Source organism: Lepisma saccharinum, chromosome 5 (assembly GCF_977018435.1).
Source record: "Lepisma saccharinum chromosome 5, izLepSacc3.1, whole genome shotgun sequence".
Classification (NCBI taxonomy): Eukaryota; Metazoa; Arthropoda; class Insecta; order Zygentoma; family Lepismatidae; genus Lepisma; species Lepisma saccharinum.
In genome coordinates, this window is record NC_139233.1 from 86,070,054 (window position 1) to 86,358,411 (window position 288,358).

General features: G+C 38.2%; 2 protein-coding genes across 2 annotated transcripts; one reads left to right on the forward strand and one right to left on the reverse strand.

Moving 5' to 3' along the window:
* The first annotated feature begins 1,215 nt into the window (after window positions 1–1,215).
* LOC145987924 (uncharacterized) lies at window positions 1,216–171,427 on the forward strand. Its single transcript, XM_083122743.1, has 6 exons — window positions 1,216–1,373; window positions 120,276–120,427; window positions 127,650–127,768; window positions 144,752–144,906; window positions 158,236–158,386; window positions 169,809–171,427. The coding sequence occupies exons 1-6, from the start codon at window positions 1,334–1,336 to the stop codon at window positions 170,014–170,016; spliced, it is 825 nt and encodes a 274-aa protein (XP_082978869.1). The 5' UTR covers window positions 1,216–1,333; the 3' UTR covers window positions 170,017–171,427.
* Window positions 171,428–220,633: 49,206 nt separating this feature from the next.
* LOC145988422 (uncharacterized) lies at window positions 220,634–250,416 on the reverse strand. The gene is made up of 4 exons (XM_083123311.1): window positions 250,287–250,416; window positions 246,529–246,588; window positions 237,025–237,208; window positions 220,634–222,100 (listed from the first exon to the last, which is right to left on the reverse strand). The coding sequence occupies exons 1-4, from the start codon at window positions 250,320–250,322 to the stop codon at window positions 221,031–221,033; spliced, it is 1,350 nt and encodes a 449-aa protein (XP_082979437.1). The 5' UTR covers window positions 250,323–250,416; the 3' UTR covers window positions 220,634–221,030.
* Between the last annotated feature and the right edge of the window lie 37,942 nt (window positions 250,417–288,358).

Genomic DNA, 288,358 nt, shown 5'->3' on the forward strand with positions numbered 1-288,358 from the left:
AGAGCACCTGCAGGGGGGCTCACAGGGAAATTGCTCCGATATAAAATTTAAACAATTAAAAATACATTTCGTAAAATATTCTTGATCGCTTCGTTCGCAATGCCTGCTTTTCTTACAGTATTGTCAAATTCAGAGCCGTAGCTATGGAGTGGTCGGAATTGGCCCTGGGCGCCAAACGATCTAAATGAAAAAAAATGTAAAAGAGAATTACATAGCGACCCATGATTTTTTTAGTGCCATATTACATTAATATCGTTTTCAGTCTGCAAAAATTTGGATCTAAAAATTTTCTTGCGCGCGTTTCCTGTAATACATTGTAAATTACCAGAGACAAAAGTTATAACTACTATGTACTTCAGACTCTTGATGCAAAACAGTTTTGTCTTAAATGCATGAACACAATTTGGGGAGGAAATGGATCGCGGCACATTTCAGAGACAATTTATGTATTCGTTATGGTGCCTCTATGTTGCTGAATTTATATGGGTATTGATGGGTTGTATACACCGCCATCAATGCAATGAAAGTGAAAACAGTGAGATAAAATGAGGTTTTTCTTTCCCGACTGATCTTTCATCAAGGCTTTTGCCCCCCCCCCCTAATCAGAGGATCTGCGCACGCCTATGCTTCGATAGCTCTTTCTTGTGTATGAGGGGTTTTTCTTAGGATGTGAATATAGTAAGTGTTTCTAAATTAGATACGTGTAAATGTTGTCAGATTTAATGACCTAGGCTAGAACCAATGTTCTACCCAAGAACCGCAAGGAATAGTTTAGTTTTCTGACACATAACATACATAAAACCTTTCATACCCCTCTAATCCCCCAAATAATACCTCCCAGAAATGAAATCACAAATACGCCAGAGAGTGGGCATTCCCACCAAAGCAAAAATCTTAATTAGCACAATGATAATAGGACACCTGTACTTCAGACTAAGGAACAAAAATATCTGTTTTTTAGTCCTCTGAAAAGCTTAGGTTACAGACCCAGCGTATATTGTATGCCCTAGGCCCCGCACCCTCCTAGGGCAGAGTCTGTGCGTTCCGCTACCATTAAAAGCTTAAAGTATTGTTATTCTAGAAATGGCTCTACACAAATGCTTAAAAAATTCTAGACATTGCAACTGTTTTTTTTCTGGAATGGGATTTCCGGTCTGTTTAAAGGGAATTTTTTTGTCATGACTTTGCAACACTGTCCGCGTCTGGCGAACTTGACGCCGGATAACTTGAGTCGCTGTGGGCTGCAGATAATCTGTCAGTTTCCTGTTCGCACTAACGTTAAGGTGCTTGTGCAGGAAGATTCGCGGTTTGTTGCTTCAGGAACTAGGCAAACATGGTGCTACCCGCTCACCTTCTCCTCGTTGCTGTCTTAGGTGAGTACGTTTCTATTTTCTCCTTGTAGCTGCTGAAAAATGTCGTGGGTGGAAGCTTGTCTCAAACGAACGGGTGACCGAAAATAAACTTGGCATGAACATGCATCTCGCATATGCATTTCTCGCTCCTGATTCAGATCCGACTGCAAGCCAAGTGTGTATTTGTCGCAGAAACAGAATTTGTCGATTAGAAGGGGGAGGGTTACCAGACGTCCGGTTTTACCCGGACATGTCCTACATTTTAGCCTTATTTCCGGCGTCCGGGAGGAATTTGAAAAATATCATAAATGTCCTACATTTTAAGCGTCACATAATATTAGAGGTAACAGAAAAAAATCATGCAAGTACTCTTCCAAACTCAATAGTGAAATTTATTTTCATTCAGTCATTGCCCAAAAAGAATAGAAGTTTGTCCTGCTATTAAACAAACGGAAAAACGGAATTTATTTGGGACCACTTTCTGATAACGTCACTGTTCAATGCCCGAGCAGAATTTCTTGCCTTAGGGTTTATACAGATGGAACAAGGTGTTGCCGATTCTTATTTAATATTCAATATAATTTGATTGCAAAGCAGGGGTATACAAAACAAAGTTATTCAGGGTGTCTGCCAGTCAAGAAAAAGTAAAGAAATTAACAAGTAGGTCAAGAAGCAGGGGCGGCGCCAGGGCGACGCGAAGGTGTGCGGCACCCCGTAATTTTCTTCCGCGCACCCTTCAGCACCCCCTATCCAAAACCTATATTCTACGGAAAATATTATCTCTTACAGTGTCATATTATGTCATGTCGTTGTCATATTGAGGGCCGAATGTTAGGTACTGAAGTGAGGCTGCTGTTATTATTTACAACAGGCAAGCATTGATCCTACTCTCAAACAGATTCCGCATTTATTTTGCTGTGCTGTCGGCAGTCTATAAAGATCAGCGGCTTTTGTCTTTATTTCTTCAGAATTGTTTTTAAGGATTATTTCTTCGTGTGTTTCAAGTAGTCTATTTGTGATTTTCGATTAGTTCATTGTCAGGTGTATGTTTTCCTTTGCACTGTTTGCACACGGTTTCGTTGTCCGCCTACTTGTTCTTCCTCTTTTCTGCAAGTCACAGTGCAACAAACATTTCAGTTGCTTTCAAGTATCATCAGATCAATCTCGGGAAATTATTTACTGCGAGTTGTATCGTGACGGTAGTTTCCTTGTTAATTCGTTCCATTTGTTCTAGTAAACATACCATTTCAGACTTTTTCAAAGACTGTTTGTTGTAAGGAGGAAAAAATTCGCGAATAAATGTTATAGTTCGTTCTTGGGACAGTGCGGCCCAAGGGAGTTTAACTAAGAAGTGTGCACTTTGAGTTTTGTCTCGACACACAGCATCTGGGCAGCCGGAAGCTAGGGTACGTATACGTAAAACGAACGCATATGAAAACACGGGTAGTAACAAAGCAACGGAAAAAAATGATAATTACATGAATGTGACTTCACGATTTCGTATTTTTTGTGTCATTTTCTTTTTCAAATTGCAGAACTTTAGGTTGCATAGTAGCGATTTCTTTCTTCTACCCAACGCACACAAACTGAACACTCAGCAGTTGTTGTCACCTATACATCGTATTTGACGTTTGCTTACTAACTGAATTTTGTACCACAATTGGTTGTGACTGGTAAACAAGGGATCCCGGGTTTGATACCCAGTGGAGGCAAAATGTGGTTCATATCCCACTTTAAACTACTGTAGGTCCAGTCCCGATTAGCCTATATGTGCATAAAATGGACTTAAAATAATGGATGTCAATCTAAAATTGTAGCCTACATCTCAGTCACGGTCATTTATGTTAATTTTTATAAGACATTTGCAGGAACATGGTATAGTTTCAAACTGAAGGATTTTTTTGGAGAGAGTCAGCAACACTATTAGGGAGGAAAATATACCTCGAAAAATGGCTTGCTTGCCACGGAAAAATCTCCCAGCCGTCCATATCGGCTGTTATTGACCTTCCTTGAACAAACTGTTCTTTTTAAATTTCCAATCGTCGTTGTTGTGCTAAACTCAGTTTCATTAGCATTTTATCATAGATGCCTACTAAAAGTTGATTGATATCTGATTTAGGGACTAAAACATGCATGCATATTTAATGTCTTCTTTATTTCGCACCCCTTCAGCATCCCTAGATAATTAATCCTGGCGCCTCCGCTGTCAAGAAGTCAATAAAAAGGTAATAAATATCCTTGTGGTCAAGAATTTTTGCTATCATAATGACTGATTGGTTGATTTAGTTTATTTTACATCACTTTTTCTGTCACTTTGGGTAATCTCGAAGATGAGGATGAATGGCGGTAAGATAAGATGGATAAAGGGACAGTCACAAACATATAGGGAGAACCGACACAAGCCCCACATAAGTTTATACTGGCAGTGAGTAGACGCCAAAGCCTCGCTTATCTGCCAAACACAGTTCAGGATGCATTAATACGAGAAAGCAGATGTAATTCTCTTCTTAAATTCAGCTTCAGTTTTCATCTTAACTGGCCCTTTGGTAGGGGTTTTTATTAAATAAATATTTATTTTCTTAATTATTAATTTTCAACTTTACCTAAGTAGGGGTCGAGTAAATAAACGTTAAGAAAGACGAAAAATAGGTCTAGAAAAGTCCATATAAAGTCAAGAATTATGGATGTGTTATTTCGGTAGACACTCTGTTATTGAACTAAAAACTACCTTAGATGACATTTCTCAAACTATTTTAAATTACGGTAATTACTGAATATTTGTTTGCCATTACAGGTCATAATTCAAATGTTGAGAGAGTACTTTCATTACCATCAGCATAACAGACTCGAGAGAAATTACTTTTTCATAAGGTCTGTCAAATGTTTGTTTGGTACTGGTCCTTATAATTTCAAAGAATTTGACTGTCCACTCTAACCTATAGTTTGATCAGGCGCGTATATTCTAGGCTACTTAGGCTATCGCCGAAGCCCAGATTAAATACAGAAAATAATCGACTATCAAATGTGACTGCTGCTTCACTCTCAAACAACGACCGCGGGAAAAAATGATAGTATAAAACCCGCGACTCCTGTGCACCGTACTCCCGCGAGAAGAGGAGCGGGAGAGTGGACCATTATTCCTTATGGCCCGAGCTGAACGGAAGAATTGGCTGCGCGGGGATTTTTCGTCCAAGGTTTGTGCTCGCTCTATACATGGGGATGGACTCCTTTCCTTTAAAACTACCACCAGTGGAGGCGGTCGGTGACGTATTTGTAGTTCCTGTCCAAATTAAATATTCAAGGTAAGAAGTTTATTATACGCGTATATTTTATTCTCGCACGTAGGCCTACATAAATATTTCACAATATGGGCCTCTATATTTTATAATTAACCATGAAATATTTGAAATGTTTTCCTTATTGTTTCTGTATTAATGAAACAGTGATATTTTTATAATTATTAGTAAATATTAATGTATGTATTTTAATCGCAATGTCGCATCACCTTAAAATCCAAGAAATTGAACGAAAAAGAGCCTCCCATTTGAACATTATGATAAAAATAGATAGCCCAGGTTTTAAACCCAGCATACGCCACTGACTTTGACTAAACCTGGAATTTTGATAAAAATTGTCTCTGAGAAGTACCACTCAAATAATTTGGTAAGAGGTGTTGCAAGTTTTGAAATTTTGCATTTAAAAATTAAGAATTCATTTTTTAAGACTGAAAAGTGTCATTTTTCAACTACTTTCTACTGTGTTCTATAGAAATATGTATTATATATTGAGAATGTTTGTGTCCTACATTTTGACTTAATGTCCTACATTTCCCTTACAGCGATCTGTTAACCCTAGGGAGTGGGTAACGCCCTGGGCGCTAAGGTAGAAGTAGTTCGATAAGCATCCCGGGACGCGGGAAAGTAGGATGTCTGAATTGAAACGCCCTAATTTCAACAGTCTGTAACTCCACATGTATTTAATGCTACCAAATAAATTATGCATTAATGAATAGTTTCTGCGAGCAAAATAGTAATTAGTACATTTAGAACATTTTTACATGCGCCTGACATTTCCCCACCCGATTTTTTTCCTGTGGGGTCATGTTAAGGACATTGTGTATGCAACCAAATTGACAACTCTGGTACCGCTTCGTGATAGGATTACATGGGACAACCACACATGCTACAGTCAACCTGGTGGGAAATCGAATATCGACTGGACATCCTCCGTGCGACTCGTGGGGTGCATGTAAAAATGTACTAAATGTACTAAAAATGTACCAAATGTTCTAAATGTACTAATGGATGATATTCAGCGAACAACTCCCCCCCCCACTCTTTGCCCGCCGCCAGGATTCCAGCAAACGATTCGGAGCGTGTTAAGAACACGTTTGATAAGCATTGCGCCTACAGCTTTTGTGGCAGTGATTCAAGGTACAAATATAACGATTTATGCCAAATATAGTCTTTCACATTTTGCAAAGACTCGTAACAATGACCAGAGTATCTAAATATATGCTAGGTGCCACAGAACAACGTTGTATAAATCTACGTAACATACAAAAAAATACAGGACTATGTAACCTGTTTGTCATGGAATCAATCGGGCCTATCCGATAGTGCAGTGGCTAATGCTATCCCCTTGTAATTGAAGGATCCAAAATTCGATTCCCGGTGGAGGGGAATTGAAAAAAAGATATTTTTTTTAAAAAAAAAGTGAATTAAAGTTAAACTTTGTCTTGTGAAAATGATAATTTATAGAAAAGTTCCGAAGTACAAAATTGTGTACTACATTTTTTAAGGCCGTAACGTATCACTGTCACTTTTCGTATGTACGTATATTGAGACAGCCAAAGAAGATATGTTGAAAAGTATATACACATACTGCGAAAGCATTCGCTGATTGATAAGCAGCATTTTATTTTTTTGTAAACGTTATTAGAGATTGTACAGCAACCACGCGCGTTTCAAAGCATGCGGATGTAAAAAGTAGCATAAAAGTTATATAACGTTAGGCATAAACCACTTAGTACTTGCCTTTCAAATACGATTCATATTTCACCCCGGATTGGAAAAATCACGCCATCTTAACCACCGATGAAACTGTATAAAAGTATGATGTTCTCTCACAATTAATACATAAACAATGGCATACACACAACAGACACACACACACACCTGCACACAAAGTATTAATTCACCAAAAGGAAACTACATTTGAAAATCTACAATAATACAATTAAAAATGTTAAACATCGGGTCATTTTCATGAACACAGCATATGCTTCGCTTCACGCTTGCTGTGGTTTTCCGGACTGAGCCGGACCACGTGCGGATCTAGCCAGATTTCCCATCATGCTCTGCGCCGCTGACGTCACGTTTAATATCATCCATTACTACTTTGCTCACAGAAACTTTAGGACTATGTATAATTCATTAATGTATAATTCATTTGGATGCATCAAAAACATGTTTTGTTACAGATAGTAATTCGGACACCCTCTATTAGCACCCTCAGGGCCAAAGCGAGTAATTTAATTATTATTCGTAACTTTTCTTGGCCCAAGTTCCTTTTGTTTTATTGCGATTTCATCATGGTACAAATGCAATTTTAACATGGTTCGATTTCGATTTACTTCTGTTAACACATACTGTGGAGTTTTAGCGATTACTTAAGATTCTCTTCAATATACAGGGTGTCCCGGAAGTATTTCCCTGATTACCAACTTTATTCGTATCCGTTATATGTAAGAAGGTAGAGATGTGAAAGTGGTGCCAAAATGTTGGAAAACTAACTAAGTTTTTTTGTTGCAAGTTTCAGTAACGTGGCTGTAGTGTAACAGAGTCAGTGCCCAGGAAACCGGAAATGTTCACAAATCAGAAAAAATCTCAGTGTGTTTTTTGGTATCATGAGACATAGTCACCAGTAACAGTGCAGAGGAACTTTCAAACAACCTATGGAAAGGGCCTCCCGATGGTAGCGTCGTCGCCTTGTAATCAAGGTCCGGTGGAAGCACATAGTGGTTCAGATTCCACTTTAAACTGTAGGTCCAGTCCCGATTAGCCTTACTGTGCATAAAGTGGACTTAAAACACCAACTCAAACCAACCTATGGAAAGATGCCGCCCTATGTCAAGAGCATTAAGTCGTGGTATGACAAGGGCACGACCACAGGATCTGTTGCTGACTTACCGAGAAGTGGCCGACCATCAAACATCAGCCAAAGAGTTCTCTTCATGATATCTTACACAAACGTTTATTGTTTCGTGCACACAAAGTGCAAATTGTACATGCTTTGTTGCCTAATGATACCAAAGGACACACTGAGCTTTTTCCTGATTTGTGAACATTTCCGGTTTCCTAGGCAATGACACGTTACTGAAACCCGCAACAAAAAAACTTTTCCAACATTTTGGCACCACTTTCACATCTCTACCTTACATATAGCGGATATGAATAAAGTTTGTAATCAGGGAACGACTTTTGGGACACCAGGTATCATTTCGTAGTTAGGTTAGGCAGGCCAGGTTTGGTTCTCTTAGCACTAAAATAAGTCCGTAAATGCATTCTACTACGGTTCCGATTTACTTCTACATTAATTCCCACTGGTTTAAATTTCGTGAGACAATGATTGTCAAATTCTACGATAACTAGTCTTCCTGCTAGGAGAATTTGAAAAAAAATAATTTTAAAACAATTGGAACCGTTACCCTTTCTTTTCTTGTTTTACTTGTAGGCTTATATTCTGCTAACACACTGCTTCCCAAAGTAGTATTAATAGTACATTTCGAAAGATGTTCGTCAGACACAAAGAAATAACTGCCGCCTCCGTGGCGGAGTGGTTAGCACATCGCGCTACGACGCCATGGGTCCCGGGTTCGAATCCTGGTCTGGGTATGGATGTTTGTGAGTGTCCATTCATCAATTTCATCACATCATCAACCATACCCATCTTCGCAAATTAGCGAAAAGTGACACCAAAGGCGAAGTAATATAAAGCAAATAAATGAAAGACATAACTGAAATATTCTTAATATGCTAAACTTAAAAAAAAAGATCAGAGATGCAAAATATGGATGTTTAAATGAAATCTATATTATTTTTACTGATTTTCTTTTTCTCCTCATTTCAATGTGTAAGATGTAAATATCACAAACCATGGCATAAGAAGAAAATATCGAAGGACGCACAGATAATGTAGGTGCGTGGTAGTGTGAGTGTGCGTTGTAGGGAGGGGGGACGTCAAACCACAATCCTGCGTAGGGTGCCAAAATGTATAGTGGCTATGGGCTGAGCGAGGTATGTGAACCTAGCCCTCCCCCAACAGAGAGCACTAACGAATCTAATAGTGCCATTGGTTAGTGCTTCATTAGAACATGAGTAATTACAAGAATAAAAAAAAAACTATTGGGGGCAAGGGGCTAAGCGCCCTATTGAATAAATATCTTTGGGCCAGTATTCCTTAAAGAAAACACCGTTAAAGGCATTAAAAATGGCAAAATGAGGACTGACTACTCCAAAAATTACATGTAACCCCCCTCCTTTTCGAAATTCCTGTGCACGGCACTGAGTAGCAATAAAATTAACCCCCTCCCAAAAAAATGATCGCTTCACTCCGAGTGCAGCCTTTTCTGTAAGTAATGCTGTTGGCCGAGCCGACGGCCTAAACGAAAGCTTCATTGAGGAAGATGCGTGTAATGTTCACGCTCCTTTTTCTCACCTTGCTTCTGCTATGCGCTTGATGTCAATAAAACTTCCGTCATATCTATCGCATCATTCACTTTCGTCCCAGTGGGTGACCAGCATAACCTACAATACAGAAAGAGATAGGGAATAAGAATCGGTTTATCTGTTCCCTTCTGTGGCGGCGGTTAGGGGGAAGTTCCCCCCTACACACACACCTTTGGCCCCGCACTATACTTGCATCCCCAGTTTTGGCACCTTTCTCCCCCAACCCAATCGCCGCCACTGGTCCCCGTAATGAAACTGAATCGATGCGAAGAGAAAAAATCACTTCCCGAACACACCATCATTTACATGTCGCTTTGGATGAACCAACATGTGTGACAACGACTCGGGGTTTGTCGTGCTGACCACACGTCACACCGTAGCTGGTTGGATGATCTCTTTCACCTCTGGTGTTAGTGACGTAGGCTCTGGCCCACGCAGACTGTTGCATCACTGGTTATCACGTTAAAACTGCGAGCGCTGAGATGGGCGATAATAAGTGTTGTGGACCTGTTTAAAGGGAAGTACTTCTCGAAATTGTACTAGAAAATACAACACCATTAAGCCTTGTTTCCATGATAATCAAAAACTCAATATGCTGACCAAGGCAGAATTTATTTTATTATAAAATATTGTAAGTTGGCTCCAGTTTTCTTCCGAAGATGGTGCGATAATTTTAGTTACATCAGATATGGAAGTAGTAAAATAGCGTAGAATGAAAACGAGTTTCTGGAGTTTCAAAAAGGATTCAATGGCTTAGAAGCGTTTGTTTCTAAAGTGACCATATTACCTTTACTACACCGAATTGCTGTGCTCAATTTCCCCCGAATTGCAACCTTTTATGTAGGTTGGCACTACTGTGTTCGGATGAGGCACAGCACTATGATTCAAATTCGAAGTGTGTGAACCGTTATTCTAGCTTTGTTGTTTGTTACTACATATATAAATCATATGTCAAATGATATTCTGCTCAGATCTTAACTCCTACTAGTAGTCAAAAATAACATCAGCTGTATTTTCTAAAACTCAATATGCTGACCAAGGCAGAATTTATTTTATAATAAAATAAATTCTGCCTTGGTCAGCATATTGAGTTTTTGATTATCATGGAAACAAGGCTTAATGGTGTTGTATTTTCTAGTACAATTTCGAGAAGTACTTCCCTTTAAACAGGTCCACAACACTAATTATCGCCCATCTCAGATGAGTACGAAGTTGCAAATGACAATCAAGACTCCACCAATGTTGACAACCTACAATTGATTTTTTTCACCGCACATACGCTGTGACGCAATAACCTTAATTGTGTCCATGTTCCCCACGTGTCTATTTTCCCTCTAGTTCCCCTATATTGCACAATTATGGTGAAATGGAGAAATAAGTTACTGTTCCGCAATTTCGTAACTACACAAGCCTATGAAACTATTGCGAATATCTAGTCAACAGGGAAAGCAAACCACACGAAGATTCAGGTGAATGCTCTGGAAGGAATTTTGGGCAGATGTATTTTTTCCAGATGTTTGAGTCTCTTAGCGGTTTTTCGAATGGAGAGGAATTTTCAGAAACTGCTTGGTGCTGTGCTGTGACACAATGTATATTTTGCTTATACTTTGCAGTGTTTCCCCAAATAGAGTTTACACTCTTTGAATGTTAATAACAGAGAAACTACTAAGATAACTTAACTAGACTTTTTGTATTTGAAGCTGCAATATCTACATTGAGCGTGTGTGTGTGATCGTGTGTTGTTTTTAGTTCCATCACAGCCCACCAGGCGGTAGGCATTTGTGTACCCAAAGGGGCAGAGGTGAGCAATGTTTCTTTTCAGCAATGTAAGAAGTGTGAAATAACCACAGAGATCTCCCAATTTAACACAGTTAGATTTCTACCTCTGGGAAACTGAAGAACGATGTGTACCCACAAAGCATGGCCGTATTTAGATGGGGGGTTAACCCTCCCGAAACTTCTGGCATCTTGGATTAATGGAAGTTTAGAAACAAAAATTTGTAACACATTTTGAAAAATTTATTCTGAGTTTTACAAAAATACAACAGGGAGACAATGCTGAAATGATGGAGCTAGAGTTTTCAAACATTTTGAATTACGAAATTTAAGGGAAACTGGTTTAATTCGTTTAATTCTTGCATCTCACCTGCAACCCCTTCATTTTCACTTCTGCTGTCCTCTTTCCAGTGCTGTTCCTGGAGCTGACTAAAAATTTCCTTGTGATTGTTCCAAAATTCCCAATGGTAACACTGTTTTGTTTCCATGTTAATAAAACATGCTGGCCAAGACAAATTTATTGCATAAAAAAATATACACTTAAAACGTAACGTTTCCACCCTCTGACAGGGTGTTCTTCAGACAAAGATCTCTCAATTTATTGTGAATCTTTGTCTGAAGAACACCCTGTTAGAGGGTGGAAACGTTACGTTTTTAGTGTATACTTTTGTGCAATAAATTTGCCTTGGTTAGCATTTGAATGTTTTATTTTTTTTTACCAAAATTCCCGTTCCAACTTTTTAATTTCCTGTTCGATAAGCGTTTAATTCCCCCTTGATAAGAGAGTTCAAACCTGGTATATCCAGCTTCGTAGCACGTTACATTCACTATCCTTCACCCAGTGGTTGATATAGTACATACATTTTTAACCTATATGCGGTCCTATAAAATACATACTTGTATAGTGCATAGAACCCTCCCCCCTCGCCCCGAATTTACATCGTATATTGCAAGTTACAAAATAGCAGAACGTTTGTTAGTTTTATTGTTAATAACGGAAATAAAGTCCAGTTAGTTGGTATTCGAACAGAATAACAAAAAAAAAAAAAAAAAAAGACAGCGTTAGATCGAAACATTGAGGTTACAATACAGTCACCACGTTATGTTTTACCAGTTAATTCAAAATTCCAAAAATTTTGTTTTGTGCTTGGTCAAACAACATAAACTTTATGAATAAAATTTATCTAACTCTTAAAGCTTTTTCCTGAAGGTATCTTTTGAATTCGAATTTGAATTTAAAATTTTGGGTGCGTCAGCACTAAGGCTATTTTGCACCCGTCACATTATACGGGGTCCAGCCCCTTATCGTTACACATAATTAACAACTCTAACGTTGCATAACTATAATCATAAAATCTTCTGACTTTCGTTAAAAGCTGAGGCTGTAAAGGAGCACTCAGTACAAATAAGGACAAAACAAGACAACACAAACAAAATTATACTGACCATGGGGCCAGTCGCCAGAGCCTCGTTAGTCTGCAGCCCAGGGTGTACTACGTGGAAGTGAGGTTGACTATTGGGTGCACTACGTGGAAGGAGCACCCCTTACACCCCTCCTGAAGGTATCTAAAATTTAATAATAAAATGTAATAACCGTGCATTTCAGTACACACTGCATGAAACTTACAAAAAATAATAATAAAAACAATTGTGCTGCATATTCACACTTCTGATGGATAGAGTAGGAAAGTCTCCTCATGGATATAAGGACAGCAATAATAATAATACATTTGGAAAAAGTTTTTTATTATTAAATTTTAATTATTATTGTTTAATAATTATTATGGTTATTATTTCTATTATTCAAATATCTTGCAACGCACATGCGAACAATTATGAGTGAACTCCCCCCCCCGAATTTTTTTTCCTGCCTACGGTCATGCCACAAAACCATTGTCACTGGATGACATCAAGTATGCGATTGACACTACCTGTGCTTCCCTTCCTGTAGAAACTATACCTGCTGTTTGTTGATTTATCGATCTGTTCTACAGCATTGCAGACTAAGTATTGCTGCCAGTCTCATCTCAATACCATTCCTAGTTCAAATGGAGCAAGGAGACCATTCTTAAATATTCAAATGAATAGATGTACGTTTGCTCACAATTTTCATTACGAACTTCTGTTTTCCGTTTCATTAAATTTCAAATAAGCCTAGAACAAGTCTGTTCCGGAAATTTGTTTAAAGAATATATACCTTTCAAATAAGCATAAAGCTTAAGATAAGTTTATTTTTCGAGAGTTTGAAAAACGGTAATTTATTTTACTGATAGTTTCCGATTTTTTTTTTCAGCTCTGACTTACCCAGTTATTCTAGTCGCAATTAGTCATTCATAATGCACTGTTATTTAAAATAAACGCTTCTTCCACAAACGCTTCCTCCACAACTACTTCAGTTTGAAAAGAAAAGACAGCTATTAGGAACATAGGCATTAAAAGAAAAACGCACGGTCAGGAAATTAGGCGGGTGGCAGAAGCTCGCGTTGTTGCCACGTCGGAACACAACCCCGTGTGTTCGGAGATTTAAGATAAAGGAAAATATCGTTGTAGAGTTGGTCTTTGTAATTCCATGCGATACAAATTGACAGTCTTCGCTCGAAAGGTGAGGGATGACACAAAAGTTCCCCGGAGAGAGAGGTCTGTCTGACGCTCGAACTAGGCAACGCAGCCCGTTTGACGTTGCCACACAGTGTGCGAGAACCGGTGATTTTTGTTCCGCTCTCGCTTTGCTTTTCCCAGATGTGGCACCAGCGCAATTCTGCCCAGCCGCCTATTTTCATGGCCTTGCGTTTTAGTAGTAAATGAGCGTGATGTTCCTGAAATTGCTAACTGTTTTATCGCTGGTGTACGCTTGACAAAAGTACGAGCAACACTTTTTTTCCTCCTGGATTAAAAAATCGCCCAGCTTTTTAATCGTAGTGCGCGCTGGGCCTAAGAGGAATGAAATAGTAACAATGTCAGAGGTGAAGGGAGGGAGGGAGAGGGCAAACATCCCCCCCGCAGAGAAGGGAAAAGTTGGTAATTAAATGTGGTAATTATGAATATAGCATATGTGATTGTCACGTGCCATGTTCCCCTTTTCCGTTTCCGGTAATCACCTTTTACTAGTTAATTTCGCGGAAGAATATTTATCCGTAAAGGAAGCAGGATAAATCTGTGGTTTTAATGCATGGATAATAGTAGGCAATTTTCCTCACACATATTGAGAATTGATGATAGCATGGACGTCCGCAGGATTTTTTCCAGGGAGGAGCAAGGAAGGTATTTTTTCCAGGGGGGCAAACAAGGCACATTTTGTCCAAAAATAGTGTTTTTCCCTAAAAAAAACATTGCTTAAATTTGAATTTATGATGTTCATGCAATAATTAACACATATTATTGTGGCTAAAGTGAAATTATATGTGTGAAATACATAATTTTTGGTTGACTTTCATTTTCCAGGGGGGGGGCACAGCCCTCCCTTGCCCCCCTTCCGGACGCCCATGGATGATAGTAGACAAATTGTTCACAGACGTATTTTGCGTAGATGACAAGAGTCAAATTGTCCGCAGACCTATTGTGCATAGATAAATTAGTCAAATAATGTTAGCTGTGCTAACCACTTCGTCACGAAGGTCGACAGCCAACTGTACTACCCGGCTCTAGATTTAGACTTATTGCTAAAAAGTAAATTGACACTCTTTCAAAACGTGTAAAGAGAATTTTGCAATTTTGCAAACATTAACAGTTGGCACGAGTCGATTCTGCCATATTGTATGACGTCAATTACTGATAAAACTTATTATGATAGCACGTACTAATTACATACTTGTTTAATTAGATATTCTCCAGTCTTTAGTTGGTTTTCGTTGGATAGTGCTTATCGGAAGTTGCATGAAGATAACCTTTGATGTTATTTTCTTCTTATACATTACTAGAAGATTTCACCAAGATATAGGTATATCACTTGCGTTATGATTGGGGAAGGGGGGGGAGGTGATCAGGTGACCTCCACTGGAAATTAACATGGTTCATTTCAAATGAGAAGAAACGAAATGAGAACTTATTATTATTTTTGATTTGATTGTTTGATTTGGTGTTTTAAGTCAACTTTATGTACAGTAAGGCTAATCGGTACTGGACCTACAGTTTAAAGAGGGATCCGAACCGGTCTGTCTCCACCGGGTATCAAACCCGGGACCCCTTGATTACAAGGCGACGACGCTACCACTGCGCCATCGCGGAAGCCCCTTATAATTATTTTTAGTCGATAACATAAATATGATTCTGATAATATTAAAACATACACCAAAGTAAAAAAAATGACAGATTTTTTTAAAATTGTGTAAAATGCAATAAATACAGAAGTTCATTTTAACATTAATCCACTTAATCCAAAGAACAAATATTCCAAAAGTTTAGTTTATAAACTTCCCAAAATTATATACGTCATATAACGTGAATTTTGAGACTAAAATTTTACTGTAGCTCTCGAAGATTTTCTTGAACGAGCTGTGTAGAAGATTACAACATAATATGATAATAATGTACGTAGTGCAATATACAGGGTGGCCCAAGAACGGCGCAACTGGGAATTAAGAGTGGCGTTACTTTGTAACCGAAACCTGTACATACATAAGTCATACACCAAATGTTAGCCCTGTCCAAGTAGATATTTTTAAACATAGAAACAACAAACGGGGTGCAGTGTTGTTCATGCAGTGTTGCCAAATGTAAGTGAAAGTGTAAATTTATTTTTCCACAAAGCATGGAAAATTGCATGTCAAACATTCGTACGGAAATTTGGACGTCAATTTCCACCTTGGGTAGGTGGACTATTTCGCCATCTATAGTTCAGAGAAGAAAACCGATCGTTTTCGCGTATAGCCAATCCAGAAATGCCTCGTAAAGGCGTACCGGTCCAAATGGGTGTTTTAAAAAAATTATGAGGTACAGTGGCAACACTGTTGATGTTTGAAGGCAACAAAAGGTGTGTTTAGTGATGGTCTATGACATGGAAATACTGGAAACAGGAAAAAAATAAAATGAAAATTTAGTGATGGTCTATGACATGGAAATACTGGAAACAGGAAAAAAAAAGAAAATGAAAATTTTATTTCCGTACGAATGTTTGACATGCAATTTTCCATGCTTTGTGGAAAAATAAATTTACACTTTCACTTACATTTGGCAACACTGCATGAACAACACTGCACCCCGTTTGTTGTTTCTATGTTTAAAAATATCTACTTGGACAGGGCTAACATTTGGTGTATGACTTATGTATGTACAGGTTTCGGTTACAAAGTAACGCCACTCTTAATTCCCAGTTGCGCCGTTCGTGGGACACCCGTATTAATGACATGATATGCTGAAAAGAAGTTCTATCCACTCATCTAAGGATCTGGTAGAATTCTCTTACGAAGGAAGTTTGTTATATTATTATTATTATTATTATTATTATTATTAATAATAATAATAATAGTTGCAATGAATTACAGATTATTATTATTTACGTCACCATTCTAATTTCTGACAACACCTATAATATGTACACTCACCTACAATAGAATTAGGTCTCGGCGTTGTGTGTTGCCTAGCTCTACGGCGTTGAGTTAATTTGGGTGGCAAGTTGGCCCACCGCCGTTGAGTTAGGCAACACACAGGGAAGCGAGTATTTCAAGACTCACGTTTTACTGCTGTGACTGTACTAAACTCGAAAACTACGCGTTTGATTAGTATATACATGTATTTAGAATTGCATTAAGAGTCCGTAGTATGTGTTTGTTTACTTTGGATATTGATAAAGAGACAGTCAAAAATCTAGCAACACATGATCTTTTTACGAATTAATATTGAAACAACGGTTCCCCTTCCCTATTAACTTTTTATTAAAGAATATTTGTGGTTCGCATGGGTAAGTTGTAGGAAACATTTTGGGTAATATCACAAATGGAGGAACCTGGAGGATCTGCTAATAAAAATTCGTGTTCGAAACAAATCAAATATGAAAAAAGTGACGTTGCATGAAATTTGTGGTATTTTCTTTTTCTTGTTTACCTCGTTTCATTGCCTAAAATTTTTGTTTTTTTAACTTGTTTTACTGCCTCTCAAATCCGAGAAACAATTTGTGGTGCATGTGGTATTTCTTGTATTTTTCTTGTTTTACCTCGTTTTACTCTCTCAAATCATAAAAAATGATGTAACGGATTTGTGGTATTTGTTTGTATTTTATTTCTTTAACCTCATTTTACTGCCTCTCAAATCTGAGAAAAATTGTGATACGTGGAATTTGTTGTAATTTTTTGTATAATATTGATTTACCTCGTTTACTGCCTCAGAGAAAATGGTGATGAATGGAATTTGTGGTATTGTTTGTATTTTATTATTTTACTTCTTTTTAATGCCTCTCAAATCCGAGAAAGAAATAACGGTGTTGCATGGAATGTGTAATTTTTGTAGGTTTCTTATTTTTCTGCCTGTTTAGGCGAATCGTCACTATGAGTATTATGAATTGAACGTAAGGACTCGAACCCAGGGCGGCGACGAGATCGTGAGTGCAGAATTTCACTGAAACAATAAATGTTATTCGGAATCTTTCAAGTAATTATGCGAAATGGCGTTCCTTTCAATGGAGGTATCTTACTGAAGCATTGTGCTGTATGTGCTTCTTGGACGACGATGCCTACTGTTCATTTTGTAATAGACAGAAACAATTGAAGGCACCCTGTTCCTTTGGGAGAGGAAAAGAGAATAGCATGTAATGTGACTTGGACATTATTCATTGCCTTGTGCTTCTACTTCTTGTAGCCAGTGGCGCAGGAACGGGCCCAGGGGGGCGCGAAGGGGTGCTTGCGCACCCCTTAATTTTCAGCACCCCCTATTCAAAACCTATGTTGAAAGCATTAACTCTTAGAGTGTCATATTTCGTAGTCACATTGAGCGCCCGAATGTTAGGTATTGTAGTGAGACCGCTGTTATTGTATACAACAGCCAAGCATTGAAAGAGAAGCCGCATGTATTTTCCTGTACTTTCGGCAGTCTCTATAAAGATCACAGGGCGCTGTCTTTTCTTCCGTCATTATTATTGTTAAGAATTGTTTCTTCTTTTGCTTTAAGTGGCCTGTGTAACGAACCTGAGAGTTTAAGATTTTATATTTATAAGAAGTTAAGATTTTTAAAATGTTTGTTATTTCAAATAATGTGCAAGTTGTCACAGATAATTATAGTTAGACTGATACAGTTGTAGTTGGAACTTTTATATATGTTTATAAATACGTCAAAATCTGTTCGTGTTGACGTCACTTTCTAATCTCAGCCGAGGAAGTGAACTAACCTGAATGTTTCTCACCTGACGACAGACTGAGTTTGAAAAACAATTGAAGGTGAAGAATAATAAGAACTTGGAAACGGAGAGAATTGAAGTATAGATTTTGGTTTTTCGAGTTTTCTTCTTGCCGATAAGTTGAAAGTAAACAATTAATTATGTTCTTTGACTTTCGCTTTATGTGAGGGAATTGCCCAACGTTAGTATTGAATGTTCTAGTGTTGTACTGGTAAGTGATTATGAAATATACGCGTTTATAAAACTGCGTTTTAACTTTGAAAACAGTGTTGTGTTTTTTTTCTACCCAGCAAGCCCTGATGATTTGCAGATTCTCATGTTCCCGACTAAAGGAGTAGCGGACTAACTTTGTGATGACTGGTGTCCAACCGGGGGACGTTGCATAGTTATTTTGGCACACCAACGCGGGGCTCGAGTGCATAGTTATTTTGGTTCAATCGTGGGGCTTGAGTGCAAAGTTATTTCAGCAATTAAAACGTAATACCCGATTTAGTGAATACTGAAAGTGCTCGTGCATAGAATTCACGAAGGTGATAGTGAAAGTCCTTGGAATTCACGAAGGTAAAAGTGTGATAGTGAAGTGAAGGTATTAACTGGTAAGAGCCATAGACGGTGTAGTAGAATGGAGAAAGACGCGACAGGAATGAATCTGCGAAGCAGAGGAAGAACGACAATGGATGCAGAAACCAAGTTTGGATGCTGTGATGATCTTACCAATGACAGGGAATTCTTCCAGTGTTGCCAATGTTTGCAGAGGTTTCATAGTAGTTGTGATGGGCAGGAAGTAACGTTGGCATCAAATAAAGAGATGCGATGCACATCATGCTTGTCAGCACCAGAACCAGAACTGAGCGTTCCTACCAAACCCTCATCAGATCACTGGCTACTTGATTGGTTGATGAAAGATAAAGCAGAGCGAAAACAGAAAGAAAAGGAGGATGAAGAGCGTAGACAGAAGGATGAGGAGCGGAGACAGAAGGAAAGAATAGAGGAGGAGAAACAGCGTAAGAAAGAGATGGCTCAGATAGAGAAAGTTCGAAAGAAGGAGATGATGGATTTTAAACTCATGGTTGAGTCTATAGAAGAAAAGAGAAGGAAAGAGAAAGAAGAGGAAGAGGAAAGGAGAAAGAAGGAAAAAGAAGAGGAAGAGGAAAGGAGAAAGAAGGAAAAAGAAGAGGAAGAAGAAAAGAAAAGGAAAGAGAAAGAGGAGGAAGAGAGAAAGAGAAAAGAAGACTTAGATATTTTCCGTGCATTGATTGAAAACCAGGAAGAAAGGAGGATACAGGAAGATATAAAACTAAGGTCAGAGCTACAGGCTCTATTCTCTCAACATAAACTTGAACAGGTACAGAGCATCAGAGGAGAGATAGAAAAGCTTAGTAGTAAAGTCACTGAAAAGGTGGACGAAAGGGTAAAGGAAATTGTGGAAGAGCAGCTAGAGTTCTTAACAGTTCGACAAGGACGGATAGAGAAGGAACAGGATCAATTGAAGAAGAATATGGAAACCTGTCTTGAAATTGTCCAGTCTGGAAGAGAATCTGAATGTGACCCTCCAGAGAGAGTTCAAGAATTAAAGAGTTCTGTAGAGTCTATTAATGTAGCACTAAAAACCTTTGGTGAACGAACAGAACTCATAGAAAATATAGTGCAAGAACAGAAAGTTGAAATAAAAGAAGCTGGAGAAAAGGTTAATTTTCTCCATGAGAAGGCTAAAAAGATGGAAGTATCTCTTCGCCAAGAAATTCAGGAACAGACAGTTACAATTATAAGTAGGGTCAGTGAACTGCAGGAAAAGATCCATAATTTACAGATTCGACCAGTAACCTCTTCCGATATACTGCCTGATCCAATCCGAGGACTGAACCCAGAAGCTACTTCCTATGAACCTCCAGTTGTACTTCCAAACCCTTTCTTCCCCGGTAATACCACAACTTCTGATAGATGCAAGAGGCCTAGAGAAAAGGATAGTAATGACAGTTTTTCTCCTCGACGAAGAACAGAGTTTAAGATGCCCAGAATGGCTGATATCGCGAACATTCCTAAGTTTAAAGGCGATATCGAAGCTCAATCTGCCGAAAGATATCTGCGTGAATTAAATGTCAGTTTCGACTTAATGCAAGTGCCAGAGCATTATAGATTGGAATTATTACCTCGGGTTTTCACCGGCAAGGCTGAGCATTGGTTAGCTGGTAATATGGACAACTTTGTGAATTATGCTGATTTCTGCGCACGCTTTAAGGATGAATTTGCATCAGAAAAGGCAAAACAAAGACAACTAGCGGCTGTGAGGAACCGAAGGTATTCTCGCCTGGTCCACGACAACTTAGAGAGTTTTGCCTGGAGTGTCTACGCAGCGTATAGAAACCTAGCTGACAATTTTAATGAGAGTGAAGTACTTAATTTGATCATTGGACAGTTGCCGTATCGCATTCGGAATCTTTGTCTGGCGCACGCTCCACGAAGTGTGGATGAATTGACACACTTCTTAAAGGACTTCGATATTTATGATGACCCTGATGCTTGGAAGCATAAAGACGACTCCAAGAATAAAGATGCTGCAGGGAATAAAAGTTTTAAGATCCGGAATATCCAAACGGATTCAGAGAGGCGAGGAGGAAATTTCTCACGACCTCGAAGATTCAACAGAGGATTAGGCAGGAGAGGTTTCAACCGAGATCAAAACCAAAGACAGAGAAATTTCTACAGACCTCGTCCAGAACAAGAGCTTAATTCTCCAGACAGATGGCGTTACGAAGAACGACGTAGCCGTAGTCCGCTCAGACGGTACTCTCCACGACGTAGAGGTGACAATTGTGGTTCTTTCTCCCCAAGACATGACGTTGCCTCTGAGCAGGAAGAAGCAGTGGAGACTACTAGAGAGTTTCTGCACAACCAGCGATCCCAATCATGTCAAACAAACGTCGACCTTTTCTAAGTGTCTCCTCTTCGTTTAGGCAAGTGAACTCGACGGGACGTAAAATACAAGGATAATATGTAAATTATTTTTGCTGACCGAAAATGTATCTTCAGACAGTCAAGTGAAAAAAAAAATCCATATGTGAAACTGGTGTACCTATTTTCCAGAAGACTCAAGAAGAGAGTGTTAGATGGTAGACAAGTAGAACTGGAAATCGGTGGTCTGAATTTTAGCACCAAAGGATTCATTTAAGAAGGTTTTGGTTCTGACTTCCTCTGGCGAATGCTTTTTATAAAAACTGCACCAGACAGAAATAAGTATTAAGAAAAAGGCAGTTGATGTGTTGTTTGTTACCACTCCTGTTCAAATGAAGGAGGATTTTCCAGATATATATTTAGTGCGGTACATCCGAAAGGTCCAAGATGAGGATAGAATCGGGATGTATAAATCCGTAGACCTCTCAGAGAAGGTTCATATAGTAAATATTTGGATTGATTCCTATAAGCAGGAGTTATTATATTGCTGGTGTGGAATTTTAAGGCATTATTCTAGAAGCACAGAAACAAGAAGAGTGTTGAGTTTGAAGTGCTATAGGAAAGTACTGGTTTCAGTTCATTGCTTATCGAATCCTATACCGTTTTCTACAAAGTCTTTCTGGAGAAGAAACTAGATATATGGAAGCCTACTGTTCTATTCAACCATCATGGAACCAATCATTGCCTTATTTCACTGCGTTTTGGCTGATTAACTATCCTGGATTACATTCTGTTTTTGATACTGTAAACTACGTTCCTTCTGAGATGTTGTCAAATGAAGAGAAGCCAAGATTGAGTCATTCAATTGTGCAGATAAACTCTATATTTTAATGTTCTTTATATACTCAAAATTTTTTCAGAATTTGTCAATTACAATTTCTTCAAAAATTTTCCCCAGACGAGGGGCAATTGTAACGAACCTGAGAGTTTAAGATTTTATATTTATAAGAAGTTAAGATTTTTAAAATGTTTGTTATTTCAAATAATGTGCAAGTTGTCACAGATAATTATAGTTAGACTGATACAGTTGTAGTTGGAACTTTTATATATGTTTATAAATACGTCAAAATCTGTTCGTGTTGACGTCACTTTCTAATCTCAGCCGAGGAAGTGAACTAACCTGAATGTTTCTCACCTGACGACAGACTGAGTTTGAAAAACAATTGAAGGTGAAGAATAATAAGAACTTGGAAACGGAGAGAATTGAAGTATAGATTTTGGTTTTTCGAGTTTTCTTCTTGCCTATAAGTTGAAAGTAAACAATTAATTATGTTCTTTGACTTTCGCTTTATGTGAGGGAATTGCCCAACGTTAGTATTGAATGTTCTAGTGTTGTACTGGTAAGTGATTATGAAATATACGCGTTTATAAAACTGCGTTTTAACTTTGAAAACAGTGTTGTGTTTTTTTTCTACCCAGCAAGCCCTGATGATTTGCAGATTCTCATGTTCCCGACTAAAGGAGTAGCGGACTAACTTTGTGATGACTGGTGTCCAACCGGGGGACGTTGCACCTGTTTATGAATTTCGATATTTGCCTAGAGCTTAGTCAGTTTTTTTTGTTTTTTTTGGCATTGTTGTTAAACGGTTTCATTGTCCCCCTACTTGTTGTTCCTCTTTTCTCCAAGTCGCACTGGGAAAATAATTTCAAGTGCTTTCAAGATATCATCAGGTCGTGCTCGGGAAATTATTTAACTTAAGTTGCATCGTGACGGGTAGTTTACCTGTTAGTAAGTTCTATATGTTCCACGTAACATTTTTAGTAAGGTACCTTTCACACTTTGTCGAGGAGCCCAACGTTCGCAAAGAAATGTTAGTTCATTGATGGGGATATTGCGGCAGAAGAACAAAGATGAAGTTGCCGTGCACTTAGCGTTTTATCCTGACACCGCAGCATCTGGGGCAGACGGGTTGCCAGTGGTGCAACCACAGGGTCAGGGGGGCATTGCACATTCCTCCCAACCTTCGGCGGAAATCAATTCTATGGAGGGCAGGGAGCAAACTTTGAAGTTTTAAAAAAAAGCAAAGATGGAATCATTTTTCATGTGTTTCTTTCAGACGGCCAAGGCACCTGCAGGGCGGGCAGAGAGAGAATTGCCATCCTGAATTTCAAATTTTATGCAAATAAAAATACATTTCGTAGTTGGGGGCCGGCGAACAATCTAAATTAAAACGTTGTAAATGAGAGAATGCGGCGCCCTATTACATTAATATTGTTTTCAGTTTGCAATAATTTGGAAACATAGTTGAGATTTATATCATTTTTCATGTTGGTTTGTCTCTGGTACTTTACAATGCATTACAGAAAAGAATGATATTTGGTATGAGGTAATTTACAATGGATTACAGAAATGATTATGTAATGCATTTAAAAATATGTTATATATTGCTATGTATGTATTAAAGAAACTTTGAATACGTACACAATTTAGTGTTAACATTTTGCATATGTATTTTCTTATTTTTACGTCGCTCCATGTTGCACATGTGTAAAACATATGTGTTGTACATGAGAGTTATACGTACATGTGATATGTACACCAAACGGCGAAAGAAACAGTAGGCGAATTGTCCACCACCATTTTCATTCGGTCTGTATTACACAATGTGATGACAATGAATTGAAATAAAGACGTCAATAAGCTGAGAACAATGCCTGCTTCGAACCAACATAGTTTCATTCTTTAAAACAACACAGGATGTAGAATAAAAAAGTAATAAAGATAGCGGTGGACAATTTGCCTACCATTATCTTTGTTGTTGACTGAAAGTAGACCCAGTGTCCGGGTTCTAAGCCATCAATTGGGGCTCGAATCATCATTTGGGGCTCGGTGGGGCAGAGCACAGTTTGGTTGCACATATTCGCTTTCCCGGCACACAAGTACGACTGTGTCTTTGAAAATGTTGTAGTACAAGTGGCCCGGTACTGAATTTTCATTTGGGGCTCGTGGGGCTCGTGGGGCTCGGTGGGGCAGAGCACAGTTTGGTTGCACATATTCACTTTCCCGGCACACAAGTACGACAGTGTCTTTGAAAATGTTGTAGTACAAGTGGCCCGGTACTGAATTTTCATTTGGGGCTCGTGGGGCTCGTCGTAGCCTTTTATGATGTATATTTTGAGGGGCACAGAGTTGGCGACACTGTGGGTTTTTACTGTAGCCTTTTATGAGGGGGGTTTATTGCTTTTTGTTTACATCTGGTAACACTGCCGTAGTTTGACAGTGTTGTTAACCTACTGGTTTTTTTTCACTGAGGCTCGAATCATCATGTGGGGCTCATCGTAGCCTTTTATGATGTATATTTTGAGGGCCTAGTGTTGGCGACCTGTGGGTTTTTACTGTAGCTTTTTATGAGGGGGTTTATTGCCCTCTGTTTACATCTGGCAACTCTATTGGATGTTCCTTTTTTGAGGCTCGAAATTATTATTTGAGGCTTGAAATTATTATTTGAGGCTCGTCGGTGTTACCAACCCACTCTACAAAAATTCTACTATATGATTTTTCACTGGCTAAGCTAACCTACAAATAGGAGTTGGCAGCACTGACTTATAAACCCACTGGGTTCTCTTGGCATGTTTTTTCATGATGTGTTGCTAGACTATTGAGCATCTTGGCGTATACAATGTATATATTTTGAGAGTAGGTAAACCTACATCCAGGAACTGGCAACACTAGTTTCTGACAGTGAATTTGAAATAAAATATTAAACAAAATACATGAGTAAGCACTGTGATTACAAATAGTACCAGTGTTATGCCCCCAACTCCAACTGGACAACTGGGGAAAATAATTGTACAACAATTTGTACCTAATTGTACAATACTTGTACCTAATCGTACAACATATACACAGACATAAAAGAGAGAGCCTTCCCGTAACTTACTTCATGTAAAATTTATATGATTTTACAACTGTGAAAAGAAAGCATATGTGTTCTGTATGCACACATTTATTCTTATTTTTCGAAGTTGAATGAAAACACATGTTTTTACGCTCTCGTAATACTAATCTTGCTCCACTGATTTTAAATTGCTTCCATCCGCTTTTTTTTTTCTGTGTTATTTCCGCATGCACGCAACATTCGCTTTCAATAGACAGAAGGAGTGTTAGTATAGCAGGCTCCGAGTTTTACAATTTATTAAATTAAACAATAATTTATGTAAGAATATACTTGTACTAACCGAACACAAAATAATAAAAGCACATGTGAATATTTGCGTGTGTTCATGTTATATGACGACTGAGTAAAAAAATAATGTTGACTCCCCGAAAAATAAAAGTTCTTAGTTCGACATCAGATGCATGCAAATTTTATGTTTTGCTCTCCAAAATCTTGATTTTTATGTTTGTGCTATTTGTCATACAGCAGAGGAGGAGAAGAGGGGAGAGGGAGGGAAGGGGGTACTATCAGCGCCATCTATTAGCAAACAATAGAAATAAAAAGTAGGGTCAAACTTTTTCAACACCCAAAAATTTTAAACGTCCTCGCGTAGTAATACGATCTAGCTGAAGATGTTTAAAAGAGTACTCTTAGTCGACGAAGCTAATTGCTAGGGCCCATATATTGCTAAAATGTTCTTTGATTTGCATATTTCTCATACCGCCATATGTTGTTCTAGTTGACTTCTTCCAAAAAAAATGCTAATTAGCGAGAGTTAATTAAGCAAGGCAAGTAAAAGAAGCAAATAGAACAGCATATGTGCCGGCGTGAGAATATGTAAAAATTCGATTCAGAGGTGGATCGAATTAAAATTGGGGGATATTTTGCATTTTTTCCCTATAATGTACAAAACATTTACCGTACATAATCTTTTCTATTTACAACAGTATAAAATAAGAGGAATGTGTGACAATATACATATTAATTAGGAAAGTATGTTGTATGCTAGGTTAGCTAATTGTGTCTTCTACAGCTTCACTGTATAGAGGGAAGATGGAAAAAGAGAGCTCTACGGAAACTGACGCTCTTAACAATATTGTACGCCCGTGAAAATTATATATAAATAAGGCATAAGCGTATTATCTGCTTTCACGTCAGATTTTCCCAACCTGTGAGCTGTAGTGTTTAGGTGACAAACGACCTGCTCAAATATAATACTGTTGACAATATTGTACGCCCCGTGAAAATTATATATAAATAAGGCATAAGCGTATTATCTGCTTTCACGTCAGATTTTCCCAACCTGTGAGCTGTAGTGTTTAGGCGACAAGCGACCTGCTCAAATATAATACCGTTGACAATATTGTACGCCCGTGAAAATTATATATAAATAAGGCATAAGCGTATTATCTGCTTTCACGTCAGATTTTCCCAACCTGTGAGCTGTAGTGTTTAGGTGACAAACGACCTGCTCAAATATAATACTGTTGACAATATTGAACGCCCCGTGAAAATTATATATAAATAAGGCATAAGCGTATTATCTGCTTTCACGTCAGATTTTCCCAACCTGTGAGCTGTAGTGTTTAGGTGACAAACGACCTGCTCAAATATAATACTGTTGACAATATTGAACGCCCCGTGAAAATTATATATAAATAAGGCATAAGCGTATTATCTGCTTTCACGTCAGATTTTCCCAACCTGTGAGCTGTAGTGTTTAGGTGACAAGCGACCTGCTCAAATATAATACTGTTGACAATATTGAACGCCCCGTGAAAATTATATATAAATAAGGCATAAGCGTATTATCTGCTTTCATGTCAGATTTTCCCAACCTGCGAGCTGTAGTGTTTAGGTGACAAGCGACCCGCTCAAATATAATACTGTTGACAATATTGTACGCCCCGTGAAAATTATATATTAATAAGGCATAAGCGTATTATCTGCTTTCATGTCAGATTTTCCCAACCTGCGAGCTGTAGTGTTTAGGTGACAAGCGACCTGCTCAAATATAATACTGTTGACAATATTGAACGCCCCGTGAAAATTATATATAAGTAAGGCATAAGCGTATTATCTGCTTTCATGTCAGATTTTCCCAACCTGCGAGCTGTAGTGTTTAGGTGACAAGCGACCTGCTCAAATATAATACTGTTGACAATATTGTACGCCCCGTGAAAATTATATATATAAATAAAACTTAAGCGTATTATCTGCTTTCATGTCAGATTTTACCAACCTGTGAGCTGTAGTGTTTAGGTGACAAGCGACCTGCTCAAATATGATACTGTTGACAATATTGTTCGTATATTGTATTGTATAGAAGACTAGAAGCATATAATTTGGCGAAAAAAAATAGAAAATAGTTAAAAAAAAAAAAAAGTGAACAATTATATTTTGCATTGCACAGCATTAGGTATTAAATAACATACCCCCAAAAAATCTCTGCATTATGTGTTCTGTAAAAAAATTGCCCTACGTGCCAAATTGCTGTGTCAAGTAAATATTTTCAAAAGCACTGTCGTACTTGTGTGCTGGGAAAGCGAATATGTGCGACCAAACTGTGCTCTAAGTGTGGAAAAAAATATTTCTATTGCCAACTTCAAGTTGTTGTTTTTTTGACACGTATATATATTATTATTTTTTTAACAGAGGAAGAAAGTCTGTGCTTCGGAAAACGCGATGATGTGCGTAATGATATTTTTCTTCTTCTGCTCAGACTTGTACCAATCTACTGTGTACCGTCTTCTTCTCTGCATCGCCTCGTTCAGTTCGTCCGACCTCTTGTTTAATTTTTCCCCAGCAGCCGAAAGCAGAATGTTGAGATTATCGCACCTCAGGCCGCTGATCTCCCGAAGATGGTTCTTGAGAACTATTTCACAAGGGATGCGAAATTCCGGCGTTGTTCTTGCTATGATTACAAGTTTCCCTACATCCTCACAATCTCTGTTTACTGCGTGTTTAAATATTTTACATAGTAGCTCGGGCGGCAAATCAGTTATACGAGACATGTTGTTATTATTATTATTTTTCACTCTATGTTATTTATATACCCTACCCCAATTTTTTGTTTTGTGTTCATGGCGATGGTGGTAGAGTGCCACACACGTAAATTTGCTGTTGCGTAGAAACGAATTTTTGTTTCGTCCCCCTCTCTCTTAGCATTATGTGTTCTACCCTGCTCGATAATCTTCGCTATTGTTGCCACATTGTTATTCTATTTCTGGACACACTCGCGCAAACATCATTGAAAACAATTGAATAGCGCTCCAGCTTGCGGTTCGGTAGGGACGCTAATGTGGCAATATAGCACGGCGTAGTGCTTGCTTTTTTTATGCAGTGCATGTTCATTGGCTAGCTAGTAACTAGTGTTGCCAACTGTAATAATGAAGTACTATTTCTGTCATGGAAGGGGAAAAGGCAGGTAAAGTGGCGGTGAGTTTTGTTGGATTGGAAGCACCATATTTTTATTTTATACTAAGTATTTGACCGGTTTGACGTTGTGTGCGTGTATTGCGTGTGTGTATGTAAAAGTGTGTGTTTGCTAATGAACGTTAAATTCCATAATGCCTTCAGTTCTGTCGAAGTTGAAATCAAAAACCTTGCATAGCCAAGCTCGGGAAATTCTAAGCAACGTGCACGAGTTCATGAAGGAGGAAGCCAGTCATGGTGTTAGCATCCCAATAAAGCATTTTGGCAAGAGAGCAGCGAACAGCAGCAACAAATTGTTCATATTTCATAATTTTGGAATTATTCAAAATAAATAAATTATGTAGCTCCAACATCATTTCAACTCTGGCTCCGGCACGTGTTCTTGTAGAAATTGCATAGAGGAGGCTGTCATTTTTGCTGCTTAATGCGATACATATTGTTTTCTGTGTTAAAATTGCCATGCTTTGATGGGTGATAAGCCTATTGAAAACTGTGATTGAGCGAGATATTCTTTTGCGCTGAATAGTATTGAAATAGCATAAGAAGTCTCATTATTTATTTTATATTTTGATGTTTTAGTTAGGAATATATTGATTTTCAATTTTCTGTTGCTGCGTAATGACCGGGGGAGGTCGAAATAGAGCGGCATCTGCCGCCACCTCCCAGGGAGGCAAAATGACTAGCGCCGGCCCTGGTTTATAACAAAAGAAAAAGCCGCGCAGCTTATCGTCTAGTGGCAGTATATGTACTTGTTATTGTTGTGGAAGCCGGCATTCTTTGTAAATGTACAACAAAGGCAACTGACTGTCGCCGATCTCAGAGAGGAAATAATAATACTGCTTCAGGAGGAGTGTTATGGTGCAATTGTAGCGGTTTAACACGTTGGCATGTTATTATCTGCCGTTGCAGTTCCATACCAGTGTATACGGGTTTTGGAAGTGAAAAGTTAGAACGCCACCAGTGCATTAATGCAATGAAAAATAATATATATATTTTTTTATTTTGTTTGAAATCACTCAAATAAGGAATCGTATGAAGAAGTCTTCTTTGCAGCATTTTTGGTAATTTTACTTATGTGTTAGTTCATATTTTGCGAATTTTTAGTCCATATGTATGTAGCTACATACAAAGTCACTTGTTAGTACATATTAATCCTAGTCCTGGTATAATGCATGACGTTTAAAACTCAACGTTAGATAGACCTGAATTCTCTAATTTTATTGTTGTACGTAACAGCTGTGCATCGGCGCACTGCAGCGATTTTTCTATCTGCTCCATTAGCAACACTGCTTCTTTAGTTGTTTCGCACATTGCACGGCAGAATTATCTGCGCTGGACTCTACCCAGTGCGGCGACCTGTTCACCCAGTGATGCGTCTCTGCTCACGAACCTTTCGAAAGCTGCGTGCTCTAACTTTCTGTCTGTTTCGTGACGTGCATCCAGATCCGTCTGCGTGGTGTTGTAAGCAATGTCGTGATTTTTGCATGCGGCGTCCAACGGATTCACACCCTTGTCCCCTCTCTCCAATTTTTTCTCAAGTTTGGTACCCGGTCCGCAGTACTGGTAGCCAGGTAAATGTACGTGTTCTCGAAAAGTTTGGAGCAATCCAAATACTAGCAACTGATGAAACTGTACGATGGTCTGGACATTGCAACGTTCGCCTCGGAAATAAAACCACTCGACGATTGTCGTGAAAATTCAGTCGTTGTGTTCGACGACGCTATCCTGGAAAATCAAAATGAAATTCGCAACTTTTTCACGCAAGGTCGTCACAAAGGAATGGATTGTTTTTACCTAGCTCAAACGTTTTCCAAAATTCCAAAACAAACAGTTAGTACGCGACAACGCTAATTTCATATGTTTGTTTCGTCAAGATCACACCAACCTCAAGCACGCGTACGATGACTACGTAGGCGGAGACATGAACTACAATTAATTTTCGGAACGCTGCAGCTCTACTTGCTGGAACGGTGACGATTTCGGATTCGCGACGATCGACATGACGAGGAAACCCAACGACGGAAAATACAGAAACAAAATCAACGACTTTCTAAACGTTGCAACGTTGTGAGAAACGACGTTTATTTATATACGTATATAGAGTTAGAGTATACGTATAGAAAGTTAGAGCACGCAGCTTTCGAAAGGTTCGTGAGCAGAGACGCATCACTGGGTGAACAGGTCGCCGCACTGGGTAGAGTCCAGCGCAGATAATTCTGCCGTGCAATGTGCGAAACAACTAAAGAAGCAGTGTTGCTAATGGAGCAGATAGAAAAATCGCTGCAGTGCGCCGATGCACAGCTGTTACGTACAACAATAAAATTAGAGAATTCAGGTCTATCTAACGTTGAGTTTTAAACGTCATGCATTATACCAGGACTAGGATTAATATGTACTAACAAGTGACTTTGTATGTAGCTACATACATATGGACTAAAAATTCGCAAAATATGAACTAACACATAAGTAAAATTACCAAAAAATGCTGCAAAGAAGACTTCTTCATACGATTCCTTATTTGAATAATTTCAAACAAAGTAAAAAAATATATATATTATTTTTCATTGCATTAATGCACTGGTGGCGTTTTAACTTTTCACTTCCAAAACCCGTATACACTGGTATGGAACTGCAACGGCAGATAATAACATGCCAACGTGTTAAACCGCTACAATTGCACCATAACACTCCTCCTGAAGCAGTATTATTATTTCCTCTCTGAGATCGGCAACAGTCGGTTGCCTTTGTTGTACATTTACAAAGAATGCCGGCTTCCACAACAATAACAAGTACATATACTGCCACTAGACGATAAGCTGCGCGGCTTTTTCTTTTGTTATGAACCAGGGCCGGCGCTAGTCATTTTGCCTCCCTGGGGGGGGGGGTGGCAGATGCCGCTCTATTTCGACCCCCCGGTCATTACGCAGCAACAGAAAATTGAAAATCAATATATTCCTAACTAAAACATCAAAATATAAAATAAATAATGAGACTTCTTATGCTATTTCAATACTATTCAGGTCAAAAGAATATCTCGCTCGATCACAGTTTTTCAATAGGCTTATCACCCATCAAAGCATGGCAATTTTAACACAGAAAACAATATGTATCGCATTAAGCAGCAAAAATAACAGCCTCCTCTATGCAATTTCTACAAGAACACGTGCCGGAGCCAGAGTTGAAATGATGTTGGAGCTACATAATTTATTTATTTTGAATAATTCCAAAATTATGAAATATGAACAATTTGTTGCTGCTGTTCGCTGCTCTCTTGCCAAAATGCTTTATTGGGATGCTAACACCATGACTGGCTTCCTCCTTCATGAAATCGTGCACGTTGCTTAGAATTTCCCGAGCTTGGCTATGCAAGGTTTTTGATTTCAACTTCGACAGAACTGGAGGCATTATGGAATTTAACGTTCATTAGCAAACACACACTTTTACATACACACACGCAATACACGCACACAACATCAAACCGGTCAAATACTTAGTATAAAATAAAAATATGGTGCTTCCAATCCAACAAAACTCACCGCCACTTTACCTGCCCTTTTCCCCTTCCATGACAGAAATAGTGCTTCATTATTACAGTTGGCAACACTAGTTACTAGCTAGCCAATAAACATGCACTGCATAAAAAAAGCAAGCACTACGCCGTGCTATATTGCCACATTAGCGTCCCTACCGAACCGCAAGCTGGAGCGCTATTCAATTGTTTTCAATGATGTTTGCGCGAGTGTGTCCAGAAATAGAATAACAATGTGGCAACAATAGCGAAGATTATCGAGCAGGGTAGAACACATAATGCTAAGAGAGAGGGGGACGAAACAAAAATTCGTTTCTACGCAACAGCAAATTTACGTGTGTGGCACTCTACCACCATCGCCATGAACACAAAACAAAAAATTGGGGTAGGGTATATAAATAACATAGAGTGAAAAATAATAATAATAACAACATGTCTCGTATAACTGATTTGCCGCCCGAGCTACTATGTAAAATATTTAAACACGCAGTAAACAGAGATTGTGAGGATGTAGGGAAACTTGTAATCATAGCAAGAACAACGCCGGAATTTCGCATCCCTTGTGAAATAGTTCTCAAGAACCATCTTCGGGAGATCAGCGGCCTGAGGTGCGATAATCTCAACATTCTGCTTTCGGCTGCTGGGGAAAAATTAAACAAGAGGTCGGACGAACTGAACGAGGCGATGCAGAGAAGAAGACGGTACACAGTAGATTGGTACAAGTCTGAGCAGAAGAAGAAAAATATCATTACGCACATCATCGCGTTTTCCGAAGCACAGACTTTCTTCCTCTGTTAAAAAAATAATAATATATATACGTGTCAAAAAAACAACAACTTGAAGTTGGCAATAGAAATATTTTTTTCCACACTTAGAGCACAGTTTGGTCGCACATATTCGCTTTCCCAGCACACAAGTACGACAGTGCTTTTGAAAATATTTACTTGACACAGCAATTTGGCACGTAGGGCAATTTTTTTACAGAACACATAATGCAGAGATTTTTTGGGGGTATGTTATTTAATACCTAATGCTGTGCAATGCAAAATATAATTGTTCACTTTTTTTTTTTTTTAACTATTTTCTATTTTTTTTTCGCCAAATTATATGCTTCTAGTCTTCTATACAATACAATATACGAACAATATTGTCAACAGTATCATATTTGAGCAGGTCGCTTGTCACCTAAACACTACAGCTCACAGGTTGGTAAAATCTGACATGAAAGCAGATAATACGCTTAAGTTTTATTTATATATATAATTTTCACGGGGCGTACAATATTGTCAACAGTATTATATTTGAGCAGGTCGCTTGTCACCTAAACACTACAGCTCGCAGGTTGGGAAAATCTGACATGAAAGCAGATAATACGCTTATGCCTTACTTATATATAATTTTCACGGGGCGTTCAATATTGTCAACAGTATTATATTTGAGCAGGTCGCTTGTCACCTAAACACTACAGCTCGCAGGTTGGGAAAATCTGACATGAAAGCAGATAATACGCTTATGCCTTATTAATATATAATTTTCACGGGGCGTACAATATTGTCAACAGTATTATATTTGAGCGGGTCGCTTGTCACCTAAACACTACAGCTCGCAGGTTGGGAAAATCTGACATGAAAGCAGATAATACGCTTATGCCTTATTTATATATAATTTTCACGGGGCGTTCAATATTGTCAACAGTATTATATTTGAGCAGGTCGCTTGTCACCTAAACACTACAGCTCACAGGTTGGGAAAATCTGACGTGAAAGCAGATAATACGCTTATGCCTTATTTATATATAATTTTCACGGGGCGTTCAATATTGTCAACAGTATTATATTTGAGCAGGTCGTTTGTCACCTAAACACTACAGCTCACAGGTTGGGAAAATCTGACGTGAAAGCAGATAATACGCTTATGCCTTATTTATATATAATTTTCACGGGGCGTACAATATTGTCAACAGTATTATATTTGAGCAGGTCGTTTGTCACCTAAACACTACAGCTCACAGGTTGGGAAAATCTGACGTGAAAGCAGATAATACGCTTATGCCTTATTTATATATAATTTTCACGGGCGTACAATATTGTTAAGAGCGTCAGTTTCCGTAGAGCTCTCTTTTTCCATCTTCCCTCTATACAGTGAAGCTGTAGAAGACACAATTAGCTAACCTAGCATACAACATACTTTCCTAATTAATATGTATATTGTCACACATTCCTCTTATTTTATACTGTTGTAAATAGAAAAGATTATGTACGGTAAATGTTTTGTACATTATAGGGAAAAAATGCAAAATATCCCCCAATTTTAATTCGATCCACCTCTGAATCGAATTTTTACATATTCTCACGCCGGCACATATGCTGTTCTATTTGCTTCTTTTACTTGCCTTGCTTAATTAACTCTCGCTAATTAGCATTTTTTTTGGAAGAAGTCAACTAGAACAACATATGGCGGTATGAGAAATATGCAAATCAAAGAACATTTTAGCAATATATGGGCCCTAGCAATTAGCTTCGTCGACTAAGAGTACTCTTTTAAACATCTTCAGCTAGATCGTATTACTACGCGAGGACGTTTAAAATTTTTGGGTGTTGAAAAAGTTTGACCCTACTTTTTATTTCTATTGTTTGCTAATAGATGGCGCTGATAGTACCCCCTCCCCTCCCTCTCCCCTCTTCTCCTCCTCTGCTGTATGACAAATAGCACAAACATAAAAATCAAGATTTTGTAGAGCAAAACATAAAATTTGCATGCATCTGATGTCGAACTAAGAACTTTTATTTTTCGGGGAGTCAACATTATTTTTTTACTCAGTCGTCATATAACATGAACACACGCAAATATTCACATGTGCTTTTATTATTTTGTGTTCGGTAAGTACAAGTATATTCTTACATAAATTATTGTTTAATTTAATAAATTGTAAAACTCGGAGCCTGCTATACTAACACTCCTTCTGTCTATTGAAAGCGAATGTTGCGTGAATGCGGAAATAACACAGAAAAAAAAAAGCGGATGGAAGCAATTTAAAATCAGTGGAGCAAGATTAGTATTACGAGAGCGTAAAAACATGTGTTTTCATTCAACTTCGAAAAATAAGAATAAATGTGTGCATACAGAACACATATGCTTTCTTTTCACAGTTGTAAAATCATATAAATTTTACATGAAGTAAGTTACGGGAAGGCTCTCTCTTTTATGTCTGTGTATATGTTGTACAATTAGGTACAAGTATTGTACAATTAGGTACAAATTGTTGTACAATTATTTTCCCCAGTTGTCCAGTTGGAGTTGGGGGCATAACACTGGTACTATTTGTAATCACAGTGCTTACTCATGTATTTTGTTTAATATTTTATTTCAAATTCACTGTCAGAAACTAGTGTTGCCAGTTCCTGGATGTAGGTTTACCTACTCTCAAAATATATACATTGTATACGCCAAGATGCTCAATAGTCTAGCAACACATCATGAAAAAACATGCCAAGAGAACCCAGTGGGTTTATAAGTCAGTGCTGCCAACTCCTATTTGTAGGTTAGCTTAGCCAGTGAAAAATCATATAGTAGAATTTTTGTAGAGTGGGTTGGTAACACCGACGAGCCTCAAATAATAATTTCAAGCCTCAAATAATAATTTCGAGCCTCAAAAAAGGAACATCCAATAGAGTTGCCAGATGTAAACAGAGGGCAATAAACCCCCTCATAAAAAGCTACAGTAAAAACCCACAGGTCGCCAACACTAGGCCCTCAAAATATACATCATAAAAGGCTACGATGAGCCCCACATGATGATTCGAGCCTCAGTGAAAAAAAACCAGTAGGTTAACAACACTGTCAAACTACGGCAGTGTTACCAGATGTAAACAAAAAGCAATAAACCCCCCTCATAAAAGGCTACAGTAAAAACCCACAGTGTCGCCAACTCTGTGCCCCTCAAAATATACATCATAAAAGGCTACGACGAGCCCCACGAGCCCCAAATGAAAATTCAGTACCGGGCCACTTGTACTACAACATTTTCAAAGACACTGTCGTACTTGTGTGCCGGGAAAGTGAATATGTGCAACCAAACTGTGCTCTGCCCCACCGAGCCCCACGAGCCCCACGAGCCCCAAATGAAAATTCAGTACCGGGCCACTTGTACTACAACATTTTCAAAGACACAGTCGTACTTGTGTGCCGGGAAAGCGAATATGTGCAACCAAACTGTGCTCTGCCCCACCGAGCCCCAAATGATGATTCGAGCCCCAATTGATGGCTTAGAACCCGGACACTGGGTCTACTACTGAACAAAAATAATTATATTGGTCATGCGTTTTCTGTGTTTCAAAAATACAGTTTGTGTGCTTGTTTTCCATTATGAGCTAATGTGAAATTGAATGTGTTGAAAAAATATTTCAAGTCGTTTGTCCAAAACAAATGCTTTAGCACCGACTTCTTCCCTTTTTGCGTGATTTACGAAGATAATAACGTCTTTGATACTAGGGAGTTTATTTCAGTCGTTTACCACCAGAGTGTCGGCCGCTTGACATGCAACAGGTCCCGGCAAATTGCGTTACAGGAATTTCGTAACAGAAACCGCTTGTTTTGTAATGTTTCCACTTTTCACAATTACAGTTACAATTACAATTGAAATAAGCACGTACCTTGTCGCAAGGATGCTGGAAAAGGTGTCCTCCCAAATACAAATATTTCTGGCACCTTATTTCTGATTTTGTTGACGTTGATTTGGTGTTTTTAAGTCCACTTTATGCACAGTAAGGTTAATCGGGACTGGACCTACAGTTTAAAGTGGGATCCGAACCACTATGTACCTCCACCGGGTATCGAACCCGGGACCCCTTGATTACAAGGCGACGATGCTACCACTGCGCCATCGGGGAGGCTCTACCTTATTTCTGATCTAATCTTAGATTAGACATCGCTACTTTATCCTCAGTTGTCGCGAGAGCGTCGGCAGCTTATCGGGGAGTTGTCAGCGCTTCATTCTGCACGAATGCGACAACTGACGGCAGTGATACCAACCTTAGGGACATGTCCCTACTCATAGGGACTTTTCACTATATTTCGCCCGCGTAGGGACAGATTTTGCCAAAAGAGGGAAAACGTAGGGAAAATAACATTTTATTGTGCAAAGGTGCAAAGCTTACTCGCCAGTCAGTTGCACTTTCTTCGTGCTCGGTTTGGAATGAATAGATTAGTTTATCTGGATACTTTAGCAAGGCGAAAAAATAACTTCAAGGGAAGTTCTTTTTTGAAAACATTTCCACTGTCTCGAAAATAGTGCTAACATTGCCACATTCTAACGCGGAAACGGAAATAACGTTTTCAGTGTTAAGTGATACAAAAACAAAAAATAAAAATAAAATGGGACCAGAATTGTTCAAGGCTGCAGGAAATACAGCATCACCAACCAACATCTATCTCTTCACAGCAGCAGCATGTATGACTTCAAATAACATAATCAACAGTAAACGACTCAACGTTATTCATTAGGGGTGTGCGGGATCCCGAAAAGTCAGGACCGGGATCGGTAAATACAATAGGGACAGTGCCGGAAAGTATGAACCCCCTCAAGCAGATTTGCTTACACTTAAAACTTGCTCAACATGAGCATATGAGCTTTTTGCTCAAGTGTGGAACTCTTGCCTAATCCAAGATTTTTGTAAAAATGCCCTCGGGAATTTCTCGGAAAGTATGACCCCTCTTAGATTGAAGTGCATATACTTATAAAAGGCACTTCTGAGAGATTGTTGTCCTTAAACTTGTCAAAAATATGCCCCTCTTGGGGCCACACTTAAAACTAGGCTACACACCTACCCACACACATACATATTTACTTCTGGTTTAAGTTCAATTGGATGCCAGGTTCAAATTGTTTATCTAATATTAAAACAATGTAATTCTTCTAGAATTGCTCCGTGACTCTTTCATTTCTTACATCATAAACATATGATTTTTCACCTATTAGAATAACACTACAAATGGTGTCATCAGGTAATGCCTCCTGGAATTCACAGATAATTTTAATGTTTGTCCTGTCATTCACCACAACTTGTTTCCTTTTCGAAGTGTTGATGACAAACATGGGTCTCTGTGTTTTGAATTCATCTGGTGTGTAATACATATCCGTATGCCAATTGTAGAAAATTTGCCTGTTTTAGAGATTTGATAAGCAACAACAACAGGGCCATCTATGTGCAAATGTCTGAACTCGGTGAACACTTGGGAACAAGTCAATTTTTTTCATTATGTCAATATTTTTAACTCTTTTTGCCAGTAATAGGGAATGGTAGTAAGTGTTAGACAAAGTACTTTGGAGCTGAATATGCCTTTCTTAAGACGTCGTATATTGCTAAAATATCTTTAATTCACATATTTCTCATACCGCCGTATCTTGTTCTATTAGGCCTCTTCAAGAAAATTGCCAATTAGTGAAAATTAATTGAGCACAACAGCAAAAGAGGTACTAATAGGGCAAGCATACAATGATATGGGGATATGTGAATTGTTGGTTTCTTCGATTCAGATAAATGGATTGAATTGAAACTGGGATATTTTGCATTTGTTACATCCAGCTTGTTTGTTGTAATCTATTCATATATAAAATTAAGCACCGAGAGGGTATAAGATCAATACTTGAACAATATGTGCGCATGACGGCCCCAAAGCAATGGGATCAATATTTGGAGCGGCAGTTCTATTGACTGTAATTTCTCCCTATCAACTGATCGCCGCAGCGCGGTTCTCCCTATTGACATCGATCAGTTCCAGACAATTCCGCCGCCGCGCCGGGAGGCATGGCGCTGCGGTATGGATTGCATGTACGCTCAGCAGAAAAACGGGATGTACGCTCAGAAGAAAGTACTTCAGCAAAAAATATTAGAGAAGAGTTCATGTTTTTGAATGCACCCCCAACCTACCCACACCCACACCTACCCACCCCTACCCACCCACATCCATACATATTTACTTCCCGGCACACTTCTATTGCATCATGTTGTGCAATATTAATTGATTAAATGGTTATGACATAATGTGATGATGTGGTGTTTTCTGATTGGTTGCTTATGACATAATGTGATTATGTGTTACGTTTAAATAAGCAGTGTTTCTATTGGCTCTGTAAATCTATATAAGCCAGGGCACAGTGCAGATTCTTCACCATTGCTGGATCGGCCGTGGAACCCACAAGTGGGGGATAGAACCTGAACTGGCTCCACCAAAGTATAGGAGACTTGAAGCATATAATTTGGCGGAATAACCCAAGTAAGGTCATAGAGACAATATACACTGATACAATAAAAGCCAATTTTTGGCAGGGGGGCCAAAGTGGTTCCTAAATACAATATCTCAAGAACTAATTGACATAGAGCTATGCAGTTTTTTTTGTCTGCACTGGAATAACCCAAGTAAGGTCATGGAAACAATATACACTGATACAATAAAAGCCAAATTTTGGCAGGGGGGCCAAAGTGGTTCCTAAATACAATATCTCAAGAACTAATTGACATAGAGCTATGCAGTTTTTTTTGTCTGTACTGAACCCAACTGATTAAGCATAGAGTTTTGATTTGAACCCCAAGAAATTGTATATAAATACCAAAGCCAAAAATATTAAGTGTATACACACACACACACATACACACACACACAAATCACACAGCTGAACCCAACTGATATTTTTTATTCAGTATAAAGTTTTGAATTGAAACCCAGGAAATTGTATATAATAAACAACAACAAAAATGCCGAATCAAAAATATTGTAATCAATGCAATAAGAATATATCCAGCCCTAATTGGGCCAAGCACCAAAAAATTTGTAACCCGGACAAATACAGAACCCCCACAAAAATTTGCCCCAAATGCAATAGAAAATACAGCATGCAATACTTCACATATACACATAAAGATACTTGCTCTGTACAGTCATCAATATTGCCCCCTCAACCATCCACATCTGGTCTGAAAAGAAAGCATGAAGCACCTCTTAATGCCAGAGCAGCAAAGCAGCCACGCTATGAACCTATCCGTAGCAGTTTTAACGGCCAATTAAGAGATCACCGGTTTGAATCAGAGCCAAGATGTGGAATTAAGAATTTTTTGAACAGTATAAATTCTAATCTCCAGGCAATTCTTAATGCACAAAATGGCTCTTATAAGCTGACCCTTAAATTGTATACACAATATAAGAAGCCAAATGGCACAAAATTTACACAGCCCCACATAACAGAAACTGTACCGGTATATTCAAACGCAAATTCGGACAGAATAATAAGCAATTTGATGGAACAATTGAAAATCAAACACTCTGAATTTGCGGCAAAAGAGTCAGGATGGAGCCTATGCGGCTCTCCGCACAAGTTATATGTTAATATTTCTGAATTCAGCCCATTAAAAGGTTCTACATATCTGCCATTACCTGCTAATATCAAAAACAAAAGAGCCGTGGTCAATATAAAAAATAATGACCAGAAATGCTTTTTGTGGTGTATTTTAGCTGCTTTGTTTCCAGTTTCAAGGAATCCTGAGAGAATAACTTATTACAAACAACATGAACATCTTTTTGAGGATGCAATGGAGGGTTTGGAATATCCAATGTCTGTACAGAATATTGATAAATTTGAAAAAAGGGCCAGGCATATCAATGGCAAACAATTATCTATTAATGTATTTATTTGTTCCACTGGCAATTGCCCGATAGCACCTCTCAGAATCAGTACACTTGATGATGAATCTGCTGTTCCGATTGATCTGCTCTTAATTGAAGGGGATGGCACATATCATTACACTCTGATACATAATCTTCAAGCTTTAGTGAGAACACAACTAGACAAATCCAATACAATATTCAAGTTGTGTAGAAGATGTTTAACTGTATTTGATGGTCAAAAAATAATAAATGGGGTTCGGGAAGTGAATGCAGAAATTGCTAAAAACAAGTTAATTGAGCATCTGAAATACTGTGGCAATCATAAACCTGTTCATATGGTGATGCCCAATCCAAGTGAAAATTGCAAATTCAAAAAGTTTGAAGCCTTGTTGGAACACCCCGCATATATTGTCTGTGATTTTGAATCAAACCTCAAACCTCTTGCATTTTGTAGCCCAGATCCTGAAGAATCTGCAATTACACCATATCAGGTACATGAACCTTCTAGCTTTTGTTCTGTGGTTATACGGGATGGTGTAGCTAGTGAGCCATACTTATACGTGGGACCAAATGCCATCAAAATATTTGCACATAGAATGGAAAATGAGTGCCGTGACATAGCATCTAACAACTTATTAAAATCAGAGCCTATGTTGCCTTTAACAGAGGAACAGATTGAAGATTTCAACAATGCAAAAAAATGCCCGGTATGTGATTCTGAATTTTCAGATACAAAAATCAAGGTGAAGCACCATTCTCATACAGATGGTCGATATAAACAGGCCCTGTGTAAAAGCTGTAATATTCAGATCAAGAGACCAAGATTTATCCCCATATTTTGCCATGGAGCATCCAATTATGATTATCATCATTTAATCAGATACGAGGGGTTTGAGAAGCAGAATTTAAATATTTTAGCTGAAAATGATGAAAAATATATATCTATTAGCAAGATAATTAAAGTTAATGGTGTTCCTATTCACATAAGATTTCTTGATTCTTACAGATTTTTACCTGCTAGCCTGGCTACACTGACCACTCAATTATCTGATGATCAATTCAAAATCACACGTGCCATGTTTCCAAATCAGGACCTGAAATTAATTAGGCGGAAGGGTGTATATCCATATGACTATGTTACAGATTTTTCTAAATTTGATGAGTGTTCCCTGCCACCACAAGAAGCATTTTACAGCAGAATCAGAGGATCTGGAATCAGTGATGAAGATTATTACCATGCTCAGTTGATGTGGAACAATTTAAAATGCAAGACATTTGGTGATTATCACATGGCATATTTGAAACTTGATGTGACCCTCTCAGCTGATATATTGCAGGCATTCAGAAAATCTTCCATGCAAAATTATGGACTGGACCCAATATATTTTTACAGTGCCCCGGGCCTAGCATGGGCCGCAACATTTTTGAACACTAAAATGCAATTGGATCTGATCCACGATCAAGATAAGTATCTGTTTATGGAGAAATGTATAAGAGGGGGGATGGTGCAATGTTCTCAGAGATATGCCAGAGCAAATAACAAATATATGCCTGATTATGATCCAGCACGGCCATCAAATTTTATACTGTATGTAGATGCAAACAGCCTCTATGGTCATGCCATGATGCAAAAACTGCCATATGCAGGGCTTGAGTGGGTTGAAGATTTCAATATTGAAGATCTTCAGGACTTTGATGACAGTGACTATGGCCTATTCTTAGAGGCTGATCTGATAATTCCTGATGATTTGCACAATAAATTTTCTGATCTGCCCCCAATTTCCGAGGTTCAGTGCTCACCTGGCTCTAAACAGAAGAAGCTCATGATGACACTGGAGCCGAAACAAGGTTATGTCATATATTACAAAAACCTCCAGTTCCTGATGAAACATGGTGTTCAAGTGACCAAAATTGGCAAAGTTTTGAGGTTCGGGCACTCAAGATGGTTGAAACCATACATTGATACAAACACGGAGCTTCGAACATCTGCAAAGAGCCAATTTGATAAGGGCTTGTTTAAATTGATGGTTAATTCTGTGTATGGCAAAACTATTGAAAATGTCAGAAAACATACCGATGTTAAAATAATTACTGACCCCAGCCTGAGCAAAAAATTAGTTGCAAAGCCCAACTTCAATTATAGAAGAATTTATGATGAGCACAAGGCACTTTTCAACATGAAGAAAACAAAGATTAAGTTTGATAAACCTATTTATGTAGGGGCTGCGATATTGGAATTGGCCAAATTACATATGTTAACATTGTATTATGATGTGTTGAAACCTTTTTATGGTGATAATATAAAACTGATGTACATGGATACGGATAGTTTTATTCTTGATATTAAAACAGAAGATGTTTATCAAGATATGTCACAGCCTGAATTGTTTCAATATTTTGATACCAGTGAACATACAATAATTCAACACCACCACAACAAAAAGGTGCCTGGCAAGTTAAAAGATGAGACATGTGGTGATGTTATTGTGAAATTTGCTGGGTTAAGTGCCAAGGTGTATAGTTTTAAAACATGTAGTGCTGTTGTCAAAAAGGCCAAGGGCATTGGCAAAGTAACTGTTGAAAAAGACCTCCAATTTGAAGATTATGAAAATTGCCTCAAATCAAGTGGCACAATTAGAACATCAGAAAATAGAATTCAGAGTGTGGATCACTTATTGACTTCAAATATTGTAAGAAAAGTGGCTCTGGACCCACATGATGATAAGAGATACATTTTATCATGTGGCATACATACTTTACCATGGGGTCATTGTGATTTGAAAAGTGGCAAACAATGCCCAATTACAGAGCATGATTTGAAATAAATAAACATGCCTATGAACTTATTTGGGTTCAAAAAACAGGCTATTATGGAGCTGCCAACACCACAACCCTCTTCTGATATGCTGTCTAAACTGAGTGGCTTGTTAATTATTCATCTGAACAGCATACTTACAGATGTTGATGATGAAACAGGTAAAATATTGTACATATTTAACAATAATTTAAATCATTACCAATTACCTGTAGGTGGTCAATTGCAATTTATTACAACCCCTGAGGGTGATGTCAAGATTTCAATAGGGAGAAATATTTATAGAATTAAGCACTCAAACATGGTTTCTGGCACTGTTTATACTGTTTCTGCTGGTGACTGCTTATATATTGAGGTCCCTGGATCTTATGACAAGCTTATACCTTTTTTTATAGAATTAAGAATCAGATATTCAATAATAAATAACCACTAAAACAAAATGCCTAATGATATATTTGGCCATACAAGACATGAAGATCACAGTGATGAGATTCTGATGCTTGATGTCAGAGTCAAGAAATTAAGAAGTGATTTACAAGCTTTACAGACCACACTCAATGCCAGTCTTCAATTAGAAATTACAAATTTACAATCACAATGCATGGACCCTCTTCTTAAAATTGATTCTGAACTCAAATTGTTGCTTCAGAAATATACTGATTTGGCCACATTAGATAATTTTCAAAGTTTAGAAGAAGCTGTAGCAGCTCTTCAAGCCAAATTTAAGACCCAGGCCACCAACTCTGAGCAATTGAAACAGCAATTGGAAGAGCAAATAAATAATGTCCAGACACAGCTCCAAACAATTGTCAAAAGCATAAAATCACAAGAAGATTTTGATCTAGTGATTTCCACTCTAAAAGAACAGATTCAGTCACTCCAGATACCTAATCTGGACCCTCTGCACAATGCCATAGCCGAGGTTAAAGAAAAAATTGAGACACTTGAAAATTTTATGAACAATTTACCATCTTCTGATGCTTTGAATGCAATAACTCGGAGTGTAGCAAATATTAAGCTGCAACTTGAAACATATGAAGATTTTGGAAAAATTCAAAGTTCCATAACCCATCTTGAAGGTACAATAGCAGCAGTGCAAAGTGATTTGGCAAATGTACTAGAATCCCGATTGCCCGGTATTGTAGACACACTTGTCAGTGTCCAGCAACAGATCACAAAGCTTGAAAACCTCAACACCGAATCTGAGCTATCTCATTTTCATCACTTGATCGATGATATCCAAACAAAACTTGAAATTTTACAGCAATCAACACCCACTCAGGCAGATATAGCCCTGCTCCAAAATGCTATGCAAAATGTGGCTGATGCTTCTGAATTAAACAATATGAAATTGGCACTTGAATTTTTGCAGAATACAGTATCAAATCTTCCCACATCACAGGAACTTAAAAATATTAAGAGGGCAGTGAATAGGATATTGAAATCAGAAGATGTCAAGAATATCCAGGCAGAGATCAAACATCTCACACAGACAGTGGCCACTCTACCAACCAATCAACATATTAATGAACTGCATGCCCTGTTTGAGGATATCAGAAGACAGGTCCATAATCTTACTGCTCAAAATTCAAAATTGGCAGTTATTGAAAATTTGCAACAAATTGTAGCTAATATCAAGCAACAGCTAGGGACCATGGAATCCAATCAAGCAAATGCTCTGTCTGTTTTTGCCACCCAGCTTCAAGAGATTGTGCAACAATACAAGAGACTTGCTGTGGACATAAAAATCAAGCCGGGCCATGATGATGTTGTTAGGACCATCAATGAGCACCTTGAATCTGTAACAAGCAGATTGCTTACAGCAGAAAAAGAAATAACAGGCATAATCGAGAATCCAAAACATACAGTAATTCTTGAATTGTACAGCATCCCCAACAAAGAATATGATTCACCATTTACACCAGGTGGCAAAATATATATGCTGTCCCCTGCACAATTTTATTACCAATTTTTTGTTGGGGGCACATTGAGACCAATCAAGATCAAATATTGGCATCAGCCACAGGCACACCACTACCCCACCTTATCGATAACAAATGCTGAGAACAAAGTAAAAATCACCAGTGTAGAGTTAGAGGATTTTACAGATCCCAATACATTAGAAACATCTTATGTTGAAGATGATGGCACTCTGGAATTTAAAATACAAATAGGAGACAAATTATATTTAGAAAATCCTGCAGTCTCAGCTGCTGAACATCCTATAGTTGCAATATTCTTGTTCACATATTATGTCTAGACAAATTATTGTTGATGAATTACACAGACAAGCCAGACATAATTTTAAGAGACTGCCAGTAGTTACAAAGGGCATAGATGATTTATGGCAGAGCGACTTGATTGAGTTGGCAAGTGGGCAGTTGAAAAACTTAGACAAAATCAACAAGGGCTACAAGTATCTACTCACTGTGATAGACACATTTTCAAAATTTGCCTGGGCTGTGCCACTCAAATCCAAGACTGGAAAATGTGTTACAGAAGCCCTCAGGACAATCATCAATCAGAGTGGAAGATCACCGCGCTATTTGCAAACAGATAATGGCAAAGAATTTTATAATTCTGTGTTCCAACAATTTATTAAAAGCCAGGCAATTAAACATTATTCGAGTTACAGTGACCTCAAAGCCTCAATTGTAGAGAGATTCAACAGAACCTTAAAAAATCTTATGTATAAACAATTTACCCTCCAAGGTAATTATAAATGGCTTAATATTCTTCCAGAACTTCTACATAAATATAACAACTCGGTCCATTGTACAATCAACATGAAACCCTCTGAAGTAACTTCATCTGATGAGCAAAAATTGATCAGGACTGTTTATTATCCTAGATACCAGCCAACAACAAGAAAGGCCAAATACAAGGTGGGTGATCAAGTAAGAATCAGCAAATATAAGCACTTATTCAAGAGAGGCTTTACGAGAAACTGGAGCACCGAATTATTTACAGTAGTTCAAGTTAAACCCGGGACCCTTAACACATATATAATATAAGATCACCGAGGAGAAATTCTCAAAGGCCGATTCTATGAACAAGAGCTCAGCAAAACTAAACAGCCTGACACATATCTCATAGAAAAAATCATCCGCAGAAAAGGCAACAAGTTACTTGTCAAATGGCTGGGTCATCCGGAAAACAGCTGGATCGATGCAAACAAAATAATAATATGTACACCTGGGATGTTATAAAAAGGCTGCCAGAACCTGAACAGCAGAATAAGAGAAATGGCAAGTTGCTGCCTGATAATATTAGGTGTCTTATTGTTGGGCCATCGGCTTGTGGTAAAACTACACTAATGGTTGATAATTTTTTATTGGCACCCAACTGGTTAGACTGGAAAAACAGGCACTTGTATGTTTTCTCTAAGAGCTTGGAACAATTAAAATATCAGCAGCTGATGAAGCTATATGATGGACTGGATATAGCCACTTTTGAACCAGATGTTAAGCCACTTCATGAATGTCTCGATAACTCTGTTGTTGTGTTTGATGACATTATACTGGATAATCAAAACAATGTTAGAAATTTTTTTACACAGGGCCGACACAAAAACATTGATTGCTTCTACCTGGCACAGACTTTTTCTAAAATACCGAAGCAACTGATCCGGGACAACAGCAATTTTATATGTATGTTTCATCAAGATCATACCAACCTCGAACACATACATGATGAATATGTAGGTGGGGACTTGAGCTACAATGATTTTTCCAAGTTTTGCAGCAAGTGCTGGAGCCAGGACAGTTATGGGTTTGTCACAATTGATATGACAAGAACACCCAATAGTGGCAAATACAGAAATAAAATCAACGATTTTCTAGACGTTGAGACATAAATAAATAACCATGAAAAGGCCAATCATTGATGATCTTAAATTAAGAGATTATCTTGTAAAAAGATTTAAGGGATGGAAATCAGAGAACCGTGGAATTTATGAAAAACACAAACAAACAGAACAGCCTGTAATTGATGCTATTAATAATTTAGGTAAGAATATCAAAACTGTTACAGAGCAAAATCAAAATTTGATCACAGAGCTTGTACCTGTAGCTGCAAGGAACATATTAGATTATCCATTCACCCCACTTTCCAGTATTCATACACCTAGTCCTGTTGCTCCTAGAAGAATTGAAGCTACTCAGGATCCTATTGAATTGGGTCTTCTTGCTCAAAAATATTTAACCACACCTAAAGACAACAAAGATGAGGTGTTTGGCTTATATGCTGACACAGAGCTTGATGGCAGCATCATACATAGAATTGGCAATTTCAGAGTAACTTTTATGGGGGATGATCTGATTGTTTATTCAGAATCTCGTCTCGGAGAAAAAGGTGCTTTTGTTAAGTACCCCGGCACACCTGGATTGTGGGAACTGATGACTAGGAAAAGGCCTGGCAGCTATACAGATCAAGATTATGAATATTACAAAGAAATATTAATAAAATCAGATGCTCTATACCAGAACAATGATCCTACACAAAAAAGAGTCAAGTCTAGCAGTGGAGCAAAATACAATAATTTAATCAAGCCCATATGGTCACAGATCAAGACTGGCAGTGGAATCAAACAATACAACACCCTGCCCAAAGAATTTGTGTGGGTTGATGATGTCAGGAAACTTGTAGATAGGTTGCTGGTGATAGCTGGGGAGGAAAATGCTGGCAACCACAATTTTTACAATGAAAAGGTTGGAATTATGGACATGATAAGCACAAAATTGTCTAATTTTATAGTGAATGACCCTAAGGGGATTGGATATCTCATAAAAATTATTAATACTCTACCCCCCAAATTTTGGAATATTTCTGAGGGTCGGGCCCTTGTTAATGACATTATAAACAAGCTGCCATTTGAACTACATATTCCAGGCTATCAGTATTGTGGTCCAGGCACAAAATTGGACCATAGATTAAACAGAGGGGATCCTGGTGTAAATCCCCTAGATGCTGCTTGTAGAGACCATGACATAGCATACAACACAGATTCTGATCTTGACAAGAGACATGTTGCAGACAAGAAATTAGAAGAGGCTGCATTTGGTAGATTTTTAAGCAAAGATGCTTCTTTAAGTGAAAAAATAGCAGCATTGGGAACCACCATAGCTATGAGCACCAAACAAAAACTGGGGTGGGGGTTGTGAACATGTATATAATAAACCTACAATGAAGGCCAAGGGTGTTATGTATCAAATACCTTATGCAGGTCTCAAATCTCTTAAAACTATTGACAGTCTTTTAACCAAAAAGCAGCGCAAGAAAAAAAGCTCTTGTCTTGCAAAGGGGCATGGTATGAAATTGTTGCTTAGTACCCCCCAATTAAAAAAATTACAGCAATCAAGAAAAAAATCACATGTGGGGGGATTCATATTTACCATCCCGGCCATCTTAGCTGCTCTCGGGGCTGTTGGGAGCTTGGCTGGGGGATCAGCTGCCATAGCAAAAACAGTAATAGATGCCAAGAAAAATAGGGCAGAATTAGATGAGCAGAGGCGCCATAATCTGGCCATGGAGAAAAAAGGCAAAGGTGTTAAGAGAGCCATGAATAAGTTTAAAAAAAACAAGAGCCGCTTACAAACCAAGATATTGAAGCTTTAATCAAGCCACTGGGCATCAAACATTTTAGAGGTGTGTACATGTCTGATTCTTTACCGGAACAACCACTCAACAAAGAGTGTGGCATTGTTAATTTGGATGAGTACAAAAATCAGGGCACTCACTGGATCTGTTATCTTAAATATTTAAACAATGAGGCATTTGTGTTTGATTCATTTGGAGGTGTTCCACCTGAAAATTTAGTAAAATATCTAAAATCAGCTAATCTTTATTACAATAATGCCCGTGTTCAAAATTTCAAAGATGTTAATTGCGGACATTTGTGTTTATCTGTTCTCAGATATATGTCTCAAATAAATAAACCATCAATTGAAGATTTTCAAAAAGCCTTGTGGTATCTGAAACATCATGGGGGTATTCCATCTCACCAGCCAAAATTCTATATTGAAACTCAAATTGCATGATGACATAGTGTATCCCAAAACAATAGCTCTCAGAGCATTTTACGGCATGTACCTGATACCTAATATTACACACCACAACAACAAAATTGCAGTGGGGGATCAAAAAATTGTCATCACTCCAGGGCAGTATAATCTATCCACTCTAAATGCTCAATTACCCAGAGGTATAGTTTTAACTCAAAATTCTGTCACTCACAGAGTAGAGATTGTATCTGCTACGGAGACAGTGGATCTGGGTACTATAGGAGAGCTGTTAGGATTTGAGAACAACACAAAACTTGAACCGGCCATCAAACATACTGCTATAAATATACCTAAATTCTTAGCTATAGAGACTCTGAATATTCACTGTAATGTGGCCGAGGGTATGATCACCAAATCAAATGGCATAGGCACTCACAAACAAACTGGCATCATTGCAACATTCAAACCTAATTCCGAATTCATGGAGCCGATCATCTACAATCCATCCCCAACATTATATTTTCCTGTGTGCCATAATAGAATAGATTACATTGAGTTGATGGTCACTAATGAAAAAGAAGAATTAGTTGATTTTGCTGGAGCCACAACAACTGCTATCATAGAGATTAACATTTAAATAAAAATACATACAATGGAAAATATTGAGAGTTATGAGCTACAGTCATTCCCCCCAAACAGGAGGACATTTGCAAATTTAAATCAACCCAACACAGAAATCGAGGTTGATCTTGATGTAGGGGATGGATTTATACACCCCCACAGAGCAGATCTATACATCAAATTTGATGTTGTAAAGCTCGATGGAACAGATTATCCGGCAAATTCAAATATAAGATTGGTAGACAATTTTGTGCCGCATCTGTTCTCTGAAATTGAGATCAGAAAGCATGGTGTTGTTATAAACAGAATAGATTATCCCGGCATTACCTCCACAGCTTTGGCCACACTAAAATTATCCAAAACAGAGGCTTCATACTACAAAATAGGTGGATTTGAAGCTGGTGATAAAATTATATCTAAAAACCACACAGTGCTGTTCCCGATGCGCCTGTTGCCAGGATTCTTCTCAGATTATAAAGATATCATGTGGAAGGGTGGGTTAAGAATTACATTTAGAAGAGCTGCAAATGATAACAATGCTTTGATGAGGTACAGTGCAATAAACCCTACAGGGGAAGCTCTGCCTAATACCCTACCTGATGAAGGCAAATGCATTATTCAGACTATGGAGTTAAGAATCCCGGTTGTTGAATATGAGGCCAGCTATGCTCTTAAATACAAAGCTGATATCCTAAAAAATCCACACATTCCTCTGCAATTTTATACATATCAATGCGTACAGAAGCCTGCATCTGGTACCTATTATGAGTTTGATGCCACAAATTCATTCTCCAGTATACAATACGACATGCCTGATTTTGTGGTAGTATTGTTTCAGACTGGAAGACACAACAATCAGGAAAAAAATTCAAGCAAATTTGATAACTGCAACATCATGAACATATATCTTAAAAATGGCAGAAATGAGGTATTTCCTAGAGAAAATTACAATTTAGACATTTCCAAGGATGATTTCCTCAAATTATATGAGGCATTTTCGGCTTTCAAACGTGTCACTACTGGCAATACTGACATGTATTACACACCAGATGAATTCAAAACACAGAGACCCATGTTTGTCATCAACACTTCGAAAAGGAAACAAGTTGTGGTGAATGACAGGACAAACATTAAAATTATCTGTGAATTCCAGGAGGCATTACCTGATGACACCATTTGTAGTGTTATTCTAATAGGTGAAAAATCATATGTTTATGATGTAAGAAATGAAAGAGTCACGGAGCAATTCTAGAAGAATTACATTGTTTTAATATTAGATAAACAATTTGAACCTGGCATCCAATTGAACTTAAACCAGAAGTAAATATGTATGTGTGTGGGTAGGTGTGTAGCCTAGTTTTAAGTGTGGCCCCAAGAGGGGCATATTTTTGACAAGTTTATGGACAACAATCTCTCAGAAGTGCCTTTTATAAGTATATGCACTTCAATCTAAGAGGGGTCATACTTTCCGAGAAATTCCCGAGGGCATTTTTACAAAAATCTTGGATTAGGCAAGAGTTCCACACTTGAGCAAAAAGCTCATATGCTCATGTTGAGCAAGTTTTAAGTGTAAGCAAATCTGCTTGAGGGGGTTCATACTTTCCGGCACTGTCCCTATTGTATTTACCACTACTTCCCGTCCCGATCCCGACTTCGGGAAATGATTTCCCGACTTTTCTGGATCCCGAGCAGTCGGGAAATACCGAATGGTCACTTTAAAATGTCGTTAATTCTCGACGTTTTCTGCATTGTAAGTTTCTGGAACTTACCGGAAATTGTAAGTTTTTATTCTAGAAATGCAAAAACTATCACTTAAAGTGAAAATGACGTGTAGAATTCGAGATTTCCAGAGCTTCTTGAATTTTCGAACATTTCCCTTCCCGAAAATTTTCCGACTTGATCGGGAAATTCCAAATTTTTCCGTCCCGAATGTCGGAATTTAAAAAAATTCCCGTCCCGATCCCGTCCCGACCCAAAAAATTCTGTCCCGCACACCCCTATTATTCATTAGGCTAAGGCAAGAATTTACAATACCGGACCCTTCTGTAATTTCTATGCTACGTCTTATACTCACGACATAATTAGTCGTGATGATTTATCTCAAGTTAACATGTTGGGGTGAGGTGAAAAAATTGTTCATTAACGTGTAGAAGATGTAAAATAAGCTTTGCAATTCTCGCAATGATTCCCCATATACAAGTATGGTAGCCATATTTGTTGATATGAAAAATTGACGTTCGCAATTAGTTACGCTGTATACAGCGTTGCCTCACTTCTTCTTATAAGGCGCTACAGCTCTTTATGGGCTTTGGCCTGCTCAATTACATCCTTCCATTCTTCTCTACTCAACACACATTTCTTCCAGTTCTGTGTCTTCAGTTTTCTTATGTCATTTCTGACATCGTCTATCCATCTGGTTTTGGGCCTTCCTTGTGATCTTGTAGCAATAGGTCTCCAATTGTAAATTTGTTTCACAATTCTTTCTTCGGGCATTCTTTCAATATGACCCAACCAGCTCAATCTTTGTGTTTTGATAAATCTTCTTATATTCTTACTCTTTATTAATGTTTCAAGCTCTTCGTTTGTTTTTATTCGCCATATATTATTAGATCGTCTCGTTGGGCCATATATTTTCCTTAATATCTTTCTTTCAAATATCATTAGTTTTCGAATTATATCTTCTTTCAGCACCCAGGTTTCACAGCCATATGTAACCACAGGTCTTATTATGGATTTATACAGCTTTAATTTTATTTTTCTGGAAACTAGTTTGGATTGGAATATCCTCTTATTCGCATAAAATGCTCTATTTCCAGCTGCAATCCTTTCTTTAATTTCTTCTTCGATTTCATTGTTTCCATTTACTATTGACCCGAGATATTTAAATGACTGTACCTGCTCTATGTGCATTGTATCTATATCCTCTTTTTGTTATGGGATTTTTCTTCTTGTACATCTCATATACTTTGTCTTTTTTCGTTCACTATTAGTCCATATTTCATTGCCTGTTGCTTTAGTTTCACTAGTGAGTCCACCATTGATTGCTTAGTTCTTGTAGTAATTACTATATCGTCTGCATATGCACAGATCTGTCTTAATCTTGTTGAAATGTTTCCTCTGATTTCCAACTTCTGAATTATTTCATCCATGACTATGCTAAATAAAGTTGCTGATAATGGGTCTCCTTGTTTTACTCCTCTATTTATTGCAAATTTCTGACTAAAATCATTGTTTCCTTTTACTACTGCTGTAGTGTTTTGTAATGTCAACTTTATTAATCTTATTAGTTTGTTTGGGACATTAATTTTCTTTAGACATGTAGGAATTATATTTCTATTTACTGAGTCAAATGCTTGCATAAAATCGATAAATATGTTATGCAATTCAATATTATATTCATAACATTTTTCATATATTTGTCGCAGTATGAATATATTATCAACTGTAGATCTATTTGGTCTAAATCCCATTTGATATTCACCCAATTTGTTTTCTGTAATTTCAGAGATTCTATTTTTAGAAGAATTGCAAAGATTTTGTATGCGACATTCAGAAGCGTAATTGGTCTGTAGTTATTACACTGCAACCTGTCTCCTTTTTTAAAGATTGGGCAAATGATACCATGTAACCATTCTTGTGGCATTTCCTCTTTATTCGATATGTTGAGTATCAAATTATAAATTTTATTCCTTATCATATATCCTCCATGTCTTATCAGTTCTGCTGTGATATTATCTGAATCAGGTGACGTATTCATTTTTAAGGATTTTAAGATTTTATTTACCTCCTCATATGTTGGTATTGGAATTTCTGTATCATTTTCCAATTTTTCGGGTAATTCATCTTCATACGGTACGTGTTCCCAATTTAATAATTCCTGAAATTACTCTTTCCAACGGAGTAATACTTTTTCTTTCTCAGATATTACTTCTCCAGATGCATCTTTACATAATGAAGTTGCATGAGTGTAGTTCCTTACATGAGATGTCACAGCCTTAAAAAAATTTCTTGAATCCTTTCTTCTATGGTATTCCTCAATCTCTTTGATTCTATCATTTATCCATTCTTTTTTCTTCTTTCTGCATACATTGTTGGCAATTCTCCTTTTATTCTCATATTCTTCACAATTTGCCCTTGTGTGTCTCTGTAAACATCTTTGTCGTGCAGCATTTTTCTGATTTATTACCATTTTATATTCATTATCCCACCATTCATTCCTTGGTTTTTCATCTTGCTTTTGTATTACTTCAGTTGCTGTTTTCAGAATAGCTTCTTTGAGTTGTTTCCAATCTTCATTTATATCTTGGGTATCAATAATGTTTTCCAAATTTTGACTCATTTTTTTCCTATATTGTTTCAGAATTTCTTTACTATGCATATTGCTTTTATTCCATTTTATCTGTTGTCTTGGAATACTTTTTCGTACAGGTATTAATTTCTGTTTGATTACTGCCTTGACCAAAAAATGATCCGAATCACAATTCAGACCCCTCATTGTTTTTACATCCTGCACCATTTCCTTTTTATGTTCGTTTACTAAAACATGGTCAATTTGGTTGGTAGTTTTCCCATCTGCGGACACCCAGGTACCTTTATGTATCTTTTTATGTTCATACTGTGTACTCATTACAGTCATATTATTTGCAATAGCATAGTTACATACTAATTCTCCATTATTATTGGTTATCTCATGCAATGTATGTTTACCTGTTACTTCTTTAAATGCATCCTCATTTCCTATTTTTGCATTTAAATCTCCCAACCAGACTATCAGGTCATGTCTCGGGGTTTTATCTTGCACTACTTGCAGTTCTTCATAAAACTTATCTTTAATGTCATCATCTTTCTCTTCTGTTGGAGCATACACGTTTATAAATGTCACATTACAGAACCTTCCCTTCACTCTAAGTTTAGATATTCTTTCACTACACGGTTCAAATCCTAGTACATGTTTTACCATTTCTCTCTTTACTAGGAATCCAGTTCCGTGCTGACCCGTAGTTTCTTTACAACTGTAATACACAGAGTATTTGTCTTTCTTAATTTCTCCTTGCCTTTTCCATCTTACTTCCTGTAATGCGACTATCTGCAACTTTGTTGTTAAGATTTGGTCGGCTATATCTTGCATTTTTCCAGGTATTAGCATAGTCATGATATTCCATGTTCCTACACAGATTATATCTTTCTTAGTCCTTTTCATATGCCTAGATCGTTTTCCATTAATCCATCCGGCTTTCTGTAATTGAGCTTTTTTAGCGGAAGGTTATTTTTATGAGACCAGGGTGCTGGCCTAGTGCTCAACCCCCATTTCTTTTGAGGACCAGGATTTTCTGTTAGGGTTTACTCCCTTAGCTGATAACATCCAGTTTAGGCGCTGGATACTCGCCTTCACCCTCCTCCGTCTGCTACAGCATCGGCCCGCCGAAGCGGGCCGTATGATCTTTTTTGCTGCATTGCCCAGGGGTCACGCGGCTAACAGCCTTCGGGGACGTGGAGGTAGGATTTGTTGGTAGTATTGGTAGTTGTTATACCCAATGGCGTTCCTCAGTATTTACAGAGTGCTCATATCAGCATCTGAACACTCCCTGAGACCATACCAACCTTTGACCCCCAGCGTTGCCTCACTGTTGATTTCATACTTGGAGAGCATGGATCGTGTAAGAATGGCGGAAGAGAACAGTAAAAAAGTTGTTAATGTTGTACAGATTGTTAGGTGGAGTGTGCAGGAGTATGGCCGTGGGCTAATTAATATACTTATGGATTTAGGTATATTGCCCAAACAAGGTGCTTACATGTGACAGCGACAGTCACGATGTAGAAGAACATGTGGAGTGTGGACTGATTTGATTGCAGGTAAGTTTGGCAACAGTGCATCAATCGTAAAATTGCAGAATAAGAAAATGGCGTCTCCGATGATGAACGTTTGCCGTTAAAGTGCTACGAAAATAAGATTTTTTTTATTGGTTCGTAATCACAATCAGCGCAAAACCATTCACGGATAGCCCCACTAACCATTCTCGGTAAGGTTATGTTAAGTTAGGTTAGGCAAGGCAAACATAGTTAAAATTCGTGGTCGAAAAACCATGCACGGGTAGCCCCACAAACCATTGACGGATTACCCCACGAACCATTCAGGTAAGTTTAGGTTAGGTTAGGATAGGCAAACATTTGGGGTCGTAGTAATATCAGGAATGTATATTTATTTTTTTAGGTATTGGAAACACAAAATCTTCCGGTAAATAATGAGCAATCGTGCCGATCGCGGGCCACTCAATTTCACTTATTTTGTAATTGCTACACGTGAACCACAAATTTTAACTTCAAATTCGTGATTAGGAGGCCTCAATTAGTGAGTATGCCAAATATTACAAAAATCGGGAAGGGGTCCTGTATTGTAAATTCGCTCCTTCATTAATTGTGGAAGCACAGAGCAGAAAGATTGGTAAGTAAATGTGTATATTTTATCTTCTGTTATGCATGCTCATAAGGTGTTGTTTTTTTTAGTCACTTTACTTGGCATAGAAACATTTGGTCAGTTGTAGGGAACTTGCCGAAAAATGGTTAGCAGCACTGTCGGCTACCAGACGTAGTGAGTGTACCGTACCCTCATGTTCACTTCTGTTTGCGTTTATCAGTACGCGTTTTGTTTATACTGTGTTATTGAGTTCGTGTGCTATTCAGTGCTAGTGCTTTAATGTATGTTAATTGTTATTCATTCGTTAGTTATGCCGCTAAACAAATATAGTCTTGAACAAAGAGTTTTTATGTACGATTATTACGTGAAAACGAATTCTTGCAGAAAAGTGGTCAGGCAATTAGGAGAGACAGGATCTCTTGAACCTAAGAAACGTGTTGTATTGCTGTTGAAGGAGGTCATTTTCAACATCTCTTATAACACAGGAGGTTAGTGATCATCATTATTATTATTTTTATATATCATTTTACGCTTTCGGTTTGCTTTATGCGCCGGGATGCTGTCTTCCCTTTCTGTCAACTGAGGATAAAGTAGCGATGTCTAATCTAAGATTAGATGTCAGAAATAAGGTGCCAGAAATATTTGTATTTGGGAGGACACCTTTTCCAGCATCCTTGCGACAAGGTACGTGCTTATTTCAATTGTAATTGTAACTGTAATTGTGAAAAGTGGAAACATTACAAACAAGCGGTTTCTGTTACGGACTTCCTGTAACGCAATTTGCCGGGACCTGTTGCATGAAGGGGCCGCCGACCGGCCGATACGCTGGCGGTAAACGACTGAAATAACCTCCCTGTACTACTACTATACTAATAATAATGTCATTATTATTATTATTATTATTATTATTATTATTATTATTGACACGTTTATCACGTTTGTCAAAAAATCGTGGCTTCGTCTCTGCTAAAACATGCAATTCTACATCCCCTCAGCACCCCCAGATGATTAATCCTGGCGCCGCCACAGGAAAAGGGGGGGGGGTTATAGGAATTGTACACATGGTCTTCAAAATTAATGTGTTTAAAACCTTTCTGCCTGCACCCTACTAAAATTTCATAACGACAGGACAACCGGTTTTTGATTTACAGAATTACAAAGATAGCGATTGAAAGAGAAAGCAAGGGTGAATTGGAACAGAGGAGTGTTTGTATAATTGAACTGCTTCACACACGAAGACTCCCTCCCACGTCTTCTCATTCAGTCATATTTGGCGTCAACATAAGTTTAAAAAAAGAAACACATAAGTGGCATGAGAACCACCCGAGTATGTGACTGGAAACAGGACCCTATCATTTTTTTAGTCACGAAAAATACCACGTGATGAAGGGGTGCGGATAAGGATATCAGAAAGGAGACACCGTTCAGCTGCGCTGCCTAAGTGTTGCCAATGCACTGAAATGAAGGGTCGCTTGTGTAACAAGGAAAGGCAACAAGTTCGAAAGATAAATGTTCCCTCTGATCATCCTCGTTTATTTGTCCGTTCCATTACACCGCGGCAGGCATTGTCTCTTTGTTTCCTTCGTATTCTACAGCTGATTCCACTATCCAGTTCGACACCCCTGTTCTCCTCTTCACCGTTATTCATTGCTTTCATTCAATTCACTCTTTCTTTCGTTTCATTCGCACAGTTCTCTTCATTTCATGTATTTCTCTCTTGTTCCTCTGCCTAGCGTCATCGTCTTAATTATTTTTCGCAATACATCTACACGTTGAGGGGTGAAGATGGTACAGGTGGTTTCAATTGCCATTATAATAAGATCATTCAAATTCCAACTCTTGGCTTGTCAGAAGAGCTCATATAGCGAATGTCCGGAAGAATTATTTGGATTACTTGTATCCTCGGACGCTAATATCCGGGTAATTTTGATGAGAATGGATATTCGGATGAAAATTCATATTGATTTGGTTTATTTCACTTCGCATTTCTGCCACTTTTGGCTAATGACGAGATGGGGATGAGTGATGATGGGATGGAATTGATGAAGGGACAGTCGCAAAAACACACATGCCCGGGCTGCTATTCCGACCCAGGACCCCTGACATCATAGCGCGCTTAGCTAACCACTTCGCCACCGTGACCGGCTCGGATGAGAAGTATTCGAGAGTTTCTTCCAAGACTGGTTGTCTGGATGGTTGAAAAACTGTTAAAAATGGCGAGAAATGTGTTCGATTGGCGGAAAATCGGACAAATGTGAGGCAGGACCAAATTATTTGGAATTAAGAGACCGTTGAGTTGGCAGATTTTGCAGTTTCTGTTAAAGGTTAATTCAATGTCAGATTATCCGGATCACGTGCACGTGATTTTAGCAATTTAGGAAAAAGAAGTGTTAATTTAATGATAGACTTCTAATTGGATTTCAGTTTATTAAGAAGTATGGTGTACATACAAACTACTTTATCCACCCCTCCTTCCCAACAGGCGCCTGGTTCCAATTTTTCAGTAAAGAAATATAGCAACTCTAACCAATTGATTGATTGATTTTGTGTTTTAAGTCCACTTTATGCACAGTAAGGCTAATCGGGACTGGACCTACAGTTTTAAGTGGGATCCGAATCACTATGTCTCCACCGGGTATCGAACCCGGGACCTCTTGATTACAAAGTGACGACGTTACCACTGCACCAACTCTAACCGAAATAGACAATATATTCAGATGGAATAAAATGTAACTAAATGTAAACAAAGGCCCTCTCTACCTACCTACCTTTACACACGCGCGCGCGCATTATATATATACATATACACATACACATACATATATGCGCGCGCGCGTGTGTGTGTGTAATTTTTCATCTCATATTGAGAAATTCACATATATGGGTCTAGAGGGTTATTCAAAAGTCCCTTAACACCTCCTATAAGATGTATTGAGTTAGGCTGGGTGCAATTGGTCATGATAGAAACAGGTTATGCGTAGGAGGAACCAGATTGGTCTGTTCCCAACGGACGTCAGCCATATTGGTGGCCGCCATATTGATTTCAACTCTAAATTTTTAAATAGGAAGGGAGTGATATATATATATATATTGTTTTTTCACACCTGGAAAATGATAACATTTGTTACCATCATGCAGTCGTAACTTTTTCCTGATTAAAGATAGGTTGAAGAAACCTTCACCACTGCATTTCTCGTGAACTTCTAGCCTGATTTGATTCTAGTCTGACTGCCACGCGGGAAACCCAGAGTGGGCGATTTAATGTTGGAATTTTTCTTGGGTTTGTCCTCGAATAAAGCAGCTCTAGGGCCCACGCAGCCTCAAATGGTACCGGGGAGGGGGTAAAGGCGGCCGGAGTGTGGTGCTGATCACATCACCTCCAAGATGGCCTACGTCGAAAATATGTGGAGCCCACATACCCTAAATGTACCTTCATGGCACGGTGCTATATGCACAGGAAACTTTGACTTTTTCTTTACCATATTGTATTCGTTTCTGTACCATGAGTAACTAAGTTTATGTTTTACATATGCATATACGAACCCAGTGGCTAAAAGCATACTTGTCTCCGTGTCCCCCCGTACTGCGGGGTTTTGTGGCTTGTAGATCTGGCACTGACTATATGTGCCGAAGATCTGGAGAGGAAGTGGAGCAGACTATTCACAAAGTAAAGACTCAGTTTCAAAATGCAAAGAGTTTTTCCTCAAGTGGAAATTAACAAAGTAAGTACATTTGGACTGGAGCTGGGATGTGACTTGACGCAAGAAGATCCACGCTGCTGGCAACGAGATTACTGCAACATTTGATGAAGAGTTTAGTGAATTAGAAACCTCAGCTGAAGAGTTCATTCTGGAAAATCCGAAATCGAATAGACACGATTTGGACATTTTCACCAAAAAGCATCAGCTAGAAGCGAAAAAGACGTTCCTCACTTTGGAAAAATAGCATTGTAAAGAGCTTACATCAATTGTGGCTGCTTCCACTCGGAAGAAATCGAAATTTCATTCTGTGATTCGTAACTTCATATCTTGCGTTTGGTTGCGATGTTTTTTAACTGGCTACAAACAAACTGTAACTATATTAATAGGACAACGTTTATCTGCTGTAACGTTATTCATGATTGAGACTTCAACCGCGTAATGCGGTATCTACATGGATGTGAGGTATAAATACGTAGTTAGATTAGGGATTGTAAATTGTAAGGGATGTGATAGTTAGTTAAGACTGTAAATAGGTACATATTAGATTAAGTTAGGAATAATCGGCTGTGTGGGCAACCCATTCTTGACATGTGGCCAATTTTAAACCGTACTAAAGCTGATTTTGCTGTAATTTTTCGATAACAGATGGCAGCACCGTTGTCATGGCAACCTAGTGCCATGTTGCCAGATGTACGACCATAATCAAGATAAGTATATACAGGGTCGATTGGGGGTATTTACTGATGCAAGATGACGTCACATTGATTAGTGAATTTTGTGTGCAGCAATATTAATAATTTTTATGAGATCAGTTAGATAGCTACTTTCATCAGAATAAGAACGAGTGTATCAGTAATGGATAGCAGTAAAGGTCCAAAATATTAACAAAAAATAAAAACAAACTTTTGGATAATTCATACACCAAACGAAGCAAGGAAGAATAATACAATTACATTTGAAGCAACTGCTGCGTTGGAAATAATTGAATATACTTATAGATAACGATAACCCATTTTGTACAACACTACTTGACGACAGTTCTCGCTTTTATCAGAAGACTTTACTATATTTTCTTCATAAATTTGGGAGGAAGTTCCGTCTTCAATATGTTAATATTTCTGATAGTTTCTCTATAGCCATTCTCCAGTCCTTTGTTTTATAAGTGACTAAAGATTGAGTTCTGTCGCCTAACTCTCTCCGGAGTTTTGTTTCATTCTTAAAATATTTCACAGGAATACAACAAAGTTTGAAGCTCGAAGTGGAAATTCCTATCTGGGGATGAAACTACCCAGTTTGGGGATAGTTGAGCGGGAGCTTGTATGGACAACATGGATTGATTGATTTGCTTTATTTTACTTCGCTTTTTGTGCCACTTTTGGCTAATTTGCAAAGATGGGGATGAGATGACATGATGAAATTGATGAATGGACACTCACAAACATCCATGCTCATGCCGGGCTTCGAACCCGGGACCCATGGCGTTGTAGCGCGATATGCTAACCACTCCGCCAATGGGGCCGGCTAAATTCCACTAAATAATGTCTTTGGAAAAGATAAAACAACATATAATTAATGTATTTTATTTTACATAAGACCTATGCCTAAAAGTACTTTTGTATATGATGACACAAAACTATCTTATGTTATGATTTATCTTTGGGTCTGACTGTAATATATGTAATTGGTGAAAAAATAACGCAGTAAAGTATTAAGTAAATATAGTTTATCCCCCTAGTTACAAATCATGAAAGGAGTCAAATTCGAAATTAAATTGAACGGACGTTCAAAATGTTTAAAAATAACACTATTTCCATAACAGATCTCAAGTATTTTTTACCATTGACCCTCTGGAATATCTCAAACTTACAATGAACGTTCATTGAACGTATTTATGATCGACAGCTAAAAAGTCATTCATTTGCGTGACTGGTTGATAATCCACCACCAGATAGAATTTACACAATATTTACCTAAAAACTTTGGGTAAAGTCACCTTCCCCCTAAAAAAATTCCCTTGGTAATGGACTTTCGTGTTCTCACAAAAAAAGTTATAATTTGGCACAATTTTTGTTTCGCGTGCAAACCTTTTGTAAAGGTGTACTTCAGTCTGTGCAATCAGCCCTTCCCATTTGTGAACAATATACTGGGGAAATCCCCCGTTCTTCGCTGTTGTCATTGCACTACAACCCCATCGTGGTTTAGTATTAGGATATAGCGTAGTGAAGAACTGTTTACAAGCATCGCCCAAACCATTGATTCTCCGCTAAAACCTTTCCCTGCCTTCTTTTTTCTTTTCCTAGCTCTCAGCATGCGGTTTTCTTTCCACTTGAGGAAGGGAAGACTGGCCGATTGTGAAAGAAAAAAGGGACGGCGGAGGAGTGAGGGGGGGGGGGGTTCATGAGGGGCGCGAGCGGTAGAGAGAAGAAAACGGCTAGTGCGACCAGCTTAGAAAAGTAGAAGTTAAAGTTTACATACATTGCTCTGCACGTGGAAAAGTTACAGACATCCTAAAAAAAATTCTGTAAGATCAGTTTCATTTATTTGCTGTAGAAGAACAGTTGAAGCTTTTTTGTGCTTTAAAATGTTGATTTAAGTTATTACATATAATTGGCGAGCAAGTAAATTTTACGAAATTGAGATAAGGAAAACTACGTAATAAATAATGTATTTAAAAAAAGGCTTCGCGATATAACTAATTTCATATTTGATCTTTAACTCAGTAAAATTTAAATGCCACGCACTTGACTGTTCAAGCACAGAAGGTCGACGCAAGAACCTATTTTTTAGTTATCGTCACCAGCGGTGATATGGGCTCTTAAGTGTTAGTTTTAAAATTGCTTTTCTTTCCCTTTTGCATGCAAAAGAATTTTCTTCAGCCACAAATTCGCAATATTGTCAAGCAAATGCCGGACTGAAAGAGGGATGATTATTAAAATTGTAATAATAATAATATATTTTTAAATTTTTAAGTCCACTTTATGTACAGAAAGGCTAATTGGTAATTATATTCGCAGTTTAATGTTATATTTCTATCACCAAAAACCAACAACCTTATTTATATTAGTACACCTACACCATGAGGTATTACATACACATGTAATCTCCGTCATTATCTTGGGAATATACAGCTTCTTGTTGATCAGCATTCCTAAAAAATATATTTTTCCAAACAAAAATAAAATTCTGATCTTCATTTTTAAGTAACAAGGATATTTAGTTTAAATGTTATTACTAATATATTAACTAAAGTATAACTTTATGAGACTTTAGGCTAATTTTGTAGTGGTCATCGGTAAAAAGTTATGAAACATATTTTATAAGATACAGCTTATCTGAAAGAAAGTAACTGTAAAATAGCATAGTTGGATACCTTTTGAAGTAACAGTAGATATAACTGAATTACTTTATCAAGTAGTAACTGTAGTGATAGAGACAGTTTAAGATAAATTAATATCTCAACCTGCCACCGCAAATAACCATACATTTATTAAAATTACAAATCTGATAGTTGCGTTTCTTTTCTTCTTCTTACAGAAGGATAAAACAGCCACCGCTGTGGCTGATCTTGCCTCCGAATGTTCCTGGTTCGAGTACTGGTCTGGGGATGGATGTTTATAGCCTTATAAAGTGGACTTAAAACACCAAATCAATCAATCCGCTAGAATAGTAGACTGTCGAATTAATAAGCTTTTAGGTATTTTTGTGAACCGAACGAATCCAGTGTCCAGGAGTAGTAAACTGACTTGTTAGGCCCCGTTCAGTGATAATAACACTTAGTGTGCCCGCAACAACTCGCATGTAAAATGAAAATTTTCACTGTGTATGAAGCTATGTTATGGTCAATAATTAAATATCATAACTCCATGGAACGTATTACATTTAGGAACGAATACCAGATGACTGTATTCTGATTTCCGCCACTGGGAATGGCTCACAATCTCTAATACGTGTCAGGAGTCGCATTTTCTTCTCAGTCGCACGCAAAGGGCTCATAAATAAGGGTGGGTCACATCTCCGACCTAGCAATTAGCCTGATGTTATGACGTAATATGTTCTCCCTAGGGCCCATGCTTAGATTTTGTCTCGTGAACAGTCTCTTCCTCATTTCGTTCCCTCAACTAAGAAAGACAACTTTTTTGGACTTTTTTATATTTAAATAAACTTTTCTTGCAAGAAAGAAAAATTGTTGGACCTTTGCGTCTCTTGTGTTGTCACCGCCACGCCGTGTGAGGTTTTGATTTGAAAGCATTTGTGCATTTACCGCGGCTCTTGGTGAGCAGCAAGTTTCTGACAATAGGTAAGAATATGCAATTCGCCTCGGCTTATGATTTGAGTTTCATGACAGAATTCAGAAATAAACAGTATTTTTAACTGCCGTACTCTTAGTTGTTACATGGCATTAGTTGTTACATGGCAGTTGAGAAGTGAAGTTCTGTAGATCAGCGATCTGAACCATGCCAAAATGCAAATGTGTTTTAGTGACGACTTACAAAAACGGTTTCCTGACTTTAGCCTGGAAGAAAAAACTTCGAGGCAGATTGTCAATTTATGTTATTCTTTTAAAGTAAGAGACCAAGCTTCACAACCGTATAATATTAGGACCATAGTGAATATAACAAAACGTGTGTCTTCGTTTGAAGTTAACAACATTTTGCAATCTAAAAATGCCTTCTTTTTTAAATTTTGTCATCTGGTAACCCTAAAGTCGTTGCCGTATATTCTTTTAAAATGTTTTGAAATACAGTCTAAATAATGCACAGGATAAGCAATACAAAAGTATTCTGGCCACTGAAAGAAAAACAGCAAACTGTTGCTGCGGACACACGCTCTGCGTGATTGACACAAATCAACTCCCACGCACTTCGAAAAGCCGCAGCGGAAGGCTTTCTGCTACCCCTAAAATCTGCAAATGAACCGGTCCTTTCCTTCACACCCGCTCCCCGTCCCCCCTCGTTTGGGGATCTTCTTGTGAGCTGTCAGCTGTACATATAATTTAAGGAAGACCTTTAAAGGAAATAATAGTTGTTACAAAAATAAAGCACCAGGGCGGTCCCAGGGGTTAAATAAAAGTACCGGCACCACTACACCCCTGGTTATGCAGCATCGAATTCGAGAACTTCCTTCTTGAAGGAATGGTAGAACTGAAGACGAAGTCTATATTGAACTGTGCTACTGGAGTTGCTAAATTATTTACTTCCTTTATTACTTCTAGATGCGTGATTAATTGTCTGTAGGCTTCAACTTATTGAATGATAAAAAACACTTATATTTACTTGTTCATCTATTATCTATTTTTTATACATTGCTTTCATCTTTTCAGCATATTTCTATCATATTCTTACTTTTACTAAATTGAGTCTTATCCTCCAACAATTAACTTATTACTTTGCCTTGTCCTGCCATCTATTTTTCTTTTCCGAAACTCCTTTTTTTTTAACATCTCCTGTTATTGTTTCCAATGTGAAATGTCTGGTTTCTATAAACTCTTTCTAAAACAAATACAGATGCTTGGATAATCAGAATTAAGGTTTTGGCGTTGCTCAAGGACACTTTGGTTTGGCGCCTCACTTAAGCCACCTCTGATTACACAGTTGTTCAGATCCCACTTTAGTCTCGATCAGCCTATCTGACACGAGAGTTGACTTAAAACAAATATTAGCAATTATGAACAGATTCTCTCGGGATACTGACCAGGACAGATTTTCGAGCCTACATTTGCAGTCAGAATATTCAATCACGAAGTTAATGTAAGTCGATTTATTCTAGTGGAGACTGGGCCTAAGTTTAAAGTGCCATCCGAACCATTATGTGCTTCCACTGGGAATCGAACCCGGGACTTTCTGATGATAAGGGACAACGTTAACCAAGGTCTCACTTAGGCCCGGCAATTTAATCGTTCGAAGCTTTGTAAAAAAATATAGTCACGAACAGTACTGGGTAGTAACGATACCATTCACTTTCAATACAACCTGCAAGTGTGTACCGAGTAAGGTACGCCTAACGTTCAGTACTTTTCTCTGAGCGAGATACAAGTCGGGTGAAAAGTAAAATATGCTGTAATGAGTTTGCTACAATTTGCAAAGAGTAATATACTGGTTAGTCCTCCTTCGTGACCGTGTGGTCTAAGGTGATGTCTTTGGGCTCCGACTGCAGGACGGCATGGGTTCGGGTCTTTTAAATTTCTTTAAACGAAGTCGAAATATTAATAAGAAATATTAAAAAAAATTGCGCACGTTGAAAAATTTCAGGCAGCTGTACTTTTTTATCCAATATGTGTGTGACATAAATAGCATAGCTGAAATAAATTATTTGCCTATCTGAGCATAAAGTGGACATAAACTTTGACAAAACGGAGTTGTAGCTAAATGCCTTTCTCAGTAAAGTCCCGATTTACAAACAGTTGAAGAAGCTTCATTTCCGCGCCAGGAATCTCCGGGAAACGACACTTTAATCTTCCATGCTGCACAGGTGCATGGTCTCTAATACGATAAAAAAATAATAATAATAAAAAGTATTCGGGCAAACACCCACTGGTAGTGTTGCTCACGGGACGGGACATGTCCCGTCTCGTCTCGTTTTCGAGACTGAGACAAGAGACGGGACAAGCCTTTTGAAATTCGAGACGGGACGAGACGGAATGTTTTTCTCGTCTCGTTTTCGAGACGAGACACGAGACGGGACGGGACGGCTTTTGAAAAGTCTCGTCTCGTCTCGAATGTCTCGAAAAAATAAAAGCAAAATTTTTAATCAGTTGCAAATACTTGTTTGCTTGGAATAAAGGATTTCAATTAGAAACGTTGATAAGCGTGTATTAAGTCAAAAGAAGACTATTCTAGAGAGAGTAATGAATGAATACAAAAACTTATTTTCTATACTCTTTCGAAACACAACGCTACTCCCCATTTTTTCTTTCAATTTATTCGAGGTTAATAATTTTATGTTACGATAGTACTCCAGATACTAATACAATTCTGAATAACATCAAGTAAAAGGGCAGGTAGAGAAGGTGGGAAGAGGGGCCAAAACATCGTGGAGTGTCTGAGTCCGAGATTTATCTTGTAAAAATAGTCTCAGCTCTATAGGTTGGAAAGATAAACGGACCGACGGATAGGGTTTATTATTATTATTTAATTTTTACATCAAAGGGTGTACAGAAGTGAATGTTATTAGGAAGTAGGAAAAACATTGTAGGAAACATGGCAGTACAAATTGATAAGGAGTTGTTGGGAAAGTTATTAAGGAGTCCAAGATATTAGCAAGACTAAGAGAAGGGGATAATTAGGGACAAATAATCTTGCATTATCCCACTCCGAACAGCTGAGAGCTAAAGAGGAGCAGAAAATACGGGAAATATGGAAATAAGTAATTTGGTGATTTTAGTGTTTACAGGGAACCACGACAAGATTTTACCACATGATTATTTGCACGGGTTGCGAAATTATTAGAATGTTATAGAAATTTCGGATATGTCTTTGTTGAGAAAATTCTTGTTGTTTCCCTCAGGCATTCTACAGGTGGTTGGATTCGATTTTTTTACGTCCGTTTGAAGATTATTTCCAATGCTTTTTCTTTATTTCTTTAGTTCTTATTTAAGGAGAATACTATTCCTTGGATTGTAATAACGAAATACTGAGGCTGATATAGAATAGATTTCAAATGAAGGAAGTGCACTAAGTTTTGTATAATCGTCGTAGAAGGAAACTTTGTTCTATGAGGGGACTCCCCGATGGTACAGTGGTAGCGTCGTCGCCTTGTAATCAAGGGGGCCCGGGTTCGATACCCGGTGAAGGCACATAGTGATTTGAATCCCACTTTAAACGGCGGGTCCAGTCCCGATTAGCCTTTCTGTAAATCAGATGAAGGAATGTTGTAGCTGTTCTTTTTATTCTGTAAATTTAGCCTTCAAGTTTATGAGCAAAATACATGCAGTATCTACTGTCTACATGTCACTCGTTACTAAACACATTTCACAAAGTAGTTTTATCGAACATCAGAGGGAAGCTGACAGCAATGTCAGGCTGGCGGGAGCTTGTTTATGACCAGGGTGTATTCCGAGACTATTTTTCGCCGTTCCCCACTGACAGAGGTTTCGCTTTGAACAATGGACACCGTTGCTTCAGGGGGCAAACACCAAACATAGGGCGAGGTTGACCTGCAGTAGCGGGTACGTGCCATAAATCCAGGCCTAAAGTAGGAATGAAAGTTGATGCAAGGGAGGGGCAATAAAAATTCTGTAATTTGGTTTGCTTACTGACAGGAAGTTTTGCAGGAAAAGCTGAAAAGGAAAACGGCAGACTTTGAATGAAAGAGGGACAGTGAACACAAGTTCTTTTTATTATTTTTGAAGGTGAGGCTATCAGCAGCGAAGTTATTAGAGGGTTGGAAGCAGTGACGACGCCAGAGAGGGGCAGGGGGACGTCCCGTGACAGACACTTCGCCCCCCCGGGCCCCCTAACTGAAGTTAATTAAATATCGAATAATAAGAGAGTTCATTTATAAGAGTATGACGATTTTCAATTTGAATTTAAAATTTTGGGTGCGTCAGCACTAAGGCTATGTTGCACCCGTCACATTATACGAGGTCCAGCCCCTTATCATTACACATAACAACTCTAACGTTGCATAACTAAAATCATAAAATATTCTGACTTTCGTTAAAAGCTGAGGCTGTAAAGGAGCACTCAGCACAAATAAGGACAAAACACAGGACAACACAAACAAAATTATACTGGCCATTGGGCCAGTCGCCAGAGCCTCGTTAGTCTGCAGTCCAGGGTGTACTACGTGGAAGTGAGGTTGACTATTGAGTGCACTACGTGGAAGGAGCACCCCTTACACCCCACGACTTTTACCTTTTCAAAGTGGTGTATTCTGCATGATATCACTTTCCTGCTTATAATACCAACTTGATTAACAAATATTAATTTGTTTAGTATATATATAGCTATGTGTGTGTGATTTTCGTCCAAGATTCGAGCGCCGACCTGGGCATATGTGATTTCTCATTCATTTATGTCCTGTAATAGCCGAGATTAACCTAAGTTTTAACCAGTTTTAAGAACTGGGAAAAAGTGTTGAATGTGGATGGTTTTAAAATATCACGAATATTTTCAGGACCACAAGACATCATCTGTAGTACGGGCAAATTATTCTAATCGTGGTTGTTAGTGACAACGCTATTATTAAAAGACATTCAAAGTTGATTCAAGATTTGGTTGGTTGGTTGATTTGGTGTTTTAAGTCCACTTTATGCACAGTAAGGCTAATCGGGACTGATATTATAGTTTAAAGTGCCTCCACTGGGTATCGAACCCAGGACCAAAGGTGATCGAAGAAAACCTGACACTCAAGGTCAGTTGTTGTGGATTCATCGCGGTTTCTTACTATTCAGGGACTTGAATTTCGAGATGATGAGTCTGAGGAAACCTTAACAAAGGGAATTTCTTCGATACTCTTGAAGCTAATGAGGGGATATTATTTGAAAATGTATTGAACGTGAACCTTAAAATGCAAATTACACTTAAAATTCGATTCAAAACATATCGCGGGCAGGAAAAAGAACGCTTATTAGGATTTTCCACTCTTCAATCATTAGATGCAGGTTCGCTCTTTCTCGTACATATCAAAATCGAAGAACTTCTTCCCACTAACTCCATAGGTGCCTGTAATTGGGTAGCACAGACATACGTTGAAGTGGTAGAGTAAGAGTAAGTAATGCCAGGGTCAGAATATTTCTTGAATTATGAGATAACTGTAACCTTTGTGTGATTTTTTATCCTGTGATAACATTTCCCTGAAAGGTGAAACACAAATTTTGCCCAAAACTCTTCAGCGTTACGAAGATGGTTGTCCTTAAAATCTTTGAAAAGGCTTGCTCGAAACAGGATGCTGGATGCAAACTGCCTCATTTGGCTGTTCTTGCCATTGAGAAGAAATGTAAAGTCCTGGACGTACCAAAGGTGGGCAATGTGTTCTCCAAAGCACATCGAGCAGAATTCTCCTACAGGAGAATTGCACTTCACTGCCTCACATTGTTTCTAATACTTAAGAAGATTCATTTCTTCCAACGTCACGTTTATTTTGCAAGAAAATTAAACTCTTCGAAGCATTTTTTCGTCATTTATATTATTATCTTATAACTTAAATATTTATATCAGTAGTTTCATGTCAAGAAAGACGATGAATTATAAAATTATGAATGTCTTTCAATACTGAAATAGGCCACTAGAGACAACGCAACTTACCAATAAAAAAGAATTAATGTCTTTATTAAAACGAATCATATGGAGATAAATTCGTAATCAAGAAGTAAATTTAGGCAGTAAACGTCAACTCTAAATAAAAGACAAACACAAAACACCATACATGAATATAATAATAATAATAATAATAATAATAATAATTATTATTATTATTATTATTATTATAAGTATTATTATATAAGTATATATATGTGTAGTGTTTTCGGGCGTTTTAATGTGACTGCCCCCTTACAATATTTTGTTGCCAGCCTTCCCCGCCCCCCAGTCAAATTTCCCTGGCGCCGTCACTGGTTGGAAGTAAATTTATTAGGACGAGGAAAGTAACATTAGCTGTTGTCAGTGTTGCACCAAAGGACGTGATATGTGATACTGTTTGTATAAATGATAGGAAATTTAAGCAAAAATTTATAATTGTTGAGACTTGAGAGTTGTTTCCTTCATTTGATCGTAGGAAGAGGTTTTCTGAGACAGAGTGAGATTATTTTACACATACATGAGAAAGGGTGGTTGTTTAAAGATAGAGACGTATTTTGTACATTTTTTAAAAGTTCAGATAAAACGAGAATTTAGCCTTACTGTTATGAAAAGAAATAACTCAGTACAGGGAAAGAATAACTCTTCACATTTCTCGCACCTGGTGGGATGCAACACACATGCACAAGAGTATTGCAGGAAGTCTATGAACGAGGATGAAGAGGGATATGTAAAATTTGACTTGCCTGCGGGTGAATTAGTGCATTCTAATATTCTTAAGGTTGATGTTGTTTTTTAAGTCCACTTGATTCACAAATAGGCTAAATCGCGAACCGACCTACAGTTTAAAGTGCGATCCGATCCACTTTGTGCCTCCATTGAGTATCGACGCGAGGACCCTTCATTACAAGACCTCGACGTTATTACTACGCCATCGGGGAGGCATCCAATTTACACAAATATGTTGATTCCAATAACACGTTATATGCATAATCTGATAATGATGCACTTTTGGTGCATCTAAACATATTTTTTTCAACTATCTTCTTCTTATAAGGCGCTACAGCTCTTTATGGGCTTTGGCCTGCTCAATTACATCCTTCCATTCTTCTCTACTCAACACACATTTCTTCCAGTTCTGTGTCTTCAGTTTTCTTATGTCATTTCTGACATCGTCTATCCATCTGGTTTTGGGCCTTCCTTGTGATCTTGTAGCAATAGGTCTCCAATTGTAAATTTGTTTCACAATTCTTTCTTCGGGCATTCTTTCAATATGACCCAACCACCTCAATCTTTGTGTTTTGATAAATCTTCTTATATTCTTACTCTTTATTAATAATAACTCTTTTTCAACTATAGCATGTCTAAAAGAATCATTGAAGTTGGGATTTTTATAACTTCAGGAGGCACGGCTCTTTAAATGTGCGATATAAAATAAATGCAGGTTTGCCTTCCATACGTGGTGGTTTTGTCACGTTTCATCGCTTCGTAAAGCATACACTTTTGCAGGAACGGCTTCTTGCATCCTCCTGGGGCCTTGCTCTAGCTAAACAAAAAATATATTTGTTTAGCATAATCGAGGGTTACTTATTCCTGCCGAACTTACTAGAAAAACAAGGATTCTATTGGGATCATACTGCTTTGAATGACAGTATCAATGAAGTTTTATGTACGCTACTACTTATAATAATGAGCATAAAATATTAATCAGGAACTTTATTTTCGTCAACTGTATGTAACATCTTTCTTGTTATTCAGCAAATATTCAATTTATCACCCTTTTTGACATTAATTTTCTTGCCAGGACACCTGTTTTTATGCAGATTTTGACGATCTTAACTACACGTAAGCTAGATATTAGCTAATATTCGTGCTATTATATTACTATTCCTCTACCATCTTTGTAAGATTTCATGCAATAACAATAATAGAATTGATTAATTTACATATTCAAGTGAATAGACCTATGAATTATATTAATGTATTAATTTAAACATTTGCTTAATTGTTGTCGTTAATGTTATTATTATCATTTTTTCTGAAACACTTGGCTCGGACACCCTCCCCCGACGTATATTTCTAGATGCGTGCCTGCCGAAGGATAAATTAGATCAAGCGGTGGTGGTACCGGACTTAGAGGCTAAAGGGAAATCAAAGAAGTATGTGCGTCATAAGCTGAGCATAAGAAACAGCACAATATCACAAAGAAACACTTTTTGAAACTTATGTCATAGAAGATGTTTAACAATATTAAGAACAATAAATGCTTTCTATTTGTAATATAATAAATATTGAAATTTTAAATAGTCTTTTGTGTTCGTACTACACATTTAAAAACTTTTTTGTTGCTCCCCAGCGCCAAGCTTAGAATTTAAAGAAAAAATGTACATTTTCATAGTGCACGGAAGTTCGACATTCAGAAAGAAAGAAGGTCTATTGGAAAACATTTCAAGACTTCCGAATGGTATAGCAGTAATGAAAAAGAGCACTCACTTATACCGTGTTTTTACAAGTTGTCCGGCTTCCCTCGGTAGCTGATCGCTGGCTTTTCTAGCATAAATCAAGCGGTGTTGCTGCTGAACACCGCCTGAACTCCGTGCTGGGGAAAGCCAAAGCCAGGCAGCAAATTAAAATACGCAACGTGACAACAGCGTCTACGTAAGCTCATCTCTTCTGGCTTCCATTCGCTCCTCGCTGCCCAGCAGACGACTTTTTTCTCGTTTCTCATTGGCACCAAAACTGTCGAGCGATCGCTAGCGCGGGAAACGGGACAGGTTCTAACAAACGCGGTATAAATGTACGATGGATAGACAGTTGTATGGAAGCGAGAAAAACCACAAGGTAGATTTCATAAGATACCTAGTAATCAGTAACCAACAAACTGCATTTTTAATATTAATGTCCTCATGATTAACGAACCTTATTTATTCTCTCCACGCAATGAGTAAAATATTTGGAGCTTTATCCCACTTTCCGAAAAATATTTCGTGTTTCTGCTACTTTTGACTTTTGTTGGCATGATATCCCGGATCACTTTTACGAGACGAGACGAGAAAAAACGAGACGGGACGAGACGAGACGAGACAGAACCCTTCGAGACGGGACACGAGACGGGACAAACGAATATTTTCGAGACGAGACACGAGACGAGACAGCATTTTCACGAGACGGGACGGGACAGACCAAAGTCTCGTCTCGTCTTGTCTCGTGGGCAACACTACCCATTGGGTATGTCTACAAAACTCGTATAGTAAAATATTATCAGTTTTCAAATATGCATTAGATTTTATCAAAGTCTCTAAAGTTTTGTCAGTTTGCTTAAAGTCCAGAGAGAGAGAGAAGGGGGGATAAAGGGTGGGGAGAAGAAAGGAAAAAGAAAGAAGTAGGGAAGAAAGTAAGAGAGAGGGCAAAAGAAAGAGGTAGGGAGAGCGAGGTGAAGGATGGATAGAGAGAGGGGTTGAAGGCAGAAAGAGGGAGAGAGAGAGGATGCCCTTCTCTCTCTCGTGCATTTTCCTTTAGAGAGAAGAAAGAGAGAGAGAGAGAGAGAGAGAGAGAGAGAGAGGCAGAATGTGTGTCCACCGGGATGGAACCCGAGAACCCTTGATTACAAAGCCAATCAAGGCGACACACGAAAAATTTCGCATGTGCCTGTCCGATTGCGCAGTGGTAGTATCGTCACCTTGTAATCAAGGGGTCCTGGGTTCGATTCCCGGTAGAGGCACATAGTGGTTCTGACCCATTTTAAACTGTAGGTCCAGCTTTAGTGTGCATAAAGTGGACTTAAAAACAAAATCAACCAAATCAATAAGTCTCGAATCGGTTCGCCTATTCAAGATTCCTCATTTTGTTTCCTCATTTTGTTCGAGGCTGGTGAAATACGAGTAAAATCCCTAACAAGTGCACCTTCTTGGTTGGGACAAATACTGTAGAAAATGAATGGGAGTGTAGAATACCGTACATGGTCACACCACATCATCCATGGCAACTTGACCGTTGAGAATTTGCCATGAAATTGCTGAGTGTAGAAGCGGTGTCTTGTGCGATCCTTGACACGATTGCTGAGGAACGTGGTCGTCTCCAGGGATAAGGAGCGAGGTCAACCGAGTGGTTATCGGGGGCTGGTGTGCTGAAACCTATCTCAAAGGAAGCACCCGATAAGATACGGAACAGACCGAAGAGAGCCGTCAGAAAGGAAGGAAGTTGTGAAAAAGAGGAAGTTCGAAATCAAACGTCTACTTCTCTGTCCCATTTCGCGACTAATGTTTTAAAATTTTGGCGCTAAAGTTTGATTGAGTAGTATGAAGTATTTCTGTAGGATGACCAAGACGAAGATGGGAGGATAACGTTGAGATGGACCTAAAGGAAATCGATAGGGATGGAAAAGATTGGTATGATCTTACCCATGATAGGGACAGATGGAAGACTTGTGTTGCTGCAGAAATAAGCCTTCGAGTTTAAGAATGCTAGAGAGTTAGTCATTTAGTCTTATTCTTCTTCCTCTTCTTGTAGACCAGAAAAACTTATAATTGCATCGGCGATATGGTCTTCCTCCTTTTGGCCTTCAATCTAATAATTTTCAAGGCAAACGACTATCTTGAATCCCCAGAACATGTCGATTTCACATTAACTGATATTTTTTAATTTCTTCCACTCAATGGCGGCGATTGGGTTCCAAAATCAGGGGGGGGGGGGCAAGGTTGCAAAACCGGGGGCAAAGACAGTTTATTTTCCCTGGTATATATAAGGTTAAGCATAGTGCAGGGGAAAGTGTGGCAAGAAGTATGGGGCCAACTGCCCCGTTGCCCCCCCCCCTCTAATTGCCGCCACTACTTCCACCATTGATTTGACCTTTCATTACTTTCGGATTTCTTCACTTCTAATTTTGTCTAGGTTACTCCACTTAAATACAGGAAAAATCTCATTTGCGAACAATATTCCAGTTTCTTCATTCACCACCATGTAGGTGTGTTTCACCTACGTCACAAACTGCTGAATTAGGTCTTCGGGCAGCCATGATGGGTGCCAGTTGTTGTAAACATACGGAATTCAAACGGGCGGGCGAGAAATTTGAACCTTGTTTATGGTGGTACGTACTAGGGATCCGGATCCGGGTCCAAAAGTTTCGGATCTGGATCCGAATATCCGGATCCGGATCCGAGAGTTTCGTATCTGAATCCCATTATAATATTACCACACCTTAAAAGGTATTATGATCTTCGATTACAAAGAAATTTTTCATTAGTTAGTCCTACAAGAATTTTTTTCAAGTGTTGTTCCTAAAATACTTTGCTACGCATCGGCTAACACACTCGTGCACAAAAATAATCTTACTTGTTTAACATAAAATGTCAGCGGTGATTTTGTAAATGCCATTGAAACGAATATGTATTCATTCGAATGTATTGGAAATGAAAACATACAAATGTGAGACATTCCATTCCAGGATGAAACCTTTAACACATATAACATGATAGAAATGTTATACAAAAATTATACAATTGTTCTACAATTACAGTTTTACAAATTAAAATAAAACATTATAATATATGCAGTGTTATATAATTACAAAGTGTAAAACTAACAAGGGAGGTTATCTAAGTATCCCCCTCAGATTTCGATTAAACTTGGCAGGTGTATAGTGGGGCCCAAAGGAAGAAATACGTGTTTTTTTTCAACTAAAAGACGATTTTACGGGGCGAAACCCACTCAAATGTCAAGATGAGGACATATTGAATTGAGGATCATATGTCACATTTTCCGAGCGACGCCCATGTAGGCTACCATTTTTTTTTAAAAAAAATATACCCAAATTCAGTTTGATTTGGTAGGATGTTTTAAGAAAAACATCTCATCCTGTATTTTATGATTTAATTTTAACTTTTTCAGTAAGTACTAACATTTGAAAATGAGACAGATTGATACATGAAATATGTTCTGGAAGAACAAAGACAATGAACGTGATATGTGACTGTGTATATTAATTCAGCAACAAATGCATGAATGTCTTTCACTCTTCAAACATCAAATCTGGGGGTAATGTTCGAAACAGCTACGCGGAGCTCCTTCTCGACTTTCATTTTGCTTCTACGTCTAGATTTTATTACCGCCGGAGCTGAAAATCCTGCCTCGCAAAGGTAGGATGTGGCAAAGGGAGAATTACTCTGACGGCTTTCTTGCTCAGTTCCGGATACTCCTTTGCTACACTGTTCCAAAACTGTGGCAGAGTCCAGGAAGAGAATTTCATTTGCAGTGTCGAGCCTGAAGAAATGTCTAAAACTTTTAAGTGCTCAGCAGTAGTGAGGGTTGCTGGTGGATCTGCTGTAAACAGATCTGTAACCCACTTCTGTTCATCTGTTTGCGGAGGAAAGTATTTGTCAAACTAACGTGGAGTTTAGATAGATGCTCCAACATGACAGATTTCAATTTCACACTTAATGTTATCTTGTTTTCTTGTATACACTTGTCTAACGTAGGAAAACACTCAAAATCACCTGAATTCGTATTGTTCTTCCACAGAAGTAAGTTTCTTTTGAAAGCTTCAATCTCATCGGACTGTTGCATTATGTGTGATTGTCTGCCCTGGAGGCTGTCATTCAGAGAATTCATCATCTCAAGTTCTTAAAGAGCATTTGAGCCCGGAACTTATATGAAGAGAGCTCTTTCGAAATTATATGTTTTATTTTTAATTCATTCTTTAAAATATACACGTATTGAAAATTACATGTTGAGATTCACATTATAGATTATAAGTTTCAGTTTTTCATTATAGCCGCGACGCCCCTGACCTAGACTGGCGATGCACCAGGGCGTCGCGACGCACAGTTTGGGAACCCCTGAGTTAACCCATACATTCTAATGTGTTCTATTGGCTTCCGCAACATGACCGAAACCTTTTTTCTCGCATAATTGAATTTCAGTCCAAGTTGCGTATTGTTTCATTTCAAAACGGAATTTGGCCCTATTTAAACTGATCTGAAAAAATGGTTGCTGGACGTTATTTAAAATTTATCCGGAAAAAAGGTTCCTGGTCCGTATTTAAATTGAACCGGAAAAAAGGTTCCTACACCGAATTGAAATACTTTACAGATAAAAGGGTTCTTTACGGTCCGGAACCTATTTACGCTTGCTGAATTTCTCTCATGGACCGGAATTGAATTTATTTAAAATTCCTGGACATTGAACAGCCCTGACATAAAGTGTTTGCGCAGATACTGAGAATGAATCAGATGAAACATTTGGACCTTGTTCGGCCTGCCATTTAGCGTAAAGGGCTTTCCCCGGTTTTTAATTTATGATGGCAACCTGAAGCAGAGTGGGCAGGAGAAACCGCAAGGTTCCCAACGTCGGCAACAAGTCGCTGAAAGTGGCGAATTTAGTATGGCTTGCTGGACACACAGGTGAAAGGTTGAAACTAGCAATTATTTTTCGCTTGTATTTGGCGGTTTGGTGTACGATTCATTTGATTTGCTTCGTTTTACTTCGCTTTTTGTGCCACTTTTGGCTAAAGAATGGGATGAGTGATGATGATATGATGAATAGACACTCATAAATATCCATTTCCTAGGCCGGGATTCGAACCCATGAATTATATTTGTACATGTAACATCGATAACTTCATGTAAAACATATGTTTTACACATATGCAACATGGAGCGACGTAAAATAAGAAAATACATGTTCAACATGTTAACATTAAATTGTGCACGTGTTCAAAGTTTCTTTATTACATATAATAGTACAACACATATTATTTAAATACATTACATAATCAATTCATCCACCTCATAAATGAACCAACAGCAAAAAATATATAAATTGTATCTTAAATGTGCACACTCCTTATCCTAAAAAAAAAAAAAAAAAAGTTGTCCAAACATCTACAACATCTAAGACAAAATCAATTAAGGGAAGTCTCACCTCTCTCTCTCTCTTTCTCTTTCACTTTCTGTCTCTCTCTCTCTCTCTCTCTCTCTCTCTCTCTCTTTCTGGTAATTTACAATGCATTACAGAAAACAATGACATTGCGAGCGAAGCGACCAAGAAAATTGTAGATCCAATTTTTTGCAAACTGAAAACAATATTCATTGGGAAGGGCGCAAGTAATTTCACGGGCCGCCATGGCATTCTCTCTTTTACAAATATTATCATTTAGATCGTTCGGTGTCCAGGGCCAACTCCCGAAACCTCCTAGCTACGGCTCTGAACTTAATGAGACTAAGAAAATTTTGAGAAATGTATTTTTATTTGCATGAAAATTTGAAATCGAGCGGGGGAATTGTCCCTCTGTGCTTCCTGCAGGTGTCTTTGGCCGAGAATGTTTGCCCCCCCCGAATTGATTTCCGACCGGGGTTGGGGGCATCCCCGCTGTGGTTACGCCAATGTTAAACTGAACGTAAACAAGGGATGATGTATCCTACACATAACAGCCATATTGGAAGCGACACCAGCGCTCAGGCGGTAATTTTAATCGCGAATAGCCCCTATACCGAGCGCAACCTCTTCGCTTCTTGTTGTTACCCTCAGAAAGATTTTGGATTCATCACTTCGCCAGCTGGAGGTAAAGACCTTGAAGTATTTCCAAACCATGTCGGAGGCTGGTGACGTAACAAGGAAAACGAATAGGAGTTCTTCGATAAATGAAGGGTTAGGCGGGAGGGGAGAGGAGAGGAGAGATATTCCTGCTTCTTTCCTCCTTCTTCCAGGCCCAAGGACGGTCAGTGAATAAGACATCCAAAGCCGATGGGCACAACTAATCATTTAGTTTTCCAGCCGGTCTTCAGTTCAGTCATTCCAAACTTTATTATTCCAGTGTTGCCAGGTGTTGCAATTTTCAAGACATCTTCAACGGGTTTGTTGCTAAAAGTTTTAATCAAAAATTGCCTATTCGCTGGAAAAGTAAAGTTGTTTTTGTTTCAAGTTCCGCACCGTGGCCACTGAGACGCAGAGAAATGCACCAACAGAACGTATCTTGTCTGCTTCTATTGAAATGAAATGGTGCAACGCCCAGTACATGGAAACGCGCGGAACCGAAGCGGGAATATCCGTGTCAGAAGTCTGCAGGTTGTCTTGAAGGTTGTCGCCCACTGAGACACCGGAAACGTTTCGGTTGCGTTCGGTTGCCGCGTCCCAGTGGGCGTCAGCCTTTTGGCTACGGGACGACCGTTGGTTCTAGTCTCCTTGGAGGAAGCGTAACAACTTTTCTCCTGAGATTTCGGCCAGGGGCAATCGGATCATCTTCTTTGTTTAGTGTATGCAAATGTTGTTATTCTCTTGTTCATTATTAAGGCTAGGATTTTTGTGACCTAAAAATCACCAAAATATGCAAAATAAAATATGCTCTGATGACCTAAAATTTTACAAAATATGCACTATAATTTGAAAAATATGCCCTTATAACTGGATTGTTTCAAACATCAACGTCTAAATGCTGAGATATTTTCACAGACGTACTATTTTTAGTTCACTTTATGGGTCCTGAGTTGCAATGAATACTTTCTCTAAAATTTCAATTGAAATGAAAAAGATTTTGCTACAGTTCAAAAAAAAGAAGAAAACTCTCGAGTAAACATGGGAGTAATTCGAAAATAACTGTACCCGTATATTTCTTGAAAATGCAAAAATATGCTGAATATGACCGAAAATCCATCAAAATATGCTATATCACGCAAAAATGGCCAAATATGCCAAAATATGCCCTTAAAAAGCACCTTAACTTAATTAGTTTCTTCATAATATAAATTTATATATGTTTGGGGAACACATCGTCCTTACCAAAAGAAATATGCAAACTCATGAAAATCCTAGTCCTATTTATTATTATCGGTGGAGCGAGGGAGAAAAGTTTCACTAAATATTTTCCAAGTCGTTAATAATATTGATTCTGTAGATCGGTGTTTCTATGGTTTGAGTGATTTTGTCAGGTTGAGAAGTGGGTTAAGCCTTCGATCTGATCTCCATCTATGAAATGGTATGGACTGAGGAAAGCGATATTTGAAATCATAGGCGTGCGCAGACCCTCTGATTAAGGGAGGCAAAAGCCTTGATGAAAGTTCAATCGGAGAAAAAACCTCATTCTAACTCACTGTTTTATTGTACTGATGGGTACTAAACAGGAGCATATACAGTGTGTGTCCGAACCCACCAATAATCACTCTTTTAGAAGAATTCCAGCTTCTGTGACACACAAAGGTTTTCTGTTTCCCTCCTCCTTTTATTTTCCTTCTCTGTGGTTCAGACTAATTTACATATAAACTTGATTTCGTTCATCAGATTCAAAACAACTATACTCTGTCCTGTCTATCTCTGAAGCAGAGAAAGGAAGGGGAAATCGAGTGGCAGAGCGAAGCAGTACATGCTGCTTCGAAGGCTGGTAACTGCAGCCGCTTTCCTCCTCCATGCAATCCCGTTCCCTTTCACATGTTCATTGGACAGAGACTTGTTTTCCTTCACTTGCTCCAGAGATAGATGGGATAGAGTGTACACGTAATTTTTTCACTTCCAATGTGTGACCCATTTATTCTGCGTACACATAGGCCGAAGAATAAAATGCGTGAGTCTTCATTCATTCATTCATTGTTTTCTGCCTAATTGGCAGGTTTTTCACTGCAATCTCCAGCTTTCCCTGTTCTCTGCCTTACGCTTCGTAATAGCATACGACCCAGTTAATTTAATATCATCCATAAGCTGATATCTCTTTCTTCCACGAACTTTTCTTCCTTCAACCATTCCCTCCAAGGCATCTCTTAGCAGGCAGTTTCTTCTTAGACAGGTGAGTCTTAATAACAAGTAATTTGCTGGAGAACGAAGTGAGAGAGTCCAATTACATAGGAACTTTCGTTGCCTTGAAAATACTTTATCTTTAAGGAGAATAATATTGTTTAATAACGGTAATAAGATTTATCTGCACTAAATTTCCAAGTGAGAGTATTAGGAGGGGCAGCTGCCCCCTCTTGTCCCCCCGTGCGCACGCCAATGTTTGAAATGTGGTAAAATAATAAGAAATATCTTGAAAATTACTAACAATCTGACACAAGAACTTTGCTTAAGGGGAAGGGCTAATCGGGACTGGACCTACAATTTAAAGTGGGATCGGAACCACTATATGCCTCCATCGGGTATCGAACCCGGGACCCCCTGATTACAAGGCGACGACGCTACCACTGCGCCATCGGGGAGTCCTCTACTGTATAGTGTACTTAGGCCTATGCCTTTAAATACACCATAATAAACGTGTTTTGTTGCTATAAACGGAGTTTTAATGCACTTTCTACTGTTCTTTTAGGTTATTTCAGTTAATCCGGACTTTCGTTAAATCGGTCAACTTATTCCCCCATTAGTCCGGATTAATGAGGTTTTACTGTATTTCAGTATCGTCGGAATGGACGCTGAAACTAAAAAGAAACCCGACTGTTCAAGAGAGTATGAATTTCTCCCCACGTTGCAACTTGACGATTTTCAAGTTGACTATTAAGCTAGATACGATGTTTTAAAGAACATGATAAATAAGAATTTTTAGATTCCCATACGTTCCTTACGAAGAGAAGGAAACGTAACAACTTCAAGTTACGGCTAATCAAATGGGAGTTTTTCAACCGTATCGGCTCAAAGCGATATCGGCTCAGCCCGACTTACATTGTGTGTGTGTGTGTGTGTTTTTTTTTGGTAGCTTTGCCTAATTTCTAAGCGAATACAGCAACATTACCACAGTTGCTTACACAAGAATTACGACATACGTAGTTTCAAAAATTATAACAGAACTTTAATGTCCGGAAGCAATTCACACACGTTTAGTACATTGTTACCATGACAACCTACAAATTACAAGCTATGAATGAATACAAATTCTTTCTCTTCCTCATGTCATGCGTCCATCATTTTTGACAATCGGAAATAGTTACAACCGGGAAGTAGATGCTCGCCATTTTAACGAAATGATTATAACTCGTTGCTGGTGAGCGACGCGAAAGGGCAAGAAAATAAGCCATTGCAGGGCAAATTCTATTCCGCTCTCTATCTGAAATATCTGCTTCCTGTGTGTCTGTTGCGTGACCGGGTTTCTTGCAACAGTTCTCATTTATTGTATATATATTAATTATACAGGTTGAGTCAAGCTGGACCCTGTGGCCGAGTGGTTATCACAGCGCGCTGCGACGCCAAGGGTCCCGGGTTCGAATCCCGCTCGGGCTTGGTTGTTTGTGTATGTCCATTCATCAATTTCATCACTCATCCCCATCTTCGCAAATTAGCCAAGAGGCACAAAACGCGAAGTAAAATAAACTAAATCAATCAATCAATCAAAGAATGAGTCAAAAGTCAGATTAAATAGGGATTTATAGGGGTTTGTAGTATATCTTCCATGTGTGAACCTTGAGCATTGACGCATTTGTTCACGCGACGTTTCCAGTTCTCCAGAACCTTTAGCATAAGCATGCCTGCACATTTACACAATGAGTTCCTTCAGATGCTGGATGTTCTGAATCTTTGAGTAGACGAGCGCTTTTAAAAGATCCTAGAGGACAAAATCCATTGGTGTCTAAGTCTGGAGACGGCGGTGGCCACTAAAGAAAATCACCATCTTTTTTTTCAGGATTTTCCTTCACTCACAGTCAGAAACTTCCTTTGTAACCTTACTTTTGATTCACCCTGTACACCCCATCTAATAGATGTAATAGAAATAAAGCACCAATGCAGTCATGCGAGAAAAACAAAGACAGAAGTCCGACAACTTGAAATGTTTCCGCAATTTCTATTTTTCCTTATAAAGTTTCCTTTTTAACCTAATGCAGAAATGCGAAGTAAAAAAAATATCGCTTTGATGTAGCAACACTGCATCTGCCAAGCGCGGCACAGAAAGCTTCCCGCTTCCAAATTTGGAGGTTTACGGACGGGCACCACTATCAATTTAGTGTGCACAACAATTTTCATTAACAAATACAGGGTTTCTATAAATTAAGTTATACAAAAGTAACGGTTAATTGTGAAGAAAGTGTATGTGTCAGAGAAACGATTCCGTGGCCACCTCGTCGACGTTGCTGGGAAGAGGGGAAACAAACACACGTTCTTTTATGTACCCCCAGATAGAGAAATCCATGGGACAAATCAGGCAAACGAGGTGGCCACGGAATCGTTCCACCACGACTAATCCAAGTCGGTACTTGTGTAAGATAAACAAACGGTTACGCCTCCAGTGGCGGCGTCCGTAACTAACAACGTGCGACAATAAACTTGAAGATATGCTGTATTCATTGATGTATAATCCATTTCTGTAACACATATACTTTCTTCACAATTAACAGTTACTTTCGTATAACTAATTTATTGAAACCCTGTATATTGAAGTGGAGATATTCTGATAAATTGGAATCTTTGTGTGTCCCGAATGGAACATGCCAATAATAAAAATTAGCACTCACAAAATTAATTGAATGATATTGGCCAGTGGAAATTAAAAAGATCCATTAGGTGTCACTGTCAATTAATTTAAACCAAATTTTATATTTGTCAACAAGCCTTTCATAATATTAAATATTAAGGGTACATATTAAATAACGTAAAGCGTTATAAAGAAGAATTAGAAGGGTATATGTTGAGAGTACAATTGTTGGGATCTGGGCACAGACTTTTAGAAATCGAATTTACCGGCCCGTGGTGTCACGAAGGTTGAGTACATAAAGGAGGGTTGTCAAGGGTCCAGGAACCAATAAATTCTAATGGGTTCCGCTGCAGGACCGGAATATTGTTTTTCACGCACAATTTAAATTCGGTTCAATTTGCGTATAGTTTAATTGAAGAAAAGGTTCCTGGGCCGTATTTAAATTGATCTGGAAGAAAGGTTCCTGGACCGAATTGAAATACTTTACAGATAGAAAGGTTCTTGACGGTCCAGAAACAATTTACGCTTGCTGATTTTCTCTCCTGGACCGGAATTGAATTTATTTAAAATTCCTGGACATTGAACAGCCCTGACATAAAGTGTTTGCGGAGATACTGAGAATGAATCAGATGAAACATGTGGACCTTGTACGTAGCGGCCTGCCATTTAGCGTAAAGGACTTTCCCCGGTTTTTAATTTATGATAGCAACCTGAAGCAGCGTGGGCACGAGAAACCGCAAGGTTCCCAACGTCGGCAACAAGTCGCTGAAAGTGGCGAATTTAGTATGGCTTGCTGGACACACTGATGAAAGGTTGAAATAAGCAATTATTTTTTGCTTCTATTTAGCGGGTTGATGTGCGATTGATTTGATTTGTTTTACTTCCCTTTTGTGCCACTTTTGGATAATTTGCGACGATGGGGATGAGTGATGATGTGATGAATAGGCACTCAGAAACATTCCAACCCGGATCCCCTGGCTTCGTAGCACGATGTGCTAACCACTCCGCCACAGGGGCCGGCGATGTGCGATTCATGTACGTGTCCTTAAAGGATTTAACCTTTGAACTTTGAGAGTAATAGGGTTAACGTCACTATTTAGGTAAGGTGACACGTATTAGCTGGGATATTCCCTTTTTTTGAGTCTCTGTCCTGATTTATTTTGAACGTAAAACGGGACGCCAAAATGTCCCTTTTTGTGGCAATGGCCTATCGGCGTAGAATTACTGCAACAAGAACCTTCTCTAATATTTCTATGAACAAGATTATTGTTGAGTAGAACTTACTTCGCATTTCAATGTCAACAATATACCTGATTCCAATTTCTTAAAATACTGGAGTTTTTCCTCTGTTTACCTGGAACTAATGTCTCCACTTAACGAGTGTTTTCTACACTCTGTAAAAAAAAAATAGCATCACTTCATTATTTTTGGTCGTCAGCATTTCGCTCGTGAATTATCAGTTGTTTTATTGATTTAATTCGACTTGTCGATTTGTTTTCCTAACAATTATATAAAACACTATATCTGTACAATATATTTTTATTATTTAAGTCATAGTTACGTACATAATGCACTTGACAGAACTAATATCAAAATTATTGCAAACACAGCTTGTGGAACGTTTTCGCACAAAGACAATTTTTACAATTAAAAAGATTGAACAAAGGTTTTAATTCCATCATGATATGTTAATTTGAAATGATAGTAAGTAAATACATTGACTAGTACTTAGTGTGGCCACCCCTGGCCTTCCTAAGTGCTTCCAACCTTCGAGACATGCTATGAATGAGATTTTGACAATATTCGACCTCAATTTCATTCCAAACATGTACAATTACTGCCATAAGTTCCTCTTTTGACCTGTTCGTCTGATTACCAAGTTTTTTGCACATCATAGCCCACAGGTTTTCTATAGGATTCATGTCTGGAGAGTTGGGTGACCACCAAAGTCTTTCAATATTCATATCATGAAACCAGTTATTCATTACCTGAACACGGTGACAGGTTTCATTATCGTCTTGAAAAATAAAGTAGTCCAAATTCTGTCCAGAAAAAATGATCTCCTGCAGTTTGTAGAACTTTCCGATTCAGGATTTCCAGATATTGATCAGCCTTAACGGTCCCTGTGCAAATATGCATCCTGCCAATCCCTCTTGCAGAGAAACATGCCCAAATCATAACACTGCCACAAAACTTTTGAGTTTCTAAACTACAAGATTTTGCAAGTTCTTCTCCCTTCCGCATCCACAGTTTAACTGAGCTATCATTCCCCAGCAATTTAAATCGTTTTTCTTCAGAAAATATCACATGTTCCCAATCTGCATCATTCCATGCGCCATAACGTGTGACAAACTCACGTCTAGCTTTTGCATGTGCGTCAGTAAGTCTGGGTTTTTTACGTGGGACGTGTTTAGAAACACCCTGTTTCTTTAGTCGGGATACTACAGTAGCATGAGTAAGATTAACTCCCACCTTATTTTGAAGTTTATGTGCAATTTGGCGTGAACTCATTCATCTGTTCTTCAGTGCCATGTCCTTTATCATACGATCCAGTCGAGGTGATGTATTTTTCTTTCTGCCACACTGACTTCTCAGTGATGATTTTCCATGTTCTTGTTGCTTTTGCAGGCAGCGGCTAACTGTGGATTGATGCATTTGAAGTTGTCGACCAATTTCTCTCTGAGAATGACCATCCATATGCAAAGCAAGAACCATTCCTTGCTTACGTGGTGAAATGTCACACTTTCTGCCCATTTTTTCGAGAGAAAAAGCTCAAATACACTACACAGCACCAGAACACTTCACAAATATGATAACGTATACAAACTGTCAATAATGAACATGTAGTTGCAACATAAAACACGTCACAAGTTGCACTACTAACAATCGTTTTACAGATTCCTGACAATTGATTACAAAGCCTTGCAGCAGTAACTGATTGCAACACCCTCTAGCGGACACTCCAAACACTAAATCAACATAAGAATAACACCACAATACGCAATAAATCCAGACCAATACTTCAATCAATTGATTTCAAGTTGTGCAGGAAAGATGCATGCATGCGAAACTCAAAATTGTCAACATCCGTAATAAGAATACAGTGATGCTAATTTTTTTTTTACAGAGTGTACAAATGATTTGTGGAGAAGTGACAAGAACGCTCTTTAAGTACAAACTTTGAAAGCTATGTTCATTAATAAGGTGAACTTTAATCACACGTATGTAAACATTTACAAAATGTTATTTGAAAAGAAGTACGCACTGAAGATCATCATTGAACGGCAAGATCTCATTTGGGTATAGCATGTGATGAGGCGAGGTTAGTAGTAATTAAGTAAAAGATTATAAAAAATATTGGAATTCTTATCATTCTTCATCTACGAAGGAAATAATTTGCTATTAGGATTTCGAATTCAATCGCTTTTGTTAAAAGGTACATTTCCAGCGAGAAGAGGGTGTTCAAGCAGTCCGAATTATTTACCAAATAATTGATAATGTACATGAATGGGCTTAATTGCAATCTTGAAAGACGATTTTATTTTTACAATTAATCACAAGAGATGGAACTACAGTTATTTTTAAGGGCAAGGCTGCCAAGTGCTCCCGGGTTCGAATCCTGGCTTGGACGTGGCTGTTCTTTTTAAGTGTCCCTTCATCAATTCCATTATATCATCACTCGTCTTTACTTTCGGGATTAGTCAAAAGTGGCAGGAAAGTGACGCAAAATAAATGAAATCAAACTTTCATCAACCATTCCTCATCATTTCCATACATCGAGATTTCTCTGCATCAGTTATTCGTCGGCATTTCTCTTCATCAGTTATTCTTCGTCATTTCTTTACATTACATCGGGAATTCTTTAGCATTTCTCTGCATCAGTTATTCCTCAACATTTCTCTTCATCAGTCATTCTTCATAATTTCTTTACATCGGGAATTCTTCAGCATTTCTTTTCATCAGCATTTCTTTGCATCACTTATTCCTCCACATTTCATTTCATCAGTTTTTTCTCAGCATTCCTCTTTATCGGCCATTCCCTAGATATCTCTGCATCAGATAATGCTCGTCATTTGTCTGCATAAGTTATTCCTCAACATCTTGTATTCCTGGTCTGGAGACGCATTCCACGACGTACAAAAAAACAATAATGAAATTTGCAACGGCTCAGGGCATCTGGTAACACTACTCATCCTTCTGTGTGATTCAGATCCACTCACGCCCATTTGCATGCAAAAACATGCACGCACATCAATCACTACATACAGGCAACGGAATAACCAAGAAGACAACGTAAGTACTTGTTCAATCTAAGATTTTTTCTCAACATCTTCCTGAACGGTCGGCGATGTTCGTTTGTTTCTTAAAATACAGTATTCGTCTTCGGAAACTGTTTCCTATTTCGAAATTCAGATGCACTAATCTCGCAATTTACTAAATGAAACTCCCATCGGTTTCTCCATTGTTCCTTCAGGACAGTCGAAACCACGCCCAAACATCAAACACTGCTATCAGGCGCCAAGATTCGAAGGACAAATTAAAGGGAATATGACAGGAAGAAGATTCTCTCCACGCGTTGGCCATCAGCAATCGACGAATGCTCTCGGAAAGGAATGGTATTTCAACTATCAAAAAATTCTCGTTTCTCTGTTTAGAAAATGTGCTCTCTCCTCTTGCGATGCTCTTGTAAGTTGAAAAGATTTTTAAAACAACAAAACGGGACATTTTTAACATTTTGCTGAAGGGAAAACTGGAATGTAAAAACACTTTCATCAAATATATTCATGTTCTCTCCTTCTATCTATCTCTCTCTCTCTCTCTGTCTCTCTCTCTCTCTCTTGCTTATATTATTTTTCTTTCCATTTCTATATTGCTCGATCTCACTTCGTTATGTATCTTTCTCTCGTTTGTAAACTTCTCTTCCCTTTCCTATTTTCTCTCTCTCTCTCTCTCTGTTTTGCTTCATATTTCTCTCTATCTTGTTTCTCTCTATGTTTTGCTTCATATTTCTCTCTCTCGCTTCTATATTTATCTTCTTTCCCTTCTCTTCTTTCTTTCCCTCTCTGTATCGCTTCTTTACAAATCTCCCTTTCCCCCTCTGATTTCATTTTCTTCTTCTCTTTCCTTTCTCCCTTGTTTGTTTCTGTATCTCGCTTCTTTCAGTCATCTTCCATTCTGTCATCGTTTCTCTTGTCTTTTTCTTTCTCTCCCTTAAAAAAAGGTTTCATTATTATGATGACATAATCATGACGTCATTGTATTCCACCTAGGGACGCAACTTTTGAATTTTGACACCCCTAGGGAAATGTTCTGCGAAAGTGGGTGTTATTTGTCATCCTAAAAATTGCTCAGAAGCGTTGAAGAATTGTGTCATAGCGTCTACACGAGCAAGAGTTAAATTAATGATGAGAATGAAGAGCTTAGTAAGACTATGGGGGGAAAAAACGTTCCCCGTACTTTCGTAATTGACGTGTTAACAGTCGTCGCACACAGGCCGCAGAGTTTATGAGACCAGCCGGTGACATCTGGTGAAGCACGCTCGCTGCAGATGAGTTTTGTGTCTACTGCCCCATGTTGTGTCCCCTGGGCCATACCATGTTGTGGATATATTGGGTGTTTACTACACCCCTTTTTTTTGGCACAGCATGACTGTAGAAGAATTTCCTGGACAGGACACACGTAATACGGTGTGATGCAACTTTTCTGCGTTTGTTTTATCAGTATATTGCTCAAGAAGGGAATAAACATAAACTATATGATTTGTGGCCGCGGTGGCTCAGTCGGTAACGCGTCTGACTACCATGGTAATGGTCCCGGGTTCGATCCCCGGCCGGTTCAAATCCGGGAACTTTTCTAACGTTGGAAGCGAGCCCGGCGCCCACCCAGCGTCGAATGACATGGGTACCTAGGGGGAAACCCTGCGGGGGTAAAGGCTAAAGGCCGTCAGGGTCGTGATGCTGATCACATCATCCCCACTCACGACCGGATCAAGAAGTATGGGGCGTTTCTCCCACAACCCCTAAACGCCTTCATGGCGTGGTGCTAAACACAGGGGAGCACTTTACTTTTTTTTGTTTTATCAGTTCATGAGTGAGACAGGGAAAAGTGTGGTATATTAAGGATTATGGCAAACGAATCGGTGTTTTAAGCAGCGAAACCTCGTTTCAGAATTCAGCACAGGCAATTTGGGGTTCAATTTTGAGTACGATTTCATAATTTCAGGTTCGATTCGTGTTGGGGGACTACAGGAATATAATTTAAGATTCGTTTCGTGTTGGAGGACTAGAGGAATATCATTTCAGATTCATTTTGTGTTGGGGTACTACAGGATCATAATTTCCGATTCGATTCGAGTTGCGGGACTACAGGCTGTGGCGGAGATTAGGAGGCCGGCGAGAGCGCAGTTGCCCCCAACTTTTTGTTACTTTTGCCCCCGCACTATGCTAAACCTCATCTTCAAAGGGAATATATACTTTCTATGCCCCCTCCCAGTTTTGACACCTTGTCCCCCGGTTTTGGAACCCAATTGCCGCCACTGACTACGGGAATAAAATTTCAGATTCGTTTCGTGTTGGGGGGGGGGGGGGCTACAGGAACTTCATTTCAGATTCGTTTCGTGTTTGGGAACTACATGAACATAATTTCAGATTCGTTTCGTGTTGACTAGAGGAACATAATTTCAGATTCGTTTCGTGTTGGGGGGCTACAGGAACAGAACTTCAGATTCGTTTCGTATTGGCGGACGACAGGATCATAATTTCAGATTCGTTTCGTGCTGGGGAACTACATGAACATAATTTCAGATTCATTTCGTGTTGTGGGACTACAGGAACATAATTTCAGATTCGTTTCGTGTTGACTAGAGAAACATAATTTCAGATTAGTTTCGTGTTGGGGGTTACAGGAACATAATTTCAGCTACGTTTCGTGTTGGGGGACTACAGGAACATAATTTCAGATTCGTTTCTTGTTGGGGGACTACAGGAACATACTTTCAGATTCGTTTCTTGTTGGGGGACTACAGGAACATAATTTGAGATTCATTTCGTGTTGGGGGACTAAAGGAACATAATTTCAAATTCGTTTCGTGTTGACTAGAGGAACAAAATTTCAGATTTGTTCGTGTTATGGTACTACATGAACATAATTTCAGATTCATTTCGTGTGGATTACTACAAAAACATAATTTCAGATTCGTTTCGTGTTGGGGGCTACAGGAACAGAATTTCAGATTAGTTGGGCTACTATATGAACATAATTTCAGATACATTTCGTGTGGAGGACTACAAGAATATAACTTCAGATTCGTTTCATGTTAACTAGAGGAACATAATTTCAGATTCGATTCGTGTTGGGGGACTACATGAACATAATTTCAGATTCATTTCGTGTTTGGGGACTACATGAACATAATTTCAGATTCATTTCGTGTTGGGGGACTACAGGAACATAATTTCAGGTTCGTTTCGTGTTGACTAGAGGAACAAAATTTCAGATTTGTTCGTGTTATGGTACTACATGAACATAATTTCAGATTCGTGTGGAGGACTACAAGAACATAATTTCAGATTCGTTTCGTGTTAACTAGAGGAACATAATTTCAGTTTCGTTTCGTGTTCGGGTGTACAGGAACATAATTTCAGATTAGTTAAGCTACTGCATGAACATAATTTCAGATTTATTTCGTGTGGAGGACTACAAGAACATCATTTCAGTTTTGTTTCGTGTTGGGGGTTACAGGAACATAATTTCAGAATCGTTTCATGTTAAGGACTGCAGGAACATAATTTCAGATTCGTTTCTTGTTGCGGGACTACAGGAACATAAAGTCAGATTAGTTTCGTGTTGGGGCACTACATAATTTCAGGATCGTTTCGTGTTGACTAGAGAAACATAATTTCAGATTGGTTTCGTGTTAGGGGTTACAGGAACATAATTTCAGATACGTTTCGTGTTGGGGGATTACAGGAACATAATTTCAGAATCGTTTCTTGTTGGGGGACTACAGAAACATACTTTCAGATTCGTTTCCTGTTGTGGGACTACATGAACATAATTTCAGATTCATTTTGTGTTGGGGGACTACAGAACATAATTTGAGATTCATTTCGTGTTGGGGGACTACAGGAACATAATTATCTGAAATAATGTTCATATTGTAGCCCAACGTTACTGAAATTATGTTCCTGTAGCCCCCAACACGAAACGAATCTGAAAATATGTTCTTGTAGTCCTCCACACGAATCTGAAATTATGTTCATGTAGTACCATAACACGAACAAATCTGAAATTTTGTTCCTCTAGTCAACACGAAACGAACCTGAAATTATGTTCCTGTAGTCCCCCAACACGAAATGAATTTCAGATTAGTTGGGCTACTATATGAACATAATTTCAGATTCATTTCGTGTGGAGGACTGCACGAACATAACTTCAGATTCGTTTCGTGTTTAACTAGAGGAACATAATTTCAGATTCGATTCGTGTTGGGGGACTACATGAACATAATTTCAGATTCATTTCGTGTTGGGGGACTACAGGAACATAATTTCAGATTCATTTCGTGTTGGGGGACTACAGGAACATAATTTCAGATTCGTTTCGTGTTGACTACAGGAACAAAATTTCAGATTTGTTCTTGTTATGGTACTACATAAACATAATTTCAGATTCATTTCGTGTGGAGGACTACAAGAACATAATTTCAGATTCGTTTCGTGTTAACTAGAGGAACATAATTTCAGATTCATTTCGCGTGGGGGACTACAAGAACATAACTTCAGATTCGTTTCGTGTTGGGGGGGGCTACAGGAACTTCATTTCAGATTCGTTTCGTGTTTGGGAACTACATGAACATAATTTCAGATTCGTTTCGTGTTGACTAGAGGAACATAATTTCAGATTCGTTTCGTGTTGGGGGGCTACAGGAACAGAACTTCAGATTCGTTTCGTATTGGCGGACGACAGGATCATAATTTCAGATTCGTTTCGTGCTGGGGAACTACATGAACATAATTTCAGATTCATTTCGTGTTGTGGGACTACAGGAACATAATTTCAGATTCGTTTCGTGTTGACTAGAGAAACATAATTTCAGATTAGTTTCGTGTTGGGGGTTACAGGAACATAATTTCAGCTACGTTTCGTGTTGGGGGACTACAGGAACATAATTTCAGATTCGTTTTCTGTTGGGGGACTACAGGAACATACTTTCAGATTCGTTTCTTGTTGGGGGACTACAGGAACATAATTTGAGATTCATTTCGTGTTGGGGGACTAAAGGAACATAATTTCAAATTCGTTTCGTGTTGACTAGAGGAACAAAATTTCAGATTTGTTCGTGTTATGGTACTACATGAACATAATTTCAGATTCATTTCGTGTGGATTACTACAAAAACATAATTTCAGATTCGTTTCGTGTTAGGGGCTACAGGAACAGAATTTCAGATTAGTTGGGCTACTATATGAACATAATTTCAGATACATTTCGTGTGGAGGACTACAAGAATATAACTTCAGATTCGTTTCATGTTAACTAGAGGAACATAATTTCAGATTCGATTCGTGTTGGGGGACTACATGAACATAATTTCAGATTCATTTCGTGTTTGGGGACTACATGAACATAATTTCAGATTCATTTCGTGTTGGGGGACTACAGGAACATAATTTCAGATTCATTTCGTGTTGGGGGACTACAGGAACATAATTTCAGATTCGTTTCGTGTTGACTACAGGAACAAAATTTCAGATTTGTTCTTGTTATGGTACTACATAAACATAATTTCAGATTCATTTCGTGTGGAGGACTACAAGAACATAATTTCAGATTCGTTTCGTGTTAACTAGAGGAACATAATTTCAGATTCATTTCGCGTGGGGGACTACAAGAACATAACTTCAGATTCGTTTCATGTTAACTAGAGGAACATAATTTCAGATTCGATTCGTGTTGGGGGACTACATGAACATAATTTCAGATTCATTTCGTGTGGAGGACTACAAGAAGATAATTTCAGATTCGTTTCGTGTGGAGGGCTACAGGAACAGAATTTCAGATTAGTTAGGAAACTATATGAACATAATTTCAGATTCATTTCGTGTGGAAGACTACAAGAACATAATTTCAGTTTCGTTTCTTGTTGGGGGCTACAGGAACATAATTTCAGAATCATTTCATGTTAAGGACTGCAGGAACATAATTTCAGATTCGTTTCTTGTTGCGGGACTACAGGAACATAATTTCAGATTAGTTAAGCTACTACATGAACATAATTTCAAATTCATTTCGTGTGGAGGACTACAAGAACATAATTTCAGTTTCGTTTCTTGTTGGGGGCTACAGGAACATAATTTCAGAATCCTTCCATGTTAAGGACTGCAGGAACATAATTTCAGATTCGTTTCTTGTTGCGGGACTACAGGAACATAATTTCAGATTAATTTCGTGTTGGGGCACTACAGGAACATAATTTCAGGTTCGTTTCGTGTTGACTAGAGAAACATAATTTAAGATTGGTTTCGTGTTAGGGGTTACAGGAACATAATTTCAGATACGTTTCGAGTTGGGGGACTACAGGAACATAATTTCAGATTCGTTTTGTGTTCGGGGACTACAAGAACATAATTTCAGATTCATTTCGTGTGGGGGGCTACAGGAACAAACTTCAGATACGTTTCGTGTTAGGGGACTACAGGAACATAATTTCAGATTCGTTTCGTGTGGAGGACTACAAGAACATAATTTCAGATTCATTTCGTGTTGGGGGACTACAGGAACATAATTTCAGATTCGTTTCGTGTTGACTAGAGGAACAAAATTTCAGATTTGTTCGTGTTATGGTAATACATGAACATAATTTTAGATTCATTTCGTGTGGAGGACTAAAAGAACGTAACTTCAGATTCGTTTCGTGTTAACCAGAGGAACATTATTTCAGATTCGATTCGTGTTGGGGGACTAAATGAACATAATTTCAGATTGATTTCGTGTTGGGGGACTACAGGAACATAATTTCAGATTCATTTCGTGTTAGTGGACTACAGGAACATAATTTCAGAATCGTTTCGTGTTGACTAGAGGAACGAAAATTTCAGATTTGTTCGTGTTATGGTACTACATGAACATAGTTTCAGATTTATTTCGAGTGGAGGACTACAAGAACATAATTTCAGATTCGTTTCGTGTTAACTAGAGGAACATAATTTCAGATTCATTTCGTGTGGAGGACTACAAAACATAACTTCAGATTCGGTTCATGTTAACTAGAAGAACATAATTTCAGATTCGATTCGTGTTTGGGGACTACATGAAAATAATTTCAGATTCATTTCGTAGTGGGGGCTACAGGAACATAATTTCAGATTCGTTTCTTGTTTACTAGAGGAACATAATTTCAGATTCGTTTCGTGTTTACTACAGGAACATAATTTCAGAATCCTTTCATGTTAAGGACTGCAGGAACATAATTTCAGATTCGTTTCTTGTTGCGGGACTACAGGAACATAATTTCAGATTAGTTTCGTGTTGGGTCACTACAGGAACATAATTTCAGGTTCGTTTCGTGTTGACTAGAGATACATAATTTCAGATTGGTTTCGTGTTAGGGGTTACAGGAACATAATTACAGATACGTTTCGTATTGGGGGACTACAGGAACGTAATTTCAGATTCGTTTCTTGTTGGGGGACTACATAACATAGTTTCAGATTCGATTCCAGTTGGAGGACTTCATGAACATAATTTCAGATTGATTTCGTGTTTGGGGGCTACAGGAACATAATTTCAGATTGGTTTCGTGTTAGGGGTTACAGGAACATAATTTCAGATTCGTTTCGTGTTGACTAGAGGAACATAATTTCAGATTTGGTTCGTGTTGGGGTACTACATGAACATAATTTCAAATTCATTTCGTGTGGAGTACTACAAGAACATAATTTCAGATAAGTTTCGTGTTAGGGGACTACAGGAACATAATTTCATATTAGTTTGGCTATTATATGAACATAATTTTAGATTCATTTCTTGTTGAGGACTACAAGAACATAATTTCACAATCGTTTCGTGTTAATTAGAGGAACATAAGTTCAGTTTCGTTTCGTGTTGGGGGGCTACAGGAACATAATTTCAGATTAGTTGGTCTACTACATGAACATAATTTCAGATTCATTTTGTGTGGATGATAACAAGAACATAATTTTAGTTTCGCTTCGTGTTGGGGTCTACAGGAACATAATTTCAGAATCGTTTCATGTTAGGGACTGCAGGAACATAATTTCAGATTCGTTTCTTTTTGCGGGACTACAGGAACATAATTGCAGATTAGTTTTGTGTTTTGGCACTGCAGTAACATAATTTCAGATTCGTTTCGTGTTGGGAGACTACAGGAACTTAATTACAGATTCGTTTCGTATTGGGGACTACTTGAATATAATTTCAGATTCATTTCGTGTTGGGACTACAGGAACATAATTTCAGATTCGTTTCGTGTTTGGGCACTACATGAACATAATTTCAGATTCGTTTCGTGTTGGGGAACTACAGGAACATAATTTCAGGTTCGTTTCGTATTGGGGCAGTACATGAACATAATATCAGTTTCATTTCGTATTAGCGGACTACGGGAACATACTTTCAGATTCGTTTCTTGTTGCGGGACTAGAGGAGTTAATTTCAGATTCGCTTCGTGTTTGGGGACTACATGAACATAATTTCCGATTCATTTCGTGTGGAGTACTACAAGAACATAATTTCAGATTCGTTTCGTGTTTACTAGAGGCACATAATTTCAGATTCGTTTCGTGATTACTACAGGAACATAATTTCAGAATCCTTTCATGTCAAGGACTGCAGGAACATAATTTCAGATTCGTTTCTTGTTGCGGGACTACAGGATCATAATTTCAGATTAGTTTCGTGTTGGGGCACTACAGGAACATAATTTCCGGTTCGTTTCGTGTTGACTAGAGAAACATAATTTCAGATTCATTTCGTGTTTGGGACTAGAGGAACATAATTTCAGATTCGTTTCGTGTTGATTAGAGAAACATAATTTCATATTTGGTTCGTGTTGGGGTACTACATGAACATAATTTCAAATTCATTTCGTGTGGAGTACTACAAGAACATGCTTTGAGATTCGTTTCGTGTTAGGGGACTACAGGAACATAATTTCATATTAGTTGGGCTAATATATGAACATAATTTTAGATTCATTTCGTGTGGAGGACTACAAGAACATAATTTCACGATCGTTTCGTGTTAACTAGAGGAACATAATTTCTGTTTCGTTTCGTGTTGGGGTGCTACAGGAACATAATTTCATATTAGTTGGTCTACTACATGAACATAATTTCAGATTCATTTCGTGTGGATGATAACAAGAACATAATTTCAGTTTCGTTTCGTGTTGGGGTCTACAGGAACATAATTTCCGAATCGTTTCATGTTAGGGACTGTAGGAACATAATTTCAGTTTCGTTTCTTGTTGCGGGACTACAGGAACATAATTGCAGATTAGTTTTGTGTTTATACACTGCAGGAACATAATTTCAGATTCGTTTCTTGGTGACGGACTACAGGAACATAATTTCAGATTCGTTTCGTGTTTGGGGACTACATGAACATAACTAGAGATTCATTTCCTGTTGGAGCACTACAGAAACCTCATTTCAGGTTCGTTTCGTTTTGATTACAGGATCATAATTTCAGATTCGTTTCGTGTTGACTAGAGGAACAAAATTTTAGATTTGTTCGTGTTATGGTACTACATGAACATAATTTCAGATTCATTTCGTGTGGAGGACTACAAGAACATAACTTCAGATTCGTTTCGTGTTAACTAGAGGAACATAATTTCAGTTTCGATTCGTGTTGGGGGACTACATGGACATAATTTCAGATTCATTTCGTGTTGGGGGACTACAGGAACATAATTTCAGATTCATTTCGTGTTGGAGGACTACAGGAACATAATTTCAGATTCGTTTCGTGTTGACTAGAGGAACAAAATTTCAGATTTGTTCGTGTTTGGGGACTACATGAACATAACTAGAGATTCATTTCCTGTTGGGGCACTACAGAAACCTAATTTCAGGTTCGTTTCGTTTTGATTACAGGATCATAATTTCAGATTCGTTTCGTGTTGACTGGAGGAACAAAATTTTAGATTTGTTCGTGTTATGGTACTACATGAACATAATTTCAGATTCATTTCGTGCGGAGGACTACAAGAACATAACTTCAGATTCGTTTCGTGTTAACTAGAGGAACATAATTTCAGTTTCGATTCGTGTTGGAGGAATACATGAACATAATTTCAGATTCATTTCCTGTTGGGGGACTACAAGAACATAATTTCAGATTCGTTTCGTGTTAACTAGAGGAACATAATTTCAGATTCGATTCGTGTTTGGGGACTACATGAACATAATTTCAAATTCATTTCGTGGTGGGGTCTACAGGAACATAATTTCAGAATCGTTTCATGTTAAGGATTGCAGGAACATAATTTCAGATTCGTTTCTTGTTGCGGCATTACAGGAACATAATTTCAGATTAGTTTCGTGTTGGGGCACTACAGGAACATCATTTCAGTTTCGTTTCGTATTGGCGGACCACGTGAACATAATTTCAGATTCATTTCGTGTGGGGAACGACAGGAACATAATTTCAGATTCGTTTCGTGTTTACTAGAGGAACATAATTTCAGATTCGTTTCGTGTTTAGTACAGGAACATAATTTCAGAATCCTTTCATGTTAAGGACTGCAGGAACATAATTTCAGATTCGTTTCTTGTGGGACTACAGGAACATAATTTCAGATTAATTTCGTGTTTTGGCACTACAGGAACATAACTTCAGGTTCGTTTCGTTTTGACTAGAGAAACATAATTTCAGATTGGTTTCGAGTTAGGGGTTACAGGAACATAATATCAGATACGTTTCGTGTTGGGGGACTAGAGGAACGTAATTTCAGATTCGTTTCTTGTTGGGGGACTACATGAACATAATTTCAGATTCATTTCGTGTTGGGGGACTACAGGAACATAATTTCAGATTCATTTCGTGTTGGGGGACTACAGGAACATAATTTCAGTTTCGTTTCGTTTTGACTAGAGGAACATAATTTCAGATTTGGTTCGTGTTGGGGTACTACATGAACATGATTACAAATTCATTTCGTGTGGAGTACTACAACAGATTCGTTTCGTGTTGACTAGAGGAACAAAATTTCAGATTTGTTCTTGTTATGGTACTACATAAACATAATTTCAGATTCATTTCGTGTTGGGAAGCTACAGGAACATAATTTCAGGTTCGTTTCGTATTGGGGCAGTACATGAACATAATTTCAGTTTCATTTCGTATTAGCAGACTACGGGAACATACTTTCAGATTCGTTTCTTGTTGCGGGACTAGAGGAGTTAATTTCAGATTCGCTTCGTGTTTGGGGACTACATGAACATAATTTCCGATTCATTTCGTGTGGAGTACTACAAGAACATAATTTCAGATTCGTTTCGTGTTTACTAGAGGCACATAATTTCAGATTCGTTTCGTGATTACTACAGGAACATAATTTCAGAATCCTTTCATGTCAAGGACTGCAGGAACATAATTTCAGATTCGTTTCTTGTTGCGGGACTACAGGATCATAATTTCAGATTAGTTTCGTGTTGGGGCACTACAGGAACATAATTTCAGGTTCGCTTCGTGTTGACTAGAGAAACATAATTTCAGATTCATTTCGTGTTGGGGACTAGAGGAACATAATTTCAGATTCGTTTCGTGTTGACTAGAGAAACATAATTTCAGATTTGGTTCGTGTTGGGGTACTACATGAACATAATTTCAAATTCATTTCGTGTGGAGTACTACAAGAACATACTTTCAGATTCGTTTCGTGTTAGGGGACTACAGGAACATAATTTCATATTAGTTGGGCTAATATATGAACATAATTTTAGATTCATTTCTTGTGGAGGGCTACAAGAACATAATTTCACGATCGTTTCGTGTTAACTAGAGGAACATAATTTCAGTTTCGTTTCGTGTTGGGGTGCTACAGGAACATAATTTCATATTAGTTGGTCTACTACATGAACATAATTTCAGATTCATTTCGTGTGGATGATAACAAAAACATAATTTCAGTTTCGTTTCGTGTTGGGGTCTACAGGAACATAATTTCCGAATTGTTTCATGTTAGGGACTGTAGGAACATAATTTCAGTTTCGTTTCTTGTTGCGGGACTACAGGAACATAATTGCAGATTAGTTTTGTGTTTATACACTGCAGGAACATAATTTCAGATTCGTTTCTTGGTGGCGGACTACAGGAACATAATTTCAGATTCGTTTCGTGTTTGGGGACTACATGAACATAACTAGAGATTCATTTCCTGTTGGAGCACTACAGAAACCTAATTTCAGGTTCGTTTCGTTTTGATTACAGGATCATAATTTCAGATTCGTTTCGTGTTGACTAGAGGAACAAAATTTTAGATTTGTTCGTGTTATGGTACTACATGAACATAATTTCAGATTCATTTCGTGTGGAGGACTACAAGAACATAACTTCAGATTCGTTTCGTGTTAACTAGAGGAACATAATTTCAGTTTCGATTCGTGTTGGGGGACTACATGGACATAATTTCAGATTCATTTCGTGTTGGGGGACTACAGGAACATAATTTCAGATTCATTTCGTGTTGGAGGACTACAGGAACATAATTTCAGATTCGTTTCGTGTTGACTAGAGGAACAAAATTTCAGATTTGTTCGTGTTTGGGGACTACATGAACATAACTAGAGATTCATTTCCTGTTGGGGCACTACAGAAACCTAATTTCAGGTTCGTTTCGTTTTGATTACAGGATCATAATTTCAGATTCGTTTCGTGTTGACTGGAGGAACAAAATTTTAGATTTGTTCGTGTTATGGTACTACATGAACATAATTTCAGATTCATTTCGTGCGGAGGACTACAAGAACATAACTTCAGATTCGTTTCGTGTTAACTAGAGGAACATAATTTCAGTTTCGATTCGTGTTGGAGGAATACATGAACATAATTTCAGATTCATTTCCTGTTGGGGGACTACAAGAACATAATTTCAGATTCGTTTCGTGTTAACTAGAGGAACATAATTTCAGATTCGATTCGTGTTTGGGGACTACATGAACATAATTTCAAATTCATTTCGTGGTGGGGTCTACAGGAACATAATTTCAGAATCGTTTCATGTTAAGGATTGCAGGAACATAATTTCAGATTCGTTTCTTGTTGCGGCATTACAGGAACATAATTTCAGATTAGTTTCGTGTTGGGGCACTACAGGAACATCATTTCAGTTTCGTTTCGTATTGGCGGACCACGTGAACATAATTTCAGATTCATTTCGTGTGGGGAACGACAGGAACATAATTTCAGATTCGTTTCGTGTTTACTAGAGGAAGATAATTTCAGATTCGTTTCGTGTTTAGTACAGGAACATAATTTCAGAATCCTTTCATGTTAAGGACTGCAGGAACATAATTTCAGATTCGTTTCTTGTGGGACTACAGGAACATAATTTCAGATTAATTTCGTGTTGGGGCACTACAGGAACATAACTTCAGGTTCGTTTCGTTTTGACTAGAGAAACATAATTTCAGATTGGTTTCGTGTTAGGGGTTACAGGAACATAATATCAGATACGTTTCGTGTTGGGGGACTACAGGAACGTAATTTCAGATTCGTTTCTTGTTGGGGGACTACATAAACATAATTTCAGATTCATTTCGTGTTGGGGGACTACAGGAACATAATTTCAGATTCATTTCGTGTTGGGGGACTACAGGAACATAATTTCAGTTTCGTTTCGTTTTGACTAGAGGAACATAATTTCAGATTTGGTTCGTGTTGAGGTACTACATGAACATGATTACAAATTCATTTCGTGTGGAGTACTACAACAGATTCGTTTCGTGTTGACTAGAGGAACAAAATTTCAGATTTGTTCTTGTTATGGTACTACATAAACATAATTTCAGATTCATTTCGTGTTGGGAAGCTACAGGAACATAATTTCAGGTTCGTTTCGTATTGGTGCAGTACATGAACATAATTTCAGTTTCATTTCGTATTAGCGGACTACGGGAACATACTTTCAGATTCGTTTCTTGTTGCGGGACTAGAGGAGTTAATTTCAGATTCGTTTCGTGTTTGGGGACTACATGAACATAATTTCCGATTCATTTCGTGTGGAGTACTACAAGTACATAATTTCAGATTCGTTTCGTGTTTACTAGAGGCACATAATTTCAGATTCGTTTCGTGATTACTACAGGAACATAATTTCAGAATCCTTTCATGTCAAGGACTGCAGGAACATAATTTCAGATTCGTTTCTTGTTGCGGGACTACAGGATCATAATTTCAGATTAGTTTCGTGTTGGGGCACTACAGGAACATAATTTCAGGTTCGTTTCGTGTTGACTAGAGAAACATAATTTCAGATTCATTTCGTGTTGGGGACTAGAGGAACATAATTTCAGATTCGTTTCGTGTTGACTAGAGAAACATAATTTCAGATTTGGTTCGTGTTGGGGTACTACATGAACATAATTTCAAATTCATTTCGTGTGGAGTACTACAAGAACATACTTTCAGATTCGTTTCGTGTTAGGGGACTACAGGAACATAATTTCATATTAGTTGGTCTACTACATGAACATAATTTCAGATTCATTTCGTGTGGATGATAACAAGAACATAATTTCAGTTTCGTTTCGTGTTGGGGTCTACAGGAACATAATTTCCGAATCGTTTCATGTTAGGGACTGTAGTAACATAATTTCTGTTTTGTTTCTTGTTGCGGGACTACAGGAACATAATTGCAGATTAGTTTTGTGTTTATACACTGCAGGAACATAATTTCAGATTCGTTTCTTGGTGGCGGACTACAGGAACATAATTTCAGATTCGTTTCGTGTTTGGGGACTACATGAACATAACTAGAGATTCATTTCCTGTTGGGGCACTACAGAAACCTAATTTCAGGTTCGTTTCGTTTTGATTACAGGATCATAATTTCAGATTCGTTTCGTGTTGACTAGAGGAACAAAATTTTAGATTTGTTCGTGTTATGGTACTACATGAACATAATTTCAGATTCATTTCGTGTGGAGGACTACAAGAACATAACTTCTGATTCGTTTCGTGTTAACTAGAGGAACATAATTTCAGTTTCGATTCGTGTTGGGAGACTACATGGACATAATTTCAGATTCATTTCGTGTTGGGGGACTACAGGAACATAATTTCAGATTCATTTCGTGTTGGAGGACTACAGGAACATAATTTCAGATTCGTTTCGTGTTGACTAGAGGAACAAAATTTCAGATTTGTTCGTGTTTGGGGACTACATGAACATAACTAGAGATTCATTTCCTGTTGGGGCCCTACAGAAACCTAATTTCAGGTTCGTTTCGTTTTGATTACAGGATCATAATTTCAGATTCGTTTCGTGTTGACTAGAGGAACAAAATTTTAGATTTGTTCGTGTTATGGTACTACATGAACATAATTTCAGATTCATTTCGTGTGGAGGACTACAAGAACATAACTTCAGATTCGTTTCGTGTTAACTAGAGGAACATAATTTCAGTTTCGATTCGTGTTGGAGGAATACATGAACATAATTTCAGATTCATTTCGTGTTGGGGGACTACAAGAACATAATTTCAGATTCGTTTCGTGTTAAGTAGAGGAACATAATTTCAGATTCGATACGTGTTTGGGGACTACATGAACATAATTTCAAATTCATTTCGTGGTGGGGTCTACAGGAACATAATTTCAGAATCGTTTCATGTTAAGGATTGCAGGAACATAATTTCAGATTCGTTTCTTGTTGCGGCATTACAGGAACATAATTTCAGATTAGTTTCGTGTTGGGGTACTACAGGAACATCATTTCAGTTTCGTTTCGTATTGGCGGACCACGTGAACTTAATTTCAGATTCATTTCGTGTGGGGAACGACAGGAACATAATTTCAGATTCGTTTCGTGTTTACTAGAGGAACATAATTTCAGATTCGTTTCGTGTTTAGTACAGGAACATAATTTCAGAATCCTTTCATGTTAAGGACTGCAGGAACATAATTTCAGATTCGTTTCTTGTGGGACTACAGGAACATAATTTCAGATTAATTTCGTGTTGGGGCACTACAGGAACATAACTTCAGGTTCGTTTCGTTTTGACTAGAGAAACATAATTTCAGATTGGTTTCGTGTTAGGGGTTACAGGAACATAATATCAGATACGTTTCGTGTTGGGGGACTACAGGAACGTAATTTCAGATTCGTTTCTTGTTGGGGGACTACATAAACATAATTTCAGATTCATTTCGTGTTGGGGGACTACAGGAACATAATTTCAGATTCATTTCGTGTTGGGGGACTACAGGAACATAATTTCAGTTTCGTTTCGTTTTGACTAGAGGAACATAATTTCAGATTTGGTTCGTGTTGGGGTACTACATGAACATGATTACAAATTCATTTCGTGTGGAGTACTACAACAGATTCGTTTCGTGTTGACTAGAGGAACAAAATTTCAGATTTGTTCTTGTTATGGTACTACATAAACATCATTTCAGATTCATTTCGTGTTGGGAAGCTACAGGAACATAATTTCAGGTTCGTTTCGTATTGGGGCAGTACATGAACATAATTTCAGTTTCATTTCGTATTAGCGGACTACGGGAACATACTTTCAGATTCGTTTCTTGTTGCGGGACTAGAGGAGTTAATTTCAGATTCGCTTCGTGTTTGGGGACTACATGAACATAATTTCCGATTCATTTCGTGTGGAGTACTACAAGAACATAATTTCAGATTCGTTTCGTGTTTACTAGAGGCACATAATTTCAGATTCGTTTCGTGATTACTACAGGAACATAATTTCAGAATCCTTTCATGTCAAGGACTGCAGGAACATAATTTCAGATTCGTTTCTTGTTGCGGGACTACAGGATCATAATTTCAGATTAGTTTCGTGTTGGGGCACTACAGGAACATAATTTCAGGTTCGCTTCGTGTTGACTAGAGAAACATAATTTCAGATTCATTTCGTGTTGGGGACTAGAGGAACATAATTTCAGATTCGTTTCGTGTTGACTAGAGAAACATAATTTCAGATTTGGTTCGTGTTGGGGTACTACATGAACATAATTTCAAATTCATTTCGTGTGGAGTACTACAAGAACATACTTTCAGATTCGTTTCGTGTTAGGGGACTACAGGAACATAATTTCATATTAGTTGGGCTAATATATGAACATAATTTTAGATTCATTTCGTGTGGAGGGCTACAAGAACATAATTTCACGATCGTTTCGTGTTAACTAGAGGAACATAATTTCAGTTTCGTTTCGTGTTGGGGTGCTACAGGAACATAATTTCATATTAGTTGGTCTACTACATGAACATAATTTCAGATTCATTTCGTGTGGATTATAACAAAAACATAATTTCAGTTTCGTTTCGTGTTGGGTCTACAGGAACATAATTTCCGAATCGTTTCATGTTAGGGACTGTTGGAACATAATTTCTGTTTCGTTTCTTGTTGCGGGACTACAGGAACATAATTGCAGATTAGTTTTGTGTTTATACACTGCAGGAACATAATTTCAGATTCGTTTCTTGGTGGCGGACTACAGGAACATAATTTCAGATTCGTTTCGTGTTTGGGGACTACATGAACATAACTAGAGATTCATTTCCTGTTGGGGCACTACAGAAACCTAATTTCAGGTTCGTTTCGTTTTGATTACAGGATCATAATTTCAGATTCGTTTCGTGTTGACTAGAGGAACAAAATTTTAGATTTGTTCGTGTTATGGTACTACATGAACATAATTTCAGATTCATTTCGTGTGGAGGACTACAAGAACATAACTTCTGATTCGTTTCGTGTTAACTAGAGGAACATAATTTCAGTTTCGATTCGTGTTGGGAGACTACATGGACATAATTTCAGATTCATTTCGTGTTGGGGGACTACAGGAACATAATTTCAGATTCATTTCGTGTTGGAGGACTACAGGAACATAATTTCAGATTCGTTTCGTGTTGACTAGAGGAACAAAATTTCAGATTTGTTCGTGTTTGGGGACTACATGAACATAACTAGAGATTCATTTCCTGTTGGGGCACTACAGAAACCTAATTTCAGGTTCGTTTCGTTTTGATTACAGGATCATAATTTCAGATTCGTTTCGTGTTGACTAGAGGAACAAGATTTTAGATTTGTTCGTGTTATGGTACTACATGAACATAATTTCCGATTCATTTCGTGTGGAGGACTACAAGAACATAACTTCAGATTCGTTTCGTGTTAACTAGAGGAACATAATTTCAGTTTCGATTCGTGTTGGAGGAATACATGAACATAATTTCAGATTCATTTCGTGTTGGGGGACTACAAGAACATAATTTCAGATTCGTTTCGTGTTAAGTAGAGGAACTTAATTTCAGATTCGATTCGTGTTTGGGGACTACATGAACATAATTTCAAATTCATTTCGTGGTGGGGTCTACAGGAACATAATTTCAGAATCGTTTCATGTTAAGGATTGCAGGAACATAATTTCAGATTCGTTTCTTGTTGCGGCATTACAGGAACATAATTTCAGATTAGTTTCGTGTTGGGGCACTACAGGAACATCATTTCAGATTCGTTTCGTATTGGCGGACCACGTGAACATAATTTCAGATTCATTTCGGGTGGGGAACGACAGGAACATAATTTCAGATTCGTTTCGTGTTTACTAGAGGAACATAATTTCAGATTCGTTTCGTGTTTAGTACAGGAACATAATTTCAGAATCCTTTCATGTTAAGGACTGCAGGAACATAATTTCAGATTCGTTTCTTGTGGGACTACAGGAACATAATTTCAGATTAATTTCGTGTTGGGGCACTACAGGAACATAACTTCAGGTTCGTTTCGTTTTGACTAGAGAAACATAATTTCAGATTGGTTTCGTGTTAGGGGTTACAGGAACATAATATCAGATACGTTTCGTGTTGGGGGACTACAGGAACGTAATTTCAGATTCGTTTCTTGTTGGGGAACTACATAAACATTGTTTCAGATTCGATTCCTGTTGGGGGACTACATGAACATAATTTCAGATTCATTTCGTGTTGGGGGACTACAGGAACATAATTTCAGATTCATTTCGTGTTGGGGGACTACAGGAACATAATTTCAGTTTCGTTTCGTGTTGACTAGAGGAACATAATTTCAGATTTGGTTCGTGTTGGGTTACTACATGAACATGATTACAAATTCATTTCGTGTGGAGTACTACAACAGATTCGTTTCGTGTTGACTAGAGGAACAAAATTTCAGATTTGTTCTTGTTATGGTACTACATAAACATAATTTCAGATTCATTTCGTGTTGGGGCACTACAGGAACATAATTTCAGGTTCGTTTCGTATTGGGGCAGTACATGAACATAATTTCAGTTTCATTTCGTATTAGCGGACTACGGGAACATACTTTCAGATTCGTTTCTTGTTGCGGGACTAGAGGAGTTAATTTCAGCTTCGCTTCGTGTTTGGGGACTACATGAACATAATTTCCGATTCATTTCGTGTGGAGGACTACAAGAACATAATTTCAGATTCGTTTCGTGTTTACTAGAGGCACATAATTTCAGATTCGTTTCGTGATTACTACAGGAACATAATTTCAGAATCCTTTCATGTCAAGGACTGCAGGAACATAATTTCAGATTCGTTTCTTGTTGCGGGACTACAGGATCATAATTTCAGATTAGTTTCGTGTTGGGGCACTACAGGAACATAATTTCAGGTTCGTTTCGTGTTGACTAGAGAAACATAATTTCAGATTCATTTCGTGTTGGGGACTAGAGGAACATAATTTCAGATTCGTTTCGTGTTGACTAGAGAAACATAATTTCAGATTTGGTTCGTGTTGGGGTACTACATGAACATAATTTCAAATTCATTTCGTGTGGAGTACTACAAGAACATACTTTCAGATTCGTTTCGTGTTAGGGGACTACAGGAACATAATTTCATATTAGTTGGGCTAATATATGAACATAATTTTAGATTCATTTCGTGTGGAGGACTACAAGAACATAATTTCACGATCGTTTCGTGTTAACTAGAGGAACATAATTTCAGTTTCGTTTCGTGTTGGGGTGCTACAGGAACATAATTTCACATTAGTTGGTCTACTACATGAACATAATTTCAGATTCATTTCGTGTGGATGATAACAAGAACATAATTTCAGTTTCGTTTCGTGTTGGGGTCTACAGGAACATAATTTCCGAATCGTTTCATGTTAGGGACTGTAGGAACATAATTTCAGTTTCGTTTCTTGTTGCGGGACTACAGGAACATAATTGCAGATTAGTTTTGTGTTTATACACTGCAGGAACATAATTTCAGATTCGTTTCTTGGTGGCGGACTACAGGAACATAATTTCAGATTCGTTTCGTGTTTGGGGACTACATGAACATAACTAGAGATTCATTTCCTGTTGGGCACTACAGAAACCTAATTTCAGGTTCGTTTCGTTTTGATTACAGGATCATAATTTCAGATTCGTTTCGTGTTGACTAGAGGAACAAACTTTTAGATTTGTTCGTGTTATGGTACTACATGAACATAATTTCAGATTCATTTCGTGTTGGAGGACTACAAGAACATAACTTCAGATTCGTTTCGTGTTAACTAGAGGAACATAATTTCAGATTCGATTCGTGTTTGGGGACTACATGAACATAATTTTAAATTCATTTCGTGGTGATTTCTACAGGAACATAATTTCAGAATCGTTTCATGTTAAGGATTGCAGGAACATAATTTCAGATTCGTTTCTTGTTGCGGCATTACAGGAACATAATTTCAGATTAGTTTCGTGTTGGGGCACTACAGGAACATCATTTCAGATTCGTTTCTTGTGGGACTACAGGAACATAATTTCAGATTAGTTTCGTGTAAGGGCACTACAGGAACATAACTTCAGGTTCGTTTCGTTTTGACTAGAGAAACATAATTTCAGATTGGTTTCGTGTTAGGAGTTACAGGAACATAATATCAGATACGTTTCGTGTTGGGGGACTACAGGAACGTAATTTCAGATTCGTTTCTTGTTGGGGGACTACATAAACATAGTTTCAGATTCGATTCCTGTTGGGGGACTACATGAACATAATTTCAGATTCATTTCGTGTTGGGGACTTCAGGAACATAATTTCAGATTCATTTCGTGTTGGGGGACTACAGGAACATAATTTCAGTTTCGTTTCGTGTTGACTAGAGGAACATAATTTCAGATTTGGTTCGTGTTGGGGTACTACATGAACATGATTACAAATTCATTTCGTGTGGAGTACTACAACAGATTCGTTTCATGTTGACTAGAGGAACAAAATTTCAGATTTGTTCTTGTTATGGTACTACATAAACATAATTTCAGATTCATTTCGTGTGGAGGACTACAAGAACATAACTTCAGATTCGTTTCGTGTTAACTAGAGGAACATAATTTCAGATTCATTTCGTGTGGGGAACTACAAGAACATAACTTCAGATTCGTTTCGTGTTAACTAGAGGAACATAATTTCAGATTCGATTCGTGTTGGGGGACTACATGAATATAATTTCAGATTCATTTCGTGTTAGGGGACTACAGGAACATAATTTCAGATTCATTTCGTGTTGGGGGATTACAGGAACAAAATTTTAGATTCGTTTCGTGTTGACTAGAGGAACAAAATTTCAGATTTGTTCGTGTTATGGTACTACATGAACATAATTTCCGATTCATTTCGTGGGAAGGACTACAAGAACATAGCTTCAGATTCGTTTCGTGTTAACTAGAGAAACATAATTTCAGATTCATTTCGTGTGGAGGACTACAATAACATAAATCCAGATTCTGTTCATGTTAACCAAAGGAACATAATTTCAGATTCGATTCGTGTTTGGGGACTACATGAACATAATTTCAGATTCATTTCGTGGTGGGGTCTACAGGAACATAATTTCAGAATCGTTTCATGTTAAGGACTGCAGGAACATAATTTCATATTCGTTTCTTGTTGCGGGATTACAGGAACATAATTTCAGATTAGTTTCGTGTTGGGGCACTACAGGAACATCATTTCAGATTCGTTTCGTATTGGCGGTCTACGTGAACATAATTTCAGATTCATTTCGTGTGGGGAACTAAAGGATCTTAATTTCAGATTCGTTTCGTGTTTACTAGAGGAACATAATTTCAGATTCGTTTCGTTTTTAGTACAGGAACATAATTTCAGAATCCTTTCATGTTAAGGACTGCAAGAACATATTTTCAGATTCGTTTCTTGTTGCGGGACTACAGGAACATAATTTCAGATTAGTTTCGTGTTGGGGCACTATAGATACATAATTTCAGGTTCGTTTCGTGTTGACTAGAGAAACATAATTTCAGATTGGTTTCGTGTTAGGGGTTACAGGAACATAATTTCAGATACGTTTCGTGTTTGGGGACTACAGGAACGTAATTTCAGATTCCTTTCTTGTTTGGGGACTACATAAACATAGTTTCAGATTCGATTCCTGTTGGGGGACTACATGAACATAATTTCAGTTTCATTTCGTGTTGGGGGACTACAGGAACATAATTTCAGATTCATTTCGTGTTGGGGGACTACAAGTACATAATTTCAGATTCGTTTCGTGTTTACTCGAGGAACATAATTTCAGATTTGGTTCGTGTTGGCGTACTACATGTACATAATTTCAAATTCATTTCGTGTGGAGTACTACAAGAACATAATTTCAGATTCGTTTCGTGTTAGGGGACTACAGGAACATAATTTCATATTAGTTGGGCTACTATATGAACATAATTTCAGATTCATTTCGTGTGGAAGACTACAAGAACATAATTTCACAATCGTTTCGTGTTAACTAGAGGAACATAATTTCAGTTTCGTTTCGTGTTGGGGGCTACAGGAACATAATTTCAGATTAGTTGGTCTACTACATGAACATAATTTCAGATTCATTTCGTGTGGATGATAACAAGAACATAATTTTAGTTTCGTTTCGTGTTGGGGTCTACAGGAACATAATTTCAGAATCGTTTCATGTTAGGGACTGCAGGAACATAATTTCAGATTCATTTCTTGTTGCGGGACTACAGGAACATAATTGCAGATTAGTTTTGTGTTTAGGCACTGCAGTAACATAATTTCAGATTCGTTTCGTGTTGGGACTGCAGGAACATAATTTCAGATTCGTTTCTTGGTGGCGGACTACAGGATCTTAATTTCAGATTCGTTTCGTGTTTACTAGAGGAACATAATTTCAGATTCGTTTCGTGTTTAGTACAGGAACATAATTTCAGAATCCTTTCATGTTAAGGACTGCAGGAACATAATTTCAGATTCGTTTCTTGTTGCGGGACTACAGGAACATAATTTCAGATTAGTTTCTTTTTGGGGCACTACAGGTACATAATTTCAGGTTCGTTTCGTGTTGACTAGAGAAACATAATTTCAGATTGGTTTCGTGTTAGGGGTTACAGGAACATAATTTCAGGTACGTTTCTTGTTGGGGGACTACAGGAACGTAATTTCAGATTCGTTTCTTGTTGGGGGACTACATAAACATAGTTTCAGATTCGATTCCTGTTGGGGGACTACATGAACATAATTTCAGTTTCATTTCGTGTTGGGGGACTACAGGAACATAATTTCAGATTCATTTCGTGTTGGGGGACTACAGGTACATAATTTCAAATTCATTTCGTGTGGAGTACTACAAGAACATAATTTCAGATTCGTTTCGTGTTAGGGGACTACAGGAACATAATTTCATATTAGTTGGGCTACTGTATGAACATAATTTCAGATTCATTTCGTGTGGAAGACTACAAGAACATAATTTCACAATCGTTTCGTGTTAACTAGAGTAACATAATTTCAGTTTCGTTTCGTGTTGGGGGCTACAGGAACATAATTTCACATTAGTTGGTCTACTACATGAACATAATTTCAGATTCATTTCGTGTGGATGATAACAAGAACATAATTTTAGTTTCGTTTCGTGTTGGGGTCTACAGGAACATAATTTCAGAATCGTTTCATGTTAGGGACTGCAGGAACATAATTTCAGATTCGTTTCTTGTTGCGGGACTACAGGAACATAATTGCAGATTAGTTTTGTGTTTAGGCACTGCAGTAACATAATTTCAGATTCGTTTCGTGTTGGGAGACTAGAGGAACTTAATTTCAGGTTCGTTTCGTATTGGGGCTACGTGAACATAATTTCAGATTCATTTCGTGTTGGGACTGCAGGAACATAATTTCAGATTCGTTTCTTGGTGGCGGACTACAGGAACATAATTTCAGATTCGTTTCGTGTTTGGGCACTACATGAACATAATTTCAGATTCGTTTCGTGTTGGGGAACTACAGGAACATAATTTCAGGTTCGTTTCGTATTGGGCCAGTACATGCACATAATTTCAGATTCATTTCGTATTAGCGGACTACGCGAACATAATTTCAGATTCGTTTCGTGTTGCGGGACTAGAGGAGTTAATTTCAGATTCGCTTCGTGTTTGGGGACTACATGAACATAACTAGAGATTCATTTCCTGTTGGGGCACTACAGAAACCTAATTTCAGATTCGTTTCTTGTTGCGGGACTACAGGAACATAATTGCAGATTAGTTTTGTGTTTAGGCACTGCAGTAACATAATTTCAGATTCGTTTCGTGTTGGGAGACTACAGGAACTTAATTACAGATTCGTTTCGTATTGGGGACTACGTGAACATAATTTCAGATTCATCTCGTGTTGGGACTGCAGGAACATAATTTCAGATTCGTTTCTTGGTGGCGGACTACAGGAACATAATTTCAGATTTGTTTCGTGTTTAGGCACTACATGAACATAATTTCAGATTCCTTTCGTGTTGGGGAACTACAGGAACATAATTTCAGGTTCGTTTCGTATTGGGCCAGTACCTGAACATAATTTCAGATTCATTTCGTATTAGCGGACTACGGGAACATAATTTCAGATTCGTTTCGTGTTGCGGAACTAGAGGAAGTTAATTTCACATTCGATTCGTGTTTGGGGACTACATGAATATAATTTCAGATTCATTTCTTGTTAGGGGACTACGGGAACATAATTTCAGATTCATTTCGTGTTGGGGGACTAAGAACATAATTTTAGATTCGTTTCGTGTTGACTAGAGGAACAAAATTTCAGATTTGTTCGTGTTATGGTACTACATGAACATAATTTCAGATTCATTTCGTGTGGAGGACTACAAGAACATAATTTCAGATTCGTTTCGTGTTAACTAGAGGAACATAATTTCAGATTCATTTCGTGTGGAGGACTACAAGAACATAATTTCAGATTCGGTTCATGTTAACTAGAGGAACATAATTTCAGATTCGATTCGTGTTTGGGGACTACATGAACATAATTTCAGATTCATTTCGTGGTGGGGGCTACAGGAACATAATTTCAGAATCGTTTCATGTTAAGGACTGCAGGAACATAATTTCAGAATCGTTTCTTGTTGCGGGATTACAGGAACATAATTTCAGATTAGTTTCTTGTTGGGGCACTACAGGAACATCATTTCAGATTCGTTTCGTATTGGCGGACTACGTGAATATAATTTCAGATTCATTTCGTGTGGGGAACTACAGGAACATAATTTCAGATTCGGTTCGTCTTTACTGGAGGAACATAATTTCAGATTAGTTTCGTGTTTACTACAGGAACATAATTTCAGAATCCTTTCATGTTAAGGAATGCAGGAACATAATTTCAGATTCGTTTCTTGTTGCGAAACTACAGGAACATAATTTCAGATTAGTTTCGTGTTGGGGCACTACAGGAACATAATTTCAGGTTCGTTTCGTGTTGACTAGAGAAACATATTTTCAGATTGGTTTCGTGTTAGGGGTTACAGGAACATAATTACAGATACGTTTCGTGGGGGGGGACTACAGGAACGTAATTTCAGATTCTTTTCTTGTTGGGGGACTACATAAACATAGTTTCAGATTCGATTCCGGTTGGGGGACTACATGAACATAATTTCAGATTCATTTCGTGTTTGGGGGACTACAGGAACATAATTTCAGATTCATTTCGTGTTGGGGACTTCAGGAACATAATTTCAGATTCGTTTCGTGTTGACTAGACGAACATAATTTCAGATTTGGTTCGTGTTGGGGTATTACATGAACATAATTTCAAATTCATTGCGTGTGGATTACTACAAGAACATAATTTCAGATTCGTTTCGTGTTAGGGGACTACAGGAACATAATTTCATATTAGTTGGGCTACTATATGAACATAATTTCAGATTCATTTCGTGTGGAGGACTACAAGAACATAATTTCACAATCGTTTCGTGTTAACTAGAGGAACATAATTTCAGTTTCGTTTCGTGTTGGGGGGCTACAGGAACATAATTTCAGATTAGTTGGTCTACTACATGAACATAATTTCAGATTCATTTCGTGTGGATGATAACAAGAACATAATTTCAGTTTCGTTTCGTGTTGGAGTCTACAGGAACATAATTTCAGAATCGTTTCATGTTAGGGACTGCAGGAACATAATTTCAGATTCGTTTCTTGTTGCGGGACTACAGGAACATAATTGCAGATTAGTTTTGTGTTTAGGCACTGCAGTAACATAATTTCAGATTCGTTTCGTGTTGGGACTGCAGGAACATAATTTCAGATTCGTTTCTTGGTGGCGGACTACAGGATCTTAATTTCAGATTCGTTTCGTGTTTACTAGAGGAACATAATTTCAGATTCGTTTCGTGTTTAGTACAGGAACATAATTTCAGAATCCTTTCATGTTAAGGACTGCAGGAACATAATTTCAGATTCGTTTCTTGTTGCGGGACTACAGGAACATAATTTCAGATTAGTTTCTTTTTGGGGCACTACAGGTACATAATTTCAGGTTCGTTTCGTGTTGACTAGAGAAACATAATTTCAGATTGGTTTCGTGTTAGGGGTTACAGGAACATAATTTCAGGTACGTTTCTTGTTGGGGGACTACAGGAACGTAATTTCAGATTCGTTTCTTGTTGGGGGACTACATAAACATAGTTTCAGATTCGATTCCTGTTGGGGGACTACATGAACATAATTTCAGTTTCATTTCGTGTTGGGGGACTACAGGAACATAATTTCAGATTCATTTCGTGTTGGGGGACTACAGGTACATAATTTCAAATTCATTTCGTGTGGAGTACTACAAGAACATAATTTCAGATTCGTTTCGTGTTAGGGGACTACAGGAACATAATTTCATATTAGTTGGGCTACTGTATGAACATAATTTCAGATTCATTTCGTGTGGAAGACTACAAGAACATAATTTCACAATCGTTTCGTGTTAACTAGAGTAACATAATTTCAGTTTCGTTTCGTGTTGGGGGCTACAGGAACATAATTTCACATTAGTTGGTCTACTACATGAACATAATTTCAGATTCATTTCGTGTGGATGATAACAAGAACATAATTTTAGTTTCGTTTCGTGTTGGGGTCTACAGGAACATAATTTCAGAATCGTTTCATGTTAGGGACTGCAGGAACATAATTTCAGATTCGTTTCTTGTTGCGGGACTACAGGAACATAATTGCAGATTAGTTTTGTGTTTAGGCACTGCAGTAACATAATTTCAGATTCGTTTCGTGTTGGGAGACTAGAGGAACTTAATTTCAGGTTCGTTTCGTATTGGGGCTACGTGAACATAATTTCAGATTCATTTCGTGTTGGGACTGCAGGAACATAATTTCAGATTCGTTTCTTGGTGGCGGACTACAGGAACATAATTTCAGATTCGTTTCGTGTTTGGGCACTACATGAACATAATTTCAGATTCGTTTCGTGTTGGGGAACTACAGGAACATAATTTCAGGTTCGTTTCGTATTGGGCCAGTACATGCACATAATTTCAGATTCATTTCGTATTAGCGGACTACGCGAACATAATTTCAGATTCGTTTCGTGTTGCGGGACTAGAGGAGTTAATTTCAGATTCGCTTCGTGTTTGGGGACTACATGAACATAACTAGAGATTCATTTCCTGTTGGGGCACTACAGAAACCTAATTTCAGATTCGTTTCTTGTTGCGGGACTACAGGAACATAATTGCAGATTAGTTTTGTGTTTAGGCACTGCAGTAACATAATTTCAGATTCGTTTCGTGTTGGGAGACTACAGGAACTTAATTACAGATTCGTTTCGTATTGGGGACTACGTGAACATAATTTCAGATTCATCTCGTGTTGGGACTGCAGGAACATAATTTCAGATTCGTTTCTTGGTGGCGGACTACAGGAACATAATTTCAGATTTGTTTCGTGTTTAGGCACTACATGAACATAATTTCAGATTCCTTTCGTGTTGGGGAACTACAGGAACATAATTTCAGGTTCGTTTCGTATTGGGCCAGTACCTGAACATAATTTCAGATTCATTTCGTATTAGCGGACTACGGGAACATAATTTCAGATTCGTTTCGTGTTGCGGAACTAGAGGAAGTTAATTTCACATTCGATTCGTGATTGGGGACTACATGAATATAATTTCAGATTCATTTCTTGTTAGGGGACTACGGGAACATAATTTCAGATTCATTTCGTGTTGGGGGACTAAGAACATAATTTTAGATTCGTTTCGTGTTGACTAGAGGAACAAAATTTCAGATTTGTTCGTGTTATGGTACTACATGAACATAATTTCAGATTCATTTCGTGTGGAGGACTACAAGAACATAATTTCAGATTCGTTTCGTGTTAACTAGAGGAACATAATTTCAGATTCATTTCGTGTGGAGGACTACAAGAACATAATTTCAGATTCGGTTCATGTTAACTAGAGGAACATAATTTCAGATTCGATTCGTGTTTGGGGACTACATGAACATAATTTCAGATTCATTTCGTGGTGGGGGCTACAGGAACATAATTTCAGAATCGTTTCATGTTAAGGACTGCAGGAACATAATTTCAGAATCGTTTCTTGTTGCGGGATTACAGGAACATAATTTCAGATTAGTTTCTTGTTGGGGCACTACAGGAACATCATTTCAGATTCGTTTCGTATTGGCGGACTACGTGAATATAATTTCAGATTCATTTCGTGTGGGGAACTACAGGAACATAATTTCAGATTCGGTTCGTCTTTACTGGAGGAACATAATTTCAGATTAGTTTCGTGTTTAGTACAGGAACATAATTTCAGAATCCTTTCATGTTAAGGAATGCAGGAACATAATTTCAGATTCGTTTCTTGTTGCGAAACTACAGGAACATAATTTCAGATTAGTTTCGTGTTGGGGCACTACAGGAACATAATTTCAGGTTCGTTTCGTGTTGACTAGAGAAACATATTTTCAGATTGGTTTCGTGTTAGGGGTTACAGGAACATAATTACAGATACGTTTCGTGGGGGGGGACTACAAGAACGTAATTTCAGATTCTTTTCTTGTTGGGGGACTACATAAACATAGTTTCAGATTCGATTCCGGTTGGGGGACTACATGAACATAATTTCAGATTCATTTCGTGTTTGGGGGACTACAGGAACATAATTTCAGATTCATTTCGTGTTGGGGACTTCAGGAACATAATTTCAGATTCGTTTCGTGTTGACTAGACGAACATAATTTCAGATTTGGTTCGTGTTGGGGTATTACATGAACATAATTTCAAATTCATTGCGTGTGGATTACTACAAGAACATAATTTCAGATTCGTTTCGTGTTAGGGGACTACAGGAACATAATTTCATATTAGTTGGGCTACTATATGAACATAATTTCAGATTCATTTCGTGTGGAGGACTACAAGAACATAATTTCACAATCGTTTCGTGTTAACTAGAGGAACATAATTTCAGTTTCGTTTCGTGTTGGGGGGCTACAGGAACATAATTTCAGATTAGTTGGTCTACTACATGAACATAATTTCAGATTCATTTCGTGTGGATGATAACAAGAACATAATTTCAGTTTCGTTTCGTGTTGGGGTCTACAGGAACATAATTTCAGAATCGTTTCATGTTAGGGACTGCAGGAACATAATTTCAGATTCGTTTCGTGTTGGGAGACTACAGGAACTTAATTTCAGATTCGTTTCGTATTGGGGACTACGTGAACTTAATTTCAGATTCATTTCATGTTGGGACTGCAGGAACATAATTTCAGATTCGTTTCTTGGTGGCGGACTACAGGAACATAATTTCAGATTTGTTTCGTGTTTGGGCACTACATGAACATAATTTCAGATTCATTTCGTGTTGGGGAACTACAGGAACATAATTTCATTTCGTTTCGTATTGGGGCAGTACATGAACATAATTTCAGATTCATTTCGTATTAACTGACTACGGGAACATAATTTCAGATTCGTTTCGTGTTGCGGGACTAGAGGAAGTTAATTTCAGATTCGCTTCGTGTTTGGGGACTACATGAACATAACTAGAGATTCATTTCGTGTTGGGGCTCTACAGAAACCCAATTTCAGGTTCGTTTCGTTTTGATTACAGGATCATAATTTTAGATTCGTTTCGTGTTTGGGTGCTAAAGGAACTTTATTTCAGATTCGTTTCGTGTTGGGGGACTACAGGAACATAATTTCAGATTCGTTTCGTGTTGACTAGAGGAGCATAATTTCAGATTCGTTTCGTGTTGACTAGAGGAACATAATTTCAGATTCGTTTCCTGTTGTTGGGCTACAGGAACTTAATTGCGGATTCGTTTCGTGTTGGGGACTACAGGAACATAATTTCATCGACACCCCCCACCGAACATCCCCTTAACAGCATCCAAATATTTCCTCAACACCCCATAAGTTGCCGCGGTGGCTCAGTCGGTAACGCGTCTGACTACCATGCTAACGCTCCCGGCCGGTTCAATTCCGGGAACTTTTCTAACGTTGGAAGCGTCCCCGGCGCCCACCCAGCGTCGAATAACATGGGTACCTTGGGAAAACGGGGGGGTAAAGGCGGTCAGGGGCGTTGTGCTGATCACATCACCACCACTCACGACTGTTTCAAGAAAGTGTGGGGCGTTTCCCCCTACGTTTTTCCACTAATGTCCAATTTTTGGTAATTTTTGCTCTGAATACTTTTACACAGAGTTGCTAGAGGTCCAGGAATTTTAAATAAATTAAATTCCGGTCCCGGAGAGAAAAAGCATCAAGCGTAAATGGGTTCTGGTCCGTAAATAACCTATTTATCTGTACAGTATTTTAATTCGGTCGAGGAATATTTTTTCCGGATCAATTTGAATACGGTCCAGGAATTTTTTCCCGGATCAATGTAAATACAGTCCAGGAACCTTTTTTCAATGAAACGATACGCAACTTGTACCAAATTTAAATTGTTCGAGAAGAAAGGTTCCGATCCTTTTACGGAACTCAATAGAAGCCATTAAGAATTTAAGAGTTCGTGGACCTTTACGAACTTACACCCCCTTCCCACATGGAAAATTCTGCATATACTTCTGAGGTTGGGGAGGAATATGTATGATCAATGGTAGATAGAAGTCAACTTCTGCTCCCTGCTTGGGAGTTGGACACAATATAAATTTAATGGGCTGGACGGACGTACCATCCATATGTTAGTGACAATGGTTCTACATTAGCATGCAATGTTAATTTTACATTATCCGTTAATAGTGCTTTAAACTATACATAATCTCTAACACTACGTTTCAAGTTAGCACGTTTTCTCTCGCCTTCAAGAGATATTTATTTTGCCGGTGGTGGGAATCGAACCTACGAGAAACCTGTGGAGAAGTTGGTTAAAGCAACAGATTCGTAGTGAAAATCAAAGGTCTGTCGCACGTTCGATTCCCAAGACCGGCAAAAGAAATTTCTCTTGAAGGCGAGAGAACGTGCAATCTTGAAACTTTGTGTTAGAATAACTAAAGCATTAAACAATGGAGAATGTCCAATTTCCATTGTATGCTCATCTGTCTGTTGAGTATTTTCTGTCTTTCAAAACAGTTAGTGTGCTTGTTTTCCATTATTAATGTGAAACTTCACGTTTTGAATATAAAATTCAAATCGTTTGTACCAACACAAATGCTTAGCACCGACTTCTACACCCTTCTTACATGATTTGCAAATATAATAAAGTCTTGGATACTACTACTACTACTACTACTATAATAATAATAATAATAATAATAATAATGCTATTGTTCTTGTTGTTATTATTATGGATATGTTTATCGTAGTACTTGTCTCCCCAGACAAAAATTCGTGTTCTGCACCTCTGAGATTTTTATTTGAGAGGTCGTACAAAGCAAATTTTTTGTATCTTTCATTCCTGTCTGTTGTTTGATTGTTATACATTGCTTTCCTGGATAGGTCTTGTCTCGGTGGCTAAAGGACAGTTTGGACCAGGGTTTGGTTCACAGAACTTTGATCTGGGACTTCAAGAACACCAACTGGAATTCATCAAGGCTATAGTGCAAGAATGCCAGGAGAATGCAGGCAGGGATGGAGTGTTAGCAGTGCAGGTTCGTGTTACAAAACATCTGGTAAACTCTCCATCGGCTGTTGAAAATTCTGTCTATTGTTTTCAGTAGATCAATATATGTTTTTAGATATTTACTGTGTTCATAATTTCAAATAGATATAAATAAAAATGGTTAATCTGGAGATATGGAAATTTATATATACAGCTACCATGTTAAACCAAACACGCTAATAACCGATATGAATTTCACAAACCACATTTGTATACATTGACTTCCTTCATACAAAGGATGTAGTATTTGATTTGATTTTGTGTTTTAAGTCCACTTTATGCACAATAAGGCTAATCGGGACTGGACCTACAGTTTAAAGTGGGATCCAAACCAGTTGTGTCTTCACCTTGTATTGAACCCAGAGGATGTAGTATATTTCCTTATGCTGTACACTTGACAAAGGACAGGTTTGAAAACTCAGACAAACTTTCACAGCACTTAAAGGAAATCAAGGCAAATTATATTTCTTGATGACATTTTGCTCATTTAATTATTGATTGATTGATTTGCTTAATTTTTTTTGGGTTTTGTGCCACTTTTGGCTAATTTGCAAAGATGTGAATGGGTGATGACATGATTAAATTGATGAATGGACACTCACAAACATCCATGCCCAGGCTGGGATTCGAACCCTGAACCCCTGGCATCGTAGCATACCATTTTTGCTCATTTATGTCTTGTGCTGTTATGAACATATGAAAAATAGTATATGCTGTCCTGTTTGGTTGTAACAACCCAGAATTGATTCATGGTTGCCATTGCCATTTATTTACAAAAAGAAAATATTGTTAGACAATGTACTAAAACCAACAGATCACTTTGGAAGCAGAATCATCATAGGAAATAAACTACTAGGTTGAGGTCAAATCGAGCCTGTGTCAAGAATTCATATAGGCTATGTCCTTATCTTATTGGATACTTTTACATTAAAGATGGAATTCATAACTTCTTCTCAGAGATATTTTTAAATGGAGCATTTGCTTGAATATTCACTCTGCCCATTGTATAGATTCTGCTAAACAAAATCCATTGGCAACCATGAGTCTGCTATTGATTGAATATACAGGTAGTGGACAAAAGATATGAACACCATTATTCATTCATTGTTTTCTACCTAATTGGCAAGTTTTTCACTGCAAACTCCAGCTTTCCCTATTCTCTGCATTACGCTTTGTAATAGCATAAGACCCAGTTAATTTAATATCATCCATAAGCTGATATCTCTTTCTTCCATGGACTTTTCCTCCTTCAACCATTCTTTCCAAGGCATCCCTTAGCAGGCAGTTCCTTCTTAGACAGTGTCCTAACCAGTTTTTTTTCCTCTTCTTGATGGTCTCCAGTATAGATCTTCTTTCACTCTTTTCAGTACGGTTTCGTTTCTTACCTTGTCCATCCATTTTACACGCTCCATTTTTTGCCATGTCTACATTTCAAAAGCTTCGAGTTGTTTTTCTTCATTTATTCTCAATGTCCAGGTTTCTGCACCATATTGTGCTACACTCCACACAACACATTTCACTAATCTCTTCCTTAGACCTATGTCTATGGGTCCACAAAAAAACATTTTTTTTTTCTATTGAAAGCTTCTTTTGCTATTGCGATTCTCATTGTCACTTCTTGGTTGCAGCTCATGTCACTGCTTATAGTGCATCCGAGGTACTTGAAGCTATCCACTTGCTGGATTCTTTCACTGTTTGCTCTCACATTAATATTCCTTGGTTTCCCTCCTATGACCATTGCCTTTGTCTTGTTTACATTAATCTTCATCATACTGCTCACAGCTGCTGTTTAACTCCTCTAACATATTATTTATGGTTCTTTCATCCTCAGCGAATAATGCCATGTCATCATCAAATGTTATGCAGTTTATTCTTCTTCCTCCCAATTTGACAGCTCCTGTGCCCTGGAAGCAATTTTTCACTATATCTTCTAAATAGATATTAAACAAAGTAGGCGATAAGCAGCATCCTTGTTGTACTCTGCTCCCAATTTCACATCCTTCTGTCATTTCGCCTCCTGTTCTCACTTTAACTCATTGATAACTCATTGATTCAAGTATAAGTTGCTTAGAAGTCTTCTCTGTTTCCAATCTACACCAATTTTCTTCAGAATTTCTGAAAGTTTAGCCCAATTCACTCTATCAAAGGCTTTCTCCAGGTCTACAAATACGACAAACACCTCCTTTCCTTTCTCAAAATATAAAATCTTTATTCGTAGGAAGTTGACCCACCCTTGGATGAAATTGCAGCATGTATCCAACATGGGGTTGAACAATTGCAGGTCATGCACCATGTTTAAGATAATGCACATCCATTCCTCATGCAAAGCTGTCTCAGGTTCAGAAAGTGTGCCTGGAGCTGGAAACCTAGCATGCACTTTAGCCTCCAAAATACTGCACATAATATTCAATTATGTTAATATCAGGCAACGGAGGATGTCAGATGAAATATTCCACTTCATGTTTGTGCTCATTGAACCATACTTTGATGCAGGGTTGTTCGCAAGGGAACACAGTCTGGATCATAGGAGGGAGATGTTCACCAAGAATGCTGTGATATTCACCTGCTATGATTCTCCCATGGAGGACTACTCTAGGCTGTCGTCACAGTTGACACCTTGCTTCTTGCAAGTTGGCTGGCTTCGTCACTGAGGCTCCAGTTAAGTGCACTCCAATGATTGTGCTACTTTGTAAGTCTGGGAGGTCAACATAATGGCTTTTGACTGATGTTAGAATGTTCATTTTCAACCTATGCAACTGCTGCTGATCAACTTAATACCTCTACCTCAAAGCCACTATCTGCCAGACTTCTGTACTAGGTAGCATAGCTGTACTGCATAGGATGAAATAAGACCTGTTTTCATGTAGGTGTTCATATTAATTTGTCCACCACCTGTACATAACAGAAAATGTCTTTCTTTAGTGCTTTTAGTTTTGGGGCATGGCTGAAACTAAAAAAACGTTAACAAGATACAACATCCTTGTTAATGCCCTCTTACATAGTTTAAAACTTTCAGTCATACAGTATCATATTCGCTAAGTGAGATATTGTCCCCCTGTTCTTTCTTGATACAGAATATCACTGTAAGTCACAAACAATTTTTATCCCTGTCAGCCATTGCAACCTCTAGCTGCCCCTTGCAGACACTGTAATAGTTTCAAATTCAGAAAAGAAAGAACCAAATAGAAGTTGTCATGGTATTTTCCCTTTTTTTCTGAATTGAACTTGTCAAAATTAGTTTAGTTGTATCCTAGGTCTACTATTTGTACATAAACAGTGCATAGTAATGTAGTACATATCAAGGACATGCCATCACGATCACGATTTCAACTCTCTACTATTTTCCTTGACCATATGAGTACAACATGCATTACAAAATGGGCATTACCCAGTAATTTGTCTACAAAAGAGAGTAGGAATATATCTTTAAGCATTACACAAAATATCATATGAGAATATCATGAGAATTTGAATACATTGCAATGGAATAGTACAAGTAAACTTTTAGGCTGGCTTTAGATGAAAGCATTTCCTTTAACAATTTTGCTAGCATAAATGCTATGTAAATGCTTCCAAAAATCTCTTAGCAGATTGTACAGACGGGATCAAATGAAATGTACTTCCGTTCTCCTACCAACTCAGAAGCGAGTTGGAAACTCTTCATTGCTCCTGTATAGATAAGAAAGTGGGGGAGGGCAGTAGCAGACAAGGCCAGCACGCAAACTTGTTTCCAGCAAGCTTTCTGTTGGAGTCTTGGCAGTTTGTGGAAGGATTTTGTATTCCTACCACACCCCTCTCCACCTCTCTCTCTCTCTCTCTCTCTCTCTCTCTTTCTCCTTGTGTTTGTGTGTGTGTGTGCGTGCAAGACACCTGTTTCATTTTAAGTTTGACTTATTTGTATTGCATTGATTAATTGCTGGCCCGACTGGGAATGAACCAGGTTAGCAATGGAGACATAATGAAGGATCAAAAATACAAAAACTCCTGGCATAAGTAGTTAGTAGTAGTATAGGTAAAGTAAATTTGGTCGTGCCTATAGAACCGTGCCATGAAGGAACATTATGGGGATGTGGCAGTAGGGAGCCGTATATTCTTGAATCCGGCCATTTTGGAGGTCATATGATCAGCACCATGCTCCAGCCGTCTTTACTCCCCAGGGATGTAGTAGAAAAATTTTTGATTTGATTCTTTATTTTATTTCGCTTTTTTTTGCCACTTTTGGCTAATTTGCGAAGATGGGAATGAAGGATGATATGACGAAATTGATGAATGGACACTCAGAAACATCCATGCCCAGGCCAGGATTCGAACCCGGGACCCTAGCGTCGTAGCGCGATATTCTTACCACTCCGCCACAGGTGCCGGCTAGTAGAAACGAGAAAATAAATAACCTGATATTAGAGTATTTAAGAGTTTAGGCGTATTAACAATTCACGTCAACCAACAACACTTTCACCTGTATTGTGTGATATATGGTTCTGCCCTAACACTTCATTGATTAATTTGCTTTTATTTTACTTAGCTTTTTGTGCTACTTTTGGCTTATTTGCGAAGATGGGGATGAGTGATGATATGATGAAATTGATAAATGGACACTCACAAACATCCATGCCCAGGTCGGGATTCGAACCCGGAACACCTGGTCCTGAGATTTCGGCCTGTGTATGGAACCGCTGGCCATCCACAGTTGTGAGGAAATTGGGGAGCTAAAAATGAGTAGCGTCACTCGGTCACGGAAACCTACAAGGACTGAAGGCTTGTCTTGCTGACCACACGTCACCCCATAATTTCCACCTCGGCAGTTGGATGTGAGGCCGGCAGTTGGTAGATAGGACCTGGCCCTCACGGAGAGGGAGAGAGAGAGAGAGAGAGAGAGAGAGAGAGAGAGAGAGAGAGAGAGAGAGAGAGAGAGAGAGAGAGAGAGAGAGAACAACCTGCGCAGACCCGCCATTCCTGTGCACCGTACCCCCGCGAGTAGGGGAGGGAGAGAGTGGACCATGCTTCCTTATGGCCCGAAGTGGAGGGAAGAAGGAAAAGCTGCGCGGGGACTTTTCGTCCCAAGGATTTTTTCCTTGTGGTCGATCTATAGGAACACAAAATCCTTCCACAAACTGCCAAGATTTCAACAGAAAGCTTGCCGGAAACACGTTTGCGTGATGGCCTTGTCTGCTACTGCCCTCCCCAACTTTCTTATCTATACAGGAGCAATGAAGGGTTTCCAACTCGCTTCTGAGTTGGTAGGAAAAGGGAAGTACATTTCATTTGATTCCGTCTGTACTTTACACGAAAGCATTTCATGGAACATTTTGGTTAGCTTTTTCGATTACAATGTATAATACATACAGCATGAAAGGCACATCGAGTTACACCATCTATGGTGAGTGCACGATGTTTACACTTGAAACAACTAAAATGTTATGGAAATAGGATGGGTTCTATCCTTGAGGAATGCCATGAAATATGCCATGGCATCTGAAATGCCATAAAATTTATCACTTTACTCAGTAGTAATTTGGTCATGGCATAAATGTTAAGTAAAATGCTAAGGGAAATGCTCTCATCTAAAGCAGCCTTACGCATTATATAAAATATTATTTAAGATGGAAATATATTAGAATGTGAGTACATACCACAGACATACATTTTCAGGAATAATATAAAATATTTCATAAAAAAAGACAACAATAATTGCTGCAAAAATGAGAAACCCCAAGGTATGCCAATGTCCCCTCAAAAAAACAGTAGCCTACCCAGGATATTTTAAAGGGGGGAGAGTGGAGGGAGCAGAACCTCAGTATATTCTAAACAGAAAAGATTGGTAAGATTTCATTTAAATTTGGTTTCAAATTGAGCTAATCTGATAATGTGGCAGAAATAGTTTTTAACAACACCGTGGAATGACTTTGATTCACAACAAAATAAGGTAATATAAACTGTGTCAGAGTACCCCATTTTCTAAACTGTGTCAGAGTACCCATTTTCCTCATATTTTTCACTCGTGTATTTTCAGGTGGTTGCAATGTAATTAATTAGTCCTCTCTTTTCGTGCAACCTTACATCAAAACACGTATATCTAATGTATTGCAGGATAAATGCCCTTCGGTCCTTGCTTCCAGTGCCCATGCCTACAAGAAACGAATATTATCCTATCCACATACAACATTCATATGTGCAACATATTTTTGTCTTTGAGATTTTTGAAGTTAAAATTATCAATACTTAAGTTTAAACATGAGTCAAGAATAATATCTTAACCACCTGATATTTAATACTTCTTTCAACTTTTAGCACCTAACAAGGTGGCTGAATATGCCTCAGTTAGTTACTTTTCACAATTGTTTGTTACTTTCCAAAATAAGTGGTAGAAAAGACAACAGAAGAAACTCATTAAGGTAGTTCCATAAGCAAATGGAAATAATTACCATATTGGCCTGAATATAAGCCACACATTTTTTCCAAATTTCAATTGTGAAATATTTGGATTCGCAGCCTTAAAAAAATAGGACATTTTGTCAAATCATATGCTGTTAAAAATGTGCTGATTTCTCATTTGAAATAAGGATAATGCAACAATAGCATTATAGAAACTGGCTGCATTGTAGATACCATAATGTTATCAAACAATAGCATTGTTGTTTCTAATTGGAACAATAGCATTATTGTTTCTAACTGGACATTGTAAAAACGTCTGCATTCTTGATAAGGCACTCTTTGATTTTATTAAGATTGTGTTCGTTCTGAACAATCGTGTGGAGAAGAAAGCATCATCGAGCCTGGGAATAAGGCGTAGTTACGATGCAAGTTTTAAACTTGCAGTTGTTCGTTACGATAAAGTCACAAGCAACAGAGAGGCCAGAAGGAAATATGAACTTGATGAATCTAATGTGCAACGTTGTACTGTATTTATGATAAAATAAAATATGTACCTACCTAATTTAATTATATTTCCCTGAATCTGCCTGTAAATGGTTACCAGTATTTTCTTTTCTTCCCTCGGCTTATATCCAGGTATCATCTTTTTTTTCGCTCCTTCAAATTTTAGGGTGTGGCTTATGTTCGGGGGCTGCTTATATTTGGGCCAATATGGCAGTATAAAATATTATGTCTTAAAAGCAAATGGAAATAATTAATACAAAATATTATGTCTTACATTTAATTACTTCAATAGATAATAATTATTTAGGAAATAAAACATTTATCTTTGTTCTCAGCGAACCATCAACGATACCAGAGAATGTGTGACCCATGTAATCACGAACCGTGCAGGTGAATTGTCATCTCTTCAAAGCCCTGTTACTAATTTCGATGATGTGTATGAAACCATGTGCGGGTAAGTGAAACATTTTCATCATATTTCTCATTCTGTGTCTTAGAGGCAGATTTTTCACCATCATACTTTCCAATCTTGCATCTTACGTTTTATGCTAGTGTAGGATTTGCTTAATTTAATATTATCTGTCATCTGATAACTTCTCCTACTTTCCCTAGAAACCATTCCTTCCACCGAGTCTCTTAGTCAGAGTCCCATCCAATTTATTTTTCTTTACTTGATCACTTCTGTCACTGCTCTTCTTCCATCAACTTCCCAGCACCTTTCCACAATGCACCCAAATGTCAACCTCTCTTGCATGCAGTAGTATTAGACTTCCGTAACTGCAGACCAAAGAGGCTCTGACACCTAGACTCGCAGCCAATCCTCTGGGGAGCTTGCATTGTGTCATTGATGTGTGTTTACTATTGCCTCTTCAGTGGCAGAAAAGTGAAGTATAATAAAACAAATCAATCAATCTTTCCAACAGGGTTTTATTTTCTACCTTGTTTGTTCACTTTACATGCTCAATTCTTCATTCTTCGTTCCTAAAGTCTCTAGTTCCTTTCCTCACGTCTTCGTAGCATCCAGGTTTCTGCACCATATGACTCTACACTCCAGACAAAAGAAAAATTCTTGGTCTCTTCTTTAGTTCTTTGTTTCAATTTCAATTTCATTTTTCCTTTATTAAAGGGCGAGGGTCAGCCTGCGGCTGTTCTACCACCTCACCCCGTCTACCACCTAACCACAGATCCATGCATCTTCTTATATTAAAGTCTTCATTCACCATTGCTATTCTCTCTTTGACTTCCTGACTGCATCTCATGTCATTGCTTATGATTAGGGACATTGAATTTTCGCGATGCGCGAAATCGCGAAATGTGAAAAAAAGATTCAATTTTGAACATTCTGCACGTAATTACACCCCCAATGATGAAATATGCAGGAGTTTTATTTGCGAAGTAATGCGAAATATGTGCTTTTCCACGAAATGAACGCTTTTTCGCGAAATAACTGTGAAATATCATCAAATTAAGTAGAAAACACGCAAAAACCGGCAATCGAGGTTGCGTGCGCAAACTGTCGATTTTTAACGAAACGTTTGCCTAAAGTTTCCTACCACTAGCAGCTGAAGAACGTTTTATCTTCGATCACATCAGGAAGACGCTGCAAATTGGGATTTCCCATGCACATAATCTCAGTTCGAAAACTTCGTTCCATGTCAAGCTGCATTCCTTTCTTCCGCCGAATGTCTACTCAACTTCCAGTTTCATTGAACTTGCTAGCTGTAGCAGCGATAAGATTAGTCTGTTCTCGCACATCAAGGGAAACAATGGTGTCATTCATGTTCAGTCATGAATGAATTTTGTTTATCATCATGTGATTTTTAACACGTGTTTGTGTATGTGCAGTAGTGATTATTTTATTTGGTGGACATCAAGGATATTCTTTAAATACATACAATGAATAAATCACTTGAGATATGCAATTTAGAAATGAAGTGATTTTGTGTTGATGTTTTCTTTTTGGTGGGACAGCTAAGTACTTGTGCATGTGTACAGTATATAAAAATGAAGTAGTTTATCAATTTATAGCTCTTTTGTATGTTGTTTCCTCTCATAATGAAAAAGTGTGTGCAATTTTTTTTTTCACCGCTGATCTAACATTTTATTTACCGCTCTCCTCAGTTTTTATTTACCATAAATTTGTGTCCCTACTTATGATACATCCAAGCCATGGGCGTCTGGAAGAGGGGAGGGCCAAGGGGGGCTGTGCCCCCCCTGGAAAATGAAAGTGAACCAAAAATTATTTATTTCGCACATATAATTTCATTTTAGCCGCAATAATATGTGTTAATATTGCATGAACACCATAAATTCAAATTTTAGCAATGTTTTTTTTAGGGAACAAGACTCTTTTTCGAGATAATGTGCCTTACTTGCCCCCTCCCCCTGGAAAAAAATACCTCCCTTGCCCCTCCCTGGAAAAATCCTGCGGACGTCCATGATCCCAGCTATAGGAACCTGTCAACTTCTTAAATTTTTGTCCTTGAATGCCATTCCTAATTTTCCTTGGTTTCATCCCTAAAACCATTGCCTTTCTTTGTTCACATTTATTTTCATCCTGAACTGCTCACCTTCCATGAATAAAGAAACATGACCTTGTTATATATTTATGGTTTTGAATAAAAAATATAATAGCCTTATTTTAAAAATACTTTAAATATTACTGTCAATGATCACGTTTATTGTACCTATGTAGTTATGTGTTTATTTAGGCTAATACGTATATAATTGAGTAATTCTTGAAGCTTTACTGGCAGCCAATGAGAAGGAGGATTTCTCGGGATATCAACTAGGTGATTTCCAGATAGGCTTCCGAGATTTTGAGAGCTAACATTTACCTCATCTTTAGGGATGAGATGAGCAGTCTAAGGCATCATGCTTTGGTCTCCACGACGACGGGATGCACACAGGTTTGAGTCTCCTGGGAGAAGCATAACTTTTCTCCTGAGATTTTAGTCTGTGTATGGGACCAAAGACCATCCATCATTGGGAAGAAATTGGGGAGCTACAAACGAGGTGGATTGATTTAAATACATATATTATGTTTATTTTCTTTTTTTTATTTTCTTAGAGCGTAATAAATAATGTTTTTTCACCAAAAGTGACCCTAATATCTACAAAATCCTTATGGACATTATTCTATAAATTATTTATTTAAAGTGATTTAAATCAGTTATTTTTTTTAAAAAAATCACCTGATTTGTTATTATTACTGTTGAGGTAATACATAATGTATAGGAATGTGTTCTTGTTTTCATTATTTGGTTTTTATGATGTGGGTTGGATTGCTTTTGTTCTCAAGAGATGGCGTGTGTGGTCCATGTGTCAGCTGTTTGCGTGGGCGCCAAGTAAAGAAAAACTGTTAGTGAGTGAGAAGCAACATGGCGCGAATCACGGTAACCACAGCTGGACATTACTAAGAACATATGCCGTCTAAAGTGATTAGAATTGCCTTTCAGTGATACTTCATGGTAGTTAGTGCATTACAGGTAGAAAATAGATGTCTCAAAAGAATCAGCGTGTGCATTTCTGATTGTGTTTTCTTACAAGAATCAACGCAACTCCAACATTTTTATGGTCCTCCAAGCCTTGGATGTCTTACATCTACCTGACTTTGTGAACTGTAAACTTTGTGGTGAACGGTGTGTTCTAGTTTTGCATGGTCCAGTTGTGTGGATTCGTGTCTCAAGAACTGAACGTTTCGTGCGGGTGGCAGAAGGGACATTCCGGAATCTCGATACTAAATTTATTGCGTAGCAAGCATATTCAGAAGGCGAGGAAGGAAATCAGCTGATTCTTCGTGCGAGCAGTGCAGCAGTGTTTCCAACCGGCGAGACGATTGTGTGTCCAACATCGGCAGTGCTGAAGTTTGCAGGTAATCAGGCTCATTTTAGTACCATTTCCTTTTCCTTTCTTTACATTACATTACGTTCATTAATTGCATTATTGTGACACCTTATCAGTTATCCTTTCACCATGACAGAGGCAGAGATTAAACGTTTAAAAGTTGTGCGAGGAAGCTACAAAGGGCAATTGACCCGTATGAAAGCATTCGTCGATGCATTTGACATTAATATACAGAGTGTTTAGGAAATTAAACTGAGATTAAGTCATTTGACTGAGATGTGGGACAAATTTAATGACGTTCAAACCAGTTTGGAACTTCAATCGGAAGCATCCGAAGAGGAAGTTCACAGAATAGAATTTGAAGAAAAGTACTACAGCATTAGGTCTCAAATGGAGACAATAGTGATGGGGCATGATCAAATGCATCAGCCCAGTGTTAGTACTAGTTCTGTTACGTCAGTTCAGTCTCAACTTAGACTTCCAAAGATTTCCATACCCTCTTTTGATGGAAATTATGAAAACTGGCTTCCATTCAAGGACAATTTTAAAGTGTTGGTCCATGATAACAATACATTACCAGCAATACAAAAATTTCATTATTTGTGGTCCTCTTTGAAGGGACAAGCCAGTAAGCTCATTTCAAACTTGCAAGTTAGTGAGGCAAATTATGAAAGATATGATAATAGCAGGCTTATTGCATCACATTACGTTAGTGAACTATTACACATAAAGTCGGTGCGTAAAGAAGATGCAAATGAATTGAGACAGTTTGTAAATACAGCAACCTCAAATCTGAATGCTTTAAAGGCTCTTAAACTTGAGGTGCCTTTGGATGAAGTCATTTTATCACAACATTTTGTATCTCATTTGGATCACAATACTCGTAAGGAATTTGAATTATCACAAGAGCATGATTACTTTCCTACCTTGTCAGAATTATTTGCATTTGTAGAGCGCAGGTGTCAAGCTTTAGAAAACATGAAACCGACACATAGTGACACCAATGCTAAGCAGTTTCAATCACATGATAAACAAGGTAAATTCATGAAACAAAGCAACACGTATTTAGCAACATCCACTAACATTCAGTGCATGTACTGTTCCGCAAATCATACTTTGTACCAATGTGAGACTTTCTTACAGGCAAGTTATAAACAGAAGCAAGAATTTGTGAAGAAGAAAGGTCTTTGTTTTAATTGTTTATCTTCAAAACATTCATTGAAATTTTGTAAATCTGGAAATTGCAAAATTTGTAATTTGAAACATAATACTCTCTTGCATAGGGCTACACCTGAAAGACCAAGATCGTCGAGTGTCAGTAACAATACAAGCAATAGACAACAATTGAATTCTACGGTGTATCCTCAAGAAAGCAACAATGGGGCAAGAGATGAAGCACCTCAATCTTCATATTGTACAGTCAAAGAAAGACACACTTCACAAGTTTTATTGTCAACTGCCTTAGTGAAGGTAAAAGGCAACAATGGACAATTTCATTATTGCAGAGTCCTCTTAGACAGTGGGAGTCAGTCAAATTTTGTAACTACATCATTAGTGCAGAAACTGCGACTGAAGAAAGAAAACTATGTTGTTCCAGTCCAGGGAATAAACAATTCGTGTCTTGAAACTAAACATTGTGTAGATGTTGTAATCCAGTCTAGAACATCTAATTATACAACAACAGTGAAGTGTCTTGTGTTACCAAAAATCACAGGCGACTTGCCCACACAGGTAATCGATTGCAGTACTTGGAATCTCCCAAAGGATATTCAGTTTGCTGATCCTTCATTTCATCAGCCAGGCAGCATAGATTTGTTGATTGGATCTGAACTATTTTTCTTGCTACTACGTTCAGATAGAAGAACAAGAATAGGAAATTATCCTGTACTTCAAGATACAGAGTTAGGATACATTTTAGCAGGAGCTATGCCTCAACAATGTGAAGCACCTACAACAGTTACTTCATGTTTTGTACGTACTGAAGATAGCCTTCAATTACAATTACAGAGGTTTTTTGAATTAGAAGAAGTATTCACAAAGACCAAGAGCAAAGAAGAAATGGATTGTGAAAGGCATTTTCAAGAAACAACCATCAGGCAGAAGGATGGTAGATTTATGGTTAGGCTACCATTCAAACCAAATCATACTGAATTAGGGAATTCGTTTCAACAAGCAGACAAAAGATTTCATCAGTTGGAAAGAAGATTAACAACACAGCCAACACTCAGGCAGAACTATTGTGAATTCATGGACAATTATGAATCATTAGGCCACATGAAGCAAATTAAAACTACTGATGAAGAGAACAAGGAGTCATATTACCTACCGCATCATGCTATTATTAGAGAAAGTACTACAACACCTGTGAGAGTTGTATTTGATGGATCATCGAAAACAGACTGTGGACTATCCCTTAACGATGTTCTAATGACAGGGTCTACAGTCCAAGAAGATCTATACTCTATTGTACTGAGGTTCAGAATGCACAAAAATAGTTTTTACAGCAGATATAGCCCAGATGTTTCGCAACATTAGAGTCCATCCTTATGACACTAAATATCAAAGAATATTGTGGAGAAAATCACCAAACGAAGAAATACAAACTTATGAATTATTAACTGTAACTTATGGCTTAACCTCATCGCCGTACCAAGCTGTTGCAGCATTACAAATGCTTGCAAGACAGGAAAACGAAAACTTTCCCAATGCATCCAGCATATTATTAAGGGATTTTTATTGTGACAATGTAGCATCAGGAGGTGATAACATTGAAACTATGCTCAACTTACAGTCTGAACTGAATGAACTCTTGAAACGAGGTGGATTTATTTTACGCAAATGGTGCTCCAATTGTGAGGAATTGGTGCAAGCAGTACCAGAAGAACACAGAGAAGTTCATTTACCATTTCAGTTCAATAATGAAGCAGAAATAAACACATTAGGCCTCATCTGGCAACCATCAACAGACAAATTTTTAATTTCGTGCAAAGTAGCGAAAGATGGAGACTTTTGTTCACCATTAACGAACATAACCAAACGACAAGTTGTATCAATTGTTAGCTCCATATTTGATCCACTGGGACTTATCAGTCCAACTGTCATTTTATACAAGATGTTTTTGCAGAAACTTTGGAGTTGTAAATTGGAGTGGGATGAACAATTAGATTCCGATTTAAGAAACCAATGGACGAATTTGTATCAACAACTACCAGATATAGTTCACATCCAAATAGAGAGATTTGTACTGACAACAGAAAAGACAAATGACATTCAGATACATGGATTCTGCGACGCAGCAGAAGGAGCTTATGGTTGTTGCATTTATATTAGATCAAGAGATGAGTTAGGAAGAATCAATGTTAAATTACTGTGCGCAAGGTCAAGAGTAGCGCCAATAAAAAAAGTTACTTTGCCACAACTAGAATTGTGCGGTGCTCTTCTATTAGCTAAACTAGTTAAGAAAACAACACCAATTTTGAGAATTCCAATTGACAGTACATATTTTTGGACAGATTCAAAAATCGTACTTGGGTGGCTAGCAGCGTCCCCCACTCGATGGAAAACCTTCGTAGGTAACCGTGTTGCACAGATCCAGGAACTTTCTGTTATTAACCAATGGCATCATGTCATATCTAAGTGTAATCCAGCAGATTTGATAACAAGGGGAGTAGAACCAAGAGCCCTCAAGGATTCGGAAATTTGGTGGAATGGACCTACGTGGTTAAAAGAAGATACTTGGCCATTACATGTTATGGAAAATAGCGAACTTGAAGAATGCATAACAGAACAAAGGAAGATAGTTACATCAATGTTTAGCAAGATACATGGAACAGAAGCAGATTTCATGCTGAGATTTTCCACATTACAGAGATTGCTTTGTGTAGTAGCAACATGCTACAGATTCATTTACAATGTTAAGAATCCTGTTTCGAAGAGAACAGGAAACTTTTCTTATGTTGAATTACGTGCAGTACTGATGAAATGTATCTTAATTGTGCAACGCATTTCATTTCCACAAAAAATTCATGACTTAGAAGAAGGACAACAAGTATCAAAAAATAGTCCTATCAAGGATCTTCATCCATTTATTGATGACAGACAGCTGTTACGAGTTGGTGGAAGACTCGAAAATTCAGAATTGCCATATGAGAGCAAATATCAATTAATTTTGCCTACCAAACATCATCTGACGCAACTCATAATTGAATCAGAACATCGTCGTTTATTACATGCAGGACCTCAATTGTTGATAAGCTCATTAAGACAGGAATACTGGATTCCACATATCAGACAAACAGTAAGATCTGTCTTGCATAAATGCTTAATATGTTTTAAGTTGCAAGCCAAGGCGTCACATCAACTCATGGGACAATTATCAAGCCCAAGAGTCACACCATCACGTCCATTTTTAAATACAGCAGTAGATTATGCTGGTCCTTGTATCATAAGAACAAACAGAAGAAGCAGAATCACTACCAAGGGATATGTAGCTATATTTGTGTGCATGGCTACTAAAGCAGTGCATATTGAAGCAGTTATTTCCTTAACGTCAGACGCATTTATCGCTGCTCTACGCAGATTTGTTTCTAGAAGAGGAAAATGTCAAAACATATACAGTGACAACGGGACTAATTTTGTTGGAGCTAATAGAGAACTGAGAGAACTCAGTCAACTCTTCAAAGCAGAACAGCTAAAAGGTGGACTTGAAGATTTTGCAATAAAAAATGGAATCAACTGGCACTTCATTCCAGCTAATGCACCCCACTTTGCAGGATTGTGCGAAGCCGCTGTAAAGTCTATGAAATATCACTTTAAGAGGATAGTGGGAAATGCTACTTTGACATACGAAGAGCTTGCAACATTGTTAACGCAAATTGAAGCATGCCTCAATTCCCGACCCCTGACCTCAATATCTGATAATCCCAGTGACACCTTTTACTTAACACCTGGTCACTTTCTTATAGGGTCACTTCTCATGTCCATACCTGAGCCTGATTTAACTAACTTGCCCCAAAACAGTCTTTCTAGATGGCAACACATTCAGCAATTACAACAACATTTTTGGAAAAGATGGTCGAAGGATTATCTCCACGAACTACAACAGCGTCGTAAATGGACGGCTTCAACAGAAAATCTTCAACCAGGCATGGTGGTTCTGGTCAAAGAAGACAACGCACCTCCACTTACATGGAAAATAGCAGTAGTGGAAGAGACGTTTCCTGGTAAAGACGGTGTAGTGCGTGTGGCAAAAATTAGAACAACAACTGGTTTTACTAAGAGACCAGTGAACAAATTGATTCCCTTACCTAATGACAATTGAATTAGCAAATCTGTTGATTGGAATTTATCCAATCAGGAGGGGGGAATATGTATAGGAATGTGTTCTTGTTTTCATTATTTGGCTTTGATGATGTGGGTTGGATTGCTTTTGTTCTCAAGAGATGGCGTGTGTGGTCCGTGTGTCAGCTGTTTGCGTGGGCGCCAAGTAAAGAAAAACGGTTAGTGAGTGAGAAGCAACATAGCGCGAATCACGGTAACCACAGCTGGACATTACTAAGAACATATGCCGTCTAAAGTGATTAGAATTGCCTTTCAGTGATACTTCATGGTAGTTAGTGCATTACAGGTAGAAAATAGATGTCTCAAAAGAATCAGCGTGTGCATTTCTGATTGTGTTTTCTTACAAGAATCAACGCAACTCCAACACATAATAATAATAATAAATCAGGTGATTTTTTTAAAACAATAACTGATTTAAATCACTTTAAATAAATAATTTATAGAATAATGTCATAAGGATTTTGGAGATATCAGGGTCACTTTTGGTGAAAGTACATTATTTATTAGCCTCTAAAAAAAGAAACATAATATATGTACTGATGGGGTCAACTTCATACAAATGGAAATGTAATATGTAAACTGTAAAAACACTTAAATTTCTCTTTAATTTAAAATTCAATAACTTTTATAGGCAACAATAGCAAACATTTTGCATAGTAAAATATACAAAATACTAATCATGTTAAACCCTAAGTAATGTCATTATCATTAATCTGTAAATAAACTTGGCAGCTGATATTTTGCAAATTATCATTAAAAAAGTTGCCAAAATTCAGCTACAAAGACCTTAAACAAATATTTTAAGTAAATCCAGAATGATTTATTTCCACTGAAAAAAAATTACTGAAATTATTATAGTTTCATTAACATACTCAACAAACATTACCATAGTAGATTCATATATACAGTATCAAAAAGAGAAAAATAATATATTTACAAATTTTTTATTTGCTTTAATCAAACTGTTCAAATATTTTACAGAACCGTTTACTAGAAAAAGCCTTTCTGTGAAAAAAACATGTCTTTGTGTTTGGTGCCAAAAACCATACAAACAATTTTAAGCATGTTTTTTTTTTAAAAGAAAATTAAAAAAATAATAGGGTTATAGAACACTCTCCGTCTTGTCTCGATAATTATTTCTCTAAGATTTATAAATTTATTATCTTCACATTATTCAAGATGCCAAAAATCTAATTTTATATAGTGTAAATTGAAAAATTTCCTGAGGGGGGTGGGCTGGAGCCACCTCATCCCCACCTTGGATACGTGCTATTAACAATAACAGGGGTATAAAACATGCTCCGTCTTGCATTGATAATTATTTCTCTCCTTACATTATTTTCACATTATTCAAGAAGCCAAAAACCTAATTATATATAACGTAAACTGAAAAAATTTCCTGGGGAAAGGGTCGAGCCCCCTGTGCCCCATCTTGGATACGTGCTATTATCAATAACAGGGTTACGAAACATTCTCCGTCTTGCCTCGATAATTATTTCTCTCCTTAAATTATTGTCACATTATTTTATTTCACACCACAAGAAACCAAAAACCTCATTTTATCTAGTGTAAACCTAAAACTTTCGGGGGGCTCAAGCCCCCTAAGTCCCCCATCTGGATTCGTGCCTGCCTCTAGTTCTATTGGCAGATGTTATGCTTTTGTGGAGATATGGATTCCAAGCGAGGCCGATCTGGAGTCCCACATTCCTGTTTTCTTGGTCCATACCTGAAGTACCAGGGGCGGCGCCAGAAATTTTCGACCGGGTGGGCAGAAGCTCCTTATTGATAGATTAGGGTGGGCAGTATAAATGTAAGACCATATATAGTATATGTGTATGTAAGACATATGTATCCCCCTCTCTCTTACACTCCCGATTTTCCTCTTACTTATTTTCCCTTTCCTTTTCTTGTTTTTATCTTTTCTAATCTATTGTCGCATCTTATTCCATTTCCTTTCGCTTTGTCTCTGATGGACACAATTATTTCAAGGAAGTGTTTACCCATGCGCAGCCATACATTCTAATCAGTCACATTCTTTCATGCATGTTAATACAGTGAAATAAATGTGAATTAGGTTTAAGCTTGTGTTGCAAATACAAGGCACATACTTGATTTTATGTATTCGGCGACAATGATAGAAAGTGCGATGGTAGACAATCGTGAAGTTTCTCGTAATTTAAATGCATGTTCCTGAGCATAGTATTTTCATCGTATGAGTTTTTGACTGAAAGAGTTTTCTTACTCCTTGGGGGTCACTTTTCTTAGCTTACAAGGTTTGTACAACCGACAAATCTATCAATGTTTATAGTAGCGGCGATTGGGTGCCAACATTTGAGGGGCAAGGACAATATACTTTTTCTTGGTAGAAAAGGTTTAGCATAAAGAGGCCATAGTGGGGGGGGGAAGTGGCAAAACGTGGCGGGGGAACTGCATCCCCCACTTCCCGCTCCTCCTAATCGCTGCCACTCCCGCTCCTCCTTTGTTCATTGTTTATGAAATATTCCTAGGCTAATGAAAGGCTATTTTGACAAAATATCACTCATAAGTAATAAACAAGTAAGATTGAAAAATTTGTTCAGAATTGAAGAGATTATTAGCTAAGTTGCTATTCGTTTTCTCAACTGTCATGTTACTAATGCGGGAGAAGCAATACACGTATGGTTACATGAACATATTTTTTGAGGTGACAAAATTATTTAGGACACAAGGAATTCATCGAAGTTGATCACCGTGCCAGTAATAATTCATCTATTTTTCATAGATGACTTTGGTTGTATGGTGTGACCATTTCGAACACACTAGAATGTCAACCTGTGCAGCATACCCTGGAAATTTGTTCTTTCAGGGCAATGAGTCCCTAGCACTTGGAACCACTGTCAAAGTAATAATTTATGGGAGTTTGTATTTTGAGTGTCAGCATGTGTTTGTTTTCGCCCCTTCGTTACTTTCATCTAATCACCATTGAACCTTATCGTCGTCATTATCAAAATTAGCAGAAAAATTACTTTAAATAAAACAAATCAACCACAGCTTACTCTTCCAAAAATGGAGTTTCATTAGCCCATAGCTCTTAGAAAGTTGAGGTGGTAGTTTCAATCGCACAGTGTTTCATTAGTGGATCAAGGCAGCTAATTCCGTGAACAATGACGTTGTTTTCCGAAAGTCTCAAATATTTGTCTCAGGCAATCACCCTCTTAAAATGGACGCATCTTCTGTGGTGATAAAATGCCATGTTTGGTGCGAGTTCTTTCTGTATACTTTTCCCCAATGGCATAACGCTGTCGCATTATAATGAAGAAGTCCTGTGTTCGACTCCCCCCCCTCCTCTGGTGGAAGCACAATGCACACTGGTTCGGACTACACGGTAAACTGTAGGTTTAGTCCCGATTAGCCTATCTGAGCATAAAAGTAGGCTTAAAAACAAAGTAACAAAATCGTCTTCTGGATACTTCGTGACATAACTTTTTTCCTTTACTTCAGCTGCGTGTACAGATTCTGTTGATATTGTTGGTTGATTAATGTGGCCAAATTTATGTGTGGGGCGAGGATTTCTAAATAGGATAAGCCACTCATTAGTAGATAATTGAATAATTCTGTATAATAATTTTTCCATACATAACTGGTTTATTAAAATTTATTCACTTCAGTATTGTAGTGATTACGGTGATTCCTTCTTATTAGTAGAATGAATATAAAGTTGATATTTCCCATAGCATATTGATATTTGAAAATAACAGGTATATAAAAATTGTAATGAAATAAGAAAAGGGACACTTCTGGAATTTCAATGCAGAGCTAATTAAAACTATATTATACTCTCTAGCATACTTAAACCCAAAGGTTTATGGCTGCAGCAACACAAGCCTTCAATCTGTCCCTATTCGGGGCAAGATCAATCCAATCTTTCCCATCCTTGCCGATTTCTTTTAGGTCCATCTCAACGTTATCCCTCCATCCTTGTCTTGGCCTTCCCACTGGTCTCATACCATCAGGTTTCCCAACAAGAATCCTGTAAACTATTCTTTCCTCTGCCATTCGTGTCACATGGCCTGCCAATCTAAGTCTTCGTGATTAAATTATTCTAATAATAATTTAAAAAGTCGAAATAAACAATAGTGTTGCCGGAGGAAGTAAAGCTAAGATGATGTTTTTATTTGTTTACTTGGAGATTATTTTAACCATACCTAGGCTGGGATTTATATACGTATGTTGAGGCCTAGAGCTGCAGTCCTCAAGTTCAACCTAAATTCTGATCTAATCTTGATCTTACCCTGCATAATTTTGAGTCTCCTAAGCCTACTAACTGCTTTTAATCATGGAAGTATTCATTTGATCACAGTTTTTGTTTCAATAGCTCTAGTAGTTGCTTTCACTTTCTAATGACAAAATTGGCTTTTTATGGGTTGATAATATGTGAACATTTCTAGCATAGATAATATTCACAAATAAAATATCGAAACATTCATATAGCTATCTCCAAGTATATGTACTTATTGAATTTGATTGGGTGGGCAATCGGGTGGGCACCACCCCTGTCGCCGTCCCTGTGAAGTACCCAAGAATCCATTTCTAGCATCTTCTAAACCATACAAATCACAAACTCCTAGTGAAATATTTTGTAAATAAAATTGGTTTTAGTCAAATTTATTTTGTCACTTAGACATAGGAAAATTGTTACTGCCTTCATCTCTATTTCAAACTCTCTCCTGTTTTTAACATCTATATTTTACCTTACATATACGAGGGAGAATCAAATGAAAACCGCAATTAAATTTTTTCCACTATTTTAATGCAGGGATAATGTTTAATTGTACATTATTTTTCTATATAGTTCCCTCCCAGTTCAATGCACTTACGCCAGCGGATAGGTAGTGCTTCGATACTGCGTGAGAATTTTTTTTTCGGTTGACTGTGTAGCCACTCGTGCACCGCCGATTGGACGTCTTCATCAAACTTGAACCTCTGCCCTCCAAGGTGCTCCTTTAATGGACCAAAGATGTGGAAATCAGATGGTGCCAAATCTGGTGAGTATGACAGATGAAGCGAAGGTCATCGATGGTTTTCATGGTTGCACGGGCAGAATGAGGACGGGCGTTATCATGTTGAAGCAAAACATCTGCACTCAGCAATCCCTTTCGCTTTGTGCGTATCGCTGGCCTCAAATGGTTCTTGAGAAGGTCGGTGTAGGCGGCACTAGTCACTGTCGTACGTGGGGGCACGTAGTGTTCCAGAATAGGACCTTTCTTATCCCAGAATAAAGTCAGCATGACTTTCCCTGCAAAGGGCTGGCTGCGAAATTTCTTTGGTTTCGGCGAAGACGAATGTCGCCATTCTTTGCTTGCACGTTTCGTCTCTGGTTGAAAATGGTGCACCAAACTTTCACCCCCGGTGACAATATGAGCTAGAAAATCCTCACCCTCCTCTTCATAACGCCTCAGCAGCTCTTGACATGCGTCAACCCGACGGACTTTCAGTTCCTGTGTCAGCTGTCGAGGAACCCACTTGGCGGACACCTTTCTGTAGTGGAGTTCGTCATGCACTATGTGTTGTACTGAACCGAAGCTCATATTCAGCAAGGAAGCCATTTCAGGCAGGGTGACATGCAGGTTTTCGTGAATAAGCCGATCTGCTGCGGCTATGGACTCCTCTGTCACAACTCGCTGAGCCTGACCCGAAAGGATTGCATCAGTCAATAAAGTCGTACCTTCTGCGAATTTCTTGCACCAATCGTAGACTTGCCGCTGTGACAGACAGGCGTCCCCATACTTCGTCTGCATTTTCCGATGAATATCAACCGGTTTCACACCTTCACTCCATAAAAATCTAATAACTCCACGCTGTTCCTGCTTGGTGCAACTGCGTAGTGGTGCTGTCATCTTGAATCAGCTGTTACTCACATCCAACCCCACCTACCGACCCTGCTTCGTACTACCAGCTCGGAAAGATGTCAAGGACTGTGTCTGCAAATTTCCAAACGCCTATATTTTTAATGGCACTTTTGCGGTTTTCATTTGATTCTCCCTCGTACATATATTCTGTATTCTTTATTTCTTGTTCTTCTGTCTTCTAGATTATCCTCATTGTCCATTCTTTTGTCTTATATTGTCTTAAAAATGTTAAAACAAGATAAAGAAACTATTTGATTAGTCTATATATAATGTCAAAATAATTATTTAATTACAATTAAAAGAACGTACTCATGATTCATACCCAATATATTCATTTTCAGGATGCAATATCTATTTTTACTCCCCTTAGAAAATTTTGTGCACACCCATGTGAAGGAATTAAATATGTTAATCGGAAAGACAAAATGGAAACAGCCTATCAAATATGTTGTTTGTTTTGTCATATACAACATAAAATATGTGCTAAAATTTGGTAAATATTTGTTTATATTTGGAAAAACATAATTACCAAATGTTTATGTAATCATTATTCATGATTGAGGATGTACACAAAGTGTCTGACACATTTCAATTATTAATAAATTAGAAACTAATGAAGATAAAAATAAAACTGGTAGCAGTGATAGATAGATAAACTCAAAACATTTAGAGTCCTGTATCAATACACTTCTGTATGTACTCCTTTTGTCACACTTTTGCTTAAAATCAATGTCTGCCACATTCCCAGAGAAGCGAAATCCAATTGGGTTGTACCAGGTGACTTTCTCAGCCAAGGAATCAGACCACCAAGTCAAATTCATCGTCTTGAAAAGTGTTCGTTCAAAACACGACAAACAATTATGAGGAACCTTACAAAAGTGATGAACATTGATGAACTGAAAGCCAGAATAGAAGACGTGACAGCCACCATATGTGTCTGCACGCTGACCTTAATGTGGGAAAAAATCGATTATCATCTTAGCATTCTCAATGCAACAAAAGGAGCACATATAGAAGTGTACTGATACAGGACATAAAACTTTATGAGTTTATCTATCTGTCACTGCTACCAGTTTTATTTTTATCTTCATTAGTCTCTAATGTATTAATATTTGAAATGTGTCAGATGCTTTGCTTACACCATATATTTCAAATTAACGTATAATTATAAAATGTTTCGCCTCAGTGGTAGAACAAGACTGTGTAGTGTGGGTGGGTTACTGTATGGCTGTTAAAGATTGGGTGGGCCACATTGTCAAATAAAAATGTACTTGAATCACATTCTTGTTACGTGACCCAAACAATGATTTATTATCCAATAAACTCCTACCAGCTAACTGTAAACCAGGCGAACGAGAACAAGTCTCTGCACAAGTAGTGACGCAGGATGGCTCCACCAATGAACAGTGAAACGGGATTGTGTAATGGGCGACGGGAGTTACCCAATTTCCTCCTCAGCGTTGCAAACTTTTGAAAAGGATAATGCCAAGCGCACATGGCAAATGGACCGTATTTTTGTCTCCAGGTCCATACGATTGGTTTTAAGAATTTCTTAGGGAAATATTAGGGATAAAACTGCAAGAGCAAATTTTGACTAGCCGTGTATTTAGCGTACGGACTAAGGTCTGAACTGTACATCCATACATGTACGGTCAGGACCGTACAGTTGGCAATGCTGTGCTTCACATGAGCTGGCCTGCATGACAGAGTGATTTGCACAGCATGCTAGGAAGCCAGGGGTCCTGGGTATGGGTTTTCTTTGTGAGTGTCCCTTCATCAGTTTCATCATATCATCTCTCATCCTCATTTTCATGATTTGCCAAAAGTTACAGAAAAGAGAAGCAAATGAAACAAAATTAATCAATCAGTCAATCCAATTATTGAAATTGACTTACTGGAGTAAAAACAAATTTTACAAATCCATTCCTGCAATGTTGATACCTTAATTAGTAAAGGTCCTGGATTTGGTTCTTCTAGGGTTACATATCATATTGATCATTTTCTATACACCTTAATTTTAATTTTATCGTAGAAGTCGCCTATTACATTTTCACAGGCTGAGCAACATCTGTGGAAAAACTGATATTTATTGGGTTTTGGTGCACTCTGATCGACCTTTGGCCCTGAGTTGATGACATATTTGAGACATCCTATGCTGCAGTGGTGTATTGTTCTATGTTACCTGGTTTACCAAAATTACTGGAAAGTGTGTAATTGCTTTTGTTTTACTTGCATGCCTGCATTGGTGTTTTATTTCTATTATATCTAATCAATATATAGCTAAAACCAGGTCAAATTTTCAGAATACACCACTTCTGTATTATTGCTACAGCTGATAATTTTATTTTTTCTTTTCTATCTAGCTTTTTGCGTGATGTTGCAGAATGTGTAAAGGGTGCAACAAAAGCAATGGAAATATGCATGAAATCAAATGGAGCCCAGACAAGGGAGGCGTCAAACAGAAGGATAGATGTAATGGTGAATTACATGTGCTCATCAGAAGGGAAGGAGAAAATTGGTAAGATTAAAATGTTTTTGTGTGTTATTATTTTTTGTGGCAGAAGTTTGCTTTATTAAATTATTTTTGTCATTCTTATAAATGTCACTTATTTTTAGTGACGGTGATGTAGGTATACTAAGGAAAGCATTAATTATGTTGAGTGGCCATTATACAGTGCGTTCATTTTAAAACCAGCCTGAGGTACAGTTTTAATTGTTTGCCCATTTACCTCTTTCATTGTTGTGTCAGTCTTGTATGTAGGTATACTTGTAGCGGGGAGTGAGGGAGTGCGAAGAAGGAAGGGGTGAGAGAGGAGGGAGGGAAGACAGGGTGGAGGGAGGGTGGAGGGAGCATAGCAGTGGAAGGCTGTATTATTCAGGGGTCAGTGATTCACCATCAGTTTCCTCCTCGCTTTCCGAGTGTTGTTGTTGTCGGTTAGATATTGTGACCACCATGCAGTTTAGTGGTAAAGAATGTGTTTTCATTGTGGAACATTACTTTAGAACAAATTCATATGTAGATAGCCTACTCATGTTAAATTTGCAGCGATATTTGGGGAGGATGCTACTGCAAAAAGCACAATTCAGGATATAGTAAAGAAGTCCCGTGAAACAGGATCCTTGTCAAACATGAAACATAAATGGGTGAGGTCTGTACTAACAGAAGTTGTGTAGGGTATTCGAGATGCCATACCAAGATCTCCTCACAAATCTTTGAGGCTTAAGCCAAGAGAAGAATATATCCGTAGGGTCTGCTCACACAGCTGTGAGAAGAGGTAGACTATGCTAATTATGTCTATTACTGTCACCAGGGATGGCACTACAGAGGGGGCTTGGGGGGCTGAAGCCCCCTCTGTAGCACCCCTAGATTTTTGTAGTATGGTAGCCACATTTCGACCGAAAACTTCAAAAGTAGGAGTTTACATTTTCCATCATGAAACTTCAATGTTGAAGTACATTTTCTAGTTTGGTTAGATCGTAAGGTTACTGTATTACGATGTGTTCTAAAATCAAGGGGGGTTGGGGGGGGCAGCTGGATATATATGCCTGGATAACAGTGGCCACTATTAATTTGATACTATGGAATTGGACAATCGTGAGTCACCAAACTTGCTACGAAATATGCTCTCTGTCTGATAAGTGGACGTATTCAGTGGCTGTGTGAGTGTTCTTTGATTGTTAGCATATACAGCTAAATGTGTATTAGCCTCTATAAATTGTATAACTATATTTCGAAATAGGTCTGACATGTGTGACAAACATATTTTTATAAGTAGGACGATGTTCAAAATCTGAAAAAGTGTTAAGTTTCTTTCCTGTTTGTTAGTTCCTCATTTAAGTACCGACAATTGCATGAATGTTAGCAATTTTCCCTCATTCGTTTCATCTTTATAATTCAAGAGAATGAAATACGTTGTTATAGAATCAAAGAGTACACAAATGACCCAATTCTTAAAGGCTAAGAATTGGAAATATTGAAAGTGGGCTATCAGCCCCGATAGTCTAGCGATAAAACTGCTTCTTTGATACAAAGGAGTCCCGGGGTTTCATCCCCAATGGTGGTAAGGTAGCATTTCATTAAGTGGTTTGGATTCCACTAGAACCTGTAGCTCTCATCTCAATTAGCCTTTGTGCATATAGCAGATCTTATTACAAATCCAATCAACTAATCATTGTAATATGGTGCGAAAATCAGCATGCTTGGGAAATTTAATTGCTCGGAGTCCTAGTCCTTACATATCAATTAATTTATCATTTGTGAGGTTAGAAAATAATTTCTGCAGTACTGTCATAGTTGCCAAAATTTAATCCATGCAGGAGAATTAATATTTAGCACATATAAAACTATTGATCCATCTCTGGGCCTCCCCGATGGTGCAGTGGTAGCATCTTCACCTTGTAATTAAGGAGTCCCAGGTTCGATACCTGGTGGAGGCTCATAGTGGTTCAGATCTTAGTTTAAACTGTAGGTCCAGTCTCGATTAGCCTTACTGTGCATAAAGTGGACTTAAAACACCAACTCATATCGATCCATTTCTGATCATTATTTATGCACAATTTATTCTGAAATAAAATTATATTGTTCAGCAGTTATTTTCACTCATCAAAATGTCCAGTGAAAATATGTTTGTTCCTTGAGAGTAACATCTCGTAAGTAGATGGTATTTGTTGCATCTCCCCATTTTAGTCGTAAGTTCTGAATTCCAGTCATTGGATAAATTATTTTATCTTAGCAGAGAAAATGGTATCATTAATACACTGTCTATTCAAGGGTGGTATTGTTTATTTGATGTCCCTTTTCTGAAGCACGAAAATCTACAATCTTTCGCTGTTCCTTACTGTTGTGATTTGAATGGTTTACAGTTTTGGCATACTAGGAAGAAGAAAGAAACTCAAAATAAAGACCCTTGAGCAGCTGCTTGCAATGACTGAATCATTTCAAATTGCCTTTTACAAACTTGCTCTCTGGATCAAGGTCATGCACACCATCAGAGAAGCAGGAAAATCTAGTGGCCAGACCAAAGCAGTAAATGCTGCTCGAAGGCTGGTAACCACAATTGCTTTTCCCCCTCTATGCTATCACACTCCTCTCATGTGTTCATTGGTGGCCCCGTCTCGCATCACTACTTGCGCAGAGACTTGTTCGCCTTCTCCAGAGATAGCTGGGAGAGTTAGTTTCTTGCTGTGGTTAATTTTCTCATTTTAGCAAAAAGAAAAAAAAAGTACTAACTCTCTTTGGTTATGTGTAGTATTTATATGTATGTCCAGCGAGTTGATAATGAGTGTAGTTTTTATGGTGTATTTTGTACAGCTCATGTGAAATGTAAGTTGTGATATTATTCCACTCAATAATAGCTTAGGAACAAAAACAATATATTTATTGCATTTAATTTGAAATAAAATATTCGTGCCTAAAAGTAATGTTTTATATGATGGAACAAAATGCAACACCTCACTGATTTATCTTCGGATCTCACTAAACATGTAATTGGTAAAATTATGCCATAGTAAAGTATTAAGTAAATACATTTTAGCCGGTATTAGTTAGCCACCTCGAGAAGTTGACTCTGGCACCATCACTGACTGTCACTGGTTGAAGATCTTCATTGGTAATGACATCACAGTGTTAACTTTTTTTCCCCTCTCTAGATGAAGGATGAAGTGTGGTTCTACCTCAGCGGCTATGTCTGTGGGGAGAATTTCAGAACATGCAGCTCTGAAAATCAACATTGTTGTTAAGTCTCCCTTCATCTTCAGAAAATCGGTGTTTGGTGCTATGTCAAGGCAACAAATAATAGGGCCGATCTTCTTTGAAACAACATTGGATAGTGAGACTTACCAACAAATTGTCATGCAATTTGTTGCCTTGTTGGAACGTGATGAATGTTGATGCTGGTTTCAACAAGACAGTGCAACTTGCCATACATCAAATTCAGCCATAACAATGTTGAGGAATCTCTATGATGACAGGAATATTTCTAAAGGACTATTGCCCACCAGGACCCCAGATCTCACCAGTCGTGATTTCTTCTTCTGAGGTTATTTGAAACAAACAGTGTACAGGCAGAATCCACATACCCTACAAGCAGTGGCGTGGCGTGGGATTTTTAGAAGTGTTACCGGTTATCAGTAGGACATTTAAGGGAGAAGCCGTAAGACTTGGGTGCCTCCCCATCTCTCATGCCCCCCCCCCCCCCCCCAGTGTCTTCCAAGTAGTTCATATAATATTAATCTGGTACGTCTGCAATTCAATACTAGATTTTGGTAAAGTTATTAATCAGGGAAAAAAATGTTGACATATGGACTGAAGTGAAATCGCAAACATTGGTTGTTGGCACAATAATATGTAATTTGATACTTACAGAAACATCGAAGGCTACTTATAGAGCAGATCAATCCGACGACTCTTCTTTGAAAATAGTTATATGATGCTGTGGTCCCGGGTTCGAATCCTGGCTTGGGCATGAACATTTGTGATGTCTATTCATCAATTTCATCATATCATCACTCATCCCCATCTTCGCAAATTAGCCAAAAGTGGCACAAGCGAAGCAAAATCAATCAAATCAAATCAAAAAAGTTCTATGATACTGTCATAAAGTGAAGTTTTTCATTTGAATTTGAATTTTTGGGTGTGTCATGGTCATGGTCCATGTTATCCACACCTGAATTCCACACTTTTTTTTACCCGAAAATAGAGTACATGGTCAACTAAACAGTTTCGACAACTGCGCACATCCACATAACCACGGATAGTCATTATACCACGAAACATTGAAATGTCGGTCATATCCAGCAGACGACTTGGTTTTTAAATCGTTCAAAATAGGCTTTTGCCTTCCTTTCGCCACAATTTCGCTTTTTTCTGCAAGAGAACGAACCAAAAGATTGCTTCAAAATATCTTCTATCGCACGATTACATACACTGTTCAGATAGGATGAACCCGCCACCTCGAAACTCGGAGCAAGCTCCATTCCGCTTGTTAATTAATTGACAATGCCCGAAAACAACATCAAGACGAAAGACATCACTCACAAAACTCGCACTGCACAGTCCCTCCCACAAACCGTTGTTTACTTTTGTAACACATGAAGCACCCTTCTTGGCCCCTCCCCTCTCAGCATCGGTGCTTCCCCAATATTTCCTTCGGAACTTGCAAGAAGTCCGGTTCTACTATTGTTGCCATCTTAGTTCTTTTGAAACCAGATTTGCCCAAATGGCGAAACTTTTCGTTTCAAATAAGACGTATGTAGAGTAGATGTAGTCTTCTGTTTCCTAACTACTCCCACTCCCATGTTTCGCTAAATCCACTAAAATCTCATTTCTGACACCACTACTATTTCGTATATTTTACGTCCCTTGCTACCTTTAAGGCTTTCGCTTTATAGGATAATCGTGACGATGAGGATGCATGGTGAATTATTGAAATAAAATTATTATTTCTTTGTGTATGTAATTATTAATTTTTATAATTATGTAAGTAAAATAATAACAACAAACATTGAAATAACAATTTTTTGCTGAGGATTCGAACCTGCGACACCTGACACTTCAGAGCGTGCTAAGATAACAATCAGGAAATTATGCTTGTAAGTAATGTTTTCACCCAAAAACAGTTCTACCACCTCAAAATCATTGCTTCAAGCTGAAATTATCGCATTCCTGCGACAACGTATGTCAATCTCAATTGGCCCTTTCAACAATTGTCACAAATTCCTGTAACCGAAATAATATCATATGTGTGAAATATAGAATTTTAGGTTGACATTTTTAGAAGGACAGCTGACCCCTTGACCATACCCATCCCTCTCCTCTCCTTCTCGCCCATGATGTCGAAGAAGGACAAAGAGGACTTTCGTAATCGCTGATATTTAGAGTAAATGCAAAATAACACTTGGTAGTTTGCTTTTCCCCCAGTGTGATTTGTTTTTTAAAATTTTGATTTGGCGATTTAAGTCCACTCATGCACAGTAATGTTAATCGGGACAATTTAAAGTGGGATCCGAACCACTTGTGCCTCCACCGGGTATCGAACCCGGGATCCCTTGATTACAAGGTGGCGACGCTACCACTGCGCCATCGTTCCCCAGTGTGACTGGACACGTTGAGAGTAAGACAGACCCGATTAGGCAACTTAGCTCTTTTCTGTCAATTGAATATGGCAACACTGATCTGTATCACCGGCAACTGCTGCGGCTAAACAGTCATGCCAATAACCTGCCTCCTCCTCCCGCCGTAACAGTCTTTGCCGCGACGGAAAGTCTTCCTTGGGTGGGCTCAGTGCCCTTTCATCATGTTGCCTGAGGAGGGTACCGGATCAGTCCTCTTCGCTTTTGCCGGTGTCAGAAAAAATTTCAGTCTGCAATGTTTACTTTACGACAATATTACCAGTTTATATACGTAATAATATTTTAAGACAGGTTTTTCAATTCTTTATATTTTGGTGTTACCTGCGGTAACAGCAGCTACGCCTCTGCCTACAAGAGTTGAAGAATCACATAATTGAATCTATTCAGAATGTAACTGTAGAAGTGCTCCATAAGGCTGCTAGGAACATGTTGAACCATGTGGATATGTGCATCGAAGAACAAGGACATCACTTCCAGCATTTGCTGTAGTAGTTCAGGTATCTGTTACATCACTCATATATCTGTACCTCAGGGCTGGTTTTAAATTGAACGCACTGTATTATGATGGAAGAATGAAAAATATACAGTGCATATAAAAGGCTGTTAGGAACATGGAGGAAGTAGGATTCATGTTCAACCAGTTCAAACACCACATGCCGTTGTTCCCTGTTAAAGAAGTAATACTTGATACATTCATATTCATGCAGAGCCGCCTTTAGGGGTGTGCGATGTGTGCCACCACACAGGGCCTCACGCTTCCAAATCAGTTATTTGCTCATTTTTTGTTCAAGCGTGATTACACTCGAATAGAAGGAAGAAAAACATAATTGCGTCAGAAGAAAGTTGTATTTCTGGTAACGAATTACTGTTCTTTCTTGTCAAGCCACCAATGAAAATTCGACGACAAGGAACAATGACCCATTTGTGACTTCAGCTTTCCCTGATTTCCTGCCTGATTTTCCTGCCTAATGTTCGACCATGGACAGGCATCATAAAATGATTATATGTCTGGAAATTGAGGGACAACAAATTTGAGGGTGTACCGCTCCACAAAAAGATGAAAACATGAGTCGGCTTCAAAGACTTGAAGGTCTGCTAGACTCTTTATACAACCCCTCGTGTTTGCAGCCGCAGCTGAATGTCTTCAATGACAAGATGAGACCGTCTACCGAGTGCTTGATACTCCATTAGTGCAAAGCACGTAACACTCTTGTTTTCGAGAATAATGAGAGGGGTGTGGATTTGTAGTCAGCAAAAACCTCTGAGGCAAGTAGGCACCCAAAGGATAGAAAATGCATTTCTCTGTTTTTTGGCCTGTTCGTGGCGACGATGATGAATGGTGGTTAGATGAAATTAGAAGAAAGTTATTTTATATTAGAAATAAATTTAAGCATACCTATTACTGTGAACAGGGCTCCGCGAATTCTACTGGTAAGTGCTCAATTTGGTGCAAGAGGTTCCACCCAGGTTCAATTCCCAGTACGAACCCTCAAAATTTCGGTGTTAACCTCCCATCGTGAGGAAAATTAAGGAACTACTTGAAAAGAAGCAGTAGCAGGCCCCAGTGTCAAAAGCCAGAAAAAAACGGCGATGGGATTTGATGCGCTTGCCACGGGTGACCCAAAGAAAGGTTGATTGGCAGGCTGTGACCCTAATACTGCTCTTGTTCCACCGAGTTGCTTGTAGCAGCATTAATGTGAAGAATTTCGAACTTATAGATAAGTTCAGTTCTTTTACCTTGCTCCTATCATTCCATTTTTAATTCTTACTATTCAAATATCTAATTCTCAAAAAATTCACTCGCTCGAATCCTGGCGTGGGCTTGGATGTACCTTTGTGAGCATTCCTTTCTTCAATTTTATATAAGCGTCATTCATGACGTAAAATAAGAAATGTACGCATAGTTTGAGAACAGTCCCATTGTGGGCGCAATCAATAATTTGCCTGTCACTTTTATGCGCTGACATGTGATTCCAGCATTTAAACAAACCTCAGTTTGCAAGAATTTATTTTCGTTGTGTTTTCATTTGAGTCTTTCTTCATGTATAGTGTTTGTGACAATAGTAATTTCCTGAATTTTGAGGCAAGAAATTCGCAACACAGGATTGGTGTCAATCTTTAGTCCTTATATGGTGATATTCCAAGCACATCAGATTCAGTGTGGCCACTCTAACACCATGATAAAATTCAAGTATAATTCCCGGTTTTCAAGGCAAATTTTCAAAAAATTCAAGGCCACAAGCAGATGTTTTCTCTATTTTAACGTTAGGTCTCTAACTGCCTCTCAACAGTCACACACATGCACCGGAGGGGCAACCACAAACTTTTGTTGGGGAGGGGGGGATGGCAAGTACCAGGATAAACATACCAATAATAATGATGATAATAATAATAATAATGACATTATTATGACTATTATTATTATTAGTAGTAGTAGTTATGTTACTGTCAAAGACGTTATCATCCTCGTAAATTACACAAAAAGGGGGTAGAAGTCAATGTTAAAGCATTTGTGTTTGAACAAATAATTTTAAACATTTTTTTTAAAAACCGTTCAATTTCACATTCATTAATAATTAGAATTAGAATTAGAAATTCTTTATTCATGGGTGAAGTTCAGCCACAAGTACACAAACTGTATTTTGAATGGCAGAAAATGCATGATAAATGCATTCGGAATATTATTATTTTTGTACATATAACATGCATAACTTTCATGTACAACATATGTTTTACACATATTTAGAATGGAGTGATTTAAAATAAGAAAATACATGCCAACACTAAATTGTGTACATATTCAAAGTTTCTTTAATACATATATATATATATATATATGTATACAGCATATAGGTCTATTATTTTTATCCATTACATAATCAATTCATCCACCTCATAACAAACCAACAGCAAATATTATATAAATTGTCTCTCAAATGTGCACGCTCCTTTTCTTCCCAACAATTGTTCATGCATTTAAGACAGAATCCATTAAGTGAAGTCTTATATCTCTCTCTGGTAATTTACAATGCATTACAGAAAATAATGGTATTGCGAGTGAAGCGAACAAGAAAATTTTAAATTTTAAATTTTTTTTGTTGCAAACTGAAGACAATATTGATTTAATAGCACAAATAATTTCACAAGGCACCACGACATTCTCTCTTTTACAACTTTTATCATTTAGATTTTTCGGCAGCCAAGGCCGACTCCCGCCGCTCCCTAGGTACGGCTCTGAACTTGACAAGACTAAGAAAAGCAGACACTGTGAGTGAAGTGAGTGATAAAAATTTATGAAATGTATTTTTATTTACATAAAATTTGAAATCGAGGGGGATAATTGCCCCTCTGTGCCCTCTGCAGGTGCCCTTGGCCATCAATGTTTGCCACTTTGCTCTCCTTAGAATTGATTTCCATTCAAGGTTTGGGGGGGGGGGGACAATACCCCTGCCCCACTGTGGTTGCTCCACTGATATGCACACACAAATATAGTAACAATATGAAAAGTCTGTGTGATTCCTATGTATCCAAAAATTCTAATCTTATCTTGCAATAATCTTCCGTCTGTCAGATTGCTCGTTCTACAAAGGACAGTAACAAACTAAACAGATCGAGAGAATTCTGTTTTATTTTTCACACAACATTATTTTCCTTCCTCGATAAAAATAAAAACTCAACTGTGAAAATCTCGCCTCAGTGCATTTATCAATATGTATAAATTCAATTGGATTTGGATTAATAAAAGTTGCAATTTTTCACGTCTACGGAGAAAAATTCAAGCAGAATTCATGCATAATTCCCGGAGCCAATAATTCATGCAGAATTCCCGGTGAGTAGCTACCCTGAGATTGTATATAGCACTTGTATAGCACTCTCGTAAAAAAAAAATGAATGACAAATTTAAAATTTGTCATGTCAAATTTGTTTTCTCAATAATTTTTTGCAACTTCTCGTCGGAAGGAGACATGTAAAACAATATCATTTTTTTTAATATTGCATTTTACTGTACTTGACGACAGTATTTATGTCTCAAACATAGATACGAAATGAGAATCCTACAAAAATGAATCATAAGGAACACACTAATTCAACAACAAAAGTTACACAAGATTATTTCACTTTCTAGTCAGGGGTGTACTTTTCTTCCGCAGCCATCCTTCTCGCTGACATCAAACTACAGCTCCATTCATTTCCAAAAAGGGGCTTCAGAAACAAACCCCTCAAGGCAGGCGGTGTACATGTCAAATGACCTTGGGTCGGCATATTGCCCCTGCAGATAAAATGGAAGTAAAGATCTGGAGATATGAGTGCTTTATTTTTATTGTCTCTCACTCAAACCCTCCCAGAGAAGGAACGTTTCCAGATTTTGCCAGATTTTACAACCATGCTGAAGTGTCAACAAATTTCAAGTCATACTTGTTTGACACAGTAGTGCGTGCGAGTGTGTAGAATCGCGATTATCGGAATGTCTAGGGAACGGGACAAATTTCGTAAATTTGAATCTGGATTCCAAAAGGCTAAAAAAAGGGAAAGAAGGACGCTTATTTTAGAAAGTCAGAAACATGCTTCGAAAAAATCTTGCTGTCTGTAAATACAGTTTCCATTTCAAATTTCTCCATGATAAACAGAAATAATGTAGATACATTTGACGTCAAGAGTTTTAGTGTTAATGGTGGTGTTACGGAGTGTATTCATAATATAGTCCAAGTCGCATGTACCAGTGGCGGCGGTGACCGACCTTAAATGTATCTCATCTGGGAACCAGGTGCCAAATGTAGGAACTAATTGCAAGGAAGAGAATGTTCCATGTTCATCCAGGTGACTGGCCGTCCGTTTTAAACAGTTCAGAATTTGATTCAATTATTCAAAAGGGTCCTATTCGCATCATAAATCAGGACTACCCAATTAATGACGATGAGTGACGCTTTTCACCTGGGCATTATAAGCATGTTATGTAAAATGGGGAACCTGCCGACAGAAGGTGGGTGGTGACTTGAAGAGGAAAGACAAGATTTTCAATTTTTGATGTAATCTGTTTGGGAAGAAGGGCAAATGAGGCTGTGATTGCTGTGATGATTGGAGGCATTTAAGCTATCGACTACAATACCATGAAATATCAGAAAGTAAAGTTCAATGTCTTAAAAAATGGACCGAATGTGAATTTAGACTGCAGAAAAAAGTAACTATTGATGAGCAACAGGGACTGTTGATTTCACAGAAAAAGCAGCACTACGTGAGGTCATGAAACAAATACTGTATGTCATTAAGAAGTATTTGGCAGAGCATAACCTTGCATTATGGGGCCTGGGGCATAAAATATTCACGGTACTTATAATAATAGTTTTTTTTTTTTCAATTTTTGTTCCTTAGTCTGAAGTACAGGTGTCCTACAAAATCATAATGTAAACACTATTACATTTTCATTTAGTTTTCATTCTGATGTACATCGTTACCAGGTGAAGGCACATGGCACAGTGGTTCGGATTCCACTTTAAACTGTAGGTTCAGTACCGATTAGCCTCTCTAGTCATAAAGTGAACTTAAAACAAGAAATCAATCTATCTGACGTTCATTATATTTAATTGCAAAACTAGGAATGTTCAATATTATACTGTTACTTTAACTTAAAAAGTAGCAAATTTAATCATATCGAATAACATAATTATTTTCTTTACTTTTCATTGAATTTTGACATTAGTGAATTTGCATTGTTTCCATAAAGTAATATTTTCATATCATATTCTATAAGCAATCAAACAGTATATGTTAAGTACAGGGTTCCCACAGACCTGGAAAACCGGGAAAAGTCATGGAATTTTGTCTCGATTGATTGATTTTTATATATATATATATATAATTGCATATAGCAATTGCAAGCGGTAAGGCTTCTGCTTCAATCTTTTCCGTAAGATCTTCCAAACGGTAGGCTGTTGAATGTTCAGCTCTCTGCTTGATTTGTTCATCTACTTCTGTGGGCTTCGTGCAAAACTCGCTCGCACACGCTCAACCGTTTCTTCAGTCACTGTAGGCCGACGAGTTTATTTTCCCTTACAGAGGCATCCTGAAGCTGTAAATTGTGCATACCATCACCGAATGGACTTGGCAGTTGGTGGATCCTTGTTGAACTTCGTTCGGATGTGTCGTTGCACTGTTACGACAGACTGATGTGAACGTAAGTTTATCTCTGCCTGTCGTCATATTGAATAAATGCTCACTGCTGCACTCTCGTGGCAGAAATGAGAAGCAAACCTGCAACACATAAAAAACTTTTTGAGTTTTTCTATACGTCTGCAAAGTTTTTTGACAATATGTCAAATAATAAAGCTACAGTGAATTTATGAAATCGGGTCAATCGTTTATAATAACCCTGTATATATATATGTATCAGAACATAAACCTGTTTTTAGTTTTTAGTATATTGACCCAATGTAAAAACCATGTGTTGGGCCAATGTTGGAACCACAGACAAAATTATCATTGCCAATCAACCACTTTTAGTTACTTGAGATGCCACTCCAATGATTGTCATTTCCTTGCAAGGCTGTTATATGAAAGACATATTTTATCCCATGTAACAGTTTGGTCAGTGAGCACATTGCCATCCCATGCATAACTTTCCAAGAATGTCATTGCAACACCCATTCTCACAAAGAATCTGTGGTTCCCAACATCATGTAACTGCAGATCAGTGATAGTTTTATACACAACTGAATGCGACACTTCCAGTCACTGTTCTTGCACCTCACTAATCAAGAAGTGTGGATGCTTTTGAATGATGTAGTCCACCTTACATTTCAGTGCATCTGTGATAACAGTGTTTTTCCCTGTTTGCTCCACATCATGAACATCTGTTCAGCCGTTCTTATAAGCATTATGCACCCCTTTTTATAACACATTCACCATAGATTTAAACAAGATTCCAATGAATGGCAATGGTTTTTACAATTTCCACCTGAAAGAGAAAGTGTGAGTGTGTTTCCATGTTAAGATGAGCTCTAGCTCTGATGGTACTGAAGAAACCTTTCAGCCTTAACCCAGAAGGATATTAGGATGTACGGATGCATTCTAGGTAAAAAGTACTCACAAGAAAAATTGCTTCTTAAGTTTGAATTTTAATTGTTTTAAAGCATGTAAATAACAATAAGTTTGCACATTTTTATTTCATTGCACAATGATAAGGTCAAGAAAAGATGAGGAAAAAAGACTGCAAGACGAGTGCTCTCTGCTATAATGTAAAGATGCATGCTTGGGTAAAAATATCCACAAGCGAAATTACTTCTTATGTCCGAATCTTAATTGGTTTAAAGCATGTAACCTTCATTCAGTAATATAATTCATTAATTTTGAATGTTTGCATCAAATTAATTAAATGATAAAAGAAGGGAATGTTGAAATACGAAACTGAAAAGTACGAGTGTACGTTGGGTAAAGTCTACCCAGGTAGTTTTTCTATGCCCTGCAAGAGGAATTAAGAAATTAACTCACAGCTGATTCAAGGTCCAGACACTCGGAAGGGTACACCGGGAAGGTACTGAGAAGGGTAGCTTCAGACATTCATCAGAAGTGATAAAAAATATATTTGAATTAATTAATTAATTTTTACCCCTACACAGGTCCTTACAAGTTATTAGAATGGTTCAATGCAAAGGTTAAGTAGTATGACAATTAAATGAGTTACACATAGTGTTTCATGTCTAATTAATTTGTTTTACTACAGAGCAAGCAATAGTCGAGTTTAGCACATCACCACACAAGATGAGTTGTTTGCGATCTCAATTTGGTGAAGTATTCAAAACCTGTTATGGAATAGAAGAAAATGAATCTACCAGCATGAAGTTTTTTATTCCTTATAATGAGACAACATGCAGGTAAGCAATTTCAGTCATACTGTAAGCAATATAGAAACATTAAGGCAAGGTTTGCTGGTCAACGGGGCAAAACCCAGAGAACTAACTCTCGATGTTGCTGAAATTTCTACAATAATGATAATTCCTGGGTTCTGCACTTTGGCCGTGCAGTTTAAGGCATCATGCTTTTTGCTCAGGCTACAGGATGCATGCAGCTTTGAGTCTCCTGGGGGAAGCGTAATAACTTTTCTCCTGAGATTTCAGTCTGTGTTTGGGACCGGTGGCAACCCACCATCATGAGGAAATTGGGGAGTTACAAATTAGTAGTGTAACCCAGTCATAGAAAACCTACAACAACAACTGAGGGTTAGTCGTGCTGACCACATGTCACTTTATAACTGTTTGGATGATCTTCCACCCTTTGGTGAGGCATGTGGAGTTAGGGCAGAAGTCAGTAGATAGGCCCTGGCCCTCTGGGACTGTTGCACCATCGGTTATTATCAGTGGTGGCCATTGGGTTCCAAAACCGGGTAAGGGGGGGGGGGGTCAAGGTGCCAAAACTGGGGAGTCAAAGACAGTATATTTCCCTTTGCAAAAGTGTGCAAAAAGTAGGGGGTGACTGCTCCCCTCGCTCCTCCTAATCGCTGCCACTGGTTATTATTATTATAATAATAATTCCTGTATAAATTTACCCAGTGTGGGAGAATTTATGTAATTTTAAAAGTAAAGAATAGAAATATATTAGTTTAAACATTATCAGTAGTGTTGTTGGCTTCTAATTTCAGATTGCACGGCAAGATAGATTAATTTTATTTGGAATAAAAGTAGATTTAAATTTCAAGGATACTTTTACAGGCAAAAGAAAATGATAGCACAAGTGTGAGGTATCAGGTTAAAAATCCGTGGCTCATGTATTCATGTTTCAGGGAATAAAAAGATGCAGTAGTGAAATGAATATAGTTTCCCCTGGTGTTGTGTTTTAAGTGTTCCCCACTTAACTGACTGATCTTCATCTCCAAATTTGGTGGAAACATATGAGAGGCAGAAAAGGTGGGAACAGACTGTTTACTTGGGTTATATTTTTTTCTTCCAATCTCCCTTTGCATGTCATATCTAAAAATAGTAGTGTAGAATGCCACGAGATGAGTTTCCAGTCATGCAATAACAGTATACATAAAGATGAGCTTACACAACTCCACGACAACTATTTGAAGTGGCTTAGTTAAAATTTCTTACATATCTATACAAGTTTGTTTCACACATGTTTGGCACTGTCATCTAGCATCTGCAGCAGGAAACTTCAGCTTTCCAGTCACCATGATGTAGAGTCCACATTGCACTTCACTCTACTGTATTTCGGTTTTGTTTCATTTTGTCGCTATTGTTTATGTTTAATGAGTTTCTGTATTATTGTATTAAATGGCTGTCTCTGTTCGTATATTATAAGAAAAAGCATCCGTCCACGCTAAGTACCACATACATGAAGCTTGCATCCAGCTTGCTTTGACTGGCTACAAGCAAGCTATCTGGTAACCAACATGCCTTTGTGGAACATGTGCATGATTCACCAAAAGTGAATGTGTTTTGTGCCATCTCACATGAATATGTGTAGGGTCTATTCTGTTTCATGGAAAGAACAGTAGCAGGATCGACATACCTGGATATGTTACAGTTGTGGCTTAAGCCCCAATTACATGATGGCTTCCATTTGATTGATCAGTTGGTTAGCATTCCTGCCACCATAATGTCCATTGTTACCTGAACATGGAGCTACCAGGCCATTGGATAGGTCGTAGGGCTGAACATTACCATCACCTCATGCTGTAGTCCCAAAGATCACTGGACCTAACACCTTGTGCCTAATTTTTGTGGGGTTACAGAAAATTCAAAGTGTTTGTCCCACTGCTGTCATGTGATATCTATAGGCTAGATGGGTACATCACCACATCAGTAAACACTATCAACAGGCCCATGTTGGAAAGAGTGTGACACAAACTGGAGTATCATGTCAACATCACCCAAGGTATGCATATTGAACATTTGTAGGTATGAAATTAAGCTGTTTGAATTCCTGTTTCGACTGGCACCAGTGGCGTAGCACAGTTCTCTGGGGCTTCCCTGCAAGTAAAATATTGGGGGCCTCTCTAGTGAAAAAATAATTATCGAGATGATGCCAGAGTGGGATAAGGTAAAGTAGTTAGCTAGCCCCCCCCCCCCCTCAATGAAAAAAAATTAACCCTATATACGCTGCCTTCTCAATTTTTGTTATTGACTTATATCAGTGTAGTACCTTCTCGAAACTAAACCAGGAGTCTGAATCACTTCTCTGATAAATAACTGGAAGAAGAAATTAGAAATATTTTCTGTTACTTCAATGCAGCGACAGTCAGGATTCTTTTATGGAGGAGGGAAGGCTTCATGCAGTAAAATATTTTGTTCAAGATCTTTTGTATTTTATTTGCTTGAAACACTTTTTAAAAAGTTTACACATAATTCACAGATATTTTTTAAATAATACTGTTTGGGGGAGTATTAATGGACTTTGATTTGGATGTGCCTTCAGCCCCATAAGCCATCCTCTGGCTTCACCAGGCTAAGTTTCAACGTAAGAGCTGCTCACATTAGGCTTCTAATACTAATAGTGAGTAATCAAACCTCTTATTTCAGTTATGGGGGTTGAACTGGACCTCTATAGATCTTCCGCAATGGACCCCAGTCTTGAGGGATAGATAATAAAGCAGCAATGGGACTCTATTCACTGAAAATTTGTCACTCAATGAAATGACAATTGGAAGGACTGGACCTCCCAAAAGGTTTTTGATGCACTGACATGGTGTTAGTGGACCTCAATATTATTATTCATAATTTTAACAATGTCATTTCTTTTCGGTATACCGCTGATATTTGATAGAAACTTTTTCAAGAAACAAGAACCGTTTTATTAATAGATCATCAGTAGTCAAAGTGTGTGTGTGTGTGTGTGTGTGTGTGTGTGTGTGTGTGTGTAAGGAGAAGGAATGCATTGGGATGCTATTCCTCAGCTAAGGAAAAATTCATAAAGCACCCCCCTCCTCCCCCAAGCTAGGATAATTGGCAGAAGCATCTTTCTCCATCTACTGCATTGTCTTGAAGTTGATATACACAAGGATCCTTCCTATCTCCTTGTACCCCCAAACTCGAATAAACAAATTCGCAGCTAGGAACTTTCACTTTGAGCACTGTAGATCACAAAATTGTAACACCCTGGAAAAGAACTGCTTCGACAGAAATTTCAATTTGTATGAAAAAAGAACTTCCCAAAATGCTCCAAAATAACGGTGACATTTAACTCAAATGCTGTACTGAGTTTTTGGGCCCCTTTGAAGTAAAATGTAACAGGTGTGGACAATGTGGGAAATTTATTTCAGATCTTATTTCAATTTCATATTAAGGCTTGAGGCCTCCTTGAAAATATTTGTTGGGAAGTTACATTTTAAATATCACGTGTAAATCTAATATTACTTGTAAAAGGTCATGCATTATCAAGTTTGGTTGTTTATTGTGTAGCAATAAGGCATCGACTGATTGAGCAACTGAATCTTTCTACTGGATTCATAATTGTACTACTCTCTACTACACTGCACTATACTATGTTTACGGCAAACTGAGTAGCTATAAAGGTATGAGATAGGGATACTTTCCTATCAATGGCCATCTGCGAGCAAGTAAGTTCAATTCTGCATTTCAGATGAAATCAATATGTTAAGTTGCCCACCGGCCCCCGTGGCATAGTGGTTAGCACATCGTGCTACGATGCTATGGGAACTGGGTTCGAACACCAACCTGGGCATTGGTGTTTGTGAGTGTTTATTCATCAATTTCATCATGCCATCACCATCTTTGAAAAATTAGCCAAAAGTGGTACAGTCATGTTCAAAAAATCTGTCGCATGGATTTTTTCTAAGTCCAACGTCTTACGAAATTATGTTGGTAGCTCTGAAACAAGGAAGTGTTGTGAAATATACGATCCTCCAATCAGAGTGAAGTTCGATTCGGAGGAACAGGAGGCGTGACTCACGGTCTTGTCCACAGGAAGTTCAACCAATGCAGCATTTCCAAATATGAGATAACGTCCCCATTGGTTAAATATTGTTTCAATAATGCGAATCGGCAGAAAGATTGCGCAAAAGTTTACTTTGTCGTTTTAATTGCCTTTAATTGTTTCAAATTAGTATTAAATTTTCCCAATTATAGTTCACGAGCTTAATATAATGTATTCATGTATGTGTTTGACAATCATATATCACTCATTAGAACAATTTTCACATTGTTTTCACTACGTGAGATGACATTTCATTTACATTTACGATAAAATAGTGGTTTGGGTGTAATAACAGTTTTCATTAATTAATTTAGAGATGCATTTTTATTTGTTGAGTTAATGATTAGGTTAATTCGTTATTTCTCGCGAAAAGAGGGAACCACAGCTGAAAGAAAATACACAACTTGTATTATTGAGGTCAAGAGTTCCATTTAACATCACTTTTTGCACACATAGGCTAATCACGACTCGGGATACATTTAAATTGGAATCTGAAACATTATGCGACCTGACTGGAACTCGGAAAAGGACACACTGATTACAAGACGTCGATACATTACCACTTGGTCTGGCGAACGCCAATAATAATGAGGGGTTGTGGGAGTGGGAGAGGGGTGACGGAAAGTAGAAAATAAATAGTATTTTGGGGGGTATATAATGTTATATTTATACACATACAAACCTAAGAAAATATTTATTTTGATGCATGTGTGTGGGGGGTGGGGAAGGGGGAAAAGAGAGGGACAGAAAGATATTGGGAGAGATGGGACGAAGAGGTGATTGTGGAAAATGTTTTATTTGACGTTCAGTAATAAAAACAATCAAATCAATGATGATTATCTTATAAATACCATATTTAATGTAAATTTGTTTTAAAAATGGGGGCGGGGAGCTGTTTGTTTTACGTTCAGTGCAGGATAACAAGTGGAAACACATAGTGGTTCGTATCTCACTTTAAACTGTAGGTCCAGGCCCCATTAGCCTATCTGTGTATAACGTGGATTTAGAATTCAGTAGAAAATAACGTCGATCTAGTATTTTGGATTTTAGATGCGTTGAGACCACTAAAATTTCCAATTCTTATAATAAGAAACCTGTCCTCATATTACCATTTTGAAAGAGAGAGAGAGTTAATTGTATAATCTTTCGTTTTTAGTTTCAAAGAAAACTAATTCAAATAGTAACAATGGGATTGAATAAATCTTACGAAAAGTTTTTGCCACCGTGGGGATTTGAACCTACGACCATTAGAGTGACAACTCAGTGCGATAACCACTACCCCACGAGTTTGTTCCTTCTTACGCCATGATTATGAGATTAGACCAATCGTTCTATATGCATTAGAAATATAATCCCCACCCGCCTCTTTATAAACAACACACCCAAACGCTCCTTTGTAGCAAATGAAATAAAGGTGGTATGAATGTCGCAAAACATTTAAGCAAAATCTACTATATTTACGACGCAATCGTTTTACATGGAGAGGCTACAGCTTCGAGAATTGAGGTTGTGGTTTGACTGTAATTGTAGGATACCCCGTAGGTATCGATAAGCCAAGGCTCTAGTGTGCACTAGATTGGTTCATTTTTAGTGACGTGCTCAGGAATTTGTAAGGAGATATGTGAATATAATAATGTGTTAATGCTTATTTTTTTTAAGCAGTGAACTCGTAATTTAATATCTCTCTGTCCATCTCATTATCCTACTTAGGAACTAATTAGTATTGCAGGAGTCATACTGAAAAGAAATCTCACGTGACAATGACGAGAAATTAGATTTAAGGAAGTAATAGTTTTCATATTTTAAAACCTCGAAGGGCCTTGTTCTATCTCCCAACTGTCAGTCTCCCTTCCACAATCCTACCTATCTTCAACTGGCAGCGAGGTGACGTTGGTCAGCAAGTCGAACCCTCAGCCGTTATAGAAGATATCTGAAACCAGGTTACACCAGTCACTCGTAGCTCCCCAATTTCCTCACGATGGTGGGTTGCCACCGGTCCTATACAGATAACAGGCCGAGAACCCAGGACGACTCGAATCCATGCCGTCCCGCTGCAGTCGGAGTCCAAAGCACAGAGTCTTAGACCGCACCGTTACGGAGGAGGAGATTTTTCATATTTTGTTTCTTATAAATGTCGACAATACATTAAATATATTACGCACCAAAAATTAGTGTCCAAAAATAGCCGGTTCTATAAGAGATTCTAACCTTCGATCATCACTCAACTAGCCCGATATTTTTAACAATTTCCCATTTTCTCACTCAATAACCTTCATTGAACGTTTGTCTTAAGAGTCGTTAGCAATCTTGTAAACCTTATTAACCTATCTGCTGTCTATCACAAATGTATTTTATAACCTTGAGTAGATTTTGATGTCTGCAATTTAGAACTTGACTTTTGTGGTAAGTAATTCTCTACCGTCTACTATAATAAATAAATCAAAGTCTACATATCTCATATTTTGTAAATGCGAAATGTCATTGTTAAATGTTTCAAACTATTTCTTATTCTACCGTTAGTTCCAGATTTAGCGACAGCATTCTGGAAACCAGCGTGAAACGTGTTTCCCACACTTCCAAGGTCAGGTGAACCCTTATCAGTTGAATTGGATGCCTGTGAACATGTTACTTCATGCATCATGGTACTGTGGTGGATTTCCCCTTTTCCCCTTTTCCCTTGAACGGTAGTAATCCCCGACTGGGCACGACGAATCAATCACAGAAAAGCAGACTGTCTAGTAAATCGCATGCCATGTATTATTTCGAGCTCCTAGGTTTTGGAAAGTGAAATAAAAAAAGTATGTAACATTAATTCATAATGGTTGACTTCTTTGGGTATTATTTCATGACTCTTTTCTACTTACTCCAATGAAACTTTTGTCTACTGTTTTCAGTAGATCAATAGGTGTTTTGAAACATCTACTGTGTTCAGATTTTCAAAAAGATATAAATACAAAAAAATAATAAGGGGGTATGAAATTAATATTTACAGCCAAAATATTAAACTTAACATATTATACACTATACTGAATAAATTAATTTCACTTGCAGTTTCTCTACTGTACTGGTTTCAGTAGATCAATAGGTGTTTTGAAACATCTATGTTAAGATTTTTTACATTTGAATTACAATTTGTGTGCCTGAAAACTTAGGGTATTTTACACTCGTCACGCTATACGGGGTCCAGCCCCTTATGACAAAAATAAAAGCGTGTCTGAAAACTAAAATATCCTTACCTGGGTTAAAAGCTGAGCCTGTAAAGCGACAGACAGTCAGCACAAACAAGGACAACACACTCACAGTCCTACAAAGATTATACTAACAGTAGGTCCAGTCACCAGAGCCTCGTTAGTCTGCAAAATGCAGTTCAGGGTGTACTACATGGAAGTAAGGTTGGTTTAAATTTTAAATAGATATAAAAACAAATTGTTAGTGAGGAGGAATAAAAAGTTATATTTACAGCTAACATGCTGAGCTAAACACACTACAAGGGTGTAAGGGATGACATTCCACGAAGTACACCCAACTGTTGCTTCCACATAGTACACCCTGGACTTCAGTTTGCAGACGAACGAGGCTCTGGCGACTGACCCCATGGCCAGTATAATTTTCTGTGTTGTCCTGTATTTGGTCCTTGTGGGTGCTGAGTGCCTCTTTACAGCCTCAGCTTTTAACCGAATTCAGAATATTTTAATATGTTAGTTACAACACGACGTTACAGTTATGTTATTTTAGTTCTGGTAAGGGGCTGGACCCCGTATAAAGTGACAGGTGCAAAATAGCCTAAGTGCTGACGCACCCAAAATTTTGAATTCAAATTCAAATTCAAACACACTACATGTAATATTACATGTAGTACTGAAGAGAATATTTCTCTTGTAGTTCCTCAACTGTAATTACACATTAGGCCTACTGAAAGTGTTCAGTAGGAAATCATTGATTTTGAGTAGATTTCCGAGAGACACAGTAGAGTACTACAATTGATAACAGTAGATTCTGTCTACTGTAAACAGTAGAAATTACGTAGGTTTATAACGACGATGAGAATGAAACAGAGGTAAAAACAATGATAATGAAATGCAGAAGCGACCTGGAGCAAACAGGAACGTAGAATGTCTGGCAGCGAGACGCAAGAGTTGATCAAGCGATTGTAGCATCAAATTTAGCTTAGAGCTCATAATTGATATTTCTACATGAGCTCAACATACAAGTTAAATACAATGAGAGAATTGAGTTGAGTTTACATCTCACGTGATATGAGTCGAAACTATTGTTGCACATTGAACTGTGAAGTGAATCAATATTCAATTCGATTAACTAGTGAATGGTGATGTGCTGAGATTTTGTAACGAGATGTGGCAAATGGCTGACAGTATAATAACTTATGGACACATTAATTTAATATATTTCAACAATCTTATAACATGCGATTTTGCATGAAATTTTATTACTTGAATCTACATCACTTCATTGCAAAGGCTACAAGGCATTTTATGGGTTGAAAAATTCTGTGTTCGATTCACCGTTCGGTTAACTCTGCGATTTTTATTTCTTATTAAACCGAAAAATTATTTATTGCATTTTACTTATTACGAAAATTCGTATATTATTTGCTTTGCGAAATGTAGAGAATATATTGTTTTTCATGCTTTTTACAAGAATACAACTATGCATGGTGAACAAAAAATAATGTAAAATAAATACTATTCACATGTCAATAGTATTTATTTGTTTTGTTTCTTGATAATTCTCCCTAAAATAAAAATGTATAACTTTCGCTGTACACGATATTTCGTCGAATATGACACATGGATCATTTTTATGCAAATCCTAGTAAAATGATGAGAAATTCAAAAACATATTCTGAAAAATTATTTTCAAAAATAACATTGACAAATCATTAGAATGGAGTGTTATTTTTTTAAAAAAATATATAACATTTTTATTTCTTTAAATTATTAATTAAATACAATACTTAGTTGCTATATAATAATAATAATAGGGGTAATCGAACAGAAGTCAAACCTATAATCTTCGGCGTGTAATACTGATAGCCTATCACCGAACCAATTTACCATCATAAAAATAATTGAAGTTTTTCTCTCGGAAATTACTGGCTAGTGCACGCTGGAACCTTGCCATACGAATATCTACCCTACCACTATAAGAAGCCACGTCACAACCTCAATTTTCGAAGCTGTAGCCTCTCCATGTAAAACGATTGCGTCGTAAATATAGTAGATTTTGCTTAAATGTTTTGCGACATTCATACCACCTTTATTTCATTTGCTACAAAGGAGTGTTTGGGTGTGTTGTTTATAAAGAGGCGGGTGGGGATTATATTTCTAATGCATATAGAACGATTGGTCTAATCTCATAATCATGGCGTAAGAAGGAACAAACTCGTGGGGTAGTGGTTATCGCACTGAGTTGTCACTCTAATGGTCGTAGGTTCAAATCCCCACGGTGGCAAAAACTTTTCGTAAGATTTATTCAATCCCATTGTTACTATTTGAATTAGTTTTCTTTGAAACTAAAAACGAAAGATTATACAATTAACTCTCTCTCTCTTTCAAAATGGTAATATGAGGACAGGTTTCTTATTATAAGAATTGGAAATTTTAGTGGTCTCAACGCATCTAAAATCCAAAATACTAGATCGACGTTATTTTCTACTGAATTCTAAATCCACGTTATACACAGATAGGCTAATGGGGCCTGGACCTACAGTTTAAAGTGAGATACGAACCACTATGTGTCTCCACTTGTTATCCTGCACTGAACGTAAAACAAACAGCTCCCCGCCCCCATTTTTAAAACAAATTTACATTAAATATGGTATTTATAAGATAATCATCATTGATTTGATTGTTTTTATTACTGAACGTCAAATAAAACATTTTCCACAATCACCTTTTCATCCCATCTCTCCCAATATCTTTCTGTCCCTCTCTTTTCCCCCTTCCCCACCCCCCACACACATGCATCAAAATAAATATTTTCTTAGGTTTGTATGTGTATAAATATAACATTATATACCCCCCAAAATACTATTTATTTTCTACTTTCCGTCACCCCTCTCCCACTCCCACAACCCCTCATTATTATTGGCGTTCGCCAGACCAAGTGGTAATGTATCGACGTCTTGTAATCAGTGTGTCCTTTTCCGAGTTCCAGTCAGGTCGCATAATGTTTCAGATTCCAATTTAAATGTATCCCGAGTCGTGATTAGCCTATGTGTGCAAAAAGTGATGTTAAATGGAACTCTTGACCTCAATAATACAAGTTGTGTATTTTCTTTCAGCTGTGGTTCCCTCTTTTCGCGAGAAATAACGAATTAACCTAATCATTAACTCAACAAATAAAAATGCATCTCTAAATTAATTAATGAAAACTGTTATTACACCCAAACCACTATTTTATCGTAAATGTAAATGAAATGTCATCTCACGTAGTGAAAACAATGTGAAAATTGTTCTAATGAGTGATATATGATTGTCAAACACATACATGAATACATTATATTAAGCTCGTGAACTATAATTGGGAAAATTTAATACTAATTTGAAACAATTAAAGGCAATTAAAACGACAAAGTAAACTTTTGCGCAATCTTTCTGCCGATTCGCATTATTGAAACAATATTTAACCAATGGGGACGTTATCTCATATTTGGAAATGCTGCATTGGTTGAACTTCCTGTGGACAAGACCGTGAGTCACGCCTCCTGTTCCTCCGAATCGAACTTCACTCTGATTGGAGGATCGTATATTTCACAACACTTCCTTGTTTCAGAGCTACCAACATAATTTCGTAAGACGTTGGACTTAGAAGAAATCCATGCGACAGATTTTTTGAACATGACTGTACAAAAAGTGAAGTAAAATGAATTAAATCAATCAATCAATCAATGTCAAGTTGCTTGGGTCCCCCTGGCTGAGACAATACGCTACTGCTTATTATCGTGGATGTCGTCATATGATATGTTACTGGGAACCAGATTTCTGTTTCGTAAATAAACACCAGCTGTTTAATTTCTGAAATTATGAAAGATTTCAGGAGCACAGAGATATAACATTGTGGGGGGCAGCTGCTACGCCACTGACTGCCATTGTGGTAAATGGAATTATCCTAACCCCAAATAACATTATGAAATTCCCTGTATAAATTCACAAGACAATCCCCTAACCCATGATGCATAGGGTCAACATTGTGGATAAACAGGATACCTCTCTGAGATTTGTGCTGTGTGAAAGAAAGCAAGACCCATTTCAATGTTGATATTCTTTAAATAATTTATCTTATCTCTAGGTTAACATTTCCATGTTTTATGTAAATGTAATTGTCGTTTTATGTTTCTAGGACAATGAAAGAAGTTGATGAATGTTTTATGGAAGAAATTAGACAGTGTGATATGCCAAAGTTTGTGGAGGCCCTGGACGATTTTTCCAGGCATGCTTACCAAGCTAGTCCTTGTTCAGCAAGCCATTGTTTCAACACATTTTATTCTCTTCTCTACCTTTTGCTAGCTCTCTTCATCTGCAGATTCTCAAACAAGATCCTGTACTAGATTTAGAAAGAATTAAGAACCATTTCAAACATGTGCTGTGAGAAAGCTTAGTATCTGTAAGCTGTGTAGGAAGAGTATCACTTGCATATTCATGTTTTCATATTGTGATATGTTTGTAAAATGAGTATGATTATGCAAATTTCTTTGGGAAAGTTTACAAAGTGTATAGAGTTTTATTTTGGGCTCAAGGCCACAGCTGAGTAGGCACCGTTATGTTTTTTTTTTAAAATCAGTATTAACTCAATAGTCATTATATCAGGATTGATTAACTAATTTGTGCAAAATATAATTAATTATTTTGCATGTGTTTTTTGAACATGATAGAAAGTACAGTATATATTATGATATACACTGATAATTATTGGTTAGTGTCTGTTTGTCAACATTGAAAGTTATTTTTCATAAAACAAATATAGAACAGAGTATTTTTTTAGAAGTAGTGTCTGTATATAATTTCTTCCAAGTCACATTTTAATATGCAAGTTTCACAAGTTAAGTATAATTGCATTTCTATGAACTGAAGCAAATTTATACATGAGCTATTAGGAAAAAACTTGTGCAGATGCACCATCGTACCGATTTATTGGAAGATATTAAAAAAGAAAGAGAAATTTGCTATCTGTGTACAAGTACAATTTTAAATTTGTATATATTTTTCAGCAAAATTTGGGATATTTGTTCAGAATATGTGTATCAGCAAATGTAATGTCCTACCTCAAAATGTGGAAACCAGTTGAATTGTTGGGCTAGCAATTCTCTTGTACTTTGTAATTTTTCAAAGACTTTTGAAAACTTAATTGCTTTGCATTTTTAGAAATATGAAAACCGGTGTTTATCGAAAATGTTAAAGTAGTATTTATGCAATTAAAAGTTTTCAAAGTATATTTTTAATATTCTAGTAATTCTATTTTCTGCTGGATACATAAGAAATATTTTAGTGTTATATTTTTTGGAAAAGTATTTTACATAAGATAAGATAGTAATTCATAAATGTAAGTGGGATTAACTAAATAAACATATTTCTTCGTTGTGAGATACTATAAATTTGAAATTTTGAGGATTTAAAACTACAACTGAAGCTATGCAATATTTTCACATGTTTTAAATGTATCAACCTGTTAAGCTGAGATTATTTTGAGAACATCTTCTGCCTGTGTGAATCTAGTTAGTGAACTTATAAACAGTGTAGAGATGTGCAAGAGGGGTTAGTCCTGGGCTGAAAAGCCGTCAACAGCTCAGTTGTTGATTTGAGGCCTCTCTAGTTTTGACTCGCACCCAAGTTTCAAATGTGTAACAGCCAAAGGTGTTATTAAAAACTTAATGACCATATAATATTTTTCTGTGTTTACATATTTCATGAATGAGTGTGAAAATGTCTATATATCCAGCAATAATATTGTCTTAATAAAAATTGTCAGAAAATTTGGCATTGTATTATTAGTAACTCAATTACTTTAAATGTATTATCTATTTATAATGTTAACAGTTCTCATGATCCATTTGTACTAATAATAATGATTTAAAATGCTATGTCATTGTACCGCACAGTGACCATGCAGTCTAAGGTGTTAGACTTTAAGCTCGGACTGCAGGACGTATGCTTGTCGAGTTTCCTGGTTAGAAGTGTAACAACTTTTCTCCTGAGATTTTGGCCTGTGCATGGGACCAGTGGCCACCCACCGTCATGAGGGAATTAGTGAGCTACGAATGAGTAGCATAACCCAGGCTTGGAAACCTACAACAATGACTGGAGTTTTGCCATGCTGACCACACATCACCTCGTAACATGTTGGATGATCACCCACATTTGCTGAGGCACGTGGGAGTGCTGCTGACAGTGTGTAGGTAGGCCCTGTCCCCTCAAGCACTGTTGCACCATGGGCTATTTAAACCATTAATAATTGTTTAAATGTCATAGCAATTTTTTGTATCAACTTTGTGTCTTGAAAATAGACAGACAGAGCCAGACATTATTCTTCTTTGTTCTTCATTCTTCTTGTATGTTTTCGATATCATTCTTAGAACTGAAGTTCTGGCTTCAAGTTATAGTCATGATATGAGTTCCAGCTGTTCTTCCAGCTATTTAAACTTTAACCATTACTCATCCTCATTGCTGTGATTTACCCAAAGACAAAGAAATAAAAGCAAACAATGTGTTCCGTTTTTATAGTAATACCTTTTTGATCAGTGTTCCAAAATAGGATTGCAGATTGTGGGAGGCACACTTCCGATAATGATGGGTTTATTCTGTGCACACACACACACACAAACATATGTAACTGCTTTCAAACATGCAGACAAATATAGAAGATTTAACAATAAAAGTTAAGAAAAGTAAATGGATAGTTATTTTTACACTTGTAACATGAGTTATATCCACCATCCTGGAATTTTACATAAAAGTAGGTTGACCATACATCCCGTTTTAACTGAGACAGTCTCGTTTCAGAGGCATACCACAGTTATCCTGTCATGGAGGTCTGGAAGGGGGTGGGGGGCAAGTAGGGGCTTCAGCTCCCCTGGAAAATGAATGTCCACCTAAAAATTATATACCGTATTTACATGTGTATAGTGCCCATGTGTGTATAATGCACACCCTGGTTTTTGATGGGCAAAAGTTAGAAAAAATTATATCAGTAGAATTTAGTTTCAAGAAATTGCTTTCTTAGTTGTAGGTCGTAAAGGTGTTGCTATGCTGATCAAAAGTGAATAACATCACCTATTCAATGAGTCATCTGTTGCTAGTTGCTATGTGGACCAAGAGGAATGTTCTCTTGTGTCAACAATAAGTTTCCAACCCATGCCACCTCCCCGTCTCCCTCCATTATGTTTAGCATCCCAAAGCTTTCACTCTTTAACCACCTTATTTATTCTGTAATACCAGACAGTGAGATCAAAATTACATTATGGATTTGCAGTGCTCTGGAAGCTATTTTCTATTATTTCTCGCCCTACAAATACTGCTGATATGCATCCCATGTGACTTAAGGTGAATGCTCGAATTCCACAAGAGTTGCACTGCTTTTCTTGGTGTTGCAGAACATTACATTACAAAGTGAAAAATTGTGTGAAATAACCTTTATATAAAAAAAGAAAAAACAACAAAAGAAACCTTGGATTTGCTCATTTCTTCTTTACTTTTTCTAAAAGAACTTCAAAATATACACTTTTTCCGTAACTAATGTAACATTTATATGAGGCACATTCTGGACTTTCAAACTAGTAGTTACAAGCACAAGATTTCTTCCATTAAGGGATTTACACACTCCATATATATATATATATATATATATATATATATATATATATATATATATATATATATACATATATATACATACATACATATATACATACATACATACATACAGGGTGACTGGTAATTAGATGTATTCCCTGAAAGGGGTTAAAGTAGAGACAATTTGCAATAAATTTGACCATATGATATGCCATGCGAAAATTAGTAGTTTTCAAGATAATCGAGTTTCAATTGTTTTTTTAAAAAATGACAATTTTCCACATAAAAAGGTGAATTGAGAAAAACTGCTCATTGTATGGAACTTATTTCAGCGTTTTCTGATAGCTAACAAGTAAGTGGTTCATTGAAAAAAAAGTTTTTCCCAAATAACAATCACATGTAAGTAACGGGTGGGTCTAAACTTACAAGTGATGATAAAAAAATGCACTCTTAGTTTACTTGGCAATGTATTAGTAACAAAAATGGTATGACAAGAAGTGTACAAATGACGTAAATTACTTCCTTGTGACATCTGCTATCCAACAAGGTACAAATGTTGCTAACATACACACTCGTGTACAAGAAATAATACTTCATTCATCTTCATGTGAATGGAATCATGAACAATACAATTAAAGAACATTACACGTCTTGCTCAAAGTGGGCACCTCCGTTACGAATGCAGGCACGCAGGTTTTTACGGCCATTTGTTCTCTTAACTTGTGATGTGATGGTGTCCTTGATGTGTTGACCAGCTGTTAAGATCCTCTCCCTGAGCTCTTCTTGCGAGTTTACCAGTGTCTTTTCATGTGGCTCAAAATGTAAAAATTACAAGGCGTCAAATCGATCGGTGGATCTAGCTGGGCAGTCATCATGCTGATAAATCATGTCACTTCTTGTAGCTAGAGGCACATCCTCCCAACAACGTTGCCATCCCGTTCCTCAAAAAATGTTCATAAGTGATGCCATTTAAGATTTGGGGCAGGAAAAATGGCTCGATGAAATGATTGTTGATAACGTCCATCCATACTTCTGCCTGGGCATGTGACAGTGGCTGGATGAAAATTACCCAAAGAAATGGATTGGCCAAGGCGGCCCGATTCCCTGGCTGGCTCTATCCCCCGATTTCAAGCCTTGCGACTTTTACATTTGGAGCTACATGACAAGACACCAGCAAACTCGCAAGAAGAGCTCAGGGAGAGGATCTTAACAGCTGGTCAACACATCAAGGACACCATCACATCACGAGCTAAGAGAACAAATGTCCGTAAACACCTGCGTGCCTGCATTCGTAATGGAGGTGCCCACTTTGAGCAAGACGTGTAATGTTCTTTAATTGTATTGTTCATTGATTCCATTCACATGAAGATGAATGAAGTATTATTTCTTGTACACAAGTGTGTATGTTAGCAACATTTGTACCTTGTTGGAAAGCAGATGTCACAAGGAAAGTAATTTACGTAATTTGTACGCTTTGTGTCATACCATTTTTGTTATTAATACGTTGCCAAGTAAACTAAGAGTGCATTTTTTTATCATCACTTGTAAGTTTAGACCCACCCGTTACTTACATGTGATTGTTATTTGGGATTTTTTTTTTCAACAAACCACTTATTTGTTAGCTATCAGAAAACGCTGAAATAAATTCCATACAATGAGCAGTTTTTTCTCAATTCATCTTTTTATGTGGAAAATTGTCATTTTTTAAAAAAAACAATTGAAACTCGATTATCTCGAAAACTACAAGGGTCGTTCAAGGTTGACCGGGACTTTTATTTCTGCAGAAGAAATAGGTAGCAGAAGAAACACCAAACTACGTCAGTTTTTCAAAGTATTCTCCGTGCACGCTGAGGCACCGTTGCCATCGTTCTGGAAGCTCCCGAATTCCTTTGGCGTAGAAAGAACTTGGTTGTTGTCGTAGCCACTGGAAGACATCGCTCTGCAGTGCTTCGTCTGTCGTGAATTTCTTCCCTCTCAGATGGTCTTTTAAACTTTATGACGCTCGTGTGGATAAGGCAACTAACAAACCCGATAAGTTAATGGTAGTTATTTGGAAGCGCGTGGTAATTATATCCCTGTTAGTGCCTATTCCAAACAAGGGTCACAAACACTTTTCGATGCTACGTTTCCGTTGAGTAAACAAGTTCCAAAACACGCAAACCAACAACGGAAAGGCAACGTCGCGTTCCGCTAAACGCAGGAATCCGAGGAACGGTCAAAATCACGAAGATTCCGTTCCAATTACTACAATGCTTATTTATATTGTCAACAGCAATGTTCCTGTAACAAATGATTACGTCAAAAATACTTATTCACTATTAATTCACTTAACACTAATTGACCAACAGATTGAATAAAGAGGGGAAAGGGGGAGAGAGAGAGAACAGTCAAAAAGATGTAAAAATGACTTTAACCATTCGAGGACAGTATCCTGGTTCCTATTCAAGAAAACATATTTATACATACATATATAATGCTTTTCATTCAATGTGTTCAATTTAACTCTAACGGAATAAAGCAAAAGATAAAGGAAAGAAGACTTCAATTTTAACCTCCTGTTTATTTCAACAATTTTAATTTGTCTTGACTTCCTAATAACACATGAAATATTCTTACATGACCCTCAACTTCTCATTTTAAAAAGAGGGGAAATAGTCTTTACAAACAACGAGTGCAAGGAAACGAGTCCAATTGAAATTCAACGTTTCAGTAACTGTATTGCTTAACAAGAGGCAATGCAATGCCAATAACAATCTACAGAGGTATTCCGCAATAACAAATCAGTCCTCAATATCTACGTACGATCCAGTATAGGTACCCTACATGTACATATGTATACTTATTTACCGTGCATGGCTTTGAGGCTACTGCGTAAGGTGTTGCGGGGATATGACTTATTAAAGTGGAAAAAAGGGGGAACAATTAGAAAAAGGGAGGCATATTGTCATTTGACAAGCTTGATTTTAAAACTGTTGTTTCCTGTCTTTTCGCAGGGTCTACACAACAATTCCTTGCGTAATAAAAGTTTATTTTCTTTTGTCACAATTGATTATTCAGTCTCCGAAAGGGGCGTGTGAATAGAGATCTAACCGATCTTTCTTTGGGATTAGACTGTTTATACGAAAATATTGGAACAGAAACGTCTAATGCTTCGTGTTGGAGGTACTTTCACTTAGTATCATTCTCAGTTCCGAAAATGCATGCGTAAATAATTAGAATTCACTTTTCGGAAGCACTGTACCAATATATTCGGCACGTTAATTCACATCCAAGAGTCAAAAAGGGGTAGGAACAGTAATGTATTGGAGAAAGAACTCCGAACAAACAGCTTGCTGAATAATCGCACAAAAAGGAGGGGGGAGTAATTGTACAGTTCAAACAGGGCAAGTCGGAAACAGGATCAAAGAAATCTACAAACGTCCACTTTACCTTGAAGCAATCCTTCTGATGGTCCTTATCACAATCGCAAGCACATGGCATGGATCACTCAACTGCATTCGTGCGGCTCTTCACGACTCTAGAAATCGTGGCTTCCAAAATTGTATTCCAATCTCACCATGGCAAATGCGTGGGCGAAGGAATTGCGTACAAGCTAAGCGGCCCTGCTCCGCTGCTAGCTGACTGTATGTGTCTGTTTCGAAGACCGGATACGAACTGTGTTACTGACGATCGAGAATCGTGCAAGAAAAAAAAAGGGGGAGGGGAGGAGAGTATAGTTTAGCGTATCTACGACAGATGGCAACACCGTCTAAATGTCGTAGCGCTATCGTATTTTGCGGTGGAGATTATTTTCTCCGAAAATAAACTCTATAAACGTACAAAAGTACGAGTAATATTCCCAAATTAAATATATAATATTTGGAATGTTACAAACTCCCGGGCCCTGGGAAAAGAAAGAAAAACTGCCCGCAAAATAAAGTAACAAGGAAAGTAATGGCCTAAACGACCAAGTAGCTTCAAAGTCTTACAAGACAAGAATTGCACTTAAGTTATGAAAATATGCATATAACAAACACCCTTACATATATATATGTTATAAAATGACCATTTGCTCAATTTTAACACAAAGGACAGGTATGAGCAAAGAAATACCATTAAAATAGAAATACACACCAAATATGTACAATCCCCCAAAATGAAACCTGTAGGGGAAAAAAAAAAACAATCCTAAGAATTTACCTATGATACCTAGAACCAAAACACAATAGAAATATCAAACTCAGAGTAGAACACCCATAATAATTAGATTAATATCAATAGTGGCAAAATGAAATCCATCAAGGTATAATAACATACCGGTTAAAAATGTTTACATAAATATCAACAAAGATGATATATCAAATTCCACAAAACATATAATTTGAACCTTTTTTAACTCCATATTGGCCATCCCGGATCCAATATTGCAAAGAGATCATACACAGGCAAAATTACCAATTTCATCACATTTAGATTAAGCATCAAAACAGATAGCACAAATGTTTTCAAACTGGACGACGCCAGAACACAGAAGCACTACCAGGCAAAAGCTTACACAAGAATTAAAGCGATGCGCAACACTACGAAATGTTCCGAGGCGTAATACACACTCGTCGCAAGATGGTCACACTAGCAAGGATGCACGAAATTCTCTCATGACGTAATTGTAGTATAGAAGTAGCCTCGTGAAATATGAAAAAAAAAAGAAAAGGAAAGGAATCAAATCAAGAATAATAAAGGTAGAAGTTAGAAAGAGAAACAGGAAAGTTAAGACTACATCTTACAAAGGAAGGAAGAGAAGGAAGTAGCATCATTACAGAGCGCATGCATTACAAATACTTGTGATGAATCAAAATACCCAAGCGATAGACAAAAATAATTTTACATAATATCACTCCATAAACATTGCATGGAAAAATTAACATAGTTAGAAAATACACTTAATAACAATAATGGATAAAAAATATTAGCATAACACCCTTACATCTAAGACACTTCTTATGTTGACAATTTAAATATTGGAAAAAAAAAACCAAAATGTTGATACATAAGTAGGTCTAGGGGGTAGGAGAATTATGTAGTGTCTGACCCACCTGGGTATGTGCCAAGACCACTGGTGACACAGGAGAGTCAAGGTTCCATATAATATACGGTTTGAGATGAGTTACATGAGCCTTACGGATCAACTGTTGAGTGTCGGGATCCACCAATAAGGCCGTCACTGGTGTTAACATTTTGAATATTTGTACGGGACCCGACCATCGTTCCTGAAGTTTAGAGGAAATTTTATTGAAAGCGTTACTTAAGGGAAAAACACGGTAAAGAACCATGTCCCCAGGTTTATAGGGAACCGGAACACGGGAAGGATCATATTTACGTCGGCGTGAATGCCAAGAACGCAGCAAGTGTTGGTAAGCCTCACCCCAAGCTTGTGCCCGATCTGAAGATGGGGGAGCCGCCAGTTCCTCCTCAGATTGTAGGTCCCAAAAAAAATTCAGAGGACCGTCAATTTCTCGGCCAAATATCAACTTCGCCGGCGTAGCGTGAGTAGCATCATGCAAAGCTGTATTAAATGCAAAAGCGATACTACTTAAGTGGAGATCCCATTTGGAGTTATCTTTGGAGTGGAAACAAATTAAAGATGACTTAAGGTTACGAATAAATCGCTCTGCCAAAGAAGGATTAGGATAATAAGGACTGGTATAGATATGGCGGACATTAGATTCAAATAGGAGATTATTAAACACTTGTGAACGAAAATAGGAAGCATTATCGGATACCAATTCACATGGAGCTCCAAAAGAAAGAAATAGGGATTGCAATTTATCAACAATGGCGTGCGAAGTCGCCGAACGAAGAGGATAAAGGGAGACCCATTTGGAAAAGGCGTCCACAACCACCAAAATATATGTATGTCCACGGGTGGAACGAACCAAGGGACCCACCAAATCAATATAAAGACGCCGCCAAGGGTGGCGTATTACTTCAGAAGAAAGTAAACCCTGTGGCCTACGAATAGCCAATTTGGCCTTTTGACAAACATCACATGAGCGCACATACTGTCGAATGTCAGCAAGATAATTCGGCCACCAGAAAAGCGCAGAAATCTTCTTTGTCGTTTTGTTAGCTCCGAGGTGAGAACCACCCACCGGAGTATCATGGTAATAACGACAAATAACGTTACGCAATAGTGAAGGTATAACAACCTGAGAAGTGGTAGAACGTGGTGAAGAACGAACCAATAGATCCTGGAAAAGACCAAAATTAGGGACTGTTTTATTATCCCGGAGTTGTTCCATAATGGGACGTAATGTAGAGTCCTGCTCCTGAATGGCAATAATATCGGCTTTGGTAAAAGGGATAATGCTAAGCTTAGGGGCGGCGCATGCCAAACTAGTAACAGAAGAGGGAGCTAGGACAAAATCCTCCGGAGAATGCATCCGTGATAGACAATCAGCAACAGGATTCTTGGACGAGGGAATATGTTCCACATTGTAAGAAAAACGAGATAAGTACAATAACCAACGTCCAAATTTACCGAATTGTTCGGGGTGTTTCAACAACCATGACAACGCCTGGTTATCTGTTTGAAGTGTAAAATGTTTGGAGGTTAAATACGTCTCAAATTTCTTAAATCCAAAGACAATAGCCGCACATTCAGCTTCATAAATGGATTGTCGACGTTCCTGAAGAGTGCGTTTGCGTGAAGCAAATGCAATTGGTCGTAAAAAACCTTCTGAATCACGCTGGTTCAAAGTAGCCCCCAAGGCTAAACTTGAAGCGTCCGTCTGAAGAACAAATTCCTGGGAAAAATCAGGCAAAGCCAATACAGTATGTTTCAAAAAGGCAGCCTTTAGGTCATCAAAACGGACCTGATCCTCTTGGGACCAGACAAAAGATAGATTCTTTTTGCGCTTATCAGTAAGGAAGCTAGTCCGTTCAGCGAACCGGGGAAGAAAACGGGAATAATATGAAAGAAGACCCATGACCTGCGCCACTCCTCGCTGGGATTTAGGGGGTGGTATATCTTGAATGGCGGAAATACGTTCTGGGTCCATAACCATTTGTTTATGGCGGATAATATATCCCAAGTACTTAATCTCCTTAGCCATCCAAGTAGATTTAACCGGGTTAACCGTAAGACCAGCTTCCCGAAGAGCCAAAAGTATCTCATTCAAATGCAAAAGATGGGACTGTTCATCAGGCGAAAACACCAGCAAGTCGTCCGCATACGTAAGGAGAAATTTATATTTAAATTTGCCCAGAACTTCATCCAGTACGCGAGACAACATTTGCGTACCCAAATTGATACCAAAGGGAACGCGCGTATATCGAAATTGACCAAAAGACGTCACAAATGCCGTTAAGTCCTTGCTCCTTTCATCTAACCTAATCTGATGGAAGGACTGGCATAGATCAAGGCAGGAGAACACCGCCGCATTTTGCAAATGTTGGAATAATAGGTCAATACGGGGCTGTGGAAATTGATCATATGCAATTAGTCGATTTAGGGATTGAAATGAACAAACCAAACGATGACCACCATTTTTCTTCGGTACCAAAAATGCCGGGCTGGCGTAAGGTGACCGACAAACCTCCACGATACCTTGGGACTGTAACTCCTTAATTTGTGTGCGCATAATATCCGTTTGAACAGGGTTCAATTGGAAAGGCTTAGCCCGAAAGGGAATATCGGATACTAAAGGAATGGACACCGGAGGTAATGTACATTCACCCACTTTATCCGTAACGACGTCAGCAAAATTACATAATAAAGTTTGCAACTCAAGGGGAGATTGAAGGGAAGAAGAAGGGAGAGGCGGAGATTCGCGACCAGAAACAGAAGGACTTTCTTTGGAAAAGGGAGATGACACAGGATGTGGGTTTTTATCCAATGAGAGACCCTGTTGGAAATAAGGGAAGGAAATAATCCAAGATTCCAAAGAAATGGTCGCCTTCGCATGGGAAAAAAAATCCATTCCCAAAATCAACGGATACGGTAACGAATCCACTATCCAAAAACACCATTTCCAGGATAAATGACCCAAACGGAGTGTAAGGTCAGTGCGAGAGCGCAAAGAAAAAACCCGACTTGTTACGTCCTTTAAATCCATCGTTGCGGCCTGATCAATAGAATAGCCACTTCTAATCTGTCCCAACAATGCCGAAGAAACAAGCGACACCGATGCAGCGGTATCGAGAAGTGCAACCGTCGGTTGATCTCCTAAGAGAACCTTAATCGTTGGAAACAAACAATTATCGTTGGAAAAAGGGTGTTCGGCATGCAATTGCAGCGGATGAGCATCCACATTGACAGAACTCCGTAAGGATGGCGGAGGAGAGAGAACAGGATCCTGTAACGAGGTATTTGAACTCGCTGGTAACGGAGAATCCGTAACAACGTCTTGTGGTACCACCGAGGGAAGAAATGAAGGAGAATCAGACTGTATTAAAGGCAAACAAGAGGAAGGGTGTGAGTACTCCTGTGGGGACTCCATGGAATGTGAAATTGAGGGCGGCGAACCTGCCAAAACCCTATGTTGAGTAACGTGAAGAGGAGGTCCACAAGGCCTATCCGAAGCCTCCACGAAACCAGAAGATGGGCACGTTTGTGTATGGGACTCGGAAAACATGTGTGTATGCCATTTTAATTCAGGTTGAAACATTTGTTGAGCCAAATGAAAAAATTCACGGATATTTTGAGGACGGGGATAACATAAAAGCAAAGAACGAGCAGGGAAATTCACCCCTTCTAGCAAAACCTCAAGTAAATGTTGCTCAGACCACTCAACGGCCAGCACCTGGGTAGCATCGTACACATCACGGAGAAAGGAATACAAAGATTCATCCGGTTGTTGCATACGGTGAAGGATAGAAAATCGAAATGTTTGCATGTCTGAAGCAGGTATAAGTCGGAGCCAGATCAGTGTCAAAAATGAATGCCACGGCAACTTCTGTCGAAGACCTTCCATCCAACTTTCGCGAAGGGGAGGTAGGGTAAATGGTAAGGCCATTAGGAGGAGACATTCAATATCCATCAAATCCAAGGCAATGATTTTATGAAGAAGGGTCAAAAAATTATATAATGGGATAAGATCCTCACCGGTGATAGGAGACACTCCCTTAAACAGGAAGGATGCCGTCTGGAAACGAATTGTTTCTCGTAAAGGCGAGGAATTTTGTGGAAGAATGACACCTTGAAGGAAATCCAAGACAGAGGGAGAAGGGGGGGGGGGTAATGTTGATTGTTCATACGGGGATGGGACATCAATAGTCAATATGTTAAAAAAAAGGGGGGGAAATACAAAAAAAGTTAAGTAGGTAAAAAAATTTTGGGAGGAGGTTGTGTGAAAAAATTTCTTCTTTCTGTAAAGTTACTTGAAAAAGGGAAAAGTAAATCGCTAAACCTGCTCTGGTACCAAAACTTTATGACGCTCGTGTGGATAAGGCAACTAACAAACCCGATAAGTTAATGGTAGTTATTTGGAAGCGCGTGGTAATTATATCCCTGTTAGTGCCTATTCCAAACAAGGGTCACAAACACTTTTCGACGCTACGTTTCCGTTGAGTAAACAAGTTCCAAAACACGCAAACCAATAACGGAAAGGCAACGTCGCGTTCCGCTAAACGCAGGAATCCGAGGAACGGTCAAAATCACGAAGATTCCGTTCCAATTACTACAATGCTTATTTATATTGTCAACAGCAATGTTCCTGTAACAAATGATTACGTCAAAAATACTTATTCACTATTAATTCACTTAACACTAATTGACCAACAGATTGAATAAAGAGGGGAAAGGGGGAGAGAGAGAGAACAGTCAAAAAGATGTAAAAATGACTTTAACCATTCGAGGACAGTATCCTGGTTCCTATTCAAGAAAACATTTATACATACATATATAATGCTTTTCATTCAATGTGTTCAATTTAACTCTAACGGAATAAAGCAAAAGATAAAGGAAAGAAGACTTCAATTTTAACCTCCTGTTTATTTCAACAATTTTAATTTGTCTTGACTTCCTAATAACACATGAAATATTCTTACATGACCCTCAACTTCTCATTTTAAAAAGAGGGGAAATAGTCTTTACAAACAACGAGTGCAAGGAAACGAGTCCAATTGAAATTCAACGTTTCAGTAACTGTATTGCTTAACAAGAGGCAATGCAATGCCAATAACAATCTACAGAGGTATTCCGCAATAACAAATCAGTCCTCAACATCTACGTACGATCCAGTATAGGTACCCTACATGTACATATGTATACTTATTTACCGTGCATGGCTTTGAGGCTACTGCGTAAGGTGTTGCGGGGATATGACTTATTAAAGTGGAAAAAAGGGGGAACAATTAGAAAAAGGGAGGCATATTGTCATTTGACAAGCTTGATTTTAAAACTGTTGTTTCCTGTCTTTTCGCAGGGTCTACACAACAATTCCTTGCGTAATAAAAGTTTATTTTCTTTTGTCACAATTGATTATTCAGTCTCCGAAAGGGGCGTGTGAATAGAGATCTAACCGATCTTTCTTTGGGATTAGACTGTTTATACGAAAATATTGGAACAGAAACGTCTAATGCTTCGTGTTGGAGGTACTTTCACTTAGTATCATTCTCAGTTCCGAAAATGCATGCGTAAATAATTAGAATTCACTTTTCGGAAGCACTGTACCAATATATTCGGCACGTTAATTCACATCCAAGAGTCAAAATGGGGTAGGAACAGTAATGTATTGGAGAAAGAACTCCGAACAAACAGCTTGCTGAATAATCGCACAAAAAGGAGGGGGGAGTAATTGTACAGTTCAAACAGGGCAAGTCGGAAACAGGATCAAAGAAATCTACAAACGTCCACTTTACCTTGAAGCAATCCTTCTGATGGTCCTTATCACAATCGCAAGCACATGGCATGGATCACTCAACTGCATTCGTGCGGCTCTTCACGACTCTAGAAATCGTGGCTTCCAAAATTGTATTCCAATCTCACCATGGCAAATGCGTGGGCGAAGGAATTGCGTACAAGCTAAGCGGCCCTGCTCCGCTGCTAGCTGACTGTATGTGTCTGTTTCGAAGACCGGATACGAACTGTGTTACTGACGATCGAGAATCGTGCAAGAAAAAAAAAAGGGGGAGGGGAGGAGAGTATAATTTAGCGTATCTACGACAGATGGCAACACCGTCTAAATGTCGTAGCGCTATCGTATTTTGCGGTGGAGATTATTTTCTCCGAAAATAAACTCTATAAACGTACAAAAGTACGAGTAATATTCCCAAATTAAATATACGTATAATATTTGGAATGTTACAGAGTGGCCTGGAGGTTCGCATGAAAGTAGTTTCCTGGCCCGATGCGATACAGAGACACCTAGCGACATATCAGAGGACTAGGAATTCTTTTCGGCTGTCCTAAGCCTGAGGCCAGAGAACCTTCCTTCCTTCACCACCCCCTCCCCTCCATGTGACTCCCGCAGTGAGGTTTCCAGGAAAAGGACACCCACCTGTTTCTTTTAATTCTGGTTTCTGAGGCTAAAATTTCTCCACTGGCAAAGCAATTCGCATTTCACTGCTTGCTGGCTGACTCTTGCATGGAGCGAGACAGAACCTTCATCACTGAAGTTTTGTTTGAATAAATTTGGTTGATTACAGTGGCTACTATAATTATGTTGAATTTTCTTGTTGAGGTTGGAATTTTATCAATTGAGAGTAAAGAAGGAGGTAGAGAATATCAGTTGAAATATTTTTTTTTGAAGGGGGTGTTTTTTATACAAAATCAATATATAATAATAATGATAATAATAAGGCAAGAATTAATAATCCGTCGCGCAACAGCCCTGAAGGGCCTAGGCGTACCTACCGACTGCCGGTCTCCCTCCCACGCTTTCATTCGTCACCTCTAAGCTTGGAGATCTTCAACCGGTATTGGAATAGTCGGGGGGTCGGCCCGACGTATCCCCAGCCGTTATAGTAGGTCTCCGTGACCGGATTACGCTCACTCACTCGGAGCTCCCCAATTTCCTCACGATGGTGGGTTGCCACCGGCCCTATACGTAGGCCGAATAAATTCCGACCAGAGCCGGATTCGAACCTACGCCGTCCCGCAGCGAACGATCTCAAGACGAGTGAACGCCTTAACCCGCTCGGCTACGGAGGAGGAGGCAAGAATTAGTAACAATTATTATTTCAACTATTAACGAATCGAGTCCCTATTAGAGATGGGCAGGAGCGAAACTACCTGGAATATAAAAAGAGGAAACGTGGACATAAGTATTAAACATATGGAAAAACTGAAAAGGAGAAAGACGGACAAAACAATGTAGCAAAATGTACAGTAGTAACAAAGATGTCAGGAAACAATAGTATAATATTGAACTTACACTTTGATGAAGTTGTTTTCTTTGTTATGATCTGAATTAAGTCCCTTTGCACAGTTCTCATCGTTGGAGTTCACAGCAGCTTTAATCGGCCAAGATTGATTGATTTTGTTTATTTTACTTCGCCTTTCTGCCACTCTTGGCTAATGATGATATGATGTAATCAATGAAGAGACGCTCACGAAGGACACGTATGCCCAGACCGATTCGAACCCGGGACCACTGGCGTCGTAGCGAAATGAGATAAATACTCTGCCACAAGGCCGGCTAATCGGCCAAGGGTGGGGACAAACTCTCAGTGGTGATGGGAATCCCCTGTGGAAACATATGACCAGTTCCTGCATCACATTAGTTGCTCTCTCCTATTGTGATTTTTCACAATGTTAATTGATTGCTTCAAAAGTGAAATTTCAGTCCAACTAATTATAGTATGATCTTCAAGATCAGCACTATACGTGTTAGAAAGTACTCTTAAAAAAATCAAAATAAAGTGACAGAATTTCGAGGAGAGGCCGAGCCTCTGTGGACCCACACTTGGCTACGCCAATATACGTAAGTAAACCCGTGGTGCTACAGCCTCTGAGGGCTAGGGCCCACCTACTGACTACCGGCCTCACTTCCAGTCCAACCAGTTACGTGCGGTCAGCACGACGAACCCCTAATCTTTGTTGTAGGTGTCCGTGATTCGTTCATAGCTTCCCAATCTCCTCACGATGGTGGGTGGCAACAGGTCCTATACACAGGCCGAAATCTCAGGAGAAATGTTGTTACGTTTCCCCCAGGAGACTTGAACCTGCATGCGTCCCGTAGACGGAGCTCAAAGCATGATTCATCGGACCATACAGTAACGACGCAGAACAGCAGGCCCGTATCCAGAGTTTTATTTCGGGGGGAAGGCTCATCCCTTATCAGCAGCTGCCATCTAAGGGCGAAAAAGTGGGGAATAGAACCCCTGAAAATGAATTTCTCAGTATATTACAAGTTATTGTACAAGATGTTTAATGTAAGTACAATTAATCACCGCTATACCCTATTTTAATTACATATTTGTAGAATTTTGGAACGGTCTTCAGCCTCACCCCCCCCCCCCCCCGTCACGTGCCTGTGGGAGAAAATATACATAAGTGCTGATCCCTTATTCTGATTGGCGTTTTAAGAATAGAATATCCTTCAGAGCATCTCTAAGACATGCTCTTTTAAAAATCAGTTCTAGAGAAGAAACCTTGTCCAATTCACACTTTCAACTTGTTTCCTTGTGTAGTTTTTAAAGAAGAGAAAAGTTATCACAATTGGTAATCTGCTGGACAAGATCAACAAGATTTCACTGTTTTTTTTAACAAGCTTCTCATAAGTCTGCAATAAGTTTTTTGTTAGCATGAAACTCTTAATGCAGACAACAAATGTTTTGTCAGTCATTCTTGATCATTCGGCTGTTTCATTAATCTTCATTATGGAAAACAACTTTTCACCAAGGCAAGTGCAACCAAAATTAATAAAATTTCTACAGAAAAATCAAGGATAGCCCACCTCGCGATATTTATTTTTCAATACAAGTTTTTTAGTTTTTAATAAATCCTCTCCTCAACTGTATTTCTGATTTTTTTATTAGCGTTGCTTTTCTGCCACGTTTGGCTAATGGCGACGATGAGGATGAGTAATGATATGATGAAATTGATGAAGGGACACATACAAAGAAAACCCATGCTCAGGCCAGGATTCGAACCTGCAACCTCTGGTGTCGCAACGGGTTGTGCTAACCACTCCGCCACAGATTATGGCAAATTTATTTCGTGAAAAAGAAATATTTCTGAATGAATTTACTTTATCAGGGTACAAAATTTCTACGCTTTTCAGTATTCACTTCACAACAAAAGTAAGCATTTCACTTGAAAAATCTGCATTCCTCTTCTATAGTCCTTTTCTTACTCCCACGAAGTTTTGGGCAGCGATATGGTTCTCTGAAACTTTTACAGAAACTGGCTTTTCTTCCAGGTAAATCCTTGAAAATCAAGAAACAGACTCATAGACGACAGAAAGTATGCACGCTGCCCTCCCCCAGCTGGCAAGATATTTTCGTACTTCAGAAGTAACCTGTCGATCAGCTTGCTTAGTTGACACAACACCTAGTCTATAATGGAATGTATACCTGTGTAGGGAAAATTGGTCAATGTGTTGAAGTTTGGATGAGTCTGGTCTTGTATCACGAGAAAACAGAAAACGGGATAACTACAAATGTATAGATAATTTCAAGCATGAAGTGTTAAGTGGGCCGCATTAACGGATGCTGGGGCCCACATGCGGCCCGCGGGCCGCGAGTTTGACTAGCCGAAATATCAGGAGAAAAGTTGTCACGCTCATCCACGAGACTCGAACCTGCGCGCGTCCCATAGCTGGAGCCCAAAGCATGACGCCTTAGACCGTACGGTCACGATGCAGAACAGCATCTAATGGCGAAAAAGTGGGGTAATGGAGAAAAAGTGGGGAACACCTGAAGATGAGTTTTTGTTTCCTAATTTTGATTTGGCAAAGGGGGCTCTCTCACAGCACCAAGCGCCGTCAACCCTATGCCGGTCGTTTGAGTATCTTGAGTTTGAGTTTCTGTAAGTCTACTTTATGTATAGATAGGCTAATCGGGACTGGACCTACATTTATAGTGGGATTGGACAATTGGGCGTCCACCAGGTACCAAACACGGGACCTTTTGACATTACGAGGGTCATCTTTACCATTACGCTATAGGGGAGGCAAAATATATCCGAAACTAAGAAGACATTTTGAATGGACATGTAGAATGTAGGAGGCAGGGTTCGCGCTGAATAGGAAGAAGCAGTGGCGTACGCAAGGGGGGGGTTACCGGGTTTAAACCCCCCCCTTGAGCTTTTGAAATATTATGGAAAATGCTGTAGAAAAATTAAAAATGGCTAATTTATCACAGTCAAAGATCTGCGACAGTAATAATAATAATAATAATAATAATAATACTAATAATAATAATTTGAATTATTATTCCCATGCAGCATGAAGAAAAACACAACATTCCAAACACAATCTAAGCGGCCGTAAAGTTCAATTTTGCAATTTTTTTTTGCAAAACGTCGCGCAGTAACTCTCGCGAGAATTGTGAAAATTCCTTGCTTCGTCGCAGTGTGCCGACCTTATTGCAAACGTTCTTCATTTCACATCCCCTTGTGAACTCTCGAGTGATGCTGAGTCTACATCCACATCATTAAATAATGTTGAAGAAGTGCTTTGTGAATCACCTAGAAGTGATAAATGTGTTGGAATGTCTATAAACTTACTTTTCAACGAAAGCATAGACTCAGTGGAATTTGACAACATGTATTCTCGCGCTTCATCATCATCATCCTGGGCGAGTTCCATAGGTAAAGGTAATGAAAATTCCCCCGTGTATATAGCACCGTGCCATGAAGGCACACGTACTGGTGTGGTGGACCCCAAAGATTCTCGATCTCGAACTATTTTGCAGGTGATGTGATCAGCACCATGCTCCGGCAGCCTTCATCCCCCAGGGTTGCTCTCAGGTACCCATTGCTATGAGGCTGGGTGCGGAGACACGGCTGGATAAATTCCAACCAATTCCGGGAATCAACCCGGATATCCCAAGAAGTTGTCAGACTAGACCAGACAAGACTCTTTGAATGAGTTTCATATTTCGATTATTTCAATAAATTTAATATATTTCCTTGTTTTTATGGATTTTCTTCACACTTAAAATGTCTCACTTATCATATACAACCGTTGACTAGAACAACCGTTGTAACAAAGAAACAAAAGAAATGTAATTTTGTTGTATTTCTTTCATAAATAGCAGCTGCATTAGTAGTAATTATTAGTAGTAATTAAACTAATTAATTAAAATAATTATTAATTAATTTATTGTTATTATTATTAATTAAAGTATAATAAAACAATGGTAATGTGTATTTGTAGAAAGTTTTCTAAATAACACCCCCCTTGATGAAATCCTGCGTACGCTACTGGGAAGAAGACAGGGAATTCTCCCTCCCCTTTCCTAACCTGTACATCTCTAATGTAATTCTCAACCAAGCCAAGAATCTTGTCCTTCTACATTTTGTCACTTTTGTTATTGTTAATGAGGAATTCAAATTAATAATTTGTCTTTAAATCTCAAGTTAGCAAGTCAGCCAAAATTATGTTTTTATACTAAATTTTACATTAATTGAAGATTTGCAAAGAAACAGTAGACCTTTTCATGATCTTTCCACTCCAAAAACAAATGTTTTGTAAGAGTCACATCAAGTTTATGATTGGAAGTAGGCTAGTGAAGTTCTAGGAACCACACACACATATATGTAAGCAACAACAATAGTAGGCTATTGTAATTTGGAGAGGATGTGATTTGTGAGCGGAACAAGCATGGGAATTTAACGAAGTTCCTTTGCGAATCATCAATTATGTGTCTGTGTGTACACGTATTTCCTATCTGCACCGTTGACTCACAAAGTACTACATGTGAGGTAAAACTATCGAAATGTATAAAGAAGAAGCGCTACCACCCTCCCTGCCTTTTCTACATTTTATTCAAATCGAACACGAGGCACGCATCTAGATATATATTTCGGAGGGGCGTCCTAACGTAATGTCTCAAAATAATAATATTAGTAATGTTAAATTAAAATAAGTATAATTATATTAAATTAATTAATATATTTTTATAAGATGAATAGGTAAGAAGGCGGTGTAACAACAGTGATACAGTATAACATCACGTATTCATTATCTAGCTTACGTGTAGTTAAGGTCGGCAAAATATGTAAAAAATAGAAACTGCCCTGGCAAGGAAATTAATGTCAAATAGATAAAGAATATAATATTTATTGAGTATGAAAAAATGATGTTAGATCTAGTTGACGAAAGTAAAATTCCTGGTAATATTTTGCATGTTATTATAAGTAGTAATAATTCTTGCATAAATCTTCTTTGGTACTGTCATTCAAAGTCGTATTGCTTTCCAATATTTTTGCGGAAATAAACAATTTGCGATTAAACAACCACCTTATTTTCATTACTTAATTGAAGTTTTATGATTTCATTAGTTAATTTTTTTGGACTTGGTAAGTCTTTCGGGGGGAGGTTGCGACACCTGGACCCCCCTAAATACGTCCTTCGCGGTAGGATCGAGATAAAGTTACTGTGTCACTGGTTCCAATTCACGGTAAATATGCTCTGCTTCTCTACAATCAAACATACACAAATTCATGGCCTTCCTGCTTTCTTGGTTTCTTGCCTGGGAAAGAGGCAATAAATCAAGCTGTGACAGCTACGGGAGCTTCTGACGAGGGGACGGAACCCAGCTGTGCAGAAGATTCAAACACCCACCCGTACTAGCCCTCACCGTCTGCCTGGGGCAATTTAGCAACAGAGGCATCTAGTGGCCAAGTGGCGAACTATGATGAATGAAATTCGGCTGAAGCGGCCGTATCTTTCGCCGTCAATAATACATGACATTTTTAAACAATCATTTTGGGCTGTGCAAGTGATTTTTAAAAGAAAAGCCCTCCCTAGCTTAGTCTTTAAAGGATTGAGCATTACGTTAGTATGCATCATAATGGCCATTTTCGTTGGTGCTACCCACAAATCGTATAACCATTATGTGCTTATTTACGTATTTCCTTATGGGAAATTGAAAAAAAAATAATGGAATTTGTGCACATTTATCGAACTGAAATTGCATAAATGTGTCATGTACTCCAAGTTTCATAAAGTAAGTTCACATCTACTGTGTGTTTTCCGGCAAATTTTTGTCCTAAAACGTTATATTCAACAAAATTCAAAAAAACCCATGTTAAATTTAAGCACTTTCCACGGCGACCTTCGCCCAACTCCACCTCCCTCTTAAGGGGTGCAACCAAATGATAATCACTGGGGGCTAAATCCGGACTGTGGGAGGGGATGGGGCAGAACTTCCCAGCGCATGTCGGCCAAAGTTGTTGTTGTCACATTGGCCATGTGAGGGCGGGCATTGTCATGGAGAAGAATGACATTTCCAGACAACATCCCAGGACTTTTCTTGCGAATGGACTATCGTACAGCACCACTCAACAATGTGGAGTAATAATGGGCATTAATCGTGCTCCCTTTGTCCAGAAAATCCACATGGATAACGCCCTTCATGTCCCAGAAGACACTTGCCATGATCTTTCCAGCGGACGGCTGCGTTTTGCTTTTCTTGAGGGGCGGGGAACCTTTATGCCGTCACTCCATGCTGCGTCTTTTGGTCTCTGGGGTTGAATTGTGCAACCATGTTTCATCACACGTGATGATGGATTGCAACAATTCATCACCTTCTGCTCGAAACCGATTCAGACTGTTCATATACCGTCCTGCGTGTCCACTTCTGATCGAATGTCAGCTGGCGGGGAACCCACCTTGCACAGATTTTGCGGAAGCGTAAGTGGTCGTGAATGATTGTCTCAACACTCCCGACACTGATATTCACCTCGGCAGCAATATCCCGCACTGTTACTCGCCGGTTCTCAAGAATCATTTGCTCAACACGTGCGATATTCACTGGTGTGACTGCAGTCGGGCGAATGTGTCTATGCGCTTCATTTGTCACCAGCTCCCATCCTTCGCGAAACTGCTCACACCATTCGTACACTCTTGTCCGCGACATCGTTTGTTCACCATACTGTGCTTGCAATCGTCTGAAAATCTCAGCTGGTTTCACTTTCTCCTTCACGAGAAATTTGATTACACACCGCTGCTCCACAGCCACAGACACACTGCTTGCCGCCATGTTCGCTGCAACTGCTGCACATGCGTGAAATACGTCATGCCAGGCGCTAGTTACTCGCGAAGAAATACATTGCGTCACCCGCACGTTTCATCATGATCCGGCTATTCATCGATTTTTTACGTACGAAAATCCCGGTCAACCTTGAACGACCCTTGTACTAATTTTCAGATGGGGTATCATATGGTCAAATTTATCGCAAATTGTCTCTACCTTAACCCCTTTCAGGGAATACATCTAATTACCAGTCACCCTGTATATATATTATTCTTTGGCCAGTAATACATTTTAATTATTGTTTTCTTTTTCCTTATGTTTTCTTTCATCGAAAGCACCATAGAAATCCGAACGTTCCTTCATTTTGTGATGAACTTATTTCAACCACATTTCACATTAGTATCGTTATCTTGAATGGAATACTGTTGCCATATTCAGAAATTGCAGGATTTAAGGTTTACAACAATATATAACATGATAGCATTCTGTAGACATGAAAAATCAATGAGTGTCCCTAAATCATGGAATTACCCTGTATGGTTTCATGTACATGGACATGTCTGAATTATTCCGTGCATAATATGCACCACAGTTTTTAGGAGCAAAAATTTTGGAAAACGTGCACATGATACATGAGTAAATACAGTATTTCACACATAATTTCATTTCAGTCACAGTAATTTGTTAATTATTATAAATTCATCGAAGAAACATGATCATTTCAGACTAAAATAGTGTTTTTTGAGGAGGCATCACTATTGTGTAGAAAAATATGCCTCCTTTGTCCCCCCCCTGGAAAAAAAATTACCTTGCTTGCCCCTCCCGGGAAAAAATCCTGCGGACGTCCATGTGTCCCGTTGATATTATTAAAAACAACTATTTGTCCCATTTTATAAAAGTCTAGGAGTTAGCTTGAAAACCAAGTCTAAATATGAGAGACATTTCATGATTAAAAAAAAAAAATGTTGATGTGACAAAATAGCCGGGCTGCGTTTCAAGCATTTCATAATAACCAAGATGTTATTTTCTTTTACTATTCAAATTCAAATTTTCTTTATTAAAGGGCGAGGTTCAGCCTGTGGCTGTTCTCCCACCTAACCCCGTTTGACATTTACCTAGTGTACATAAACAAAATCGTAAAAAAGAGAAGAAAATATAATAAAATAAAAATAATAAAATGGTTACAAGGAAAGAACACTGACGAGATTTTAATAAAAATCAAGACAACACGTAAAAAAGAAAGAGAAAAAAAACATTCACGCACACACACACACACACACACACATTAAAACACACATACTAAACATTTCTGAGCAGGACATTCACCCACGGATGTTGAGAGATTGATGTACATGATTATGCTAGTTTTGTGAGGTACGATAGAACAACGCATATGTAAATATTACAATATAGTTGTAGATTTGTCAAGGATTGAATTGGATTGGATTGGCGAGGCTCGTATGTAGTCTATACTGTATTGTGTCGTGTTACTCGTGGGAGCTTGAACAGAGATATTGCTCATCTAACAGAAAATTATTTAGTTTATTCTCAAATTTGTTAGGACTGGGGAGGGAGGTAATGGAGGGTGGAAGTTCATTCCACGTTTTTGCCGCTGAAAGTGTAAAAGACGATTTGAAAATTTCCAGCGAGTGTTTGAAGAGTTCAAGTTTCGCTGTTTCTCTTGTTTTGTAGTTGTGTATTTCCCTTCTGGTTTTTAGTTTCTCGAATAAATTTTCGGGAATTTTTTTATGCAAAAGATTCTGTATAAAGCAACAGAAATAAAGTTTGCGACGTCTGTTCATGTTTAGCATTTTGTTCTCGTTCAGGGTTGGAAGAATATGATCAAATTTTTTAATGTTATAAACGAAGCGTAAACACGAATTTTGAACTTTTTGAATTTTTACTTTATTTCGAACAGACATGTTTGCACCATACGTATACTATATCACAGTAGTCTAGAAGAGGGAGAATCAGTGTTTGCACAAGTTTCATTTTAATATCTGTTTTTAAGTATTCATTAAATTTATAGAGGGATCTTGTTGCGTAGGCTTTCTTAGTTTGCTCTTGAACATGAAGGTCCCAGTTCAAGTGTTCGTCTAACATAACTCCTAAATTCTTTATACTTTTTGAATGTGGAATTTCGGATGTCTCTATTTTGACGCGTGGATTATTCGGGTTTATCATTGCGAGGCTATTCTTGGAACAGATGACGGTGAAAACAGACTTTTGTGGATTTATTTTCAGACCATTTGCATTACACCAGGTATTGATGGCTGCCAAATCTTTGTTAAGTAATGCTATTGCATAATCTGGTGATTTTGGTGGAAATGGGATTTGAATTTGGGTGTCATCTGCATAAAAGTGTACGGAACTATGTCCTATGTTGGTTTCTAAATCTGCTGTGAAGATTGTATATAGGAGAGGAGCTAGAATTGATCCTTGCGGAATGCCAGTTTCTAGCATGTTCGAGAGAGAGGGCGTGGCAGTTTTTAGGAACACGTTCTGTGACCTGTTTGTCTACGATCTGAACCATTTGAGTGCGAGGTGTGAAAAATTATAATATTTCAACTTGCTTAAGAGTAGGTCGTGATGAACCTTGTCAAAAGCCTTTGTCGGATCCAGTGAAACCAGAGCAACTGTCACACTCTTGTCCATCGAGCGAAATATATCATCCGTGACTTTTAGCAATGCCGTCGCCGTGCTGTGAGCAGGGCGGAAGCCCGATTGGCATTTCGGAAGGAGATTGAGGCTGTTCACATGATTTCTAACTTGATTGTAAACAATTTTTTTGGTGATCTTGGAAAGGGTGGGTAGTAGACTTATAGGACGAAGATCGTTTAAAGTAGTTATGTTCCCGGATATAGTCCGATAAATCAATTGATTGGAAAAGATCGATGAAAGATCAATTGATGATAAAGGGCAGTGGACAAGCAAGCATTGTTTATTTTTGGAGAGAGGCCAGAAATGGGCGGGGTTTGAGATATGGGTGAGAGATTTGATTGGTTGTTTGGATGAGGAGATGATGACGTCATAGGTGTTTTGAGTTTTGATTGGTTGAAGAGTTTTTTGACCCCGGAACGGGAAATTCCCGAGCTTGATTTCAACAGGAAATTACTGAGTCAGTTGAATGATGATTAAAATGTTGTCTGAGAAAGGTGAAAGGTTATAGATAAGAGGTTGAGGTTTAGAAAATGTTGTGTGAATCACGTGAAAATCACGTGATAGGAAATTGTTGATTCGGGTCGATTCTGAGAATTTCCCGCCAAAATCACGTGAAAGTCACGTGACCGGAAATTCCCTGCTCGGGTTAATGTTCGAGTGAACAAGCAGATATTGTTATTATTTGGCAGGGTTCCAAAAATGTGTGGAGTTTGAGATAGAGGTTAAAAGGGTATAGATAACGGATGGGGAATGTTTTACTGTTGTTTTTTTATTTATTATGTTTGTTTTTCGGTACAGAGGTTGATTTAGGTTTTCGAATTGAATGACGCATTCAGTATAGAGGTCAACAACCTGTCTTTGAGAAGCCGGGAAAATGTTGCTGACTCATTTGATTCAAAGATCGTTGTATTAATTTAAGAATACAAAAAGTATTTATTTGGACATGTTTAAGGAAAATGACGTAATAGGAAGAAGGGTATATATATGTAGACGGTATAAAAAGAACGAGAGTGTGTCACAATGGCAGAGTATTACATAACGTTTCCGGAGAAAGCTCTGAATTTCTACGAGATAAGTTACGAAGAGTTTTGGGAAGTCATAGAATCCTGCGGCGATATCGATACCGATCGTGAGGCTGTACAGCGAGTGTTGAAACAGTTCCCGTTTATGTACGTAGCACTACGTGAAGCTCCATGGTGCGGATGTTACCTGTTCAATAGATCGGGAGAAGCAGTCCATCATTCCTGCGAGACGTTGAAGGAGATAGTGGAAAGAAAAAAGTTTACGGATGAGAGAACACGATTTCCCAGTCACAAATGTTCGTGTGAACTCATTCAGAGGAAGGATGAAGATGAGATTGCTGAAGCTTTAAAACAAAGAGTGAAAGAGTGGCTTGCCGTGTTAGTGAACAAAACTATTTTGTGGTGTACTACCTGCAACCGTTCTCTACTACGTAAATTAGAAGGACACCCCTGTTTTCCAGTGTTATCTTCGAATCGTCTTGGTTTTTCCAGAGCCCTGTTTGATAGTGATGTAGAAGATACTGTGCCGGTACCGTTATCACCAATACCTGGAACCCCATCACCTACTGTATCAGATTGTTTTTCTTTGGCTGATTTATGAAAGTGTTCAGTTACCCCTGCTACCGATTTTCGGGGCATTGTAATAACTACCTATCAGTCGATTCTCGATACAAAACTTACGAAAAAAGGCCTGTAGGATTACAACAGACACCTGAAGAGTTAGTGACTGCAGGATGTTACTATTCAGGCCACGGTGATAGAGTACTGTGTTCATATTGTTTTTACGGCTTTTGTGATTGGACACCGGAAGATTGTCCTGTTATAAGACATCTGGCAGCAGTGCCCCATTGTAGTTTTATACAAAGTGTTGCATTACTACATTATAAGGTCGAATGTAAATATTGTGCTAATAGAGAAAAGTCTGCAAAAAGAGTTATTGAAAAAAATGCAGATTCTGTAATGATTTGTAAAATCTGTTTTTTGAATATTTGCGATATAGTGTTTCTCCCGTGCAGACATTTTGTCAGTTGTCGATCCTGTGCCTCACAACTCGATAAGTGTGCTATATGTCGTGGATCTATTAAAAATACATTGACAGTTTTTACCTGTTGAACAATGGATGTATGTTTTTTGGACGTTCAAGGTTTACGAGGAAAAGACGGTGAATTTGTGTGGAAAGAAGTCGGAATATTGAAGTCTCCTTTTGAATGTACATTTGATTATTTAGTAAAACCTCCATACGGTCTACATTTGTTAAGTGAAAAATATCGTCGTGTGAATTATTGGCTCCGTGCAAACAAACACGGATTCTCCTGGGAAGATGGTTGGGTACCGTATGAGAAGTTAGGAGATCTTTTATATTCTGTACTTGTAAATGAAAATGTGTATGTTAAAGGTACTGAAAAAACTAAATGGTTGGAAAAATGTATCGGAGAAAAACGTATGAGTACGTTAACCGTAGATAATATTGAAGAATTTGGGTGTCCAAAATTGGAGAGTGTGAAACTTTCGGTAGACAAAAAGAAATGTAGAGAACATAGTGAATCAAAAAATGTGAACAAAACCTGTGCAGTTGAAAATGTTTGGAAAATGTACCATTTCTACTGTAATAGAGAAAAATAAAAAAATGTTTAACCTTTTTTTCAAATGTTTTACTTACAATTTAATAATATACATATAAAGATATACATTTACAGTAAAAATACATAATGGATAATAAAATTATTTATAATATCAATGAATGTCCAAGATTGTGTTGAAGATATATTTCAATCATCAATTCGTTGTACCAGAGAACGTGAAAATGGCTTATCAGGTTTTCCGGTACTTCTTTTCTTTCTGAAAACATATTCTTTTCGATACAATGCACAAAAGTCTGTATATGTGGCTGTAATTTATGATAACGTTCGTTCGTTAATTTTCTTAAGGGTGTGAAAAGTTCACAAAAAAATAAATGTAGTTCCGGGGGTGTAAAAATAAAAGCATCCGGTGAGGAATGTTGATACATGGAAATACAACGTTTTCCGAAAAAATTTACAGCACTGACAGTAACATTCCCTGTGACGAGATAATTAAATCGTCGACCTGTTTCGATGTAATTAAGTACATCAGATTTCAAAACACACAATTCTCTAATCTGTGAAGAATTAATTCGTACGGGTAATCTTCCTTGTTGCGAAAACTCCCATACCAGATTGAAAGGTGTTTGTTTTTCGAATCCTACTGCTACATATTTGGTTTTTTCTGTGTTCAGAAAGTATATATTTGCAAGATAAAGATCGAAACAGACATCTATGTTGTGCAGTTCCGAACATTCGGTTTTATTTTGGGAAGAACTGTTTTCTTGACGTATTTTCACGAAATCACAATCCTTTGTCACATCCGGTTCACTCTCGATCGGTTCAGTTTTTATAACAGGAATCTCAATTTTGGTAGGGGGCAGACGTCTACGTTTTCTACATCTAGAAACACCATCCTTATGAGTAATACGGTCTAGAAGCTGATCATGTTTTTCCATTGTAGAATTTTTGACCGGTTCCATGATGTTTTCACTAAAGGTGTCAAGATGATACTGAGAGTGAGCAGAATCATCATACATATTTTATATAGAAATCACCTTATACACTCCCGAACTGGTTTGATGGAACGACACACTTGTGCTCCTTTAGGACACTTTGAATGTGGTAAACATTTGAAGATCTGACGAAAACGGTGTAAAATATATTCATCTTTATTGACACCCGGTGGGAATATCCGGATGAAATCCCTGGTTGTGACGTGATGTGCTTTATAATAAGCATATACACAACAGTAATGTCCGCAAGTTGTAGCAAATATTCCTTGTAAGGGGGTATTATTGTGAGTCCAAATAGAGGAATGACGGTTCAAGAATGTTATGAATTCTGGGTAATAGGGGTGGAAACCGTATGAATCAAAATATTCTGCCTTATTGTTTTTGTCGAAATAGAAAGCAACCCAGTGTGTTCCTTCGGAATCGGAAGTATCCGTGTTTGCGATTATCAAAGCAGGGGTGGAGAACGTTCGAGGCAGAAGATCTCTCGGGTAAACACCACAAAAAATTGTTTTGGTGGAACAGTTGTGAGATAAAATATGTCTGATCTGTGATGTGTTCATGTCGGATACGTTTATAATAAAGTACACAAACACGATAGTCTTTTTCTATTACGATACAGGTAGGTTTCTGTGGCAGAAAACAGGAATACACCAAATTTATAGAGTAAAATTGTTAGGTTTATTAGTGAAGGATAGCACCTCTGTCTTTTGTCACATCCAAGGCCACTTCGAATTCAGCATAGAGAAGACAGGTAACATTTTCCGACAGTTGTGGAGAAAACTGCATTTCTACTCCTAAGGTACCTTGTTCCTGTAGACTGATGTGTGTATCGTTTCCTGAAAAATCTGGTGTAATGTCGTAAATTAGAAAAAATGATCCGTTTTCAAACATCTTCCTTGTTATCTGATGTCCATAATTATTGTGATGGATACCTGTGCCGGAAAAGAGAGTTTGGTAGGCACGTGTTACTAAACCGCTATTTCCTCCTGTACTGATTCGTAAAGGTTCAGAAGGTGTGAGCTCTCCATTTTTTACAAGATGGAAAGAAGATAGGTTAAAACTTCTAAAGTCGAACGGATTTTTTTTTACTGTCTCCGAGAAAGCTGGCGGTGGATACCATAGTAAAAAGAATAACATTCGGAAAAGGACCTTGAAAAGCATTGTCGATAGAAATCTGCTGCGTTCCTGCAACGTAAGAGTATGCCTTGATAATACTTCTTGTAAACGGATAATGTGCAGGAGCGTAAGAAAGTGCTCTGTCTATAGCCAAACTGGTGCTAGGAGTAGGAATGACGTGATTTATTTCGAGAGCAGCTTTTAAAATTTTTATTTGTACGCTAGGTGAATCTTGATCTCCCCAGATATAAAAAGCATCACGTGACTTGATAAGTTCGATACGTACTTCCACACCATTGAGTAGATATTTAGGCTGATTGAAAAAATCTATGTGGAGTTTTCCCATAAGTTCCATTTCGGCTGTTACTTCCATAGGATTTCCTGATGACGGAACGTACTGGAAAAAAAATTTTCGGGTGGTGAAACCTTCGTTATTGGTTGTGATTTTATCTTGGTTTCCAGGTGTGTCCAGGTACCATAAAGCATTAGTAAGATGTGTATTTGCAGCATCAGTACCGTAATTCAGAAGTACCTCAAAAATCGATTTGTATGCATAATTGTTGTCAGCATTTGTTACAGATATACCGTTGATAGCAACGTTACATTGTGAAAATATAGTATTGAGGAGATAATTTACTACCCCACAATTTTTTGTGGTTGCATTATCGGTCGGCAAAGCACTCATACGACTCCCATCTTGTTTAACCATCTCCACCTGTAAACGAAGATAAACAGATGCAAGATCCAGAAAATCTGTTGCTGTTGCAGGTATGAGAAATGGTATCACGTTCTGGTTATCGATGGATGCAATAGGTTTGTAGGTAACAGTGTAGGTTTTTTCGACATTTTGTTGAATAGGTTTTTTCCGGAAAAGATCGAACTGTGAAATCATACACGTGTTGTCCTGCATCATTGTGTAAAAATATTTTTGACTTTGATAGTCTGTTTGATTTTTCTGATCCTCGAGGTTCTAACACGGGTACCTGAATGTTTTAACATCGAATGAGTATTTTTTCTTGTAATTCTTCTTCTTATACCCGAGTATGTTTTTCTGAAAAAAGGTCGAACTGTGAAATTACCCAGGTGCTGTTCTGTATCATGATGTAAAAATATCTCTGACTTTGATATTTTGTCTGATTTTTCTTTTACGTGTTTTTCTAGATTTCGATGATGTTTTTCGACGTTTTACGGATGTACGTTTTTTCTTGATTCTCGAGGTTCTAGCACGGGTACCTGAACGTTTTAACACCGAATGGGTATTTTTTCTTGCAATTCTTCTTCTTATACCCGAACCTGTCAGAGAATCGATTTTTTGTTGTGCTCTAGTTTTAAGATTCTGACCGGCTTCACGTATTCGCTGACGAACAATAGTTTTCGGGGTTTGCTGACTTGTTGCAATATCTGTAACAATATTAGCACCAGTTTTTAAAGCTTCTTTTCCGATAGCTTTTGCACCACTCCAGAGAAGAGGTTTCACCATTCTGAAAAGTCCAGCAAAAAGAGAACCTAATCCTCTTCCTTTCTGAATTCTGTTAGAACGAAAAATGGGTCCGATTCCTCCATGTATTTGGGTTGTGTAATATTCTGCTTGCGAATTCATGATGACTCATTCGTTTACCAATATAGACTGAGAAAATAGTGTTATGTCGGTTTTTTAAAAGGATTTTGTTTTTTTACGAAAATGTAAAACAGCGATAGTAGGAACGGAACCGTTTCTTAAAGGTAAAAAGTTTCCTTTTTGATCGTTTAAAGTAATTTCTATTGTTTCAAAAGAACTTTTATCCAGAGAAACATAGTGAATCGGATTGAATGTGTGATGAGCTACAGGTATCGTACATGTGGTATCTACTTCTGAACATTGTTTTCGAGTAAGACGTAAAAGACGTATCATTTCTTCACCGACCAACTGTTGTTTTACAATATCTGAATATACAAATATGTAAGGATTTTTATCGACAACGTTATTAGATATTACGTGCGAAGAGTAGATAGATTTTAATATATCATATCGAAATTTAGCATAGTCGTCTGTTAAATCTATTGGTGTTATTGTATTGTCTACAGAGGCATCGGGTTCAGGGTCGAGCATTCCTGTTTCGGACAAGTGTTTATATACGGCAGCTTTAAAATAGAATCGAAGATGAGTAGGAATAGCTACATTTGCAGGGTTGGTTTTCAGGAAATAAATAAGATCATCTATTGTATAAGTAGCTGCAGGAAAATAAAACGGTTGATCGTTAATATATAGTGTGTTATCTGTAGAAACAGATGACTCGAATGAACTCCATTGCGGGTCAGCCAGAAGATGCCAGAATTTGTAAAGCACAGATTTTCGTATTTCTCGATTATCGGGAAGGGAAGTTACGATCGACGAAATCAAGTCGTCAACATTTGTGTATGTTCGAACAGGAAATGTTAGTTGTCCTGAATCTGTTTCCAGAACGTTATCATAAAGAGTTGAATGACATAATTCTGCTAAACCGACTTCCCACAAATCTGGAGGCAGATCGATACGTTTTGCCAATTTTACAGTAAAATGAGTTAATGTGTTGTTTGAAAAATATTTTTCTGATGAAGACGATGGGAGGTAGATGTAGAAATTATCATCCATTCTGACTGAACAAGAAGAACTCACTGATTCGAAATGGTGATATATTTCGATATATATTGAGGTTTAGTTGTCTGCTATCGGTTTTAGCGATGATGCCTTGATCCATGAATCAAAACTGGAGGGATAACCCAGCCAACGAACAAGGTATTCTAAATTTTTACCTTTACCTCGTGTTTTTAAAATTTTATCAATTTTATACTCTTCGTCAGGATTCGAATATACTTTCTGAACCTCCTGTTTGTAAAATGTTCCTTTTACAGGTTCACCATTTAAGTCGTCCAATATGTAAACAGGTACCGGCTGCCGTTGAACGACGGAATGAATCTTAAAAAGTTCTCGTGACCACGATTGTTCGTATCCTTTTTCGAAATGTCCTTTAACAACAGAAATTCGCACAATGTCCCCAACTTTCAAATCTGAAATTGTGTGTGAGATACGGTTGTTGTGTCTATTGAGATGTTTCCACACTGTGTAAACATTAGTTTCGTTTACATCTTGAGGTGCCATTCCTATGTAACCTTCAAGAAGTTGAGGTAAAATATCTATGTAACGTCTTGTCTGTTTTGCTGTAAAATATTTCCACATTCGTTCTTTTAACGTTCGGTTAAAACGTTCCACTATACTTGCTTTTACAGGGTGGTTAATTGCGATCGAAAAGTCTACTTGTTCATTTTTCAGAAAATTCTGGAACACAGAATTCGTAAATTCTGTTCCTTGATCTGTCTGTAATGTGGCAGGTTTTCTTTTGCTTTGTTCAAAAATGGTTCTGAAAGCTTCGGTTACAGAATTACTTGTTTTATTTTTTAGGGGTAATGCATAAGCATATTTTGAAAATACATCGATCACTGTTAGGAGATATTTAAATCCGTCGTTATGGTTTTGTATCGATGTCATATCGTTAAGATCGGCTTCCCAGAGCATATCTATGTTCCATACATTGTAATGGTTTCGAGGAAACCTTTTTCGTGCACTTTTGTGGAGAGTGTATGTTTCCTGGTGCATTAACCAATTTTTTACTGTATCACGAGATATATTCCTATCTCGTACAGCTTTCCATAAACGGTCCACAGATGAAAATGAGGCTCTGTGTTGAGGATCGTAATATATTCTAGCAAGAATTTTATCATGTTTTACTTTAGGGACTCCCATGATTGGTCTCTCTGTCTACGACTTTTTCTTAAAGGAACGAGTTTGTATGCATCAGGTGTTCTCAAAAATGGTGAAGTTTTTCTGGAAACACGTAAGACAACATTTTTCTTCTTTTTTTTCGCAGGTTTTCGTTTACGAGACGGACCAGGAATCTCCGTTGGTGATGATGACGATGAAAAATTTAAAGATCTCGGTTCCGGACGCGTTTTTTCCTGATCTTTTTCGATTAGACGTTGGGCTGTAGATTGATACTCATCAATAATATTTTCTAACTGTTGTCTTGTATTACGTGGTAATGTTTCTACCAGGTTTGGAGGAAAATATGTTGATCCTGGTGAAATACTAGAATCACCATTATCCTGGATAATAGGAATCTCTAATGGTTCTTTCGATTTTCGACTCAACCATAAATACTCATCCAATTCTTTTCTATAAAGACGCCATTTTTGGTCATCTGGTATATTTTTCATTTTAAAAATTTCGTTCATTTTTTTATCCAGAACAGATAATTTTTGATTTATAGATTGTTCGGAACCGCGAATACGTGTCAATTGTTCTGGTGAAAGAACAATCATTTTTTTGTAAACAGGTGTCATTATTAATGTGGAATGAGAGTTCCGAGAAGACCTGATAATAGAGATCCTAAAAGTAGGGGTAGAAACCCTCCTCTTTGAACAAGAATTTTTCTTCGTTTCTCGATATTTACTTTAGGTTTTACAAGTCTACGTAAAACAGTTTTGTAAGGTGTTAGACGATGCTTTACAGACGACCGAAGTTTTATATTGCCTTTTAAAACATTCAGACAACATTCACTTATAAAACGGATTGTTTTTTTGGGAGCACTTTTCAATAATGTTTTACGAACTTTTGTTGGGGAATTTTTCAATATGTGCAAAAAAGGTGAATGTGTTTTAAAAGAAATATTCTGTTTAGAACGTAAGTTGGTACGTCTCTTCCTCGTTTTCTTCATCTCGAGGTTTCAGGCATTCCTGAGGAAGATATATGGTTGAATGATCTGTATTAAAAATATCTGTTTGATAACGTAAAGGATCCGGTGTTGACTGGGAAAGATCAATATACAAATAACTGTGAGGTTCTATTGTTGCATCTATATATACTTTTTCAAGTTCCTTCATGCGATGAGGTTGAAGTTGTCGTGCAAAAACAGTAAATTGGTTCATATCTCGTGGATTTTTAAATATAACAAAATGTTTTACGTTCAAAGAAATATCTCTACAATTTTTTCCTTGGTGAAAAAGATTCTGTGTTATAAAAACAACTGAAATATTTTTGTGGTGACTACCTTTCGTAAAAAGATCTGCAACTTTTTCTCCTTCAGCAACCATCATAAGATCATCTAGCACTATAAGGGTAGGAGTTTTTCCGTTCCATGATTGCCTATTAACAATTCCTTTATGATATTCCACATCACCAATATTTTTTGGGATACTATTTTCCTGATCGTAACACCACACTATTTTTTTAACAGGTTTTTCGACAAAAGAAAAAATAGAATTGACAAGTTTTGTTACAAAAGTAGTTTTTCCACTTCCTGATGCTCCACAAACCATCATTGTAAAAGGATGGATAAGTTTAGGAAACATTTTATATTAAGCAAAAATTTTACAGATTTGTATCCAGGAACTTGAAAGAAAATGACGGTTTACCAGACTATTACTACATTTTATATTTATTTTGTACAAGATTATATAATACAAGTATACAATATAAAAAATACTGAAACAAAAATTTGAACTTTGGACCTAAAACCTATTACAATACCTATTACAGATTAGGATTACAGACATATTTATAACCTAATCTGTACGGTATCCGAAAGGAAATGATAAATGTCGGTGGTCAAAAAAACGTTTCATTAATACTGGCTGAAACAATTTCTTTTCATTTGTACTGATAACTTGAAACTGTTTTGTTCTTCTAATTCTAAAGATATTTTCTATTGTAACGTCAGATTTTTCATTGTTCATCATATCACACATAGTATCAAAGTTGACCAATTTTGATGTGGAAGTGTTAAAAGTGATCCCTTTAACTTTACAGATATATTGGGGTTCAGAAAGAGTTTTTTTAATTTTCATACTGTAACTTTTTGGTCCTGTTGAGACAAACTCTTCACAAATTGCATCGGGACCGAAATCACTTAATTCATCGGTGAGATCCCCTAATTTATCACCTGTTCGGGGATGATATTCCATTTCAGGACTATCTATGTAAATCACCGAATCTGTGTCACAATAACATACCCTGTCATCCAATTTTTCAAGAAGTTCATACAGTTTCAAACGAGCATGACATGTCGTAAAAGCTGCAATAGGAACGTTTACTTTTCTGTTCAGGGTGATTGCCTCTTCAACATATTTCCAGTTTACTATAACAGTATCCTGATTGATAAATATAACTCCTCCGATAATTATATTAGGATCAGTCATTTTATCGAGGAAATCTTTCGACTCCTTGATAATAGATGTTTGGGAAAGGTTATCTCGTTGACAAAATTTGCCCCATAAAGAATTAAGACAAAGTTTAGCCAAAGTACGTTTTCCAGGATTGATCTCAATATTGTCTTCCTCCAATAGAATCCCCTCTTTATCAAAATAGTCCTGTAGGTATTTTTCTTTATCCATTCTGTTTTGACACCAAGTAGGCCACCCACTGGCTTCCTGTTTTATTTTCAAAAATGTGTTGACATACTCAGCAAACAGTCCTCCAGTTTGTGTAACAGGATTGTACATAGATGTTTCATATTTCCACACTTCCGACATCTCCAACATTCTGTAACCTAAACTGCAAGCTTTACGTACTTCTGCGATAACCCAAGTTCCTGAAAGTGCACGCTGTTCATCTGAATGTTCACAAATACCTTCACATTTTAGTGTGATAGCACATTCTTTACATAATACAAACATCAGTTTTCCATTTATTTTGGAGGGTAAAACAGGGTGTAGAAGGGTTGTAGGGGGTAGAATTGTACATTTAACAAGTCCTTCCATGTTTAAAACTTCATCGACTGGAGGAATAGAATTTCCTAAAAATATGGTGGGATGCCTTACAGGATAGGTACAATATTTGTTCACATAAGGGTACAAACTTGTAAAGTCGTTGTATTGTAATTTCTCATTTTCCTTGATTCTGTAATAAGTTCTGACTGTTTCAACTCTTCCGCCATATAAGGCATCTCTCGGATTTAAAGGAATACAGCAGACAATAGGGTGTGTAGATAGATGTCTATCGAGTTCAGGATCAGTTTTTAATATTCTATCAAAATCGCATTCCCACATTGTGACAACATGGTAACCTTCAGAACGTAAAGCTGCAAGTTTACGACATGTTGTTTCGTATCTAAAAGCTGCAGTGTTTAGCATGTCACTATTGGTTTGACCGTCTTTTTCCTGGGTGTTTTCATCTTCCGTGATATCTTTAGGATACATATCCCTGTTTGTTGATATGCATCGTCTGCAGCCGTGCCAGAAACAACCAAGCGCTTCGTACACTGTATTTGTCTCCTCGTGATATCCATCTACTTTATAACGTCCTCCTAAAACATATTTTTCACGAGTACGTCCGCCGTGGAGAAGTATTATGTGATTTTGTTCTTCAACATAGGTCAACCATTTCAACGCAAATTTTGACATTTTATCTGCATGATGGTAACCTCCTTTAGGAATTATTCCTATAGTGTCAGCGGGCATAAATTTATGTCTGTAAATTAATGAACACGCTGATGCTATAGTGATACAATTCCTAAAAATATCTATTTTACATATATCCAGAAAATTCTGTCTGAGTTTCAGACATCCTTGTCTTAACAGAGTAACATCTTTAATACAATATTGGAGTAGTTCTGTTTTGTTGTTGAAAGGCATATTTTTTTTGCATTCAGTATCATACCAAGACATGAAATTTGTCTGATCTTCAATTGTTTTCATATATTCATATCCGTATGCAGAAGGAGGAGGTGTAGGTCCTATGTAATTTCGATTTTTGTATGTGTTCCACAAATGCGGATAATATCCTTTCTGCACTGGAAGACCGAACAGTTTTGAAAACCCTGCAAGATTCGTTTGAACATAATTAAGACTGTCGATAAAGTAGAGATTTTGGTACGTCATACTGATGATTTTGGTTCCATCCAAGATTATACGAGGTTTCATCCCTTTTTCCAACATTTTTCTCAATATAAACGTGCAATCATAACCTCGTGCATTGTGTGCACAAATAGTTATATTGGAAAACTTATGTTGCAGTTCGAGATAGGAGAGAAATGTTTCTACAGGATCATCCCAGAATATAAACTGTCTTGTACCACAGACAGAACACGAAACTGTTAAATCCTCTTCGTTATGACATGCATGGCAGGCTGTTTGTACCACGATCAGATTCGGAACATGAAGAAAAGTTTTTTCTTTATCGCAGTACGGAATATCAGTATAACATTCGAAATCATAAAACACAAATAGAAATTTCGAATTCTGTTTAGCTTTTGGAATGGACATGTAACACATATGATTTATAGGTTTCACACAGTTACAGACAGTACAGTATTTCATGTTACACCTATGTACTTTCTCATACGAATTATTTGTGAGAACAATTCTAAAACATCGAGGACACTGTTGGATTTCACTACATACTGTACCGTTTCGAAATAGTGTAGAAACATGATTTGTAAAACATTTCTCATTTTTGAAAATCCTGTGACATGTTTGACATGTTTTATAAACTCCTGTTTCAGGTACGCATGGAGGGATTGCGCGGCACATGGAACACATTTGTTTGCACTGATGAATATGTGGTTTACAAAATATAAGTTCGTTACATCCCTGGCATTCCTGTTTTGCTGCAAAAGCTCCAACACGGTTCACAATAACATCGTAATGCTGCCGAGTACTGTCGTATAGAAGATATATGTATTTGGAGACATTCTAGACCTCTCCTTCAAAAAGAATATCTTTAACATCACGAAGGTTATTGTACACAGTGATTTTATATTCTGTAAGAACTTGCTGAAATTTTTTGAGTTCAGGAATTCCACTTCCGACACACGTATTGTCTGTTAGATTTACACCTGCCTTTCGCATTAGTTCAAAAACAGGTCTAAGAAGATTTCTATTTTTTCTGTATTGTGTATACGATGGATCTTTATCTACATAGGCTTTCCCTATAACCAAAGCTTCAGCTAAACAAAGAGGTTGTTTTCCATTTGGTACACTGACAACACTTCTCTTCAGTGTACTTAGGATATAATTTGGTAAACAATAGGCACGCTTACCGTCTCCTCCTCCTCCGACAGGTATATCAACACGGTCAGCCCGTAAAATTAAACGGTCTGTACTTGAAAATGTTTTTGCACTTTGTAGTATTTTATGCATAACAGTCCATACCATATCACTATGTAACTGATCACTTCTATGCCATCCGATATAAATATCTTTTACATTTGGGTCGGATATGTTAGATAGTGTTAAACCTATTTTATCTCCGTCCTTAGCATTCTTTTTCACATAGGTGAGAAGGTTTTCAACACCTTGACGAATCCAACTGTGAGGGTCAACATTTTCTGGAGGATGTGAGAAACTGAATTCCACACGTTGTCCCTTGGAACGAAATTTAGGGTATTCACGTTCCTGAATATTGTGTAACAATATATTTCCTATGTGTTCACGAGGTATTGTATCACGTTTTCTTTTCTTACCTCTTCTATGTGATTCAGAAATATTCTGAGGTGACTGTTCAACTGTCGGTAAGGGGTCCTCTCTCCAAGACGGTCCAGGTAGAGGTTCCGGGTCTGGTCTGGATACGACATTCCTTGAAGTTCCTTGAGATGATGCAGTATCGGATGTGTGAATATTCGGTGGCGATGATACTCCTTTTCCGAAAAGTTCGGGTGTTGTTGTTGTTGTTGTTGTTGTTACTGCCCGTAGTAATTGATCATACTCTTCAACTAAAGAGACAGTCTCTCCTTCAATTATCCTTTGTGCAATGTACGCCAGTAGTTTTCGTAACTGGTCAGCTGTTTTGTAATACCCGTTACGATATAACACTAACAATTCGTCAGCAGATAACTGTAAGTCCATGATAGGAGGATAATAGTATTCCAGAAACTACTCACGAAAGAGGGTGTCTATGTTATATACCTCAGCATCACAATACTGATTCTAACGGTTTTACTGTCTGATTTATAGGTTTCCAGGAAATGAGTAACAATCTTTCCGGTATCTACGACCCCTTTTGTTTTAATGATTTATCTAACGGTTTCCTGGTTGTATTGTAAACTTTCTAGAAATGTGTAACGGTTTCCTGGTTCTTATCTATAAACAAGGTTAAAGTCTTCGATAATGAAAAGATATTTCTAATAAATAGAACAACAATTGTAGAGGTCGAATTGCCTGATAACCTAAAACTTGGCAAAATTTCAGAAAACCTAAACATTTCAAAGGGACATAGTCGTGTTGCCGATCGAGTTAGCCTGAAAACCGTTACAGATTTGGAATCTGCACATCGAGACCTTTTAGTAGAGTGGTCGGAAGGGGAGTCTTCGATTGGTAATAAAGGAAATAGGAAACTGTTGATCCTAGAATGATGAAAACTTTTTCAATAGAAAGAGGACTTCATTCCGAGTTCAACGACCTATCGATCATTATTCTATCTCAATTAGGCACGGAGATATAACGATTTGAAAATTTGAAAAAAAAAAAAAAGTTCAAAAAAAAATTCAAAAAAAAAAAGTTCAAAAAAAAAAAAGTTCAAAAAAAAAGTTTAAAAAAAGTTTAAAAAAAAAAAGTTCAAAGGTCGGGGTCAAAGGTCATTCACCATTTTCCAAAGGGCCCGGGCCGGCCCTGGTTTTAACATACAGTAATAACTTCACCAAACGTTATTCATCATTTCCTAGGACGCCCGGGCCGGCCCTGGTTTTCGATATACATACAGAAATAACGTTACGATGGTTATTCACCATTTCCCAAGGGTCCGGACCGGCCCTGTTTTTTAACATGCAGTGATAACTTCAGTAATCGTTTTTCATCATTTCCTAGGGGGCCCGGGCCGGCCCTGGTTTTCTATATACATACAGAAATAACGTTACGATGGTTATTCACCATTTCCCAAGGGTCCGGACCGGCCCTGTTTTTTAACATGCAGTGATAACTTCAGTAATCGTTATTCATCATTTCCTAGGGGCCCGGGCCGGCCCTGGTTTTCGATATACATACAGATATAACGTTACGATGGTTGTTCACCATTTCCCGAGGGTCCGGACCGGCCCTGTTTTTTAACATGCAGTGATAACTTCAGTAATCGTTATTCATCATTTCCTAGGGGGCCCGGGCCGGCCCTGGTTTTCGATATACATACAGATATAACGTTACGATGGTTATTCACCATTTCCCGAGGGTCCGAACCGGCCCTGGTTTTAACATGCAGTGATAACTTCCGTAATCGTTATTCATCATTTTCTAGGGGGCCCGGGCCGGCCCTGGTTTTCGATATACATACAGAAATAACGTTACGATGGTTATTCACCATTTCCCGAGGGTCCGGACAGACCCTGGTTTTAACATGCAGTGATAACTTCCGCAATCGTTATTCATCATTTTCTAGGGGCCCGGGCCGGCCCTGGTTTTCGATATACATACAGAAATAACGTTACGATGGTTATTCACCATTTCCCGAGGGTCCGGACAGGCCCTGGTTTTAACATGCAGTGATAACTTTTCTGAAACCTTATTCATCATTTTTTAGGGCCCGGGTCGGCCCAGTTTTTCAATAAATATCATTTCACACAAGGTTCCATATTTTTAAAGTGTCTGTTCTGTGTAGTTTCGTAAAAGATCGACCGCAAATAACCTCCTTAGGGTTTATTCTGCTTGTAAACCTTTAACCCTCATCTCAAAACTGTTGATTACAATTTCATCCTTAACTTTTAAACATTATTACGTCTACCGAGATATTGAAACACAGAATTTATAAACACCGGAGAATGAAAAAGACTCGAGAGTTTATCGACTCCTTCATTATTTCTCAATACTCTCGAATGTGACAGAGAACCTTCTCGAGACTGCCAATTGCTGCGTAACCTCTAACCTTTAGAATGATACATAGAGATACTGTCAGAGAATGTCAAACAGCTTGTAAAATATGTTTTCCGATTCCCGATTACAATTTGACCGCTAACCTTTAAATGATGCACGGAGGATGTTACAAAATTTGGATCAAACTATACCGTCAATATATGGAATATTTATAGCAGTCTTTCTTCACATTTACCGTCTGCAGCAGAACAGAAATGGAGAACGGAAACTTGGTAAGTAATTTGCATGTTTGTCTGTTTCAAACTTATTTTATGTAGAAAGACTAATCACAACTAGACCTACAGTTTACACCGGTTCGAATTGCTAGGCCTCCCCGATGACGCAGTAGTAGCGTCGTCGCCTTGTAATCAAGGGTCTCGGGTTCGATTCCCGGTGGAGGCACATAGCGGTTCGGATCCCACTTTAAACTGTATGTCCAGTCCCGATTAGCCTTACTGTGCAAAAGTGGACTTAAAACAACCAATCAAAATAGAGGGTTCGAATTGCTGTGTATTTTTACCGGGTATCAAACCTGGGACCTTAATTACGAGGTATGTCACCATAGTGTCACGGAGACCGGACCTACAGTTTAAAATAGGATTCGAACCATTTTTATGGAATAGTAGATCCGGAACTCTGATTATAAAACAGCTATGTCACCAAAGTATTATGAGAAAAACGTAACTAACATACAGGTATTTCATATTAATATAAAAATAACATATTTTCTGAATATATTTTATTATAAACATTTCATATCCATCTAGTTATATTTTAAAATATATACATTTCATTTACTAAATCACCTATACACTTTCTCATTTAATTTTTCGGGTGTAGACAAACGAAAATCGGACAAAAGTGTTAGTGTATTAGTGTATTAGTATTTATTTGTCCAATTTTCTTTTCTTTAGAAGTTCTGACATTTTACTCTCCATCTCCTTTTCATCGTTCTTTTTTGTCTCCTCCGTTTTTTGTTTTCTAATATTTTTGAAAACCTCCATCATTTCAAAACATACACGAAGGGATAAATGAGATGGCACATACTGTGCCTGTTTTACATTTTCCAAAAAATCCCCAAATACTGGGGACGTGTTCTTTTTTTCTGATATGTAACTAAACATTTTAGTGAGCGTGTCGATTTGGACTTCCATATCACGGCAGACCTCCTCCAGGTTCTTCATCAGGTTCTCTGCTAATCCGTTCTCCTCGCAGAAATCTATGTAGCATGCGATCTGTCTCTCCACTTGGCGAGCTTGGACCTTGCTCCACAGATTCCTTCGTTCCCCGGAATGTTCTGTATCTTTTAGATTCCCATGCAATACATTGAATTCAAATGGTAGGGATGCCATATCTGAAAATATAGAAAAATTATGTTAGATATATCGCACGTACACCTTGATTACAGTTATACATTTTTATTTTAGAACAACCGGAAGCTGACCCTTTCGAAACCTTCCTGTTATATGAGATGTCTCCTGTTGCTGCGCCACCTTCTCCTGCTGCTACGCCTCCCATTATCGATATCACCGATGAAGAGGATGGTGATTTATAGCCTAATCAATAAATATAGGTAATATTTTTTCTCACCTTTTACCTTTACACGTCTTCAACTTCTGATGTGTCGGTCTCCTCGATGATATCCGGGAATTCACGGTGAGGTGAGGTCAAAGTTCTCGTAAACTGTTCTTCTACTTTATGAAGACTAGAAATAAAAAAGATATACCTCTTACATCATCTCGTAGTAATGGGTTGTAACAATAATCCACTAATTTTTGCATTAACATTACAGATGGTCTCTTCGATGGCGCAGTGATAGCGTCGTTGCCTTGTAATCAAGAGGCCCCGGGTTCGATACCCGGTGGAGGCACATAGTGATCGGATCCTATTTTAAAGTGTAGGGTTAGTACAGATTAACCTTACTGTGCATAAAGTGGACTTAAAACATTAAATCAGTCAATCAATGTTCGGATTCTACTTTAAACCGTAGGTCCAGTCCCGATTAACCTTACTGTGCATAAAGAGGACTTACATCACTAAACCAATCAATCAATCGATCAATCAATCAAAACATGACAGCAACGTAATAATTTTGGCGCAGTGGTAGCGTCGTTGCCTTGTAATGAAGGGTCCTTGGGTTCGATACCCAGTGGAGGCACATTTCGGATCCCACTTTAAACTGTAGGTCCACTCCTGATTAACCTTACTGTGCATATAGTGGACTTAAACCATCAATAAATCAATCAATCAATGTTCGGATTCCACTTTAAACCGTAGGTCCAGTCCCGATTAACCTTACTGTGCATAAAGCGGACTTACAACACTAAACCAATCAATCAATCGATCAATCAATCAAAACATTACAGTAACGTAATAATTTTGGCGCAGTGGTAGCGTCGTTGCCTTGTAATCAAGGGTCCCGGGTTCGATACCCGGTGGAGGCACATAGTGATTCGGATTCCACTTTAAACTGTAGGTCCACTCCCGATTAACCTTACTGTGCATAAAGTGGACTTAAAACACTAAATCGATCAATCAATCAAAACATTACAGCAACGTAATAATCTTGTCGCAATTGTAGCGTCGTTGCCTTGTAATCAAGGCCCCGGGTTCGATACCCGGTATTAACCTTACTGTGCATAAAGTGGGCTTAAAACATTCAATCAATCAATATTCGGATTCTACTTTAAGGTTAATACTGTTCATAAACGGACTTCAAACACTAAACCAATCAATCGATAAATCAATCCAAACATTACAACGTAATAATCTACCATCATATACTTACTATGATATACCTGCTAGATCACTGATAGTATCTATTCGAAACTGGCTCCAAAAGGTAGTCTCTGGAAGACGACGATGGCCACACAGGGTGCTCACTGTGATGTAAACATAAACATATCAATTGTCCTTATATACCTCATCCTCCTTGCTTATCACGCACCTATTTTCTCTGCGCATCCTCTCGCGCAAAGCGTCCAACGCCCACGTACCCCTCCTATCCTCTTCCCACCCCGGAATACAATACACACTATCCCCTTCCGCAAATTGTACTTTTTTTCTATTTACTTTATTTACTCCCTGTTTCTCCACAACTTTTTCCTTTTTCACTTCTCCCTCCATCGGTCGTTACCCTATACGGCCGTTACCCTATACCGACCACACATACAATGACACCACTATTGATAAACACGCACAAACATTTCCAGGAAACATACAACGAACTTTATCTCCAACCTTTACACCGTCCACAATACCTCCTTTGTTCTACCCCACTTCCATATCACCCAACAGTCCCACACTCACATCCTGATTTCGTCATTCCAACCGCTCATCTGTAACCTTTCACCTTTCTCGGGCAACACTCTCACTCACCAGCCCACGCCACCATCTCCCCATACCCCACAAACCAATCAAAACCCATCCACATATCTCAAACCCCGCCCATTTCTGGCCTCTCTCCAAAAATAAACAATGCTTGCTTGTCCACTGCCCTTTATCATCAATTGATCTTTCATCGATCTTTTCCAATCAATTGATTTATCGGACTATATCCGGGAACATAACTACTTTTAAGGACGATATTACTTTTTTCTTAGGTAGAAGGATCACGTTCGCTGTTTTCCAGCTGATTGGATATTGTCCAGTGCGAATGGAGAAATTTATTATGTGTGTCAGGTGACTTAAGATAAACGGAAGTGATAGTTTGAGAATTTTTATTGTTATTCCATGATTGCCAGAGGCATTGGATCGTATATTATTTACTGCTTTAATTGTGTCATATTCACTGATTTCTTTAAGATGAAATTGTTGTGCACTTTCATTAAATATTTTGGAGTTAAACAAATTACTGGTTTTATTTAAGGCTGATTTCTAGCAGTCGGCCTCACGACAGATGTTTGAAAAATGTTCGTTTATTTTATCTACATCTCGTATATCAGAGGGTATTTCATTATTAGTACTTTTACTATATACTCCCCACGCCTTGAGTTTGCACCACAGGTCTTGGTTGTTTTTATTAGAACGTAGGTGATGGTTAAAGAATGCTTTCTTCTCTTGTCGTTGCACCGTAGTTGTAAAGTTTCTTAGTTCCTTGTAGTGTTCCCAGTTGTAGTTTGTCTTCTCGCGTTTATATTTTAATAAAGCTCTGTCGCGGAGTTTCAGGATAGTGTTTTCGGATATCCACGGAACACTTTTATGCTTAACCGGTTTAGTGTGGAGAGGTGCATGTTTGTCAAAAAGGTGGATAATATTGGTATAGGTATACTGTACCTTATCTTCGTTGTTGTCGTAGCTGTTAATTTGTGCAGCATCATCATCAAATTTCTCCTTATTGAAATTTGAGAAATTACGGTACGTGACATAATGTTTTTCTCTTTTCGGTTTTTCAATGGCAAGGGAGACACTTACCATGCAGTGATCTGAGTTTCCGATAGGTACGCTTACATTTGATGAACGTACAATGGCAGGGTCATCTGTTATTATGACATGCAGGAGTGATTCGCTATTTTCCGTTATTCTAGTTGATTTATTGATAATTTGCGTAAGGCCGACAGAATTAAGAGTTGATCGAAAGTATTTTGCCTCCGGTTTGTGTGGCGAAAGAAAGTCTACGTTTTATCTCCTAAAATAATCAATTTGTCAACACGCGGGAAAACTTCAGATATTGCGGTTTCTAAACGTGATAATTTTGTGTAGGGTATATTGGGTGCTTTGTATATCCCGATTATTCCCAGGGTTGTGTTTCGAATCTTTATCGCTACGTTTATAATTTCAACTTCATCGTTATTTTCATAATTGGTGGATGTTGAAAGGACCTTGACATTTAAGTCTTCGCGATGATATAAGATAATACCACCTCCACCCTTCGTAGTCCTGTCTTTTTTTGATGGCCGTGTAACCAGGGATAGCGAAAGAGGACGTGGGCGCTTCTTCACAGGACCAGCTCTCGGTGATTAGGAGGAAGTCGGGAGGGCACTCGCGTGTGATTGTTATTAGTTCCTCTAATTTTGTCCGCGACAGAGACCTGATGTTAGCCTGGGCGAGGGTGAGGAGGGGTGGTTGGTCTTTCCCTGAAAGGGGATGACCAGGGAGGAGGGAACCGTTTCTTGCGGTTGCGTCACGTGATGTCGTTGACATGGAAGGCATTTTTGCAGAGAGGACCGGACAGGGGTACCATTTGTTGAGATTGGGACCAGGAGGGATAACTGTTTTTATCAAGGCAGTTGGGTGATTTTCTTTTTAAAAACGACCGAAAAACATTGAATACTATTTGGTGTTTTAAAAATAGATCAGGCTGGAGGGATGAGAACACTCGAGCAGATGCAGGTTAACGTTAATTGGCATCGCTGGTTATATTGTTTTGTCTGTGCTGCAGATCCAAAACAGCATTTCCACAATTCCTAATGAATCAGTAAATGCCAATATCAGTGGCGAATACTGGGTTAAAAACATGGGGTATATCATAGTGTTAGAATGGACAAAAAATTGCTGGTGGGGAAGTTTTTTTAGCTCATTTGTGGTGAGGGGTTGAAGTGATGTGACATTGTGATTAAAAATATATGCCTTATAAATAAAATATGGAAATGTACACTATGATGGTAGTTGGTATACATAAGGACATGGACAGTTGGTTGTAAGCCACTCATTGTTGTCAGTTACTCCTTATTGTTTCTTCAGTTGTTTCTTCGGAGCGTGATATTGCAAAGCGCGGAACTGCATTAGCAATGGTTTGGCTACTCGTAGCTCGTGTGTTTTTGTTTTGACTGTTCACATAACCGGATAAATGAAACCAGGCCTCATTTGAGGAAAATGTGACGTCGAGAATATCCTCTCCATTGACAGCAATAAAGGCTCTGAACCACCGGCAATAATCAACACGCTTGTCGTGGTCCTTTTCTTGCAGATTTTGCACTACTGTTATTTTGTAGGGGTGTAAATGTAAGTGCTTTTTTAGTGCGGTTATTTCGCTGCCGTATGATACACTCACTTGATGTGATAATTTACGAATTGACTTATTTGGGCCTTGCTCTATTCTAATCGAAATATCCTGTAACTTGTCCTCTGCTAGAACTCGTGACCTCCCTTATTTCGGTGCATTCTTCACTGATTCCGTTCTGCGAAATTTATCGATCAACTGCTGCACTGCATTACGATGTGGTGGATCTGTATCAGGAAACCTTTCAATAAACTTATTTCGCACTTCTTCCGTATATTCACCTCCATGTCGAAAGACTTGTTCCATTAAAAACACACGAGCTTCGAGTAACAAAACCATTGCTAGAGTTGGCGAGCTGTATCTTTGCGGGTGAACCCTGCCCAAGTACGGCTGCGCAGTAGCAAGGGGGAGGAGCTAGCGGCTGCGCGTCATTATGCTTGCGTTCTGTCCTTGTTGCCGACCACCCAAAGGGCGATTAGGTGGCAACTACATAAACGTATCTCTCTCACACTCTGCGCGGAGTAGCCAAGGCACCCGCAAAGATATAGCTCGTCAACTTAATGCAGTTCTGCACTTTGCAATATCATGCTCCGAAGAAACAACAGTGAGTGACTGACAACAATGAGTGTCTTACTAACCAACTGTCCCATGTCCTTATGTACCTACAAACATCAAGAAAGGGAAGATTTTCTCTGCGTAATGTAGCGTAGTGTAGGTGCACAGTTGCGTTTTGCTCACCCGTTATTTATGTAGGCCTATATACGAGAATAAATATAAAACTTCTACCTACGTATTTTCACGATTTGAAGTTTGGGGCCTTGTTGGCACAGTGGTAACATTGTTGCTTTGTCACTAAGGGGTACTGTATTCGATACATGGTGGTTTGGATAACACTTTAACTGTAGGTCCAATCCCCATTAGCTTAAAATCTTAAATCTGTGCATAAAGCGAACATAAAAGAAAAATCCACAACGATTTGGAGCTTGTCATACGTAAGCCAAATAGACAGCTTGTTAATTATGTCCCTTATTTCTGTTCAATACACAACACAGCATGTATCATTCACAAAAATACAATCCACTTTACTGTATTCACACGCTGCCTCTAAATAAATTCCATGCACCAAGGAACCCTTAAAGACCACTCGATGCGATCTAGACTAGAACTGGTCCTTGTCCTTGTCATTTCGGTAATTTTTAGATGCACTCATAAACCGTTTCCTGTCGGCCAACAATGAAGGTCAACGACCTCTTTTTCAACTTGTTTCCAAGCTTTCAATGATGTTCTGACCCCTGTCATATGACACACTTTCGCCTTGCCTGAGATTATTTGTCTTCAAAATTCCCCGTTCCTGGGAAAAAATGGTTTACAACATTGACCTAGCCTGTTGAGGAAGTTCAGAGTGAATTTTCCCACCATATGCAACCCTGTTCCCTCTCCTGTAACAGTTTGACTCCACAATTCCCCGTGCCTTGGAAAATTACATGCTGGGAAGAATTGGTTTGTAACACTGATCGGGTGATCCTTAATATGGCTCTGTCACGTTACCCCCTGGAGAGCCACCTCGCAAATTCTAAGAAAGCAGGCAAGGTTTCCAACACCTAAGAAATCAAGGTGCCAACTCCTAAGAAATCAGGTTCATCTTCTTATTGAAATGAACAATTTTATGCACATTTCTCGTATATATATTTTTCTGTGTTTTGGTCATTGAGTCTGGGCTTCGCAAATAGCCTAGATAGCCCTGAATATGCACCCCTGGCCAATATATTTCCTAGTTCAGAAGACTAAACAAAACTGTTCGATCCATGGCAATGTACAAGAGTATTCATAACACAACTCCAAAAAAGACTGGAGAGAAAATAAAGTTTGTTGGATAAAGGGGTGCAGGTTTTGGTACGTTGGTAGCAGACCAAATAATGTAAGGCATGCTTCTGAAAGTGGTGAAGATAGTGTTAAGCTTGCCTGAAATAATATTTTTTTTTACCTTATATGAAGTCTTATCTTAATGGCACGAATGAACTTTACCGAGAGTTGGGGAGAGTTTTGTGGATGCTTGATGAAGTACAAAGCTGTTCCCAAGAACATTCTGGCATTCCTCAACTTCAGCATAGGACTAACATGAGAGGTTAGGGACGAGAAACACTATGCTTTGATTGATTGAGTTCGTGTTTTAAGTCCACTTTATGCACAGTAAGGCTAATCGGGACTGGACCTACAGCTTAAAGTGGGATCTGAACCACTATGCGTCTCCACTGGGCCAGAAACACTATGCAAGTCATGCAGAGTACAATAATACCTTTCTACAACAGGAGATCATATTTACTTTATTGTCTGTGGTATATCATTAATGTGATCCATACTTTAATAAATAATAATTACATTAATAATAAAAATACTTTTATAATTAGGCATAACAGATTTTTCAGGAGGGTGGTAAACTGATTTCATTTGTGGGGCAAAGAATGGTCATCCTACGTAAAAGTCACTTGTACATCGTAAATATTCCATATGCGGTATGAAATTCAAAGTTTGTTTAATTACATTTTATGCACAGATAGGCTAATCGTAACTTGACATACAGAGTAAAGTTGAATTCAAACCACTGTGTAGAGTCACTGGAGATCGAATCCAGGACCTCTTGATTACAGGCCAACAGTGTTACTGCAATTATAATAATTATAAGCATGCAATGTTAATTGGGCATTATCCATTGTCCAGATCTTCTAGCTACCTTTATTCCAACACTATGTTTAAGAGAGCACCCCTTCTCTCATCTTCAGGTGAACAAATGTCTTTTTCCACTGGAAAAATGAAATTTGTTCACCTGAAGAGGAGAGAATAGGTGCTCTCTTGAAACATAATGTTAGAATAAGTATAGTTAACTTAAAAGCACTAGACAACGGATAATATTCCATTAACCAATTAACATTTCATGGTAATTGTCACAAACATTCAGAGAGTTATACCAGCCAGTATTCAGAGAGTTATACCAGCCAGCATGCCCTGGAATTCAGATTCTCTGTAAGAAAGCTTGCAAAATATATCAAAAGTCACAACATGGTTCTTGAAGTATAAGCAAATATTTTATTTATAAAAGCTGTGTAAAGTGATACAATGGAAGTAATATAAAATTAAAAATGTTCTAAAAGTTATTCCATTTGTCTAGTGGTATATGCACATTGAAATAATTTCAAATTGTTTCTATTCCATTAATTTTTCAGAATTTGCAATTCCAACGATTAATCTATTTATGTACATATATATTCTTATTTCAGTCTATTTTGACAAATATTAATTCGCTATAATTTATTTTAAGGGATCTCAAAATTTCATGTCAAACTTCATATCTTCTCAGGCAAGTAAAATAAGGTATTTACAAAACAATAAAAAAACATAAAATGCATTATGAGAAATTTTGGAAAGTATTTTTTAGAGCATGGTGAAGACAAGCATTTCATTGAGTGAGATTCCAACATAATAGGAATGCACCTATTGGGCAGGTGGGAAATGAGGTTTTTCAGCTCCAGGTGGTTGCATTGTGTTTCCATCTGCTGCTCTGTTGGCAAGATAATCATTCATTTGAAATAAAAATCCTTGGCGTATTCCTGCATCATTTGGTTGAGGAGGAGGGAGTAAAAAGCCTGGCATTGCATCATTAGGTATTCTACGTGGCTGATTCAAGTTTGGTTGTTGATCTCCACCCCCAACATTACGTCCAAATGTAAAACCTTGTGGTTGATTGAGAACTGGTGGATCAGCAGGTTGACCAAAATGAAAAATTCCTGGTCGCTGCTGAGGTTGAGCACCGAAAATGAAATTTCGAGCTGGTGGATCATTAGCAGGAACTGTAGCAGACTGGCCGAAAATTACTCCTCCAGCAGGTTGGCCAAAAGGACTTCCTCCAGCAGTCTGGCCATAAAGTCCTCCTCCACCAAGCTGGCCGAAAGTTCCTACTCCAGTAGCCTGGCCGAAAGTTCCTACTCCAGTAGCCTGGCCGAAATTTCCTGGACGAGCTTCTGCATTGTTGCGTTCCAGCTGAGGTTGACCTAAAATTCCTGGACGAGCTTCTGCATTGTTGCGTTCCAGCTGAGGTTGACCTAAAATTCCTGGACGAGCTTCTGCATTGTTGCGTTCCAGCTGAGGTTGAACACCGAAAGTAAAATTTCGAGCTGGTGGATAATCAGCAGGAAATCTAGCAGGCTGGCCGAAAATTCCTCCTCCAGTGGGCTGGCCAAAAATTCCTTCTCTAGCAGGCTGGCCGAAAATTCCTCCTCTAGTGGGCTGGCCGAAAATTCCTTCTCTAGCAGGCTGGCCAAAAATTCCTCCTCCAGTAGGCTGGCCGAAAATTCCTTCTCTAGCAGGCTGGCCGAAAGTTAATGGACCAAATCCAACATTGTTCTGTTGCTGTCGTGGTTGAAAAGCTAAAGGTATATTTCTAGCAGGTAAGTTCCCAAGTGCTGGGTACTGAAGACGAAACTGAGCCAGTGGGCCAACATGTGGTAGATCTTCATCATCGTCAGATTCTTCTTCAGGTTGATTTTCATTAGCTGCAATATTTTCTGAAAAATAAAAGAATAAAAAAATGTATGGCTAGCTATTACTGAATGATTACAATGATTTTGCCATCCACTCATGAAAATTTTATTTTATGTCTGCAATGATAGAGTAGGGTGACATCCCAGTTTGGGTGCGAAATCACTACAGACATACACACACTAATACATATATACATAGTACACACACACACACACACACACACACACACACACACACACACACATACATATATATATATATATATATATATATATATATATATATATATATATATATATATATATATATATATATATATATATATACACAACATATTACATGGACTGCCCTTCATTTAAAATTCGATTGCAAACCGAAGATTTTAATACTATTATAGTACTATTAATGCTATGAACGAACACTGATTTGCGTGATTAAGGGAATGAGGGGCAAAAATTAAATGCTATTACGTGTTTTATTTATAGGTATATTTATATACTTTGCGATAGCTGATGAAAGGCGATGAGAAATGAGAAGAAATAAGTCGGACTAATTTCTGTGTTCTTGGGATTGCTTGGTTCAATGTCCTTGAAGATGAACCTCTTTGGTGTCCATTCTTTTTGTGTGTTTTCGATATTATTCCAGTAAAGTATATTCGACTTCAAAAATAATTATTTGTCTTTGTTGTTAGAACAAAAACTCTCCCTCCGGAAAAGTTAGGTGGGGTGCAATTGTAACATAAGATCGTTGATGGAGGGGAATTCCCCCCTGTATTTCGCACCCTGATCCCAGTGATCAGAAAGTTACTTATTAAAAGTACCCAAATTACAGTTGCAGTCACTTGGTTCAAAATGCAACTGAGTTAGTGTTATTCGTATTAAATATTATAATTAGTGAGGTGGTGTCCAGGTTGTCCGGATCCCCCTTACCAAAAACTTACTTAAGTACCAAAATCAGATTATGAAAATAATGAAATAATAATATAACTAAAATTAAATAATGAAAATATACATGTTGTTTATTCGAGAATTCTTTATTTTCTAATTGGAAGGCAAGGATTATATTGAAACTTTGATCGACAGTACCAAAGAAGATTTATAAACATTACTTTTTGTCAAATTAATCTAACATCCTTTTCCGATATTCAATAAATATTCAGTTCTTTATCTATTTGAACTTAATTTACTTGCTAGTTTTATTTTCATTTTACAAATTTTGCCTACTTTAGCTATACGTATTTTAGATAATGAATACATTCTGTTGTATCACAATCCATACACCGTCTTTTTTTCTATTTTGAAATATAATATTAATTAATTTGAATATTTTAAATAATACTATTATTAATTATAATTACGTTATAGTTAATTTAATATAATTATAATTAGAGTCACTCGGGGAAATATGCCCATCGATGTTAAATGCCCACCCCCTCAAATCTCGCGCAACGTTAATGTTATGGCAACTCTCCGGCTCTTGTTTGAAAGCGCCCTCCGTGGTGAGACGAGGCAGCAGGTTTGGAGCTTGTGAGAATATTCTGAAGCCATTCAGGGTAAATTTCAAAAGGTAAGAAGACAATTTTTGAGGTAATATTTTTTTCGACGTTGCTGTATTAACAGTGTGCAATAATATTCCCAAGAGAGAAAGAAACTGAATTATATTTGGTGTAAAGATCAAGAGCCAGGGAAACATATCTGCAGAGTGAACTGCCGCATGGTGCTCAGAGTTGCCAACCCAATCATTCAATTTTCTGCTTGTAGTTGTGGGGTGATATGCTCACGTAAATTAAGTACAATATGCCCATGGGCATTATTATGATAAGAAAGGACAAAAATGTGACTGGATCCAGTGTATTCGTTGTAGTATGTGGATGCATGAAATATGTACCAAATTCACGTCCATGTGTCCAATGGGCCATGCAATTTCTCACAAATGTAAACAGTAAAAAAGGCTATGGTAAATTCAAAATAAATGTTAGAAACGTTATGCTTGTCTGTACAAATGATGTTCTGTTTACGAAACAAACGTTAATAATCTTCCAGTTAATGCTGTGTATTATTTTCCTTTAAATATGTCATGACAAGTATTACAACAATTGTTTCTTGTATTGGGCATTTTACCCCTAATGGGTGAGCATTTTCCCCTGAAAACGGGGTGATTTGCCCAAATTGATGTTCATCTGTTTATTTTTCTATGGTTCTTTTGCTATAAGACTTACAGTAATATAACTTATACGTAACAAGAACAAAACATGTAGCTTTCATGTCTTTTTCATTGCGACACTCCTTCATTTCGCGAAGCTATAAACCGCCAAAAAAGTTGGGCGTATTCCCCCGTGACTATATTGATTTAAACATTATTATTATTATTATTATTATTATTATTATTATTATTATTTTGAGATAATTGGTTTGGACATCCCCCGAATTATATTTCTAGATACATGCCTGTTGTGAGGGTACTAAATGTGCCAAAAGCAACTAACATTGGGTCCCCAGGACCCAGGTGTGTCGTTAGTTTTACTTTTTGTGTGAACGTGACTTTTACATCGACCAAGCTAAATCGAGGATTGTGACTGGAAAGGACATCCTTGCAATCTTGAATGATCCCCTAACAGATATTGACGAATATCAGTGGTGATGATAGTGAATAAGGTCATGGAGAAAAGTAGATAATACTTTGCGGAAGAAAAAGTTTTTCGCAACATCACAATATTTTTCTTTTTCTAAGACGAAAGAACTCTGAACTTTCCGAACAACCCAATAGTTATTTCCAAACATTGAGTCTTCATGGTGTTAAATATTGAAGAGAGACCACTATTAGTGTTACTATAGGCAAGCCATTGATACTAATCTGGAAGGGAAGCCACATTTACTTCTTTGTACAAGCATGCAAAAATGAATCAAGTCTTTGCATATTTTCATGATAGTTGATTAGTAGTCAGGGACGGCGACAGGGGTGGGCACGGGTGGGCAAGCGCCCACCCAAAAATTCCTGTGCCCACCCGCTTGCCCACCCAATCAAATTGACTAAGTACATATACTTGGGGATATGTGAATGTTTGATTAAATAAGTGTATTCTGGTGTTCATTATATGTATATTTTACTCATGAATACTATATATACTAGAAATGTTCACATATCATCATTCCATAAAAAGCTGTCTTGACTTTGTCATCAGAAAGCAAAAGGAATTACTAGAGAACTTGAAAATCAGCTAAATCATATTCTCATTGATAAGAGAAGGCATACTAGTATAATTGACGTTCGTACACATAGAGGTGCTGACTGTGCCAGTGACCATTATTTAGTAATTGCTAAATTAAGAGAAAGACTCGCAGTGATAAATCATAAGCAACAAAATCTAAAAGTTCTAAAATTTAATACAGGAAAATTTGCTGATGAAAGAATTAAGAAAGATTACCAAATTAAACTGTCAAATAGATTTGATGTTTTGCAGGATTTAAATGATGATGAAAATATAAATGAAACAGACGTAAATATGAATTGGGAGCACATACGTAATTCAATAGAATCAGCAGCTAAAGAATGTAAAGGATACCATAAACCAAGAAAAAGTAAGACATGGTTTAAAGGGGTGGCAACCTAAAGTAAACTTGATATAAGATAAAGACGGTGATTTTCTAGCTGACCCAAGCGATATTCTAAATAGATGGAAGAACTACTTTAATGACCTTTTAAATGTTCATGTAGGAGATAAATCAGAAGTAAATGAAGTACACACAGCAGAACCTTTAGTTCCAGAACTTAACTTGACTGAAGTTAAAGATGCTATTAAAAGGCTAAAGAATAACAAAGCACCTGGCATTGATTTGATACCAGCTGAGTTAATTAAATATGGTAGAAATTCGTTAATATGTCAAATTCATGAATTAATTTGTTTAATATGGAAAAAAGAAGAAATCCCTCAACAGTGGAAAGAATCCATAATTGTTCCTGTGTTTAAGAAAGGTGATAAAATGAACTGCAATAATTACCGTGGAATTTCTCTACTCTCAACAACATATAAAATATTATTTAACATTACTTTAACAAGAGCAACCCCATATGCTAATGAAATTATAGGTGATTATCAATGTGGATTTAAACGTAACAGATCAACTACAGATCAAATTTTTCACATCAGACAGACACTTGAAAAAAAGTGGGAATATAATCAAAATGTTCATCAGCTATTCATTGATTTCAAAAAAGCATATGATTCGGTCAAAAGAGATAAATTATATAATATATTAGTCGAGATTGGAATACCTAAGAAGCTTGTTAGTATGATAAAAGTATGCACCAGTGAAACAGAAAGTAAAATTCGTGTGGGTTTTAATGTGTCTGACAAATTTACAATTCATGATGAGTTAAAACAAGGAGATGCATTATCTCCATTGCTCTTTAATTTCGCCTTAGAATATGCTATTAGGAAGGTAAAAGAAACTAAAGAAGGACTAAAATTAAATGGTATGACTCAGTTGTTAGCATATGCAGATGATGTTAGACTTATTAGGGGATGATATAAATGCAATTAAGAAAAATGCTAAAATATTTTTCAAAACTGCTAAGAGATAGGTTTGGAAGTTAACAAAGAGAAAACTAAATATATGCTTACAGGCCGAAACCAAGTGTTAGGTAATAATCAAAATCTAATTATTGATAACAACTCGTTTCAACCAGTTTCCAAATTCAAATACTTAGGAGTAATATTAACAAATGAAAATTATATTAAAGAGGAAATAAAATGTAGGTTTAATTCAGGAAATGCATGTTACTTCTCTCTTCATAAACTTTTGTCTTCTCGTTTAATATCTAAGAAACTAAAAGTTAAAATATACAAAACAGTAATTTTGCCTGTAGTATTATACGGGTGTGAAACTTGGTCCCTTACAATGAAAGAGGAAAATAAATTGCGAGTATTTGAAAATAAGATCCTTAGGAAAATCTTTGGACCTAAAAGGGATGAGGAGACAGGTGAGTGGAGAAGGTTACATAATTTAGAACTACATAATTTGTATTCATGTCCAGATATTATTAGAATAATTAAATCAAGACGACTTAGGTGGGCAGGCCATGTGGCACGAATGGGAGAGGAAAGAGAAGTTTACAGGATTCTTGTTGGGAAACCTGATGGTAAAGAGACCTGTAGGAAGGCAAGACGAAGATGGAGGGACAACGTTGAGATGGACCTAAGGGAAATCGGTAGGGATGGAAAAGAGTATATAGATCTTGCTCTGGATAGGGAAAGATGGAAGGCCTGTGTTGCTGCAGCCATGAACCTTCGTGTTTAAGTAGGCTAGTGAGTTAGTTAGTTAGTTAGAGAACTTGAAACATAATAAACTGTCATCAATTGAATACTTCTATGATTAGAAGCAGCTGGTAGGCTTAGGAGGTGCAAAATTATGCAGGGTATGGTTAAGATGAGATCAGGATTTAGGGTGACCTTGAGGGCTGCAGCTCTGGGCCTTCACTGGGGAAAACTGCTTGGAAAAGTACTGCATAGAGAAAGAAAGAAAGTAGGTACTTCGGATGTGATGAAAAAAATGTAGAAATACGTATAACTAACCACCTCATGTAGCTTAGTGAAAATTTATAACTGAAACTCTGGAGGAGATTGGAGAGGCGTGTTGGTGTTGTAAGTTCCGAGCCTTCACATATATAAATCCCGGCCTGCACATGATTAAAATTATCTCTAAATAAACAAATAAAAACCCCATCTTAGCGTTGCTTACTTCAGCAACACAATAAATTATTTCGACTTTTTAATTAGGTCTACATTGAAATTCCAGAAATGTCTCTTTCTTCATTTCATTACAATTTTTACATACATGTCATCTTCAAATATCTACGTGGTATACAAACAACAACTTTGTATTAGTTCTACTAATAAATACTAATAAGAAGTAATCACAATAATCACTACACAGTTCAGTGGGTTTGGAAAAGGCAACAGAATTATTGAATTGATAATGGGTGGCTAATTCTATTTAGAAATCCTAGATCCACACATACATTTTACCTATCAGTTACGTACTCATGCGATTTTTTTGGTGATTAAACTTACATAGAATTAAAAGAAGAAAGGGGTTGGTAAGAAAGCTTTCTTTTGAGGGCGTCAGAGAAGTAATAACGATGAGAATGGTTTAAACTTTATAAGCATCAGAGGTTCAGCCGAAAAGGTCAACAGAATCTGTAGATGCAGATGAAGTAAAGAAAAAAGGTTTCTCGAAATATCCATTAGAAAATTTTGTTTGTTTGTTTTTAAATCCACTTTTATGCTCAGACAGGCTAATCGGGACTAAACCTACAGTTTAAAGTGGAGTCCGAAGCAGTGAGCATTGTGCTTCCACCAGGGGAGGGGGCAGCAGAAGCCAAAACCTCTTCATTATACGGCCACAATGTTATGCAATTGGAGAAAAAAATATACAGAAAGAACTCACAGGAAACGTGCCAATTTATCACCACAGAAGATGCGTTCATTTAAAGTGCTTGAGGCCTTAGAAAGATCACTTCGCGGGCTTACAGCAGACGACAATATGGGGGTGTGTCTGCGAGAACCAATCAGGTCCGCGAATGAGCTAGCCCGGTTGCCACAGCTAGCTCGCTGCACCCTTCTGGAAGTGTGAATGACCTCTGCCTCTTGATACCTCGGCCTGTTTGTTCGGCTGAGGAGCAGACGACACGAGAGTATCGGCAATAGTGTGCAAGCGACGTCTGCTGTTAGCCCGCGAAACGCTCTTTCTAAGGCCTCCTGCACTATAAGAGCGTGTATTGCCACAGACAAATATTTGAGACTTTCGGAAAACAACGTTATTGTTCACGTAGTTAGCTGCCTAGATCCAACAACGAAACACTGTGAAAGTGAAACTACCACCTCATCTTTCGAAGGGGTATGAACTAATGAAACTCCACTTTTGGAAGAGAAAGTTGTTGCTGATTCGACTGATTTGTTCTATGTGAAGTCACTTTTCTGCTAATTTGCTAATGGCGACGATGCGCTTCAATGGTGATTAGGTGAAAGTGACGAAGGGCGAAAACAAATACACGCAGACACTGAAAATACAACTCCCCACAAATTATTATTTTGACTGTGGTTCCAGGCGCCAGAGATTCGTTCACCTGCAAGATTAAAGTTTCGAGGGTATACTGCGCAGCATTGAGGTTGACATTTGAGCGCTTTCGAAAAGGTCGCGACATACAACCCAAGTCATCTGTGAAAAAGAGATGTATTACCGGGTATAGTGATCTACATTCTACAAAATGTAAACTATTTGTTAACTCAGTGCATGTGTTCATCTAACCCTACGTGTGTTACTTCTCCCGCATGAGTAACGAAGACTAACTTTAGAAAACGAATAGCAACTTAGCAAATAATCTCTTCAATTCGTAAAATATTTTTCAGTGTTACTTGATTATTACTTATTGGCGATGTATTGTCAAAATAGCCTTTCATAAGCCTTGGGATACTTTATGTAGAATGAAGAAACAATTGTTTTCTTACCGCGCGAACGTGTGTGTGTGTGCACATTCACAATAAGACATTAATTTTAATCCAAATATTCAGTGGCAGCGATTAGGAGGAGCAAGGGGGAAAGTTCCTCCCGCCACATTTTGCCACTTGTTGCACCCGCAATATGACGTCTTAATGCTAAGACTTTTCTACCAAAAAAGGAAACTGCCCTTGTCCCCAAGTTTTGGCACCCGATCTCCGTTACAGCAAACATTCATTCAGATACACTTGTCAGTTGCAATAACCTTGTAAGCCACTAAAATTGACCATTAACCCCCAATGATAATAAAATGATCAGGAACATGCATTTAAATTACGAGAAAGTAATTTAATTCTTCACCATTCTCTACCATCACACTTTCTATCATTGTCGCCGGATATATAAAATTGAGTATGTGCCTTGTATTTCTTGCACTTGAAGGACACAATGTGATGCAACCGATTCACATTTATTTCACTACATTGACACGAATGGAGAATGTGATTAGAACGTATGGCTGCGCACACACAAACACTTCCTTGAAATAATTTTGAAGAGGAAAGACATGAAAGACACACACACACACGTGTGTATATGTGCCAGTTAAGAGAAACATTTGAAGAATGAAACGAGAGAAAATGAAAGGGAGAAAGAGGTAACAAGCTGAGAAAGATATAAGAAGGCATTAAAGAGTAAAAAAGAAAAGATGAAAGGTAAAGGGAAAAGAAGTGTAGGGAAATTGTGAGTGTAAGACAGGAGGGGATACCAGGCGCGGTTGGCTGTATAGCGCAAATGTGCAGTGAACCCCCAGTAATATACAAAATAAACAATAACTGAGAAGTTCATAAGCGTAGAGTGGCAAATTCTCTTAGTGAGAAGGAGAAACCGCGGGCCAGAGCCACTCAGCTCCCCTCTAGTTCCGTTTCGTGCAAAGCCTCCGCTGAACCTCCGCAAGGCAACCCCTACCATGCTAAAAGCATAGGACGGCTAGCAGAAGCTCGACGCGTACATATGGCGAAAATACATGCAGTCTGAGACTGGAGGAAGGCCGTCTCGTCAAAACGGACATGCGCAGTTCGTAGGATCACCAGCGAGCTGGAGTGAATCACGCTCTTCTCTCTTCCAGTGTTGCACTATGTGTTTAAATTTGAATTCATTTGGCATTCTCTTTGTATTTTTATATTTTACAAGACTTATTAGATTAATGAAGAGGGTGTAATACAAATGTAGAGGTAACACCGAACGAAAGCTAGAACTAAAGATGATGGGACAAATAAGATAAATATGATAGAAAACAACTTGCCTACACATTCAGAGTTTTCATCTTTAAGATGGGAACACTTCAGGTGGAAGGAGCCGAAAAGTCAAAAATAGCGCGAGGGCGAGGGGTTGCTTATCTGACAAGACATAAACAACCTTTTGGTCTTCTTACGTCAAACTAAATGCTTTCGTTGGCATGTTAGGCTTTTTAGGTTTAGTTGTCTTAGAATATATACACTCAATTTTCGGGGCTTACCGTGCTTGACCAAAAATGTAATATTTGCTATTTATTCAAGCCTAACCTAACAATGAAGGCATTTCGCACTTACGTCAGAAGACGACCAAAAAGTTGTTTGGGTTTCGTGCGATCAGTTATACTCTAGCGCGAGAGGGTGTTCGAAGGGACGCGCGCATTTAACTTTGTTACGTGTCATTGTCTCCATACTTGTTAGTTTGTTTTGAAGTGCATGGCTGGTGATTGAAATATATATGGCATAGTAATACGTTGAGTGAAGTGAGGTGGATTGTGTATTGGAAGGAGTGTAGTTGTTGCTGTGCGAGAAGTTAACATATTGCATAGAATAGAATGTAATCGCTTTGATTTAGCGATATACTTTCGAATAGTTATATAAGAATTATCTTGTAATCAAGGGGTCTTGGGTTCGATTACTGATACATACTCATTTTAGCAGGCAGAGATTTGTATTTTTTAACTGTAGGTTCAGGATCCAGTTCCAATAATATAGTCTATTTGACAGTGATTAGTGTTGCCCACGGGACGAGACGGGACAGGCTTTTAAAAATTCGAGACGAGACGAGATTGACCATGTGTCATAAGACAAACGAATATTTTCGAGACGAGACAGGCCAAAGTCTCGTCTCGTGGGCAACACTAACAGTGATGGGACCAGAAAAGAGTTGGCAAGAGTGGAAGAGGCAAAATTGAGGCGAGAATATTTTCTGAATTCTGAGATACCCCTAAATACAATACCATACGAAAATCTTAAATTAAAATGATCGCCCCCTACACACACACTCCTTGGTGCTGTCACTATTATCTGAACATAAAGCAAATTAACTTTGTCAGTAATCTACTGGCCAAAATTTGATAATTTTCCCAGTACTATCTCTACGAACCAAAGAGTGTAGTGTCTCAAAAGGTTTAGATAAGTGCACTTTGCATAATTTTGGTGAACCCCCAGGAAAATTATGCACGAGCCGCGCCTGGGGGATACATATACCTAGGTATATGTCATACATATACATGGCCTTACATTTATACCTGCCCACCCTAATCTATCAATATACAGCTTCTGCCCACCTGGTGAAAAATTTCTGGCGCCGCCCCTGTTAGTAGTTATTTGATGCATGTTTCATTTTACCATTATTTTCAACATCCCATCCCCTAAATTTCATTCCGAACCCCCTTAGCACCCCTAGATGGTTAATCCTGTCGCCGCCGCTGAGGACAATAATAGAGAGAAAATGATAGAACAAATGTATAAAGACCCAGAGGAGGAGTGAAAGATAGAAGAAATAGGTTGAGAAGTAGATGAAGAAAGGACAGATGTAAACAAACAAATAAGCGGAGGAATGTGAGACAGTAATACAGATAAAATCAGAAAAAGAAGTAGAAAACTAGAGAAAGAGTTGAGTTGAGTTGGTGTTTTAAATCTACTTTATGGGCGCCTCCCCCATGGCGCAGTGGTAGCGTCATTGCCCTGTAATCAAGGGGTCCCGGGTTCGATACCCGGTGGAGGCACAAGTGGTTCGGATCCCACTTTAAACTGTAGGTCCAGTCCCGGTTAGCCTTACTGTGCTTACTGTGCATAAAGTGGACTTAAAACAGCAACTCAAATCTACTTCATGCACAGCAGTGCCAGCTAACTAGGGGAGGCTACCAGAGTCAAATTCTAGGGGGGCTGACTGATACCGGCTAAAATGTATTTACATATTCTTTTACTAGCTACGGCATAATTTTACCAGTGACATATTTTCCTTCACACACAAAAGTACTTTTAGGCACGAATGTTTTAGGCGAAACAAAATACAATAATTATATATTTTTCTTAAGCCATTATTTATTGGAATAGTATCACATTCTTACATTTGAGATTACGAAATACACCATAAAAACGACACTCACTCTCAACTCTGGATATGCGTATTAATACTGCATGTATTTCTAAGTAAAGAGTGGGAATGTTATTTTGCTGAAGTGAGAAAATAAACCACAACTGCAAAATTATATGCAGCCTTTGCAAGCTTTTTCCCAATGTGAAGAATAGATAGATAAAGTTTTAACTGGGACTCTCCAAACTGTCCAAATCACAACAGCAGTGAGTGGCGACAGATTGTAGTTTTTGGTAGTTTAGAAAATCAGCACTTTCTGAATTTAAACAGCTAATTCCAATTAACTGAACTTCCAATTAACACAGCACTGTTTCAAGTAAGCCTTTCTTGTATTCCAGAAATTAGGCGAACAAGGACTGGAAAATAGATCCTAACTTGAATATGTTCTTCACGCGTTGCTCCTTTGCTTTCACGTTGTGTAATGCTGAAACCATTTTGGAATCTTTCAGTTTCGTTAATTTACTACGGTGCTTGAAATATTATTTTCATCTGCAAATGTCTTCACTTCTTTAATAAGGCCCTGATAAGCAGTATTATCTATTCAAAATTCATGTGCTTTTTCCATGAGAGAATGAACTAGGATAAAAGCAGTTTTGTACAGATAATCAGAAACTACTTTCAGGTCTCGCAGAAGGCCATACAAGAAGGCTAGAAATGGGGAGGATGAGAGAAATACCGTCACTTGCAGCAATATTTGTGAAGAATAGACGTGCCACACTCCAAGAACAAAGATATTTTCACTACAAATTCACCTCTCATAGACAAATGCATTGACATAAAAACAAAGAAAACGTTGAAATTCTCGCACCGGGCATTTTGAAATGATTAGTGAAAATAACTGCTAAAGATTATAATTTTATTTAAGAATATATTATGCATAAAGGCTGATCAATATTGGATCAGTAGTTTTATATATGCTTCAACGAAAGATTTCTGCGCGGAACTGAAATTGGCTACTATGACGGCACTGCAGAAATTATGTTCTAACCTCACAAATGATAACATGTAGTTCTAGCACTACGAGCAATAAAATTGTCCAAGCTTGCTGTTTTTTGTATCGCATTGCAGTGTTTAGTTGGTCTGATTTGTATTAAAGTCCAATATATGCGCAGATACTAATCGGGACTAAACCTAGATCTTATAGTAGTCACTTAAGAAATATGCTTAACTTGGGATCGTACCTGGGACTCCATGGTTCAAAGCAGTAGTCTTACGCTTACCACTGGACCGCGGGGACGGGAGGCCCAATTTTGATCTTTCTAATTCTTAACATTTAAGAATTAGGTAGTAATGTACTCTTTCATTCCTTAACGTCGTATTTCCCTTTCGCTCTCGGGCCGGCCCCGTGGCGGAGTGGTTAGCACATCGCGCTACGACGCCAGGGGTCCCGGGTTCGAATCCTGGTCTGGACATGTATGTTTGTGAGTGTCCATTCATCAATTGCATCACTCATTCCCATCTTCGCAAATTAGCCAAAAGTGGCACAAAAAGCGAAGTTAAATAAAGGAAATCAATCAATCAATCTGTCGCTCTCGGATATTTGCAGATATAAAAACAGACGCAACGATGAAACGGATGAGCCAACATCATCAACACTCGGTACTGGAATAAGGTAAACAGAAAATCAACTTCTCTGCTCTTTAGATGTTGAACGTCCTCCTACTTATAAAAAATCATTTTTCACACCTGTTAGACCTATTCCTAAAAATAGTGAAGCGATTTAGCTGTGTATGCATATATTCTTCGACACCACTTGAACCTCTAACAACCAAAGAAATAATCTCACAGCCACTGAATGCATCCATCTACCATTCAGACAGCAGAGTATCATGCCTTCTTTCGTAGCAAGTATGGTGACATATGGTTGGCTAATGAAAGTATTAAGTGGCCAGTGGCCCTTGTTGATCCAGACAGATCTGCAGCTCCCCAACTAACGACTTTCTTTAGAATACATCGTAATAAACTAACCTTGTGATTTTAATAAAGTAAGAGATGCACTTGAACATTATAATGATCTTGCCCCAATGGAAAATATTATGTTAGGAAATTTCTACTTTTTCTTATTTTCGATCGAAATGCGTCTACGCACTATAAAAATCTGGGGGGGGCTCCAAGGGGTGCTTAGCTCAGTTTTGGGGGGCTTCAGCCGCACACCCCTAGCCCCCCCCCCGTAGTGCCGTCCCTGATGTACAGTAAGGCTAATTGGGACTGGGCAGAACATAGAGGGCAGTGACGGCGCCTAGATTAATCATCTAGGATGCTGGGAGAGTGCGATGTTGAAAAGAAGGATATATGAAACATGCATCCATGTCAGGACATCAATTACCAATCAAGTTTTTGAAAGCTTCTACTTGTATTTTATATTTTAATTATGGTTGAATTCATAATTTACCATTGCATTCCACTAAACACGAATTTACAGCCCCAGATGAAAAATTCTGAGTGAACCACTATGCTACAGGTGACAAAGAAGAAATTATTTGCTGAGTGTTCAATTTGTCTGCATTAGGTTAAAAACATGTTAGCTATGGAGCCTGAAATTCTGCTATCTGAGAAGGAAAATAAGACAGGCGCATACACGAAATTATTCATATACTTATGAAGTCACTTTTTGGACTACTTCAATCTTCAGCTAATGTCCCCTTTCATTGTTCCCCCTCATTAACGTGCATTCATAGCCTACCTTCCACCCATGAACGTCCGGAAGGGGGAAGGGGGACCACAGCCCCCCTGCAAAATGAATGCCCACCTAAAATATATATATTACATACGACATTTCATTTCATTTACAGTGATTTATGTTAATTATTATAAGTGTGTTGAAGAAACATGATAATTTCAGACTGAAGCAGCGTTTTTTGAGAGGGCATCACAATTCCATGGAAAAATATGCCTCCTTTGCCCCCCCCCCCCTGGAAAAAAATACCTTGCTTGCTCCTCCCTGCAAAAAATTTCTGCGGACGTCAATGCTTCCACCTGCGACAATATGGTCTATGTTGTTAAAATCGCCTTATGACACACCATCCGGGGTTCGAATTATGGCCTAGGCATGGTTGTTTTTTGTGAATGTCGCTTCATCAATTTCATCACTCATCCTCATCGTCGTGATTAGCCAAAAGTGGCAGAAAGCAACGCTAAATAATAATATAACACACAATTTTTCAACAACGAAATATGTAAAATATCTTCACCAACTTTGGACTTCTTGGAAACAAACTTTGAAAAAGTCTGGAATGGTACGTTTGCCAGAGATGTTATGTAGAATCGTATGTTAACAAACAAAAACTAAAAAATAGCATTCACGATACAACTCGCATTAAATAATTTCCCGAGCACAACCTGATTATATATTTGAAACGAAATTGCATATTTTGAATGAAATATGTGAAAGTTTTATAATCATTGTTTTGTATATAGCAGACTTTTAAAAGTTAGCTGGTAAAATAATAATAAAATAATAATTATTATTATTATTATAAGTCGTTATTGGGAACATGATGAACACACAATAATGAACCTGAATTCAACCCGATTGTCGTGAAATTCGCCTGCAATTTTTATTCTAAGGAAAATCTCCTTTTCCCCTTTTCACCTACAATTCTACCTAAATTTGCCTGCGTCAAGGACATTTTTCCTTCACGTGGCAACAAGCGTCTCAGGCTGTGTATGAAAAGTGCAAAAAGCAGGCTTGAATTACGGTCTTGTCGGAAGTGACGTCATCGAAAGCGCTAATAGAACGAGCAACCGAGCAGCATGCAGTACGCGACATTGCACACTTGCTTACTATACTCGTTCGCTTGTTTGAAAATATTTAAGCACAAAGTCCAGCCGTTGGTTGCAGTTCTATTGTGTGGAAATGTAAGTATAAGATTTCTTTAAAAATGCTGTGTGATTTCATAGGCTTTGGATTCATATATGTGCATGTTATTCTATGGTGCTGCAGCCAAATATAGCTAACTCGAAACATTTTCGCTTCCAGTCGAGGCTTCAAGACTGAACTTCGAACATGGTCTTGCACCTTTCCAGACACGGCCTGAAACGTTCACTTGTTCACTTACCACCCTCACCCTCGGCTCTCGTTTGTGCTCGCCTGGTCTTGATCCTCCACCATTTCAAAAGGGACAGCTTCTTCCTTATCTCCTTCTCCAAGTCAGCGTAGCGCTCCCTCTCCACGTCCGTCTTGTTCTTCCATCGGTTGCCAGCCACTTTGACCAGTTCCTTGGGATGTTCTTCCGGAAATTCCTTTCAAAAAAGTTACTGGTCAGCAGAATCAGTTGCGGTTTATCACGGGAGTCTGTGGAGCAAAGCAGTGCGCGCTGCTGCAAACGGCTGATGGCTGCAGCCGCGTTTCCATGCACTCGCTTCCCCTCTCGAGTGTTCATCGGTCGAGCCCTCTCGAATCACTATAACCTTGCCCCAGATAACTGTAGAGCAGGGCTGTGCACATCGGCAGAGGAGGAGGAGGAAAATTGAGTGGTGAAAGCGCAGCGTTGCCAACCGTACGGTCTGACCGTACATGTACGGACGTACGGTCCAGACCTTAGTCCGTACGCTAAATGCACGGCTTGTCAAAATTTGCTCTTGCGGTTTTATCCATAATATTTCCATAAGAAATTCTTAAACCAATCGTATGGACCTGGAGACAAAAATTCAGTCCGTTTGCCATGTGCGCTCGGTACTATGCTTTTCAAAAGTTTGCAACGCTGCATAGGAAATCGGGTAACTCCCGTCGCCTCTTGCACAATCCCGTTCCTCTCACTGTTCATTGGTGGAGCCGTCTCGCGTCACTACTTCGCCTGGTCTACAGTTAGCTGGTACGGAGTTAACTTGCGCCGAGTCGTTTTGCTGCCTCCCAGATGGCGCAGTGGTAACATCATGGCCTTGTAATCAAGGAGGCACATTGTAGTTCGGATCCCACTTTAATCTGAAGGTCCAGGCCCGATTAGCCTTCCTGTGCATAAAATGCACCCGAAACAACTACTCAAAACTCAAATTCGTTTGCTTGCTCCAGAGATTCCCGGAACAGAGTTCACCGTTACGACACAACTACACTTAACTTAGTTTCCTAACGTCCTATATGATCAGGAAGGGCGACATGAATGAGCTGTCGCCCATATAAAATGTATCTGTCCTATTTATCAGGGGCGCATCCAGAAAATAGTGATTTAGTTTTCATAAACGGTATATAAGAAAAGTATAAAGATAAAGATACCCTCAGCACATTGCGACATGTCATGGAAGTAAAACCCACACATGCACAATCACGGATATTTGATAAGGACATCAATACTCTAGCATGCGATGCTAATTGCATAATCTTCATATTCCAGTGCTTTTAACTATATTTATTCTAAAACTACGTTTCGAGGGAGCACCTCTTCTCTCGTCTTCGGGGTGTTTTTTTCTTTCTTTTTCGGTGGTGGAGATTGAACTTACGACAGCCCTGTGATTCTATTACAAATACGGTGCACCAACCAAATACTCCAGGGCACCCCCAGAAATTGTGTACTAATTTTTGGTTCACTTATCATATTTCATAGCAATGGCCGAAACCCCTATAAATAGGGGCATGCATATTTCGTTTTTAACAAAGACAAAAAACAAAAGAAAAACGCTGTAGTGTTAATTCTTCATGTTTTTGAAAGGTGTGTGATGCATTTCACTACCATGTTTTGTCACGAAATACTGCGAAACAAACTGCAAAATGCGAAATAAACTCTTTTAAACACAAAATCTAGGGTTTATTTACCGACGCGGCACCTTCTGAGGTCTGAATTAAACTGTCAGTTATGCAATTCACAGAAAATTGTTTAATTCTGCTGTTAATATTGGAGAAGGAAAAATTGACTCCTTTACACAGAAATAAACTTAATACGCTGATAACTACATACGTAAATGTGCTATTAGAAGTGAAATGTTAATTTTGTGTAATATGTATACAGGTAGTTTTTAAATCAAATTTAGGATTATATTCACAATTTTAAAACTAAAATGTCTTTCAATATACCACTTTTCATTCAATTTTTCACCGTTATAACACCGAAATTTTATTTTATTTTGAACCCGAAGTTGACTCCGTTTTTGTACCGAAATTTTGCTTTTTTATTTACCAAAATTATGTGCATCTACGGCTATAAATCATCCCAGTGTGGAATTGAAGCAACTATGGGCTTCTCTCTCTGCAGTTTGACAAGTGCAATTTTGTATACTTATGGTTGGTGGTGCATAATTTTTAACCACGCCATCTCGGTAACAGTCCGCAGCCTGTTAAAGTGGGACGGAAAATCATGCTTGCCAACCTAAGTCATTGAATTACGATTTTCTGTAGTGGCGCAAAACCATCTACGGAAAGATAAGGATCCGGTAATTATTGGCGCAAAACCAAACCATTTTACAGAGTGATTGGCGCAAAGCCGTGCACCCCCCCTTAGTAATTAATTCAACCTTTCAAACCGGAGAGACACGGCAAGCTGAACATGTCGCTTGTCGCTTTTCGCTTACGTGTCGCTCGGACTGGGCCGTTTTCTCACTACCGAGCATCGTGTCACCCTCGTGCTGTTGTTCGCGCTTACGCAACGAAACTTTCCTTTAGACTGAATGGGCTCGTGTCACTTGCAGCTTGTCGCTTCGGTATCGCCCTAAGGAAGATTTCACACCGAAGAGACACGCGACAAACGACACAAGAGTTTCACACGAGACGAGCTGCACGCGTCACTCGGCAAACGACACTTGTTTCTTGTTCAGTTCGCATGATGATATGGATATAATTGCATTAATCAGTTTAATAGTCACCCGGGAAATAAGTAACAAGAGACATTGTTAATGTAAATCACGTTGTAAAATTTGTACAAGTTATTGAAACTCGGGAGAGTGTGGTGAATCGGGACTTGTTTATCCCGTTTCGCCACATTCTTCGGCCCACCCTGTATACAGGAATTGGACCCGATGCGTGGGATTGTCAGTTCGCGGAGAAACTTCGTTTGTTTCCCAAGAAACTCGCATGGGGGCGACGAGACTGCCACCTAGCGGGCTTCTCGGGGCAGACGTTTTCCTTGTTGGGCGAGCCAGTGTTCTCTCCCAGCCGTTCCCGATAACATCAACTCCAGCAACGGCGTTCCACGTCGTGATAGCCGCCTGAGTCTAGAAAAGATCGTGACTTCAGTTGCAAATAAATTTCCTATCGCCGGGCCTAATTCCTGCAAAATATGTAAGTTAAGTTAAAAGAAGGAATGATTATGGACATAGTTTTGTGAGCACAAGTATGGTAAGAGATAGTGGAACAAAAAAAAAGTAAATGAAATAAATGGTCGACGTTGATCGTCATTGTAAATGTTTTTGGTGAAAATCTGTCAAGGGGGGTAATTGCTAAGAGATTTCTGTGTGAAGCGACCAATTTATAGAGAACACGTTGTTACTATTTGTTGTTGTAAGAAATAAAAAAAACCTGCACTTGTTAAGGAAATAAAAAGCTATTGAGAAAATACCCAATCTTACTGTTCACGTAATTAAGAAGAGCGCTAGGCGCAGTTTAGGATAAGTTCATCCTTCCCCCGTATAATTTCTTGGGTAGCAGATATATTATTATTATTATTATTATTATTTTGGAAGGGGCCCAAAAACAAGCAGTTCCATGTTTTCAGTCATATACACGTTAGTTCGTCGGGAGTGGGACTAGACGAGCCCGCTACAAAACTCCGGACCAGCTGGCGGTATATGCGAGAAGGCTTGGAGCGACGCACTATTTAATACCTTAAAAAAACAACTGGGATTTAGTAGTTTTGACTTTTGCCCATTTTTGATTGTCTGATCCTTGGTTTTTCTCCCTACAGCACGTGAACCACCTGTGATAGAGAAACTAAACATATATATATATATATACATATGTACTTTTTTGGAGGTGTGTGTTGTTTTTATTTTTTTATTACAGGGGGATAACCAAGGAAAACGCACGTACTTCCAAAATAATAAAAAAATGGGTTGTGACGGATTGTCAAGAACAACATCGAATTTGAACAAGACGTCACAAGAGGCATGTCGTGCATGAGAAAACTGAGAAATGATATGCACTGACCTCAAAATGTATACGCAAGTCTTTCCAGCGAAGACCTAAACACTGGAGAAATGTTTCTAAACCTTCCTGAAACCATTTCCCGGATTTTTTTAAGTCATTGCCCGGATCTAAAGCATTTTCCTCGTAAATACCTTTCCAGTATTTAAGATTTTATACATGAATTAATAACATATACTACTACCCATGAAATTATATATTGATAAATACATTTTGGTATAATCATAAAGAGTAATAATAGTTTAATTACGTGTAGGATTGTTGACAAATATAAAAATGTGGATGACGAAGCGGTAACATCGTCTCCTTCTAATTAAGATCCCGGGTTCAATACTTGGTAGAGGCACACGTGGTTCGGATCCCACTTTAAACTGTATGTTCAGTCCCGAACCCGGGATCCCTTGATTACAAGGCGACGACGCTACCACTGCGCCATCGGGGAGGCCCCACATTTATGTAGTAATTATATGGATATACACATATACGAGGTCACCGACCTCCGTAACGGATTGGTTAGCACAGCGCATTACGGCGCCAGGGCTCCCGGGATCGAATCCCGGCCCGGGCATTGGTGTTTTTGTGAGTGTTAGTACATCAATTCCGGCTTATTATTCAGCCTCATCGTCGCGATTAGGAAAAAGTGGCAGAAGAGGGACACTAAATAACAATGTTACATTGTGAACCATCAACTAACTATCACGGTGTGTAGAGGGCGACAATGCAAACAACTTTCCTTCCACTTCAGTCCTGGAAAAATAGCTCTAAAATAGCATTTTTTAAATCCTGCATGCTTGCGGCCATGCATCTCATTCATGGTTTCTACTAGCATTTTTTTCTGTCGGCTAATCTTTAGTAGCTGTGGAGAGACAGGAAAGGATCGCCCTCAGTGTATAAATATGTCTGAATAAAACTTAACGTGTTTTTGATGTAGCAATAATTAGCAGCGTAACTTTAGGCTTCCAAACATGTAAAGGGTTTTACATTTCAAAACATAAAAATTTTATTAACCCTGGAAATTTTTCCCTCCGCCGAGTTACGCCTATGTATGAATTAAGCGAAAGAGAAATCTCAGGGATTCCATCCTGTCTGCTGGCATGATTCCATTTACATGGAGTAAACGTATTTTTATATTATTTGACAGAAAAAAAGATCACTTACATATACACAAGATCAGCGCTCGAAGTGGGGAGGGGGTGTCAAACTCAGCGGGATGTTAACCCCCTCAGTTAAACAAGTTTTAGAGAGCATACCGCCAGCTAGGAAAATTTGAATAAGTAACTCGTCTCCTGGAGTACTTGGCGTCGATTGCTAACGTAGCTATAATCTTACCAGGAGCGGTATTGTCCCAACGGAAAGGATGAACGGAGGATGCAGGTGATGGTGGAGAGGTAATTAACCTTGGTGCCTATCTTGAAAAACCAAGGTGTGTTTAATGTTTGGATGATTTTTCTATGTATAGTATTTGTATCAGAACAAAGATAAGAACGAATGAAATAATAAATACTATGAATAAATTCAAACAACATATATAAATAATATAGAAAATAATAATGAAAGTGATATGTCAGAAATGATTGACTTATTCAGTCATGGTCCTTAGACCAATTCTAATGATATTTGCTCTAGTAAAAGTATTTAAGACATCACAATTTAAAATCCCTTGTCCTTGCTTAGCAACATATAATAGAATCTGATATGATATAAAATAGAATAAATAATATGATGATTATATAAGAAATATAATACATTGGCTGAATGTAAAGTTCATGACAGATCCGTTGATGAAGTTTCGCCAGTCCATGGTCCATTTCCAGGCTTCTTGGAGTGATCACACTCAGGACCCACTTACCACACTTTACTTTTAAATCTACACTTAGGGATACTCATACAGTCTTCCACTAATACACTATCCATTGAGGTCCACTAAGGCCAATTGCGGACCGTCCTTTAGTTCATGACGGTTCCTTGGTTGTTATGTCTGCCAACACCAGCCAGAGTTACGTTGTTGAGTCTTCTGGTATGGTCCCTCATAGTAATTTTATATAGAATTTCCTTCTGTTTAATGCTGTAGGGCCCATTTCATAAGATTTCACTTCACTGGATTCTTCAGACATTTCCAATTCTTGATCTTGGGATTTCCTTTCCAAGTTACTGATTCTGCTACTCTTCCTTCTTGGTAGAGTGAGTTGAATTGTGTCTTCATTACGCTTCACTCTCAATTCTGGGATGTAACTCTCCTCTTCTAAGGTTGAGATTTTCTCTGCCAGTCTATTGATTCTTGGAAACCTTTCAGGTTTCCAGATGTCAGCTGCCAAGGTCTCTTCTAGAAGCCCCTGCCTTAGAGACTCAATTTCATTACTAGAATGCTTAGTGCAGTTAACAATTGCATGCTCCGGAGTATCTTCAACGCCACATTTCAAACATTGGTCATTGTGACTTAAGTTAAATCGCTTGAAGTAAGACTTGTATGGTCCATGGCCAGAAATCAAATGGACCATGTCCCATGTTGGTTTGAAACTTATTCCTTATCCTCACATGAGGAAGATATCTTCTGCTGTGGACTGAGATTTGCTGTTGACTCCATTCTGCCTGCCACTTATCCCATAAACATGAGTCTATTTCAGCAAGGGTATTAATCTGGGTACCCAGAATTAGGTTGGTCTTCATGTGATTTCCTTTTTTCCACCAATACCTCGAGGCATTCCTTTTAACCTCCAACAACATTAGAGGAACTCAGAAATCACATCAGGGCGGAAATAAACGGTATCCAATCGGATACATTACGCAAGGTCATTGGTGATTTTCAGCGCCGCTTATATCAGTGTATTCAAAATGATGGTGGTCATCTTCCAGATGTTGTATTCAAAAAGTGATTTTTGTTTTCTTTTCTCCAAGGATTGGAGTTTCCATTCGTGTACCAAACGTGTCTGTCTGGACACTGATTTCAAATATATTCATCTTTCACATCAGTTCACTATTTCTGCCGCACCCTTATATTTCTGTGAATTTTTCTTTCGCTTTTCATCAAACAAAAATAGTAAATTTTGTACGTGGGTTGGAAATTTAATAGTGGCAACACTGCCGTATATACGCCATGAAACGGAAAGGGTGCCTCTCACTTACACCACATGTTAGTTTGATACCTAAGCTACCTCCCAGTAAATTGACTCTTTCTTCCAACATGTGGTGAATCGGGACTTGTTTATCCCATTTCGCCGCATTCTTCGGCCCACTCTGTATAAGAGGAATTAGACCCGATGCTTAGGATTGTTAGTTCGCTGAGAAATTTCGTCTGTTTCCCAGAAGCTCGCATGGATTCGACGGCACTGCAACCTGGCGAGTTTCTCGGAGCAGAGGTTTCCTTGTAAAGCGAGTCAGTGTTCTCTCCTAGCTGCGACCGCGAAAACATCAACTCCAGCAACGGTGCTCCACGACGTGATAGCCGCCTGAGCCAAGGTGGGCGTGACTCAGCCTTTATTTTCCCGTACACCTGGGACGTTCGACGAGAACGTGGAAGCTTACGTGACATGGAGTTAAGTATTTTATCAAAAGGGTTTAATTTACCGTAGTACTTTAATTGATAAACCTTGAATCACTCACCTCCCCTTTGCTATTTTTATTTAAAAGTTTAGAAAACATCGCGAGTTAAGTAGCAAATAATTTCCTATCGCCGGGGCTAATTCCTGCAAAATATGAGAGTAGTTAAGAGAAGGTATGAATATGGACAATAGTTTTTGTAAGGATAAGTGTTTGTGAGAGAAAGTGGGAACCAAAAAAAATGTAAATAAAAAGAATGGTCGACGTTGATCGTCATAGTAAATATTTTGTGAAATCTGTCAAGGGGGTTAATTGTTAACAGATTTTTGTTTGAAGGGACTTATTTATAGAGAACACGTTGTTACGTATTGTTATTGTAAGGAATCAAAAACTGTACTTGTTAAAGAAATAAAAAGCATATTGAGAAAATACACCATTTAACTTGTTCAGGTAATGAAGGAGGGCGCTGGGCGCCGTTTAGGATAAGTTCACCTTTCCCTGTATAATTTCTTGGGTAACAGGTATTTTTTATTTGGAAGGGCCCAAAAAAAAATAAAAAGCAGTTGTATGTTTTCTGAGTCATATACACGTTAGTTCTTCGGGAGTGGGACTTGACGAGCCCGTTACAAAACTCCGGACCAGCTGGCGGTATATGCGAGAAGGAATTGGAGCGACGCACTATTTAATACCTTGAAAAACTGGGATTTAGTAGTTTGACCTTTGCCCATTTTGATTTGTCTGATCCTTGGTTTTTCTTCCTAACAGCACGCGAACCACCCGTGATAGAACAACTAAAGATATATATATATTTGCACATATGTATTTTTTGGGGGGTGTGTTATTTTATTTCTATTACAGGGGGATATCCAAGGGAACGCACGTACTTCCAAAATAATAAAAAAAAATGGGTTGTGACGGATTGCCAAGAACAAGAACGAATTGGAACAAGACGTCACAAACACTAGGCGCATGCGGAGTGACGAGAGAAATACAGTATCGTTGGAATTGGCGGTCTAAAGTTGTGTAGTCAGAACCCCACTAATGTGAAATTTCTGGTGATTTTCGCCGTACCTCCAGGACAGATCGTCAATGCGCAGTATTATTGTTCATTTTTGGAACATAACCTGCGACCTGCGTTGCGAAAAAAGAGGGGACACTTTCTGCTGAATCCTCCCATCAATTTGCAGGACAATGCTCGGGGGCATGTACGAGTAGCGCAACCTGTGGTTGATTTGATGCCTAAGATGAAGCTGCCGAACTGTTCCAGAGATTCTGCAGGCAATAGAACGTTCCATTCAAACCATCAACAGAACAGGCGCTGCTACAGAAATACTACGACTTCCACATCGGTTGTACACAATGCTGGAGACTACATCGAAGGGCTGTAAAAATTTCACAGAGGTATTTCTTTTATATCATTTGAGAATAAATAGTTGCCACTTAAATTTCGTGTTTTATTGTGTTTTTAAATATTAATCTACTCCATACCTGTTGACTAACTTAGAATTCCTTTATTACTTGAATCTTGAAATACTCAAGATTATATAGTAGCTGACAACCTTAATGTCATTGGTGATGACGAGACCTTATTCGGTAACTAAACGTATACGTCAGCACACGGTGAGGTCAATGTACAGTCAACGGCAAAGATAATGGTAGGCAAATTGTCACGGCTATTTTCATTACTTTTTTATTCTACATCCTGTGTTGTTTTAAGGAATGAAACTATGTTGCTTCGAAGCAGCCATTGTTTTCTTCTTATTCACGTCATTATTTCAATTCACTGCCAACACACTGTGTAATTCAGACCGAATGAAAATGGTGGTGTACAATTCGCCTACTGTTTCTTTCGCCGTTGGGTGTACGAGTTGATATGTTTTTGGTGAATCGGCAATTATTATAATGGTCTAATACTAATTACACAGTAAATATATGAACTTAGAAATGTATTACGTACCAGCCTGACTTCACCGAGATAGATATGGAATGGTTGGGTGTAGCGCAACATTTGTTTCTTCTGTAAGTACAAGAGAAATAATAATTAAGATGATACCATATCACGTGATCTCAATACTTTTGCTTGCATTTGCGATTTGCTACACAAATACAAGGTGGTACACCATCAGATATTCACCTCTTAATAATGTACAGTCACCGGCAATACAAATGGGAGACCTAGGTCCTAAAATATCTACTTCCCTATAATTTGTTATGTAAAGGTAAAGGTAAAGTGCTTCCCTGTGCATAGCACCACGCCATGAAGGCGTATAGGGGGTGTGGGGGTAACGCCCCACACTTTCTTGATCCGGTCGTGAGTGGGGTAGATGTGATCAGCATCACGCCCCTGACCGCCTTTACCCCCCAGGGTTTCCCCCAGGTACCCATGTTATTCGACGCTGGGTGGGCGCCGGGGCCGCTTCCATCGTTAGAAAAGTTCCCGGATTTGAACCGGCCGGGGATCGAACCCGGGAGCTTTAGCATGGTAGTCAGACGAGTTACCGACTGAGCTACCGCAGCCACCATAATTTGTTGTGTGTGCTGCCTAACTCTGATAGCAGAACTTGCCATCGCAAAATTGCAATTGAAGTTTCCTCATCGCAACACACATAACATATTGTAAGGAAGTAGATATTTAAGGACCTAGGTACAATAAATAGAAATTTATCAAAGGAAGAGTGGGTTTTTGTGTTTCATAATTACAATTAATCAAAATTAAATTCAATTTGGTCCAATCTTTAATATATCCTTTTTTCGACTACAGTGATGTTGTTTAGGGGCCAAGAATTACAAAAAGGCTCTCAGGCAAAATACAGAAAATCCAAAATGCATGCATGAGGTATGTCTACAGATTTAAAAATCACGAACACGTTCACCCTGTGCTTAATCAGCACAAAATTCTCAACATGGCAAGACGGAGGGAACTGCACATGACCTGCATTACTTGCAATGTTATAAATAAAAACATCCCGGACTATCTGAGTGTAAAGCTTAAAGCCAGGAGTGAAACGCACTCATACTCCACCAGAAACGCCGCTAATCTCCATATGCCTCGCTGCAGAACTTCTGTTTCTCAATCTTCGTTTAGTTACATGGCACCTAAAATCTGGAATGCACTCCCGATCGAAATAAAAACTACTGAACTACAATCACTTTCGTAGGGCAGTATATGATTCACTGATTGATGACCACATATGATTAAAAACGGTTTTCTGTGAATTATTGAAAAAAAACTGGACCGAAACTAAGTAATTATTTTTCATTTGTTTCCACACATGCACTGTATATATTTCGTCATTTGTTTTCCTCTTGTGATTTTCTTTGTGTAGTAGTAGTTTTTTCATAGTTTCTTTTATGTTATTTTATTTATATAATGTCTTATAATCTTCATGTATTATGCACCTAGATGATCTGCTACATCTTTCTTTGTCGGGTTAGGTGGTAGATCAGCATTTGCTGAACCTCGCCCAAGAATAAAAACCATTGAAATTGAAATTGAAACATGACCACAATTACATTACAGTGATATTGTTAACAGTGTGAGGAAGTTTTAGTCGGCAAAATTCCTGATGTGGAACATTTAACGGAACGTATTAGGTCTGAATTCGAAAACTGCTCTCCAAGAACATTTGTGACACGATTTGTGTTTTCGTGTTGAGCAGATTTATCTCCTCTACAGGGTTTTCCATAAGTTGTTTCATAGGAGGTTTCAACAATATGGCATCCTTCTGCATTACGTGCTTATAGTACAACATTACATTAACACACACAGTTCCCCGCGTATTGGGCAGTGTGCCGAGGATAAACGAAGTGGCCTCCAAGGAACCCAGACCTCACTCCGCTCAATTTGGAAATGTGGTGCCATCTAAAAGCTGTGGGCACAAGGTCAAAATTCTTAAATAATGCACTGTGAAGACGTGCCAGCAAAGTTCTGCGACTGAGATGCATAAAGTGTTGCAGGAGGGTAGATTTCGTCTTCAACTGTGTATGCAATACAACGGCGGACACTCTGAACAAACTCTGTAATTCCATGACTTTTTCTCATATTGGCCTAGACTTATGAGGCACTCTGTACATTGAAAAGGCAAGATGGCACTTTAAGCTTGTAATGAGGTAGGTCAGTTAGGTAAATAAAACCTGTGTATCTTCATAGTCCATTTTTGTCAATTGACTCATGAGCCTTCCGTTATTATACGTATCATAAAAATCGTTATAATACGCTTGATCTTACATGATTCTATAAATTACTCGAAATGCATAAAATCAAGGTAGATGCATGGGTTATTGTGACACTTAAAAATATCCAAAATTGCGCTGTTATATTCTAAACAAAGTATTGCATACATAAAAAGCAATTCGTTTAATTATAGTACGAAATCAGGATGCAAAAATATTATTATACATGAAACAATGTACATTTCATACAAAATTCAATGGAACTTAATGGCTGTGATTAAAACTTGCAATTTGGATAGATCAAATAAAAGTTTTTTTTAATTGGTTTCACTCAATTTTGTAACTAAATTCAATAAACATTTGAAATGAAAATAAATTTTAATTTAGAAACTTTCATTAGCCTCCTATAATTCTTGGTTTTAACCTTCAACATGTTCCACTTATTGCTCTTAGATAATAATACGAAATATACATAAATAAATTGTAATAATGCTTTTTTGTGATTAAATAAAGCACCATAACTTCAGACTAAGGAACAGTTATAGGCCCGCGCATATTGTATGCTCCAGGTAAAGCCGGCCTTCTCAGTTGATGCATTTTGACGAACAGCAGCTGATAAAGTAAAATGTTATTCTTTTCTGTTTGTATTCTGATGTACCAAAAGTGTCCCTTAGCAGTTCATGCACGTCAATGTGTTGCTAGAGTAAACATATTTCTGTCAGTTGATACATTTTGATCTGTTTCTGTGTGTAGACGGCAAATCTACATTCACGATATTATATTTGTAATAGCCATTATGTATCAGGGAGAAAACAACGCGTTTCCTTTATTTCATTATAAAATGTTTTAATAAAACCATAATTTATATCGGACCTCCGTCATACGTAAGAAATACCAAGTACTTACAAATTAATTTGAATTCTCGAAATTCATAATTCTTATGGTTATTTGGAAAGTCTTGAAATCGACAAATTTGTAGCTTTTCTCATAATTCCTTAAATTTGGAATTATAGCTGTATTTACATTAGATAGTATAGCTATTCACTGACCCAATTAATCAGACTAACTGAACTCATGAAATATGTTTTAAAATGTAACTTATATCGAACAGATAAAATTATTCTAAAATTGAATATGCTAAGACGTTAATCTGAGTATGTCGTTTCATATTGGCAAAAGAGACTTTTCAAACAACAACAAATTTATAACATAGTGGAATTGAGAACATTTTAAGCATTGAAACCGATTTTGAGGTGAACTTTGAAATCCATAAACCTAAGGATTATTTTATTAACAATCTGTTCTTCCATTGTTTGCCACTCAGTAACAGAATGTTACAGTAAATGAGCGTTTTTCATAAATTACTAAATTATAGACAAAGCTTTGACGTTTTTACATGATATTTAAAAATTATAGACAAAGTGCACAATATCCTACTAGCAACCAAATGATAATATAAGATTTTGGAGAAGTTACTATATTGTTCTAGAAAAGGATTGCATTAGTTTCTGTGAATAAATTTATATCTTATGCAATTAATACCTTGTCTTTTCCTTTTCCGTCTCTATGAAGTGCCATTTTCACCACAATCTACGACTGGATCTTATAACAAAATCACGTTGCTTGGAAGAATGAAAACACAGATCATGTTCTTGCGAGAGCAACAAAGAGTAATTATAACTGTACGGTATTTATTAGATGTTCTTCTTCTTTTAAGTGACCCTATCAACAATATCCTTTTGACTTTGGTCAGCGTTTCTGAAGCGTGTTATGCTTCAGGGTTCGTTAGATTCTCACACAAGTTAATCAGTAACACACACAGAGATCGATTATATAAATAAATCACTTTTATACTTGCGATGTTATATTATGAGTTATATTTGAAGCCTACATTTTCGTGCATATCCACATAGAAACCAAATTAATGGAGGAAATAATTCTGATAAAAGGAAAGAGAGTGATATAGGAAATGGAATTTTCAATCGTTGTATTCCATTGTAGAGTATGATTCGTTCTTGTTAGAAAATTGGACATTATAAGAATAAATGTTGATCATCAAGGTTTTCTTTATCACATTTGCAATTTTGGTGATTTGTAATATGCATTTTGCTAAATGTGCTGGTGTGCGCACATGTCCCGTCCTGAATCTGTGTTTCACCTACGTCACAAACTGTTGCATTATGGGATCGAGCAGCCATGATTGAGGCCAGTTCTTGTAAGTATAAGGAATTCAAGCGGGCGGGCGGGAGATATTAACACAATAATTCGTGATTTAAAACAACATGCAGTTGGTGCAGATGTAACGAATGCTATGTGGTGGATTTTTCCCCTTGCAAAAAATAAATAAAATTTACCACATGACGGAAGCTCGCATCCTGACGTCACATGAAACCTACATATTGATGAAAGCTATGACCTGGGATGGAAGCGTGTATGAATAAATGTATTCCCCACAATGTTAAATTGTTCCTTACACCAATCATTCCAATGATTCATGAGTTTGTTTTTTACTAGAGGTAACAAATCTAAAGGCTATACCATAATCTGTTGAAAATTAAAGACTAAAATTGGTAAACGATGTAAGTGCCAAAATAATTCAAACAACGTTTTCCACGTTAAACTGTCAAATGTGCCATTTTTTATAATGTTTTAAACGTGAAAAGTGGCTGGTAGCTCTCTAAGTAGTTCAAAAGGGTGTGTAAAGAAGTCACTAGTGTGAACGTCCCTGCGGGCTGATTTGGTGAACGATGGAAGTGCCAAGTGAGGTTACTGAAATTCACAAACAATAAATTGAAAAACAAATATTATTTCAGGTACCAAAAGAGGTTTCACGTTGAGGGTGAGTGAAAATCGTAAACGTTGTAAGTGCCAGATATGTGGAAAAACAGTTTTTTGCGATTTCCCAACACTTTCGCATTTGGCACTTACAACGTTAACCACTTTTAGTCCTCAATTACATGTAGTAAGACTCTGGTTTGTTTAACATATATGTCCACACGTTCGTTTCCCACATTAATATTGTGTGCTTTAACATATCTAACTGAATTGTACATCAATGTTTCTTTTACACTCAATTTGAATTTGTTGGATTGTTGGGATATTGAAAATAGATTGATGGCATAATTTGGGATAAGAAGTAGATTGAGCCTGTAATACACTTAAATCATCTGTAAGACGTACAGTGGGATGCATAATTATTGCTCGGCAAATTGTCCATTATCATTTTCATTAACTTCTTCCTTCCTCCTGTTTGTTTTTAAGAACTGTGTGCATAAAACAAAGAGAATAAGCATGGTTATGGACTTAAGTAATACTTAAGCATCCCACTGTACAATCGGCGTCAACGAAATTAGTTATATCATCTTGGTTATACTGTTCGTACAAAGTAATAGAAACTATTAGCTTAATTACAAAGGCTTGGAGTTATTCTAAACAAATAAAAAAGTGGAGTTGTATAGGTGTACCCGTTAAATATTTGTTTGTTTCCAGGATTTTTTTCTTCGTAACGTAGGTTGGAGATCTCTCACAAATTTCCGCAAAACTACGAGAACACAGAATGCATACAATCAGGGTTGATCCACTTTTGTTACATCAATTGACGCAGTAAAACGTGCAATTTTAAGTTCTTCGAAATGATCGTGGCTCATTTCACTTTTAGTGCATTACACGGAACAACAACTGATAAAAGTACCCTTTATGCATTTCTGTGTGTATTTTGATGCAGCAAAAGTGCAGCATTAACAGCTTCATGTATTACTGGAGTCAACTGTCTCAACCAGTGGCAGCGATTAGGTGGGGGGCGAGGGAGGCAGTTGCCACCCTCTTCTTCCCACTTTTGCTCCCGCACTATTCTACACCTTATGTACCAAGGGAAAGTAAACTGCTGTCCCCTCCCCCTCAGTTTTGGAACCCAATCGCTACACTGGTCTCAACTGACAAACTTTGGGTTCTGTGTATTAATCAATCAATCAATTTTCCTACACTATAAAAAATATGCATCTAGGTTGCCTCCAAAAGTGATGTTCACTGAACACTCCTTTTGGTGTTAATGAGGAATTGGCGTTGTTTAACACCATATTTGGTGTCCTTTTACACCATTTGCTGCTCCACCACACCAAGTATGGAGGCCTTTAACACCCCATTAGGTGTTGTGGTACAACAATTACGGTGTTACACCACTTTTGGTGGTAACTCAGTTTTGGTAACACACACACACACACACACCCACACACACACACACACACACACACACACACCCACACACACAATCACACACAATCACACACAAACACACACACACACACATATCGGATATCGGTATCAAAGAGTGGTGATAAACTGCTGACGGCCATGTGCATCTTTTTAACTACCGTGTTCGAAGCAAATCTTACTGGAAGTGTTCTGTTATTCCTCTTGGATTTGATTGATTGATTGATTTGCTTTATTTTACTTCGCTTTTTATGTCACTTTTGGCTAATTTGCGAAGATGGGGATGGGTAATGATATGATGAAATTGATGAAACATCCATGCCCAAGCCGGGAATCGAACCCGGGACCCCTGGCGTCGTAGCGTATTCTTGTTGGAGAACTAGAAAGAGTGTATAAACAAGGGTTGTTAATGGTGCAGGAACCCATAAATTCTAATGGATTCTGCTGCAGGACCGGGATATATTTTCTCGCACAATTTAAATTCTGCACCAGTTTAGTATTGTATTTAAATTGATTCGGAAAAAAAGTTCCTGGGGTGTATTTAAATTCATCCGGAAAAAAGGTTCGTAGACCGTATTTAAATTGATCCGGAAAAAAAGTTTATGGACCGATTTAAAATTCTAGACAGACAAATAGGTTCTTTACGGCCCAGAATCCATTTACGCTTGCTGATTTTCTCTTCTGGATCGGAACTGAATTTATTAAAAATTCCAGGACTTTTAACAACTCTTGTATAAACCTTGTCTCAGGTATCTCTGGAGCAAGGCCACGCGTAACGGAGGAGAAGGGGGAATCGAGAGGGCAGAGCGAAGCAGTACACGCTGCTGGGAAGGCTGGCAACTGCAGTCTCTTACCCTCCTCTTCCATGCAATCCCGTTCCTCCACGTGTTCATTGGTGGAGTCGTCTCGCGTCACTATTTGCGCAGAGACTTGTTTTCGTTCGCCTGCTCCAGAGATAGTTGGAACAGGGTGTAGAGAATGGTGTTGGGGTTTGTGAGCACAAGCAAAATTCGTGGACTTCGAGTGCAGGGCAAAGACAAGAGGGATGGGCTTACACCTGCCTTGCTGGAAGTGGTACGTGACGTGGAATTTGCTTACATGTCCGAGGTCATTGGCTACTTGTCGTTTTACAAACATTCCCTTCACGCTTTATCCAGACTTCAGATGGCAGTTGAGTAGTTGTACCTATTGTGTAGAACTTGCGTGGATCACAACTGCTGGTTGAAAAGATTTTTTCATCATTAAGTTTGAAAGAAATATACACGAAGTGATCGAGGACATTGCGCAATGTACAAATGTTAAGCCGTTCTTAAAAATATCCCACTACAGTTTTCCTAGAGCTCGTCTTGTCTTACGACGGGCGGCCTACATGCTGGAAAGGGAAGTGGGGAGCGGGTAATACGCAGCAGACCAACTAGACAACGGTGGTGGCGCCGAGAGTTACGACGATGCGGGAGAAAGTGCTGCAAGCTGCTCTGTTTCTTATCGCGCTTGATCGATCCTTCCCCAATCCCCACTTCCCTTGCCAGGATGTAGGCCGCCCGCCGTAAGACCAGGCAAGAACTATAATACAATCAACTGATCGAAGACATTTTCCTATATCATTGCATGTTTCAAAGTAATTTATGATAGAATTCATTCTAGAGGGTTGATTTATGTACATCTTGTTCCTGTTGGCTGCCTGTCCACCAAGATCTAGCTTTTTAAGAAAGCAAAGCTGAATATTCTGAGGATTCTGTGTACTTCATTGAAGCACATCCACAGCGTATTTTTTTTTCTGCCCTGCTTTCAGGTAGTATTTGCTATGTACGGAAATTCCACGACAGCTGCCACTTTTAACATTGCTGGTGTTACTCTCACCCCTCTTCACTTTCCTCTGTAATCCAAGTCCACGAATTTTGCTCGTACGTAACCTTCGAAAATGTTTTCACGTGATAGACATAAGGGTAACCAAAGGAGTAATTAACTAAATGAAAAAACAAACAAAAAAAACTTGCAGCTGAAAACCACTAGTTCCAATTCCAAAACTACTCGTATTTAGGATAGACAGAAATGTTTCGTTAATTGCAATAATACAGAGTGTACGTACACGCTGAACCTCCGGGATTTTGAAGTGATGGAAAATTAAAACGAACACACCTGCACATTATTTGGTAATTTTATTGCAAAGAGCAACTCAAAAAGTTTCTTACAAAAAAATACCACACTTCTATGTGACCATCTTTAGTGACACGAAGAATGTCCAGCCGGTATCCCACTTCGCGCTGCAGCACGTCGTCAGGGATGGTATCAATGCCAGTATCAATTCGGTCACGCAATGCATTCACGTCAGAGGTGCAACCACGAATTTTTGTCTGGGGGGGAAGTACCAGGATATACGTACCAATAATAACAACAAAAACATTAATGGCATTATTATTATTTCTACTACTACTATTGGTAGTAGTAGTATCAAAGACGTTATTATCCTCTTAAATTACGCAAAGAGGGGGGGGGGTGGAAGTCGGTGCTAAAGCATTTGTTTGAAACAAACGATTTGAAATATTTTTTCAACACCGTCAAATTTCACAGTAGCTAATAATGGATAACAAGGACACAAACTGTATTTTTGAATGGCAGAAAATGAATGAACGTAATTCTTTTTGTACATATAACATGTAGCTATAATTTTCATTTTAAGTCAACGCAAAGATAACAGTAGGCAATTGTCCATCGTTATTTTCATTACTTTTTTATCCTACATTCTCTACATTCGAAGCAGGTATTATCCTCTGCATATTGAAGTTTTTATTTCAATTCATTATAATCACACTGAAAAACAGTCTGAATGAAAATGGTCATGGGAAATTCGCCTACTGTTTCTTTTGCCGTTAGGTGTACAAGATGTTTTACACATATGCAACATGAAGCGACATAAAATAAGAACATATTGCACTAACTTGTATACGTATTCTAAGATAATTCAATACATATAACTATACAACATATATTATTTAAATACATTACAGAAAACAACCATACTGCGAGCGAAGCGAGCAAGAACATTTTTAGATCCAACTCTTGCAACTGATAGCAATATTGATTTAATAGCCTGCCAATAATTTCACTGGACGTCATGGCATTCTCTCTTTCACAACTTTTTTTTTCAATTTAGATCATTCGGTGCCCATGGCCAACTCCCACCGCCCCGTACGTACGGCTCTGAACTTGACAAGACTGAGAGAAGCAGGTATTGTGAGCGAAGCGAGCAAGAAAATTATTACGAAATGTATTTTTATTTGCATAAAAATCGAAGGGGGCAATTGTTTCTTTTCCCCCTGCGGGTGCCCTTGGCCGTCAATGTTTGCTCCTTTGACCTTCCCTATTTGCCCCTCATAGGGTGCAAATAATATCACGGGACGCCAAGGCATTCTCTGTCTCACAACTTCTCTTCATTTAGATCATTAACCTTTTGTTTACCAGCTATCTATAAATAGATACCTCTATGTATACCAGCTATCTATATATAGATACCTCGACAAGGTCGTAGTTTTTACGTCATAATGTCGCTATTTTTCGCTGGAATTGCGATTTTCTTCTTTTATATTATTGTTTACACATATACTGCACCGTAAAGACTCTTTCCTCTATAAAAAGAGGGGGATGCCGGGAAAATGGCGGCTTCCTTTGAAACTGAGTAAGTGGCGCATATACATGTCTTTTGGGGGGTACAAGTTGAGTTCTATTACTCGTATGATAATAATGCAATTATTTTAAATGGAAAGATGTAATTGCTCCTCTGTGCCCCCTACAGATGCCCTTGTTCGTCAATGTTTGCCCCGTAGAATTGACTTCCGTCAAAGGTGGGAGTGGGGGGCAATGCCCCCTGCCCCCCTGTGGTTTCTCCACTGATTCACGTTTAGCACCTTGCTTGAGTAAACTGCGTCCTTAACATTCCCCCAGAGGAAGAAGTCCAGAGGAGTGATATCTGGGCTACGTGGTGGCCAGGGGATAGCCATGAACTTGCTCAACTGTCTCGTCAGACCCGTGCCCAGTGATTTATCCACACCCCCTAACACCCTCCCAAATTTTGGTGAACACCCCCCCCAAACAGAAACGTGGGACACTCCCCTACAGAGGGGTGTAAATATGGATGTTTATGTCAACAATAGAATGACATCATTTGTAGCTGAAGAAGCGTAGTCCAATGGACCTTTCGATCAACTAAAACCAAAGTGTCAAGGAAGGAGGGTGGAATGTGCAGCATGGCCATTTCCTGGAAACACCAGCTCCCTTGACAAGGCTGCGGTCAGCTCTGGGGAAGGGACATTGCCATCTGGAAAATGTCAAACTGACCTCTCGCCCTTCTTCCAGGGAGCACATTCCGCGCACAGTGTTGACAGTTCAGCGTTTGAATACCTTATTTCTTAAATACGTTACAGATTCGTAAATTCAATTATTCAACCCCTGAGTCAATGAAATGTACATCTTGTTGCATTTTTCTTTCGATTCTTTCATGTGAAAAATGTACGATAAAAGTAAGGGAAGAAATTCAAAGATACAGGTTTGACTCCTTGTAGTGAATTCTGTTACTATGGTTAGCAACACTATTTTCTGTAACTTGACGAGATGAATGATTTTGGAGTGGTAGAGAAAAGAAAAGTCAAATGCCTTAGGTCAGTCTCAGTATAGCATCTCCGTTCGTGTGTTGTCGTTCTGTTTAGTGTATAACAATGTCTGAAACTTTACTGCAAAACTGTCTGAAGGAGATAGAGAAAATGAAAAACCAGACAGAAAGAAACCGAAAGTGGTGAGTAGAAAATCAGTGACACTATATGTAGCTATAATTTCTTCCAACCGGTATTCATAAAGTACCAATATAAAATTTACTGACAGAGTATTCGATATAAAATGGCAAGTATTTCATGAAGAACCTAAGCGATATACCCCCACACGCCTTCATGGCGTGGTGCTAAGCACAGGGGAGCACTTTACCTTTTTTTTACCTATAGTTGATGACCATTTTTGTAACTCTTGGAGATACAAAAATGGTCATCAACTATAGGTAAAAAAAAGGTAAAGTGCTCCCCTGTGCTTAGCACCACGCCATGAAGGCGTGTGGGGGTATATCGCTTAGGTTCTTCATGAAATACTTGCCATTTTATATCGAATACTCTGTCAGTAAATTTTATATTGGTACTTTATGAATACCGGTTGGAAGAAATTATAGCTACATATAGTGTCACTGATTTTCTACTCACCACTTTCGGTTTCTTTCTGTCTGGTTTTTCATTTTCTCTATCTCCTTCAGACAGTTTTGCAGTAAAGTTACCTTTGTAAAATATATACTATTAGAAAGAGAGTTGTAAAAAGGGGGGGGGGGGGTCCACGTGGGGTGCTTGCCTGGGCGCTAAGTACAAATGGGGTGCCGAACAAGCAAAACAGATAAAAATAGAAAAGCATTAACGTCGTGGTGCCCTGTGAAATTACTGGTACCCTATTAAATTAAAGTTATTGTCAGTTTGCAAAGATATAGCTTTAGTAAAAATTGACTTTCTCTTTGTATCTAGTCGGTTTTCTGACATAATGACATGTTTAATTTTATTCAACTTTTCAGAGGAAGCAAAGGAAGTATAAGCAGTCCTGTAGCTAGAGGGGGACAGGGGTCAGCTGCCCCCTGAGAGCCTGCTTTGCCCCCCCTTCTTGTGAAAAATACAGAACACCTGGAATTCTCACTAATCTTTACAATTAATCTTTACAATTACTCTAGCAACATAACAAAGACACTTAATGATTTTGTGATTTATGAAGGTGTGTGGGATTCAGTATAATGTCGTATCAGTATTGGGGGGGGGATTCCCTTTTTGGTAATAGTGATTCATGTGGTAGAGAGAGGGAGTGGATATTTGATTTTTGTTACTTAGCCTTGCTTTTCTGCCACTTATAGTTAATCGCAACAATGAATGATGATGCGAAATTGATGAAGAGACACTCATAAACAGTGCCGCAACCACAAGGCGACAGGGGGCATTGTCCCCCCCACCCTCCCGACCTTGGACGGAAGTCCATTCAAGGGGAAGCAAACATTGAAGTAAAAAAAAAAACAAGACTAGGAGAATCTAAGAATAGCAGGACAATTGGATACTCATGATGGAATTAGTTTTTACGAGTTCCTTGCATTTTTCTTCGAGACGGCCAAGGGTACTTGCAAGAGGCACTTGCCCCCCTCTCGATTTCAAATTATATACGAATAAAAATACATTTCGTAAAATTTTCTTGCTCGCCTCGCTCGCAATATCTGCTGTTCGTATAGTCCAAGTTCAGAGCCATAGCTATGGGGCGGTGGGAGTCGGCCCTGGGAGCCAAACGATCTACATGAAAAAAAGAAATGTTAAAGAGAATGTCATGGCTCCCCGTAAAATTATTTGGGCGCTATTAAAACAATTTCTTTCTATGAAAGTTAATATGAAATATTAATGATGACACTAATCCAAGAAGTCATTGATCAATCAAGGCAGTGGCGTACGCAAGGGGGGGGGGTTACCGGGTTTAAACCCCCCCCTTTGGCTATTGAAATACGATTTTTTTCAAGAAATGGCCAATTTATCACAGTAAAAGAGCTGTGACAATAATAATAACAATAAACATTTGAATAATTATTGCCATGCAGTTCGGAGGAAAGTATTGCATTCCAAACACGCACGTCTTTCAGAGTGAAGAATGCCTTGAAAACAAACACAAATTCTTTAAAATAAAATATGAGAGCCCCTATGATTTTCAAGAGAAAAAAAGTTGTTTTTGTATCAGCTGCAATAATTACCAGTAAGAAAGTAAGGAAAAATACTTGGTTCGTTGTACTAGCAGCTAATGGAGACAAAGGCTAAGCCGACAAAAATACACAGTCAACAGTCCGCCTTCCCATTGTTTACCGCGGCACGTTTGATTTTCTGAATTCGAACAACAATAAACGTTAATCTCTTTACAAGTAACTGCTCAATTGTCCTCACGACGCTGGGTCAAAGCAGGCGGCACACGTGTCAACAAACCTTTCTTTCATTCCTTGCACTAATGGGGTGGGGTATCAGACACTCGGAAGACAGTTTCATCTTGCCGTCAAAGAACCCAGCAGACTTTCAAGACCTTATTTTCATCTTTTCTCAATTTAGCAACATCGTAAATTCCAAGACCGCGGAGCGGCACACCCTCAAATTTGTTGTCCTCGGCTTCAAGAGTAGACAAATGACCATTTTATGACGCCTGTCCTCCGTCGAGCAATACTATACGGCAGGAAATAAAGGAAAGCTGGATTTACAAATGCATCGCTGTTCCTTGTCGGCGACCTTTTACTGGTGGCTTCACAAGAGTGACACACAGTTGTTCCTTACGAGAAATTCAACTTTGTTATAGCGGAATTTTTCTTTTCAAAGCAATTATGTTTGTCTTCCCTTTGTGCGGCCCTGGAACCTTTGTTGGTAAGAACAGCGAGACAATCCAGATGTGGATTACCGTGCACGTGCATAGTAGATTTTGAGAACGGTATTGGCGCGTTTCTCATTTGAACATAAACCCTTTACAGTGTCGTGTCGTTTTGGATCCGACGATATGTCTAAGCGATCGCAAAGTTCAATTTTGAATTTTTTTTGCAAAAAGTCGCGTAGTGATTCTCGCAAGAATTGTGAAAATTCCACGCCATCGGAGAGTGCTTCGTTCTTCCCGGTAACGATTTCGCTTCCCCATGTGCACTATCAAGTGATGCTGAACCTACATCTACATCGCTAAATAATGTCGAAGTGCTTCGTGAATCGCCTGGAAATGATAAATGTGTTGCTTTTGTTCAGGAATCATCTACATCTCCACGTTCTAATGAACCACACGCTTATGACATTGGACTTTACGTAGGAAGAAACTTGTCCAATGAAAAAAAGGTTGGACGTCTTGAACAATGTCTGAGAACCAGATCCAGGATTTGTGTTTCCGTCAAAAGGAAAGCGAAATTTGCGATTTCAGTTTAAGTGGCTTTATCGCTGGAAGTGGCTTGCATATTCCGAATTTAAGGAAGGAAGTTTTTGTAAATTTTGCGCCCTCTTCGCTCCAAGTGATGGTGCTGGATCAGGTAAGCAGCCCTTAGGTCAACTGTGTAGTGTGAAGTTTGAAAATTGGAAGGACGCCGTCGAGCGGTTTTCAGAACATGAAAAGTGTCTCTATCACAAGGAAAGTTTGGAGGTTGCAAGTACTTTGGCCGATATCTCGTGTGGTAAGAAACAGTCTATCGATGTTTTAATAGATACTGCAGCTATGCATAAAAAACTTGAAAACAGGAAAAAAGTTGTTCCTATAATTGAAACTGTTCTGTTCTGCGGCAAACAGTGTCTCGCACTGCGAGGCCACAGGGATTCGGGGCGAATAGAAGTTGATCAAGAACCAGAAGAGAATGACGGCAACTTCAGGGCACTTCTTCGCTTTCGAAGTAAGACTGATTCCGAATTAAAAAGTACATTGACTAGTAGTGCCGGAAATGCTCAATATATAAGTCCTAGAATACAGAACGAAATAATTGAAGCGTGCAACGACCTGATTGTTCGAGATCTTGTTAACGAACTTAACTCCTCCAGCTTCTTCTCTATCCTTGCCGATGAGACGTCAGATATAGCAGGCATAGAACAATTATCACTGTGCGTTCGTTATGTTGACACAAAAGAATTCGTTGTGAGAGAAAACTTTTTACAATTCATACCATTGTATGATGTGACCGGAAAGGGAATCGCAAAGGCTATGTTGGACAAGTTGCGTTCATTAAATATAGACTTAAATAAAATTCGTGGACAAGGATATGACGGAGCTGCGTCAATGTCAGGACAACTGAACGGAGTCCAGGCACATGTAAAGGAAATAATTCCATCAGCCTTGTATGTTCACTGCTCTGCTCACAGTCTCAACTTAGCTGTATCCAGTGCTTGTGAAGTTGCTGCTATTAGAAACTGCATGGGTACAATATCGAGACTGTATGAATTTCTTAATACACCTAAAAGGCAACATGTTTTAAAATCGGCGATAAATGAATTGGAAACTACAACTTCACGGCGTGAAAAATTAATTAAACTCTGTGCAACGCGTTGGTTGGAAAGGTATGACTCAGTGGCCGCGGTGGTGGAATTGTATGACCCTATTATTGCAACACTCCAAAACATATCAGAATGGAAAGACAGAGACTCGTCGACACAGGCAAATTCAATTTTATGTGCTCTGAGTGATTGTCAATTTGTGATATCTCTGTTTTGTATTCAAAAGCTGTTTTCTTTAAGTCTGCCTTTGTGTAAATTCCTGCAGAATTCGACCATTGATCTATTGGAAGCCGTAAACCTCGCTGAAGATATTAACAATGAAATGAAATCCTTGCGCGAAAATGTCAATGAAGAATTTCTAAAAATCTTCACTTGTGCTTCCGAAGTCTTAGATACGTTGGGGTCCTCCATTCAAATCCCCCGCATGGCAGCACGACAGAGAAACCGTGTGAACTTGGACTTACCATCTGCGACGCCAGAAATTTACTTTCGCGTCTCTACTTTTATCCCATTTCTGGATGCCTTTATGTCCCAATTGGATTCTCGTTTCTTGAAACATAAGGACATTTTAAAGAGTTTTCAGTGTCTTTTACCTAGCAACCCAGTCCCTCTGCATTCTCAAGTTGCTGCTTTCACTTCGCTCACGGATTTCTATGCCAGCGACGTAAGAAGCGATTGCCAAGAAGACCTGAACACTGAATTAAAATTATGGTACAGAAAAATTGCACGTCATGAGAAGGTAGACCAACCAAAAACTGCTATAGATGGATTAGCCATTTGCAATCCAAACATAATGCCAAATATATTTGCATTGCTAGAAATATTGGCTGTGCTGCCCGTGACCACGTGCACAAACGAACGATCTTTCTCAACATTGCGCCGCTTAAAGACATATTTGCGCAATTCTACAGGAAATACGCGATTAAATGGATTGGCACTCCTGAACATACATAAGAAGCACACTCCAACTGCAGAAGATGTGTTGAATGAACTAATGAAAAAAAGTCGTCGTTTTGACATTGTGCTGTGATTTCCAATGTGTAGGGACAAATACGTACATATTATTTGATTTATTTATTAGTTTAAACTTACTTTTGAACCCAAAAATAGACTCAGTGAAATTGACCTACATGTATATAGTGAGTTTGAATTCTACATCGTGCCTCTTTATCCTCCTGCTGGGTGAGTTCCATACTTTGATTATTTAAATTTGTTTTAATATATTTGCTTGTTCTCATGGATTTTCTTCACTTTTAAAATGTTTTCATATACAACTAACCGTTGACTAGACAATTATTTCATAACGAAGTTGACATGTTCCTGGAATTTGTTAAAAATCGAATGACTAGAAAATAATTTCGCTCTCTTGCTTTCATAAGTATATTTATGTAGATCCCTACTACTTAATAGTAGTAGTAGTGATATTAGTAGTAACAGCAGCAGCATTAGTAGTAATAGTAGTATTAAGTAAACTATAATAAAACACTGGTAATATGAATTTGGCTTAACAGTTTTAGAAATAACCCCCCCCTTGATGAAATCCTGCGTACGCTACTGAATCAAGGTATTTGTCAGGTGTAAAAACATGTATAATATAATACAATTCACACAATATTTTGCAAAATGGTTAACGTAACCAGTAGCCAAACATTGTCTGTAGTGATGCAAGAGTCTCCCCTTTGAAGGAAATAGAGTCCGTGGTGGACTAAGGGACCCATCTCTTAGCAAGTACAAAAAAAATGTATTACAAATTTTTACACAATTCATCAAAGTGTAGATAATATGTAACCATTATTATTTAATTAATTCGATTTTCTTGCATAACACAACACAATGGTGTTGTTGGATTCTCGTTAGATTCCTTTGTGCGTAAAAATCTTGCATACTGGAAACTAGAGGGAATCATTATGAAGCATAATTTATAAAGGGCTCCCTTAATCAGTTCTGCAGAGAGGCTCATTAATCGTCTATTAACATTATCAACCTGTAAATATCAAGTAGATACAGTCCCTATTAGCCAATTTATGTTAAACTTTATATTCTTTGGGAATCTGGAAAGGTCATTATCGAAAAAATGCCATTTGATGTTCCTCCAAGTTCTTTTTTGTCCTTTGCAGTTTCAAGATATCATCCCTTTTCTGTTACTTATCTCTTTTGGGGTAGGTGTCAAGTGCCTCTGTGTACCCAGCTATATCTGCCAATGCGACACAATATATTAAAAATTTGCCCCCTCTAGGATTGACTTTGCCCCCCCCCCCACAAGGAATTCCTGGCTACGGGCCTGAGTGTAAGGAATTAAACATAAAAGAAATTTAATTTACATTAAGTCACAAATTTATATCTGACCATAGGCGCACCAGTGAGGGCACGACGGCGCTTGCCACTGCATGCTGGAAAACGTGGGAGATAAAATTTGTTTGGTTCATTGTGCTCTTTGTGTTGGATAGTGAAATAAATGCTATTCAATTTTTAAATAATTGAAAATAAAGCATTACCTCAATTTAGAAGTGAAAATTCCTTGCCTTCCTTTTGCAGTTAACATGCCATGTGTTTATTTGCACATGTTATTTCGTTTTCTTTTAAGACAAAGAGGCACGTGACTCCTAATTCCCTAGAGTCTCTCATTTATTATTTAGAAGATAAACTCTCAAAAGCGCCAAGCGAATTTTGCAAAGTTTTGTAAGGGTATAATGCATATGCATATTATTAATTAAACATAGCTACAGTATCCCATGATGTTTACTCTTTACAATCTTGCTTTGGTCGTTCGGCGTCCCGTTTACCTCACCACATGCCCCTTGCCCCTTGTCCCCCTCCTGTTCTAACAGTTAGAAAATATGCATGTATAATTTTAATATTTCTATGTAGCGAGTGAGTTCCAAATTCTGCTGGTGTTCTCAAATCTATGTTTAAACGATGATTCACAAACTGAAATAAAGTAATGAAAGTCGATATATTTAGAACATGGCCATGAAGACGTTAAAATATAGTGGGAAGTTGGGATGCACGTTTGATAGATACCTGATATTGCTTTTTAACGAAATCGGGCAAGGAATTTCATATTGAAATCCTCAACGAACGAGCAAAGCAAGATTGTAAAGAGTAAACATCATGGGATACTGTCACTATGTTTAACTAATAATATGCATAATCAGTTTGCAAAGAAATAGTTCTAAAAATTTTCTTGCTCCCTTTACTGGCAGTATCAATTTATTTAAGTCATATTATATCTGTATTTATTACTACTACTTCAGACAGGCAATGGCGCGCACACCAATGCAATGCATTCTCACTGATATTTCAATTGTGCACCTCCAAGTTGAACTCCGAGTTACACCTACGGCAAGAACAATACAAATACAGTTAAAACATTGCGCAAATATTCCTAATTTCTTTATAACTAGCTTAAGAATTGCATGAAATGATTCCTGGTAATAATATGTTAAAATTTTGTGTTTTTTTAATGTCATCCCTTGTGTTTTGTCTAACGATTGATTAAATCAAGTACTGAATATTATCGGAAGGAAAGCAATACTCGAAACGTTAAACTGAAATGTTAACATTAATCTATTTTCCATCTTTTCCTGTATTTGACATCTTTTTTCTTCTGAAATGTTACGTGAAGGGAAAGGAGGGGGTGTTAATATCTAGAAACATCCATGAACAAATTTAATTAGGCCGAACATTTTTAAAACGGTCCAAAATATGAACTTAACTTCCCCAAACTTACACCCCCCCCAAAATTTTCCAACAATCCCCCCAAGGGAAAAATCCTTAATAAACCCCTGCGAGTGGCGTTCCTCCCCCTGGCTTCTTCAACAAACTCCCAGTTTCCAGAAAACTTCTGGGGGCGTTTTGTTAAAGACACTTAACATTTGATTTTGACAGCACCAGATGTTTTGTCCAGGCCCACTTTGCGAGGCTCCTCAGAACACGCCTCCTCCGGTACACGGGCAGTTAGTGATTGACTTTTCGTAAAACCCTTGTCATTTCTTTCCTCAGACATGTCCTAGGTTTTGCTTTTCGGGTCGATTGGCATCTTCATTGCCAAAAGCTGATCTTACCATTTCGTGTCAAAATTCCAGACGATAATATAGAGTCCTGCAGCAACAATATGTGGCATGTAACATAATTGTGGAAGTTTCTCTTCAACGAATAAGGAGTCCCAGTATTTGACCTCCGTAGCGAGTTAAGAGCCCGTATCACCGCTGGTGACGATACCTAAAAAATAGGTTCTTGCGTCGACTTTCTGTGCTCGAACAGTCAAGTGTGAGGCATTTAAATTTTACTGAGTTAAAGATCAAATATGAAGTTAGTTATGTCGCGCAGCCTTTTTTTAAATATATTATTTATTACGTAGTTTTCCTGATCTCAATTTCGTAAAATTCACTTGCTCGCCAATTGTATGTAATAACTTAAATCAACATTTTAAAGCGCAAGAAAGCTTCAACTGTTCTTCTACAGCAAAAAATGAAACTGATCTTACATAATTTTCTTTAGAATGCCTGTAGTTTGTCGACGTACAGAGCAATATATGTAAATTTTAACTTCGACTTTTCTAAGCTGGTCGCGCTAGCCGTTTCCCCCTCTGTACCGCTCGCGCTCAACCCCCCCCCTCTCCAACAACCTCCGCCGTCCCTTTCACAATCGGCCAGTCTTCCAAGAAAACCGCATGCTGAGAGCTAGGAAAAGAAAGAAGAAGGCAGGGAAAGGTTTTGGGGGAGAATCAATGGTTTGGGCGATGCTTGTAAACAGTTCTTCACTACGCTATATCCTAATACTAAATCACGATGGGGTTGTAGTGCAATGGCAACAGTGAAGAACGGGGGATTTCCCCAGTATATTGTTCACAAATGGGAAGGGCTGGTTGCACAGACTCAAGTACACCTTTACAAAAGGTTTGCACGCGAAACAAAAATTGTGCCAAATTATAACTTTTTTTTTTTGTTGTGAGAACACGAAAGTCCATTACCAAGGGATCTTTTTAGGGGGAAGGTGACTTTACTCAAAGTTTTTAGGTAAATATTGTGTAAATTCTATCTGGTGGTGGATTATCAACCAGCCACGCAAATGAATGACTTTTTAGCTGTCGATCATAAATAAGTTCAATGAACGTTCATTGTCAGTTTGAAATATTTCTGAGGGTCAATGGTTAAAAATTCTTGATGATCTGTTATGGAAATAGTGCTATTTTTAAACATTTTGAACGTCCGTTCAATTTAATTTCGAATTTGACTCCTTTCGTGATTTGTAAGTAGGAGGATAAAATATATTTACTTAATACTTTACTGCGTTATTTTATCACCAATTACATATATATTCCAGTCAGACCCAAAGAAATCACAACATAAGATAGTTCTGTGTCATCATATACAAAAATACTTGTAGGCATAGGTCTTATGTAAAATAAAATACATTAATTATATGTTGTTTTTTCTTTTCCAAAGACATTATTTAGTGGAATAATATGACAGACTTACTATTAATAATGACCATACAATACACACCATAAAAAAATTTCACTTTCAACTTTCTGGGGCCGGCCACCGTGGGGGAGTGGTTAGCACATCGCGCTAAGACGCCAGGGGTCCCGGGTTCGAATTCCGGCTTGGCCGCGGATGTTTGTGAGTGTCCATTCATCAATTTCATCATATCATCACTCATCCCCATCTTCGCAAATAGGGCAAAAGTGGCACAAAAAGCGAAGTAAAATAAAGCAAATTAATCAACTTTCTGGATATACGACAAATAACACTATTTCTGTATAAGGAATTTTAGGCGTGCTCAGATCCTCCGATTATTTGGAGCAAGGGCCTTGATAAAAGTTTAGCTGACGAAATAAAGCCCTCATTCCATCTCACTGTTTTATTACATTGTTCGGAACAAAACAGGGTCGTGTGTGTCCCGACCCACCTAAAATCACTTTATTAGATGAATTTCAACTTCAGTGGCACCATTGTTCTCTGCTGGCGCCTTATTTTCCATCTCTGTCGTTCAAAGACTAATGTACGTTTAAACGTGGTTTAGTATCGCAAATTCAAAAGAACTACACATAATTTATTCATGTGCAATATGTAATGATATAGTGGGGTTAAGCCACGATCGCGCGAGATGTTTAAGAGGAAGCGGCTGTGCGACGATCGCAACTTCAAGGATAGAACAAAAACCCACACTATATATCACAAATACCTTTTTTGTGTCGCCCTTCTCGCACGACAACGCAGGAGTCTACAAGCAGCGTCGACGAGAAGCGCGAGACAAAGCCCTGTAATAAATGTACATCTTATATATATATGTATATAATGCACACACAAAATTAGAGGTTCCGTCAACGAATAGCACTCTGTGCCTTCTCCGTTGAATTCATTCACAATCTCAATTACTATATATATCATCCAATCTTATCTTTGGTCTTGCACTCACGTAAATACAATATTACTCAATAGTACCTTTTATACCGGTCTATGGTTGCCTCGTGATGCGTATCTCATGCGCATTTATGCCTGTTGGCTCACGATAGTTTTCTAGTAAGATAAAATTTACTATTTGGTAGATTCAATCATCGACAACGTATTGCATTGCACAAATATCATGTATTTCCAAAAAACAACAATCAGCACGTAAAAATTGCCCAATATCAACAGGGTCTACATAAGCCCAATACTAGTTTCACAAAAAGACGTGCGTCCACGTCGAAATTCCAAAAACACGTCCTGCGTGTATAAATTTAATTGACTTCAACCATTCACTTCATTAACAACACGTATTCAGTATATTGACCTTTTTTCTCGACCCATTCAAACATTAAAGATTTAACAATTAAGAATACATTATAGCCCGTACGTTCACTACAAGCAAGTTTTCCTTTTGCATCACACTGTTCTACTTTTACATTAACAAGTTTTTTTTTTTTGCATTTAAACAATATTACCCCCAATTCTACTGATTCTTAATGCTACCGTGGAAAAGGGTGCAAAAGTGCAATTGGAACAAACGTCCCGAATCAATTAATAAAGGGGGGGGGGGAAACGAAGGTTCGTAATTTAGCGTTAGCGAGGAGGACTTCAACTCGACGCCCCTTTGTGACTACCAGCTCAATTCGTCAATGCCAGCCTAAGGAAGGTATCACAAGATTGGCAAAAAACTGCAATACTCGCTCACTGCACAAAATGTTCACTTGTTAGTAATTGCTGGCGAAAACCAGAATCTTTGATGACAAAAAATAGTTTTTTTTTGTTTTGAGCCAACTATCAAGTAAGAATCAATCTGTTCTGTTTCCCACTAATTTAGACGTATAATTATCTTTCATTAATTCACTTAAAACGTTCAAGACGTCCAAAAAGGCGACGCGCAACAAAAGAAAAAAAGGGGAGGACAACCAGAGTGCAATAAAAGTTTTATGAGCAACGCTTATGCGTGGTTAAAGTGAAATACGACGTGGAACTTCGGCACAAAGATGTTAAGTTCATTATCACAGCAGAGAGAATTTACGTACCTACGTCAAACAAACTTCGCCCTCAGGATCCTCGTAAGGCCGCTGCCCTATTTAAGTCCTTGTCCTCTTTGATATCGACCCATTCCTCAAAAGGCAAACGAGGAGAACTTCCGTCCGTCAGGGCAGCACGCTGGGCACGTCTCTCGCTGGCTAAGTTGTGCCAAAAAGGGTTTTGACCTTCACGTTCCCGTCGATTCAAAAGTCGTTGAAGCACTGCCGAGGTGTTTTACGTCCTCAGCGCTTGTACCAAGTCTGCCGCAAGAGGCAGCACTGGTCACTGAGCCATCGAGGACGAACGGCCTCTGATGGCGGAAAATTAAACTAATATTTTACGTGAAATTTTCCCAATATGTAGCGTTTGTGATATGTGGATATAAAAAAACGTTACAAATTCCCCCAGACTCCCAAAAAAAAAAAAATGCACACCCCAAAATCCAAAAAGTAAACAAAACAAAATACACTGAATAACCTGAACAACATATAAAAACATTGTTGCAATTAATACCAAGTTCTTTCAGGAAGGATCTAGTCCCACTTAATTGATTCACACTCAAAATTCACAGGCCTAAAACTTTTAGGTTACCAATTTTGAAAAATAGTCACTGAAAGGTTCATAATGATGCATATAAGCATATGAAACATGATAAGACGCATGTCGACGACAAAAGGCACCTTACATCGTGTTCGCCTCCCGGTCGAACACCTAGATGTAACACTCTGCACGACAAAACTGTGGAGTAACAGCACACATTGCCTCTTTTGCCGTAACCACAGTAATCCGTACACATGAAGATGGAAGGAAAAAACTCGTAACCATAACGCTGTAGAAGGTTGGCGGTTCCATTAAGTTTCAGGTAGAACACACATATCCTCGTAGAGTAAAAACATAGAAAGAAAAAAAAGGAACGCAATCAAAATCGAGATAAAGAAGGAAGAAGAAGGAAGAAATAGGAAAGTTGAGGAGGAGGCCACTACTGGAAGGAACAAGGAGATAGCATTATTACAACAGTACGGAGAATTAGGAGTTACCATAGGTCATAACAAGTAAACAATTTTCATTCAAGAGAGCATGACTTCTCTCGTACATAGAAAACACACCAAAATAACATCAACACACTTAATTCAATATGAAAGGTTATACAAGACACGTAGATATATATATAGGTCAACAATATTATTAACCAAAAATTATATACATATATATATAGATACACCTGTATCCAGTAACCCTTACAAGGAAGGTACAAAAATAAGATAATAGACTAAGCATAATTAAGCATAAGAGTTATTTTTAACATGTGGCTGGAGAGGACTGAAGTTGCTGAGCTACGTGCGAAGGTGCCAAATCCTCTATTTGGGAAACAACCTCCAAGTCGCGTATAATATATGGTTTAATGTGTGACACATGAGCCTTTCGAACTATCTGCTGAGTGTCGGGATCAACCAACAAGGCAGTCACAGGACCCAGCATTTTGTAAACCTGGGCTGGGCCCGACCAACGCTCTTGAAGTTTCGAAGAAATTCATTGTAAAGCGTTGCTATGAGGAAAGGTACGATAAAGTACCATATCACCTGGCTTATATGAAACCTGGGATCTAGATGGATCATATCTACGTCGGCGAGAATGCCAAGATTTTAACAAATGTTGGTACGCCTCACCCCAACGATGAGCTCGTTCCGGCGAAGGAGGAGCAGCCAGTTCATTGTCCATTTGTAATTCCCAAAAAAAATTCATGGGTCCATCTATTTCACGACCAAAAATGAGTTTGGAGGGAGTAGTATGAGTACTGTCATGTTGTGCAGTATTAAATGCAAAGGCAATGCTACCTAAATGAACATCCCATTTAGTATGATCTTGGGAATGGTAGCAAATCAAGGAAGCCTTAAGGTTTCTAATAAATCTCTCTGCCAGAGAGGGATTTGGATAGTATGCACTAGTATATATATGTCTAATATTGGATTCGAACAAAAAATTATTAAATAAATGGGAACGGAAGTAAGAGGCATTGTCAGATACCAACTCACAAGGAGCACCAAAGGACAAAAATAAAGTTCGTAGCTTATCAATAATATGATGGGACGTGGCCGATCGAAGCGGGTACAATGAGACCCACTTTGAAAAGGCATCCACCACAACCAAAATGTACACATTACCTTTAGTCGAGCGAACCAAGGGACCAACTAGGTCAATATATAGACGTCTCCAGGGATGGCGAATAACCTCCGAAGAAAGAAGGCCCGGAGGTTTACGTACAGCTAATTTAGCCCTCTGGCAAATGTCACAAGAGCGCACGTACAGGCGGATATCAGAAAGATAAGTTGGCCACCAAAAGAGCGATGCGATTTTCTTGATTGTTTTATTAACTCCTAAATGGGCACCACCTACAGGAGTATCATGGTAATAGCGGCAAATTAAGTGTTGCAGGGCCCTGGGAAGCACAACCAAGGAAGAGGTTGCACGAGGCGGCTGCCAAATCAAAAGGTCTTGGTACAGGCGATAATGTTTAACCTGTAAATTGTCCTTCAATTGAGCAATGATGGGAGATAGAGTAGGATCCTGGACTTGGAGGGCTGAAATGTCCGATTTATTGAAGGGAATTATATTAAACTTCGGAGCAGCACAGGCCAAGCTGGTAAAAGGCAGCGAAGACACGGCAAAATCTTCCGAAGAATGCATGCGAGAAAGGCAATCCGCTACCGGGTTTTTAGCTGACGAAATATGTTCGACATCATACGAAAAACGCGAAAGATACAACAACCAACGTCCGAACTTGCCAAATTGTTCTGGATGTTTGAGTAACCACGACAAGGCCTGATTGTCTGTTTGCAGAGTGAAGTGCTTAGACGTCAAATAAGTTTCAAATTTCTTGAAACCAAAGACGATAGCGCCGCACTCTGCTTCGTATATGGATTGCTTACGCTCAAGATTGGTGCGTTTCCTAGACGCAAAAGCAATGGGACGTAAGGATCCATCCCTTTCTCTCTGATGTAAAGTGGCGCCAAAGTCCAAACTTGAAGCATCCGTTTGCAAAACAAACTCCTGAGTGAAATCAGGTAATGCTAGTACCGTATGTTCAATAAAAGCGGCTTTAAGGTTGTCAAACCGGATCTGATCTTCCGAAGTCCAAACAAAGGGAATATCCTTCTTACGTTTATCCGTAAGAAAACATGTACGCTCCGCAAATTGAGGTATAAAACGGGAAAAATATGAAAGTAACCCCATGACTTGAGAAACACCCTTCTGGCTCTTAGGAGGGGGAATATCCTGTATAGCGGAAACCCGATCAGGATCCATAAGCATCTGCCCTTTGCGAACAATATAGCCCAAATATTTTATCTCGGAAGCCATCCAAGTAGATTTTTGAGGATTTATGGTAAGACCAGCTTGCCGCAAGGCTAGGAGAACCTCTTTAAGATGTTGCAAATGGAACGGCACATCGGGTGAATATATCAGCAAATCATCGGCATATGTCATGAGGAACTTGTATTTGAATTTTCCTAGGATTTCATCCAGTACCCTGGATAGTATTTGAGTCCCCAAGTTGATACCAAATGGAACACGAGTGTATCTATATTGTCCAAACGACGTAACAAAAGCTGTTAAGTCTTTACTTTTGTCATCCAATCGTATTTGATGGAACGATTGGCATAAATCCAGGCAAGAAAATACTGCTGCCGATTGTAAATGCTGAAACAAAAGATCAATACGTGGTTGTGGAAATTGATCATAGGCTATGAGGCGATTAAGATTTTTATAAGAACAGACCAAACGGTAGGTACCGTTCTTCTTTGGTACAAGGAAGGCATGGCTAGAGTAAGGTGACCGGCACGGCTCTATAATTTGTTGTGCCTGTAGATCCTCAATCTGTTCTCAAAATTTCAGTTTGGACCGGATTTAGTTGGAACGGTTTTGATCTAAAGGGAATGTCCGACACCACAGGTATCGAAACGGGATCTAAAGTACAAGAACCCACCTTGTCTGTTACCACATCCTGAAACTGACACAACAAGGATTGTAAAGGTGAAGTAGTGGAGGATACAGGAAACTGTACTTCTTCATCTGATTGAGAAGTAACTGCTAAAGGCGCATGTGGTGAAGGGAGAGATACATCAAGGACATTAACTGGGGATGATACAGAAAAGGTCATTTGAATGCCATCAATATGAAAAGGGAAAGACAAAAGCTTCTTTTCAAAGGAAAGGATAGCTCCAGTGTGCATCAAGAAATCGGTACCCAATATTAAAGAAAAAGGAAGGTTTTCTGATACCCAAAAGCGCCACTTCCAAGATAGACGATCAAGACGTAAAGTCAAATTACTATAGGCCGATAAGGAAAATGGATGATTAGTCACGTCCCGCAATTCTATAGAGTGATCAGTAAGAAGAGGGGGGGGGGGTCTTTAAGTTTATGCAAAAAGGAAAAGGAAATTAAAGACACCGATGCGGCAGTATCGAGTAATGCAAAAACAGGTTGTTGGTTTATGAGAACTCGAATTGTGGGCGTCGGATGGCCCTCGAACAAAAACGGATATTCCGTATGAAGCAAGGTAGGAGAAATGTTCCTAACAGGGGCATCGCTGTCATCTTGAACATGTGTCTTTCGTTCGGCCTGCGGTGAAATTTCTACCGCGGGCATACATGAATAAGCCGAAACCGGTTCAACGGGCAGAACACCACCAGCGAGGGAACTATCTATCGACAACGGCTGCACCGGGACCTTATTTTGTATATCCGGTGTCTCCGGACTTCGCTGAGAATTCCATTTTAATTCGGGCTGCCATATATATTGCGCCAGAAGAAATAAATCCCGAATGGTCTGGGGACGAGAGTGTCCCAAGAGTAGCGAGCGAGCTGGAAAGCTGATACCCTCGATAATGGTATCGATTAACTGTGACTCAGACCATTTAATGGGAAATACTTGGCTAGCATCATAGATATCCCGAACGTAGGAGTACAAACTTTCGTCTGGTTGTTGTACCCTATGAAGAACATCGATCTGAAAAGGTAGTAAGACGGAATGTGGAACTAAACGATTCCATATCATTAAGGTGAACAAGTGCCATGGCAGTTTCTGCAGAAGGCCTTCCAGCCAGAGTTCTGTAAGCGGGGGCAATGTATATTGTAAAGCCAGTAACAAAATGGATTCGACTTCCATCAAATCCAAACAAATGATTTTATGTAAGGTAAACAAAAAGATAAACAAGTTGTGTATATCTCGGCCATGCAATGTTGGCAAGTCCTTAAAAAGGAAATTGATGGCACTAACGCGCGCCCAATCTTGCACGGGGGTAGGAGACTGGGGTAAAACCAAGCCACGTACAAAATCCAAAGTTGAAGGTGACGGTGGAGGTAAAGGTGGCGGCATATATGGAAAAGGTATAGCTGATGTCATTTCGCCGAAAAAGGTAAAGACCCAAGCACAAGATGTATATGTACAAGGGGAAAATAGAACCAATCGATCCAATCTATCAAAATTAGGGGGGGGGGACAATTGGGGGGAAAAATTTTGGGAGGTTGTATGTTAACAATAGTAATGTTGCTATAACTGATCAAATGAAACGATGGTCTGCTACCAAATTTTGTAATGATATAGTGGGGTTAAGCCACGATCGCGCGAGATGTTTAAGAGGAAGCGGCTGTGCGACGATCGCAACTTCAAGGATAGAACAAAAACCCACACTATATATCACAAATACCTTTTTTGTGTCGCCCTTCTCGCACGACAACGCAGGAGTCTACAAGCAGCGTCGACGAGAAGCGCGAGACAAAGCCCTGTAATAAATGTACATCTTATATATATATGTATATAATGCACACACAAAATTAGAGGGTCCGTCAACGAATAGCACTCTGTGCCTTCTCCGTTGAATTCATTCACAATCTCAATTACTATACATAATCCAATCTTATCTTTTGGTCATGCACTCACGTAAATACCATATTACTCAAGCGTACCTTTTGTACCGGTCTATGGTTGCCTCGTGATGCGTATCTCATGCGCATTTATGCCTGTTGGCTCACGATAGTTTTCTAGTAAGATAAAATTTACTATTTGGTAGATTCAATCATCGACAACGTATTGCATTGCACAAATATCATGTATTTCCAAGAAACAACAATCAGCACGTAAAAATTGCCCAATATCAACAGGGTCTACATAAGCCCAATACTAGTTTCACAAAAAGACGTGCGTCCACGTCGAAATTCCAAAAACACGTCCTGCGTGTATAAATTTAATTGACTTCAACCATTCACTTCATTAACAACACGTATTCAGTATATTGACCTTTTTTCTCGACCCATTCAAACATTAAAGATTTAACAATTAACAATACATTATAGCCCGTACGTTCACTACAAGCAAGTTTTCCTTTTGCATCACACTGTTCTGCTTTTACATTAACAAGTTTTTTTTTTTGCATTTAAACAATATTACCCCCAATTCTACTGATTCTTAATGCTACCGTGGAAAAGGGTGCAAAAGTGCAATTGGAACAAACGTCCCGAATCAATTAATAAAGGGGGGGGGGAAACGAAGGTTCGTAATTTAGCGTTAGCGAGGAGGACTTCAACTCGACGCCCTTTTGTGACTACCAGCTCAATTCGTCAATGCCAGCCTAAGGAAGGTATCACAAGATTGGCAAAAAACTGCAATACTCGCTCATTGCACAAAATGTTCACTTGTTAGTAATTGCTGGCGAAAACCAGAATCTTTGATGACAAAAAATAGTTTTTTTTTGTTTTGAGCCAACTATCAAGTAAGAATCAATCTGTTCTGTTTCCCACTAATTTAGACGTATAATTATCTTTCATTAATTCACTTAAAGCGTTCAAGACGTCCAAAAAGGCGACGCGCAACAAAAGAAAAAAAGGGGGAGGACAACCAGAGTGCAATAAAAGTTTTATGAGCAACGCTTATGCGTGGTTAAAGTGAAATACGACGTGGAACTTCGGCACAAAGATGTTAAGTTCATTATCACAGCAGAGAGAATTTACGTACCTACGTCAAACAAACTTCGCCCTCAGGATCCTCGTAAGGCCGCTGCCCTATTTAAGTCCTTGTCCTCTTTGATATCGACCCATTCCTCAAAAGGCAAACGAGGAGAACTTCCGTCCGTCAGGGCAGCACGCTGGGCACGTCTCTCGCTGGCTAAGTTGTGCCAAAAAGGGTTTTGACCTTCACGTTCCCGTCGATTCAAAAGTCGTTGAAGCACTGCCGAGGTGTTTTACGTCCTCAGCGCTTGTACCAAGTCTGCCGCAAGAGGCAGCACTGGTTACTGAGCCATCGAGGACGAACGGCCTCTGATGGCGGAAAATTAAACTAATATTTTACGTGAAATTTTCCCAATATGTAGCGTTTGTGATATGTGGATATAAAAAAAACGTTACAAATATATGGGCAATTTAATCTGCAGACACATACAGATAATACAACTAAAGAATAAAATATGTGGAGGTGTTAATAAGAAATTTGCTAGTGGGAGAGTCCAATTACATAGGAAGTAATACACTACCCTTTCCTTACGTAGTTACTTGGAACTTTCGTAGGTTTTTAAATAGTATTAACTTTTATTTCTATATAAGCATAATGTTGTTTAAGAACGGTTATTAGATTCCTCTGCACTAAATTTCTAAGTGAGACTATTAAGGGGCAACTTCTCCCTCCCCCCCCCCCATTTACTCACCGTATGCAAAGAGTGTGAATACTTTTTTGCTGAAATGGGAAAATGAACCACAGCAAGAAACTAATAAAATACGTCTGTTTTTATGAACAGCTGCAAAATTATCTACAAACTTGTTGAAATTCACAGTTTCGCTAGCTTGTACTCATTGGACGAAATACATACAGCCAGGGACGGCGCTACAAGGAGGTTAGGGGGAATTTAACCCCAACAACAGATCTAAGCTCCCTGTAGCCCCCAGATTTTTATAGTACGGTAGACGCCTTGCGATCGAAAATTAAAGAAGTAGAAGCTATCTTACGTAATATTTTCCATTATAAAACTTCCCTTAGGGCAAGGCCATTGCAATGTTCAAGTACATTTCCTGCTTTTATAAGATCGCAAGATTAATACAACGTGTTGTACGTAAAATCGTGGTTGGAGGTGACAGCTGCAGATCTGCATGGATCAACAACGGACATTGATTATTTAATACGTACTAAGTAATTGTTAAATCACAAGTCTCCAAACTTGCCAAAAAAATTTACAGATACTCTGCTGCCTATCTGGTAGGTGGATGTGTTCAGTGGCTTTGGGATTGCTGTTTGGTTGTTGGAGGGTCAAACGATGATGATAATACGATGCCTACGAAGTTAAATGTTAACAGTTATTGGAACGAGCGTTAAAAATTAATTTTTATAAGTTGGAGGATGTTACCAATTGTGGCCGCGGTGGCTCAGTCGGTAACGCGTCTGACTACCATGCTCAAGGTCCCGGGTTCGATCCCCGGCCGGTTCAAATCCGGGAACTTTTCTAACGGTGGAAGCGGCCCCGGCGCCCACCCAGCGTCGAATAACATGGGTACCTGGGGGAAACCCTGGGGGGTAAAGGCGGTCAGGGGCGTGATGCTGATCACATCACCCCCACTTACGACCGGATCAAGAAAGTGTGGGGCGTTACCCCCACACCCCCTATACGCCTTCATGGCGTGGTGCTATGCACAGGGGAACACTTTACTTTACTTTTTTTTACCAATTGTATTGTGAAGGTAACACTGAGAGAACAAATTCACCTACACTAGGAGACAAAAGCATTGACTATCAATATCATTGACATAAATCAACGGATACAGTTGCAGCTCTCGCACTGAGCAGTTGTGATTAGTAGTGAAAATAACTACCAATAGTTTTATATGTGTTTGACATCTGATTCTTCTCCATGGAATAGAAACTCCGTGATGGAGTGGTTAGCACATCCGGGAGTTCGAATCCCTGCATGAATGCTCTTTGTGAGTGTCCGTTCCAGTGGCGTATGCTGGTTTTAACTAGTGGGTAATCTCAGACACTTGATTCATCCACCCACTCCTGAAGTATCCCTGCAAATTTACCTCAACATTCATACAGGATTTACGAATGTATGTGTGAAAAATGTTACCTTATTGTTGCGACCACTGTCGAATAATTGTTGTGATTGCACTTGCAGTTAATCTACGTTTAGAATTTCAAACAATAAAACAAGATAATATAATAAATCTATAAGAAAAAACCTGTAACAAAGAATATGAAAGGAATTCGGTAGTGAAATAAAAACCCTCAATATTAATTGAAGTGTAAAATTCAAGTTACCCCAGTACCCAGTTACTCGTACATTCCTGATTTTTGTTTTTATACACGGAAGTTTGAGTTCAAGACCTGTGGTACAGTGAGATCCACTAGTATTACCCTGCAAATTGTCCATGACTATTTTCATTAATTATTCTCTTACACGGAATGCGTTTTTAAGCTATGGATTTTTATGTATGCTGGTACAGAAGTTGTCAACAACTTGTTTTGACTTTTCTTTTAATTCTTGAAGCTCTTATTGGGTCAAATAAAGTGCACGAACATGGTAATGGACAATTTGCTCGGTAATACTAGTGGATCCCACTGTACAAGAGATTCTACTGGCCTACCTACATTAACTATTTGCAATTTCTCCGGAAAGATCCCGTTCCAAATATTTTCACACGAAAATATTATATTATATCCATTGCCTTTAACTTTAAACACAGCACTAGCACGAATACTAAACCACTAACAGCTAAACAAATATTAAATTCTCGAATCGCTACAACACGCATTCAATTCCCTGCGCCAATCTTCTATTGTGGTTCCTTCCTGCTTGACACAGACTTCATATTCCCTGCGATGCGCGAGGTTCTATAAGTTGGAATCATTGCGTTTTTTGTTTATATATTTTACATTCAAACATCTTTTATCATTATGATCATTATTAATCTAGAGAGGGGGGAGAAGCAACTTAAATTACCTAATATATGTGTACGTATATATATATAATATATTTCTGATAGCTTTCCCTGTTAAAAATTATTCATTTCTGTGAAAGAAATACTCTCACGGGTTTTGAAGGCTACAAAGAAAGTAATCACGCATTTTAAAATACAAAAATGAATAAAAGTAAGCATATAAATAGTTTAAATACTTCATTAATCGATTTATTAAATTGTTATTTGACGTCGCTTTTCTGCCACTTTTGGCTAATCACTACGAGTGATGATATGAAATTGATGGAGGGACATTTACAAAGAGCACCCATGCCCTGACCGGTATTCGAACCCTGGAGCTCTGGTGTCGTAGGGAGCTGTGGTAACCACTCCGCCACAGAGGTCGGTGTAATTTCTTGAATTTCTAGTTAAAATTTTAATTTATTTAATTACCTTCATCTTCAATATTAAAGCTTTTTTTTTCCTATGACAATATCTGTTGAAATACCAGATATCAGGAAGACAGAAGCAAATGTAAAATGAGAATTAACATAGAATTGGTTCGCAAATGTTGTTCACATTTCCCTGTTTCTCGCGCACTTTCAGATGTATTTTCTCTACTTTCCTTTTCAGTACGTAATTTGCGAACCCAGAATTCTGTTTCCTGAGAAATTTCCCTGTCGTAAACAACATAGCTCCTACGATACAAAGGCCACCGGGGAAGAATGCCAGAAGAGGGTGCCAGCCGAGGGAACGGCAAAGGCTCTGGGGTGGAGAGTGCGACCGATGGACTCTCTCCAGAAGGAGCTTACCCTTGCCACGAAATAACCGCGGCTGAGAAGCAGTGTTTCCTTCCCCTCCCGTCAAGGGATTTAAAGGGAGCCGGTGGAATCTCACCCTGACGTCACCAGATTCCACCAGCTGGAGAAAGTGGCTGAAAGCCTCTCGGACATTCAGCGGCAAACGTTTGAAAAACATTCGCGCGCTGGAAGTAAAGAAATATGCGAATCAAAGATTGGTTCGGAAGAATATTGCGAAGAAATAAAAACATTTTTTTTTTAAAATTATAGTCGGGTCATCTCCGATTACCTAGGTAACTCAGAGTATACGCCGCTGGTCCGTTCATCAGTTTCATCATATAATTCATCGTCAGGCGGAGCACAAAGCACGACGCCTTAGGTTGTAAGACACATTTTTATTACGTTAAGAAAAGAAAGAACATCAAAATCATCTCATCTAGGATAATCCACCAACTGCAGAAAACATAAAAGAATGTCTTCCGCCTGTTCTGCACATGTGTCGCAACAGGCTGAATAGCTATGCACTACTACAAAACATCGTCATTATTTCCCTAGTTTACAGCACCATACAGGAGAGATATCCTGCTACTCGATGTTATAAACTATTCCATATATGTTGGTCATAGGCGTGCGCACGGGCGGGGAGGGGGGAATTGCCCCCTAATCACGGAAGTTCAAAGATTTTTCCACAAAGGGACAAGAAAGGTATTTTTTTCATGGAGCATATTACCCCGATACTAGTGCTGTCCCCTCAAAAAACACCACTTGAATTTGAAATTATCGCATTCCTGTGTCCCCATTACATAATAATTAATGTAAATTACTATGACTGAAATCTAAATATACTTGTGAAATATATACTTTTAGGTTGACCTTAGTTTTCGAGGTGTGGTCATCCTTGCCCCCTTCCAGACGTTCCATGCCCCAATATTATTAAACTTTCACCTAGAAATTTAGTGGAGAGCAATATTGTCGCTGTTATTAAACAATATTATACTCTAAAAGGAAAAATCGCAACCACAAGGGGACAGGGGGGCATTGCCTTATGCTTTTTCCAACCTTGATCGGAAATCAATTATAAGGGGGGGGGGCATACATTGAAGTAAAAGAAAGCAAGACTAGCAGAATCTCCTAGTAGCAGGACAAAAGGATACTCAAGACGGGATTAGTTTTCACGTCCATCTTGCATTATTTCTTCCAGACGGTCAGGATCACTTGCAGGGGGTTACAGAGGGACAATTGTCCCCTCGACTTTAAATTTTATACAAATACAAATACATTTCGTAAAATTTTATTTCTCGCTTCGCTCGCGGTACCTGCTTTTCTTGCAGTCTTGTCAACTTCCGAGCCGTAGCTAGGAAGTAGCGGGAGTTGGCCCTGGGCGCCGAACAATCTGATTGAGAAAAATTGTAAAAGAGAATGCCATGCCGTCCCATGAAATTTTTTGCGCCCTATTAAATCAATCCTGTTTTCAACTTTCAAAAGTTTGGATCGAAAAATTGTCTTGCTCGCTTCGCTCGCTATTTCTTTTCTCCAATACATTGTAAATTACCAGAGAGAAAGTAAGAATAAATAAGTAATTCAGACAGTTGCTGCTATAACAGTTTGGTTTGGAGGAAAACGAGCGCTCACATTTCAGAGACAATCTATATATTTTTTGCTGTTGGTTTGTTAAGGGGCGGATGAATATATTACGTAATGTATTTAAATAATATGTTAATACCTAGGTGTGTACATATATATATATATATATATATATATATATATATATATATAATATACACGCGCGCGAGCGCACACACACACACACACATACTATATCACATCAATGCAAAAAACTAAAACAGTGAGATAAAATGAGGTTTTTCTTTCCCGATCTGACTGAATTTTCAAGGCTTTTGCCCCCCCTCCCCCTTATCAGAGGGTCTGCGCACGCCTATGATGTTGGTACCTTCTTCTAATAATAAAAACAAATTAAAATAACAGTAATATTAAATTAATAATTAAAATATTAATTAATATTGTTATAATATTGTTATTACATGAATGGGAAAAAATACGGCATAAGAATATTCATTATCTTCTCATGAATAGTTCAGATCGCTTCAATTTGTATAAAAACAACTGCCCTGGCAAGGTGATTGTGAAACAGATAAGGAATTGAATATTTATTGAATAACGAAAAAGGATGTTAGATCCATTTGACGAAAAGAAAAGCTCTTAATTTAATATTTAAGCATATTACTTAAGTAGTGGTGTGCATAAATCTTATTTGATACAGTCATCCAAAGTTGTTTGACCCCAATGTAATCCTTCCCTTAGAATATGTTTGATGGAAATACACCTCTCTCGATTATACGACAGATGCTAAAGAAAACAAGCATATTTACATTATTTAATTTTAGTACTTCGTAAGTCTCTCGTGGAAGATTCGGACTCCCTGGACACCCCGTCTCCCCTAAATAGTTCTTGGCTCTATTACATGTAAGTTGTATTGCGATGTTCGTCAATGTGTGTTTTTCTTCTTTCAGACACTCGGAAAAAGTTTTGTCTTGTCACAGGAAACATGTCGGGTTTATAAACGGTGGGGGCTGGAAAGAAAGGTCCGTTATGGTCAGACTCTGACCTGCATGAATGGGGGGAGAGTAGTGGACAGGGAACCTTGTGGTCTGCTTCTTTCGACAGAGCAACCCTCCTTCCAGCAAAGTCTCAAAAGGTCTCCCATGCTTCCTTCGAAGGGGGAAATGGAATCAATATTGGTAAGACTAGGAAGAATAAATGACATCTGTCCGCTGCTTTTTTCGAGCGACGCTGATACGGGCTCTTAATTAGCACAGCGCGCTACGACTGCAAGGGTCCCGGGTTAGAATCCCGAGTAAGACATGGATGTTTATGTTCTGAATGTGAATGTGAAAAAAATATGGAACTGAGTAAAAACTGATATATGAGAAAAGCAGAGAAAATATGACATCGGACTGCCACGTAGTAAACCCAGGTTCGATTCTCAGTGTGAATGATTTGAAGCGGAAATTTTTCCAACATTATCCTTGCATAAAACCGACTCTGGGGTTAATCCAACATCTGTGAATGTATTTGATCTATTTTTATAAAACTTTCACTGATACGCAATATATGCACTAATTTAATCAGACTTGCATATTTTAATTAACATTAGGTCTAAATCAAAATTGGTTATTTAATACTATGTGGTCCAAAAAGATAATAATTGACAAAATGGTGAACTTTTTTCTGTTTATATATATTTTTGTTGTTGTAACCCTTATGCAAGGGTAGTATTTTCCTAAATTTGACTTCGTTTAAAAATTGCGGCCATGTTTGACTTTGCGGCATTTTTAGCCTTTCTATACAGTTGCGGTAATTATGATCTCAGAGAAGAAAAATGATAACTTGGGTAAAAAACATTGTTTTCAGTACATTTCAAACTACATTGTATGTTTCGTGTATATTTTCAACATTTTGATTTTGACCAAAATTCAAAGTTTTGGATTTTTTTGTTAGGGAAGTTATGTAATATCAGAGTATTTCGGCTGACTTACTGTTATAGCTCTTTGATCGTTTCTTGATTCTCTTTTTGAAAATTTTGAGCCCAGATGTCTCCGATGGGGAGCTAAAAAAATTGATATTTACAGCGTAAAGATTACTCTATGACAGGTACCTGTGAAACAAAATTTCCAGATTGATATTTCATGGATAACAAACGTACAAGAGGGGAGGGATTGGTCAAAAACAGGCATTTTACGTTATTATTTACAAAGGAATGTTTGCTTTTTAATAATCATGTATTTAGAATTATTGTATTTATTAATTACATCATGCGAATGGAGTAATAAGTCCGTTAGTAGTGTTATTAATATTTTTAAAATTTTTTTATCCCATTAATTATGAAGAACTTCATCCTGGCTCGACAAATATCAGAAGGCTTTTGAAACCACAAAATAGACTGTTTTATGCCAAATTTAAGTCAGATTACGTGTCAGTAAGCAGTTTTTTTTTTTTTTTTTTTTTTTTTTACCTGTTTAGACCACTACTTCAACTGCAACATTGGTCCGAACGGGAAGTTTACCGATTCTGGCCTATGTTAACTTATTCTTTATAGAATTACAAAAAAATGGGTTGCTTTTGTATTTTATTGTAATTTTGAAAAATCCAATTGTGTATAATAAGATGTTTTGTTACTATAATTAGCTACTTGTATTTGAAAGAAATTGGTAAAGCCACCCACCTGCATTATGCAATGTGTTTTGAAGGCATATTCATAGGCTCGGTTATTTATAGAGGCGATGCAAATCGTCTCTATGCTACCACGTAGTTACATAGTAGAGTCCCTTGTACATAGATACACCTCATGCAGTGGGAGAGCCCACTTTCCTCACCCTATTCTCCGGGAATCGAACGACAGTCAAGCTCTCCTATCGACTGTCTTTATCCTCCCAAAAATAATTTCCGAAATAAATTATGACCGATTTTGAATCAGGTGCGAAACAAACAACATTGGAGATATTGAATTTGTTGAATCGGTAGAGAAAACCAGATTTGCAGGTTGTAAACTTCTATTGGCTCCCGAGCGTTCGTGTGTATAAATACAACCCCCTCCCCCCAATTTTTTATAATTCTCTAGACATTGAATTAATAATGGAGGTTAGCATATTGAATCTTTCACCCGAAATTTATTATAAAATTTTAAAATTAATTCTTAATGATTTATTGATTTGGTGTTTTAAGTCCACTTTATGCACAGTAACGCTAATCGGGACAGGAACAGGCATGGAACCCGGGATCCCTTGATTACAAGGCGACGACGCTACCACTGCGCCATCGAGGATGCTCAGTTTTTAATGGGGATGTAATTCAAATTATTAATATTACAAAAGCTTCCCCGCTATTTATTCCATCCTGTTTAATGATTACGAAAGATTGTTGTTTCAATTTAGCATGTAGAAGGGTTCGAACAGGTGTACCAGCCAGATTAAATCGGCGTTATCTTCCAACGTTTCGAGCACATACATAGCAACAACATCTCATCCCTGAAGATGAGAGCAATGTATACGATGGAAGCTAACGCCGATTTGACCTGGCTGGTAACCCGAGAACCCCTGTTCGATTGACGTCGCTAGGAAAGCTACAACTCATATGTAGAAGGGTGGAAATGCAAACGAGTTGGATGAGATAATTGAGAAAATTAATCAGTGATAAGTCTGATGAAGTGGAGGCCAAAAAAATCTGTACATAAGAAGATAGAGTGCCTACTGGCAAGAGCTAAATAGAATAAGATATTAGATGGAAAATACAAAAATTGATTTAGTAATAATTAGAGGTTATTGTAAGCGTAAAAAATTAATGAATGAAAAAATATGTTTTGATATGTTTAATAAGTTATGATTAGGGTGCGAATTTATAGGCAATTTTTTCTATATATATGTTTCTATACATATGTTTTGTCACTGCTGTTTACCTACTAATTATTCATACTGTGCTTCAAAAGGTGCTTACTTTTAGGGAGACTTCATATCGAAGACACACGCGACAAGCGACACGTGTCTCTTAGTAACTGGCTCTCAGTAATAAATGCAACCAACCATTCAGCTTGTGTTGTCTGTTGCTTGTGTGTCCCTCGGACCGAGTTATTTTTCATACCTGGCCTGTTGTTCGCGCATGCGCAGTGAATATTTTGCTTTAGACGGCGTGAAATATCCGTGTAGCTTGATTGAATGCAGGCTTGTGTGACATGTTATTCTACAGGTGTGAAACGTGACAGGAACTGTTAATTTAAAGGAATGCCATTTCTCTTTGTACATTGCATGCAATGAAACTGTGCATTTTCAGAATATCTGCATGTAATATTTCAGAATGTTGAAATTATTAAAGGACAGGGGTTAGAGGCTGAGAACTTGAGTATAAATGCCTCGTAAGTTGGGGTAGTTGAAGTGTTTGTTTAATAGGGTTGGCATGGATCTCAGGATACCAATAATATAATGTTGAGGATTGCCCGCACTGCCCTAAGTCCTAGCCTGGCTACCTTAGTGATATTAGACGAACGTTGATTGGATTGTTCTCTAGACGAATCAGTATTTTTTTTTATCTTCTATTAAAAACAGTAACTACTATATTCAAGGTCTGGTGTTCAAATTTCCTGCCGATCGGATGTAAGTCTTCTCGTGGGAAATAAATATTTACAGTCTAACTTATAAACAGTGGTTGAATTTTCTTTAAACCTACCATGAGATGGGTTGATGCCTTGACTACTGGAGAGAGATAGAGGAGTTTCTAGGAACGCAAATCCTTTCCGAAAAGAAAATGGTCGCTACGCTGCGCCGCTGTTATTGTTGTTAGTTTTATGACAGTTTTACCATTCGCCGGCTTTACTGATCTTCAAATTTAACACGTATTATTTATTTATTTTATTCAATTTCTGTTATTTAGCGTAATGTTCTAGCCAACTTTGGCTAATCGCGATGATGAAGAAGGACGCCACCGCGGTCTAGTATACCTATTATGATTGTTGTTGTTGTCGTCTTTTGTTGTTGTTTTATTTACTGAGTTTTTCTTTGTTTCATGATTTCACAATTTGTAATATGTAAATATGATAAACCATTGCATAAGAAGAAAGTATCGATAGACACACATAAAATGTCGGTGCTTAGTAGCGCGGGGGAAAGGAAGGCACCAAACGACAATCCTGGCCAGGGGCTGATCTATGGGGCTGATAAGTAACATGTTATATTGTCTGGCGTCTTGTTTAAACTTTTGGAACCCCGGAAAACGGATTCGCCTGAATATGTGAAACGACGGAGCACAGGTTCACAGTTGACACTTACGATTTATCTTTATGATTGCAATGCGATTATGATAATCTATAAATAATGAAGTAGATTAATAACGTCCAGGTATGTTTGAAGTAGTCGAGACCGAGAGTATGAGATTGTGACTGACCCAAAGATGTTCATTTATTTCATTTATTATTTATTGTTTAATTTTGTGTTTAACATGCATTATGATATTTATGTTGTTATCAATTACTATTTTGTTATGTTCCAAAACGTTGTAGAATTAATAAGATGTATAATTAATTATTGATAATGTGAAATTGCGATGTATAAATTTCTATACATATTTTGAGCATAGCAACGAAAACAAAAGAAAGTAGTAGATCAATAAGTGAAAAATATATTGAAATTATATATAGTGACGTTCCTAGTTTTCTTTGAATTTAACAAACTGTAAGTAGATTTGGATAAAGATAAATACTAGGATGTTTCGTTGAATTGTGTGTGAAAGGCTTGCTTCAATAATTTGGCGCATACAGCCAGGATTCAAGAAGAAAAGGACAATCTTCTGATGCGTGGTTTGAGGTTTGCGTAATGGTTGTTACAGACTTTTAAAATTTTATTTTGTCTTCGAGTTGCAATTTGTTGAACATGTTGCGAAGGCAAAATTGGCGACCCTAAATATTTTATTTATGTTTATTATTATTCTGTGCAGTCATGGCAGATAAATCTAAAGAAACTAAGCCTAGACATTCACGTAGGCTAAAATCTAATGTTGAATATGAAGGAACCTACTTAAATAGTAGTAATTCTCACGATGGTGACATTTGTGATGTACAGTCAGGTAAGATTGAAGAAGTGACGTGTTGTGATGAGCTCGATAATGACCTGAGGTATGTGCAATGTTTTGATTGCCGTTCGTGGTATCATGTTTCATGTTTGAAGCTTTCAGTCACACATTGGACAATTTATTCTACCACTAAGGAAAAATACTGTTGTAACAAATGTGATTCCAGTTACGATCCTTACCAATTGCCGGTGTATTTGGAAAGTATAAATCCTAATTTAAATGACATACTAAACAGCATTAGAAGCATACAATTAGCTGTTGTAAAGTCTAATCAGGAACTTAAGACTCAGTTTGAACAGTCCAATCAGGAACTTAAGACTCAGTTTGAACAGTCTAATCAGGAATTTAAACAGTCTAATCAAGAACTCAAACAGTCCACTCAGGAACTTAAGACTCAGTTTGAACAGTCTAATCAGGAACTTAAGACTCAGTTTGAACAGTCTAATCAGGAACTTAAACAGTCTAATCAGGAACTTAGATCAGAATTAAATCTGTCTAATGAAAATATTT

Excerpts from the sequence above, each read along its gene's own strand:
- LOC145987924 (XM_083122743.1), top strand. The coding sequence starts at position 1,334 with ATGGTGCTACCCGCTCACCTTCTCCTCGTTGCTGTCTTAG. Across the intron at positions 120,428-127,649 it reads ATGGAGTGTTAGCAGTGCAG|CGAACCATCAACGATACCAG; the intron begins GTTCGTGTTACA and ends CTTTGTTCTCAG. Across the intron at positions 127,769-144,751 it reads GTGTATGAAACCATGTGCGG|CTTTTTGCGTGATGTTGCAG; the intron begins GTAAGTGAAACA and ends TTTTCTATCTAG.
- LOC145988422 (XM_083123311.1), bottom strand. The coding sequence starts at position 250,322 with ATGGCACTTCATAGAGACGGAAAAGGAAAAGACAAG. Across the intron at positions 237,209-246,528 it reads ATCTCGGTGAAGTCAGGCTG|GAATTTCCGGAAGAACATCC; the intron begins GTACGTAATACA and ends CTTTTTTGAAAG. Across the intron at positions 222,101-237,024 it reads GAGAGCCGAGGGTGAGGGTG|AAAATATTGCAGCTAATGAA; the intron begins GTAAGTGAACAA and ends TTTATTTTTCAG.